Source organism: Zonotrichia leucophrys, chromosome 5, assembly GCF_028769735.1.
Source record: "Zonotrichia leucophrys gambelii isolate GWCS_2022_RI chromosome 5, RI_Zleu_2.0, whole genome shotgun sequence".
Classification (NCBI taxonomy): domain Eukaryota; kingdom Metazoa; phylum Chordata; class Aves; order Passeriformes; family Passerellidae; genus Zonotrichia; species Zonotrichia leucophrys.
This window is the reverse complement of record NC_088175.1, coordinates 17,373,774-17,662,131: the sequence shown is the minus strand read 5'-3', so window position 1 is coordinate 17,662,131 and position 288,358 is coordinate 17,373,774. Positions and strand designations below refer to the sequence as shown.

Below are 288,358 nucleotides of genomic sequence, written 5' to 3'. Positions count from 1 at the left end.
TTGTGGGTCAGATGGAATACTGTGGCCACTTGTGCAACGATCTTGTAGCTATTCATGTTATTCTTTCTCCATTTGAAGTCTTATATTTTAGCTCTTTTTCTTACAGATTCAGTCAGTTATGACTGTATACGTATTGCTTTTCCTGCAAGGATGCTTTTCTGCTATATTTCTAGTTCAGAGTCTTATCAGTATGAAACAATCACTTGAAATTGTTCTTTTTATTTCCGTTTGGCACATGTTACAGTAGAATTTAGTTTGTGACCTGTTTTTCTACCTTTGTGCTCTCTTTTAGTCCCTTAACTACCCAGCTCATGTCATGCTTATGTAGACTTGTAAATATTTTCACCATCTTGCTGATTATTTCCATCAGACTGCTGCTCTCCCAGACTGTTGCAAGATAGGAAGAGGAGGAGGATTCTTAAAGTTTTCCCACCTAAATTATTTTTAAAATTGATTGGCACAGATGATGTGTGAAATACAGTGTTTTATCATGAGTTCCCATAGCATTTGCAAGTGTCAGATTTTTAAATTGCTGAGAACTATCAAAATGATCTATTTTACTCATGTTTTCAAATGCCAAATGTGGGAAGATTACTTTGCACTCCCAGTACTCTTTAGAACAGTTGTCATTGCTAGGAGTCCCATTTTGTAAATCTGGGAAATGATGAGGACCACTGGTAAGTGTCTGAGCAAACCCCCAGGTCCTTTGCAAACAGCAACTAAATGGTTCAAAGTAGTGTCAGAAAATTAATTCTTCCATGCTACCAGGGCCATCTGTACCTGAATCTGCTGTATCTAGTTAAATCTGTACTGAGAAGAATCATTCTCTATGAGAAGAGGTGCTCTCATTGCTGCCCCAGTATTAGCAGAAAGGGGACCAGCCAAGTACCTGGGCAGCTACTTGGGGCCTAGTAACCTGCTGAGACAAATAACAGTAATTACAGCTGGGTTTTCCTACAGAAGCAGCTCTCCAGCCACTGGATGGAGCCCAAGTGCCATTCTGAAAGCTGTGCTGATGTTCCTAATGACATCAGTGCTGACACTTGTGACAAGCAAAGCAAGCTCTAATGTCAGGTTATCTCATGCATCAAAAGGAAGAAACACAAAATGCCTGCCAGTGGGGGAAGGAAAAGGGAACTCAGTTTTGCATACTGGTGAGGATTTGATAAAGGAGAGGCACTTCCATGATTCATTTAATTCCAACTTCTTTTGATCTTGTCTCTCTGACTTTCCTCATAGAATTTCTTCCATTTTTCTCTTTAGCAGTACTGTAATTTCTTTGCTTCTTGGGTCTCTTTCAGTTTACTCAGGTGCTTGATCCCTTTGGTCTCGCAATGAACCCCCTAAAATTCCTACAACTCTGCAGGCAGCAGGTAGGGCTGTTAAGGAAATAAACACAGCTTGGTTCAGGTAGCCCTGCAAGCAAACACAAGTGCTGCTTTCAGTAGGAAGTCCCTTCCAGTGCCTGCACGTGTACCTCATTTCTTCTACGTGGTTGATGGCAGGTTAGCAACAGGTGCTTCAGCTACAAGTGAAATTTGCCCTTTCTGACTGATAGGCCACACAGAGTTGGAATAATCAAAGCTTGTTTAGGAAAATGACCATGCTGAAGTTTTTTGGAACAGAAGTGGTACAGTGTCCAGCAATGCATTTGTCAGGAAGGTGAATTTTAAGTGCCTGTAGGAAGGAAGAGGATGCAGTTGGGGTGACCTTTAGAGGAGGGTAACCCAGCCCCTCTAATAGCATAGATATCATTTAAGGCTCTGAACGGTGGGCAGTGGTGAGATTGCACCCTGGAGCTAGTGGAAAGTTATTTAAGAGATTAAGGGGTTTTATGATTCAAGGTCTCTAGAGATAAGTAAAGTTAAAAACCTCCTGTTTCAAGAATATGGGCTTAAACTATCCTGTATTCTCTCTATAAGAAATGACCCCTGAGAGTGCCTGGTTTTAGAACCTCTAGCAATCCCTGTCTTGCAGATGGGAGTAGTAAAGTGCTCATGAATTTCTTGGTCTGGGACAGTGGGGGAAAGATGTGTCATTGCTTCTGTTCTCTACTCCCAATCCTGCAGTGTTGTGGTGAGTCTCAGTCTGGACTTCTCTGTGACACTGCCACATTAGGAGCAGAGCCAGACTCCTGGCTGCATGGGAGATGTCAGCCTTGCTCTGCAGCTTGCAGCCGTCTGTGGACGTCCTCAGTGAAGTGAGGAGTATAGGCAGAGAGGATTAAGGCTGCCAAGTGAGGGGCACAACTTAGAAGGAGAAGAAAGAAAAGGAAGTCTGATTAAGTTTTGTCTTGAAGTGTCTGTTTTTGGGTTTGTCCCTGCATTGATCTGCAAGGGAATGAGGCAAGTAATGGCCCCTTGGGGACCTTCAGGACTTTCCTCTCAATGTCAGCCGTCATTTTCAATCACCCTCTCCCTCCCAGCCATTAATTTTGGCCCAGGATCATGGGGACTTGTCCATCTATCACTCCTAATTGACACTAAATGATCTGTCAGTTTATTGATGAACGGCAGGAGTGGAATTGTCACAATATATTTTACTTTCTAACAACTCCTCCTGACAATTTTACCTTGTCCATCTCACTCTCCTCACATAAATCTCCATTGGCCTCTCATTCCTTCTCTTGGGCTGATGTGGTGCCAGCCACCTCCATGCCATCGGCACGCATCAAGGACATCAAGATGGCGGTAAGCTGCACTATGCAGGCCCAGGGGTTGGTTTTTTCCTCTCTCTCTCCCTGCCCCCTCCTCTTTTTTTTTTTTTTTTTAATAGGCTGGATGTTCCAGGAATGCTAACAAGCTCCTGTCCTCTTGTCCCTTCATGTCATTGCTGGGGTGAGCTCTCCTTGGTGTTTCTGTTTAGACTCAGTAAAGATAACTGGCAGAAAAAGAAAAGTCCCTAAAAGACAGAAGAGTCACCTGAGAATCTCTCAGTGCCCTGGCTGTCACAGGGGATTTTTATTCCTTTTAAACCTGCTTAGTGTTACTTGCAAGAATTTCCTGCAAGGGGAAAGTGTTAGACTCATGTCCATTTATGTCTTTGCAGTGCTCATAGCAGCATGGAAAAAGTTTTGCTTATTCTTTGTCCTTTTTTCTCCCTTTTTTTTTTCTTTCAAGTTTTTTTTTTTTTACCATTTTATCTTTTCTCTTTTTCCTTTTTCTCTCTCTTATTTTAACCTAGATTTGTTAAATTTTCCCCAGTTAGTGATGTTTTCTTTTTTCTGGAAAGGTACTGGGCAATGGAGGGTCTAGTAGGATTGCAGCCTCTTGCTCCCCTAGAAATGAAACTTGAACAACAAACACAGAACAGAAGTGTGGTATTTTTGGTATTGGTCCATGTAAGCTGCTGAAGTGGCAGAGTATTCTCAGAGTGAAGTCTCTTTGAGTTTTTTTGATTGAGGACAAAGCATCTTCCTTCCTTATTTCTCTTCTTATCCAATAAATTTCCCAGCAAATTTAGGGGATGCTATTATTGCCGTTCCAAATATTTCTATTTTAAAATAGCAAAACCTTCTTGAAGAACACATGCAACTTCCAACCCTTTTGTATCTGTCATGGCCAAGGCTAAAAGCTTGTCTGGCCATTGTAGGTCACTTGGATGTTGGCTGTGGAGTCTAGCTTAGTGCAGTTTACCTGTTGAAAGGGACCTGAGATGACTTGATGTATTTGCTTGGCCCTATTTTCCCCTTTCCCAGGCCCCTTCCCCATAAAACCCCTCTACTATTCTCAAATTCTTAATCCAAGTTCTTAAATTATCTTCATCCAGAAGCTGTTTCTCTCAGGTGACAGAACAAGATACCATTCAGTTATAAACACCTAATTTTTTCTACTGTTTCTCATATAAATGTTTTCACTGAGGCCAGTCATAAGTGAAAGGTCTTTGAACCTGATAATCATGGGTTTGTTCTCTAATGTGGGATTTTGAAAAAACTCAAACAATCTTAAATACATTTTCTGTCTCTTTTAGCAGTCAGTTCTTTCCTATAACCATGAGGATCCAGAAGTGTGCTTTTTTCCTTTAAAAGGAAGCTAAAATGCTCCTGTAACCTCAAGAGTAATTTTTTGTGCAAGCTGGGCTTTGTGCTTACTGGAGGCCAAGAACACGATCACTTGGATAGGAGTCCCTGTTCTCAGGGACCAAAGATATGTGGTGAATACCTCTAGAAACTGCAGCACTGCTTTCTGTTTTCCCACACAGCAGGAATTTGTATTGAGTGTTGTTGTTTTTTCTGTTGCTCAGTGGGAGCTCTGAACAGCTCTGCTGGTCAGTTCTCTACCCGAGAGCGAGAGGGGAACCCTGGGAGCATGTGCTTCAGGGATGATGCAGTCAGTGGGCTGAGGTTCAGGGATCCTTGGGAGCACTCTCTGGCACCTTGTTCTTCTGTGCCAGTTCCTAAAGTCCTGCTTGCCAGTGCTTTCCTCCTTTGTTGTTTCTGTTAAGCTCATGTATTAGGACATGAGGAGAAACAAAAACACTTCAGCTGGAGATTAAGTGCCTCACAAGTCCATTTCAGCTGGAGCTGACTAGCAGCAGTGTCAGATCCCATCTCACAGAGCATGCCTGCTCATTGCTGCAGCCAACCTTTTCCAGAGCCATGCTCTGGGCAGTGTGTTCAGCATGCACTCTGACCAGCACAGGCAGCTTGGGAGGGGCCAGGAGGTGGATGGTAGGGCCATGACAGCTTTAAAACATGTGTGTCTGCCCAAAACCCCATCACAGTGATACAGATAGCCGTGCATTCCAGGCCTAGGAGGTGGAGGGCTGTGAGATGACATCCTACAATGAAAATAAAGGCTCATAAGCATGCTGAAATCAATGGCAAAACTTGCCTCGGTTGCAGAGGATATGAAGATTAAACTCCTTACTTTTGAAAAGGAAAAACTGGCTTTTCCAGGCTGCCACAGGCCAGGAAGAGAGGGTGGAAACTTAACAGATCAGAGCTCCAGAGAAGGTGCAATGGAATAGCTGAGAAGGCACCTGTGGTGCTTTCCAGCACCGGTAGCAGTTCTAATTTACAGACAGCCTTGGTGAATGTGTCTTTTCCTGTGTCACAGCAAACAAGCATTGACTGAGACCCACCCTTGGAGAGCCCGGAGAACTATCAGTTAGCACTTGTGTGTCATATTGGATGTGGAACTTAGTTGTGCCTTAGGCTATTGAACAAGCTGCAACCTCTAGCTCACCACCCACTCACTGTGGTGATGGGCACTTAAGGAACATTTGAGCAAGAAAATACAACGTCTTTTTTTAATATTTTTCCCCTCCTCCCTCAGGCCTAGACCTGAATTAGTCTTTGCCCGAGAGGCAAAAAGGCTTTGTGCCTCCCTGTGGGCTGAGCCAAGCCTTCGGTGTTGAGGTGGGTCATGGTTTTGGAAGGAAGGCAGAATGCCGGCTGCTGCCTTGTTTCCAGGGCACCCAGCCTGTCTCTGCCCACCCTTTGATTGCCCTAATGTCTCCAAACAAAATGCATTTCTCAACATCACGACCTTCTCCTCCCTCCCCCCTCCCCCCCCCCCTTTCATTCTTTTAGCAAGAGGGATGCTTGGAGCGGCTTTCTGGTTCCACATGATTCGTAGCAGTGGTTGAGGCATGCCAGGAAACAGGCCAGCACACACTCAGATGAGTTTCTCCCCGCTGCCCTGTAAGATGGAAGCAGCCCTCGGTTGGCGCTGCCCGCGGGGCCCGGGCCCGCCGCGCTGGGTTACAGGCCGGCCCGGGCCCGCAGCGCCGCGCTTGCCCGGCAGGGGGCGGCCGCGGCCCGGCGATGCTGCGGCTGTGGCGGCGGCGCGGCCCGGAGCGGGCCCGGGCGGGCACAGCGGCCAGCCCGGCCGGGACAGGCTGCCCGCGCTCCCGTCCCTTTCTCCTCCTCCGCCGCGCCATACTGGGCATTCCCGTCCCGCCGCCTCCGAATGCGTTTTAGCAAGCTGCGGTAATCCCTTCCCTTCTCCTTAGCTGTGCTGCCCGCCCTCACACCTCCCCGGGCCGCATGAGAGAACCTCCGCTCCTGCACAGAGAACTCCTCGGAGCCTGGCTGTGGCACGGCGCAGGACGCAAGTGTGTCTGGAGCTCTCGTGAGCTGTGGACATTAAAAGGTTTCAAGGACGTTTTTCTCCATTCATCCCAGTTATGTCCTCTGCTAAAATAGGTTAACGGTGTCTAATTAGCCACTGCACGTTGTCATGCTGCATAAAGATAGCATCCTGGCTGTTCTCTGAGCCCTGCCACTTTATCTCCATTTAGATCTCCGTGGTGGTCCATTTAATGAGAAAGAAACAGTTTTAACAAAGATGTCTACATTGGAACTGCCTTTCACCCTTTCAGCACAGAAGTTGCAGGCAGCTCAGCTGTGCATCACGGCACTGTAAGAGAGTGGGAGTAAGGTCTCGGGTTTAGGGTTTAACCCGTTCTCATTGATGTGGACGAAGGATTCCTTGTGGGCAGAACTGAGCAAAGACAACACTCGAGAGAGAGGTCAGATCTATATCCTCTGCCGCAGGGCAGAGCGAGGAGACAATAGGTATTCTGTACTGGGAGTGGCATACCATGGGGTTACACAAGGACTGTCACGGTCTTTCACCCAGTTTCACAGCTATTCAATACCCTGAAATAGAGAGGGGATAAGCAGCTGTCCAAAGCAGAGGGAATAGTCTGAGCTTATGATTATGTTTAGGAGTGCTGATGGCCTCTCAGGGAAAGGGAGTTCAAAGGGAACTGTCCAGTGGATGGAGTGAGTCCATGTTCTTTGCCCCTCCAGATGTAATGGACTTGGGAACATAAGTGAAAAAAACAGATGTATCCCTGTCTCACAAAAAGGGGAGTGGCTGGTGTATAGTACAGCAGATTGAGTGTATTTCTGACCTCTGTTCCTGGGATGGTATTCCTTTGTTTATCCTTACTTGAGTGACTGTATCTGTAGTTCATATTCAGTTGTTCATTTTATAGGTCCTTGTTGCTGCCCTCCTTGGGCTGTGCCTGCTGCTGCAGCAGACAAAGCAGGGCAGTGCACTTCGTGTTGCTGAGAACATGAAAAAAGGGTAGGAAAGCTGTGTATGCAGGCTTGTCAGCTTCATTCCATGCCTGCTTTCACTCACCACTAGAAAGCTCATGAGATAAATGAAGAGAGTGCTATTTACCTAGACCTGATATTCCTGAAGGAGGAAACGTTGGTCTCAATGTGTAGCAATTGGCATTGGTAAGATGAGACTATTCTTAGGAAAGGATACTCCACAATCCTTAAAGCAATGTGATAACATCATGAAGAAATCCTGTATGCTGCCCATAGACTTGGGGAGCAAAGAGACAAGCAGTTGATTGTTTCTGCAGGAATACTATCTCTGTGCAGCCCTCAGCTAAATTTATGGAATGGACAGTATTGAAGGGGGGCACCTTTTGAAGATCTGTTAATGATTTCTCTTGCTGCCTTGGAGGTTTTTAACCTTAGTACACAAGACAGAGCTTGTTTTTCCTCTGAGTCAGTTTGTTATGTAGATTTAGGTACTGCAGTTTTGCCAAAAAAGCAAAAGAGTAGTTAAACCAAAAGTGTTTTGTGATTCCCCCCCCCCCAATCTGAAACAAGAACTCAAAAAGTAATTTGGCACCAAACAAAATGAAAGGAAGACTTACTAAAAAAAAATAGAGGAAATAGCAGGTTGTGTGATATCTTCTTTGCTCAATCATTAGGGCCACAGAGGGTATAAAACGTACAATTCCTTCCTGTGCTACAGAAGCTTCATACTATATTTTTGGGATAGCTTCTACATGTGAGTTCATGAGCTGACTTGAAATCTAGTTTCATCAAATATAATGCTGTGCCAAATCATATATTAACAAACATATGCAGTACAGGTGACTGGAAGCAGATTTATCTCTCCTAAACAGAAGAGCAGTCATTTCTAGCTCCTGCTCCAGTGCTGTTAGTATATAAATGCTCTGTATAAACTGCTGTACTGTCAGCGTGACAGACTTGCCTCACCCACTGCCACCGTTGGCACCTGTGGCACAGGGACTAAGGTGTTCTCCTGGGGGCACTGACCTTGGGGCTGTAACTTGCCCTGGGAAGGGGAAGGAATGGTCTTGTTTGATGGGAGTGTTCTAACATGTGGGCTCTGGTATTAAAGGGGCCAGTACTATTCCCCTCCTCCCTGCTGATGAGTTTGTTCCCCAGATTACTGTGTTTTCCAATATACAGTGCAGCTGTTTCATAATGAGATATTTGCTTATTGTCCTGAATAACTCCTTTCCTAACAACACAAAAGTTGAGAAAGCCTAAGTCTCACAACATAAGCAAAGCAGTCTCTGCCTCTAAGATTAACATGACTGCCTTCCCTGTGGGCCACCTGGATATCAGTCATGACAGGGAGCTTAGGAAGAAGAAACAGAAATTGCTTACAGGGATAGTACTAGTGACCTTTTCTCCTGGGAAGTATGAACATGTGGAGTGTTTCATTCCTGCCTGGAGACAGGAGCAAAGATGTAAGGAGTGTGAGTACTGAGGAAGAGAGTGTTACTTGGGGTTGGCCAATCATCAAGAGTGATGGGATTATGCCAAGAAGATGGTAAATTGAACCTCCAGGAAATAATCTGTGCGTGGCTCTGCAATGCCATCATTTGGGATGTTTCAGCATGGAAAAGGCAAGGCTATGTGGAAACCACTTCTATGAAGGCATTAAGGAGGAATAAAATAGGAGAAATCTTGCATCATCTTGCTATCTCTATCTTCTCAGAGACTAAACGGCACTGGGTGCTGGTGGAGGGCTCTCTGAAGCCATCTATTTCTTTCTCCATAGTATCAGGAGGTTCACAAAAACTGCTTTGGACTACCACTGAGAGAAGGATGGAGCTGGACAGTTCATCCTCACTGGAAGAGCTCTTTCCCCAATTATGTTCCATTTTTGCCTTTGAACAGAGGGTGCAGATGTCACCACACAGCTGCAGTTCTGATTATAGCAGTTGACATTACTGGGCTCAAATCACTGATTCAGACTGCCAGCTCCAGTGAGAGCAGTAGAGATAAAGGGCTTTCTTCTCCTTATACCTCTTCTCTGTATAGCTAGACATCCTCTCTGCCCTACTCCTTGCTCTTAGAAGAGTAGATTATTCACAGGAGAGCTAGATGAGGACTGTGACTTGCTAGAACAGAAAGCAGATGAGGAGTGGCCTCTGCCATGTTATGAAGTGCTTTGAAAAGAGCAATGCAAGGCAGTGAAGCAAGTTCTCTTACATCTTGGTGCGTCCTGGGACAATGCATGTGGTAGGGGAGAGCCCCATGTATTCTTTGTCATGGCACCCTGACTTAGGGGACGGGAGAATATTTATTCCCAACACATAATCATGAAACTTCACTCTGCAAAATGGCCAAAGCAATCAGCGAGTGATGGAGTATCTGCTAAAAAGAAACCTGGCATTTAATTAACTTTTCAAAGTGCTGGTTCAGCAATCTCCATGTTTTACATTTTGAATATTGAACAAGCGTCCCTAATCGGGTCTGAATTACTTCTGGGCTCGCTGGGGTGGAGAGCAAGGGAGCTGCCAGTGCCTCCCCACCATGTTATTGTTATGAACTCCTGTTAACTCAGCCTGATCAACCCTGGTTTTTTGCCACAACTGCATGTCTGACCTGAGCTTGGCCAGCTCAGGTGGGACTCCTAACTTGAAAGGCAACCAGAAAGTCTTTATGCTCAACAATGGGGAGGAGGAAACTGTTGATCTCTCAGGAGCAGGTAGACAAAGTATAGCACCTTCTTCACTCCTTAATGCACCAACCTCTCTACCCAGGCATGGCCAGCTTTACCCGCAGCTGATGGCAAAGGGGATAAAAAAGTATCTGAGAAACTAAAGAACCAGCGAGTATGGTTCTTGCCATATCTGGGCATGGCTGTCTTTTGGGCCCTAAGTGGTTTTGTTTCAGTCTGTTGCACTCAGGGACTTTTTGATTACACTGCTTAATAGTCACTCATAACTCTTTAAGGTGTGGTGTGTTGTATCAGACCTTATGCAGGAACTGTTTTGCACAATGTCAATCATGGAGAAAGGTGAAGTTTTTAATTTTCTCTAGCCTTTTCTAAACATAAGCCATCCTTGTCTTGCAGGTCAGGAAGAAAGCATGCAGAAGAAATAGAAGAGTAAGTTCCCATTGTTGCTGAGACTTCTTCCACAACTTTTACATCTGATCTGATCATCTAACCAGTACACCAAGATCTGAAAGTTGGGAAGGATGCAGAGCCTGTCAGGAATTCATATCATGTGTCCTAGAATGGAGCAGGGCTGGTCATACTATAGTTCCCTGGATATGGAGTAGATGATGGCTCTGTCACTCCCATAAAACAGAAAGAAGGAAAATGACAAAGCCACAGCTTTCCTCCCAGACCCACCCCAGGCCCTACTGTCTTCAGCCTAGGGGTTTGTCTTAGGTACATCTTGCTTAAGATGAGATTTCTGCTGAGCCCAGCATTGAAGGGTATGGAAGATCAGTCTTCCATGCAGGCTAAGCATACTTGGAAACTCTCTCTTTGATAGCATACTTGGAGACTCTTCTCCTTTGAAGTTTGTGGGGAGGAAGGGGACACAAGAAGATGTTTTTCTGGGCTTGCAATTGAAATTCTTTCTTGTGCTTTGCTGCAGCCATCGTCTCAGACAGCAGAGCCTGGAGGCATCAGATGATGGAGGAGGTAAGGTACTGGACCACAAGAAGTGCCCTTATGCATGTCTAGGGGGTCTCCAGTAAAGCGAGCAGAGGCATCTTGTAAGAAATTGCAAGGAAATTAACCACTCTGGGGATAAACAGATGTAAGAGCTGCTTAGGTCTCCCCAGATGAAGGAGGGAGAAAGGGCAAAGCAGATGGAGAGGGAGGGTGAGGAAGTGAACTTGTAGTCTAACTCTGGCTCTTCATGAACACAGAATTATAGAGGACCTTGGAAAGCAGGAAAGTGGCAAGGATGCACTTTTCTCTGTAATTATACCTCCATGGAGAATAGTGGAGTGGGCAAAGTGAGAGATAAAAGCACAATAAAATGTTAAGAATGGAGAAAGAGGTCCCTGCTCTCTTCTGGTTTAGGTGGTAGTAGGCTCTGCTAGAAGCATCTGTTATCTTTTGTAGCAATATCCTTGTTGCGTGGGGTTTCTGTCATGATGGAATTCTTAATTTAAAAAATCTTCTTGCCCTAATCCAAGATCATAAATCATAAACTAAACATAAACACTGGTGGGTAATCCCATTTCATCCCTTTACAGGCTGCTATGAAATCTATTGGACTCCTGACTTAGCAGTAGTTTTCTTTATAGTGTATATTACCTGCTCTTCTAGGACTGGATGAGTCAAGAGAAATCTCAGGAAAAATCCACAGGATTAATTTCAAGACAAGCACTAGACAACTGTGGGGAGCACAGAAATTCATTAAAGCCTCTAGGAGGTACCTCAGTTTTCAAGGGCTAAGAATTTTATACAGTGTATAAAAAGCTGCATCTGTAAAATACCACTGAGTGTCAGAAGAATAATCTGGAGTCACAAAGGATCAGACATCAGTATGGTTAATGAGATTAAATGAAGACTTATTTGGGTCTTCCAGACAGATTAAGCATTACAACATATGACTGCCAGAAGTGGCACCTTTATAGCATTGACATCTTCAGAATAGACTAAATTCTCCCCCTGGGAAGTTCCTTGGGCTTCTTAAATTTCAGCGTATGTCACGGAGGCTGGTAGTCTGTTCTGAACAGCTCTGTTTGCATACGCGCTGTCCTTTTTGTTGAACCTTGGTCATGCACTTGGAGGATGACTGTCTTTGCTAACCAGGCATAAAAATGCTTGCCACATGTTTGTTTGCAGCATGTGACTTTCAGCACTCCAAGACCTTGGGTAATAAATATAGAATAGAATTGATGCAGAGTGTGGTATGAGGACATATTGAATCCTAATAGACTTCACTTATTTATCTGTGTCTAACCTGTGGTTAGCAGCTGAATTTGGATTGTTTGCAAACTGGCATGTGGCTTTGGATTAAATGTATGCATTACAAGAAAGATATAGTATGGTTCCTAGCCAGGCAGCTTCTGGTACAAATATGCTGGGTTGTGGATCTACTTTGTATATAGAAAAATCTCTAAATGGATGGTGCATTGCATTGTTGTGTTCCTATTTTGACAGGGAGATTAGGCAGACTGTTCTGGGAGAGGAATTTTCCATGTGGGCTCAGCAATTGGAGAGAAGAAAAGTGATATATAAACAAACTCCAGAACATGAATAAAATTACTTTTTGGAATAAGCAGAGAGATACAAATAACTGCCTAGTGTAGAAGGCAGGGAGTAGCATGCTGTGGCTGTGCAGTAAACTGAGCTGTTTCAACCTCCCCTTTGCATAGAACTGCACTTGAGTTTGTGTCCTTAACTGGAACAGTAAAGCTCAGATTCTAAACAAACAAAAATCAAGACATTGGTGTATGGATCCCCAAGGATGGGTCATGGTTATTTTGTGCTGCATAATGTCTTAGCTTGTACACCTTAATATGAACAGGCGCGGTTGCGTAATGATTGCTGCTGTCAACCAATACATTTGGATCGCCTTCCTTTAACCTATTAAAAAGCTGAGCTGTACCATTCCATTAACATTGTTTGTCCCCCATCCAACCTTTTCATTAGAAGAATGAAGGACAAAACTATATGCCCTTAAAAAGGTGTTCTTGTGAATTTGAAATGTGCTTGTTTGTTGTGATCGTTTATACATCACTAACAGCCAAGGGCTCTGAGTTTGGAGTCCATTTGAGAATGTGTTAAAAAAGTACAGGGGCTGTAGAGAACCCAGTTTGGCAGGTGGAGGGAAGTTTGCACAGCCAAGTAGAGACTTCTGGGCTTGACAGGCCTTGTAGTTTCAGAAATAAAAGTAGAATTCTTTCACTGCTCCTGGCCTGTGTATTAAATAGCATCTGATTCCTTATCACTGTGGGAGTTAGGGGGAGAAGGATGGACATTTCTCAGGCCATGCGGAATGAGTGAAACCATATGGGAGGTGGTAAGTGGGTGAACCAGACAGGGACACGCATGGAATGATCTGCAGTTTCAGCCATTTGTTATGGTTGCACAGGGAAACCCAGAAGGTGGAAGACAGTTTTGAAAAAGTGCACTGTCTCTCCAAAAGTACCTCTGGATTATCTAGTTGATAGCTAGGTTGATTTCCTACAGCAGCCACCGTGCTCTTGCTGGTACTCACGAGAACTCACCGTGCACATGCTGGTACTCACGAGAACTCGGACACAGCAAAGGGATAATGCCTCTGTTGGGGTGTGTGCCCACTGGGCATTGTCATGGGGAACCAGGTCCTCTGCATGGTGAGAAACCTGCTTTAGCAGGATTTAATGCATCACACTTGAGGAATAATAAACCTTCACAAGCAACACAAAAGTGTTTAATTCCTAAAGGACAGGCCTAGTTAAGTCACTTTTGGCCAGGGGCAATTGGGGTTTAATGCTTTGTATGTAGCAATCTGTGCAATCTGAGAGAAAGGAGTTTGAGGGTAATTGCTCAATTTTCTGTCCATGTCAACAGGGAAAATGAGCAGCAGTGACTGAGCTCTGTATGGCAGGGAAACTGCTTGAGATGGGAGATGTGAGACCCACTGTGGAATGTAAAAGGTGCTATCTGCAGCACACTGCTTCCTTTTCTGTAGCAGCTAAGAGCTTCTGCCACGTGCAGACTATCCTTTGTCATGAGGTGGGAGGCAAGATGGGACAACCAAGCTAAAGTTGAAGGGCTTTATCCTCCCTTTCCTCCTTTTCCCCAGCAGGGCATAGAGAGCTTTACTCTGCTCACGTGTGTCTTTCTGGCACAGAGCTAGATAGGGCTATTTCCTGTCAGGGAGAGAAATGCTAACATTCCTCCCCCACCTCAGCAATCTGATTTGTCCTTTGGTTAGAAGTTTCTTTGTTTTTCCTTTCTTGTCCACCAGTTCGGCACTGCTGTGTTGTATTCCGTCTGATGTCTTTCTCCTTACTACTTTGCCCTTGGATTTTTCTCCTCAGCACTTTATGAGACCTTATTAGCTAAGGCTGTTATCCCTCTCCCAGGTATTCCCACATAGACTATTGCCCCACCATCAGAAGTCCCTGTCTGCTTTCTCTCTGTTACTCTTGGGATGCATAGCTCCTAGAAAATGGCTTTTCTTGGAAGACTGGGATGTGATGTGTGATTTTCTGTCTGCAGGAACAACAGCTTGTTATTTTAAAGCAGATAGTGTGTGTGAATGAGACAGCTGATTGAAATGAAAGCCTGACTGTGCTACACAGACAACTGGAACCTGACCTGCAGGTGAGGAAAGCTGCCAGGAGACAGTCACTAGATCTGTGCCCTCAAGGCAAAACCCTTTCCTGCCTGCTGGGAAGCCTTCTCAAGGAAGCAGAGCTGATGATTAGACCTTTCTATGCAATGTCAAACCTGTAGGAGCACTTACCTTTCTGGCATGTGCCAGCAGCTCCTTTGCATTTGAACAGGATGAGAGTCCAGGCTTTGAACAGCAGAGGGGAAGTGGGCATATGCCATGGTCCCCAATCCTTCTGGGTAGTGATATCTGTCAGGTGGGAGATCTAGAATTCACAGCCATAAAATATCCAACACTTCTTGAGCTGCATGCAAATGTACACCAATGATGATATTGTTCCAAAGAGCTGAGAATAGAGCACAGTGAGGGTTATTGTTTGCTCTGTCATTCCTGATCAGATTTGCTACTTGCTTCCCTGGTGAGCTGCTGTTTCTACAGGGCACACCAAGTGCTGGTGGACTCCAGAGGCCATGAGCTGCAAGGACAGCTGCAGTGGCTGAGCATGGGGGTAACAGAGGGCAGAATCTGCAGGAACAGTCAGGGATATGGCAAGCCTTCATAGGCTCAGAAGGCAGTGTTGGAGTGATTTGGGGAGAGCTCAATGGGTGAAAACAGTGAAATGGAGACAGAGTGAAAGACATGCTGTTTTGGAAGTGGTTTGAATGGGCTGAATAGAAGGTTTTGAGGCAGAGAGTGTCAGTGGTTATTGGGTCTCTGTGACTCTGCATTTTGACTTCATGTATGCTCTGTCAGCACACCACAGCTCTCCCCTTTGCTGCTCCCCCACCCAGTGCACTACTCTGAGTCTCCATGCAAGGTCACTGAAGGGCAGACTCTGCCCAGCCTGATGGTTTCCACTGAGCTGTTGGTCCAGGCCAGTTTTAACTCCTCCAATAATTGCTGGCATAGTGATCTAGAGCCTGTGGTGCTGGAGGAAGGCTCTCTCCTGAGAGCCACAGTGGGCAGAGGAGAGCAGAGAGTATGTCCTGAGAGACTCTCTGAGGTTCTGTTTGAAGCAGCAGACCACTGGCCAAGGGTCAGTGGGCTCCTTAATCACAAGGAGCACACTCAGCTTGTTGGGGGCTGAAAATGACAGTCTGGGGAAGCATCTGTTGCTAAATTCTGCGATATGGTGGATACACAATCATATTGGGTCTGTGATTGGTGAGTCCATAAATGTGTTTGACGGACTAGGTTTACCTAAAATACCCTTTAAGAAAAAGCTCTTGAAAGATGATTACAGAATTGAGACACCATCATTTAAAACTGCCTGAGGCAAACTCCTTTGAAAATTGCAGCAGTGGAGGGACAGAGAGAGAACCGCGTAGCCCTTGATTGTAGTGTCGTTCCCTCAGGAGCTGTCCCCCCTCCTCCTCAGTTTCTCATCTGATATGAGAGAAAGCAGCAGTAAGATTCCTCATCTGTCTTATGAAAATCCGATTCTGAGTGGCTCTGATCAAACCTAGCTGGCTGTCAGCAGCGGTGGCCTTGTGTGGAGGCAGGGAGGCTTCTGAGGAGTTGCTGGATGTGGAGGTGTCATGGGTGCTGCCGATCAAAGAGGCATTTTTTAATAAATATATATAAGAAAAATAAAAAACCTAAGAATTTAGCATAAAAGAAATGTAGTTTGTCTTGTTTTTCCAGTGTAACATGAAGAGGATGAAATAGAATCAGGCATGCCTGCTCCTGAACATACTTCCACAGGAGCATCCTGAGAAGCTGCTTTCCCTGCCCCAATAATGCTCTAATGCAAAGTCCCTTATCTCCAGCGTTGTTGAAGAGGGTTTTGTGTTTCTGAGTTCACTAGACCCTCTCAGGACACCACATACCTTCTCATCTGATGCCCCACTACCTTCTGAGTATGTTTTAGCAGGGGAATAGTGCAAAGGAACAGGGAACAGCCTTTGAAAAGAGGAAAACGAGTTACTGGGAAGGAGGGCAGGCGTAGTGCTCTGTCAGGGGGCTGTTGGTAAGACTGGGAGCTGTGTTACCACTCTAAATGCTGATAACCTCAGGAGCATGGTGGACCCCAAGTCCTGGGCCTGGCCTCCAGTCTCTCCTGTCTTCTGCTGCTGCTGAAGAAACCTATGCATTAAGGGATTGCTCACCTTTAAAGCTGTCAGGGTCTGCCTCTACTTCTTGCATAAGTACAAGCCATGCTCTACTGTTTGTGAAGCCCTGCACTGAGCCCAGTGACTCATCTGACAGGGCTGTTCTGTGCCTCTCCTCACACTTCAAATGACTGAAACTGGGCAGGACCTTTGTGTCAGCAGCAGCCTTGGGAAGCAGCAGAAATGCCTGATGCCTGTCCCCTGCAATCTGAACACACCACACTATTGAGGCAAGTAGAATGTCACCCCCCAGCCAGGCATGCATCTAGCTGAGATGCAATATTATGCAAGGCAAATGTATAACCTTTTAACACAAGGCTGTAGGGTCAGTACTGAATCTGCTATATGACCTTCCCTGCATCCTGTGGCTCCTCTGGCACCCACACACAGGTGACTTTTCCCATCAGCTTGGTCAGGTTGTGCTGTTACCATCCTCTTCTCAGAAGGAGGCTTTGGGACATGGGACTCTGGTTATCTTCTGCTTATCTCAGCTTTTGAGACAGTGCCCTGGTAGCTGTGCTACTATCTGCTTTTCACTCTACTATTTTCATCTCCCTGCTGGTTGATCAGGCAGGTATGCTGCTCCATGTTGGCCAGCTAGTAGGGCAATTTCAGTCAGGGAAAGACATCCCTATGAAATTTATGTCCGAGCATCCAAAGAAGCATTCTTTATTCTCTCCATTTGCCTGCTGCTCTCCTGAGAAGGCTTCCAAGAGGCTTCAAGCTTGTTTGTGTGTTCAGCAGAAGCTGTGTCCCTTGTTCTTTGTTTTTTTGATGAATTTTTTTGCCTGTTGCTTTCCACTTTTTACTTTTTTTTTCTTTTTAATTCTCCATTTTTCCACTTAGAAAAATTATTTATTGCATTGAGATGCACTAATTAAAGCCATTTTCTGGTATTTGGTTACTGAAGTGTTTGATGTCTCTCTGACAAGACCATGAAATGCACAGAGTGTCCACAGGGACAGAATTTGCTGAACACGGTGCTTTGTAAATGAGGGGACACAGTGTCGCAGCAGCTCATGAATATGAAACGCCCATGATGCTACCTCAGTGGACTTGGGAACACAGATGAATCCTGTCATGTGCTAAATGAGACCAATTTCTTTCACTTAACTTCATCTTCAATCAGACCTTCCATTTGCCTGTTTAAAATTCCCCAAACGTGATGCAGAAGGTAACAGCATTCAGTAAAACAAAGTTTTGCAGCAGCAGAGATATTGTAATTATTTCAGTTTTACATTTTATGAGCAAGCAACATAAAATAGTTTCATTTTTATACCTGCTTGGTGGTAGGAGACTGCCAGATCCAGAAGCCACTGCCCTCTTTGTGTTCTCTGGATATGGTGGTGTGTGCATGGGGAGGGCAGCACAGTACCCACCATAAGAGTGTCCATTCTCCTTTGAAACACTGACCCAGCTGGGGAAGTGGATCAGACTGTGTGAGATGGAGTCTTCTTTGTTACTGGGTGCCAGGGTGGGGACTGAGGGTAGTCTTAGAGCAGCTTAGGGAGTAAGCAGCACACTCTGACTAACTGCAGTCTGAACTGGAGCATGGTTTCTAGATGCAGCTTTGCCAGTAATTTATTGCCTGACCTGGAAGAGGTTCTGTCTGTCCCTATTTATGTGCCAACTTGTATCTAGCAGACAACTTAGTTCTTTGGGATAAGAACAAGATCTTACTGGGAGTTTACAGGATTTTAAGAGACCTAGCCTGCAGGTGTTGCTACTAAACCAAAAATCAGCCCTGCTTGGGAGGGGAGGTGCAATTTACCAACTTTCAGGAGCAGCTGGGTATTGGATTGGTACAGATTCTCCCATCCCCTGCTTGTTGCTTTCTGTGGTTGTCTTCTTTGCCTGTCAGTAAGTTATTTGCTAAGAGGTAAAAAAGGTGATGTTTAGTACATGTACTTTAATATGAACACATAAAGCCCTCCTTTCTGTATGACTTGAAAAGCTGCTGTTCCTTGCTTGTTGTTTGACTGTCTGCATGTAGCATGGGTTGCCTTTACTCTTTCTTCTCCATCTCCTCCTCCCATTCACACACTTCTGTCGTGTGGCATTGGTGCCTTGCCATAACTTAGTCATGAAGCTCTTTTTGTGTAAAACCTAGATAAGTTCAGCTGTTCAAATAAAATATTATTCTTAATTATATGCTGGGACTTAGATGTTCTGGGACAATCAGTTTTGTGCAGTGACTTAACTCCCCAGTTAGCCACATTTGGTACTGGTATCTCCTGCCCCACCATAACTTCCATATGAGTAAGCTCATTTTGATTTCATTCTTTATTCACTTGTTCATAACCATCTGGGAGGTGGAGGGGAGTTTGCATTTGTCATCTAGCATGTGGTGCTCCCTCATCTTTGCACAAGCCATTTCTTCACGTCGTTGTTCAGTACATTGAGCTGCTATCTGTGAAGGTGTGTCCTTTTTTGTAGTAATTTCTGAGGTTTGCCTACATGGGCATGAGAGCCTGGCCAGTAAAGTATGTGTCAAGGTTCTGCACCAGAAGCACAGGTTTATGGCAAATTATCTGAAACCCCCACACTGAACAGGAGAGGAAAAATGTGGATCACAGAGCAAAGCACACAGAGTGGGGGTTTGTAATACAACTGTGTTGTTGGAAAAAGATGCAGCGTGAGATTGGGAGGACATGGTCCTGTGAACATTTCTGCATGTACTAATGTCATATGTAAAGCCTCCCTGCAGCTAGTGGGAGTATTAAATGTAGAGCATATGCCTACTGTCCTGCAGCACAACAGCCCGTGCTGTGCTATTCCCCCTGCTGCTGACACTGTGCCACAACTTAGCTGTGTTACCCGAACTTATAGGAGAAAAAGATGTGAGTCTCAAGAAGAGCAACAAGAACAATTAAGAGGCTGGAGAATCCGTGGGGGTAAGGTTGGGTTTTCGGTGATAAGTGAGAGCTGAGACACTTTGCAAACTGTACAGAGAGAAGGGAGAGGGATTGTGCACCATGTGCATTGGCAGAGGGAAGAGGTAGTTATGAGTAACAAGTGAAATCAAGACCCAAATATTTCAGGAATTATTTGTCCCTGATAGCAGTTAGCCCAGGGACCCGATATTTTCTTAAAATGTGAAACATTTCTGTACTGTTTCCTGTCAGTCTCCCAGTCCTAAAGGGTATTGCTTCTGCCTAGAAATGGGCAAGGCATCTGCACTTTGCAGTAGGAACAAGCGTGCACTGACCTTTGTTGGAGAGACTGGCAGGGGCCTCCAGAGCTTTTCCAGCTCTTCTGTCTGAAATGTTTTCAAAGTATCTATAAAATCTTGGAGCCTTGAATTTCTTTTGGAAAGAATTTCTAAGCAATCGCCTGAATTTTGCTAATACAGAGTGGAGGTCGCGCTCTGCGAGGGGTTTAGAAATTTCTCAATGGAATTCACTGGCAGTGAGATAAAATCAGCACTAGAGAACCCAGGAGTCATTGTGAACCTGCAAAATGGAAGGAACATCACTGAGCAGGGCCCTAAGTTTACAGCTTTTTCTAGTGTAAAAAGAGATCAACAAAACCAAAAGAGAACTGGGAAGAGTAGACTCCTGAAATAGCTGCCAAAATGAGCACTGAGTGAAGAAATTAGTTTTCTGCAAACACCTTTTACATTTCTGCTGTCAAAAGTGGATAAGGATCTGACCTTCTCCTGCTCTGTGGATGAAGACCGCTCTGTTCCCAGGTAGTTTTTAATTTACTTGTGCTTGCTGAGAAACGTTCACAGTCTCGTCATAAAAGGATAAATTAGTTCAGGAGAAGTTAAACAGTTTCTCATTCCCGTGCTCATTTTCCTGGACTTAACAGGGCACCTCTGCACAGAGCTTCATTCCCTGACTTGGACCAGTCTGTTCCCTTCTTGCTCCTTCTTGCTTATACACAGGGACTTTCTCCCACATTATCCCTGAGCAGATCTTACCAGCTGCCTCCACATGTTGGTCTGTCTGTCTGTCCCTGGAGATGCTTTTGTCCCATAAGTGCATTTTGCTACACGTTTTACCAAGAGCTGGGAGCCTCTGCAGGGAAGAGCCAGCAGGATAGCAGCTTCTACCAGGTTTTGTCCTCACAAGCAGAGGTGGGGAGATCTGCCCAGCGATGCACAGGTGAGACATTCCTTGCACTTGCCTCCTCTGCCTTAGGGACAGCCTAGGGGCTGTTGCTGCAGTTTCCCTTTAAATGTCTTTGGGAAGTTTGCTGCAGTTGGAGAACCTCTTCACAGGCACCTGCTCCTTAGGAGCTAGAAGGCACAGCTCTGCTGAGGCCGGCCAAGCTGTCACCCCTCTTGCCGCGGCCATGCTCGTGACAGCCCCTGTCCCAGCCTTCCTCCAGGCAACCAATTAGCGAGAAATCCCACTGTGTGCCAGCTCCGGAGGCCGCTGCACTGGGGGCCCCGCTGACCCGTGCCCGGCTGCAGCTGGGCGGGGGCACACGGCGGCCCTGCAGCCTGACAGGACTAGGGGCTTCTCGGGAAGAGCCTGCCCACGGCCTCGGCACCATGGGTGGGAATGGCTCTCCAGCTCCTGAATATTCATCTCAGCCTGGGCTGAAATACGGGCTGAAGCCAGGCTCAGCTGCCTGCTGCCATCCAGCAGGAGTGTTACTGTACTGCCGGCAGAGCTGGGAGCAGGCTGCTCGTTCCAGTGCTGAAGGGGGGCCAGCTCTGCCTGCGTACTGGGCAAGTGAAACCTTTTCCCTGAGCCAAACCAGCTTCTCCATAGTGTGAGGGCTCAGGGTCTCTGGAGAGCCTTTGTGGTCTTGAGTCTTTAAAGGAGCTCTGTATTGGTGTACTCTGTTCTTGCTTTGTGCCTCCAGTTACTTTGCCTTCTCTTTCTCCTTTGTTTTTTGCACAAACTTTTTGCGGTACTTTATCAAATGACAGACTGTGTAATGCTTTCAGGGCCTTGCTTCTTTAGTAGGATGCAAAGCACACTCAGTTCTTCCTTCTGTCCTCAATTCTTTTATTTCTAGCATCCTTTTTAGTTGGAGTAGCCATTGTCCTTGTGCTGGGAATACCCAGTGACCTTCAGCCATTCCAGTATGACACTGGAAGTCATGGAAAAGTTTTGTGACACTAAAACAAGACCTGTGTTCCCTACTGTTTGTATCTGCTGGACCACCAGCACTTCCTTCCTGAGGAAGGTCACAGGCTTCTGCACAGCCTGAGACCCCAACAGCAGATCCTTCAACATGCAGTTTTATGTGGATTCTCTTAGTTTCTGCCCCATGTTTCATTTTTAACAGAGTCTAGGTGACTGGTGTCTGAATAAATGATAACACATAACAAGCAGATTCTTGTATGGCAACATAGGCAGCAAGGTTTGGTACAGGTGGCTTCTTTCAGCTTTAAGGTTGCGTTCAGATGCATAGTCCATGGCCTTTAGAGCCATACCTGGATTAATCTATTCCTCTTGCAAGATTTCTTGTGACTTCAGACTTCAAAGTTTTATTGCCTTGTTTAAATATTAAACAATATATTTTTAATTATTGCTAAATAACCATTTTGTGTTTCCCTCTAATAAGAAACAGAGTGCTTCAAATCTGTGAAGCAAGGGACCCTTTTTCTTCAGTGAGAGGAGAGCCCAACACTCCCCACTTACTGCTGCTGCTTTCTCTTGTTGCAGACATTCCTGTGATCCCTGACTTGGAGGAAGTCCAGGAGGAAGATCTGGCCATGCAAGTGGCAGCTCCCCCCAGGTAAGAGCACTGCCAGGTGCTCTTGAGGCTCTCATCAGCAGTGCAAACTGGCTAGTGAAATTAAACCCATCTTACTCATGCTCTTTGCATGTCAGCAGCAGTGCTGTTCAGCAGGATCTGCCATGGTCTTTTGTGACAGTAGTGCTGCAAGCTGAACAGTGAAAAATTCTCGTTTCCTATTACACAGAGAAAGCAATTACTGCATATTCTCTCTCTATATAAAAACCCCTACATTAGAATAACATATTTGATGTTGCAAAATCAAACTCTCAAAAGCAGGGAATTTCTTGATTTAAGGTTGCCTGCATAACCCCAAATGCCTCCAATGCACATGCATTATCCTACACTCTTTAATTTTGATGGTTGTAGGCTGCTTTGCCCTCCACAGGATATCCTTCTTACTCAAGTGTGTAGTTAATTTACAAAGTACAGTTGTTTGAAGGGGCTGTTGCAGTAGCCTTGGAGTCAGCTCAAGGGAGATCAGAAAGTTTTAAGAAATGAAAGGTTTTGGAGTTTTGTCTTAAAAATACCAGGAAAGTCTTCTGTCCTCTAATGGGCCTGTTGCCAAGGTCACAGACTGGGATTTGTGTTGATTCTTATTTGGAGGGGTGGGATATCTTACTCCTGGCCACAGATGCTTCTCTCACAGGTGAGAAGTAGTTATTGTAATTACTGTAATTATATTGTAATTATATCACTGTTAACAAAAATAATTGACAGTTTATGTAGTAAATTTTAAATTACTGTGTCTCTCACTGGAATGAATTTCTTTTTCTCTCTCTTAATTTTTTTAATAAAATGATCTGATCCTCCTATGTTCATCGTTTTCTTGTGGTAGAAAAGAAAGGATTTTCATGGACAAACACAATAAAATTCAATTAATAGAAGCCTTTTCTATAGTGTTGGATCACTTGTGAAGGCAGGTGGTGCAACAGTGTATCGTCCCCCTACACCATGTTTTTCTTGGAAGGCTACATTTTAGGAAGTCATATTTAATAGCTCTGATGCAGCTCAGACATAAAAAGCCAAAAATCCCTACTATTCTCTAGCTTGTATGGTGTTGCTCTCAGAGGATCCTTTGCTAAGGTACTGGAGCTGTTTTAATGCTCACTATGGTCTTCTTTTCTTTCTAGCCCTTACAACTAGTCTGTGGATCTTCTTTTTACATGCTGATTTCTCTGAGGGAGTCCATGATTGTTCCACATGCTATTTTTATGCATGTGCACACCCTGGTACATGGATTTGTCAATGACTGCTCATTTGCTGACTGAGCTGTGCTTCTGTCTGGGTACATCCACGCCAAGAGTCTGCATGGGGCATGTGGGCACTCGAGATGTCACCAGATAGTTGTTCATGCCCCCCTTCTCCTCACATGTGCTTCCACACTGACACAGGCTTGTTCTCTGACCCTTTCTGGCTGCAGTGTGCAGGTGAACCGAGTGCTGACCTACCATGACCTGGACAAAGATCTAATGAAATTTGCTGCCTTCCAGACTCTGGTAAGTGGATTTTGCTATGGGCTGGCCAATGTGAATCCCTTTTCTTCTAGGCTCGTGTCATTCTCCACAGTGATACTCAGCTGCACAAAATATACAGCCTTATCATCCAGAGAACTTGCAGTCTCCCTGTATGTCTGTTCCTTTCTGCAACATGGCTTTTGTACTTGTATCTGTAAATGATGTGGATATGGTATCTGTTTCTCAGATGAGGTTCTTGCTGTTGTCCTGGAAAGAGTGACCCTTATGAGGCAAATGTGGCAATGTCTAACAAATGTGTCTGGTGAAATGATAGTGTTCATTTTCCCAGTGTCTGTAAGACTGTGGCTCTGTATGTTCATAGGATGGGGAGGTAGACCTGAAGCTCCTCACCAAAGTTTTGGCTCCAGAGCATGAGCTACGAGAGGTAAGTCTTTGTTTTGTGGAAACACCAACAAGGTAAAAGTTTCTTGTGTGTCTCAGACTGTACTAGGAAAGGAAGTCTTGTCAGTGGGAGGGAGAAGAGATGTGAGGAGGAGCTTGTCCAAGCTATTGGAGGTTTGATGTCCCCAGCAGGTGATTTTTAAGATAGTGCTTTCTTGGTGTGAGTTGGTGGCATCACTATGATTGGCCAGTATGAAGGAGCTGATCAGGAGAATGTGCAAGGCCTAGTATGGTCAGAGATCCCTGCAGAAACAGTGCTTTGTCCTTTAGTGGCCACCATGATTTACAGGTGGTTCCACAGGAAAGCACAGAGGGACAAAGGCAGAAAGCAATTTGGGTTTGGGCAGGGGGTTTTTAAAGCAGGACAGAACAACCTCAATACAACTGGGTGGGCAGGAGCTCAAGACTTGTAGCAAAGGATTTCTGCAGCTTTGAACTGCACATGCTTCAGCAAAAGTGCAGAAGAGTAGTGAAAGGGCTTCTTTCTATGCCCTGCCTGGGAGTATCTAATATTAACATTATCATCAAATATGTCCTTTTTGGGATTTTAGAACATGAATAATTTTGTCCACATTTTAAAATTGTAGCAGATATTCACATATCATTCTGGCTAGTATTCCTGCTCTAGACAGCTGAGTCTGAGACTCCCTGGTCAGGGCAGTTGCCTTTTGGTTTCTCTCTTTGCTATTCTGGCATTGTTCAGAGAACTTTAGGGGCACAGTAACATTTCAGCATGTTTGTCTTTTTTCCTCTTGGTAGGATGATGTCAGCTGGGATTGGGACCATCTCTTCACAGAGGTGTCATCAGAACTGGTGACTGAGTGGGACCTGGGACAGTCAGAGAGGGAGGACCACCTCAGTCTCCCATAGAGCTCTGACACACCAGATGTCTCATACATCCATCTCCTGTAAATAGTTAAGCACCTACATTTTCTATTCACTTGTTTGTATTTGAGAATTTATTTCAGACATGAAAATAAATAGGACCTTGCTTCATAGAAAAATTGTCTTGGGAAAAGTTTGGGTTATTTTTTAATAAGAATTTTTGTTCTCAAAAGAAATTAAGAATTCTAAACACAATAAAATATTTACTTATAAAGAGTCATTACACCTCAATAGCACCTCTGCAGATAACTGCAATGGTTGATCTTTTCTCTATGGAAACACTGCCTCTCTGGAGTGGACTGTCATACAATGGAGTGTGGTTTGCACTGATGGCTATCAGAGAAGCTTGGGCTGATATGACTTGTTTTCATAGGACATCCAGGTTACCATCTTCCTCACAACAGACACCTCAAGCTATCAGGATATCTGATTTATATTTCATCCAGCAGCCTTCAGCCTTTCCTTGTTAGTTTAACCTCTCTCTTGGAACATTACCTCTGTATTGACTCAGGATGCAGCACCACCTATTAAACTGCCACTTCTTACAGCCCCTCTTTATACCTTGAGGTTTCCCAGCTAAATTCTGACCAGGCTTAACCTCACTTAGCTTTTGCAATCACATGAAACCACAGCCTGAATGGAGATCACTTCAGGCATAGGTACTTTGCAAGGAAAATGTTTATTCCACGTATGTGAAAGAATGGAGCCTGATGCTCTCAAATAAGATAACTCCCTGGTGGGTGTCTCCTTGGAACCAAGTAACTCACTCTTATTGTCATCTAGCTAAAGAAAAACTCATTTTGCTGTTAATACCTTGTCCCTGTAGAACCATGGTCATTGTTTGCAGGAAACAGTAACATTACTTCTAAACCAATGTCCTTCAAAGCCTTGCCCTGTTGGAGAGTCTTGCTGTATACTTCTGGGGAGTGCAGGTGCTGGGAGGAAGCTTGCTGTGCTGCTTTTCTTTGCTTGTTTGGTTGGTCTAACAGAGCACTGAATTCCCACTTTTGTGACAGCAGAACAAGTCAAATAGCTCTCTGTGAATTCACTACTCTGCAGAATTTTAGGTGAGAGCTGACATGCCAAACAACTTTACCAACAAAAAAGAATGAGTTGGGCCCCACTCTGGGGCCACAAAAATAATGGGAGACTTATCTGTCTTAAGGAAACTCTAAGCTTTTTACAACCAAGACATCTCTCCTGTAACTAGAAAACTCAGTGAGGTATTAGCTTGGGAGGCCATTGTACAGAAGATAATCTGAAAGTCTTTCTCTGAGCAGAAAAACCTGTTTTGGTAGGAGCAGAAACTTCACAGCTGAGCTAGCATCTACTTTGCTGTGACACAATTCCTGGCCAAAGAGAATTTAGAATGTTTTGTACATCCAGGAAAAAAAATTAATTCAGGAAACTAAAATAGGTTAGTAAATCAGACAACAAACTAGTCTGAAAGGAAAAAAAATGGGTGCTTTGGGCAGCTGGGGACCCTGGGCAGGGATACTCTGGAGTGGGAAGCAGGTGTGTGTGGGCCAGGCTTGTGCCCAGTCTGGGACCTTGGTAACCCAGCAAACACCTGAGTAGAGCTGGAGAGAAGGGCTTGAAAAAAAAATGCCAGCCTAATCTGTTTTATGTCAGGAAGAGGTATCTTTGCTGTCTTTGGTATCTTTGATTATTTGGTCTGTCCTGTTAGGCCATGGCAGAGTCCTGTGAGAGGGGGCTGAGCTTTGCCTGTCTTTTAGAAAGGCAGACAACATACTTCAAACTCTTTCCTTGTTACTTTTTAATAGATGGTTGCCCTTATGGTTTAAAATCTGCTTTATTTCTAGACTCAGTTTTTGAGTTTCATCTTTTGTTTCTCGAGCCTGCTTGATTTCACCTTTCCACAGCCATGCTGTCAGGTCTTTTCTCCTTGCCTCACTATTTATGTGCACTGGGATCAAGTTGTCTCTTTAATTTCCTTCAATAAACTTAATAGACTGAGACTTGTTTCCATGTCTCTCCCATTCCTTGCCCAGCTGGAGGAGGGGAGGTGGGTGTCAGGCTCCTGGCCCTTCTCCACTAAGTTGTTCCCACCCACTTCCACAGTTGTGTTTTAGTTGCAGTGATGGGAAGATGAATAAGACCTGTTGCTTCTTCTTTCTCAGGTCCTGGTTCTGTCACATGTTACTGTCCTTACTGAAGAGGACCAGTGAGCTGCTCTTTCGTGGCCAGGCTTTCATGCACCAGGGTGTATTGGCTGTGGCAAAGCTGCCTCAGGAACCCACATTTCTGACAAGTCCTGTGGAAAGAGCATGCAGGAGAGGAAATGGCAGGTGTAACTTCTCCTTGTAGACTGCAAAAGAGTTGCTCTGGTTGATCCTCAGGTGAGGTAAGAAGAGGGAGCCGTTGTCAGAACAGTGTCCCCAGTTCCTAGGAGCTCAGGTCAGCCCTCTGGGCTGTGCATATAGAGTAGTATTCCCTTGCTGGTCTCCACAGACCTTGTATTGCAGAGGGGTAATCTGCTTAGGGCCACACAACAAATCTTTGGAAGAATCAGGGTTAGAAATTAAGAACCTCAAGTTCCCAATTCAAACATGGCTTGCATATACCTGGCAATCATTTTCCATCTTCAGTTCAAACATGGCAATTCGATGTAGAGCAGTCTTGCTTAGTCTTTGTTCTGCTGTGTACTTACATTGCTGAGGATGAGCTGCAAACCCATCAAGGTGGGTTTGGCTCAGTGAGCTGGCATGAGGTGTCTGCCCAGGGACTCACTGGGATTCTGGATGGCTGTAAATATCTACCTGCAGGTAGCTTCTGGCGGACTCAGAGTTCAATAAAGCAATACTGGGCAAATGGTGAGCCTCATCACAGATAAAGAAGTGCATAAATGAAAAATTATATCTAGGTTCTATTGGTTTTAGAAATCTCTGGCTTTGCTTGTAATAATACATATGATATTTATAGGCTTTCTTGGTGGAGATGCCTTACTAGAACGCAGTTTGACGGGGGAACATTGAGGCTGAGATAGCCTAGGAAACACTGGGAAAAATGGAGGAAATAAAAGCTGAAAAAATGCCAGACCCAGCAACTTTCCATTAAAGAACCTCTTAGAGGGACTCTGGCTGGCTGTTTTATTAAGTGTGATAAAGTGAGTGGAGGTGGGGGGGAGCTCCTATGTTAATAAGTTGGAAAGGCACTGCTGTTCCTCTCTGCAAAGCATCTCAGGGAAAGTGGAATTAATTCATGGCATATGCTCCCAGCATCTGCCGCGGTGACCCGGAGTGGCGGGAGCCGAGTGCCAGGCAGTGCGAGCCAGGGCCTGGATCCCCTGCTGCTCTGCTGGGCCTCGTGCAGGGCTGCTGCTGCTGCCTGTGGCTGCTCCTGTGAGCTCACCCAGCTGCCAGCCTGCTGGCTGGCCTGGGACTGTCACAGCCTGGGCCACAGTATTTCTGCCTCTGGAGAAGGAGAGATGCTCTAGCTTGGGGAGGGAGAAGGGGATGTTTGGATATGAAAGAGACCAGTTTGAAGGAAAGCTAATCCAGTTTGTCTGAAACAGCCTAAATTCCTCCCAGAGCATTCCCTGACCAAGACCTCCCTTCTCCAGCCATATGACTTGTTCTGTCTTGCCATGAGTTTTCCTCTTCTTTCTTTTCCACCATATCTTTACAGAATGATTTCATCCTCTCCTTGAGAGAGAGGGCAGACATATTTGGTGTTCGATGGGATTTCATTCTCTGTTTAATGGCTTCTGGGAAATAACTTTTCACACCTTATTTCCCCTTGACTGGCCCAGACCACTAGTACAGAGTGCTGTGGTAATCTTTGCCTGTGCTTCATGATCTGCCCATGAGCTTTCCCTCAGGAAAGGGCATCCAGAGCCAACCCTGCAGGCTGCTCTTTCTGCAGCCACATCCTTCCACCTTTTTGGACAGCTGCCTGAGATATGGGACAATTTCATGGCCTGGAGAGCTGACAGAGCCAGTAGGAACTGGAGTGGTGGGTGATCCCCAGGCAGGCCAGAGATGCCCCATGCTGCCCACATGCTCTTCCAGCAACTGCTCCTTACAGTTTCCCCACTTGTGCTCTCTTTTGAAATGTGGTGCCCCAGTCCTGGGCTGTGCAGGGATGGGTCTGTGCTGACTGAGAGCCAAGGCAGGGCAACATAGGGGATCCACAGCTGGGTGCCCTGGTGAGACTAGTCCTCTCTGGGCTGTGCTTTATCCAGGGGGGAGCCTGCACTCCTGGCCATCACAGCCTAGGAAGGACCCTGCTTGATTCAGTCATGAGTGCTGTGTGGCATGGATGTCCAGAGTTCCTGAGCCCACTAATCCCTCTGCCATGATCCCTGGGGAGATGAAACATTTCCTCCTAGTGCCCTGTTACTTGCATCTGCCCCAGAAGGCTGCTCTGCACAGACCTCACTGGGGCCACAACAGCTCCATGCCATGGACTCTCTTATCACACTCCATCTCCTGTCACTTTCAGGACCACTTCATTATCCTTTTATTAGCTCTCTTCTCCTGCTTATCGTTATTAATAATCACACTGGATCAGCTGGAGTGCTGACAGCTGCCCCTTGTCTATTCTTTCTGTCTATTTTAATCCTGCCTGCTTATCTGAAATAAACCTGATCCTTTTTCTTTTAATTAAAGAAATTTGGTGAGCCAGCCCCTCCTCCATGCAGAGATAGGACTGATCACACCAGTGATATGGAGGGAGCAGGAAAAGGGGCAGATTACTGGGTGACAGTGTTTTCCACAGCCCAAAGATATGGGATGTCAGAGTAAGGCTGGAAGAGATTTGAGACACATGTGCTGTGAGAAGAAACAGAGCACTGGGTCATTGTGAGGTACTTATTTTGGGATCTCTGTGTCTGATCCAATGTATTGATGCAGGGCTGTGTGACTGCACTGCGCTAGTGCAACACAAACAAGGGAGGTCTGTTCACTTCTCTCTCTTTAGCATGGGTGGCAATAGCAATGCCAGGCTCAGAGCCAGTGTGAGTGGCCAGGGCTGCTGGGATCACTGCAGTTCCTACAGGGGTAGAGGAATTTGTTTTTCAGTGCTTTATAGTGCTGCCAGAAGATGCAAGTGCTGGTCTTCACAGTGATGCTCCTGCTTTGTGCTCCCACAGGCATTGCTTCCTGGGGCCACCAATCTCATTCTAGTCTCTTAAAAATGCCTCACTGGGCAGTTTGCTTGAGTTGAAATATTTGTGATGTCTGTAGAGACAGGTCACTCAAGGAAGGGCTGTGCAAATAGGCTGGGAGAAAATTGTTGTGCTAATTCACACTTTTATGAACCCATAAACTCAAATCTGCATTCATTGCAATCTGCAAAGTGACTGGAGTGTGGGCTGAAATGCTTAGAAAGTGTTAATCAGGGGTCCGTAACAAAGCAAAACGCTCTGAAGTGCAGCAGCAGGAGCTTGGCCATAAGCAGCAGGAGTATTCAACCTTAGTGCTAACCAGGCCAATTCCTTGGCTCTCAAACGCTTCATTTCAGATGCTCACGTTGCAGGCTGACTGAATGCGTATGTACCTCTGTACAGAATATGGCAGCTGGCTCAGATTTGTAGGGCTGTTTCACCCGACAGGCTGTAGGCCCAAGAAGGGTACAGGGCAGAACTTCCTGATGCTCAAGTGAGAGTGTAGCTTTGAAATCCTGTCAAGCAGAGCCATGCTGGCTTCTGTCCTTGTGCTTCTGTTGCTTTTGAGTATTGCAGCTGGCTGGGATGAATGTTAACCTGCAGTTCGGATGTTGGTGATGGAGCTGCCCCAGTACAAACCCATGTATGTGGCTTTGCAGATCATTTAAAAATATGTGATTCTCTGGTAGTCACAGGCAAGAATTGTGTGTGGTGATATTTATGGTGTTGCTTCTATGTGAAATGTCCTGCTGCTTACAGAAAATCTCTTCATTATTACTTAATGTTGAACAAAATGTTTGGAAGAAGAGAACATGCAGGAAGATGAGAACATGCAGGATTCACTTGCCTAAACTGATATACTGTTAAATGATCAGCTTTTATTATATAACCCTGCTCCTTCAGAAAAATCACTCATGTTTTGGACCCAAGTAAGGAAAATTCTCAGGATGGTTTTTGGCCCTGAAATGATAAGGGACACTGTATTTGGTGTTGTGGAACATTTTCAATCAGCGAAAAGAGATGGGCTTGCTGTCCATGTGATAGACTGAAGTCTTACTCTGATCATTATCCTGATCAGCAGAACTACTCACAAAGCCAGGAAAATGCCTTGGGAAATTGCCAAAGAATTTGATCCAGTTCAGGCAACCTTCTGAGTGCCTGGAATTCCAAAGCCAAATTGGAACTAAGCCCATGGCTCCCTGTGGCCTGCAAGGTTGTATGTGAGGATGGCTGTAGGCTTGGTGAATCAACCTCGTGGGCAATAAATGGGCAATAATAGTTCAGGCTATGGTAGCTGTACCTGAGCTCATGCACAGCTAGTCCAGATAGCAAACCCCATCTAACGCAGAGGGACAAGAAACAACCTGGACTTGCCCTGCTGAGTGCTGTAAGTCCTCATCTCTAGTTCCTTTAAAGGCTCCCTAGTGTTGGCCTCTGTATTGCTCTATGCCCCACAGAGATACTCTTACTCACTTCCATGGCTTTCAAACCATAGTCCCCGAGATTTAGGATTCTGCGTGTCCCTGTGCATAGGGGATTGGATGCTCTTCATTTCATACAGAGGGACCAGAATTGTAGGCTGATAATTCAAGTTCTCCAGGGTCCCACAGTGAGACTATGACACCGCTAAGAACCGAATCAGCACCTCTGAGCATCCATCCGGTTTCACAGCCACATTTCTTTGCTAGCTGAAATTATGCACAAGGAAGATATATTTGTTTATTTTGATTTTCAGCCAAGAGCTGGTTTCAGGCTATGGATCTCCTTCCAGATGTTCATAAACACAAAGTAAATCAATATAGTCTTTGTACAAAACATCTTCCCCAGGAACAGCACCAGAACACTGCCCGCCTGGTAGTATGCCCACTAAGATAGGAAACTGTAATCATGTCCTGCAAAAACTGCTTTCTACCTTAAGGCTGCTCTGCTTATCCCAGAAATAGCCAGGGAAAGGGATGAGTTGTGAATGAGCCTGACTATTTTCCAGGGTAAACTCTGGAAGTCTGAAGCCATTAGGGCTCTTCAGCCTCCTGATGTCTCTCTCTACAGAGAGAATTCTTCTGCTAAGTTCAGCAGAAGATGACCATAAAGTAGGGATGAAAAATCTCCATGCTGAGAGATGCATAGGCCATCAGTAAGGCTTTGGTAAGTCATACAGTATCACACTACCTTAAGGTTAACCAAAGAAATGCAGTGGGTTTTTTGTTTGATTGTTTGGTCGGTTTCTTAAGTCACATGGTGGTCAGGAGCCTTTAACAAAACTATGGGCCCTGCCTGTTCCAGGGCCTGTATGCTCTTGTCAGAGGGTATCCCAGCCCTAGCACAGTTGTTAATCAAGTGAGATTGGTTGTGGCACTGTCTGTGACTCTTCTTGTGACATAAAACAGGCAAAGAGAGAGCTCTGTAAGATGTCTGTGCATGACATGCAATTGAGTGTGGAGTTTGGAGAATATTTGTTCAGTAAAGGCAATGTCACGTTACTCAAATGTACCTGGAATAGTTGTGGGGGTCTAAAACATCCATCCTTAACTTGTCAGATAAACAGGTGTTTTGTTTACATAAAGTGGACTTATATGTGTGTCATACTGCATACAGGCCTTTCCTTGGGTGGAGGGTGTCCCTGTGCCACATAGAGCATACCTATATCTCACCAGCTGAGCAGGTTCTGTTTTGTTGGGCCCAGGAATCTGTTTGTCTATCAGTATAACGTGCACTGCACCAGTGATGGCTGGGGTTGGAAGTATTTATGGCAATTAAAATGTTTTGCCTGGAAGCTGTTTTGGGGCTTTTTTGAAGTGAGGATTTTCAGACTTCAAGGTGTTAACAGCCCCTCTAAACGGTTTTGTTTTTTAATTGCAGCAAATGACTGTGGAGCCATTAAACATTCGCCTCTCTGCAGTTGTTTCTAAGCCCTTTCAGTCCTTCTTCTATTTATTCTGTTTAATTCAGTCAGGTAGCTTCGGGGCAGTGAAGATCAATACTTTACTTTGATAGAAAAGAGTCAGGTTTGAAACACAGAGATAAAACTGACACATTTTGTATAAATTTAATTAAAAATGCACCTTTTGTGGGTTGTTGCAAGCACAAAGCCAGCCCTCCATCTAGCTATCGCTCTGTCTCACTCTCTGTCTCTCTCTTCCCTTTCTTGTTCCTAACAGGAAGATCTCTAAATCTCCCTCACCAACAAAGCACCTCATTTTATGATTTTTGTCTTGAAAGTTTAGCACTGAGGGAGCAGGATAGAAGAGATGTGAAATTCTAAACAGACCTTCTGCTCTCTCTCTGGTCCCATTCCTTTTGGTGGTGGTGGCTGGGGGAACAGGGAAGGAGCCAGCTCCCCAGTGGAGAAAGGAGGGGGAAGAGGCAATTTTTTTTTAATTTTTTTTTTTTTTAACCCAGCAGATTGCATACCCTGGGGCACTTTCTGTTTGGATCTGTAGCTTTCCTCCATTCCCGCCCCCTCTTCTTGCTTTGTTAAACTGAGAATTATTTTACTGACTACATGTGCATCCCTGATCCCACTAGGACGGTGCTGGCTACATGTCAGTGTCTTTATTCTCTCTTTTTCCTGCCCTGCTCCCCTTCATTTCTTCCCTCTTCCTCTCTCCCTAACCCTGCTGCCAGTGGGCACATTTGTCTTGTGTTTTATAATATGGCCCCTTTCACCCCCTTCCCCTGCATCTCTCTCTCTCTCAATCCTATTTGGCTCAGTTCATTTTTCACTTGAGTGCCTTTCCTCCCAGACTTCCCTCTGCTCCAGCCTCCCTCTGCTCAACACCAATAAAACACACACAACACAGGTAGAACAAGGTGCCAGGGCTCAGTGTGACAAACGACTCACACACCACTCAATAACCAGGGCTGTAAATTGCCCTCTCTTCACCCTCTGCCGCCTTCTGGGGACAGCAGCTTGGCTGGGCCCTTGCAAAATGGGCTGTCCTGATACAGCGTGGGATCGGGAAGCCCAGTGGGAATTAGACACTGCCACCACTATGACAGAGACTTTTCCAGTGCTGTCTTTTGGGGTTGTGGGATTTAGTGTCTTTTATTCACTCCCCCTGGGGCCATGCAGCCCAAGGGGCTCCAGGGACTTGTTGGAATATGGGGGTTGTGCCACTAAGGGGTGCGAATGACCTGCCTGGCCTACACACCAGGTCATATTTAAGTCATATTTTGTGGCCAAGAGTTTCAAGATTTGTTCTATCCATAGAAGCTTTGGGAGGGTTTTAAAGGGAAGGGTCTCTGAGGGTCTCTGTTCCTGAGCTGGCAGCTCTGACTGAACACTTTCATCTCTGAAAGCAGGACCTCTATGGCTGGTGTTCCCTGTGCCTGCACCAACCCAGCTTAAGCACCTCAGACACCCACTCCCTACTTTTGAGCCATGGCCTGGCCTTCCCTGGGAAACAGCACTGCCCTGGCTGCACACTCACCTTGCACACTGTGCTGCTGCAGTGCTCACAGCTTGGAGCTGTGCACTCGTGTTCAAACAAACTTACAGGAGAGAGAAGTAAACCACCACCTGAGAAAAAGAGACCACCTGTCAAGGAACAGGCAAGGGCAAGCAAAGGGTAACAAAATAAATGTGAACAGCGCCTCTCAGAAGCCATCAGCACCTGCAATTGGTTCTTCCTGTGTCTTTGAAAGCCCCATATGCTTGGTACATTATGGATGGTGTGGAGAAAGGGAGCGAGGGGACGCTAAGCAGATGTCATTGGGAGAGACTGGACAGAAAGAAAAGAAAGGATCTAGAAGATAAGAAGCTTGACCCTCATACACAGGCCAGGTGAGCTTCTGAAGAAAGCTGAAGGACAAAGAGGCACAGCTGCATATACTGAAGCAGCAACAAAAATTAACCTGCGTGATGGGGCAAAGGAGAGGTGGTGTCTGCTTGCCTTTCCATGACCCAGATGATTTGGAGGTGTGTGTGTGGCTGTCTGTGGGTCAGCATGCAGGCAGTGCCCAGCTTGAGGCAGAGCAGGGGCTTTAAGGTCCAGCAGCAGAGAGCAATGTGCAGCTACTGCACAGAAATTTACTTTGAATTCCATTGTGTCTGACTTTAGCTGTGAAACTACAGTTGCTGTGAATTTTACTTGGGAATCAGAAGATGCTGTTCAGGTGGTGCCAAGTTGTTTAACAAGATGCAGAGTGGGGTCCAAGCCCAATGGATTTCAGGTGCCAACTCCTCTTGTCGTAAATAGTTGCCAACTCAGACAGGTGTGCATGTTTCCTGCTACTGGTTTCATTTGGCTCTGGGATGCCTCACCATCTCTCCCTGAGTTAATTTGTGGCAGTAATATAATGTAGAACATCTAGCCTTCTACTTGCAGGAGGCTGCATTTCAGCTGTGAGTGAGGAGTGTATTTTGTAGTCTATTTACTAGTGCTTTAGCTCATCAGTGTAAAAGGAAAATACTCATCTTTGTATCGCCCTGTGCCTCAGCCTGCCCTGGTGTCTCTGCCCTGCAGCTCAGGCTGCTTAGTTTTACCAGCAGTAAAGGCAGAGAGTTTCCTTGCTGAGCCAAAGCGTGATGAGTTAACTCAGTCAGTTTGTCTACATAATACCGGCTGGAATACCAGTTCAAGTTCTTCTGAGCGATTCGTGGAGTTGAATGCTGAGGGCCGGTGTCCCGGGGAATGCGCCGGGCAGGAGCGCGCCGCTCAGTGCGCGTCTGCAGACCGACAACTCTCGCGTCTGCTGCCTTTAATCATGGCAAATGAAAGTTTCTAAACAGCGGAAGGTGCCAGGCTTTGTGTTCTGCCACCGGAGCTGCCTCTGCGCCGCCGTCAGTGCCGGTAATTGCAGACAGAAGCTGCTTTGTGTTAAAGTGGCATCGGTAATTGAAACGGAATTCAGAATCAGGACCCTGCAGGCACCGCTCGGTGAAAGAAGAAATAAAGATCGTTTGGGTCACATCTTTTGTAATTTGCGTTTAATAATCGTACCAGGAGGTACATACAAAGAGAGAGGAGAGATAAGACACAGCCCGCCCCCCCTCCTCGCTCTGCCTTGCAGCCTTCCCACGGAACGGAGGAGCCTGGTGGGAACGCCGCGCTCCCCCCGCCTGGGCTGGGTGCTGGGAGGACTGCCGGCTCCCTCCCACCGCGGCTCGGGGCTGCTTGGGGAGGCCAAGCCACACGGAGAGAACGACTCCTTGGGTTCCTGTTAAGCTGGATGCTCAGGTTCTGGTCTTATGGTTAGACTGAGGATTTATGGGCCCAGGTGCTGGCTCTTGCCCAGTGGGGCTGGTTCAGCTCTGAGCATCAGAGGGCACTCCACTGGTTTGCAGTTTCTGAGTTGCCCACTGCAATGGGATCCTTTTGGTATCCTTTGATGGGCTTCTGCAGTTATGCCTATACATGTATATTCAAGAAAATGCAAGCTGTAGGATGTGGCTCATACTGAAATGTCCCAAATTTCCCTCAGCACAGCACAACAAGGCCTTCTCTGTTCTTGTGCTTCTGGGAAATGGAATATTGCCTGTGCTCCCCACAAATTTCAGCCAGGCTGTGCCTGAGAAGGCGCGAGGCTGTGTACCAGCACTGGTGGGCACCAGCACTGTGCCAGGAGCCCGCTCATGCTGAAAAGGCCCCAGTACTAGAGCCTGTGCCCTCGAAAATTCATTTGTGTGGATGCAGCCGTGTGACTTCTTGACCTGTTTGGTGTGTGACTTTTGATCTCAGGATATTGGAGTTACCAGGGAAAAGCCGTGTAGTAATAAAAATATTGCAGAGGTGCTCAGGAGAGGACTGTGGTAGAAGACACAAAGATCCTGTCAAAGATTGTGAGGAAAATGTAGTGCATGCTGAGTGCAGGTAACTTCTGTTCTTTTTGGCTTCATGCAGTGCTTAGCTGATGCTTGTTTGGCCCTAAAAGAAGACAGATGCAGTCTCTTTCCTTCATATCAAAGTGCACAACAGTGCTTCTGCTGTGGCCAGTGCTGTTCTCTGTCTGCCTTTTAGAGCAGGATAGTGGGTTGGGTGGCCCTCTGGACTAAGCAGGTACAGCCTATTTCTCTCATGCCCCTGGCAGCTTGCCATGGTGTGCTTCTGCAGTGCTTACCATGCAGGCTGGGTTGAAGGCCCCAAAGAAGCCACAGCCAGATGATGATATGGACCTTCACTTTCAGCCTCATGCTGCTCAGGGACATTCAGCTGTTCTGACAGTGCCCAAAGTGTGCACTCATAAGTTTCTGCTCTGAAGAAGAATCTTCATCATCCAATACAGGGTTCCCCTTAACCTGAGGCCCTGTTCCTGAAGGAGCTAAACCTGTCAGATACCTCCACCATAACCTCTGGGGTGGTCGAGACCTATGACATGTCATCTAGAATATGAGAACCAAGAGGATCTGGTTCTATGATTATATGGTCTACTGATCTGCCTGTGATTTCCCTTAGCTTTGGCTCTGTTGAGCCTTGCTGTAGTGCAAATATAACCCAAATTTCTTCTTCAGTAAAAAAACCCAGCAACACTTTTATTTCTTGCGCCAAGTCCAACCACAGGAAATGCATACATAAGAAATGGCAGTTTCCATTCACATATATTCCATTTTGGTCATTTTAAAACCCAGCGACAACCTGGGAACTACTCTAAATCCAGATGAGATGAAAGCAGATGCAAGCAGAAACAGTCCATTCCACCCTTGAATAGTTGATCTCTTTACCAGAGATTTCTAGTCCATTATGGGGAGCAAACTACTGCCTGGGCTTATTTCACGCGGTGTACATTTTCTCTACCATTAGGCTTGGCTCATGGACAGGCTTCATTGTCACTTTTGAGGATACAAAGGAGACATCTCCAATGTCCAGCCACTCTCCTGTGCTCTGTATTGGTGCTGTAACCTCATGGTTTCCCTTGTACACAAACTCTGCATTTCTTCCTTAAGCTGCTTCTGGCAGCTCACCATTTCACAGTTCTTGCCTATGGCCAGGAAGAGCATCATCTGTCAGCTACATCTGGAGCTGCCATCCTGCCTTCTCCCAGGGAGCCCAAGGGGTCCTTTTCAGAGGGCCAGAACAGCAGTTGTGACAGGAGAAATTTAGGTTGGGGAGAGGTACCTTGACTTCTGCTAGTTGTAATTGCAAGGAAGAATCGTGTTAAATTTTGAGCCAATATCCTGACTTTTGTTTAGCCCACAGAAGGCTAAACATGACTTGGTGTCCTCATGCTCAAATGTTGTTAGTAAGTACTCAGAAGAAAATACCCAGACACCTGGAATCAGATGAGGGAGAGTATCTGAAAGAGGTAAAGGAAAAGAGTTTCTCATCATGGTGGAGAGAGTGTCCAAGCTCTGTGTAACTACATGCAGACATCCAACCTTTCCTTATGTCTGAGAAACTAAGGCTGAATTAGCCTTTGGATGCAGAGCAGAACTGCTGGGGATGTCCCTAATTGGCTGAGGCAATCCATACGTGGAACTGTGGATGCTTTGGCCTTTTCTCTCCAAGCCTTCCTCTCACTTCATTCATTTAGCAAGGATTTAGCAAGCATCTCCACATTAATACTGCTCCTTGCCAGCATTTTAGGAAATGACAGTGTCCCAGCCCTGCAAAGATACCCAGGTGAGCTGCACTGCTGCATATGCATGGCCTTCTGGCTGGGCATGTATGTCCTACAGTCATCAGCCATGGTGAGGTGCTGTGGCAATACTGCCCTACTTGGTTCAGACTCAAATCCTCAGGTTTTGGCATCTCCACACTCTTCCTCAATGGAGAACTAGAGATCTGAGGTGGGTGGTCACACTTGGGTGATAGAGAGAAAACAGATCTTGAAGAAGAAATGAGCCCTTCAGGCCTTGCCTTTCTTTAGTAATGCTTTTGGGAGACAGTTTTCATGGACCTGCTGTTTGGCCCTTTGACAGCTCTGTCTCCTTTATGCTGTTCTGTTAGATCTCCTTTTGTGTCTTGCAGAAGATGTCATTAGGAGGCAGAGGCCACAAAACATTTGAAAACATCTTTCCTGTACATCTTTCTCATACACCCCTTCCATCACTATCCATCCCCACACAGGGATTACATCTGCACTTCCCACACACTCACCTGGGAACCCCATACACCCACACCTACACACACTGACACAAATGCACCAGAGTCTTATTTTTCTGTGTTCCCTGACCTTCCTTTCCTCTTCCCATCTGTTTGTTGAATAATTCCTGGCTAAATAACTTTCTCTGGGCAGCCCCTGGGCTGGGGCACAGGGACTTGCCCCCTCTCCTGCCTGGCTGTCCAGGGGGCCTTTGAACATGTGTTTCTGGGAGGCAGACACCAGCTGGCTGGGTGACATTTGCATAGTCAGCTAAAAGCCCATGAGCTGAGCTGGGAATGTCTGGAGGAGCCCGTGGCAGGATGGAGGGAAGAGGGAAGCGCTGGTCAGCTCGAGGTCAGCTGGAACAGATTTCTCAACAAACAGACAGATGGTGAAAGGAGATGAGGGGTGGGGGGAGCATGCAAAGGCTCCTACATCAAATATGTTAGTCACTAAATGCAGTGTAAATGACCAATGTGCCTATGGGCATGGCAGTCACTATGCTGCTTCCTTCCAATCCCATGGGGTGGATGTATCAGGTGAGCACAGGCTCTCATTGCTCTTTGTGCAAGGAAGGGGAACAGGGTGGCCATGGAGCAGGGAATGGGCAGGGAGAAACATGGGCCCCTATGGGGTCCCAATGCTGTGAAGCAGCAGCAGGAGCTGGAGGCTCCATGCAGCCCCCTGCAGTGAGCCAAAGGGGCCCTGTTGCCCAAGCTCCATCCAGGCACCAGCAGGGCTGCATGACTGTGAGGACCAATCCCCAGTTTGTCAGGCCACACTGAGCTCACAAAGCATCGCCCAGCTGGGCAGGTTTGGGACTGGGGTTGGCACAGTCCCATCACAAGGTACCCGTATCGTACAGATCCCCCCATCGCTGTTGTTCCTCCCTGGTGTTTGCTGCACTTCCCCCCCTACTCCAGCTAATTTCATTGGACTGAAAATAATAAAGCAATCTGTATGGTTTTGCTCCTACAAGGACATGTCTTTGCCATTCCAAAATAACAGCAAAACATATTTATGAGCCCCTGTGCTGCCTTTGCCCTCTCTGCTGATCACTGTTCCCGGCTGCCTGCCTGCTTTCATGCTTTTTTCCCTCTGCACAGCCCATTCCTCAGGACAGAAAATGCACTTTATTTTTTCATCCCACAGCACCTTTGGAGCACTGGAGAAAAAAACACTCCTTTAGCATGGGAATTACTGAGGCAGAGAGAACTGACTTTTGTCCCCAGTGCTTAGAGTGGCCACAATTGAATACTTCAGGATAAAAAGGCCAGGAAACACTATAATGGACAGTTAGGGGCTAAGCTGCCCAGGGATTGCTGTTTTCCTCCTTCCAAGGTGTTGAGCAGTTGCCACATGTCCTTGACCAGAAAGGTTCACAAGTTACTAGTTCTCTTTAAAATCCTGGGCTTATATCCTCCATGTACCACTGGTAACTGCTGGAGGCTAGTTATGTGCTGTATTATGAGGTATTCCCATTACGTACCCCATTTTTTTTATTCTTTAGGAGAAATGGAAATGCAATGCATTTATGTAATTTTTAATGCGCTTTGAGTTTTACTTTTTTCCCCTAATGCTGCTGCCTGATGGTGTTAAATCCTCTCCTGAGGGATGCAAACACGTTACACATGTTCCCCATGATGACTGCAGGCAGACAGATGTTACAGGAACGTGTAAGGAAGTCTGTCACTCAGGCCAGCTAGAACAGGGAAATTGCATATAAACTCCTTGTGTATGATCCCATCCCATGTAAAGTGGGTCTGCATGTTAAGCAAAATTGACAAGGTTCTGATGGCACCAATAAGCCTTAATTGCCCTGGTCTCACCTGGGACCCACGCCCAGGAGCTTCATTTAAGCTCAGCTTGGGCCACTCATCACCCTCCCGAGCTGTGCTATAGTTCTGCCTCTCTCTAGCTTGGCCTCATTTCCTGACCTCAGCCCTAGGCTGCAGCAGTGTCTTCAGCCCCAGCTCTTGCTGGTCCTGATGGGATTCCCTCCATGAAGCCTGGGCCTGGTTCCTCACTTTGCCATGCTAGGGCCATGGGTGGGCCCTGTAACCAGCACTCAGCTTTGCCTCCAAGCACCTGCTCCAGTTCTGCAGGACCATGCCTTGACTGGTGAGGACACTGTCTGTTCTGGGATCATCCTTGGCTATGATCTCATGCCAGAATTTCATTGTCACTTTTACCTTGTCCTGGCTTACTTCTCAGCAGCCTCTTTATGGTGACGGGGTTTTTTTGAAGTCCAAGTAATGGTAAGTAATGTCTTTTCTAACAATTATATTCAGATTTCTGGCAGGCTAAGGATGGCTGATTTTCTTTTAGAAAAGCATTTCTGACTTTTCCAGTTTGTTTTTTTCCCCGTAGTCTGGAGATACTGATGGGCAGAAGCCCCTAGAACAATCTAGACTGTTGTGGGCATTGGTCAATGGTATAATCCTCTGCACTCTGAGCAGTGAACACAGAAATTCCCTGACTGCTCAGATCCTACCTTCAACTTCCCCAGTTAACTGTAGAGCTTTTTAATGTAAGAACACCTATCTGGAAGAAATGGATCTTATCTTTCAATACTGCCTGAATTCCTAACCTGTTGAGTACTTTTTTTAACCCATGGTTTCTTAAATAATTGACTCCACTGAAGTAGCAGGTCATTTTAACTCACCCCAGCTCCCTTTGCATTTGATCTAGACCTCTTGTTCTGATACACTGGGAATGAGCAAGAGCGATGTCCTTTGCAGTCAGAAAGTGTCATGCATGCCTGTTACAAGATAGAAATAGCAGTTGTTATTAGAGCTCACTATGAAGCAAAAGGAAATGTACTGCCATTGTTTTTCTCAAAAAGTCTTGAATTTGGCCTTCAGGGCCTTATTTATCACTTGGAAATATTCACATGCCTGTTAGGATTTCATCAGAACATTTGCAAATCCCCCAAGTTTTCTGAATTCTCACAGAGAAGGCTCTTCTGTCTTAGGTGTAAGTTATTCTGTTGTTCTGTGCCTCATGTTTGCCCTCTAAAAAGGGAGAGAAATGTTCAGTGCAAGTGTCCCATGCAACCATCAGAAAGCTGCATTTGTGCTGTGTGGTGTGTGGTGGGATGCAGCAGGGCAGAGAGGGGGCTCACCACACAGGCTGTTCTCACCTGCCACTCGTTCTTGTTTGGGTCAGATGTGCTCCTCAGTCTGAATGTACCTCTGCACTCCACTGCACTGTCTGAATTACCACCAATGAAGTATGCAGGGAAAGAGAAAGTGAGGTTGTGCCAGCTCTCTCTGCATACACACGTGCACACCTTATCCCAAACCCTGCCAGCTCCTGGAAATCTGAGTGCTTTTGTACCTCAGAACTTAAACGTGTGCTTCCCACTCTATGGGCAGCTGCTGCCAAGTGCCCAGCTCATGTTTTGTTTTATGAATCCCTTGCTTCTATGAGGCTTTATTATTATTATTCTTTGAGCTAAAATGGATCCATGACCTTGTGGGACAAGGATATCGGCCTGGCTGGCAGTGTACATGCTTTCTTGTGCTTGCACTCTCCCTCCCCTCCACAATTACTCTTCATGCAGCACAGAAAATAAAGCATTCCTGCAAAATATGACTGCCCCTCTCAACAGGAGGTCACCAAGGCTTGGGCTAGCACAAGAAAAAGAAAGCCCAGGGAAAGAGCTGCTGCTTTTTGATTTACGTGCTGGCTGGGCAAAAGGAGAGACTGCTGAGTGCAAGGAAGGTACTACAGCAGCTGCTAATTGAGTAATCACAGCTCAGAGCTGTGGAGAAGGTGGCAGGAGCAGCCAGAGAGACCTTCTCTTCTGCCTGGCAGGAGCCCTTGATTTCTCTTCTTGCCATGGGTTTGAGAACAACAGGACAGGTCTATGTATCTGGTTTGTGACATTGCATAGCACAGTTGCTGTGCCTCTGCCATAGCCAAGTCTGCCCCTGCATTTTCCTCTTTTCCTCATGTTTCCCTTAAAGCCTTTCTCATACCTGGAAGCTTTTATGCACTAGTTGTATACCTGAATAAACAAACCCTTTTCTGGGCTCTGTGTCCAGCCCCTGGTGCAAAGAGTTGGGAAGTTGAATAGCTTGCCTTCTCCCTGTGCTGGCTATGGGATGCTCATCATGAGCATGCCCTTATGCACACTCCACCATCTTTTCTGTTCACATCTGGACACTGGGGTTTTTGAGGCTGAATTCAGCAAAAACTAAAATCACGCCTTCCTGCAGCTGAGTGCAAGATGCTGCAGTTGCCAGGGCTGTGCAAGGGGGATATGACATCTCCTGGTATGACTGGGCTCAGACAGGGACCCGCTGTTCCTTGCTCCTGCCTCTGTCCACACTGAGCTGGCAGCCACTGAAGTTCCTGCCTGAATGTGAATTTCCAGGCACATGTTCCACATTGCCACTGAGGTGAACATCATTTCTCAGCCCTGGTAATAATCCATTCCCTCCATGCTGAATCATATCTCTGATCCCAGGACCATGCTGGAGCTCAGATAGCTGCAACTGGAGAGGCAGGATGTTGGCAAGACCTGAGCCCATGCTTTTGTTAGTTTTTCTGAACTTCACAAGTCTGGCATAATCATTCCCCTGAATCTGAATACCACTCTTCCACCTCCTCCATGGATGAGCAGATATTATTGTGATAAGCCTGTGTTTTTCTCATACTCTGGAGGAAGGCTATTACTGCACTAGTCAGAGCAACCAGGATATTTGTTTCTGGCTGTGAGGGATGCTCAGAGAGGGAGGACAGGCAGAATCCCTCCAGCATCACTAGAGGTCTCTCTTTATCTTTATGTGCTTGTCTGCAGGCCAATGGGAGAAAAATACACTTGCTCAGAATAATTTCTTTATCTGCTTCTTGACATGTCACAGCCCTGTAGAGCATGCAAGCCCAGGAAGTTATAGGGCTGAGTTCTCCTTGGCTCAGTTTCTGTGGAGAGTGTTTCTGTCTGTCATCAGTCTTCTGCTGATCTTCTTTCCCAAGCCCTTCTTGGCTCTTTCAGCCGGGTGCATCAATAGCTGTTTACCCTTGGTCAGCCCATCCTGGCTCCAGAAGTGATTTGCCAAAACCATGGTCTGAGCTTTCTAGGATCTAGTGAAGAGCTGGTCTCCTGACTCCTCACCCTCTGGACCAGCTGTCAGCAGTGTCTCAGCTTGCCCTTCTGTTCCCATGCCTCTGTAACTCCTCTGTGTGCTTGATGGGTGCTGCAAAGTCCTCCAGCATCCCAGCAAAAAGCACCAGCAGCAAAACATTGATGTTGTTTGGAGTTGACAGCAGTGGAAGGAGGGAAACTGTGTGACTAGTGCTAAGATTTTTGGATCATTGTTGTCTGCTTTCCAGTGTCTCGCTTCATTGCAACACTGGTGAGCCACATTCTCAAACAAAAATTTGCTTTGCAGGCTACTTGGAGCACAAGGCCTTCTCAAGGAGCTAGAGTATCCACTTTTATGAGAAGCACTTCAGTCTGAACACTGTGGCTTGTCTTGCATGAACTGTTCAGTGGCAGGCAATGAGCCACAGGGTGGTGACTTCAGGCACAAGCACTTCCCTTTGATGTGAAGGCCTGGGCCCAGCACTATGATGAATGAAGCATCAACTGCTTTTTCAACATAGGAGGGAAGTTTGCTTCTATATAGTTTTCTTTTCCATGTGGAGACATATGGAGCAGCCATCGCTATGGTGCAGGCAATGCCACAGCATGAGGACCCCTGCAGCAGTTCTGCAGGGTGATTTTGTCAAGGGCAAGAGTTACCCAGCCTGTAACCAGACTCCCAGCAGGCAGTAGCTAGGCACTGGACATACCAAAAGCAGCCTTTGGAGTGTGCAAGTAGACTTCATGTGGCTTCCACCTTTACCCTGCTGCATGCTGAGCTTGTGTCCCCTAAATAAAATCACTAATAGCAGGGGTGAAGGATGTGCTGCAACTTTTCCTAGCTCTGCCCAGCTCTTGGGCTCAGCTTGTTATGCAAGGTTCTCCTTTATTTTCTTCCTTCTATTTTTCTTTTTATTTTTTAAGGTGAGAAATGGATGAAATGTTTGGGCTTAAGTAAGACATATAAGCATGAGGTAGACTGTAAAGCCAGACTGCTTCTCAGGGCTCTGTCAGTGCTCCCACAGTCTCTTCTGAGCTTACTGCTGGTTTAGCCCTCTTCACTGACAGGCTTGCAGCTCTGGAAGCCCAGACTAGCAGCCTTGCTGCCAGCCCCCAGCATGACCTGTAGCCCTTGGTGGCAGTGATTCAGCAAGATAAGCCATGTGGATCTGGAAATCTAGCCCTGGTGGTGGGAAGTGAACTTAGAGAATCCCTGCCATGGCCTAGAAAGGTGAAAGTACTGTAGACATAGGTGGTGCAGTCCGCTTGCATGTAGCTGAAGATACTGATTTTGGGATATTACTGGCCCTTTGGAAGTCTTTTAGATTAGATCTTTGTCTTGTTTTGTATTCATCAACTGCTCCCCCGATATATCCTTGCTAAACTTCCACTGGGCAGAAAGTTGGACAATTCATGACATGGCATATGAGAGACTTGGGAAACGTGAAGAAATAGAATGTCTGCAGCTTTCTTGTGATGCAATATAACTTCTGAGCCCAGCAAGACAATGGTTGAGATGACTGGTTCATTCATCAATTGTTTCATTTTTTTACTATCTGCTCCTTTGCTCTCGTGCTGTGCTAAATGCCAGCAAAACCAGTGGGAATCTAATATACCATGCCAGGAACATTTTCTAAGAGGAACTAACAGTGCCTGTCTCTAATAGATAATAAAGGTAGAAATACTAGAGTCCTGTTCCTCATGGTGAGGTCCTGCCATCTGCTTCTCCTAGCTGCATGTGAATTGATTATTTTTATTCTGTCCCTCTGGCAAATTTGCAAAGTTGTTCACTGCTAACTTTGCATCCTGCTGTGGGTTCTTCTGTGAGAAGCACTGCAAGGTGAGATCGAGTGAGGTGTTCTGAATGCTGTAATCCTGTAAGTGTGTGAGGCCTGATGGTGACAGTGACACAGAAGCCTGCCTCAATGCACTGAAGAGGGAGAGAAATGATGCAATGGCTGTGCACTGCTTCTCTGTGCTTGTTCCTGGAAGGTTGAGATGCAGTGGACCAGATTTGGTCTTGCTGGGTCTCTGCAGCTCAGAGAACTGCTCTGAATTAGGAGCAGAGTGGATGTTGAGGTGTGCTACTGTCATTTGTCTTTCTGGTAGATTTTTCCCTTGGATAATCTCTGTTTGAGAGCACTGAAAAGAAGAAAAATTATTCCTAGGGCAGCTTTTCTTCTGCATACACGTAGCCTCACTCAGGTCAACATTGGGCACGTTTGCAGAATCAGCCAGCTTAGTAAAGGCTAAGAACATAAACTAGATCTGCAGAGGAGTTGGGTGCTTTGGTTTCCCAGGCAAGAATTCACAGAGGCCACTGTGTAATAGCCAGTCCAAACATACCTCGAAAAGAACCTCTGGCAAAACATTGTCAGATGGTATCCTTCACTGTCTTGTGGATTCCAAATTTGGTGGTTTTTCCTACAGTATGCATGGTGAAAGAGAGTCAGTGCTTGAAATACAAAGATCATCTGAATTTGTTGCTTGGGAAATGGATAGCTTCCCAAAGAGGGAGAAACCAGTACATTAACTGAGATCCAAGACCCAGAAAGGGTGGACACAAGGGATTTGCCACATCAGTCCTTTTTAACATGGTGTACTGGTACATAAAACCCAGATATATTTATCCTGTGATCTCTCATCCACCAGGGAACTGGAAAAATTACCAGATATATTGTGAGCTGGGGAGAAGATTGTTACCCACAGAGCAGGCACTTGCCTTTCTTTACCTGCTTTCAGTGCAGTGTGGTTTATGCACAGGTGTATTAATATACCTGTTATGTATGAGAGAAGCAGAAAGAGTGACACCAGCTGCTGCTGTTGGTTTCAGTGGGATTTAGGAGGCCTAAAAGCCTGGCTGTAGATATATTTAACCCTACTCTGCTGTGTCCTTGCATCTCAGAGATTGCTGTACATGTTTGCAGGCACACAGGCAATTATCGTCCTGCATTTCACTGTGTGCCCATGTGTTGGTGGCATCTCCACACACCCGAGTCTCTGCCTGGGGGTACAATACAGTGCTGTAACCAGGAGTGTCCTGGAGCCAAAGCTGCTGTAGTAATTACAGCAGATAAACTGCTCTGCTTGAGGGTTGCTGTCCACACCAGACTGCAAGGCAGGCAGCCTGGCTTTACCACTGAAGTCTATTCATTTTAATAAGAGGGACACCCTGTGTTATTAAGAAGAGTGTTTATTACTGTCGCAGCACACTGACAGCAGCTTCCATCATCGTTAAAAGGCAGATGTGGGGGAGGAGGGTAGGAAGCGATGTGCTCCTGTCTCAGAGGGTAGGACCCAGCTGGTGAGGAGGCTGAGGGCTTCAGGGCTTTCCCCTTGGCCCAAAAGGAAGTTGCCAGTAGAGAAGAAGCCTTCAGGGAGGATGGAGAGGGAAGTGAGGGGCCCTGTTCAGTCTAATCCTCAGGTTCCAGACTAAATAAAGTCTGTTCTGTGTGGGAGAGAGCCTTACCTGCCTCATGCTGTGCAGGGACTGGGAGGCTGCAGGTAGTGGTAGGGAAACTGAGGAGGGCAGCAGCACTGAGTACTTGCTGGGAGAAGAGGGTGTAGGATGTGTAGGATGCTGATGTGGCTGCTTGGTCCAGGAGAGAAGTCTCAGCACCTTTCTTGGCTCTCTTATTTACTGGTGGCACCAGCACTGAGCTGTATGGTTTGTACAGCCCTGTCTGGGGCCCCTCACCTGTGACATGTGAGAGGATGTCTCAGTGTACAAAAGCAGGCTCTGACTCAGGGAATGGCACAAGCAGACCTTCACCCATTGCTGTCTGGACACACCTCTCATTTTAGCAATCATCTTATAAATGAGATATCTGTCATAATGCTGGAGTTTGTAGGGAATGAGGGAAGAGTAGGAGGAGTTGGTGAAGAGGTGGTGCTTATGCACAGAGTGAACAGCCAACATTAGTAGATGGCTTTGTTGATGTTTTCACTCTGCAAATGAAACATGAAGTTTAGAGGAGCCACTGCCAGTGCAGGACAGGACACGTGGCACCAGTGTAAAAGATCTGCACACTACGTTCCCACTCTGCCCCCAATGCTTTCACATTTCTGAGCACCCAAGACATGGTAGTTCTTAGATATAGATGTTTATGGAGCCAAATCCCTCCTGGCTACTGGGACTCACCTTTCTTATGTTCAGTCAGAAACAACTTCACCCAAAGCTGGAAAGGGGCTTCATTACTCTGTTCCATGATGCACAAAGGAAAGTCATCAAAGTTTTTTGCTTTCAGCTGATGAGCTGTAATTTCAGATACTGCTTTCAGTTTTCAAACAAAAGAAAGAAAATGTACTTCAAATTTCCCTGTATTCCTCCCACATGTTACCTCTCCCTAATTTATTCTCCAGTATATTCAAAACTCCCCCAGTACTTCTCTCTGGGCTTCCTTCTCATTTCTACTCCTTCTGGGTTAGAATTCCTGACTTCTCTTCTAGGTTAAGAACCAGAAGAGTTACAGCACTACTGGGGACATCAGCTCTCCCGTGCCACTTTCCCTCCTGAGGGGTGAGGGGACAAGATGACCTCGGTAGTGACTGTCATAGGATGGAGTTGATGATCCGTTTGGATCTTCCTGGTGTCCTTTGTCTGCTGCAGCACCTGTCATAGGTGTTAGTGGAAAAACACACTCCCTCCTATGCTCCCTATAGAAGTTAAAGGTCTCTGCAGCCCCAAGAGGAGCAATTCTGTTCCAGCAGAGGTGTGAGGGAGGACCAATCCTTGGTGGAAACTCCAGATGTCCTGTAACTTCATAATGGAAGCTGACTGATGTACCAGTGATTTTATCCTAACAAATGACAGGTGAGTGCGAGGGAGTAGATGGAGAAGAGATATATGGCAGGGCAGTCTGCAGGTGAGCAGAAGGCTGCTTGGAAGCTTGGAGGAATGCTCCAGTTAGGGAGAAGCCTGCATCCTGAGCCAATGGCGTGTGCTCTGATGTGCAAGTCCTGCTGCAACCATGCTCAGTAGAGATGAAGAAGGGTCCTTGTTCTGTGTGACTTAGTGCCTTGCTGACTGCAGAAGATTTTGCTGGTCAGATGCCTCTGGTGGCCGGGGACAGCTCTGGCTGCTCCCCTGGCCCTTACCCACCTCATTGAGGCTCTCCAGCCATGTGTGACATTAAGGCTCCTCTAGGTCTCGGCAGGTTTTGCAAGGTTGATTGGGACCAGCGCGTGTCACTCTTGGCCACTTCCTCATCACCATAACTCTGGGCTGAATAACAAGAGGCCGAGAATCTGCTAACGCAGGCCCCGGCAGAATGCCCCATCACTCTCTTTTATTCCTACTGGAGATTTATGCTGCCTATCTCCCTTCCCTTTGTCCACCAGCCGGGCCCTATAAGTCATGTTCCTGGGCTGACAGGTCACGTGTCCAGTGCTGCTGCCCTGTCACAGTGACTGATGCCAGGGGGTGATTAAAAGAGAGGAGGGGTGAGAGGTCAGCAGCAGGCGGCATGATGCGAGCGGGGGGATGTAATTATCACTCCTGTGACATACTGCTGAGGGCTTTCATGGATCGTCACCCGGGCTGGAGGTGGGGAGGGCGGTGCTGGAGAAGGGAGGGGGAGTGGATGGACACAAGGCAAGAGTGGGCAGTAGGGTTATGGGAGGCAGGGACTTTCTGCAACCAGAGAGACCAGAAAGTGTCAAGCCCTGGCTGTTGCCCAAACTGAAAACTTCTGCCCTGCAGAAAGACAGAAAGGGCATTGGGAAAGCTGCTGGGATCAGGAAGCAGCCCTCTGTTCGGAGAGGCTTTTGACCACTTAAAAATGTTTTAAGTTCCTTCCATTGCTGCATCTCAACCCTGACAACAGACCATAGACAAAAGTGCCTTTAGACATGTGTGGTCTTCCTGGTATGATTTAATGGAGAAATTGGCAGCCTCAGTAACCCAGTGCCTTGTGCTGGTACTGCTCATTTCCTTCTGCAACTCCCTTGTCTGGAGCCTTTTATGGACAAGATGAGATTTTTTGGGTAAACCATCTCCCAGATACACCATGCAGTCTTTGGATGTCCCCTTGGAGCCCAAGGTGGAGATGGGATCTTCAGCAGAGCAAATAATGAGTAAAAGTGGTTGAATACAAACTGAAAGATAAATATCTTTGTCCTGGAAAAGAGGAGTTGAGATGGAACAGGAGAAAATGATCATAAAGCCATATAAATGAGAGAAATAATTTAGATTCTGACAATGGGAAGATTAAGGATGCTGACTGGCAGATATGGGCTGGAGAGTCTAAAATGATGTTGAGAATTGTCTTAGCAGTGAGCAAAGTTTTGAGTATGGTTAGATTCCAACACTGCTGAGCTCTGGGGCAAGACTGGGAGAAGACAGTTCCCTGTTTCTGTCTCTAGTCTGACTTAGGTAATTTCAGGGTACTAAAATTTTGCTATGTATTCTATTTGTACTTTTGAAGGTTCCATTGCTTAAGCTTGAGTTTCTAGTTTGGTCTTGTAATGGGGAACCACTTCATCAAGGTGTTTCCTAAGCTAGGACTTAGATACTCAGCCTCCAAGAGTGTATATGATACCACTTCCAGTTCCCATGCTTTCAGTGACTCAAACTGTCATGGTGAGCCACAGATTAGCACAGGTATCTCTCATTATAAGCCTGAAGTTTAGCATTAGGCTCTTGGACTGTGCCTGGGAAGGTGCTGAAAAACGTACGGTGCTGTCATGCCCTCAGAATTGCGAGAGGCAGGAATGCCCCTGTAGGATAGGCAAGTGTGGCTCAGGTAGAGGATGGCACAGCCACCCTCTAACAGGAGCTGCCATCTGTGAGGCACAGCAAGTTTCATGAGACAGGCAGGTGTGCCCCATCACTAAGGTGTTCCCCTAAACTTCTGTAGTTGGATGATGGTGATGTGGACAGCTGTACCTGGTGCCATTTTGAGCCTTTGGTTACTGTTTTTCACAGTACAGGGAATGACATCTCTTTATACTCAGGGGTGAGTATGTACATCAGCACTGCTCTAGTTGTCTTTCAGAGGCAGAGATGGAACTTTTTGGTGAAATTCATTAGCCAGAAATAATTTATGTTTAGAGGAAAAATATCACTGAGTCAGCTAGGGTAAATATTATTCATGCAGTCTAAATTGAAAGATAAGTGCATTCTAAACATTGTCTTTCTTACTAGCTAATTCTAACAGAATTACTGTCACACCTCATTGAAGCTCAGAACTTAATTTTTCATTAAATTACCTAAACTTAGAAAGAAACTCAGCAATATTTGCAGTAGGTAATCTTCAGGCTTCAAGTTGCCAGGCATCTTTGCCTTTCATCCAGAGAAATCAACATTTCCTTCAGACACATTTCCTCAGATTCTCAGCAGTATCATGGTACATGTATAGTGTCTCTTCTCTCTGCTTTGTTTCATCATAGCCATGCTGGGAGGCATAGACAGGGCTTTGTTAATGCCTCATATTATTATTATCATCATCCTTCAGTGTTAGTGTGGCTCCACTGTAGGTTTTCAGATAGGTGTTCATTTCTGGAAGGGACTATGTTATGGGTAGCCTCTGTCACATTAACAGAATGTTGTCAATGTATTTACAGATTCAGAGAAAATATAGAAGGCAGAAATGGTAAGAATTAATCTAATCCAGCCAGAGTACACTTACATGATTCCTTCTAAATTCTTCCCTACCTTTGTCTTTAAGAAAAATTATACACTTTCTAACCAAATTATTTCTAAACTTTACTACATATACAACTAAAAAGGTATTTGAACTTTCTGAATCTCCCTTGATGCAGTTTAAGGCTACAATTTTTCCTACCTTCCAAAGACCCTGCCTCTTCAGCCTGCTATGGATTTGAAGATTGCCATCATGCCTTCTCCACTCTTTTCCTCTAGACTAAACAAACCTGGTTACAGCCTTTTCCCTGCAAGCCAGGTTTTCTAGATGTCCAACCATTATTTCTTAACTTCCCTGTGGCCTTATGGATAGTCTGCTTTTCTATTTGAACTTCAGTGAAGAGTGAAGAACAAGGAAGGGCCAAGAAGTCCAACACAGACCTTAGTAACACTAAGGAGAGCATAAGGATTAGAGGAAAATATTATACTTTACTGGAAATCAGCTCAGAAGATATTGAAAATTTGAAAGGTGGGAACTGGGAATTAAAAAGGATGAACCTAATCAATATGGTGTCCATTGAGTCACCTCCTATTTGGTGATGCTGGAACAGATGCCTTTTTTAATGTGGCTTAAAGAAATCTTGTCACTTAAAGTAGCATTAGGGGCTGAAAATGAATGGACTTGGGAAATATGATACCAAAACTGAAAGAGTAGAAGGTTACTTGGGTTGAAAAAACCTGTGTGACTAGATCCCAGATCTTTTGCAACTCTTAAATCCTAATAAAAAGTGTGATTCCTTGTGTTCCTTTTCCAAAAGAGTTCTAGGTAGTGACATTGGCAGGAAATGTTTGATGAACTGAAAATTTTAAATCAAGGAGTTCCAGATGTGAAATCTGAGTATTTGTGTTGGAAACCTGGGTTGTAGGGCTGATGTAGGTTATTACAGCATATGGACTAGAAAGACCTCTTCCACACAAACAAATCAATTGTAATCTTGCACGCTAAGTGCAAAATCCCTTTCTTCTTTAGTCTTCAAACGCAGATTCATTCCACAAAAACATTTGATGAATTTCAAACAGCAAATACACTTGAGAGAATTCAACTGCAACAAACAAGCTGTCAGTGGAGAAATGGGCTAAATTTGGCAAATAGAGTATTTGCTGGATATTGCTCACTTAGGTTTACAGGGGACTGGAAAGGACATGCCAAAACAGCTGTTCCTAGTCTTTGCACAAAAGATGTTTCCTTGAAGAAGGCATTAGGAGTCTCTTATTCTAGAGGAGAAAAGACAAGTGAAACGGAAAATTTACTGATGATGAGCTCTGGCAATAGTGATGGGAGGCAAAAGGATATGGTAGTTAACAGAGGGACTGGATGATGATAGGCAGGGAGAATGAGAGCAACAGATCGGAGTGGGAGACACCAGAGGGGTGGGAAGCATGGGGGAGGAGGTGAGGAAGTGAGCCAGGAGAAGACAGCGTGACTGTGTCTGATCTACACTGACGAGTACCAATGTTAACTGTCACCTCTCATCTCCAAACTAAATCACGCCTGGAATTGGAGGCAGCAAGGAGCTGATAGAGTCAGCCTTAGAGAGCCGACAAGTCAATCAGAGCGGAGATGTGTGGAGAGACACCAGCGTTATAGGGCTCGGTGCCTTCATTCATCGCAGGATTTACACCTGTCAGGCTCCCGCGGGGGGAGCGCGCCGGGACTCACTTTGGCACCACTTAAAATGGGACAACAGACACATTACTGCAATCACCCTCTGCTTTCCTGTCCTCTGGAGGGTGTGTTTTATGTTACAGGGAGCTCAGCTGCCTTTGTAAGTTGAATTTGAAGCTGAACACACCTCTTGCAGGAAGGGATTGCCTGCATTTCAGCACCTGGAGGGCTATTCCCCATGCAAACCTGCAATGCCCCAGACCAAAGAGGGAAGGAGGGCTTTGCCGGGCAGGGGGAGATGATGGGGTAGCTGTTCACTAACTAAAATGCTTCAGGAGCTATGTAGGCTGTGCAAACCTCATTACCTGAGTCTGACATATTATCTATTAGAAGAGGTCAATGGGGGCCAGAACAAGACATCGGCCTTCCTGTCTTCTTCCCAGCTCTTCTCAAATACCTGCAGTGCTCCATAAAGATTCTCCTCTCCTGTCAAAAGAGTGCCCAGATCAGAACTCTTCCCTGCTGGCTAAATCCTGGGTACCAAAGCTTGTGATACAGGCTTTGAGCTGCCTGATCTCTTAATCCAGCTGTGTGTATTCATTTGAAACTGAAAGCAGCTCCTTTTTGTCGTCTGCTTCTCAGCATTAACTTCTCTTTGATGTAATTCTTGCTTCCGATGCTCTCTCCCTTCATGGGGAAGATTAGTGTGAAATTGGCCTGCTTCTCCAGAGACTGCAGTGTTAAGCCTTCAACACTTGGTCCTTATTGGAAATCCTTAACCCACATCAAGGAGAGGGGGAGGGAAGGAAAGTGTAAGAGTTCCAGATTTGACTCTGCCAGAGCTCTGATGCCTCCTTTCCCTTCAATGTTTTGGGAGTGGGGAGCATGGATGTTGAAGGACTTAGGGATGTTCTCTGAATGATCCATGTATTTTAAAGCAGAGACTAAGATGCCAGCCTAGCTGCTAGGCATATATGCTGTCAGGTTGAGAAGTGAGGATGGCAATGCAGGGGTAATCAGAGAGAACTGTGAGCGTGCAAACAGTATGGCCAGGTTGGTCAGAGTGACACGTTTTGGGAATTAAGCCACAAAATTGTTGCTAATCTGCTTTGAGGAAATACACTTCGAGATGGATTTCCTATGCCCATGTGGTGAGGATGGAGTGCAAGAGAGTGAATTTCTCTCTTCTTGGACAGATGTGGGTGCAGGGTTGCCTTAGACTTCATGTGGAGCTTTTTCCTTATGAGAAGACTGATGGGCTCAGTGGGGAGAGACTTCAGTGAGCTCCAGTACTGCATTTCCTGAGTATCTACGCCTTAGACAAGTTGCTTGTGAGCATTTTCCCTTCCCCACAGTGACGGGACAACATTCCTTGCTCTCCCTTTCAGCCTGCTTCTTGCTCCTGCCTCCCCCTGTATGTCTGCTTTCTGCTTGTCTTCCATCATCCCACCATTACATGAACTTCCACTTTAACTTCACCAGCCACTTCCATCAGCCCTTGGACCTGTGCCTGCTCCTTCCTCCTCAGTCTCTTTTGCACCCATTGTTCCTCCTGGTGGCTCTTCCCTACTCCCCACACTCTCCTGACTTTTGCTGCATTCCAGCTCCACTATCCCCTCCTGCTTGGTCCTGCTCCATTGCCCTCCCCACAAACACATGGTGCCATTATCTAAGGAAGGGCCTTGAGCACCCCCCTTGGTTTAGCCTTGTGCTTCCTCTTGCTTGGTCACCCCCCTCCCCTACCCAGGTCTGCAAATCACTCCTTCCCATGTCAGGCAGCAAATTGGTTTATCCTCCCCCCATCCCAGCTTTCATTACCTTGCCGAAATGAAGCGATATCTCCTCGGCGGAGGCTTCCCGTCGCTGCAGCCAGTACCCAAATCATGAGAGCTGGCATAATAAATGAAGACAAAGTGCCGGCGGCCCGGGCCATCTCTCCCACTGCGCCACTAGCCGCTGCCAGCTTCATTATTCGCTTAAGTTGCCGGAGAAAATTACTTAACCCTGACCCGTGTATTAGGGCCCTGTATTAATGCTGCGACAGGCGTCTCTTACAGCAAAGAACAATTTATTAGAGCCGAAACAGGCTGCTTTTCTCTGTCATTTTTCCAATCTGAGCTTTGAACACACATCATTAAACTTGTCTGACTCTCTCCCCTTCTCCATCATTCCTTTTTTATTTTTTTTAAACAGAAAGTGCTGTAGAGAATAGAGATTGTTCTGAACTCACTGAGTGCCTCAGACTTTGCCCCCTCCTTTCTCCCGTTAAGCTCTTTCCTCCAATCAAGTCTCCATCTCTCTCTGTCTAATTCACCCATACTCTTCTCCCTTTGTAGTTACATATCTGTTCTTCAAACTCTTCTTTCTGAAGTTCTCTCACATTCTCTGCTTGCTTACCTGTCCCTCTTTGTATGGGTGTCACATTTCTTTCACTCCATAACTTTGACTAATCTCACTTTTTTTCTCTGGGCCAAACTGGAAGAAATATGCTGGAAAGGCATGTTCCCAATGTCAGAATAGGGTCTGTCTCACTTTTGTTCTGGGATTTCCTGGAACAGCAGAGATCATCAGAGCATGGAGTTGCCTTATGAACTCATTTTCAGTACCACGATCCTTATCCCCCTCTCTCCAAGGGCTCACCTAACCATTGTTAGGGCCTCTACGTCACCCAGCAGTCCCCAGGCAGTGTGAGCACCAGGAAGGGTTTCAGAGGACTAGCTTGCTAAAATATATGCAAATGCATTGGTGGCATTCAGGTATGCTCTCTTCTTTAAATCTGACTCTAGTCATTGAATTGACAGTGCACAGCCTTCAGCTGGGATAAATTTAGCTGGAGGCTAACCATGCAATCTCTCCCCTTCTCTATTTTCTGATGGGCTACAGAGGGAGAGAGACAGAGGGGCAGAGAGGGAGAGATGAGAAGCAACCATACAAGCTCTTCCTCAGACCTCATTGGTGAAGCCTTGCAAAGTTGGTGACAGAATACTGTCTGAGGAAGAAAACAGATAGTAGCAGAGGGTTTTTTCAAATACTCGATCACTTTTTGTTTGAGACGCAACGCCTAGATTTACTCACTTGAAGAGAACCTGGGCAATGTGAGTGCAGAATGATAGCTCAGACTGGACATCCAAAGCTGGAAGCTACCAATTTATAGCAGCCTCAGTGGAGTCTCAGCTGTTTAAGGCTCGGTGCGAGTGTATTTGGGTTCAACTGTCAGGACTGTTCAGAGTGCTTAGCCCCTGGGTCAGACTGCCTATTGTGCTGCTGTAGTTTATCTCCAGAACCCCTCTGGCCAGTGGTCAGATTAGCTGAGGGGCTGGCAAGAAGCCTATGTTGTCCTTATTATCAAGTTTATCAGTGCAGAGCTACCTCTTAATAAAGAGGAAGATTCTGTATGAATGAGTTGACTGATGATACTAGAAATTTTAGGCTAAGCCTTCAGCATCATTAGAAGGAGACAACATGAGTAACCCAGAATTTAAACATGCAAGCTGTTTATGACAAACATTCTTCTCCATTTCCATTTTACTGATGATTTGCACAAGAAAACAGCAAGAAATATACACTTTGTTTAAAAAGGTAAATATACAGACTTTCATAAATCATTCTGGTTTGAAAGGTTTCTAACTCTGGTTCTGGAGCTACTTTTAACTGTCTGCTAATGATTTGCTCATTGCCAACAATTTTCTTATGGGAATATGTGCATGAAGAGAACCTGCTAATGATTGAATGGATCTTGGTGGTGATCACCATGCCCTCCAGTTTGCTTTCCAAGAGACCATATATTCCTGGAGATGTCCTCTATTTGTCAGCAATGAAACTTGATGCTAAATGGGAGGCCTTGCCTCATGTGGAGGATCTGCTTCTCTCTGCTTCTGTCTGGATGGCCCTGAGGAACTGGAGATTACTAGAACTCAACACATGGTCACGCATAGATGGGATTAAGCTAAGAAGGGGTAGGAGATCTGCCTGGTTGGAGTTCGAAGAGATTATTTGTGCTGCTGTATGCAGAACTTTATACACTGTGCCAGTGAGCACTTCTGTTTGCTGTCATGGTCTCCTGTGTGATCTAGGTGAGAAGTATTTCTGGTTTACATCAACTTATTGTAAGTTTTATGATGGATTGATTTTCCTGCAGCCTATAGGGGACAATCTGCCCCTCATCTTGAATCTAGAGAAATGGGTTTGTCAAAGGAAGAGGAAAGTCCAGACTCCATAGTTTTTTTCAATCTGCAGCTGCTCAGTCGACACTCTGACTTTTCTGTTGCATCTTTTCTCTCCCATATGGATCTTGCCAAAGACCCTTTGTCATCTCAAAACTAGATTTTTGACCATCTCAAGTCCATTATTTGCAAAAATTCATAATAACTAAAGCATTAACTAATATTAACTGTGAGAGTAACAGGTTATATTGCTCTAATTTAGCTGAAATATTATTACCTTCCTGTCTGCTCAAAATTTGTCTGGGATACAAAAGTTTTATATTGAAAAAGGAATGAAAATTGAAATGGTAGGTTTTTTTCATAGAATCATTCACATTCAAGGTGGGAGTACAACTTTTTATCCTAGTCTCATCCCTTAGTGCTTATGTGGGCTGGATAAATTTTCAAGGCTGCTTACCTTCACAAAGAGGGAGAAAGTTATTTCTAGCAATGTCAGGAATCAAGGGGATTCTGTAGCTATTTGTCAGGGGAGTGATTGTGAGCTGAAGGACAGGAAATTCATGAAGACATAAACATGGTACATGAGATGGCTTGGGGGCTGGTGGGCTGTATCACAGCAGTGATACCTCTAGAATAGAGGAAATATCTCAGGAAGCACACACAGAAAGAGTGGTGCTAAAGCTGGATGACAGTACAGTATGGGGTAGTTTTCCTCCCCTTGTCCATAATTTCTGTGAGTGATTCAGTCAGAGGTTCTAGTTTTTAGCCACCTGTTGAGGGATCAGCTAATGCAGGGCACTCTGAATAGCCATGCATGACCTGCTCATGTAGCTGGGAGGGAGGCCAACACTTCGCATCTTCTTTGGCCATCAGGGAAAGGCATTTAAGGTGGCCCTTTGGGAGCTGAACAGCTCCAGTGGGCTTTTGTTTAGAGTGTGCAGGCTCTGCCACCACATAAAGCATCTCTTCAGCCACTAAAACTGCTGATCTCTGGAACTTCTTCACTGATTTTTCCTCAGATGTGATTAAGGGGTCTCTGGTGCTGACATGGAGAAGAGAAGTAGAGGAGATGGCAGTGAGGGTGAGAGGGCATGGTTGGTTGGTGCAGCTGCCCTTCTGCTGGGAGTCCCTCCCGAATTCCCTGCCACTCTCCTGCTTAGCCTGATAGCTCCTCCAAGTTCTCTAATCACCTTCTTGCTGTAATGAGCCTCTCATCTCACTGATGGAAATCAGGGTATTTGGTTATGAAAGGGACACTGTTAATAACACGATCTCTCTCTTCTCCACTCCATCCCCCACTCCCCCATCAACCCCCCTTCCAGTTCTCCACACAATTCTCTCAATTAATGATAGGCAGAAATTAATTTTTCCCCTGGACTGAAACAATTGCTTGGCGGAGGATTGCCAGCTCGGTTCCAGATAGGGACCTTTCCCAGCAGAGCCCAGAGAAAGGAGGAGAGACCGAGGTGATAAGCAGGGCCCTATCAGCAGCCACAGGACGCAGTAATACAAATGTTATCCTTAGAAATGTATTTAAAGAGGATATGTTTATAATTCGAAGGGGATTGTCAGGACTGCTCCCCTCCCCCTCCCCACAGATCCGTGCTGCTGCGTTCTTCCTTACCATGAACTGCTCTCAACCCTCCGAAAGGCTTGGCAATGTCAGCACCCCAGGCTCCCCCGGCCACAGGATGAGGTAGGAAAAGGGAATGCCTGGGTGCAGTGTGGGGAATGGCTGTGGAAGGCCACAGCACCCAGCAGGCAAAAGCCAGGAGAGACAGGGAGGAGGAGCTTGTCCAGAGGTAGGGACTTGCAGCAGTTCTACTTGGATTTTGAGCAAAAAGAGGCAAGGAGTGACAAATACCCTGTGCTGAAAGAAAGCAGTGGTAGAAGAATGAACAAGTCCATGGAGATAAGGAAGGCAGCCCCAGCTGCAGGCTGATCTGGAGGGTAGGAGGAGGTTAAGCACAGCCCAGGGCAGGGATGTAGTTGCTGTTGCATGTGACTCAGAAAATGCTGTCCTCTTGGCTGCTTTCTAAAACGACACATTGATAGATCCCATATGTAAAATAGCTCCATGTTTCAAAAAAGCTATCTGGCCCAGCCCAATCTACCAGATGCCAGCCAACAAGTGTGCTCCTGGCTGAAAGTTCACACACCCGTGGAACAGAGCACCTTTACCTTCCCCTCAAATAAGGAATGACAACACACTCAATAAGGCCTTCTAGCCTGCCCACTTCCTGCAGATTTGTGACATGCCCCACAGCTCTATATAAGACCTGCTGTTCTTCTTTGTACCAGTTAATCTCACTGAAACAAACAGGCAGATAATCACAAGACACAAGGACAACGGGAGAGGAACGAACAAGAGAGGCCATAGAGGACTTTCAGGAAGCAAAACTTGCAATCATTATGACTGCAAAAGACATAATTCCAGCCTCCTCGAGGCTTTACCTGTCCTTGCAGGTGATGCCCACACTTGGCTGTGCTGGGTTGCTTTGAGGCCTATAGATTTTGAAACACCACTTGCTCTTGCTGAGGGCAAGCTAGCACTCAGTTCCCGCCCAACCACATTAACATCCACAATGCTCCAACCCTCACCAGCATCACCGGTACCACTGCCTGCTCTCTGCTGCCATGACAAGTGTACTTCTTTTCTGAACACTGAAGCATCCTCAGGGATTTAGTCAGGTCCCTGCAGCTGGCTGGTAGACTGATAAGTGCCCCTCTAGGTGTCTCTGAGACTGCTGTTTTTACACCAGTAATGGCAGGTAAACAGGCACTCCAGTAAGAGCCCAGATCATTCTAGTCCTATGAAGTCCTTGATCAACTGCCAAATAAAGCAAAATTGTAAAATGAAACATGCTAGATAAGAGATGAGTAGCTTCATGACCAGACTTTGTGTTGCAAGATTAAGGGGAATCCCGCAATTAATTAGTAGTTCTTTAGTTCCTGCCTTGCTTGCCCTCTGTATCTCTTTTTGTTTAGTTCTTGCTTTCAAATTACAGCATTAACATCCTTCTTTCTGTCCTTTCCATGGAAGAATCCAAATAAAGCTGATTACATTTCATTAATTTCTTTCTGAAGGAACTCTGCATCTGTGACACTTTGTCTCTCACCTGTCACCGTAACAATCATGTTTGTTTTATGTTGCCTCACACCTATATTTAGTGTACTCTTCACAGCAATCAGGAGTTTGATTTGGCCATATCAGCAGGTGTGGCACCTTGTCACAAGTCCCAATACTGGATCCTGCACATGATAATTGCTCAGCCAACTGCTAGCAGGGATGGAGTCCTCATGAATCCTCACTGAGGTAGGATCTGTATCACTATTCAGTGCTCAGCACACAGTACTGGAAGGAGGGTTCGTACACACCAGGTCTCACAAACCCCATGGCTCCCCTCCCTTCAGCTCACTCTGCCTCCACCAGGCAGACTTTGTCCATCCACTGCCACATGTGTGAAGGCAGGCACCAGTTCCAGAAGGTCCAGAGCATCTACTGGGGCAGAAAGGGTGGAGGAGGATTTGGTAGACCCTACTGGCTTTCCAGTGCAGGGGAGCAGTGTTAGACCAGAGAAGATCTGATTCAGTGAGTCTGAAGAAAAGATACATGTTTTAAAACACAAAATCAATTTGTTGTTGTACAGTGTGAAAAACTCTTCCTTTTGCTGGGCACAAGTGAAGTCTTTTGGCCTCATGTAGAGGTGCTGTGGGAAAACAATAAAACCAAAAATGCAGACCACATTTAATGGAACTAGGCTGACTCACTGCAAGATTAAAATACAACTTGTGCAGACAAGCCAGGCCCACTTTCTATATTACTTCATGTTCATAACTAGAAAGTTCTGTGGAGTGTATTAGGGACACTGGAAATTAAACACAGGCCTGTCAAAGGATGTTGGAACACAGGTCATCCCGAATAATCAGGACTATCAGGAAGCCTTAAAGTCCACATTAAATGGATACTAAAGATGCTGGCAACCTAAATGTAGGCCTGAGTTTCACTGCACCCTCAAAGACACTTGGGAACCAGAGCATATTAGGAAAACACCACCTGATGCTTGTAGAACAATAATCAGAAATAAACTAACTCTGTCTGTTCCACAACTTCAGTTGGGCTTTTGGCCAAACATCGGGCAAGAATCCTGATGTTAGGCCAAAAGCAAGAGCTTTAACTGTAGAGAAGAGAGTATTTATGGCTGTGGTCTGTAAAAGAATGCAAACTGGATATTTGCCCTGCAAATGACACCAAAAAGAGAAAACACCACATTTTTTTTCCCTACTGTCTCTCTCCACTTCTGTCCTGACTCCCTCAGCAGCTTGGTTTCTCACTCCCTTGGTTTCTGACTCCCTCAGCACCATTCCCAGTGCTGCCAAACAACTCCCTCAGATCAGCACACAGTGATATTGGTGGTGTTGGGGTAACTTGTGTCACAGGAGCATGTAGTGACTCATTTTTCCAGGCCCATAGGAGACATAAATTGGAACTGTTACTGGCTTCTTTGGCAACACCCATGGAATGATATGGGAATGTGAAGCTAGGATATGACCCACTCCGTAAGGGAAGGACACAGAGCTGTCTCTGCAATTGACTGATTTACCTGAGCTTCTGCATTGAAGTTCCTGGGTTCTCTGCATGTCGTTTGTTCCCTTCCCTCAGTGTTTCTCACTGTTGCCAAATTGATAATCCTCAGTGATATGGTGGAGCCACCTATCCTAGTGACAGTGGAATTCTTCCCCTTTTTCATCATATTTGGTAGTACTAAAATATTCTTAATTGATAGTGACTTGCCCAGTTACTCAGAAAGAGCTACCATGAGGTCCACTATTAAAGCTATCAGTAGATCAGTTTGCATGGCCTTCACTAGCAGGAGTTTGAATGAACCCAGTGGTACGAAACACCAGGAAAAGAAGCTGAGCTCTGTGAGTGTGTTCGGATTGTCTTCCCTAGCTATGTTCTTGGGGCTGGTATTCAGTGATTGTTGCCTTACACACATAGCCAGAGCCTCCATGACAGCCTCCTCCCCATCCTTGCCATTTTCACTGAGCTTTTGACACTGGGCTGTCCACTGAGCCAGCCTGGCATCACCTCACACAAATGTTGGTGGACTGGCACCTCCAGATGGGAGCAATCCAAGGCAGACTGTACCAGCTCCTAGGGAGAAGTTCCTAGAAGGGTCTTGACATGTGCAGAGCCTTCCAGATACCATTTCTGTCACTTTCCGGTGCTGTTTCAACTTGGACTTGGGAAAATGTGCTTTGAAGGCATCCGAGGGAGTGTTCTTCCAAGACAAGTAGACAGTGCTGGTTAGTCACACCAAGATGCTGGTGAGTGTTTGATGCACAGACAAGGTCTCTCCCTCTGGCCAATGTACACCTATTTCTGGTAAGGACTGGATCTCTGAGAGTGGGTACATCCCAGCACACCCACACAGCTGGACCAAACTGACAGCCCAAGATTTTCCAGATGGCAACTTGCAACTCAACAGCCAAAGTCTCCAGAAACTCCTTCCAGGTGGTGGGGCAGGAAGAAAGCGTGGCAGTACAGCCTTGTCCACCGTGCACTTCTCCCTCCCTCCCTCACTCCCTCCCTCCCTCCCTTTCAGCCCTGTCCTTTCTCAATACCCAGGAAAGATTAACTCCTCTTCGCACACCAGAGAAAGTTATTATCATTAATGAAGAATTAAAAGAGAGTGATTAATAAAGGGCCCTTATCTGGCCATGAGGAGGAGGCTGGACAATGGAAGGAAGATGGAGAAAATGAAAAACAATAAATATGAAGCGTAAAAGGAGGCGAGCACTGCTCCCACTTGTTAGATCGCAGCTGCATCTCCTGAGGGGGGAAGGCTCCAAATTGCTAATTACTGCCTCTGAAAAGACCTCGCTCTGATATGTTTTCTGCTGAAAGGTTCCCATTAATGAAGCAGCGATGATGCCGTTTCCCTTTGACTTGCCTTCAATTCCCTCCCTGAGCTTCCTCCCAAGCCGGGAACAATGAGGCCCTGGGAGCTGGCGGCTCCCACAGGCCTCTCGGAGACTAGGCCGGGGGCAGCCGAGTGAGGGGAGCCGAGCCGGCTGTGAAATATGGAGGGGGGAGATAAGGCAAAGACAGAGGAAAGAGGCTCACTCCCAGGAGCCCAGGGAAAATTTGCAGTTATTATGAAGGAGATGAGACAGATTAAAAGCCCTTGTGTTCTGCGCTGCCCTTTTATTTAGTGGCTTCATCTCCGAGATGAAAGAAGTTGGAAATGACTTTCTCCGCATTTTGCTGCAAGAAGCTTCACGGCACATTTTTTGACTTTATTCCTCCCTTTGTCTCTTGTCCCCTTTCTGTCTCTCTTTTTCCTTTTAACCCCTGGAAGGTTTTGCTGTGAAATGTCATGGGACGAGGCAGAGCATTTGCTGGGGTAGAGCAATGACCCTGCTGCTCTCCCCATCCCACTGGGCTGAATGGCTCCCGCTGCCCAGCAAGGAGGGAGCTGGGCTGAGGTGCTGCCACAACAAGCAGAGAGCATCCAGCCAAGCTTCCTCTCCTGCTTGCCTCAGAAATGTCCCTCACCACTAACACACCCTCTCCTGCCTCCAGGCCCAGCAGCAGTTCAGCACAGGTGACTGCAACCTCTAGGCAGGAAAAAAAAATATCCTTACAAAGCCCAGTGATGGATCCATGTGGGGTAAGAGTGCTGAACATTTTGTATCCCTGGAGCATTTAATGAGCAAAACTAGTGCTGACAAGTTGGGACAGTTCCCATTCAGGCAACTTACAAAGTGCACAGAGAGTAAACAATTTGCCAGGGATGTGGGATGAAGTTCAATGCAGACAAGGATTCAAAATTAACTTTTGCTGTCCTATGTCAGGGTGAATCTTGTAAGACTGCACAGAAATACCATAAACTGCTCAAAACCCGATTATCCCAACTGCCTCATTATATTTCTTGAACTCCTATTCCAAATTATAATCCTCATTATATTTCTTGAACTTCTATTCCAAATTTTTTCCACATCAGTGCTCCTTTGTGGTAACCATTTAGTTCTTGGGACCCTTGCAATTGCAAGAGCTTTTTCATCCTGTCTCTTGCTTTTGCCCTATCTCTCTCACAGAAAACCGACCCCGTGTGCCAGTATGTGGTCTTTACTCAGGCCAAATGCTGGCAATATCTGCAGAAATTTGGGTTTGAGTGTTGAATGTGGAAAAAAATAATGGACAGGTGAATTAAAATTTATACCACTTGAAAAACATTTTGTTGACCTACAGAGAACAGAGAACTAGTTGGGAAATGAGGGGAAAATAAGAGAAATTAGAATGGGCATCTGCTGCCATCTCCCCAGGACATCTGAATACAGGATTTCTTGTACACAATTGTTTGTCTGGTTTGTTATCCTGCCTGGAACAGCAGCCAGTATTGAGTGCTTGAAATGAAGGGGTAAGAAGCTCTGAAGTGATGTTTACAGAATAACCTTCCCATCAGGGGAGTTTCTCTCTAACCCAGACATTTTGTAGCTGTTTTATATCCTGAAGCATGAAAAAGGATTGCAGCGGTGAAACAGGATTAGATTTTAGGAGGGATTTTCTCTCAGATCTGAGAGTAAAAAGAAAACCCCTGTATTGGAAATAGGAAACTGGCTGGGAAAACAAAATGCTGCTAACAAGTAAGGTGAGTTACTGCCCCAGAAAGGGTTAAAAAACTAAAAGGACACAATTTTACAGGCAAGTTTGTGCACATAAAGTAACTTTAATCAAGTCAGCTATTGGAAACGGGATAAAACAAAATCTACCTATTGACTGCTTTTCTTTTTTTTTTTATATTTATTTTCCAAGGAAATAATAGAGAACTACAAGGAAATGAAAATGTTAACATGACGGCTCAGACTGGCACGAAGGACTGGTTAGATAAACAGCATGAAGAAAGTTCAGCAAAGAGCTGAATTAAGCTTGTCCTGTTGGGGTGTAGGAATCAATGGCAAACTCAAGGATTCAGTTATTTTTGAAGTATCTTGACAAACTAGGGAGGGTGCCAGAGGACTGAGGAAGAACAAACACAGCACCAGTCTTTTGTGGTGGGAGTAGGGAGGCAGCAGTGGTCTTGGCAAATATCACCCTTTCAGAGTAACTTCTGTTCCTGGCAACGTGATGGAATAAACAGAAAAGGGGGGAAAAGTAAGAATACAAAGGATAAGAGATCTGTGAGCAAAAGGCAGTAGTATACATTTACACAGAATAAATCACATCTAAATAAATCTGATTACTTTATTTTTATTTAATTTACAAAATTAGTGAAGAGAATAACTCAAACATAATATAGATATGGACTCTGGCAAAACTTTCAATATGCTGCACTGTAAAACATTACATGAAAAACGAACCAGTATTGGCTTGAATGTGAGTGCAGCTATGTCAGTTAAGAAAACCCCAAACACCCTTCTGGGGAAAAAAACCCCAAAACCAATCAGGAAAACCAAACCCAAACAAAAACCCACTCTCAACCTCCATCCAAAGCCAAACAAAAACAAACGAACAAAACCCCCAAACAAACAAACAAACAAAAACAACAAACTCCAAATACCACCCAAACAAAAAAATCCAGCAAAAAAATTCCCGAAAATAAACCAAAACAAAACGACGATGAAAAAAACCCACTCTAAACCCGCTGAAGAAGCATCATGAAAGCTGAGAAATAACCGGAATGTTATTCAAAACTGGATGGTGGCAGGTTCACACCTAGCTTTATTTTGATGGCTTCTGGTGATGTGTAAGCTGGCACGATGGGAAAAGAGATGCAAGCCTTGAGGAGAGGGGAGCAGCACTGTGAAGTTTAATTTAGGATGCACAACACTAGCCTGGCAGCAACGAAACGGAGGAGTTTGAGTACCAAGTTTATTTACTGTCCATTACAAATAAAATAACCAAGCAGCTAAAGGTTACGTATAGGCAAGGGCTGCCCCGCTGGCAGGTGACGGCTCTGCAATGGCTCCACGGGCGGCACCAGCCACGGCGTCAGCGCACAGAGGAGCACGGACGCCGGCAGCGGGCCGCGCTCGGGGGCGGGCCGGGCGGCGGGGCGGCGCTGGCCCGGCCGGGCCGTCAGGGCTCGGCGGCGGCCCCGCCCGCGGGCGGGGCGGGCGGAGGAAGTGGCCCGGGGAGGCCGGAAGCGGCGCTGACGAGGGGCTGGCGGAGCGGGGCGCTGGCCGGTGAGCGGGGTCGCGGGCAGGTGCGGCAGGAGGCTGCGCGTCCGGGGCGGTGGGGGCAGTTTTCCCGGCCTTTCCCGGTGAAGCTGGGGCGTGTCGGGCAGAAACAGCGGCGTCTCCGTAGAGAAGGGAGCCAGTGCGGCCGGGTCGCTGAGGAATAAGGGAGGCGGCCTGCGGCAGTGGGTAGTTCACCGGGCTGGAGGTGCGGGTGTTTCTGAGCCCGCTGGGAAGAGAAAGCCCACGCCTGCAAGGCACGCGTAGGGAGAGGAGTGTTGTGAGATGAGGGATTTGGCCAGGACTTTAGGATTGGCACACTGACAGCCCTGAGGTGTAGCGGTGGTATTTTCCGGCAGTAGGAGTTGGGGCTTGGTCTCATACACCCTGTTCTAAGGAGCCCAGCGTCCCGTGCGCCTTGCTTTACAGCTGAAGTGGTGCTGGCTTGCAAACTACCTGTTTTACCATCTGTTTTACTCCCAGCTTTGCTGCTTGTGTACCTTTTGGAAGACTCAATCTGTTTGTCAAGCAGGCTGATTCTTCTCTATTGCTTTACTGATGCCGGTAGCAAAAACTAGTTGCCGGCTTCCATATCCTTTGGGATGTGTAATTAAGCATGCTGCTTCCACACAAAAGATGAACCTTAAGGCCTTTTCAGACACAGAGCACTCAACCCAACTGCTGCAGTAGAGAGAGATCTGTGCCACCATGACTAGAAGAGGGACTTAACCCTTGCAGAAAGGATTTAACCCTGCCAAGAAGTGGCAGTTGTCCTGCATTGGGTCCTCCCAGATAACTTCGAAGTAAGTGTCCAACTCCTTTAATGTTACAAAGGGTATAGCATACTACAGTCCAGAGATGTGTTGGTAACAGTATTTATGTTTGGTGCTAATTATTGTCATTTTTAGTAGGCATTGCCAATGGATGAACTGGTGCATGACTTGGCCTCAGCTTTAGAGCAGACTTCAGAGCAAAACAAACTGGATGAGCTATGGGAAGAGATGGCGCTAAGCCCACGGCAGCAGCGGCGTCAGCTTCGCAAGAGAAGGGGTCGTAAGCGACGCTCAGACTTCACACATCAGGCAGAACATGCCTGCTGCTACAGCGAGGCTTCAGAGTCGAGCTTGGACGAAGCTGTCAAGGATTGCCGTGAGGTGCTGACAGCTAATTTCAGTGACTCTGATGACATGGCAGTGGTCAAACGGCATCCAGCTCTTAGTGCCACCCTGAGGAGCAAGCAACACTTGTGGCATGAGTCAGACTCCTTTACAGAGAATGCGCCCTGCCGACCTCTCAGGCGCCGACGGAAAGTCAAACGTGTGACATCAGAGGTGGCTGCCAGTCTCCAGCAAAAGCTCAGGGTGTCAGAGTGGAACTATGAGAGGGGCTGCAGGTTCAAGTCAGCCAAGAAACAGCGTCTTTCACGCTGGAAAGAGAATGCCCCTTGGACATCATCCAGTCATGGCCTTTGCGAGTCAGGAGAGAACAGGCCCTTCCTCAGCAACGGGGGAAGGAAGGAGCGGATGGAGTGTGAAGCCGATGATCAGAAACAGGGTTCAGATGAAAACATGTCGGAATGGTGAGATCTCAGTTTCTTCCCTGTGCTAGTCAGATGGCTGCCTTGCTTGCAGCTGCTTGTAAATGCTGTGCCTTGCTTTTTGAAGTTCTTAAAATTATTCAATGCTGCTCTTTTTGTGAGGATGAGAAATATCTCAGCTGCTTCTAAAATGTAGATTTGTTCAGAGTCTTTCCTGTTAGTATTGTATGATGACCCAGAATGCTTCCTTGAGAAGTTGGCAAGCTGATAGGTTTCTGGCTCCTGTTACACAAAGAGTCCTCTGAAATGACAGTGGCCTTGCAGCATGCTTGTGGCCTGTGGTTCTGGGAGTAAACCCCCAGCTGGCACTTGTGTTGCATGATTGGTACGAGCTGATCTCAGTTTCTTATTTTCAGCATTTAAGTAGTGGTAGATTACAGATCAGATCTCCCATCATTACTGCTGGCCCTCTGTGCAGGTGCTGTGTGAACCTCAGTCTAACCTTCCTTGCAGTTCTACATTTCTGCTCTTGATCTGATCGTTAAAGCCTAGCTATGGGGAGAATGTGGTGAGAGGATGAAGAAATTGAGAGCAGCTTATGTTACTTACAGGATAAGCACTGTGCATCAGTGGAGTCTGGTGTCTTGGTGTCCAGTTTTGGAGAACTTTGATGAATTTGTGGCAGAATCACATACAAGGGATTAAAATAAATCATGTAAATGTCGTGGTCTAAATTTGCGTTGCCCTTGGGAATTTTTTTCTCCAACTGTGACTTTTATGCTCTCTGTCTAAGGTTTAGGATCATAAAACTGCTTCTGTCAGAAGAGATTTTTCAGGTTAGAAAAGAGGCAGCTGCTGAGAATTAAATGGAGGAAATTTCTTAATGAATGGCATACAAAAAGCACATGTGATCACTGATTTTCTAATTATCATTGTGTAAGAACAGCAGACATTGAGGAGACATTTAAAACAAACAAAAAGCATTCTTTTTCAGGAAACATGAGGTCTGGAACTCTCTACTGCAGGACATTTTAGAGGTCAAAATTTAAATATGTTCAAAGGGAGATGTGGAGCATAGGCATATCAGGGGCTGTTAAACATTACAGCCCAGATGAAAGATCCCACTCAGGAAGTCCTTAAGCTGCTGACTTCTAAAAGCTAGAGGAACATACAGAGAAGTCTGTTTGTCATGTTCTCGTGTTCTTTTCTCAAGCACTGTAGTAGTCACTATCAGAGGAGAGTGGATTTGGAAAGTCTTAACTCTTTGATACAATATGATTGTTCATATGTTGAGGTTCAGTTAAGTGTTGTGACAGTCTAGCTCCTGCAGTTTGTCAGAGTGGACAGGTGGCACTTCATTACTATGGCTTTGTGGATAATAGCTGGAATTGCAGACTTCTCAGTGCTGTTTTCTGGGACCCTGTGAAAAGCTTAGGTTATAGTAAGTCCTCACTGTGGTCTGGGAACCACTATTGTGTTTTTACTGGGTCAGTTGTGATTTGTAGCATGTAACTCTTACAGAGTGGTCACTTTTTTCTTTTAAGAGTGGCTGTTATTCCTAAAAAGTGGGTGTGAGGTGGGGCTTTACAAGAAACTTGTGGATAGAAACCTTTTGTTGCTAGTTGTTAGAGTAGTTTTATCTTCTTAGAGCTGTTTGCTAGTAGTCCAGGAAAAGAAGTGTGCTAAGCAGCTCCTGAATAGTGCATGTCAGTGGTGATGGACTGAGAGATACCCTTACTAGATGTGGCAGTGATGGACAGTGTTCCTTGAGTTGGTTTTTTTAACACCAGTCAGAGTCTGTTCCATCATGTCAGACTTGAACTTAAACCAGCAGGCTTTCATCCAGCCTTTATTTGTGCCAGCCTTGGAAAGAGTAAATAAAGAGCTATGTCCAGACTGTTACTTGAGGACCATGCTGGGAGATGGCTTTGTTCTGTCTCAGTTGTCCCTTGCTCTCAGACTAATTATTGTGCAAGTATATGCATCAAATGACACTTACCATCTGCTGCCAAATCCTTGGGATTCTCTCTGGAAAGCTAGTGCTTGGAATATTTGACCTCTCCAACACCACGTGTGATCTGTGCTGTGACTCACTAGGGAGGGCCACAGTTGGAGGGAGTAATATATACAGCCCTCTTCACTGCAGAGTATCCCTCACAGCAGTGAAGGATCATGCTTTGGTCTCTGCTGCTCTAAATATAGCCCTTTGCTGTGAAACTGCCTGTGTCTGCCTCACTCCCACTGTGCTCTAGCTGTTTTTTCTGGTACAGTGAGGGAAGTACTTTTCACAGATGTATGACAAGGGCATATCCTGAGGAGAGGAGAAGAAAATTGGATGCCTGGGAGAGCAAATGGTGTGGTTGTCATCACAAGCTGATGGGATGAAAGGTGACTGATGCTGCTTGTGGGACTTGTAAGCAATCTGTGGTGATCTGGTGATTTACAAAACTTTCATACTGAACGGGTCCCACTACTGTTCACTCCTCTAACAATATGGAACGTGACAAAATGAAGTGGGTTTTCAGGCAAACTAAGTTCTGTATTCAGAATGGATTTTTGTTTTTAATCTTATTTTTCCTCCCCTACACTGACAATTTCTTGGTTTAGGAATGAATCTGTAAATGCTGAAATATCCTATATTTTCTCTGCTTTCTACAAGGCTTCCTATCCTAAGTCAGGTCAAAGACCTGTTTATTCAGTTGATGAACTCCCATTCGCTGAAAAAGTCTTGGATATGGGTTCTTAACAAGGAAAAGGGTTTTTTTCTCGTTTGCTTGTGGGACTATGTCCAGTCCTTTCCTGGAGGAAGATGAGCTGCAGTATTGTGATCCAAGTGTACATATAATGAAATCTTTGAAGTTGTTTGCCAAACACAGCAAAAGATGAACATAAATTCAGAGAAGGATGGATGTGCAGGAACACAGTAAGGAAATTATGATGGTTCTGAATTGGGTAATGACATGACCCAATGCCTAATCTATAAATAACTGTGGAAGCAACAGAGGAAACAAGTTTTTTTAGTTTGAGCAGTCATTTGTGTAAAGGTGACAATTAGCTGCTACGACTGTTAGAAGTAATATGCCTTTCTGTCCCTAAATGTTTTGAGATTCCCTGCAGCCATAATAAAACAAAGGCAAATTATATATTGAGTGCTGAAGTTTTCTCTCTTTTTGGTCTAAACTGAGCACTTCCAGAATGTTCTGGGTTTGGTTTGAGGGCAGAACAAATCATAGTGCAAGAGCTGTCTAAAAATCACTTTGAGTAGTGTGTTTACTTGGGAAAAAGTATGCAGTTGGTCTCATCTGTTTTCAAGAACCAAAACTCTGTGACTTTTTCAGACTTGGGATTCTACTGCTCCACCAATGCTGTGAGATTTCACTGGCTTAATGCTGATGTATTGATTGTGGTTTAACCTGGATAGGCAGCTCAGCTCCATAACGCCACCTGCTCACTCCCCTGTGGGGATGAGAGAGAAAAATGGAAGACTAAAAGTGAAAAACTCTTCAGCTTTAGGTAAAGTTGATTTAGTAGGTAAAGCAAAAGCTATAGTGCGCAAGCAAAGCAAAATAAGGAATTCACTATTTCCTATCAGCAGGCAGGTGTTCAGCCATCTCCAAGAATGCAGAACTCCGTCATTTGTAACATTATTTGGGAAGACAAACACCACAACTCCAAATGTCCCCAGCTTCATTCTTCTTTTTCCCAGCTTTTATTGCTAAGCATGACATTATCTGATGTAGGATATCAGTGTGGTCAGCCAGGGTCAGCTGTCCAGCCTGTGTACCTCCCATCTGCTTGTGCACTCCCAGCCTGCTCACTGGCAGGGCAGTGTGAGAAAGACTTGGCACTGTGTAAGTGCTGCCCAGCAATAACTAAAACATCCCTGTGCTATCAACACTGATCACAAATCAAAAACATAGAACCAAAGTGCTGCTATGAGAAAAATTCAACTCTGTGCCAGCCAAAACCAGTACAATGTTCTGGTGTGAGAATGTGACCATCACTCATCCTGAATGTGCAGTTAAGTTGCTTTACCCTTTGGAAGGGAGCTACTTTGATGACAGTCTGCAGTTGCATTCATGAGTCTGGCTAAGCTGATGAATTGGAGGCCAGTCTCTCCATAAAAAAAAAAAAAAAATTCCTGTCTTGGAAGGCAAGTGACAAAGACAGAGTGTTCCGCTTCCCCTCCTTTTCCAGCCCAGCCTGACCTTCTGCAGCCCCTCGGTGCCTCTTGTTTTCTTATTTTTATAGAAAATCAATATCCCTCCTGACACAAACAATAGCTCAGGCAAAAGAATAAATGGGGGAAACCTGAGATCTCTGTCCATCACCTCTCAGTTTAACTCCCCCAAACTATTTAATTATAAGCATGCTTTGCTTCAGGTGTTTGCAACAGTGAAATTGCTAAATGAGGACCATTTTAACCAAAGATTGGGTGATCAATAACCCTCTATAGTAGTAGCTTGTCGGATCAATAGCATTCATTATTTCATGGTTAAGGTAAGTAGCCTCCTTTGCAAGTGGAGGTCATTAATCAGTGCTTACTGGACCTACAGAAAGGCCTGCATAGGAGTCTAGTTCGTGTTCAGCCCTGCAGTGTAAAAGGGGTAGTGAAGAGGGTGAAATCCCTAAAAGTTTGTTCCTGTAAAGCACTGGCAGTGATGCTTATCTGTAAGGAACTAAAGAGCTCTCAGTGCAACACGATGCTTATAAAGTACAGTTAATATGACCTGGATGCTTGTCAGTGCTTTTTCCTTTCTCAGGCACCTTTCCTCTGAGGATGCTAAAAACCTTATGAAGCAGTCACTCGGTCCTCACATCTGCAGCTTGTGAGGATTGTTTATCCAAGCTATCAAAAGGGAAAGCAGGCACGCTAAGGGGTTGGCCCAGGGTCATACAGTCAGGTGGTAGGAGAGCTTGGGATGAACAATTAATTCGTGGTTCTCAGTCCTTGGCCTTAATTGCTGTGGTGTGTATGTGGGAGGATGAATGCATGGCCTGGCTTTGTAATGGATTAATTTGGAATTTGATATTAACTTGCATGCTGTAAGGTGAGCATGCTGTATAGATTGTTCATCCTTTAAGTATAAATGGCCTTTATATGCTGATGAAGATACAGAATTTTAGATATCCATCATGATGAGTTGACTTGACTATACTTTAGAGTGTGTTTTCTAAGACCAACAATATGCTCTCAAAATAGAGTTTTATTCTGTGCCTGCAGTTCTTTGGAGTGACGTATTTTGTGGTCCCTCATTATTCAGCCTTGTAAATCAGGGGTTTCTGGTATGATCTCTAGTATGATCCAGTTTCCCTGGAAGAGTGGCATCCAGAGATACTTTCAAACAGCATTCCCTGACTGGGGACTGATTCTAGTGCTGACTTACACCTGGTGTTCACATCTAAGGTTTTAGTGCTCAGGGAGGAGGCAGTAAGTAGTTTCTGCTTGTCCTGGTATCTCTCAGCTAAATCAGAGGAAGTACTGCCTGAAGTGTCCGAGGAATGAGTTCCAGTCACCATTAAAGCCTTCAGATGCTTGGGACTGACATGAGCAGGTACTTCTGCTACAAATATTTGTCTAGCTTTGCAAGTCAATTAATAGCTTTCTACACATTAATTTCTAGCTCCATCCTTTTGTTCAAGAATTAAATCTTCTCTAACTGCTTCAGGAAATGCGAAGCAATGCAAAATGCTATGACAAGGTTGTGTTCAGCAGGATCAAGTCATGCTGTGCTAAGGTATTTAGCTGGAGATTTGTAAATGTCACAGCTGCTCTTTACTCCACATAAAATACAAGTTGGTGGTGAGGAGGCTGTGTGATAGTGTAACATTTTTGAGGAAAAGGAATCTGAAATAGAAAACTTAGGAGGGTTTTCAGTTAAGTGACCCAAGGCCAGTGTTTTTAACTGCACTTAATTTCCTGGTGAGTATTCCACATGATGCCATAGTTAGGTTCTTAATTCTAGTACCTGAGGCAAATGCCATTTTATTAATTACTTCTTGATAACTTAGAACTAAACTAGGTACAGGATTCTACTCTTTTTCAAGTGATGCAGCATTGATAAGCTTTAACAGAAAGAAAGCAGTTACGTTCTTTTCTAGAGCCAGTTATGTGTCTGAAATTCAATTTTTGTGAGACATGTAAAACATTTTGGTCTTGGAGAAGCTAGTAAGATGTAGCAGAGTGGTTTTTGTATTGTGCCTGTTGCAACTGTAACCATGTTTTTTTTCTCTGTTTTTGTTCCAGTGAAACCAGCAGTGTTTGCAGCAGCAGTGATACTGGCCTCTTTACCAATGATGAAGGCCGCCAAGGTAACAGGTGTCCTGTGATTTTCTTCATGTGCTGCTAGGGAGTTCCTTTCTTTGCAAGTGCAAAGGAAGATCTATATTTGAAAAGAGACAGAGCCAGTGGCAGGGAGCAGCTAGAAGTTAACCAATGAGATGAGGGCTACAAATGTATGATTTTCTTAACACTACACTTTCTCTGATGAAATACTTTGTGTATGAGATCCATAATATTTGCAATATAAGAAGTTATTATTGTGGAAAGGCACAGACATGCAAGAGGAATTTGAGAGCTCTTCATAATGAAAAAGCACAGCTTGTGATTTGTTTCTGTAGGTGTTTTAATGGTTGTCTACATACCATTAGTGCCTGAAATCTTAGTTGTTTTTTCTATGGGCAGGAAGAGAAGATGGGAAAAAAATTACTTAATGCTGACAAGTTACCTAATAGACTATGCTGAGAAGATGATGGTGATATGTGATAGTTCTCATTTCTTTAAATATATGTTCTTTCCTTGCTCTTGTGGGCATGAGTTGAATGTTGTATTTTCAATGTCTGTTGTAGAAATAGTATCTTAGGAGTTTTGAGTGTGAAGTGCAATCTGGTTTTATTTATCAACCACAGCATAGTGTTCAGTTGATGGGGGATAGGGCAGCAGTGTGAAATAGGTTGTAGTAGACGCACTGGCATTGAGGGCTATTACATTTGGAGCACGTGGAATGTGACCCTAGAGACCTGCAATTCTGTGCACTCTGATTCTGTCACATTTCACAAGCTAAGATTTGGATGAGATCTCCTCTGGGAATATATGAGTGCTAAAGGAAGTAGCACCAGTTGCTCAATAGGATATACTGCTTCCACTAGCTTGTTAATGGCCCGGGTACCTGTGTGAAGCAACACCGTGATAGCAAACATGCTTATGTGGTTTCTGATGGTATTTTAGGCTGTGGGACCAGTCTGTGATCTTAGGGGAGTATAATACTTTGCTTAAGAGTAGGGATTTCAAATACCAGCTTTGACTGTTGCTGAAAAATAACTGTTTCTAGACTCTGGTTCTTCAAAGGCAAGAGAAAAGTAGAATCTTTTGCCATCTCTTTTTATTGATAATTGTTCAGGGGGAGCTGAAATTAGTGAGCACTTGTCTATTAGATGACAAAGCAGAGTGGTGACTGAAGTGTTTTACTTCATCACCTGAGACAAGATTGATGGAGACTGGATAGTGTTTATATATACTTGTCTATATGCTTGCCCTATATACTTGCCCTGATTTTGTACCCTGTTTTAGACATTAACTTTTGGCTGCTACTGGAAGTAGGATGCTCACTATACAGGAACATGTAGAAATATGACTTAGATGAATTAATCAAGTCCAATTGCAGCCTTCCCTGTCTAGGTAAGAGAAGAGGTTTGACATCCTTGTCATCAGGTCTCTCTCTGTTTGAAGAGTTGATACTGTCATAGCTTTCTGGCCAGGATGTTTTAGATTACAGTTACGTTAAAAAGGTTAAAAATATTGTTGCACTTTCTGACTAAATAAAAAATATCTCCTTTTCCTTTTTTTTTTCTTAACAATTCTTAGTCATAAAGTAAATAAAAAACCAACAGCTTTCCTTGTCAGTAAGATGGAGAGAGTGCAAAATTTTTTTTGTCACAGATCATCACCTTATAAATAGTTTTCCAGCACAATTACAGGCTGAATAATGGGAAACTTAATCTGGCAGCATTCTTAAATAAATGCGGGGTTTTTCCCTCCTTATTTTAAAGTTGTATCATGTAAAATTTGTACTGTTGCTAATTAAATATATCATCTTTTCAACTGCACCTACCAGCGCACTTCTATGAGCAGAGAATGATTCCAGTTCATAATTTGATTGTACGGTGGGTTTTTTTTGTTTGATATTTGTTACATACATTGGGATCTCTCACAGTGCAAATGACTGAATATTAGCATATGATGCTGATGGTTAAAGTTTGTCTTGTGGAAACAGTGATTTGAGGTAGACAGGGCACTATGCCCAAATTTCTAGGAGTAGTTTTGCACAAATGAAGATCTCTTAGAAGAACTATTCAACATTACTTAATTTTAACTTGCTATGAAATGTAGAAGGGATTTTTATACTTTAAGATAAAACTGGTAGGTCAACTTGGTGCATGGCAGAAAAAACAATGTCAGATCTTTGGGATGAAGTGTTCTGGTTGTCCTCCCTGTTGCTGATCAGAGTTGGTTTTGTGTGTTGCTTCTTCTGTTATGTGCAAGATCGCAGCATTCTTATTAGGATGAGTTTTTTTTACTTTCTTATATTCTTTTTTTTTTATTTTTTTCTTTCTTTTTTATTTTTTTGTTCCCAGCCAGACGTGTGAGTAGACATAATGGACTTTGGTCAGGAATAATGTAAGTCAGTGAGGAAAGGAGAGTTAGTGGGGGTGCTTGAGTTGAGGCTTAGTGATAGGCAAATGAGAATTTTCCCTAAGGTAGGTGTGTTAGTCTTTTAAGGCAAGTTGAAGGACCTTGGAATTACATGGGACTATTTTTGAGTTGGGCCACTGAAATGCTACATGTGTCAGGTTCTTTGCTCTCCTTCTGCTTTTTTTTTTCCTTACGCTGCTCACGTGCTACTGGTCTCAGGGAATTTCTGGCCACATTTACTATGAACAGTGCCTGATGCAGTTCAGTTTTAGATTGCAACTGCATTAACTACAGCAGCCCAGCTTTGTGGAGACTTTGTTCATGACTTCTGTTGCTGCTGCCTTAGTTTTCCAAAGGGTTTGTAGTTCTTAGAGATTCTAAGAAGTTGATTGAGAGCAACTCGCGGCATGGTTAGTACTTACACTCAGAGTGACCACTTCTGATAATTATGTGTTTTTGTCTTAGCTGCTGTCTTAGGAGACTAGGAGTCTTTCTCATCAGTATGTTTCTTTTGCTTACTCTGTGAGCCTGGTCTTCTCTTGTGAAATTACTCCTGTGACAGCCTATAGCATGTGCCAAATGATTGGCCTCTACCGGTGTTGCGGTAATTACTTCAGAGAAAGAGTTCTGCATAAGACATCACACAACATTGAACTAAGGTTGATGAGATGCAGTAGGTACAGAGTGCTAAACCTGCCCTAGGCAGGTCTATAAAGAGGCTTTGTTCTATAGGGAAATTCTGGAGACTGATGAGTTGGATAGTTTAAAGTGTTTAGTGAGGCCCCGTAGTTACTGAGGATCATTGAAGCAGAATACAAATATAAGGCTCTCCAAGAATGAATTCTTAATGAGACTTCAACTGTTTCACATTCAGATATGCCTACTTGTAGTATTTTGAGGAACTGTCCCAGGGTACTTGATGTTATTTGTGGCTAATTCCATCCTATTTCTTTAGGAGATGATGAGCAAAGTGATTGGTTTTATGAAGGAGAGTGTGTTCCAGGATTCACTGTCCCGAACCTTCTTCCCAAGTGGGGAGCGGATCACCGATCTGAAGTGGAGAGGATTGACTCAGGCCTGGACAAGCTCTCTGTTTCCACCTTCCTTTTGCCCTCACAGCCAGCTCAGAGAGGTGAGGTCCAAAGGAATTGTATTTGAGAACTTGTGATGTGATGGCAAGAGTAGATTCTTTTCTTAGGTGTTGCATTTAAACTGGTATTGGTGATCTGATTAGGTTTTTTTTTTTAAGATCCAGTTAAGAAAAAGCTGCACAATTGGCGAGTTTACTGAAATAGTTGTACCACCTTCCCATTGACAGTCTTTTTTTTAAATGTAAGGACTTTGATTTGTGAATAAACTGGCATATCTACATCTTCAAAACTGAAAAACAAGAGACAGAGGATCTGATTTGATTACTGAACTAAGGAATTTTCCTGGTGGCTTTGTCAGGAAGAATCTTCTATGTTCGTTGCTCAGTTTTTCTGCATTTGGTTTTCAGGATTTCATGCTCGCCTGAATCGCCTTCCAGGAGCTGCTGCCCGTTGTCTCCGTAAAGGTCGGAGGAGGCTGGTTGGCAAGGTATGACCTTTTGAAAGATGATCATTTTGTGTTTCAAACTCTGGTCAGCCCTGAAGTACTATTCTAAGATATCACGTAAATTGTTTTCTGCAGAATGTGGTCCTGTAAATTTTTTGTTTCATGTGTTGTTTGATTTGTTTAACTGCTTTGACTGTCAGAATATGATTGAGTGACTAAGTGGATTTTAAGGCACATTTGGAGTGGCAAAGGCAGCTGATCAGCACTGAAAGCAGTATGAGAGGAGGCCTGAAGAAGAATGTCAGGGAGCATAAATATCAAGAAAATTTATACAGAATGTAGGGAAAAATGATGATGGTATGAGACTTGTGCAGTCTCATCTGAGACTACAAGGGCAGAGAGGTGCCTCAAAGGTGAAGGAAGGCCAAATTTTATATAGGGAAGAAGACTGATATGAATGGCAGCAAAGGAAGGTGGTTTTAGCAGTTGCATTTTTAGTGGGAAGAGAGGAGAGTAAAAAGGTTTATACAGTAAATGCAGACAAAGCTGCCCAAAGCTGTTGAGTAGTTTTAATATACTAGGGCATACACCGAACAACATATCAGTCCTTTTTCTAATAGAACAAACAATACTTTGCAGATGTCTGTCTGCTTTGCGGATGTCTGTCTAAAAGAGAGGGGTACACCTGTTTGGGTCTGCATCATGGAATATTGAGCACTGCTGTTTGTTATAAAAGATGGTTCTGAGAAGGAAGGTGTTGGCTGTGTTTGGCTTTTCTTTTCTTTTTATTGTGATGTGCTCTGTGCTTTTGAAAACATTGGCATAAGTTCTGAGCTGGCTGCTGTAGTCTGCTAACAAGGTGTGTTAGGGGGGCCTGGAGTCTAGAGGGGTGCGACAGCTGCCTTCTGTTCAGTCATACTTGAAAGATCCTTGTCTGCCCCTTCTTTCTTCCACTCACCTTGCTTAATTGTAACCAGCATTCAAAATATGAATCCTCAGCTGGCAAGAAACTGACTTTACACAGGGTTCCCGAGGCCACCTGCAAGTTACTGGGCCTGGCGGCACACCTCTAATGATCCAAATGAGAAGGATAATATTTACTTGTTTAATTCATCTTCATCACCTTAAAGGGATCTTTGTCATTTGCAGTGGAGGTCACTGCTCCCCCTTCCCCATCTCTCTCGAAATTGTAATCATAAATAATGAGTTTCATTCAGAGCTCCCCGGCAGCGAGCTGCTAATTACCAAAAGTACAGCTTGTAATTTACACAGTAATAAACTGTAAATTTAAACGTTATAGCACTTTAAGTTAATAATTTTCCTGCTGTAACAAATAGCCCATCTTTCACCCCTGCTGCTACAGCTGCCCCCAAACTTTGAGTGTGTTTTGCCTATATACCTGGCACGAACAAACCTTACCTGTGGACGACTTTTGCCCTCGTCTTCAGCCCCTTGCTGAAAAGCATACTTCTTTCTTGGAGGCAGTTGCTATGCAGATGTGAACAGCTGGTACTTCAGGCTGTGCATGCACGTGTATGCCAGCATCGAGCACATACACAGGGCAGCATCTTGCAGGAAGCAACATGCTCCCAGAGCAGGTCCTTTCTCCTAGGACCTGCCTTTCTCCAGTCGCTGAAGGTCCTGCTGCTGAACTGCTGTTTTCAGAAATGGTAAAAGCATTCTGCTTTTACTCCTTAATTTATTAATTGCTGGTTGGTGAATGTCCACTGTTAATAGAACGTTGTAGTGTCCTATCTCAGCCTGTTTCTAGCCCAACTGACCCCAGTAACATGGAAAGAAGCATTTCCCAGCCATCTCCCCCACTCTCATGCATCCTTTTGCTGCATACTTTGCTCTAGTTCAGTTTATGGTGTGCCTCTCTGCGAGCAAATATCATCACTAAAAATAAAAAAACAAGCCTCATAAATAAAATTGAATTATTTTCTGCTATTCTAATTAGTTAAATCATCTCAGGTGAAGTTCTAAAAGGAAGGAGTAAACATGTTTAGCTGAGAGTGGGCTGGTAAGGAAAGGATGTGACCCAGGGGAGTAATATCTGTTTTTGCTGGCAGCAGCAAGCTATTTTCTGCTCACTGTGTGAGGGCTTGCAACCTTTTCCCTGTCTTTGTGTTTCAGGAGACTTCCATGAGCACTCTGGGCACCGAGAGGCTAAGTCACATTGTTAGTGATCCACGCCAGAAAGAGTAAGGCCCTTAACTGTTGTTGTATAGAACTTTGGGAAGGGAAGAAGAGCTACAGGATCCTCTTCCCTTTCAGGGGGTGAAGAACATGAAGAGCTGGGTGGACAATTAAGCATAACCTGTGGAATGGGAGACAGTATTCTACTGATAGTTGCTCTGTTTTCTTACTTGTAATTGCTGACTTCCCCTTTGTTATATGTATATGTTTATATAAGGCTGCCCCAGTGTGTGGATGCTACTCAAATGCTCGTTTTTTACAGTCAGCTTTTTTTTTTAATCCTCCCTTATAGTGTGCCATTGCAGTAATTGCAGGTCTTTCGGACATTAAGAGAAGACTGAGCCCCATATGTTCATTTTTTAAAATGCTTCTTTGTGGAGCTGTACTATGGGTGCATACCCAGACTGCAGAAATGATGATGACAAGGCAGCTGTGAAATTACTTCTTCTTTCTTTGGTGTTATGTCTCCTTCCACAATTAGTGCATTTAAATTGTAGTCAGCACTGGAAATAGTCTTGGTGCTTATCCTTTGGTATCTCCCTAATGCTGTTCTGGGGAATGGGTAGGTAAGGATGGCACGTCTTGACTGTAGTGCAGTGGGTCCAGCCTTCACCAGCTGTTAACACCTTATTTTCTTCCTTGGATATGAAATTCGTTGTTTTTAATATGACTCCTGACGGTGTTTAATCTTTTTCCTTCTCTCTCCATCTTTGTTCTTCCTTTCCCCTTCTTTTCTTATCCCAAACCCTCCCAAATCCCTTTTCCCCTCCATGTTCATTCCTTGGCATTGTGCCCACCTGTCCTTGCAACTCTGCCTCCTTCCAGTTTTTGGTTACCATCCATGGGGAAGAGAGACCACAACCAGGTAAGGAGACTCTGCTTTTCCTTTTTTATTTTCTTGGTTCCCTTCTGTCTAGAAAGGACACAGTGCTGGCTTCTGATTTCTCACACACTGTGGCCTGTGTACTTGAGGTAAGGCAGTCCTGTCCCTTCTCGTTTTGTTTACTCATGTCTTCTGGACTTTGAACACAGCCCATTTCCTGGGCATTGTATTGACTATTTAAACTGAATAGCACAGTTTATACTTTTATTTATCTCCCTGTTTCAGGTTAGTGTTTGCCATCCTTTCTGACAGTGAGTGGGAGGGAAAATGCCTCTTGACAGGAGGAGCTTAGGCCTCTCAAAATTCCATAAGAATTGGAACCTTATTCTCTTTTTAAATGCTCTGTTTTGCCTTGTTTGGCTCTGGCTTCTACCTGAGAGTCTCATCCACAGAGACGGGAAAAAATGGTGAGCTTAAGTTTTGTAGTTAAATAGCTGTAAAATGTAGTTAAATAGCAGGAAAATGTAAGAGGTGATAAGCAAGAGAAATAGGCATTCTTGTAACTGAAACTCTTGTGTGTGCACTTTTATATTCTCCAGTAAGTCTTTCTAAGCTTCAGTGGTAGGAGATTTTTTTTACTTTAATATATAAAAGCTCAGGTTCTTGATAACAAAGAGCAAAAAAAAATTCTTCCATTTGAGCAGTCATATTTGTAGCAGTGCTCCTGGCCATGCACACTCCTTTCTATTCCTATATGAGTTGTTTTATGGTTGGGAAGCAGTAGGACTGATTTTTTTTTTCCCTTTCAGGTGACTAAAAATGCATATATGGCAAGAAATAATTTTCAAACCTTTGTGCAATTGCATGTTTTCCATTAGTGAGAACATTTTACAGATTGCTTTCATATTGTTGTAATTATACTCTTATCTAAAGATAAGAGTAACTACATAAGCTTTAAAATGACCAAAAGTAACTTCTGTTTTTCTTAAATGAATTTGAATGAGCCATTCCAGTAACAGAGGGTTCCTGGTGATTCTCCCTGCTGTGCAGTTGCAGTGTTACTGACAGTAAACAAGCAGTCCCACTTCAGGAGGAGCTCCCTGATAGCAGCAGCTTTGTGGTGCATCTTCTTTCTCAGGAAGGTGGAGGGTAAAGGCCTAGTACTGAGTTCTGAAGTTGCAGACAGCTTGTACGAGGAGTCCAGCTATAGGTGTGGATTGTTCCTTTTTCCTTAATTAAAAATGCATCAGTAATCCTAGTAATACAAGAAAAGCGTTCTGGAGATTGGTGTAGCACTTTGCAAAGCAGATGGAAATTTATTTTGTGCTTGAGGTGTGAATTATAAATAAAGAGGAAATAATAAATGGAAGTATAAAGCAGGTACCTCAGAGAGACTACCAGTATAAAGCTTCTGTTTACATGTTGAGTAAAATTTGTTCCATGCATTGATTGACCAGATTATTCCATTTCTGTCCTGACTATTAAAAATCCTGACCACTGCATTTTGTACAAGCTGTCCTGCACAGGTTTGATGCCCTCAGGATTTGTCTAGTGTATGTCTAATGGAGTAGCTTAGAGTAGCCTGACCATGCATTGTTTCAAAAATTTGTTTTAAGCAGTTTGCAAAGACAGCTTGTGAGGTTGGAGGAATTAATTGGGTGCTCATTGTGAGCTTAACCTGGTGGACCTGAGTCTTCTAGAGGTCCGTTTCAGTGATACACACAACCGCTAGGGATACAGGAACTGCTCTGTGCTTGCACAATTCATAACAGTGACTTTTTTCTCTGCAATGTGAAGGCAGACATGAGGCTGTCTGAAAGAGAAGCGGATTTTTTTTCTCACGGCGTGCAGCAATAGAGCACTTAATGCTCTTAATCAACCAGCATTTTTAATAATGCAAGCTGGAAGAGGAGTGTGCTGAGGCTTTCTGTTGTGAGAAGGTGGTTATGAGATTTGCTGTTTCACCCTTTGTGCTAGCCTTTTGTCTGAACTGAGAGTCTGTTCTCATCTAGTCTTGCCTGTTGAGGTGCCAGAAAGATCTCCTTCTACTATGTGGACAGCTGAAAGTCTCCTTATACTTTGTGAACAGAACAGATCTGAGGAGCTTTATCTGGACACTTATTTCTTTTAATGCTTTGCTTAAATAAAATCTCTTGACTTTCCAGTTCAATCCATTATCTCCTCTCTACTCTCTGGATGTGCTTGCTGATGCTTCCCACCGAAGATGCTCACCAGCACACTGCACTGCCAGGTAACTCCCTTGCTCTGCTTTCTTGGGGTTGTCTCACTTCCTTCTCCTGGATGTCTTCGGTAGTACTGTGTGATCTGAACAGGAATGGACCTGTAACTTAACACACTTTTCCCTGGGAATTCCAGGTCCAAACTTAGCACAAAATGTAGCAATGCACTTTATTTGAGAATTTCAATGAACTAAGTGCTTACAGTATATGAAACAGTGTATGACAGACAGGCAGAACATACTGTTCCTTTAGAAATAACTGCAATGTGTTTTGAAATGTGCAATGAGTTGCTGTAAGTCTGTTAGATAGGTACAAATGGACATAGTATCATTGCCCACTATTAAAATTGGAACAAGATGAGAGGGAAAATGCTGACAAACTGGTGTAGGTGACATGCTGAAGCATTTTGCTATCCTGAGTGTCTAAAATAGACCCTCTGAGCAGATTAAGAACTCACCTGAGGTGACCTCTAAAGCTTGATACCTCTCTGTAGCAATAGCTGAAATTTAGATCTGGTTTGGCCAGATGTTAGGTATATTTGAGTCTGCATCATTTGGGTTAATATACTGTTCAGGCACCTTCTGCTGACTAATCTTAAATTAAATTCAAGTGTTGGCCTTAGAGGTGACTCCTGGTTTTGTGCTGCAGGTGACTGTCTAAAGGTAAGGTGCCCTTGAGCTCTTTTTCCTGTGCAAGTAGAGAAGCCCTTGCTTTGGACACAATTCTGCCTATGTACTTGTACCAGGGGCCCAATCTGAAAGAAATGTCTGGACTTTCAGCTTCATGGCTTTCTTTCCCTTGTTAATTAGCAAATAGAGCATGAAAAATGTACTAAGGTTGTATGTGTCTGAACAGAAGCTTGGCACCCACCCAGGAAAGCCTCTCTTCCACTGGCTTCTGCAGGGAATTCTGCGATGTCGCACCATGACCTCATGCTGCTGTAGCCAGCATGTTAAAGCTGGAAAAGGGGAGGGAGGAAGAAATCAGCTCTTAAATGTTCAACTGGATGAGAATGAAAGGAATTCAGAAGATTGTGCATCAGCAAATTGATTCCTTTCTGTGCTTTTGCCCCACTCTGGGGATGTTTTCTGCCTGGGAAGTAAGAAGATTGAATGGTCTCTTAATTTTCAGCTAGGATAGCCTTTCTTTTGTCTCCAGTGTTTTAATTGGTGCTTTATAGAAGTTTGTCTTCCAGAAAGGTGAGCTGGACAAATCCTGCTTGCAAATTCAAACTGGGCAAAATTTCTACCTCTGTGATGGTCAGTGAAGGCCCTTTGCAAAGCCAAGCTCTTTGTAAGGGATTTCTAAACCTTGAGGGATTGTGTTTGCTAGGTTTTTCTGAGTGTATAGCCTAGGTAACCAGTTAAGATATATGCTTGGTTCCCTCCTTTAATGAACAGATGGCTGGTGTCCTGACAAACATAATCACTGATGAATTGTTACTGAGTTGACAGAGAAATTGTGCCATCCCAGATGCAGTCGTGTTTTTAAATGCCTGGAATTGGAGAAAGTAGTTCCTATTTTAGTGTGAGATGTACTCAAGAGCCTTTATAGGAGAAAGAAATGTGAAAAGAATGAATGTGTTTTGTGGCCCCACGTAAGTGGCAAGGATTGAACGCTTTGGTACAAGAAACTTCCTTTATGTAAAGATGCTGCTAAGGGCACAGAAGGAGATTGTTCTTTCAGAGAAACATCTTAATAGTAGTTCTTTAGCTTTACATGCCAAGCATACTTGTTAGTAGTCCATTTTCTTACAGGAGGTTCAGCTGATCTCTCTAAGCTCAGATAAGCTATTGCCCCAGTTAACATCTGCTTTTGCCCTGTTTGGAATCAATTTCAGTAGTTTGTGCTTCAGGAAGCTTCTAACGGCTTGCACCTCATCCTGGAGAAATTCTGCTCTGAAACTTGTTAGAATGGGATATGTGCGTGTGTGTGGGAAGCAAATTCTCTCAAATAATATGAAACATATTGGAAAAGAAATGGTCATGATGTTGTGGCCATCCAGTCTCTTCAACCTGATGCCTGCTGTGCCATGCATAATCTCTTTTCTCTGCTTGGTTTTTGCTGTGACAGAGTGTGTCCAGTGGAGTATATTTAGAATGGAGTCTTTTCTCTGCTGTGGAACTGTTTTCTTTGTCTCACTGGTGGATTTTGGTGCAGTTTATCTGGAAGACTGCTAACCCAGTATTTTTGTTTAAGCAGAGCTGAAGGCCAGAATACTGAGTGCAGCTGAGGATTGTGAAGGAACCTCCTCCTTGACACTGACAAGCCCATGTGGAAGGTTCCTTGGGAAGTCTTATTTGAAAGGCAGTATAAATCATACACTACCTTTCTTGATTTATGTCTGTGATGAGAAGAGCTTTCATTCAAAGTGTATGCACAGCACTGGGAATTTCACACCCATCATTAGAAGCAGTTTTGTGTGTGTGGTGACTGTTATCATTAGTGGTATAATTTTATTTTGTGAAGCAAGGAGAGTTTTCTGCTTTCTTGCAGTCTTCCCAAGGGATGGCTGGTGTATTAATTTGCTGTATTGCCTCCTGGCTGTTCCCAGACTGTTTTTCCTCTTCATCATGGAATTTTTAATGGCCCGGCTGCCTCTCGGGAGGCATGCAAGGAAGAGTACCTCAGGGATCTCTTCTTTTTTCACATGCCTATAATTACTCTCCTTTAAGAGCACAAAACGTTTGCTAATCATGTCTTGTCTGTTAAGGTTTCGACTTCATGATGCAGACTGCTAAAAGCAAGCAAGTAGAGACTTACACAGGCAACTCAAGGGATCCTTCCCTCTTTCCCCTCTGCCCGTTTGCCTCTCTGGGAGGAGCGGTCTGAGCAGAATGTTGTTGTTGAGCTTCTTCTACTTAAGAGGATTTTGTATAGGCCGAAGCTGAATATTTTATTAGATGTTGGTTATTCAATATTCTGTAGCTGAGAAGATATTGTAGGTTGCTGGTTGATGGAATGCTATTCCTTTGAGGCAGGATAAGAGTTGCAGAAGAGCCTAGAACCAATGTTCCCTTTAATTTGAATAGCAGGCAGAATAAGAGAGAAAGGTAGAAGATAAATTGTCCCTAATGCCATTTATTATTTGCCTAGCCTTGAAAATAGGATTATGAGTGAAAAAAGGCAATTAAATGTTCCCACTGGAGGTCATAGGAAAAGTGGACCTTGGATGGCAGGTAGATGTTGAAGGTGGAGACTTGAAGAATTGTATTAGACCTTTGAACAGCACATGTAAAGAAATGCTTTGCATGTACTCTGTTAATACTAACTGTAAATCTAAAATTTAATTTGATTTAGAAGCAAGTCTGTCATCTTGCCTGGAACATGGGATAAAGATGTAAAGGCATGCGTGATCTCATTTACTGCCAGTTGCCCCATACTCTGGGTTTAGTGGTGCTGTTAAATTGAACAGACTTGAATGTCTCAAATTCTAGTTCTGGCTCTAGAAATACTTTTGTGAAAACAAATATTGTTCTGTCACTTCTGTATCTGTACCCAGAGATCTTGATATTTCTGCTTCTTACCCCGAGCATGTGGAAATATAGGGATTGCCTGCAAGGTCAGGCCTTTTCTGAGGCAGCCAGAGGAGTGAACAGATGTCCACAATTTCATACTTTTCCCACTTGAGCAAGACAGTATCCAGTTCATTCTAGGCAACCCCTCTCCCTATTTTTTTACTAATTTTCCATTTAGCTGGAGGATTTTCATGTCATCCTTTGCTAAAGCCTGGCTAATATTGCAGTTGGGAATATAACTGAATTCTTCTGACAGGCATGCAGTAAACAGCAGCTATCAACCTAGTGTCACATGCAGTTGACTGGGACCTAATATTCCCATTTGGATGAATCCTAATTCTCTGGAGTGAAAAATAAATTCCCCTTGGCTTCAGAATTTTTTTGTTTTACTTGCTATTTCAAATCTATGTACTCAGCAGATCTGGCAAATAGTAGGAGTCTTTCTGGCACAGTTACAGTGTGATTCAGTGTGAAAATAGGGAATATAATATATGGGATCACATCTCTGTTTAGAGTGCTTACATGGAAAACAAGAAGAAAATGCATTCACTTGCATTTGCCACATGCAGACTTTTAGGAATGAAATTGCCACATCATTATAATGCTTACTTGGGGAACAGACTGCTGCTGTTGAAGATCTATGATATTTGGATGATTGAAGAAGTAAGCTGACCTATTAGAGATTTTGGAATCTGCAAATGTGCTCTAGAAACCTTCCCATGAGGCTCTGCAGGGCATAGGAGACTGCTGTGCATGAGGAATATCTACACTGGGATGTGATAGCAAGAACCACTTGTGCGTGTGGGAGCTTTGCATGCAGATAGGATGAGCGACTTGTATTGATTTACACATGTTATGTGCAGATTAGACTGGTGCCCAGCTGGCTCTGTAGTCAAAGAGGAGGAAGAAGTCTGCTTTTGCTATTAATTTTGTGAAGCCACCATCAACAGCCTCAGGTAACACCTCAGGGCTTAGAGAAAGAGCCTTTCATTTGGCTTGTGTTTGCTCTGAATAAAGCATCACAACAGCAACAGCTGGGTTGTGTGGAGATTTAGTAGCAGTATCTTTGTTAAAAGGCAGTCTCTATTAACATTCACTTTAACATGAGGATAATAACATCCCTTGTTTTTCCAGTAGTAGACTAATGACTGCCTCTCACTGTATAATGCCTTGCTTCTTCTGAGGATAGGGTTAGAATAAAGAGTGTAAGCAGACAAGCTGGATGATGTGAGATGACAGTGAGAGGCATACACCCCCAAGTGTGCAGTGTGCCTCTTGCCTCCAACAAGGCCACAGGTTGTCATATTTAGCTCTGTATGGCCTTTTCAGAGACCTTTGTTGCAAGATTGAGCTGGTTTTTATCCTGAAGTTTCAAAGAGTGGATTTCATGCTACAATTTAGATTTCACAGATGGTGAAGTTTTCAGGGTCCTGATGCTGTCTTGTAAGATTCTTTGTGCAATGGTATCTGCTTGTGCTCTGTATTGTCCCCCACAGATTATATTGCCAATCCTAATTTTCTGTTGAAATACTGTGGTAGATGTGAAATAGTGGCAAGCTCCCATGCATGGTGATCTCAAACTGCAGAAGTGAGATGGGAATCCTGTGTATGCAAGCACTGATCATTAAAAATCACGTAAATAAAGTCATAGAATAAGTATGTGGAAAAGAAATGAAAGGAAACATTACTTCTGACACATTAGAGACTACCATGAATTTAATCTTTCTGCATAACAAAGCCTATTTTTTCTCCAGCATGACCGGCATGCAGATTTGGGTACCATAAGTACTATGTTAAAAACAAAAGACAAAAAGTATTTCCTGAATAATTTCTTTAGTTTGTCATTACAAAAAATATTATCACTGTCAAAAAGACACTATAGACTTTTCATATTGTTGAAAGCCATTTTTCCTATATATATGTAATTTTTCATTCACTAACTCCTGGCAGTGACTGCTGTGTGAGTTGAATATATTGCAGCCAACAGAACAGCCACATTTTTGATCCTGATTTGTTTCTCTAAGTGTGTTCTCCTTTTTCTCTTCCAGGGTTAGAATTTCTGTTATCTCTAGATTGTAAACTACATTGTCCTGTTAGTCTCTGGTCACCTGGCAAATCCATCTGTGACTAAACACTGCAACTTTGCTTTTTTCTTATGATAAACCTGTCATAGTCCAAAAGAAACCAGGGAATTATTTTCTCATTACTGTTTATGCAAAATTGAAGAAAGCATGGAGGCCTAGCAGAAGAGAGTGAAGACTAGTAAGGACAGTGTAAGTTCTATTTTACTCTGTAAGTTTAGGCCCAGATCTTTCATCTCACAAAATTCTGGTCTCAAACTTCTTCACAGAAGGCTGTGACAAAGCACAAATATGCATTTTCTGTCAGCCTTTACTGTTCTAGTCTGCTTTAGAGTAACTTTTAATTGTTCAGAAGAGTTGTTAAAATTCAGCTTTGGAAGGAGAATTAATTCATCATTGCAACTTGTGATATTTTCATGTTTTATAGTTCAGCCTATCACTGCTATGGTGGGTGCTGTGCATATCCATGACTTGATTTTCCTAGTGGTGGTGTTTGTAGCAGTCTATAGGAGTCTGCTTTTAAACTGAGATTCATTAATTCTGTTACTTCACTGATGTAGACCTTCATGCAAGCTAGTGATTAGAAATTTACATTGAAAAGTGTGCTATCTACCAAAAATCTCCATATTTCATAAATTATACCTCAGACATCCTTTCTGTCCAGGCCTTAGTGAGGACTATCATCCCTGAATGCAATCTTCTGCTCTTCTCTCTCCCAAGGTACTTACTACTTGGAGATTCCCTGCAGATTTATGGTGCCTGTAAAGTGCACCAGCCTCTTGAAATGACACTTTTACCACTGGGTCAGTCAGAGCCAGTGAATAATCAATAGGTTCCTGATTTACTAACTGAAGTGTGGGTGATCAGTAAGGGATAAACCTGAAAGAAAAACATGTTATAGAGACAATTTATGACCTCTGAGCCTTTGTATCTTACTAGATACAGCTACTAGATAGAGCATTCTTGCTAGTAATCTTCTGCTGAAGTATGATTTGTCTTTACATGCACTACAAGAAGGGATTTTAAGATTCTTCTGTTTTCATTTTTCTTTTTTTTACCCCTTGTGTAATCATCAGGTAAGGGTAGATGTTCAAATATGTAGCAGAGAGCCAGGAGCTTTTATGTAAAATCTAGCTGTAATGTTTGTGAGCTGGGAAAAATTGCATAAAGTCTCTTGGAAATGATAGTACATACTCCTCCTAGGATCAACTGGTTAATGTTGGTATAAGTTGAAAAAATTAAAAAGGGAACATTTAAAATTTATTTTTGTTGTTACATTATTTAAAATTATTTGGATTATTACGTACAATTATATAATAGTCTTGCAGTTAGTAATCTAATACTGTGTCACTGATGCAAAATAAAAAACGGAATCTTTTCTTCAGGCTATGTGTGTTTAGGTGTTTCAGAATACATGGTTAAAAGCTATGTTAAAACACTGTATAGCCACTATTATAGTCATGTACAAAAGCAGTTTTTAGCATTCACAGAGTTACTTAGAGGTAAGTCACTTTGGTGTACAGACATGAGATTTGAATGTGCATTCTGTAGATGTGCCACTATTTTTGAAAGCTTTTTTACCTCCAGGGAAGGTTTCTCTAACCACCTCCTGGCAGCTCATTCCAATGTTTGACAGCCCTTTCCTTGGAGAAAGTCCTCCTGATATCCAACCTGAACCTCCCCTGGTGCTTCACGAGACTTTGTCTTCTCATTCTTCTGCCATTTGACTGGGAGAAGAGATTGACCCCCACCTGGCTACACCCTCCTTTTAGGTAGTTGTAGAGAGCAATGTGATCTTCCCTGAGCTTTCTTTCCTCTGGGCTAAACAACCCCAGCTTCCTCAGCTGCTCCTCACAGGGCTTGTGCTCTGGACCCTTCCCCAGCTCCATTGCCCTTCTCTGGACACGCTCTAGCACCTCAGTGTCTTTTGTAGTGAGGGGCCCAGAACTGAACACAGGACTTGAGGTGCAACCTCACCAAGTACAGGGGAATGACCCCTTCCCAGGTTCAACTGGCCACAATATTCTTGATCCAAGCAATGATGCCACTGGGCACAGACTGGCTCATGTTCAGCCACTGTTGATCAGCACCCCCAGGCCCTTTTTCTCTGGTCCATTTTCCAGCCACCCTTCCCCCAGCCTGCAGTGATGAATGGGGTTGTTGTGGCCAAAGTGAAGGACCCAGCACTTGGTCTTGGTGAGTTTACTGAGAGTACACTCCATCCCCTCAGGAGACTTTGGTTGTATTCATATGTGCTCCCATATTTGAAAAACTAGCTGGCTGTGAAACGTAGCGCTATTTTAAAATTTTTGAAGCTGTTCTTCAATGTCAGATTTAGAGGACAGATCTTATAGACTTCTTGTAGAACTTTTGAATTTTAGTTGAGAAGATGGAACAGTAGGTGTTATCTTTTTTTTTTTTTTTTTTTTTTTGTGGTTGCACCTTTTTTTTTTTCAGGTAAATAGATAGATCCAGCAGCATTCAAACAATTTATAAACTGGACTAGTGTAGGAATTTCCTTGTGGTCCCTTCACTGTTCTATATAGATACAAAAGCACAATTTAGCTTTGCACAAATTCGGCATCTAAAATGATACATATTGTAAATATGTGGGTTTGGTTTTTTAATAGATTTTTGTCATGAAAATAAAACCCGTTAAGTTTTTCTTTTTTTTATATATTTCAAAGGCTTTAGTATGTGATAAAAGTGTTTGTTAAACTTTCAGGATTTTTTTTAAAGTCAAAGTAACAAGCTTTGAAGACACTGAAGCTTTTCAGCACTTAATCATGAAAATTTGTAGGGTTACAAATTTTACATCATATAAGCTCCTCACAGTCTTTAACTGATTTTATTTGCACTATAGTTCTGCATTTTGCACATCAGATCTCATGATAAGAGTGACCAAGGAACTTGCCAAAGGAAGTCTGTTGTACTGGACAAAGAAGGGATTTGAACCCAATGTCATTGCTAAATGATGCCTTTATATCCATTATGGATGGTATTTGAGGAAGTTCTCTAGTCTGCTGCAAAGATTGTTACTTCTGAATTAAATTTCTCTGCTTCCTACGGGTACATGACTTGGAGGAGTACTCAGCTCAAGTCAGTTCCACCCATGCAGATTTATTCTTAATTGGCAAATGGCTACTTCTTAATTGGCAAATGATTAAACTGAAATGGCCATCAGTAGGCTTCAGACTTAACAGTTGATGTTAACAGAACAGATTAAGCATTTGAGCCAGTTTAGGGGTGCAGCAGGGCTGCCATAAGTCAGATTCAGCTGTTTGTACAGCGCTTTAATAAGGAAATAATGATTTAAAAACACATGAGACAGCTTTGTGTTCCTAGCTTTATGAACTTACTACTGTAATGGAAACAACTTGCATGGACATTTGGCATTATGACTCTACAGTACCAAATGGATTGCAAAATAATTTCTGACTAAGGAGAAAATATTACACAGTTTACATAAAGAGCAATCTTGCAGACATTTGTTATTGTTCCATAGAAGTAACGGTAGGACACATATCACATCACTGCTTGATTACGTCTTTATGTATGCAAGGAGTTAGTTTGGAATTAATACAGAACCAGAAGGTTGAAGGCTTTAAAGGCTAAGGAATAATTATTCTTCTGAGAAGTTTATGTGTGAGCTCTTAAAGGAAATGGGAGCATAATTTATATTGACCAAGAATGTGAGCAAAACTCCCTGAGAAACTTTTGGGTTGTGGTACTTACTAGTTAAGAAGCTGATGGGAAGGTAGGAGCTGGAGGTGACTGGTCAGTCTTACAGAAATGTGATATGGGAACTGAGTTTAATTTGTTTTATTTTCTCCATAGGCAAGCAAATGTCCATCTGGGACCACCATGTTCAAGGGACATCAAGAGGAAACGAAAGCCAGCTGCAGCCTCCATGTCTAGCCCAACATCAGGTAACCACCAGCATTTTTATAGTCATGCCCCTTTTTAGCGAAGCACCACAGGCAAAGGTAGCATTACTTTGGTTTGAAACTAATCAAGTTAGAGGGCATATTGTGTTTTTGCATAGCATCAAAAGCTGCCTACTAAACAATTTTTTGGCAGTGTAGCAGTGGTAAGTTAATTTGCAGTGCTTCACCTTACTGTGAACAGTAATCTGCCTCTTCATAAGGTGTTATTTCCACTGTCCTAAAATATGGAGTTCGTAATAGGCAGTTGATCAGTATGCACAGAGTATTGGGCTGGCATTAGCTGGAGTCTCTGATGTCCTTTATCAGGGTATTTGTAGACAATTTCACAGGAGCAAAAATCTGGCAATTTTTGTGTAATCATTGGGTGAAACCACTTACTCCTTGGCGGTTGTCTTATTCTTTTGGATGAAAATAGTTTTTTCTTGTTATGGGGATGTAGTCATTAAAATACTAGTCTATTTTCATGTGGCAGATTTCTGAAAAGTCATTGATTAGTCATCAGAATATGAAAAAGCTTTAATCTGGTGTACTCGGTGGGTTTTAGCATGCTCCTTTCTGTCCTTTGACCTTACCCTATCTTGCGACTATCCTCTGATACATGTTCTTCCAACTAGTTTATTAATAACTCTTGTAATCCAGTAACAAGGTAGTGGGTAAGATGATGGAAAAAATAGAGATGTAAAAACAGTGGGGAAGACCAAATGAACTGATGATTAATAGAAGGAAGTTTGTGTTTCTTCCTTGGGCTGGTGGATAGACAGAATAATGAAGTAGGGAAGAAAGCTGAGCTTTCTCACCAGGCCACTGATCTGGATTGCAAACTGTTGGAAAGGTTCTTTACTAAAAAAATAAATAGAAAAGAACATTATTAATCTGTTTTTCAGCAAAAGTCTCATCTATTATTGATTATTTATTTAGGTTATTCTTTCCTGGCCTTTGAGTATTCCATTTTGAGATGTTTGAACTTCTGTAGTAAAAGGGATAGTATCTGAAACCACAGAATCTTAGCACTGGAATACTAGATTTTTGTGGTATGAGTGCTAATGTCTCACTGTCCCCTGTTACCTGTCCATTTATTTATTATTCAGAGAGCTTCTGTTTCTATGCCTACATGTTTCAAAGTACTATTTAAGTTGTACTTACCTGATTAGGCAAATTGTATAGTGAACAGTTTTTGAAGAGTTGAGAGTGCATCTGAAGTGGAACTTAGCTCTGGAAATAGCACAGGTGCTTGGAAAGCTTTCTTACTATGGATGAGGGAGAGAGGATTGTTATGTATTACAAAATAAGGAAGAAGTGTAGTTAGTAGAGTGTGGGCAGCATGCATAGGCTGATCATCAAGAGACAAGGTTTGCAAAGTCCTTAATGGTCAGAAATGGCAAAGATCCCTTCCTGAGATCCTGTTTAGAAATACGCTCAGACAAGTGAACAGCTATGGCAAGGGTTTGCTGCAATACTGACTTGTAGAAACAAACTTTTATGATTGGGTAACTGAAGTTGTGTCCTAAACGATGTTCTACTACAGATTCATAATTACAGCTGAAGCACAGCCTGGACAAATAACTTGGAAACTTCTGGAATCTGGTCTTATTTCTGTCAAAGGAGATTTTGTTACGGAATTACTAATGTCTAAAAAGATACATAGTATTATTCTGCCATAATGTAGAATTAGTTGGACACTCTTACATTTGTTGGATATTGATGAGATAAAGATTTTTCTCCCTTGCCATGTATCATGTATCACCCCCATATAAATGTCATATACTGAGGTTCACATGAGGAGTACCAGAGGAGTCATGGCAGTCTCATTTTTTTCACTTCTGAGGCTTTTTATGTTTGTGGCATTTTACTTCTGCAAAAGGTGGAGCACTGGTAAATCAGAATACAGGCCCGTGCCTGTCATGCAGACACAGAGTGCTGGATTTCTTCACCTTTAAATAGCTCCTTCACTGAGTCCAACTGCTCTCGTCTCACTTGTTGACCAGGTCCTGCTTCAGTGATCTCCTTTTTTGCAACCTGAGTGCCCTGTGGAGGTGAAGGACACAGCCTGAGCTGGCTTCATCAGTCAGCAGAACAAATGGGCTTGCTGTGCCGAACATCGGGCCATCTCGGATTCCACCTCTTTTATAGAGATGAGTGATGAAGAGGGGCTCGTTCCGCTTTGCCGCTGTATTAATACACATCAGGGGCCAGCTCCCGGCACTAAATCACGCTACTGCATACATCTGTTATCGGACTCCTCACCAGTGTGATGAACAAGACTGCAGATAGAGGCTTCCTCGTGTCATTCTTTATAGGATTTTCCTAAAAGAATAAATAGCTCAAATCTCTGCCAACACTATCCCCTGTCATTGTGATGAATTTAGCTTCTTTCTCAAACATGCAGCTACAAATCTTCCGCTGTCGCCTCACCCTCCCCACCATGCACAGAAAGTTTTGAGTTGAATTTGGCTGAAATCAGAAGATGCTAATAAAAGGCAGATGAGATGTGGATGCTGTTTTCCCTCCTCGGTGCAGGAATGAGAAAAGGCAGCTAGAGATAATATTTATTTGGGAACCAAGCAACTAAATTTATTCCATGTCTTCTCACATATTTTCAAGACTGTGAGTATTTATGAGTTCTGGTAAAGTATCTTTTCCCAGAGACCCTTGCGTGAACATCAAAAAACTGCATTACTGTAGAAGTGCCTTGGGTCTCTATTGTATTGCTATAGTATTAAAGTTCTGGTATTAATCCTGCTCTTTGAGGCTAACTGGCCTAAATACCATAACTGAGCTGTTGAGAACAACAAAACGTGGGTAGAAAATTCAGAATTAACTTGCACTTTAGGAAATGACTTTTATCAAAATTAAGTTGGGCAAACTTATGCAAATATTTAGAGAGACTGAAAATTAATGTTTTCCACATGACACAATTGAACAGTGTGAGCCCTAAAGCATGAGGCCTTTGCCTGATAAGAGCAAAAATCTGACTGGTGTAATTTGGCAATAGAATAAGGAAATCTGGAGGAAGTTAAGGTTGACTGTACTGGATTAGACCAGAATTTCATCCAACTCAGTGACCAATAGCCAGTGCCTAGGGAGGAAGATGATTTGTGGTGGTAAAGGTCCTTTGACCTTTCAGTGATCTGAGACTTGGAAGGCATGGATAGTGTCCTTGTGTTTAATTTCCACTGCAGTACAGTCAATTTGGAATAATATCCCCAGTGGCACAGTAGAGCTTGTCTGAGAAATTCTGCATAAAATGTTATTCTCATGGAAGTTATTCTCTGGTTTGAAAGGAATCTGATGAAGACTGTCACGTCTGTCTTCGTTTTGTCAGAATAGGCCACAAGTACAGATGGTTGTGTCATAAATGGTGAACAACTAACAATCTTTACACTGTTGTTTTTAGTGTTTATATGGTTTAATCCTCTGTGTATGTATGTAGCAGTGCTCATGGTAACTGGCATCCTAATCAGCTATTACAGTGAGTCTAGGGTAAAAATCTACATAAATAGAATTTTTGTCTGCTTTGGCATGTATTCACACCTAGCTTGTAAAAAAGGTGACAGCAGCCTGTGAAACTGCTTATCAGAGAGCAGTCTGATGAATAGTAGCAATTTGGTGAATTTTCCTTCTTCTATTTCTTGCTAATTATTCACTCTTTGCCATACCCAGAAACAATAAGCCAGTTTCAGTCTTTTTCTCTTTTTATGAGGAAAGATGGAGAGCCTGAGTGTGGAGACTGCTAGCAGGGGGCACATAGTGTGATTGTGAGTTTAAGGACTGACAGTTGTTGGGGTATTTTCACATTTCATATGACCTTCACATGAAGGAAGATGATGGGCTAGATCTAAAATTGCAAGGTACTTCTGTCAGCTGTGTTGTAGCAGTATGGGAATGACTCACTGTTTTGGATTTACAGAAGCAGCATTGTTGGGGTTCCAGATCTACTGAATGTGGAACCTCAAGCATGGAACTGACTTTTTATTTAAACTTCAAAGCAATCTGTCCTCTAGTTGAGGCTTGCTGTGGCCTCTTTACCCTTCATCCACTACAGAGCAGCAGATGCAACTTGTAATTAAAACACACAAACAGCTATTATCTGTTGTGAGACTACAATGAAGAAATGCATTTTGTATCAAAGTAGTTACTTGTGTAAAAAATTCTGTTTGCTCCAAAGACTCCTATGACAATTACTCTTCTTTACCAGGCGCTGTTCTGCTTGTGAGGATTTAGTTGGTTCAGGATACTGAGAAATGGAGTAAACTCTCATATATCTAGGTTTTTGGCAATCCTTCTGGAAATTTGGGTGACTGTTGGATTGAGCTATGGATCTGCAAATCTCTCTGGCTATTATGGCCTGTCCCATTTTGAAGCAGTGGTTGTATTGAGAAAATGAGAATGAATTTCAACCTAGTTTGGCAAGTAGTTTCTTGTCATAATATGCTGATTTACCATTTTGGATATATGTGTAGGTTCATGGTACCGCCCTTACTGGGGAAGTATGTTTTCCTCTTTAGATGAGCTCAGCAACCTGAAATTTGCCACAGCTTCACAGACTTTGAAAGTCTCAAGTAGAGAATTAATTTAGTCATTGCAAGGAGTCTTAAGTTATTTTAAGATGAATGATTGTGAATTGATTCACATTAAATATGGGAGAGCTAAAACTTCTGGTTTTCAACAGGAACTCTGACTAAGGGAACTAGTTAGTGGACTGGGAACTTAGAGTTTTGAATGTGTGAATCGTTAGAGCAAAATTGTTAATGCTATCAAGAACCTCTGTTTCAGAGGAATTTGGATGAAGAACTTTTAGAAATTCAATAAATAATATCCTCATAAATGAAATTATGTATATGAGGAGTTTGCCATGAATTTAGTTGTTCTAACATTTTTTTATTGCCCTTTCTTACTGTCTTCCTCTGTTCCCCTTTCCTGCAATTTTATATTTCAGCAACTTTATCTGTCCACATGGATGCAGCAGAATCAGAGCTACCAGCAGCACCATCCTTGAGATCCCAGAACTCTGAGTGGACTGGGAAAACACCAGCAGCTGAGAAATCTACTATTGCTGCCTCCAGTAACTTTTTTAAAATGCCACCAGAGAAGAGCCCTGGATACAGCTAAAAGGGAAGCACTGCAACTGTAAAGGCTTGCTCGACTTTGGAAGTGTTTGATTCTGGTGTTTGTCTGCACCAAACATCTTGTGTGGCAGTGTGGTATCTTCAGTATTGGTGCGTGGTACGTGCCATCATCCAGGCTGGTCTGTGTGCCTCACACACCTAAATCATGTTTGTGAATCTATGTTTGAGAAAAGGTAATCAGTGTTGGGACTGCAGTGGCTTTTAGAAATTTTCCTGCTATCACTGTATTTATTACGAATTCATCTCTTTTCCTGGTTCCAGCTCATATGTAAAGGGTCGTGTACAGGTTTTCTTTGGGGTTTTCAGATCCTTATTCACCCTCTGGACATGTTGCTCGTTTGTGTACTTGGCATTTTCAGGGTGAAAGTCCCACTGCCATTCAGGGAGGCAGGAGTCTCCCTCTGCTTGCTTCCAGACCAGAAGGATTTCTTGGCTGGGGAATGAGGAGGGAATGCTAACACATTGAAACATGGAACCTGAATCCTGTATTAGAAGAATGTTTTCTGGCCATGTGCTAACAGACTCAAATCATGTTGCTTCTGGCAAAGCAAATATGGTGCTTGTCTTTGTAGAAATTGCCATTAGCACACTGGCGGCATTGTCCATTCAACCTTTTCCTTCTCCCTTACTCTGAATGTGTTCAGTCTTTATTGCATATTGCATGTTCATTCCTGAACCTCCTACTGGATAAGGATTTGGGAGAGCTACTTGGACTAAATGTGCAAGCTGGTGTCCTGGATGGAAATCCAGAGCCTTGAATATTGTTGCAGTGTGGTAGAAGATTATACAAAACATCCATATCTCAGTATATAAATTAAAAAATGTCTGTTAGTGTTGCTAAAGGATGCTTGTTGAAGTTAACATGCCATTGAACAAAAAAGCCATTTAAAGTGTCACCTGAGTTCAGAGCATTATAGGTATAGATCAGACTCCTTCTGTATCATGCTTCATCTTCCTTCAAAAGTATTGTCTGCTACACCTACTGGAGGTGTCTCCACCTGCTGATAATTGCACATTACACTGCAGTGTACACTAAAGAGATTCTCTTCGTAGAACGTCCACTTGGTCTGCTGTTACCTCCTGTGTTGCAGAATACATGGACAGGGATTTCTTCTCTCTCTGTACTAACTCTGGAGCTTATCTTCAACTATGTTTTAAGAATATGTACTTGTATAGCATGTACCAAGGAACAGGTGGCCTCCCAGCTTCTTAAGTCCTTTAAGTCCTATTTGTATGAATAGAACTTTTTGCTTTCCTTGTGTGGAGCTTTCAGACAGGACTGTTTAAACTTGTAAAATCTGTTTTGATTGTGGCAGTTCATCTAGCATTCTTAAGCAGACAGCAAAATTTGTGAGATTTTACTGATTTTGCAGTGTTCTGTTCTCTTATGAATCAAATGACTGAGGGACAGATTTGATTGGGTGAATATGAAGCAGTGATTTATATTAGCTGTGTGTTAAAATGGGAAATGGTCATAATATACACAAAACAAACTGAATGACTGTAAATCATGATTGACAGATATAGTTAGTTATACTACATGCACACTGTGTCTGATCCCCTAATACCTACTTATTCTTGGGGAGACGTCCAAATTGGATTTATATTTTGCAGCACAAGCAAACTGTCAGATCTGTCATTATAAATCCTTCTCAAAACTCTTTTTTTTTCTTTCTTGTTTTTTTTTTATTTTTTTTTTATTTGCGTGGTACATTTAAGAAGTAATTAGAACAGGGAAACCCTTTTTACCTTAATGATGGAATACAGAAGTCCATTTGGATTACAGGACAAGATGTAATAGTTTATAAAGGAAGAAGTGTTCCTGTTTTAAAGTTGTCATGGCTTTTTCTTATTTGTAGCTATTTTGAACAATGATGCCTAAGGGGTAACACAGGAAGTTTCAGCACTGGAGGGCCTGTAATCTAAAACATCTGAAAAGAAGGTAAACCTGAAGAGTAGTAGTTTGACTATCTAGTACTCGTGAATACAGTGAATGGGAAAGGTGAGAATGTTCCCCTGACAACTTGCATAAAAAATTTAGGATTTGAAGCCTTGTAATCTAAGCTGCATGCTGCTCTAATGATAATGAATGGTTCCCTGAAAGAGTATTTGTGAAATTGACTGGTTTTGATCTTGTGGAGTATCCTTCACAACCTCTCTTAGTTTGAGTCTGTTCAAGAGATTTACTCAGATTACTGACCATTCAGCTTTATGCAATAAATACAATTTATTTTATTTACATACTATTTTAGCCATTGTATTCCCTTTTAAAAATCAGTTGTGATAAATCTTGCTGCATTCTAAGTATTGTCCAAAGAGTTTTTTTCTCTTCTGTGATGTCAGGATGCTTTAAAAGCTTTTTCAAGAAAGGTGTTAGGGAATCAAGAGCTTTCATCTCATTGTAGTGGTGGAGGGTTGGGTTGCAATGCTTCATGTGATTTTTCTCTGAGTGCAGGGAAAGAGAATTTATCATATTTTCCTGTTGAGGTCAGTAGCACTGTTATCTGGTTAAGCCCTTACTTAGGTTGTAAGCTCCTAGGAGGTATTTCTTGTCTTTAAAGGCAGATTGTACCCGTGGCAGTACTGAAGAGCAGCTGTGGCAGTGTCTTGACAAGCCATACTTCCTGCCATGGCAACTTTCTGGAAGTTCCAGGAGACTCCAATTATTGCAGCTGCCCTGTCTTTTCTATTTCTAGGTTAGAATCCATTTACAAATCAGTCAGATTCTCAACCAAATTCTCCTGAGTGGTAGGCAACCTAAATGGATCATCTCTCTTGTTACTCTAGGGTATATAAAATATATCTTCAGACTTCAGTAACTTGATACAGATTTTAGTACCTACAGCATTATGAGATGAATAAAATAAGTCCATTGATTTGCCTCTCTTTTTTCATCTAAGGCAGATTTCTTAGAACTCACTCTGCTCACACAGTACTTGGTGTGAAGGATACTGCTTCCCGTATGGATTACTTGAGCAGAAAGGAGTAATAACATGCCTTGCTTTAGTTGCTGTGCTTCTGCCAAGATGGTCCAGTATGTGATTATTGCTCCAAAGATACTCAGCTCACTCGCATTTCACTTTTTGTGCACCAGGACTTCCCAGTCTTTTTTCAGTTTTGTCTTCTCTCTAGTTGTCTTCCTCCTTGTGCTTATGGGACACTTCAACTTTGCAGACAGGACCTGGGAATACCATACTACAGTGACAAGCAAGTCTGGGAAATTCCTGAAGTATGTTGAAGATAATTTGTAGTCACAAGTACTCAACCAACTAGGAAAGATCCCCTCCTAAACCTGTTATTTATTAATGAAGAAGGATTTTTGAGAGATATGGTGGTAGGTGGCTGCCTTTGCCACAGGATCGTGAAATGGGTCGTTTTAAAATCTTTGATGTAATGAGAGAAATGGTCAGCAAGGTTCCTACCCTGAATGTCAACAGAGCTGACTTCAGGCAACTCAGTGAGCTAGTTACTAGTGTGCTGTTCCTTGAGTCTGGTCAGTTTTTAGGAATCACCTTTTAAAAGGCACAAGAGCAGGTGATCTCTGTGTTGAAAGTCAAACAAGCCATGCAGAAGCCCAGCTGAACAGGGAACTCCTCTTGAATCTCAGAAGGAGAAGGATTCTATGATCTCTGGAAGCAAGGTCAAGGTTCACAGAAAAATTACAGAGCTGTAGTTCACATATGTAGGGAGAAGATATTAAAGACCAAGACTTAATTAGAGTTGAAACTGGCCAGAATTGTTGTGTTAGACAAGCAAGGGTTTTTGAAGTACATAAATAGCAATAGGAGGTCTAAGGAAAACATTGGACTGATATTTGTTGTGAATGATCACCTGACAAATTGGAGTGAAGAAAAGGTGGGGGGCATTCAGTACTTTTTTTTTGCCTTGGTCTCATTTTAATACTGACAGACCTTGGGCTGCTCTGTCTTCTGATTTGGAGGATCGTTACTGTGGGAATAGTGACTTTGTGCACATGGAGATTGTAAGGGACCAGCTGAATGTTTGTAAGTCTATAAAGCCAGGTGGGGTTCATCCCAGAGTACTGAAGGAGCTAGTGGTTGTTGTAGCGTGACTTCTCTCAATCCCTACCAAAGTCTGGGAAAGGTCTATCTTTGGGAGTCTGGGAAAGGTTTATCCTGACTAAAATCTACTCAGTGTTATTCTAGTTTACTAGAAGGGCATGAAGTGAGACCCAAGAAACACAGACCTACTAGTCTAGCCCCAGTACCTGGAAAAATTGTAGAGGAGATCATACTGGGTGCTACTGAAAGGCAATTAAAGTCCTTTAAATCATAGAATCATAGAATCTCCTGAGTTGGAAGGGACCCACAAGGATCACCAAGTCCAACCAAACAGGTCTGGTGAGTGATGTGGTGGTTGATGGTGAAGGTGTTGATACATACCCCTTCTTGCCTCTGAGGACCTTGTGCAATTGCAACAGTTTTTCACAGATGGCAGTGACGAATCTTAAAATGACACACTTCTGTGTATAGGGAGAAGATGGACAGAAAGAGAAATCAAAAACTGAGAGAAGCACGTTCCCTAGTTGTTCTTTGCACATTTCTGGTGGTTCAGTGAGCTCTAGTCAGGATTAGTGCCCAGCTTGGTAAGTCCTGAAGAAGACTGAACTAAAAGAATGTAGTTCCTGTCATGATGGATTTATGATTTTAAGGTACAGTAACAAGTGGAGAAAGCAGCAAAACAGGAGCTGGAGAGAAACTTGTTAGAGGCTGGGACTAGTGCTACTGGATGATAGATTAGCTTTGTGATTGTGGTATGCAGAGGTGTGTCTTGCCAGCATCATTCTTGAATAATGACATTGAGTAGGTTAGTGCTGTCCTTCAAACTGTAGGTGCTCTTGCTGTTATATTCTGGATGTTGTGGAGATCTGCTTAGTGGGCAGAGGATGAGAAGGGAAATTGTAGGAAGGGCAACAAGAAGCATGATGGAGTGCCTCTTTTATTGTTGCCCCTTCTGTACTGAAGAAGGAAGATGCTACAAAAACCTTGTGCCTAGATACATACAAAAAGTATGTGTGCCTAGATATTGAAAAGAAATTATGTTAAGAGCATAGGAACTTTGCTTCCTTGTCTTGAGGAACAGTTTGTAACCAGAGAATTTTTCAGTAAAGGAAAAGTAAAGGATACTACATTTGTTCAGAAAATGTATTTTAATGGTCTGTTAGGAAACCATCAAAGGAAGATGAACTTATGTTCTCATTGTTTTACTTCATTTCTGTGGTTTTGTTTCCTGTATTCTGTTCCAGTTTTTGTTTTGTGATTGTGACATCCTTTTGTACCATCAAGTGGAGGAAAAATTCTTTTCAGTAATGCTTCTTAAGGCATGAAGCATAAGGGGACACTTGCTATACAGGAGGTAAAAGATTATCCTTAGGCCATTAACTTTACCCAGTACAAGGCTTGAACTCAGCACAGAGGACATAATGGCTTAATTGTACCAAAGCCTCTCTTTTTAAGAGAGTGAATAGTGCCACAGATGAGTGCCACAGTGCCACAGGCAGGTCAGCTAAACTGGCAGCAGTGCCTGCAGACCCACGTGTGGCTGGGCCTCATTCATTTGACATCTAATACAGATTTACATTGTAGAGACAGAAGGAACTTTCAACATCGTTCTCAACTTTAATGTGGTGAGAATGCCTTCCCATGCAAGCATGGCTGTCACTGTGAGTCAAGCCAGCTGAAAATATGTGCTCACTGGCTTGCTGTGTCAAGAGAATTCTTGTACCAGCTTCAAGAATTGGTAAAACTGGAAAATGGACTGGTACAGCCTGTTATATCAGAGAAAGATGCAAAATATATATACTTGCAGACAATAATCAAGAAAAGTATTGCTGAGTCCTGGATATTATGAGCTAGAGTATTCAATGTCCTGAAGCAGAGATGCCAGTATTAGGATGATCAGGGTTTTGCAAAGCTGCCCTCTTGTCCTTGTAAACTCTGAAGGAAATGGGATGAACAGCCTGAAAAATGCTGTACTGTGTCAGACCAAAGGTCTGCTTGTCTTGGTAGTCTGTCTCTCACAGTGACCAGTTTTGCCTACCTGGGGGGTACTGTAAACATAAAGCAGTAATATAGGGATACTTTTTTTTAGTGTTCTCTTAGCCCAGTGTCCTGCCTCAAAAAAGATGTACAAACTTTTTTTGATGCTGGAGAAAACATCTTTGAACTTTTGGTTATAGTATTTATCCTGCAATGGGATTTAAATATATTTTTACAAGGACACATCCTGATGATGAAAACATCAAGTAAGGATTAGCATATCTTTTTTTGTAGTCAGTTTTCTTATTAACTACTGTCTTTATAAGTAAATAGCATCTTCTCTTGGAATATTTTTTTCCTAATATCAACATCCTGACATTGCTTCTTACCATGCTTTTTTTTCAGCAAGGGTGAAAAATCTTGTTCTTTCTTTTCAATTGTGCTTTTTTGACATGTATTTGTATGCCCAGTCAACAAGTCCTATGTAAGCCACTAACCCATATAAATCATTTTTCATAAGCTTCATACTGTAAAACTTGTCATTTAACCTCTAATTGTGCTCCTGCATGAAAATCCCCAGTATTCCATATGCATTCAGTTCTAGTGTCTATACTTAAAGTATTCTTCAGAGTTACAAAGTAACTGTTAAGAGTCACCTGTGGTACTCCTCATAGAGTGTTCTGATATTGCTATTCAGGCTTCCTATACTCATATAGCCAAATATGCTGCCAGTCTTTGCTGCCCAAACGATGCTGTAACCACTACCGTAGGAGTGGTATTCAGGCAGTTGAACCTAAAATTCTTACCACTGCTTTTCAATGTACAAGGTCCTAGAAAGTAAGAATTATTTTTTTTTAATTCAAAAATCTATTGCATTTCTTTTAGCAGTATTATAGTGCAATTTTGTACCAATCGTATTTATAGTTTGCAATACTTAAGAGCTCAGTCTGTTTAGTTTTATCAGAAGAAAATCAAAAGTGTCATGCCTGTGTGGTAGAAAACCTTTATGGCATTGGAAATTCTAAGTAATAAAGCATCTTTTTTGTTGCAGGTGGCATATAAATTAACTTGGAGCTAAAGCCTAGGCTGCCTAGATTGGTGCATGTGAGATTTCATTTCTGGAGGCATTTCTAAGAGGCCCATGATCTGAGACTGGGCTGGTCTGACCGGAGTCCTTGGGCACTGCCGAAGTCCTTGAATTCTCCCTCAGGTTTTGACAACACCACATAGTGAGCCAAAGCTACCATCAGTTGCATTTCAGCTTCCTCCTGCTGTCAAAGAGGGCTCTCCTAGAGATAGCTCACAAAAGGTCTACTCAGAGTCTGCAAAGAGCTGCCTTGTGCATGTCCCACATATTTTATGAGGTCATAAGATTTAGCTGTTTGATAGGGGTTGGACTCTGGGTTCTTGGGACTTTATTTTAAGGGTAATATGTAAATAAGAAAGATTCCTGCTTGTATTCCTCTGTTTTAAATAAGATGTGTATTCTCTGAATGAGGCTCTTGCAGAATCTCTGTTCTGATTATAGAAACTGGAAATAAATCAATATATGAAATAAGTGTTTTATCTGATATAAAGGAACTGAGTTGAGATGGGGGAAGAGAGGTTTTGCTGACATTTGCCTAGATTTACAGTATTGGGCTCTCCATTAATCTGCATGCTTCCTTGACCGTTTCCGTAAGTATAAAGTATAAACTGTAATCTGAAGGTCTGTAGGGAGTTACTGTGCTTTTCTTGCTTTGAATTGCAAACCTGAGTGAAGGATTTGAGGTAATTTATCATGTCCATTCTTTGGAGTTTTTTTTGTAATGATTTTGTTTCCCAGTTTGTCAGGACATTGTCTCTAGACAAGTGAGATGCTGCTCCCTGTTTGGAATTTGAAACAATTCCACAGTTTCTTAGCCTTTCATTTCTAAGGCACTGCTTCAGATCTGCCCAGTTCCAAATGGGATGTCATTTAAATGAGCAGGTCAGTTTCAATTGATAGTTTAATGGATATCAATTCATTTTGCCATCACTAACATCCTTTTAAGATAGATTGGCATAATTCTTTTTTACCATGATAACATGACTTCAAAGATCAAATGAACAGAGGACTTCTAATTTTCTTTTGCCTATGCCTGTGTCCCAGTTATTAATAGCTATGCATATTTGTGGTAGGAGCAACACAGGAATCCCTTTACCTTAACTGTTCCAATGAATAAACTGTAAAAACTAGATCCCAAGTGGACTAAATGTTTTTAAACAAAAAGATCAAGATCCTTTGGAAATGGCTTCAAGTTTTTAACACCATATTGGCAGTAGAGGGTTGTCCCATTTTTAAAAGTAGTTATTTTTCTCATCTCATCACAAGCTGCACCTGTGAGAATTGTGAAATGTTCCCTGTGAAATATGCTGATTTTTTTTAGGTATAAGTAGTTGGAACAAGGAGCAATAGATTGTCTTATGGGAAGGACTCAGATTTGGCAAACTACTGGTAATGTCAAAAATTTCAGATGTCTAAAAATTAGCTGTTTCAGTCTTACACCTACTTGCAATTTTGTAATTTTAAAATTTTTAGTAAATAAGAATTTAATCTGATAATTTGATTAATTTCTATTTAAAAAGGAAAAACTGAATGTGCTTTTTTACATGTGCTTAATTTTACATCCCAGGGCTGAGAATTTTCTCAGTTCAGTTTGAATAACTGATGGTAAGTTTGATAACAGGGCTGACTATGATGGCATTCATCAATTTTGATTTTTTTCAAGCCATGAAACCTTTCTTCGTGCTTTTTCAGCTCATAAAAATCAACTGAAACTACAGATCAATGCAAGTAGACTTGCTATGTTCTAATGGAGAACAACTCACATATAAATAAAAGGGTATAACCAATCTGGGGTACAAATTTTGTTCTCTACTGGCATAGAGTAATTTCCCAGTAAGAACAGATACATACATTCTTTTTTTTAAATGAAATATAGTATAGGTTTTCAAAGTAGTAAACTATATTAATGTAATTCATTTTCGGTGAGGGAGTGACAGAGAGGTGTCTAAATATGAGAATGTGAGCAGATCTTAGGAGTTGCTGCAATAGGGCAGATGTAGCACACAGAGTTTTCAAAACACACTTTAAAAATTGTACTGGAGATTGGAGAATTGTACCTAAAGATTGGAGAAATCTTCTGAGAAGTGTCATCACTCACAGACTGCCTGCAGGTGCAGTGATGGCAGACCAGTGGTTCTGATAAACTAATGCCAGCACTGACACTGATGTTTCCCTCGTAATTTTGGCACCGGCTTCCTGAGAGGTTTGCCAGTTTTGCCTTAGGGCTCTTCATCCTGCTTCACAAAATAATTTGCAAATGCTTGGACTCACCTAGCCCTCCTCCATGGGGAAACACATTCCCATTTTGAGCCAGACACTCCTGCTGCTGAATATTGTATGGTGAGTGAAAGAAGTCCTGGGTTTTCTTTCTTGGTCATCCAGTGAACAGCAAGGGGAGCTTTCCTGAATCTTTTATCCCTTACTGCTCCTTTCAGATACTGTGGAGATCGGAAGGAGGGAATTACACATGCAGGGTTTGATTCCTGGGTGGGGAGAGGGGGCCATGATGTGTGGCTGTTGTTCTGCACTCAAACAATGCAGGAGCTGCCTGGGGAAGGTGACATTTCACCCTTCTCCCCACACTGATAGGCTGCACGACTCTAAACCATGGGCTTCATCTGCTTACATATGTATTTAGACATTTAAATAAGAATCTTCTTCAGCACCCCCACCCACCCCTCAAGTAACAAATAAACCAGAACATTTGTGCTCTGATGACAAAGCTGCAATTTGAGTGGCCCATGTTGCTGTAATGAGTGCCCTTCTGCATGTGCAGTCAATGCAGTCAGGCATTTGCATGATAGGTTTGAGGGTTGTGTGTCTCAGTCTGTCCATCTGCCCCCTTCTCACGGGGTCCTTAGTGTAGGACAGTTGAGACTCTCTGAATGAACAGCTGCTGGCTTGGATTTTTTTTTCTCCCCCTTACTTAGGCTGACTTCAAGCTTTATTTACTGCACAGCATCCAGACTCCACTCTGAAGAGCAAAGATATTTGTTAGTATCTTCAGGATATCTCCTGCTGTGACAGCTTAGACTGTTAATGATTTTGTGTGCTGAGCATTTGGATGTTACTGTCACCTTTATTGCCTAAGTGAGGAATTTGAGACTGAAGCAAAACTTTTTTTTTTTTTTTTTGTAATTTGAAGGGCCTAAGATGAGATACACAGACAGTGGCAATTTGCAGGGACTGACTTTGTACCCTTTTGTGGGTTCAAATCACATTTCTTACAAACTTCCTTGTCACCTATAAGTGTTCAGAGATTCTTCACATCCAGCCACAATTATTGATGAGGTGAGGAGCACTGTCCTTATTGCTGAAGTCTTTCTATGGCCTTTCAGCTAAGAGAGAGATGGTAGCAGGCAGGCATCTCTCCAGGGCTGATGGTCAATTGCTTTCATCATGAGAACCCAGACAGCATCCTGCTTTGTCCTTTTTGTCATTGGGCCTGACTCATTTGTGCTCATCTCCTTCAGTTCTTGCCCTTCACCTCTCTGGAGGCATGCCTTCTATGGCTCTGTATAAAAAGTCTCAAAAATAAACTCTGTAATAATTTGATTTAGCATTACTGTAAAGGGTATGGACCAAGGGACAACTTAGGATGGCAGAAAAGAGGTTTCTACCTTTTTGAGTATTTTTATCTGTAACCAGATATATGTATATCTGTGTGTATATATTTTATTTATTTTTGAGCTAGGACTTGGTATGTATTCACTTTGTATTGGAGTTTCCTTATAAAGGTATTTTCAATTCCCCAAATATGTTTTGTCTCTGGAAATACTGTGATTCCTGTAGGAATTGAAAGGAATTGAAAGATCAGCCCCAAATACATAGCATTGTAGAGAATCTGCTGTGAAGTGACTTGTCTACTACATCTCAAGAAAGAGAATATGTAGGTGAAAACTTGCTATGGAACAATCACACTTTATATACTTTTACCTGAACATCCTAGGGTGACATGAATTTTAACTCATGTCTGGCAGAGATATTTCAAGTATTGTCCTCTTGATTATTTTCTCTAAACTACAGAGTAATGATTGTCTAGTGAAGTAAACATGACTGTTTAACAAATGATAGGCTGCCTTCTAATGCTCAATTCAGCAAAGTTTTAAAAGATGTCTTAGTGTATATTTTGGGAAGAATGCCCTTGGAACCAGAATCAATCATCTGACTGAGCTGTATTAGAAAAAAGGAAAAGGTTACAAAGAGAAAATGATACTAACCATTGTCTTTATTATCCTAAGTCTTGTTCTGTTCTCTCCATGGACTCTTGGTTTACATCTTGTAGAGAAATTAGTGCATCTTGAAAAAAACTAAAAAGACAAAGACAAACAACCTCCCTCTACAAGCTTTTTTGTGTTCATTTATTAGATGTGGGTTAGCAGGTTCTGTTTGCAAGCTGAATACCCATTTTCTTATTTAAAGAGATTCCATTAAGGTGAAAGATGAAAATCAAAATGTTTGAATTTCTATTAATACCATTTTGGGACTGGACAGATTACTGCAAGGATAAGAAAATCACAATTGCAGCTAAGTACTGCAGTCCACATAGTTCCTTGCTCACACATTGCACCTCACACCTGTGCTAAGTGGGCATTTTGTGAGGAAAGTGCACTGTTTGCTCAACAGAAGCATAAAAGATGACACATGGTAAGTTGCTGTACACCTTATCTTCTCTCTGCTAATCGCTGTGGATAAAGTGATGATGGTGCACTACCATATGACTCAGAAACAACTGCTGAAAACCACAAATTTATTTCAGGTGAGTTACATCCCATGTGTATGTATACTTAAATGTAACTGTGTATTTGTCCCTGGGAAGAACCCAAAAGCTTGTCACAAATAACTGACAACTGGAAGAATCAGAGCTGGTCTATTTAGAATATGTCTACTCTGTCATTCTGCAAGTACCTCAAGTGTTTAGGATATGGATGAGTACAACTTCTACTGCTTGTCACTGAACTACTGCTGGTAATTGAAAATTGGAATGCAGTGTTCCCTGGAGAGTTTGTCATGGAGCTCAAGAGGTTAATATGTAGTTATGTGATGATACTATAATTTTATATGCATCTGCAGATACTGCTAATAGACATTAAAGTGGGCATTTACATCCTTATTATGGGTCAGTACTTGATGTCATAATAAAAAAGTCACATCAGAAAAGTACAGGATAAAAATCTGATTATGCACATTTTGGAATGTAAATGGCTTTAAAATTCAAATTGTCACCTGGTGGGAGGATCAGGAAGGAGTCAGAACAAGGGCAAAGGGGCAAAGCTGTGAGACACAAGGGGCAAGATAAAGGAGGAAGAAGAGACAGGCAGGAGTAGGCCTTTGCTTGGATAGTTTATATCCATATGAATACTATACCCCATTACTTAAGCCCTTCATGTCATCTCATTAAACATAAGCTTGAGTGAAAAGTGGACTTTGTAATGGAGTGTGAAGGTCAGTAAACTCCAGATCTTCTGTCTTTCTACAGATTTCAAATCTGCTCAGTGTTGTTAAGGCTAAAACATCATGTAGGTTAATGCAGGGTGTGCATTTGTAAAGCAACATCAAAGCTAATGAAGTTTTAAGGCACAACAACAGCTGAAACTCTCTCATAAGTCTGCTCTAAGTAAACATACTGGCAAAGCTGTAACTACTGGCCCCAGAGCTTGAGGAGGGGAGGGTACTGAGGAGACAGACTTTGAGTTCTGAAGGGCTGTGTAGCTTAAAATCAGTGGAGAAGTATCATGAGGACTGGAGTAGCATGTGTGATGCATGTGCAGCTGGATACATCAGGATACAGTGAGTTCAGTTGCACTCAAAGAGTTTCCAACATCACCTTGAGTGTCTGTGGGAGCTGAAACCCTAAAGCATGTAAAAATTTGGAAGGGTGTTGACATTCTATTTCTGCACTAGTTTTTCATCCAAGCACATCCTAAAGCACTCTAAAAAGTCTGCAGTTGACTGAAATGTGAGGAATTTTTTGGTTGGAAATACAGGATGCAAGGCCCTGAAGTGGGGTAAACGGTTTATGACTGATGGAAGGAAAATATTTGTCCTTCCATCTCCACTGCATTGTTTCTTCATGCTTGGCTGTAAGCTCCTGCTATTTGCCTTTCCCTCCTTTGACTCCTCTGAGTCACATAAACCACTTCAACTGCAAAAATTGACTTGGTTTCTGCTGTTTTATTCAGTTGATTTGGCTTGATTGATGTGTGCGAGGAGTGCTAGAGGCAGCCCAAGGCATGATGGCAGGATTGGGACTGGGGGCTTGGATGGGCTGGGAGAAAGTCCTCGGAATAATGGTTTGAATGAGGAAGACTCAGACAACTGGCAAGCACTAAGGTTTTAACTTCGGCTCAATTGTTTACAGATCTGTGCCAGCCACCCCATGGTCTCCAGGGATTCAGCAGCTCATAGGAAATCCACACAGTACAAGGCTGCAAGAGGGGCTTTGAGGGAGTGCTAAAATCACATGGCCATAAACTGCATATACCTCTTATCCCAGGTGTTCCTTAAGGGTTTTGACACTATCTTTAGCTGAGGAGGGAAGAGACATTTCCTGTGACATAACTGCATATGCTTCCTAAATAGGGATTATGGATGAAAGGGTCTTGGCTGCTCTAGAGAGCCCAAAGTGTAGTTTACATGGGTGTCTTCTCTTTTGGGGTCTGATTTATCTATGAAGCACAATGAATGATGGGGCAAAATTATTGAAAATGCTTGGTCTCTCTATGCCATGTTGTTTGTGATGAGAACCAGCTTTTCTGGTAAATGAAAATGTTGTTAAAAATGCTATCTATCGTTTGCAGCAGCTTTCAGTAAAAATACTGAAATGTTGAGGCCCACAACAGTGCTATTTTGAGATCTGATATAAGGCAATATTTTGGGATCTGATATAAGGCAATTTTCTCAGGAAAATGGGAGGCACAGAGAGAAGTTAAAATTTTGCAAGGATTATAGGGCAGATCTGTAGCAGACCTGAAAGGCTTTGGAAATTGCATGACTAGAGGCCTTATATTTCTGTGTGCCTACACTAATGAGGTGAAATAAAACTCCAACTCCATTCAGTGGATCAGTGAGACACCAAGCAGGCTGGTGGCAATCAGTCAGCTACTGAGTCATTTAGTGATTAATGGATCCTTCTTTGTGAATGGGCATGTCCCTTGGCTGAGATTGCTTTAGGCTGCTGAGAGAACAGGAATGGAGAAGTCCATCCCCCTGTTTGCAATTAGTGTTTGTTATTAAATGCTGACAGTGTGTTCTCTCCTCTCATGTATCTCATCTTTGTTTATGTACTGGATGTTGGCACAGGCTTCTGTGCTGTAATGTCTTGAATTAGCTGCTGTTGAAAGGAGTCCAAGGAGCAGTGTGCTCTGAGGAGGACAGGAGGGTGGGAGAGTGGCTTGGCACCAAAAGAGCAGGAGCAATTCTAAGGGAAGGATGAAAATGGGTTTAGTTAAGTGGGAGGCTGGCAAGGAGCAGCAATGAGTCTGTGCACGTCTCTGCTCTCATATGTGAGGCCAAACACTTTGATGGGAATGAGGAGCTGCATAAGAAGTGTGACCAATGGCAGGAAGGGGAGATAGCCTTGGAAATGGTTTGGTGGAAGGGGATTTTGGCAGACATGGTATCTTTGGGGAGATAGATGGTGCTTGAGTTAGGAAGCGTGGGACCTAAGAGGGGGAGACTGCAATTACTGGGGATTACCATAGGGATAGAAATATATAGAGAAGTAGTAACAAAACTCAAGCTGTCTGTGGAGGATGAGGAAGAGACTAAAAGCAGAGAGAAGGATGGAGAAAAAAAATACTGTCATATCTGAACTCCCAGCTGATTTGAAGGGCATCACTAGGTGTGTAGGACAACAGAGTGGCATCAGCCCTCTGACTGGGAGAGCAGACTTATTCCAAATCTGTGGGTTTTACACAGCACCTTGGATGTTTAAGATGCAATATCTGGGCTAAATACTAAGGCAAGTGCAATGGCTGAAGCTCTCTGCCCTTCCCTGTGACGCTGCAGCAGTGTGTGGCATAACAAGCAGAATTGGCCATTTTGTAAGTCAGGTCTTTCATGTGTTTGTGTGATGAGAAAAAATGTAGCAGGATCTACAAGGAAGAGGTATAGTTTGGTTATAAGAGGCCAGGACTTTGAGCTCTGTCTCCTGCAGCCCATCTGCTCAGAGTGGCTACAACAGGTTATTTTAAGATGAGAGGTAAACCCAAAGTGAGTTTATTTTTCTTTCTCTAGGAGTTAGGTACCATCTCTGCCACTCCTCTCCTGCTTTCTTCAATAGGGGGATGAAATGTTAAATAGGAATAAACAATTTATCTTGTTGGAGTGCTACTTGGTTATAAAACTTATCATGTTTCTTTGCACAGTGGGAATAGACAGGGAAGGTAGCATGAGGCCAGGTTTGCCTCCATTGGATGCATTCACTCACTGTCAGCCTGTGACCTGACTGGTTACAGACTTGTTTGGTCCATCTGAGTCCAGGTGGCTTTGGCAGTTGCGCCAACTAGAGCCTTGATGTTCACTGGTCACCTGGAGTGGAGTGGGACAAACACTGGTTTATTGATCACCAGGTGATCTGTGGTAACTGCCCCTCTGTGTTTTGTGGTTTTGTCCTCTGAATATTTTGCTCTAGTCTCTGCAAACTTTGCTCCAGAGTATCTTTGACAGCACAACTGACTGCTTCTAGTTACTTCAGATATTTTGGACGCACAGCTCTGTTACTCCAGAGCTCATTTGTTGGAGCAAATTGAGGTCCACATCACCAGAAGGATACCTTGCTCCAATCTGTACTCACCTAGCCCAATTGGAGTGAGCATTTTTACCTTTTCCTATCTCATGCTTAGTCTTTCTTGGTTTTCCCATCCCTCTGATGCTGCTCTGCCACTGCTTCTCCCCCATAGCCCACATTCAGGTGTGGCTGTTTAAAAGCAATCTCTGTCAATATTTGTCATTAATCTGTTTCCATTTTTATTTATAAAAGAGAGAGAGAGAGTGAGAACAGAACAGCAGCAGTAACAGGGCAATTGCAGATGAATAATGAAAGGATTCATCACAGCCATACCAGGATATATATATTTTTTGCAGCCAAGCGAGACGGATTCCCATCACAGCTCGGGGACTCGTTCCACACAACCACTCATCTTTCATGCTGGGGGGAAGGGAAAGGTGGAGACAGTATCATTATGGATGTAACAGGGCTCTGAAGTGACTGGTCAAGGTTGCTGCTTCAGTCACAAGGAATCTGCTTACAGGAATTTTTTTTCCAGCAGGTGTTATTGCCTGGTAAAGTGGCCTTCTACAGCAGCCTGCCACTCGTGAAAGGGAGGCTTAGGCTTTGCTAACAGGGACGCTTGCTAAGTGTTCAAGTCACCAAGGAAGGACACGATGTCCAAGAGAGGATTTCACAGGAGTAACACACTTGTCTTGTGGAGGGATAGAATGTAAGAAAATATAGTGCAGAAGGTAGTCTCACACCTGAGGAGTTGCAGCTGTACTAATCACCACAGATTAGGAACAGGCCTGCCCTTAATAGGCCACAGCTGTGTTCAATAAGAAGACGAGTGCTACAAAAGAGTGGGTTAGCTGGGTGAGGAGAGAGCTGCAGTTTGTGGGCTGTGCTGTGAAGAGAGATGGAGTTTGTTAGCTGTGCTGTGAGGAGATGCCCATAAGAAATCACCAAGAAGGTATGGAACTTTTGAAATAAGATGACAACACTGTCTGAGACCGAATGAGGGACGCACTGGGCAATGCAGGAGTCTCTCATGTTTTTGTCACTTGAGCCCACTCTCAAGTTCTCTGTCATATCAGCAAACATCTCTGAGCTTGCCCTGTACCAACTTTACAAATTCATCTGTCCTGTTGAACACAAATGTTTTGTTCTTCTTGTTCCCTTTTAGCAGGTTAGGTAAATAAAAATTTGTCAGATGGGAGTGTTGAAGCATTCTGGGGTCTGGAAGGACTCTGTGAAGCCAGAGGGGAAAGAACTGCTATTTAATAAATGATGAAAAAACCCCAACAACAACCAAAGAACCAAGCCCAAAAAACTACCCCACAAACAAACAACAAATGCCTGAAATATGTCTGATTGATTGGGGTGTGCACTCAAATCCAGAAAGGTCTCTGTTTTCTTCCACCTGCCAGGTCTGGGGCAGCAGTGTCACTGCTTCAGTGCCGATTGACTCTGTGTGCCTGGATGCACACAGGTGTAGTGGTTATATTCTTCCACAGCTGAAGAGATCATCTGACTCTCCAGCCCTCTTGTGCTTGTAGTGAGGCAATCCAGGCAATGCAGTTGCCATTCTGAGGCAGAGATGAGCTGTGCTGAGTAATTCTCAGATGCAGAAGTGCACTTACTGTCTGCTCCTGGGGCTTGGAGGGTCTGAGTTTAAGGAAAGAGCATAACATGTGACTAAATTTTTCCATCTAGGAAAGCATAAATGAGGTTGATTTAAAGAGCAGGATAGTCTTATTTTCAGGTGCTGCAATAACATGTATTGCTGGTTATCAGTTCTACCTTTGGAGACTGCATCAGCCCATAAAAAGCACAAAAGACCTTGTCCTAAGGGACTGTGTATTTGTCAGGCCTCTTGGCATCCTGGAGCACTTCATGCATCTCTGACAAGGCAATAACATAAGGGTATTCCTGTATTAAATACTTCTTCCTCTTAATTAAAGCTATTGGAGGCAATCCCAGTTGGATGGGAGGGTCCAATGAAATGCTACAGCTGAAGTGATCCTTGAAAGAGTAAGGCAAACAAATATGGTGCTTTGGTGGACCCTTAGGACTGTTGTCTTGGCAGGGAGAAGAGTTGTGACCCATTCTATTCCAGACCCTGCTAGTGCTCAATTTTTCCTGTATAAAATCACAGCTTTGCCTGCTGTAGCGGGATCAGGGAAAACTGACTTGTTTGTCAGGTAGCCCCTTTATTTCCCTTTTGTACCCAGGGAATGCAGTGCAGTGCTTAGACTCAGCTTTTACCATTCTGGCTCTTTCCCTTTGGGAAACCATTTGGTCCATTTCCCCATATTCTGGCACAGGTTTATGACATGTCATTATGAACTGGATGTCATCCACTTTGGCTACATGATCTAGCTCCATTTATACATCCTACTAGGTCTCCATTTCCATCCCTAGATAAGGGCTCTTGGTTGCTCAGCATCGAGAAAGATTTTCTGTTGAATATGGAAATTCTTGGTCTATACAAGAGGAGGAAGCCTCTATATTTTTTTTTTTTTTTTTGTATCCTCATAGGATCAGGTCCCTGAAAGCAGTTAAGAGGCTGTTATTGCTCATGGTCACCTCCTGACCTTGCCTGGATATAGCCAAGTGTTTGGACATTAAGGGAAAACAAAAACACTCATCAGCTTACTTGTGCTTGCAAAAACTGGGTTTCATGGGCAGGTGAGAATCTTGAGCAGTTCTGGAAATGCTGTGCTCCTTCTGTTTGTCTTGGTGGCATTATGGATATTAGAAAGCTTGCTTTGTCACAGCCTGGGAGATTGCCTTGCTTCTAACTGGTGCTTTCCAGGTAGATATAAACTTGATGTGTAATAAATTAATAGTAACATGTTTGTGGAGGAGAAGGTTCTCTTCTGATTCCTACCAGTGGATTGTTTATGGCATCTCATCCCTCTGGTCCCTTTGTCCCAGTGACACTCTGACTGAATTCTTTTGTTTCAAGTTTTTAGTGGCTCCATGCAGTGACTAACTTAGGGCATTCATTATTTGGTCTCCATGTCTATTCTGTCTAGACCCCTCCTCTTCCTCCAAACACTCCCAACCAAACCAACAAACAAGTAGCTGGTGGCTGCATTCTGTTGAAGGTCCCAGTTTCCAGGGCTTCTTGCTGTGTACCCACTGACACAGACAGCACCATGGCACAAGGTGATGACCAATTCTCTGTTGCAGGGTATCACTGAGCGCTATATCACTATTTTGCATTTAAGTAACAAAGATAGATTTTCTTTAGCCTTGAACAATCTGTAAAATATTGCATGTAAGAAAATTGTCTTGCCAAAGGCTTGTGGTGCAGCAGCACACAGTTTTTTTACTGGAGATGTCTCCTCCCAGACATGTAGGCTCTTCTCAATTGGAAATATTTAACACCCTATTAGTTTCTGATGTGTGCTTTAATATATTGGTGATCTCAATGTTCCCTGGGAGGCTTCAAATTATGAGGCTATAACAGGTGCAGGTTTGCATAACCTTCTTTGAAATGCTTCACTCCATCTGATCCAAACTTAGGTTATTTTAGTGTGAGGGTGCTGAAAAATCTGCTCGATATCATATCAGTGGTGGACAAAGAGTTCTAAACTCCTCCAAAAAGGGTTGTGTAAAGAAAATTGACCACGTAGTCTTCTGGAAAATGCAGTACTTCAAAGAATCTGAGGACCAAGGTGCCCTGAGCTACTGCTGTAACCTGTGGGATCTGTGTAAATTCAATCTTTCCTTTCTTTCTGTACTCCTATAGTCCCTAGAAGGTTTTGGTTAATATTGAAGTCCATCTTCCTCCAAGGCTCTACAAACTTTGAATAGGAGCATTTACTGTTTAGAGAACATACTGTCCAAGCAGAGAAGGATGTGGGTGTAGGCCACAAGTGGTAAAGGTGAGGAAGGGCAGGATGATACATGATCTGTTATGACATCAGTGGGAAATGAAATGGCAAAAAAGAGATGCTGCTGAACTCTTGATTGCTGAATTAGTTTTCTTTAACCTTCAGGACCAGAGCCAGGGCATCTCAGGATGCTAGCTAAAGCACAATGGAAGTCATCAGGGAAAGATACATGTATGAAGGTATGTGCAGGCAGGAAGAAGACCCAAGATAAGAGGTAGATTTGTTTTAAATAGAGATCTAGCTGGAACTCACATTTTGGAGATGTTAGTGGAGAAATATGGTTTGGGTTGAAAGCTGAGCAATTTTTTGTACCTTGTATCTTGACCTATTGTCAACCTTCTTTGGATTTTTTAATTTTGAAAGCCAGACTGCCCTGCTGACTGTGTGCATGCATTTAATTCTGTGTAGGCCCTACCAATGCAGTGGGAGCCAGCTAGAGAATGGTGTGTGCCTGTCCCCAGGCTTCCTTCCTTGTGTTCTTTCTTTCTGGTGAAGGAGGCACAAGAGGAGACGCAGGCTCAATATAGATCCATCTCAGGTTTGAGGCCTGAGCTGGGGAAGTGCTTTGCTGGTGACAGTGGCATGGTGATAAGTGCCCTTCTGTTTTCTGCAGTCTCCATTATTTGCATTTCACAGCTGCTTTCAATGAAAAGGCGCCTCTTTCTAAGTGCAGTGTCAGAGGCCAAACTGTTACCTGTGGGAATAGTATTTTCTGGGCCTATGCTATCGAGTGGCAGCAGCTCAGCAGTGTCTTCCCTGAAGAGGTCGGTCACCCCACTTGTTGCTTTGCCAGGGCTGCTCTCAGGTAATTCCTTCTTGTCTGATGGCATGAAGGCAAAGCAAATCTCTTGCTGATTCCTGCAGCAGTGAGAAGAATTGAGGAGTTGTAATGATTTCAGCCAGTTTCTGCTGCATATTTCTGGTTAAGGACCTAAAGGCAGTGCTGGCATCAAGGGGCATGAAGGTGTTGAGTCCTACTCTGCCTGGGTCTGAAAAGCTCTAAAACAATGAAAAGGGCTGTTTCAGCTGTTCTTGTTTGCAACAGCTATGGTGGCTGATGGGCTCAGCTTAGCTAGGGCAGAGACTTTGGGTTCTATCTGAGGAAGCATTGAACTCAATAAGCTTTATAAGGACTGAAAGTCTGGCAAATGGGCTGGGCTCTCCCAGACTGTTTTATGTCTTATTCAAGTGCAGATATCCCAGGTGCAGAGATAGGTTTTTTTCAAACAAGTTACCAAGAAAACACGGACAGCTTTTCTAATACTTTTAAAGTGAATACACAACATCAAAGCAATATTAGCACCTCAATTCAGAAAGTCAAGGAGAGATCAAAAGCTATTTTTTCCCCAATTGCTATTAATGGAAGTTACCCTTGTTCATTACCCCTTTCCTCTTGCAAATCACTGGAGTAAAGAAGATGATTCAGTGGCAGGCTTCTGGATGTCTCATCAAAAGCCAAAGCATGACTGGGACAGTGAGACTGGATCATCCTAGCACAAGATGAAGGGCTACTCAAAGGTGTCTGATCTGTGTCCCTTTTGAGGATAGGTAGAGTTTCACCCTTTGTATTTGGAATTTTTCAGAGGTGCTAAATTTCCTTTGAAATTGCAGGGAACACAGATGTCTTTTGTAGACTCAACTGTCTTACCAAATACTCTAGCTCTCCTAAATAAGGCTGCTGTCTTGCTGATCTGTGCCCAGGACCAGAGGCTGCAAGGAGCATGTGTAAACAAGGTGTCCCAATGTGTTACATGTCAGTCCCTGAATTTCTATGTTTGCCTCGGGAAAGTGGTGAAGAGAAGCAGGGCTGCTCAATTTGACCTTGCTTTTTAGTTTTTTCCCTGTTTTGGTTTGTTTGTGTGTGTGTGGTTCTGGTTTTTGTTTGTTTTTCTCGTTGCACGTGCCTCTAATTGATCTTGAAAAGAAGGGACAGTTAAAGAAGACGTTAAGGTGAAATGAAGCCATAACTGTGACTGGAGACTTTTATTAAGTGTGGCAAAATTCCCTGGGCTGCGTATAAATTGTTTATTGATTTTGGTATGGCTGGATGCTCTGGAGTAATCGCCTGCAGAACCACTAGAGAGCGAGCAGAGAGGAGAGGGCTTTGCTGAGTCTCTGCTGCTTCCTGCCCCTGTCTGCTCTTCCTCCTGCCTGTGCTGGTGGTCTCCTCTTTAACCTGTAAATGAGCAGCCCCAGCTGGATGACTCTTGCAGCCCAGAGTGGGGCTCTGCCCTGCTCTTCCAGAAATGGCCGGTGAAAGAATATAGAAAGGGAAGAGATGGCTTTGGAGGATGTATCATACAAGTAATGATATTGCTGAGACTTAAACTGCCCCTTGGCTCTTCAGAGGGCAGTTGGTTGTTACAGAGGGAAACCTGTCTGTGATACTCAGCAAGGTCAGTCATCTCTGGGCCTGCCTAACCACGGGGCAGGTCAGATTTGTGACAAGGCAGAGATTAACATATTCACGTTTTTCAGTAGTTTCAGTGCTGTCAAGTTTTGCCTCAGTACCCCCTGCTTGCTCTCACATGCCCTTCTCTGCCAAAGCTGCAGGATGCTGCGTGCAGTGAGCCAGCCAGCCTCCCCTGTGCCAGTCTACAAGCTCAGGAAAACTTCAGCCCCCCCTGATTTTTCCTTTGCTTTTGCTACAACATTAGGGTGGTTTTACTGCTCTATTCCAGTAAACTACTTTATACAGAGATTTTTCTCATCCCATCTGAGAAGCTGTCCTGGTAGAACTGGAGTTTCTGTTTTGCTCATTTCCCATGGAGGTGCTGCACACTTTCCATGTTACTTTTGTGCAAAGGCAATGAAGTCCTTAACTGATCCTTATCCAGAGTGCTATGGCTAATGTATATTCCTCAAATATACTGTCTCTTCAGGTCCAAGGACGATATAGAAATGGAAGCAATATTTTTTTTGATATTTGATTGGGAAAGTGAGTGAATTTTCTGACACTTGTTGCAGAATTGATACCCCCATCTTCTTCTACAGGCAAGGTACTGGTAGTTGGTGGGAGGTTTTATTTTCTGTCTCTGTCATTCAGAGTCCATATTTTTATCCCCTGGTAGCATGGATTGGTTTAATTTCCTTTCTTCTGTGGAGGAAGGACTTCTGAGGCCTGTAGTACTGTGGCCATTAAGTGAATGATACTCAGATATAAGTCTCTCTGTGGAGAGAAGAAAAAATACTTTTCCACCTGTTAGGCCCCTTAAAGTTGGCTGAGCTTTAGTACAAGTGTCAGAAATTCTGTTTTTAGAAGATGCAGTAACAAACTCTGTTCCTTTCTTAATCATCTAATCTATATATGAAAGTGGGAATATGAAGCCAGAGTAAAGGTAAGATCCTCTTTTGTGTCACTGGGCAAAATTTTCAGGAGATCACGTAGATTTGATAAAGAAATGTTGTTTTGCTTTGCGTGTACATAATGTTTCTTTAATGAAAAAGAAGGGTAAATGTGTATTAGTTTAAAATTTCATTTTCTGGAGGGCATAATGTTAATGGAAGGGAAAATATCTCTGAAGTGTTGGCAGTTTAACTCTAAGGTTTTGAAATGGGATAAAATAATCTAAATAAAAATTTGCATCTACCTAGAGAGTTCTCTGACAAAAACAGCACATGAACATTAGTGCTAGGAACAGCAGTAACTGCTTCAACTCTGATATTTTTGATTTTTTTTTTTACCCCTGTAATAAAAGTCAAAATTTTAACTTACTGTCAGATAAGGACAGTGAATTATGCTGATGTTGGTCAGTATACTTTGGCTAGGAGATGTGGATGCTGTAACTGCATCTGCATTAATCTACACTGGTATTTCAAAGCATTTACTGTGTATGTACATCACGTAAAGTTTTGTAATGCTTAGTTGCTTGAATGAACTAAGATGATTGATTTATTCCCTCTCAAAGAAAAAAACCCTCATAGTTAAAGCTGCAAAACTTTTTGCCATGGCTTGTGTTCCCTGACTAGAAGGTCTTGCTCACAACTGCTGTAGATTTCTGATTCAGTTGCTTGTCTTGGTGATTTTTGAACCCCCACCCTTGTGAAGAACAGCCTGGCTTTAAATTCCTCAATCCTGTGCTTCAGACTGAAGGAGTTATTTTTAACCTGTCTTGACCTCTGCCTGAGCAAGAATAAAATAGGGATTGGGCAGAATATGACACAAATCAATAGGTTATCCCAACAGATATGATCTTTGGCACCGTTTTGCCTTGGACACTTGCTGCAGTAACAAAGATAAATGGTGATTTGTTAACATTGTGATCTAGGGACTGGGTGGCTCAGTGGATCGTGCGGTAGCCTCTGACCTCTGGGTCTCCAAGCTCTGAACATCAAGATGAAATCTCGTTCTGATAGTAGGAAGGAAAAAGTGGTCCACAAGGGTTGGACAATTTTGGTTCAGAGCTGATCACAGTGCTCCAAAAAACATCCCAACAAGGACTGAATAGACAATACCCCCTGACAAAAGGGAATATGGGGAAATAGGATGGGAACTGTTGCAACAGAGAGCTAGTGATCAGTTACTGCAGGCTAAGGCTTTCAGTGTTTTATGGAGTGGTACTAGAGCACTCAAAGCTACTTTGTCTCCTTGCCTACCTATGAAAGAGGACTTGCATCACAGACAATTTGTGATGACTTCAAGTAAAAATGAAATCTGTTTTATGAAACAGCTTTCATTTAATTTTCTGAGACAGGATCTGCATGTCCTTTGATTACTGAAGGCTAGTGATGAGGGGTCTTTTGGGGAGCTGAAGTATTGGAAACCTCAGATACAGTTGTGATCCAGTCATGTCTCTACTAATCTTGTGTGATCTGTTCCATATCTCTAGAGTCCTGTTGCAGGTCCTCTGTTGATAGCTGGCTTTTAATATGTTCTCAGATGCACACAGTTTGTCTTTCAGCAGTCCAAGATATTGTACTCTCATCAGGTGAAAATAGAGTCCTGCAACAGAATTTCTTCCAGGACTGCAAGGGTTGGTAAGCAGTGTCTGGTCATATAAACAGGTGGAAGCCACAGAAAAGTGAGTTAGTTCTCTTCTCCTTTGCCTGATGCATAATTCCCCCTGCCATTAGGAGGCACTATGGCAGTATTTCACTCTGAACTGAATCCAGCAGCTTCAGCCTTTTGGCTCAGTATCTCTCTACAGTTCTTTCTACAAGACTGGCACTGTGCTCTCAGGTGCTTTACCATGACAAGCACATTCTCTCAGTCTTGACTAGTCAAGGGGACAAAAAGCTTGCACCTGTGGGGGACAAGGACTCTAGCAACTGCCTCATTGATGTAAGCAAGATGTTTACATAGTGCTTTTAATCTTTCCCATGTTGTAGATCCAAGGGTTACATGAGAGCTCATGCTGTGCTTGGGAACCCCAAATGTATCTCTGTGATAGCCCCCTGTGGCATCTGTCCCTCCAACTTTATATTTTACCCGGGGCTATGCATTGCTGGGTTATAGAGAATGATGTGAGTCTTGTCATTGAGAGCAGCCTCTTTTCCGTGTTTTAACCCACGCATCCATCTGTAGTAGTACCAATACCAACAATGAGTTGGAATTGCAATGGGTCAGTGCAGACCTCTGCTCCTGTCTGTGTGTAATGTCATCCTACTGTTGGCAGTTGCTCTTGAATGTCAAATGGGGAGCCTGCTTTTAATCCATGGATTACATACCCTATAGGTTGCTTGCATTCATTACTTGAGGTGTCACAGAAGGAAGTTTGAGACAAAGAATCTGGTCCTACATGTTCCTCTCCTCATGAGGTTCCTGAAAACTCAGCCCAGTGTCTTCCTTGTCCCAGACCAGGGCACATTTTTGTATCCTGCCCACGTTCCTGTTCTGTGTCATGTTGCTCCAAGTCTGTCATGACACTTGTTTGTCCAGAGACAGGGGCTGCAGCCTGCCCATAACCAGAAACCTCCAGCTCTATCCTTTCCTTCCATGGGAACATAGATTGCCCTGCAATTCTTGCCTGTCAGTCTTTGACTGAGTGCTCTGCTGCTGTCTCCTGCAGCCCAGCCCAGAGCCTGTCACGGCTCCAGGATGTGCAGAGCAAAGTGCACTGAGCAGACTGAGCAAAAGCAGCACATCCAGGGCTTTCCCCTGCAGCCAGCGTGCCACTACTGCCTTCCTATGTACAGAGGACAGTTGGGACTGAGCTTGGTGCATGCACTGAACAGGGTGGCTCTTGGGCCAGGAATATGTTAGGTCCTGCATAATGCATTGAAGTTGCACCTGAAGTGGCCATGGCTGTAGCCTTGCTGTAGATATCCAGGTATTCTGCATTAGCACAGCTGTCTTTGCCTACCAGGCCTGCATTCATGGTAAAACAAAACAAAAAAAAAGGTGGGAAAAAAACCCAACCAACAAAAAACAAGAAAGAAATGGAGAGAGAGAGGCTAACAGCCTAGCAAGACCTACTTTTCACTATATTTTTAGCCTCTGATTTTATTTTTCCCAGTATAATTCTGGGTTAACTGTTTCATTGTTTGTCCAGGTTGAGATCAAGTTTAACTGATCTAGAATTCTCTGATACAATCCCCTTCATCCTTTCAAAATACAGGATTTTCCCTATTATCATTACTTCAGTCATGTTTCATGTTGGGTGTTTTTTTTTGGTTTTGTTTTTACAAAGGCGTTAAGTGACATCACTGGTGAGTTCTTGGGAGTTCTCTCAGTTGTTCCAATTGAAAAATTCCAAAGAATTTTTACTTTTGAAAGATATTTCCTCTTGTCTTGAATATAAAAAACCAAAGATGGCTTGATCCATCTTGTGTTCTTTGGGTTTTAGAGAGAATTAGTAGCTACAGGTTTCTGCCATCTCTCCAACTATCTTGACCTAGACAAGGATATTCTTTCTACCACAATATCTGGTTTTATAAGGAAACCGGTCTATGTGTGTGTTGCTGGGAAATAACATTTTTTTTTTTAAGATGTGAAGGTAAGAAATAAACTGTTCAAACTTCTTTGTGATGCAGCTCTGCCCGAGGCCCAGTTTACTTTGCCCTCATGGAAATACCTTTGCATATTTCTTGGTATAAATAGCCTTTTAGGAGTTTTCTTCTGAAAGATTTTTATTTTATGGGGAAGTTGATACTTGTACAGCATGCTGCATTCAGATCACTGCTGTTGCTGGCAGAGTGGTCAGTGGTGCCTCTGATAAGAATGGGCCAGTCCCTCACTGGAACTAGAAAAGCTGGCTGTAGTTTGATGGGTTTGGGAGTGGCCAGGGTCAGGTCATCATCTTAGAGCAGCTGTTTTCCTCTCTGGTCCTGCCCATCTATTCATGGGTGCCATGACAAGAGCTGGTGTCCAGAGGCAGTAATTGCAGAGCTGTGGGAAGTGGCAGGCAGGTCATGTTGCTTCCTTACCTACTCCTGCTCCAGAAACACCTCTGCAACAAATTAATGTCTTCTGCAATCTGTTTGTAGAATCACTGAATTACAAAGTAATTCAGATTAGAAGAGATTTCAGGAGGTTTCTGATACAGTCCCTTGCTTAAGGCAGGATCAACACTGAAATTCAGACTTGGTTGCTCAGGTCTTTATGAAGTTAGATCATGAAAGCCTACAAAAATTAATGTTGTACAGCCCGTCTGTGCAGCTCATTTCAATGCTTGGTTGACCTCATGCTGGAAAAGCTTTTTCTTCTGTTCAGTTTAAACCTCTCCTGTTTCCATTTGTATTTGTTATGTACTGCCAGTGCAGGACCTACTGTAAAGAGCCTCTCTGTGTTCTTGATATGGTGCTTATTGAAAGCTTTCTCCAGGCTCAACAAACCTGGGTCCCTCAGTCTCTCATCTCAGGGCAAATGCTCTGAACTGCTGATCCTCACTCACCCTCCATTTCTTGGACCATTATATCAATCTTTCTCTTGTAATGCGGTATCTAATCTAGACAACATATTCTAGATGGAGTTTGGCAAGTGCCAGGTGAAGTGGAATAACCACATCCCTGGGACCTGCGTGGCCATGGTCCTGTGAGTACCATGCAGGGGTGGTTTTGCTGCCAGGGTGCACTGATGGCTCATATTCAGCTTAACACCCATCAGGCCCCCAGGTTCTCTTCAGCAGAGCTGCTACCCAGGCAGGCAGACCCTAGTATGTACTGTCACAGTGGATTATTTCTTCCAAGTTATAGGGTTTTTGCATTTGTCCTTGCTGAATTTTGTAAGGTTCATGTTAGCCCTGCAGCCTCTCTAGGGCATTTTGGATGGCAACCCTGCCTTAAGCATATCAGCTGGTCTCCCCAGTTTGGTGTCAAGTGCAAGCTTGATAAGAGTGTGCTTTGTTGTGTCCTCTGGGTCATGGATACAGATGTTAAACAGGACAGGTCTCCTGCATGTATCTCGTTACTGGCCTACAGGTAGGGTATAAACATGGCCCTCTGAGCTACATCATCCAACCTGTTTTTAACTCATCTGATAGTGCACTCATAATGGTTTACTGTCAGTCTTGAGGCATTCTGGGAAACAGTGCTGAATGTTTTGCTGAAGTCAAGGTAAATGCCTTCCCTGTCTCTCCCCTTGTCCACAAGTGCTATCATTTTATCATAGGAGAGAATCAGGTTGATCAGGCAGGATTTATTCTTGGGATATCCACTCTGACTGTTCCTAATCACCTTCTTCTCCTTTGTGTGCCCAAAATACATTCTGAGGGGACTAACTACATGATTTTCCCAAGGACACACGTGAGGGTGATTGACCCTAATGTATTGAATTTTGAACCTCTTGAAAATGGATCAGAAGGAAATTATAGGTCAGAGAGAAACCCATAGTGTGTAAAGTCAACTACTTTCAGCTGCTTTTACCTTGGTCAGCTCACAGCCAGCACAGACTTTCTGTTCACCATCTTCATTGCCCTCCTTTGGACACTCTCTAAGAGATTTGTATCCCTCTTATATTGTGGCACCCAGAACTGCCCCCAGCCCTGGAGGTGAGGCTGCCCCAGGGCAGAGCAGAGCAGGACAATCCCCTCCCTTGCCTGGCTGTGATGCTGGGCCTGATGCACTCAGGGCAGGGCTGGCCCTCCTGGTTGCCAGGGCACTGCTGGCTCAGGGTCAACTTGCCATCAACCAGGCCCCCCAGTCCCTTTCTGCAGCACTGCTTTTCAGCAGCTCATTCTCCAGTCTGTACTCACATCCAGGGTGGCCCCATTCCAGGTGCAGAACCTGGCATTTGTCTTTCTTAAACTTTTTGTGGCTGATGATTGCCCATCTCCATCAATTTCAAGGTCTCTTTGCAGAGCCTCTGCCTTCAAGGGAGTCAACAATTCCTCCCAGTCCTGCACCTTCAGCATTCTGAAGATGTCAAAGAACTGGACCAAGGATGGAGCCCTGTGAAACCCCACTAGTGACCAGTCACCAGTCTGATGTCATCTCATTTGCCATAACCCTTTGTGGTTCACCCATGAACCAGTTGTTTACCCATCTCATCACTTGTTTATCCAGCTATGTGCTAGACATTTTGTCCAGAAGGATACTGTGAGAGACAGTATCTAAAACTTTACTGAAATCCAAAGACATTACATGGAGAGGCTTCCCTTTATCAACTAGGTAGGTTGCCTCTTCGTAAAAGGAAATCAGATTTGGCAAGCAGGACTTTGCTCTCATGAAGCCATGCTGGCTGTGACCAATGACTGCATTGTATTTCAGGTGGTTTTTAGCACTTTCCAGAATAATCATCTCCATAATTTTAGCAGTCACTGCAGTGAGACTGTCAGATCTGTAGTTTCCACTGTCATCCTCTTTGCCCTACTTAAAAATTGCTATGATGTTAGCCAGCTTCCAGTCAACTGGAAGATTCCCAAGACCATTCAAAAATCATTGAGAGAGGCTCTGCAATGACATCAAGCTGCTGTTTGAGTATTCTCAATGAATCTTGTCAGGCCCTATAGACTTACAGGGATACAGCTGGAACAGCAGATCCCACAAAGATCCCACCAAGTTCGAGGTCAGCTGGAAGTTGACTGTTCTCACAGTCATGGTTCTCCAGCTCAGGGCACTGTGTCTCCCTTAGCCCATCATCAGTGCTGAAGACAAGCAAAAAAGGCCTTGAAAACCTCTCTCTTGTCTCTGTCCCTGTTTGTGAGGTGATCATCCTCATCTTGTAATGGCCCAGTGTTATTTCTGCTCTGCCTTTTGTGATTTACATACTTTGAAAACCTTTTTATTTTCTCCCACAGAAAGAGAACATCCACAAGAGAAATGGGTTCAAGAGAGGATAGACAGGTGATAGGGGTGGTGGAAGGATTTAGATTCTTGCAGTGGAGGTATCTCCTTGTAAATTGAAGTGTAAAAGAAATAGGAATAATGTGGAACACCTTGGGGGGAGGTAATAGCATCTGCAAAGATAGCATGGAGAGCAAACTACATTGGGAAAGTGCTCTTGGCTTTCAAGTGTTGTTGCTTATTCATGCTTTCATTTACTAATACTTTACAGGAATCTGATCACTGGTGAAGCATTTGATTCAACTATATGAAACCTCATTAGCAATATGTGGGTGTTCTCCAGATAGGAGAGGAGCAATAGGGACTTAAAACTGATCCAAGTATGATGATAGTTGTGTAGAATTATATAAGCTTGAGATAGAAAGATCTAGTCTTTGCCATTGCAAAGCTGGCTGGCCAGTGAGGTGGGACAGGAATCACCATTCAGGCTGGTATGATTATGATACCTTTTGATTAGGTACACAGAAGAGGCGGTAAGGTGACCATTAATTAAATGTGCAGGATACTAAATTAAAGGATACTACATTTGGAGCACTGTAACCAATGCCTACAGTGTGGAGATGCTAAGGGATTTGGAATTAGAAGCAAAAGAAAAGAAAGGTCCCTGCTGCCAGGACACACGGAATTAAAAGAAAACCACATTGAACATGGTGTGTGGAGATGAGAAACCAAAAAAACCATGATGGCAGAAGATGATGCAGCTGTGTCAGAGTATTTATTTGGTGTCTGGAAGCTGGTAAGTTGCTGTCCATTGGAGGAAATCTGAGACTGTGCTCCATGGAGAGAGAAAGGAGGCTGCCTCATTATTTGAGGAAGACAATGGAAAACCTCCCAGAGGTTTGGTTATGGCCTGTAGACTGTGTCTGAATGCTGATGACTGAGCCAGTGGGAGAGGGCTCAGAAACTGTGTGCACCCAACTGGGTCAGTGCTCCTGCTCTGCATCAGGGGACCCATGTCCTTTGTAAAGAGCCACACCTGCAGGGTGTCCAAGGGGAAATGGCCTAATCACAGAGCCAGAAGGGGTCAGAATGGGAGGCAGGAGTAGGAGCAGAAAGATTTTGCTACAATGCAGGAGCTGAATGATGAGGAAGAAAATGAGAGAAATCAGTGGTCAAGTGCACTTTAACCAACTTGTTCTGGCCTTCTCCAGTGTTCCCCTCCCAGCATCTCCAGGGAGTTGTGCAAGCATGGCTTCCTAGTCAACATTGTACTCAGGGTAATCTTTGGTGGGGAAGCGGAGGAGCAGGGAAGTAATGAGATAAATAGCTGGGAGCTATTTGTGTGGAGCCAAACTCAGGCCTGGCAGTGCCAGGATTTTGTTGTGGCATTAGAGTATCATTCTCTGTGTTTTGTCCATTTATCATTTGAGAGAGAAAAGAGAACAGTATAGATCTTGGAGGTTAGCTTTCACCCTTTATGTTGGGGAATCTGCCTCATTGTCAGCCTAGACTGCTTTGAGCCATTGCTGCAGGATGCTCTTCCTTATGTCCCTGACTTTCCTGTTCAGCTGGCACACGTGGTAAACATGCTCCTACATCTCCCACCAGCTGCAGGTGCCAGATTGGGTCAGTCAGGTGGGTGATGTGAGAGGACTCTGAAAATCCACCCCTTGAAGAACAATTCTGCATGTCTCTCTTTCATGGCTGGGTGCCTTGAGTGCTCTGCATCTCTGTGTGTGGGCTTTCCTGTGAGCAGTGTCATGGATGCTCCCAGAGGTGCTCACAGCAGCGATAAAACTGCTTTTACATAGCCTTTGTAGTGCTCAGGAGAGGCTGACAGAGGCTGAGTGGAAGCAAATGAGCTTTCCTTGGGGTTAGTTGTACCATGCGCCTTACCAGTCTTGACAGGTTCTGCTGTGGAGCAGGAAGAAATGAGAAGATTAAATAGAATATATATTTAAAACTGTTTTGTAGGGTAGCATTGATCCTGACAGACCCAAGAACAACATTTACAAAAAGCTTTGAATGAAGTATTGCTGCTCAGTTTAGATGCTGGAACTGGCTGATCCTGGGCTCCTACAGAATGTGGGAAATGCTCTCTGCAGGAGGGGGATTTCAGCAGTGTGGGTTGCCAGTCTGTAAACATCATGGAAGGGTGAGGCAGATATGGGAAATGTAACAAGGGGAGTTTATCAATTTTGCCTTTGATGGCTCTTTCTTCCCTGCAATGCTTTCCAGCCTGACCTCTGCAAGTGGTTCTGGTGGCCAGTACAGTGGTTCTGCCTCTGGGTAACGTGGCAGACTTACCCTGCCACACCTTTCTCCTCCTCTGGAGAGACAAAGGAGGGAGGTCTAGATATGAGAAGGTGCAGGGCAGTTTCATAGAAAAGAGCCATCCAGCACTTGACATAAACCTAGGTGGGGTGACATGTACAGATATGGAAGTTATCATGCCAATTTGCACCAATTATCTCCCTGCTCCTGAGTCCTGTTTCCCAGCCTGGCTGATGCTTCAGAAGAGTCCAGTTTGGGGGAAAGGTGTTTCTCTGTCTGCTGGTCAGCCTCCAATTTTGGATATTTTTTGGCTTTTTTCCAAGAAGGTGGGTCCAGCTGGTAGCACATTGGCAAGCTCAGGGGACAGCTTTGTATGCTCTCATCTCTTTTTGTAAGAACTTAGATATAGAAACAGCTAATGTCAGTACACAAATCGCCACTTGAGCCAAAGAGCTGCCCCCCAGTTTATCTATAAAGTTTGTGGAATATTCCCTCAGGTGGCATCCAGTCCCTGATGTGGGCTTGGGTGCAGTGTTACTGATGTTCAGAGGTTTACCAGCTCATGAGTTTTATTTGAATCTCTGACTGTCATGATGATAATTTTATGTGAAGAGGCAAATTGTTCTAAACTACTATGATTTCTTGCTGCAAGTTTAGGCTGCTGTCATTGAGGAGGACTGAAAAACCTGTATATATCACACTATAATTCAAATATCTGTCTGATACAATGTTTAATCCTGCTTAAACTGTGCTGCTTAACTCACTGCAACTGGGTGGGGTAAGTCCCATGAGTTAATGTGGTTTCATATGTTCTATATTCTCCAGAAACTTTTCTCTCTCAGCTTTGCATTCTTGTTTCTGCTCTGTTCCAGAGAAGAGATGAGAGAACAGGAGAAACATTGCTGTTCTCCAACAGGACTGAAAACAGCAATGATTCCTCATGCATCCTACTGGGGACAGTGCTACTGTACTGCACAGAACACAGGGACAAAAATTCCTGTCTATTATCACTCAGTATTTCCTTCCTGGTGTATCTGAATAAGTGGTGGATTTTTTCCCTGCTCTTTTTTTTCCCCTTGCCACCAATGTGGAGTGAAAGGCCATTTCCATCTAACTCTCTATATTTCCTGTGTTCCTTTGGAGCTTCCAGGCCTATTGAAGTGCTCTCTGAGGGCAGTCAGCATTGCCTGTTTTTGGCAGATGCTGGATTTCACCAACAGTTTTCTGCTTTTCTATCCAGCTTTGTCACTCTGAGGTTCTTCTTGGTCCACTTTTACTTTGATTAATTTAAATGGATCTGTCATCATCTGCATTTTTCTACCACCTGTTTGTCTCAGTTTCCAGGTCACACACAATTTACCTCAGTAGCTCTAGCACAGACCCTGGTGTGACTAAGTTTTTGAGCTGTACACATTCCGAAGAGTATATTTTCTTTCTGTACTAACATTTTCAGTTAAATCTACTTTCTTGTTTGTGAGATGAATGTCTCTGAAAAAGTGATACCAGAAGATCTAGATTGTCAGCTCTCAAAGCTGTTGCAGAGGTACTTTTAAAGAAGTCCACTAAACAAAGGACCAACTCTAGTTCAGGAGTGAGAGCACTGACTAAATTAGTACTGTAAGTTAATTATTTATATAGTGTTGTGTATAGTTTATGCAGTTTTAATTCTTTAAGCTCATAATTCTAACTCCAATTAGACACAAGGATCAGACCATTGAATCAGGGAATTGGGGAGCTTCCTTCCAATGTGGATTTACTCTTCCCTCACATCCTTCATGGGTGAGCTCAGTCATTTGTTGTAGAGAGCCATTCATGGACTTGCTGGGAAAGGTGTGACATACAGAGAAATGACAAATTCTTCTTGAGCATTAAGTCATGTTCAGATGCTCTGACACCAGTCATAGTGAAGTCAGAGGCTGATGGGATGTGAAAAATGACACTGGGTGGTTATTGAAGAGAGTTACCTTTGCAGTCTTTCCCCTTGAAGAGTCTCCTTTGGCTGATTTCTAGGAGCGGGAAATGAGCACTGAGGAGAAAGTAAGAGGCTGGTTTTGTGGGACACTTCACCTCTGAGAAGTCATTGTGGAACTGAGGTTTTCTCAGGACTTATGGATGGATGCCCTTGGTCTATTTCACTGTCCAATGCTTGACTCTCCCTTCGTTCTGGTGCTCCTGGTTCCCTGCAGTACTGAGCCTTACAACACTGCTGCTATTCTCTGCTCACTGGCATGTGCTTCCCAGGTGCTCATACCCTCCTGCTCCTGAGGCTGACCCTGTGCTGACAGCTGCCTGGCTGCCTATCAAAGGTTCCATTTAGAGTTAGCCCAAGAGCAGACAGAAGGCTGCAGTGTTACACCCCGAAATCTGACACAGTGTGGCTTGCCTGCTTTTCAGTGGGTCCTTGACAGCCTTTCAGCTCATGTCTGTCAGACCCCTGCCAGGCACACAAGTTCACTTCCATCTTGGAAGAAGGGGAGAGAGAAGTGACATTTCACTGAGCAGTGGGCACGCTGGGGGATGTGGGGAGATAAGGCAGGATCAAGAAGCAGCTGAAATCCCCAGCGGATATTGCGCTGCTGCCTGGAGTGACAGGTTAAATGTGCTGCTGGGACAAGTATCCCTGCTCCCTCTGTCCCAGAGGACTGTGCACTGAGAACAGCACTCAATCCTAATGAATTTGTCCTACACTGGGACCAGTTCTGTCGTAGGCTGGCAGGAGGATGTTCATGGAGAATTTGTTTGCAAATTTCAACAGGAGCTACCAATAGAACAGCTTTTTAAATAAAAAAGTTCACTTAGCAAACAGCAGCAGTAAATGAACAGAAACAGTGATGTGGCCAGGGATGACATATTAGCGTTTTTCAAATCCGTTTAGTGAAGACAGCCCCTGGGCACTGGTTCAGGCCCTTGTGTAAGGGGGTGTTTGCAAAGCACTCAGCTAACTTACAGCCAAAACCTGCCAGCTTCTTCCTGGAGCACAGGAGGGCAAAACTTGTCTGACTTATTGACAAACTAAGTCTGCTCTAAAAACTTAATAACTTTGCATTTCTTTCATCTCAAGGTACTTAGGATACACCAGTCAAGAGCACAAGCTTCAGGCTGAGTTTTGACTGCTCCAGACTTTAGGCAAGGAAACAGTTTTGTTCAAGAGCAAAGTAAGGTGATTTGTTTGAAGAGCACCACTTCAGTGAGTACAGATGACTGTGCTGTACTGAAAAGCCTCCCTGTTGCATCAGAGCAGTGAGCAGCAGGTTCAAACAGTCCTGGCTCAGAGAACCTTCCTGCACAGTTCTGAACTGCTCCTGCCCACAGCTGAATTTTCTGGGGAAGGTATTTGCTCAAATGCTAATATAGCCTTGACCAGTTCACCAGCTCTGGTGGATTGCTGCACAGGATGGCATGGCTGGAGGTTATTGTCAAGCAGAAGTTTTCCACTCTTCCCTCTATCCTTGTGTAAGGTGAAAGTTGTATGGGGAGCCTTTTCATTGAGGTTATTTGTTCCTACCTGATCTCCACCAATAAAGCTGTGCCAGCTGTGTCATGTGAGTGGTAGTTTCAGTCCAGCACCCACTACAGAAAATCCCTTGTACAGAAGCTGAGTCTAGGGCTCCTGAACTGGAAGATGGCGTTCTCAGGAAACAGGATGTCAGCAAATGGATGTCAGAATGGAACGAGGGTCTTCCCAAGGAATTTTCTGTGTAGTCAGTGGGGAAACACTGGTGACTGACCAGTGCATGACCCAAGCTCCTACCTGTAGGTCCCAGATCAGGGCACTGTCCAGGCACGTGAGTGTGTTTCAAGACAGGGGGAGAATGCTTGGGGGTGCAGGGGGGCATCTGTCCTGCTGGGTCAGCAGTAATGAACTAAGCCAATACAGTAGAGTCAGGGGACCAAAGGGCTGTGAGGAAGATGCCAAAGGCCATGTGGTTTGCAAGGGCAGGGAGAGGAGGTGCACAATGCCTGGGGGTGTAATACCTGGCAGACAGGTTGATACAGCAGTGGGGCAGTGATGCACTATCATCCTGCAGCCAGTGTGGCAAAATTGCCCCAAGGCACTGTGTCCCTGCTAGCTGACCTCTCCACATCACTCTCCATTCCCTGCCCACTCCTGTACTTGGCAATGGAGGCACTGCCTTTGTTTTGTGCTGTGATCTGTGTCCTTTCTTCCAGGTACCATGATGACCCTGCAGTACCTCCTGCCTGTTGTTAATGCCCAGACTATTCAGCCCCATATCTAGGGTGTATTGTCCACTTCCTTCCCTCCCTTGTTTCACAACCACAGTCCCATTCTGCAGCCCTATTGCTCAGTTCTGTGTGCAGCAGTGCCTCTTGCAGTGCCTACCAAGAGTTTAATAAAGATCTACTGCCTGAGTTACCTTTAGCTTTTATAAAGCAAAAAATGCAAACAGCTTGTAAGCAGCATTCATTACCTTGCACGCCTTCAGCTGCTTATTGGATACACATCCCCCTCCCTCCAGCATCTCTCTCTTTTTTTAATATGTTTTTTTTTAATTTGTTTTGATGAATGAGTGACAACCCTGACACCCGATTCGCTGAGATTAATAGAAACGACACAATATTTACGTCGCGCCGACGAGCAATTATCCTGCCATCTATCTTTGAGATTATCTTTCTGATTGAAAACTACTCATCCGTGTAATCGGAATTATTTGGAATTAGAAGGGAATTTATGGCCCCTCTCACTCTCCCTCCTATTTGCCTCTGTCTCCATCCTTCTTCCCCCTTCTTTAAGAGGGATCCTTTCTTCCTTCGTTCCTTCCTTCTTTCAGCCTTGTGGATGGACACCCGTGCTTTGCTGTTCAAGGAGGGTTGTTTCTGGAGATGGGGGAGACTGGGCCATGCTGTGGCCAAGCAGGCACTGGGGACAGCGACACTGCACTGAGGCTGGGACAGCAGCTCTGGGGGATGAAATGCTCTTCAGAAGAAGGCTGGCATGGGAAGTGAATGCATGGAGGATGTGATGCTGTGAGGACTGAGCAGGCAGCACTGCTGTCACAGAATAACTGGGGGCACCTCACTTATCTTCATTTTCTTTGTTTTACTCTTCCTTCCTTATTACTCTGTTTTGAAGATGCCTTTCATTGGCCTACTGTTTCCTAAATGTGCTCCTTGTACATTTCTTTTATCCAAGTATTTTTCCAGGTCACTCTGTACAGGAGAAGGACCTGTTCTTGTGGGTATCTTCCTGCATAGTGTGAGCCTTTCTGTAGCTGCTGCTGGTGTTTCTGCTTCTTCAGCAGTCCCTGGAGACAGCCTGTTGTCCTCCAGTGTATGTGATGGGGAATGGCAGTCTTGCTTCAATACTGTGTGCTTCAATACACAAAGCTGACTAGACAGGGCTTCTAGGAAATACTCTTGCCTAATTATCATAGCTTTAAGGAGCTGATAGATGGTGAAGGACCTGTATTGTTTTTCTTACTGGGAAGAGATCTGTCTTTTGCATTTTTTTTCAGAAGCACAAGTGTTTCTCACACTTTATTTGATTTTCTTTTTTTTTTTTTTTTTTTTTTCTGGCCTGTGATGCAGAAGAAGCAAGTAGTCATGTTGTGTCAGCTCCCCTCTAGAGGCAGAATGCACAACTCTCCCTTGTTGGTGATTCTGGGACAGGACAGCAAAATACTCATATGCTTCACCTCTTCTCTGGAAGCCCAACTCTGAGCATGGTCCTTAGTGAAGCATTTAGTACCTTTCCCGTCTCCTGGGTGAAGACAGGAGTGGGACTATCCTACTACATCTGGAGAAAAGCATCTGGGCTCTAGCTCAGTCAACACTGACAACTACTCCTTCTCTGCAGAATACTTAAAAAACAGAGCTTGATTTGTTGTTGTTGTTTTGCAATTGGTTGTGGCAGAAACAGAGACAGGGCAGTGCGTGTCAGGGGAAGTCAAGCAGCAAAGACATTTTAAATGGATACAGTAGTGTCTGTGTCCTTTGAGAAGCACAGCATGCAAAGGTCCTTGGCTCATGTGAATCCTGATGGAGAAGAGAGAAGGGAAGCACTGCAGGTTTCTGAACAAGTGCCATGTGCTAAATGAGAGGCACAGCCTGAGTGCTGAAGGAATTCAGCCTGAACTCAGTTGCAGAGATACCAGCTAACACAGGAGCCAGGCTGCAACGACGTTTGATACCAAGAACAGTGTAAACAGTTAATAACACAAGGATTTGGAAAAGGAAATGTGCTCTGAGGTACAGTTGCTCCTTCAGCTCGAGAGATCCAGGCCCAGATGGGAATCCCAGATCCTTCCGCCCAGAACTACCCGATGTTGTTATTAATTAGTATGGAAATATTTTCCTTTCTTGAGAGAGGGCTGTTGAATTGCCAGCGGGATACTGGGGGGATGGGTGTGTGCATGTGTGGGGTAGCCTATCAAGAAACTATTAATTAGGTTACTTCCCACTGCTGTTGATATGCAGGGGAAGGGGGCTGTTTGTGGGCCAAAATAAAAAGAGAAACTGAAAGACTGGGATCAAGCATGGAAAGCATGAGGAAAAAAGGAGATGGGTAGGACAAAGCACACAGGCTGAAGGAGGTGTGTGTAAAAAGACATTCCTAAGATTCCCAAAGCAGAAGATGAGAAAAAATGAAAAACCAGGATATGGTTAGAATCAAAGGGGGAACTCCTTTGAAACCGCAGCAGCACGGGTTGGACACAGCCACAAAAAGGACTGACTGATCCTCTCCTGCCTTGTTTCTGGTTTTGTTGTTCATGCTTCCACAAACTTGGCACCAAGGCTTCTGCATGTCACAGCAGTGATATTTTATGCCAATTGTCACTATGAAACAGGAGAGAATTTAGATTAGAAACTTCTTTGGTTGTAGATTACCTTCCTTTGCTGGCTGGCTCTTTTACCTCCCTTCCTTTGGAATGGGATCTTTATCAGCTTTCATGAATAATCATAAAAACATTCATTGGAAGGTTTGATTGGCTTTCTATACAATATTCAGCCACTTTCTACTTTTATCAGTCTTTTTGCAGTCTCTAGCTCTGTACTTCTGGTCATGTATTTCTGGTTCAGCCCTGGGAGAGGGCTGAATGCCAGAAAACCCCAGCAGAAAGCAATGGTGTTGCCCTGTATGTAAGCAGTAGGTGCTGCATTTGCAGTTCTGAGAGAGTGCCAGAACAGAAAGAGATGAGAAATGTGTGTGAGATTATGGGTTAGAATAAGTGAGGGATCTATTCACAGAGGGGAAAGAAAACAGAGCAAGTGGGTTACCTAAAAATACCAGTGCAGGCTCCTGGCTCCGTTGCAGAGGGAAGAAATCAGTGCAGTTGTGATTATTCAGAGAAAGTGTTTTGGGTTTGCAAAGCAGGAGGGATGGAGTGATAAGACAAAGACATAGAATTGATACCTCATATGGGACCAACACAATCCAGCTCTATTTATCCTGTGATCTGCCTCTAGAGAATGTAGCTGTCTGCTGCATTTTCTTCCAAGAAGCCTGTCTACTATTGGAACATGCACAGGATCTACCCACCCTCCTCGGAGTAATAGAGCACAGAAGGAAAACAGCAATCCAGATTGCAGCCTGCTGTCACCACTTCCAATCCTCAAGTTCTCTAAGAGATCTAGAGTGAACAGGGGTGGTTCAAGACAGAGAAGCTGGAAAAAAGAGGCACTAAATCTGGAAGAATAATTTGGCTTTCAATTTCAGGTGTTTGTGCACAATAGTGATAATTTATCAGCCCGTGAAAGATTGTTCTTAGTCTATGCACATCTCAGGGGCCAAGGAAACTGTTATCCCTAAATCTGCCACCAATTACAGAATCCTGGAGTGCTCATGAAGCCCTTGCCTACTCTCTTCCTATGGCTCATGTAAGGCAGATTAAGGTTAAGGTGGGATGATGCTCATCACCAAGGAGGGATATGGTGGCACCAGAAGAGTGAAGCAGGAAGAAGCTGAGCACTGCATGAGTGAGGGCTGCTGGTTCCACATCCAGCTATTTTTGGCCTTGGTTCCTTGTGAGTGTCTGGTTTTGTTTTGTTTTAATAGAAAATTAAATACAGATAATTGTGTTCCTTAGAAAAATTCCCTGTCAGTTTAACTTGAATTTATTGTTATGCCTGCTTTTCTAAGGGAATACTGAGTATGTGATTACACTGGTTAAGTCTGTATAGCTTTTTAATCTGTTATCTAATTTCAAATGCATTTTACACCCAGTCAGAGTCTGAAAGGTATTAAGTTCAGACAAGTTTCATGAAACAGGTGACAGGTAGAGACCTTATTATTATACCTTAGGGAAAGATGAGCTCATGCTTATTAGAGTCCAGGAAATTCACATGGGACAGGCACTGTCCAAGTGCCCCAATTACAGAAGAGTTCAGTTGAGGCTCACATCTTACTGTGAGTGCATCAGAGGATCCATTGTTTGGTCAGTGTCTTGCAGATTCTCTAGTGAATAGTAAGGCATGAGCTTCCTTCTTTTTGGACATTCATAATCCTGCTAATTCACGTGGATTCCCTGGAATTTAGTAAGAGGTGAGTAACAGTGCAGCCTCAGTGTAATAGAGTTAAAAAACCAGTCAAACACAACAGAGAAGGCTATTGCAAACAATAGCCTTCTATCTTTGTTTCAGATAGAAGATTCTTAAAGAAATTAAGTTGAAGTGAATATAAAATTGCTGATGTCTTTACCGACTGTATCCTCTGCCCTCAACTTATGCATGCCCCAGTTTTCATCAGACTCTGAGTACTGGTTTCACTGTGATTTTGGATCCCAGTACAGTCAACCTGGTCCAGTTCTGGCATTAATATTACTTTGGTCCGACATACTTAGCTCAGCATGGGTTCTTTGGAGGTGTAAGCTAGACTAACACAAATGTGGTTATAGTTACATAACTTTTTTCAGTGAAATATTCTTGTAAAATCATTCCTGTAAAGTGGATAGTTACATTGGCACAAAAATGATGCAGACCAGGCCTCAAATTACAAAGTGTTTGCAGTAAAGATCATATTTGCATATTTACATACGTGTGGTGCTAAGTGTCAAAGGACCACAGGTTCTGAATGCTGCTTATAATAATAACAACAATAATAATAAGACAAATAAACGAAAAGTCTGTCTGAGGAGTCACCACAACATGTCTGTAATTAGTGAAGTAAAAATTATCATTTATGAGGCATCTGGAAACATTAAGTCTCAGAGAGGAACAGTACCTGTGTAGTCATCTCTGTCAGGGCACAACCTTAATGACATTTTTGTCTGAGAACTTCCTTACTTTTGTCTGCTCTGAACACTAAATTAAGGTAATGGCTGAAGAGCTTTTGTTTGCAATTTTGCCATTACGTAGACCACTGAGGCTCTCCATGACTCACTTAACTATGTTTGCAAAGGTAACAGGCAACATTTTGCAAACAGAATGTAGCAATGCAGAGGCAGTTTCTCTGCATAGCCTCACACATTCTGAAGACGGAGCTGAATAAGTGTTTGCATTTATGGAAAACCTGGCTGAAGAAATCACCTTTGAAGGAGGGAATCAATGAGCAGTTCAGGGCAAGGAACTACTTCCTTGTGGCTTTGGGAGTCAAGTCTTGTTTGCTCTTTAATTAAGCTTTTCTAGAGTGATTAACAATTTCTCCAAGTTACTGCCACAACTCAGAACAATAGTAGTTAACACAGAAGACTTGAAAATTATTCTTTAAAAAATTGAGTGTTTTGTTAAATTTTGTGAGAGAACCACAGAGATTTAGGAAAATATTTTCTTGAGGAATTTGTTAATATCGTCAAGAAATATGAAATGCCCCATGATTACAAAGAGCAGTCCACATGTCTCTAGAGTCTCATTTTCTGCCTAATGGGAGAAAGTGAAAAATAAATTAACTTTTTTTTCCTAAACATGAATTATTTTCTTTGAAAACTTGAGAAGGAGACATGAAAACATTTCCACAGGCTATATGTTTTCTAACATCACATTTTTACAAATTTAAAAATGTGAATTGTGTCATTTGATAAAGTGGCAAAAAGAAATTTCTTTGGGAGAATGACATATATGTGGCTCAACAGCTTTGGAGAACAGGCTTCCAAAGAGAAGAAGGTAGTCTGTCCTTCAAGTTTCTATGGGGTTTCACCAGGTAAATGAATCCCAGGATCTCATGGCAAGGCACAAATTATGTAAAAGAAAGAGAGGTTCTGTTCTTGTCTATATTAAAGTATATTAACTCAGTGATAACTCAGCCTAGATACAATCTCATGGTGCTTTGCATTTGAATTATTATAGCCTAGATCTCATCTGGATATAAAGTCCAAATGAATGAGGCTGCCTTTCTGCTGAAATCCAAACCAGCTTGTTAGGAGCATGCTCAAATAGCCCTATATAGCTTTATTTTGTTAATGTACCTTTATTTGCTGTGTGGCATAAAAATGGGACTTCTCCTGGCGCTCCTGTTACCTGGCTGCAAAGTAACACCGCTGCCCAGCCTCGACAGCGCGCACGGGGCGGATCCAACACTCCTGGCACAAAGCTTTTTGTGCACAGAGGTGATAAAGGAGGGTGGTGATTCCATAGAGGGTTTTTTCCCCAAGCACAGGACAGTTGTGTGTTTTTTTGAAAGCACAGGACAGTTGTGTGGTATGTGATGTGTCAGGGAAGAAGCTGCTATGAGTGCTTTAGATCTTCCTCCCTGCGCTCAGTGGGCAGTCACACAAGGGCAGTGGATGAGTGTGTGAGGCTCTGCCCGTGACACATTCCTTAAAGCAGGGAACAGGAGAGGAGCTGGGCCTCACCTCCCAACAGCAGCAGGGCCCTAGGCAGAAGGATGGAAGGGACTGGTTATTCCAGGTGAGGACAGGTCCAGGTGTGGCAAGAGCACAGACTAAAGCAACAGCAAGGGAATGAGCAACCAAATGCCTGCATCTGGAACACGGGCTCCACAGAAACCTTCCTCAAGCAGCTGTTTCCAAGGGGCTTTGGGTAAATCCACTTGAAGTTAAGAATTTGACAGATGTTTCTTCCCCCCTTCTCACTGTTATGCCTTGGTGAATGTGACATCTTTTTACAGGGGGTAGGTGGGGATGGGGAGGAGGGGTGGAGTATGGAGGGCAGTATAGTCGGCTATGGACTGTGCTGTACCTGATCTCCAGCTCAGGCTCCAGCAGCTCTGGATACCTGTGATGTGCTGCAGAACAGCTCTGTGCCCAGAAGTGGCCCATGGCACTTCCAGGGGCACAGAAGGGGAGGAGGAGGGAGGAAGGCCACAGAGACATTACAAGGAGGATGCTCTCTGTGGCACATGCCCAGATTGTCTGCAGAGAAAGTGCTGGTGTTTTGGCTCTTTCTCAGTCTCACATTCTGTTGCTGGCAGCACGTGGCTCTTTAGGGCTGTGGGGACAGCTGTGGTGCACTTGTCTGAGCACCTGGCGCTGCCACCTCTCTGCTGGGCCCATGTGTGTGCCCCTTCCTTCACATTCTCTCAGTGCAAAGCCAAATCCTAAGCGAATGATTTCCAAGCAGTGAAGCTGTGCAGCTGCACTGACTTCCCCTGCAGCTTATCCCCTCTGTGTGCTACAGCCTTGCTCCTTCGTGTGGGATGAACTCCATGCCGAGGAGCTGCGTTTCTGGCTGCCTGGAGGGTAGAGGAAAGGAATGCTAAATCCTTCTGTGAAACTCTTCTTTCTGGCATATATGGGTAACTACACTTAAAGAAGACTCTTGCCATTTTCCCCTTCTCTCTCCACTCTCTTCAAGAGGAAATGCTCTGAGTTTTGAGGTGCTCCAGGCTGCAGAGCAGGAAGGGTCCGGGTTGGAAGAGTTTCAGAAGTGACTGGCAACTCTGAGATGTAAAATGATTTGAGGTGATGGAATGAGGGGCAAAGGAGAGTGCAACAGAATTGTAGTGAAGAGGAAGAAACCACCTCACTTAGTGCTAAGAGGAAGCTGAGCCAAAGTTCAGCAGAACTTGCTATAGTTAGCCTAAAGACAGAAAGAGATAGAAAGGAGAGAAGGGCACTACCTGGGCAACATTTTACCTGTTCAACATTTTAAAAGGGCTTAGAGCTCTCTGCCAAAGGCCTGGCAGTCATATAGTGGGCTCAGAAGTGGTTTTAGATGGCACAGAGAAACTGAAAAGCTTTAGTTGGAAATGCAGATTCCTGTTCCCAAGGTGCAAAGGAACCTTGTTGTACCTTTATGTGCTAGGGAGATCTCTGCGGGAGTAATGCTTAGCCAGACATTTTGTGTTTGATTTACCCACAGTGATGGAGTTTATTATGGTGGCAGAACTTCACTGCCAGTAAGGGAATTGAAGCAGGCATCTGCATAAACTTTGCTGTGTCTGTGGAAGTCATGTATGCCCTCAAGTGCCTCCCAAACACAATTGTTTCATTTCCTCATCAGTCAGGAATTGTAGGTAGGGGTTTGGTGTGATCTGTGTGGGAGAATAGGCTCTCCTATAATATCAAGACAGTTTCTAGTACTGTTCAGGGTTAATTTTGGTTGCCTGTCTTCTCCTACCTCTCCCTGTGGTGTATCCACCTGACACAAAACCCCTACCAACATCACCCAGAGATCACCTGCTCGGGAGCACTTGTTTGACCAGGGCTGGGATACAGAGGGAGAGCTACTGAAGGAAGCAGATTTTTTCTATCTATTGTGACACACTGTGGTGGGCTGACCTTGGCCAGCTGTGAGCTGCAGTTCCTTCAGGAAATATCCACCTGCTGCACCATGCCCTCAGCAGGGCATGGGGGCACTGTTTGCTGCAGCCCCTCCAGTGCCTCCTCCCCTCCTGCTCTGACCTGAGTCCTGTGGGGTCATCTCTCACTCCTCACTGCCTGGGCAGTGTTTTCTGCCTTTTCTTAAACGTTTTCCCCTGGGCACCACCATCTTGTGCAAGGGGCTCAGCTGTGCCCTGTGGTGGGTGGGTTGGAGCCATTTGGAACTGGTATGGGCCAGGCCCAGCCTTTCCTCACTGGCTACTGCAGCCACCCCACAGCCAGCACGTGGCCACAGACACCTGGTGTGGGTATGCTGAGTGACATCTGGCTGATAGGATTTTGACAGGGGGAAATCCTGCACCTTCTCCTCAGACTGGTGAGAGTTCCACCCCCAGAGCAGAGATAAGGGCTCTTTCTGACACAGTTAATGTGGCTGGGAGGTCACTGAGATCAATGGTGCTGCTTTGGAGTGGACTCATGTAGGACCCACTGCAGAATAGGTCTTTCCTCACTTTAGAAGCTGCAGGATTTGCGCAGCACCTCACTTTCTTTTGAGAGCTATGCTGAGTTGTGCCAGCCTGCTGGCATGTCCTCAGTGGGAATGGGGGCAGGTGAAACCCCTCAGCTTGCAGGCAGAGGGCTTCTCCTGGAAAGGCTTATTCCTCATCTGGGTGTCTGCAGGCAGAATATCCTCTTCCTCTGAGGAACTTCATCAGTTATGAAGTTCCATCATTCTTATTTTTAGAAATTTACCTTTTAATCAAGCAAGACACACAAAGAGTATTTTCCGGAGAGGAGAAGAGAGCACTAACAGCTCCCCAAGACACAAATTTGGAGGATGGTGATGCTTTTTCAAGGGAACTGAGCTAACAGTCTGGCTGTAAGAAGTTTAGATCTGGAGCCAGACATCGTGGTTAGGCCTGTCTGTGGTTATAATGTAGTTGTTTGGGTTTTGTAGAAGTTGTCTGATGGAATCTGAACTAAGAACAAAACAAAAACCCAAGGGGAGCTGTTTCTGGCGATCCTGGTCTCTATTTGATCTGGTACTAGAGCTGGCTTAAATCTCACTTTGTCGTCCTTATCCTGATATCAGAATTGGTACCAGCTCTGCTATGACAGTCACCATGCTTCCTCTCCCTGCCAAGCCAAGGTCACTGAGAACATGAAACAATATCTGCTGCCTGAAGCCGACCCCAGCAGGCTGCCAGGCTGCTTTGAGCTGTGTCTGAGTGTGCAGCCAATGCCCTGCCAGCACAGGTGTGGACTTGCTGGTGCTAAACAAGGTTCTGAGCTAGTGGTACAACAACAGTGGTGAGCTTCTGCAAAGCATCTGCAACAAAAAAAAAGGTGCAGAAGGTGCTTGTCCCAGATGATGCAGTGGACAGCCCAGCGCTGGAGGAATGCATTGCAGCGTCCTGCTGGAAGAGGGTGGTGGTGCTTTCCAGTGAGTGAATGTTGTGGTTGCATAATTTAGGCAGAAGTACATCCAAGAATTCTTAATCTTTTTTATAAAATTATTAATTTTTTTCCATGGGTGTGGACACAGAAGCCGTTTTAGGCAAAAGCTGTGTAGTAGGAGTGAAAGTTTAGAATGGATCTAAGCGAGGCAAGGGTGGAGGAGACTGTATTATCATACTGTGTGTGATGCACTGACAAAGGCTGTGTACTTAAATGTCATGCAAGTCCTAGTGCTTGCAGGCTTTAGTTAAATCCTTACAGACTTTATTTCTGTGTGTAGATGTAGAACTGAAGGCTTGCTCTGGATAGCTTCTGAACACACTCTGGTATGTGTTTTGTTGCTTAGGCCAAGCTAGTTTTCATTAGTGCATTGTTATTACTGGTAGACTGAGAAAAATGAGAGAGAGGGCCAACTTCTGTGCTTGCCCTTGTTCTTCTTCAAGCCAATGGCACAACCTCTGCTTGAGCAGTCACAGATGGTGCCTCTCCATAGTCTAATTCTACAAATAGCTGTGCCAAGTGAAGACCCTTCTCTGCCTACAGGTCTGAAAAAGAAAGAATAGATTTGTGTGCTGCCTAATCCAGGAAGGTTCCCTGGTCCTAGCCTGATGTGCTTTACTTGTATCTATTCAGAAAGTTTGGACACTCCCTTCTGCCAAAGAACTGCTAGAGTCCTAATCTCCAGCTGGCCAACAGCTGGACAATGCTAACATCTTTAGCTGGAATGGTTAAATCTGGTAAGAGGCTTGCATTAAAATCTTAGTAATTTTTACATTCCTGAAAAATTAAAAAATATATCAGAACTAAAGAAGGAAAGTTTGCAAGAGTATTAGAACAGTGTGACTTTCCCTGCTGATGACAGAGACTTGACACGACAGCATGGCATGAAGCATCGTGGAGGGTACATGGAAAAAAACTGGATGCAAGCATGTGAACTTTGTGTTCAATGTTGGCTGTTCATTGCACAGAAAAAGAATATTGAAGCATTATGAAGTTTGTGGCATTAAAATTAATTAAGGAATTAAAAAATCACTAATCTTGCAATAATATCAGGACTTTCTTCTTGAGCAATTGCTGTTTTTCAGACTATTTTGTATCAGAATGCATAGTATATTTAACTTCCTATTAGATCTAAGAGTCATACTGTAAGTGCCAAGCATACAGAAAAGAGTCGTTATTCAAACTTTTTCATTCTTTTATCTTTTACTTCTTGTCATGTAATTTTCAGTCTTGGAACAGGTTTGTTAGTTTGGGTTTTTTTACATCGAATTCCTTTATGTAAAAAAAAGAAAAAAAAATTAAAACCATATTTTCGGTGTAAGTAGTCCCTGTCTGAAATCTGTGTAATTCACACCTCACTAAATCCAGCAGGGCACTAACACAGCTGTTTAGAAATTTTGGGTTTGTGAGGCTCTTTCAAAGTAACATGACTCTGATGAAGATACTTTTTATTGTGTGTTATAATTATTCTTCATAGTTTGTGGCTGGCCTTGGAAACTGCAAAGCTGACTTTCAGTTTGTCTTTTAATACTTGTATTCATACCTGCATTTCCTGATATAAAAGCAGCAGTGACTCTGAGCTCTACACTTACAACATGTAAATCAGGAGAAGGGACAAAGATTATCTGTATAGTTTAATGTACAGGTGGAGGCAACTGGAAGATTACATGGACTGGACCAGTATTTTTGAGCTTCAACTGTTTTTGCTTTGGCCCTATCTAAAAAAAAGGTATCTGACTTTTTGATTGTTTTATCTTTAAAAGGAAAGTATATTTTGCATTCCTCTATAATAACTTGCATGCAGCTGAGCAAATTTTGCCCAGATTTATATGTGCAAGATTCCAACTCTGTGTCTGACACAAAATAGGCTCTGAAATTTTACCTCCACTGTAGAATTGAGGATCTGAGACTGAAATACAGGTGCATGATCAAAATGGCCCTAACAAGAAGCATTAAAAAAACACCTTCCCAAGCAACAAGTAGAAAATACTTCACTTGCACTTTACAATAGGTAAAGGGTACCTCAAGAATACCGTGTACTTGGGTACCTCAAGGACAGGGGTGAGCCTTTCTGGAGTCTACAAGTCACTAATGTTTATCTTTGTACATTTTTTTGTTTTTAATATATCTGCTTTTGAAATCTTCTGGCTTTCTTTGTGCAGTATTTTGAGTGGGCATTCAGTCTTATGGCCTCCACTCTTGGATTCTTTTCCTGCCTTGCCCTGAGTCTGGAATTAAGTGCTGTTTATGCACAAGGGTGCTGGCAGAGGGGGTGGGGAAGTTGTGTTTGAAGTTTTATCTGAAGCAGATCTGCTCTGGATTGCTGGGTACCCCACTGGGGTGCAATTAAAGTCATACATCCTGCTGTCTAAAGGCAGAGAGGAAGGATGGAGGCATTCTGACTCCATTCAAAGTTCATTCACGCTAGTTTAACTGTGGTGTGCTGTCAAGACCTCCTCCCTTCACCCTTCAAGCAGAAAGTGGAAGAATGGGGTCCTAGTGTATGCCCAGGACCTCTTCTGCTATGTAGAGAATGGGATGCTAGAGATAACCCTGGACATGGGCCTAAGAACTGAATAGAGCTTCCTAGCACAGCTTCCTAGCTGTGCTTGAGATGTACCAAAAAGTCCTCGTGGTTTAGACTACATCATGGGTATTCCCCCAGAGCATCAGTTTAGCCCATGACAATGTAAGGGGGCAGGGATGATGCTTTTCCATTCAACACAAAGCTTGACAGAGTAGCATTTGAAGAATTTTAGATGTCAGCAATATATAAAAGCAAAGATCAGTCTGACTGTTATAGCTGAGTTTTTCAAAAGTGACTTTTGGATTTAGGTTTTGGGACCTCCATCTGCCATGCCTCGGCCTGATTATTCTGTGCACTGAGTGTTTAAAATTCCTTCTGATGGCAGTGTAAAAGGTTTTACAGCTCTCAGTATTAAAGCCCAAAATATCTTGTACTAGCCAGCCCAAATGAGAGGGCAAAAATTAAATTTTTCGTTGTTTATCAGGTAATTTTTGATCTGAGATCAGATTCAACTAGGTGAAGGACCAAAATCCAGCAGGCAATTGAGGGTGTGTTTCCATGCTGGAGTTCAGCCTGTCAGATACCTTTTTCCCCCTCTTCATTTGTAGGTCTTCATCTGTAGATATCAAAGTGCTTTAAAGCACAGTGTTAAGTAATGTTATCTCTGTTTTTTTAAAGCTGAGGGATATGCAGCTGTGTTAGAGTGACAAGCCAGACTTCACATAGGAAGGTAGCTCAGCTGAGGAAAATGGCTAATCCTCAGTCTGAGTCCTGAGTCTTTGCCCAGTGCTTCATCAGACCCTTCTCCAGCAAACACAGTGGTTTTTTGTAAAATCCTTCACTAAGTCCTACCAGCTTAGACACAAAGGATGCTGGCACGAGGTGAATTAAACCTGCAGTAGGATTTGGCCAAAAGAGAGGAAATTACTGTATCTTCCTATATAATCAATAGCTGAAACTGAATGAGACCTTGGCTCTGATGTGGTGGGTTCTTGCCTTGATTTGAGATAGCTGCTCTTGTTGAACTAACTTTCTTTACTCCAGTAACAGCAGCAGCTGCAGTGTGGTGTAGACATGCCCAAACTAGCTTAAATAGCTCAGGTACTGCTAGCCACTGAGCCAAAGAACCATGGAGTTCAGCATGGGCTTGGTGCCTGGGGATTTTATCCTGTTCTTTGAGTTTAGCGTTTCTTTACCATCTCAGCTCCAGCAAGCCCTGCAATATGTTGAAAAGAAGGCTGGTGGGTCTGGTACCCTGTCTGCTCTAGTACTTTTTCCAGCAGAAGTGAGCGTGGTACTAGGGTTGATTGTAGGAGATGTTGCCAAAGACAGCAGTGTCATGAAATCTGTTTTGCCTCTCCCTCTCTACTATTCTCCCTCTTCTTCCCCACTCTTCCACTGGTCTTCATCATCAGCTGCCTTGCCTTTGATTCCATTTGCTATGAATCTCCCTAGCCCTAAGGCTCTACTGGAGATAATGAATGTCTAGGAGCTGGCAAAGGCTTGGAGAAACAGCTGCCTGCTGGAAATGTTACTGGCCGTGCCTGACTGTGGCTCTAACAGGACAATCTGTAGGGACTAAATGTGGGAAAATCCAGGACCATTCCCCCTGTGTCAGGTAATAAGGACCAGACCAGAAGCATTTGTGACGTGCTCTCTCAAGTCACTCTCCAGATAGTGGGCTCCCAGCTCAGCCTCTGTAAGAGAGCTTTGTTGATATCTGTAACTCATCACTTTCTCCTGGTAGCCAAGGACTTAAGCAGAAAAGAGGGTTCAGGTCCTTGAGAGCTAAGTAACTTCTGCTGAGTCAACAGGGAGGTACCATCACTGCCCTCAGTTTTGTTTGCAGGAACAGCCTCATCAAATAGTGTTTGTGGGCAGAGACCCTAAGTAGACTGCCGAGCTGTTAAATTGCCAACCTACCCACTGGTTTATTCTGCAGCAGAAACACAAGCATGCCTGGACCAACCCCCAGAACTCAGCTCTGAACTCCTCTCTCGTTCTGTCAGAATTCCCAACCTGTTTTGAAAATGGAATTTATTTTTGTTAAATTGCAAAAGAGTTGGATGCAATCTGCTAGTTGTGTTTTGACTCTCCTTCTTTGTGCAGTAAAATTTGTTCATTCACTTTACATGCCTCAAGTTGCTGTAATGCTGCTGGGAAAGTAATTGCCTTGCACTTTCTCTTTCTGATGCCCACGGGTGACTGTGGGGGACTCCTCCCTGGGCACAGTGCAGAGTTAAAAGCCCAGCTTTTGCTGCCTTGCTTAAGACCTGGTTATTTCTTTCTTTCTTTCCTTTTTTTTTTCTTTCCTTTTTTTTTTTTTTTTTTTTTTTTTTTTTTTTTTTTTTTGTCAGCTGCCTGTTATATCAATCACAGAGCTGGGATCTATTTATAGGTTGGGACTCGGAGTACTGTGTCCTAGTCACAAAGAGAGGCAGAGACGCAGAGGGGACTGTCGGCTGGTGCAGGCAGAACCAAAAGATATTTAATCAGCAATTAGAAACACCTGAGGGCAAGGGAAATTCTACTCCAGCCTCAAGCCTCATCTCTCAGCCTGCAGCATGTAAGTAGCGAACTTCTATCTTTTATTGCGTTTATGGGCTTGTGTTTTGTTTCTTTTTTTATTTTTATTTTTTTAATCCAAGCATTGCTCTGCACAAATCCTTTTATCTGGTCTAAAAATTGTGGCAGCATCTCAATACAGTTAAAGGTAATATTTTTTTGTTTTTCACTCTGTCAGAGGAAGGTCAGTGCGACCCACAAGAAGAGGAGTTGGTTCAGAACTTTGTAGAAATCTGGCGGTTTCACTATTTGAGAGTGGCTTTTTCCTCTGGAAATAAGTAAATGAAAGTTTGAGTGGAACAGTTTTGTTTTGGGAATAGAAACAGTCAGGTTTGCTGGCATTCCAAAAAGGTCAATGTATAACGTAACTCTGCTTAAGGGCTTACCAAGGACAGGTGCTATTTATCCCATGCTGGTAAAGGCAAACCTGGGAACTTTAGCAGTCCTGTCTTAAAAGAACCAAGTGACAACCTTCCCTCTATTAAAAAACCCAAAACCCAATACCCCCCCAGCTGCAAATCAAACCTTTTCTTATCAGACACATGCAATGAAATTTTGCTTTTACTGAAGGCATTTAGCACTAAGCAGCTGATGTTTCTTTAATTTTAAAAGTCCCAAAGCAACTGAAGAATCTTCAGTGACAAAAGAGGGGTGCAAGTCTTTGCAAAGTTGGCACGGTGATAATCAAAGAAGGAACTTACTCTCTCATTGCCAATGAGATGTTTGTTTAAAGCAGCCAAGATGTAAAATGTTTGAACAATTATATATTTCTATTTTTATTAACAGAAATTTGAAGAGAAGGAGAACAATAATTAGTCAGATTTTTTTTATTAATAGCTTTCAGTAGAAATATGAAGAGAGGGAGAAAAATAATTACTCTGATATTTTTGTTAATAGCTTTTAGTATAATTTTTTTTGTCAAAATATTAGAGGCTTTTCTTGTTTCATAATTTTGCTTCAGAGGTTTGTGTTACATCTTTTTACAAAATTTAGGGTTAATATATATTTCTAAGCATAGAAAATAACCTTGCTGTATCTACCCCCCAAAATCTTAATAGTACTATTTTAATTTTAGTATGTCAAGTTTTTAGCATAATTTTCTCACTAAATATATGTTCTTGAAAACTTTTTTACACCCAAAATGTATAATTTTTGAAGGTAACAAAATATGAAATGAAGCTAAACTTAAAATAATTTTGAGGGAAAATTGTCTAATAGGAACAGAAAAATAAAACCTGAGCTGCCTCACAGTTAAAACATCAGATTTTGAGGAATACTTGAGAGACAAATTTCTTGGATTGACTGTAGAAGGGTAACAAATAGGCTTCTTCTTTAGTTCTTTATTTTGCATTTCTTCAATGTACATTTTATAATACTTAGAACATTTAGCTTAAGTAACTAGGAATAAAACATATTGACTACATATTAATGCTCTCTAAGGTTTTAACAATTGGTATAAATACTCCATCATTCAGTAAGAATTCTGATATAAGGAAGGCTTTTAAGAGGATATAGATAAATAAGGTGAAATAATATGCCCAAATAATGCCCCAAAAGATCATTACAACACATTGCCTGCTATGAACCTTTTTTCTCACAAATTAAACTGTGATCGTTGTCATCATATAAAGCTTAATTTTGATTTTTAAAGCTTTCTGCTTTACTTAAAAATGAACATTTTAAAATTATTTAAGTCCTTTTCTGTTTGTTTTGCCATGATATTATATTTATTGCTTCTCTGTAATAATGCAATGTTATTTTGTAATAAAAGAAGCAGATTTTTCTGAAAAGCATTAAAGGACTAAAATTGCTGACTCTGTAACCAGCAAAGAATCTATCATATAGCTGGTCTGAGGTCCCACTAAGAATTAAAAACCAAGATACAATGCTGAAAAAAGAATTGAATTATTTTCTTCCCTACACAAAACCAATATTAGCATGATTGTGCTTGGAAATTACTGCAAACCCCCCTTCCCCCCCCACCATTTACCATACAATTTTGCAAAAATCTGAGAAATCAAAGAAGTTTTCTGAGTATAAAGCTATAAAAGGTTCAGTATTAAGAATTTATTTGGACTATTCTATAGTTGTGTCCACATAATTGCTGGACTTTATTCTTCTCTTTCAACCTCATGTGAATATTTTGCCCTGTTACCTGCCATATCTTGTTATTACTGATTTGGAAAAAAATAACCAAGCACCTACTCTCCTTTGGGGTAATGATCAATGCTTTATAGGACCACTTTTATTTGGAGGGAAGGCATTACCTGTGGTTAAAGGGAAGGCCAATGCATTATGTAGCAGAAAGAGTCTGTTATTTAGTTTCTGCTTCACTAATGGTTCACGTTTTGTGGACTAAGCACCTATCAACCTCTGAACTGTCTTACTGTACATATGCTATTGCATGGGGGTTTTTTCTTTCCTTAAAAAACCCAACAAACATCTTTTGTTTTGTCCCAGTTTATTTGTTTCTTTGACTGCGAAGTAATGATTGACATGCAGATTCTCTTTTCCATGCCTCTCCTTTCATTGCTGAGTATGACATCTCTAGGGAATTATAAATAAAACCTGTGCCAGATCTGCTGCACAGGTGTCTGGAGTACAGCATGCTCAGGTGCCTCACTGTAAATCCCTGAGAATATGAAGTAAACACAAGCAGCATAAAAATACTCTTCCTGAAACAATTCTGTGTTTTGAGGGGCCTTCTGCATAAACCCCCCAAAGCCCGCAGCCAGTTATTAAAGACTGTGTAGCTTTCTCTCTCTTACCTTTTTTATCATTTTACCTGTACATCTGTCCATCTATTTCTCATCTATTTTTACATTTCATTATGCTGTGCTTGCTCTCCAGCTCTCTTCTTTTCCTTTCCTGAAGACACATTTCTATCTGGCACAGAAAATAAACTCAGATTGCGGGTAGTTATGTTAATCTAATTCAATCCTCTGTGGGCTAGGAGTGAAATTCTAATAGTGGAGCTGTTGAGGGCTTTTTTGTTAATGGCTTGGGGATTACATTGAGTTAAAGGCTCATTTCCTAATCAAACAGAGAGGGAGAGAGTGACTCCGAATATTTATGAGTCTCCCAGCGAGAGTTAAACATTGAACTCCAAAAGCAGGATTTCAGTGCTGCAAGAAAGAGTTAAAACCCCTCAGGGCTGCTGTGGAGAGGGAAAAAAAAAAAAAAAGGAAACCAGTTAAGCCATCAGCATTTTCAACTGCTGTATAACTTCAGTTTGAGAGAAAATAATCATCTCACGAGCTAAAATGGAAACTGTAGCAAGATATTTAAAACAAAGTCAAGTGATGCTTCAAAAAGGCTCTTCTTCAGTGAAGCAGGATGCACGCAGTGCATGCAGCCGCCTAACAGAAACTCCAAATAAATACTCTAAATGAGAAGGATTGGAGGGTGGGTTGCCTTTTTATTATTAATGCCTGGAAGACATAATTTAATTTTCTAATGCTTTTTATTTTTGTTTCTACTTAACTCTTGGGTCACCTTTTCTTTGAAAAAAGAAAAAATAAAAAGGAAGTATGGATGGGTCAATATCTAAATTGTCCTCCGTCTGTTCTGCAGATTGGTACCTTTTGAGGCCTTTTTTCTGTCCTTCAGTTTAGCTGGAGTCTTGTATCAAACAGTCTAGTTGAAGAACTGTATTTGCTGTGACAGGAATGATTGACCAAATTAATGGCTGATTGCTTTTGTGATGAGTTCATCATACATGCATGGGCAGCTTGAGCAGACCTTTCTGTTGCTGCAAAAGAGCAAGCCTCCGTGCTGCTAAGGGCTGGTGTGCTGTGAACTAGCCAGCAGTAAGCTTTTTTCCTCTGAGCTGGGACTCAGAAAATTTGTCTGCAGCAGGTGAACTGCACAAAATCAAGACTGTGCCATGATCCTGCCTCTCTTCGGAAAAGAAAGGAATGGGGATAGAAACCTGTTGTTTTCTGACACGTGGCCAAGTCAGTTCTCTGTGTTCCTCAGTTTCCCTATTTGTAAAATGATATGTGACTGCCATCAAAATAACCCCAAGATCTGCAAAGAACAATCCTGTATAAATCCCAAATGGCTGATTTGCCTGTGGGAAAAACTGTGAATCACTGGCATAGGTGCATAGTTGAAAACAAGAGGGTTTTTGCTGGGAACAAGAGTTGCCCCCCTTCACTTTATTTGTTGTTGTTGTTTGGTAGGGGTTTTGGTTTGTTTGGTTGCAGTTTTTTTAATACATTTTGTACTAGTCATCATAAAGGTTTTCTGATTTTGGCATAACTAGGAAATACAAGAATGACTAACTTCTTGTGTAATATTCAGTGGTGCTGTCCTATACACTAGGTCTGAGTTCAGTCTTAGTGACCCTTGCTGAGATGAATCTCAAGGTTTATTGCCCAAAAGTGGTAAATTCTGGCTAAAAAAGTAAGTCACTGTTTCATCTGGAGCCATGTGTATCAATGGTCATCCTGTATGCACCAAACCTGGCATTTTCGCTGACACGTCTATCTGGATGTAGCACCTTGAGGTAAGATTTGGCATCTTGCCCTAGTTTTAAAATTATTTAAAACTGCGACCTGATGTGAATGCCTGAGGCCCCTTTCTCTTTGTGCTCTGTGCCTGGGCCTGCTGAGGAGAGCACCATCAGCTATAGTGTACTTTATTAAATGCATTCAAAATACATATTAACTGTATTCTTTCCCTCTAATCACTGGAATATACAGTAGATTGCTTTGAAACAAAAGCTTTCTGTGGCTGAGCTGAAAACTGTGTAACATTTTTTTTCCTGCCTTCTCCTTCCTGTCGCAGTTTCCTTTCTTTTTGCCTCAACCTTTTCCTCTCCTGCACTATTCTGTTGTGGCCAGTTCATACTTAGACTTTCCCTGCTGACCTTTCAGGCAGAATACACTTCCTTCTCCTCTTTTTGTGCTTTCCAGTGCTATGCTGAATCTTACAAATGTTTACCCTGAAGGTGGCTGCATTTCAGTGAAGCTTTGCCTGGGATGTATACATTTTATGAAAAACTGGGAAACTGAAAAGTGTTCTTCAACTTTCCCAAGAAAGCTACTGTGTTCTTGCATGCTACAACTACTTTAAAAAATATAGTAGTATAGGAATTTCAAGGAAGGAAATAATACAAGTCTAAAACTTTAAAGCACATAGTTTAGTTGGCATTATGTCTTTAAAGTAACAACAGTTTTAAAGTCTCATCACTCTTGAAAATCTCTAGAAAAAGTGCTGCACCTTTAGGGGAAATTGCTTTTTTTTGGAGGGATGAATCTTGCAACTAAATCTTTCTGTTTGGATACTGGAGAGCATATGCCCAGCATATATGAGAAGGAAGCATAAGTGGCTATTTTTATTCATTAAGGAGTTGCTGCCCTTTCCTTTCCCCCAACCATGTGAGATGCGAATGATCCTGCTCACAAGAGTTTCACGCTGCTCTCAGAATGGATTCTCTTTTTCTTTGTAATTGTGTTTGCTGGATCAGCAGGAAATGTACTCCACAAGTTCTTCCCCCAGTCTTCTGTGATCACCTCTTTGTAGTGGGCCTGAACAAATGACTGGTAGCTGTGTACTAAAACAGGCATTTAATTCACATCCCCCTAAAGCTCACAGGACCTAGAGGGTAACTTTCTGGGTGAGAAGAGGGTATGTGTGCCACCAGGCTTGCCTTTCTTTTTGTTTGCTTTTTTTATTCATCCTTAGACCTTTTTTTTTTCCCACAGGCTTCTTGGACTTTTAAAAATTGCAGTTATTGTCACTGGCAGATTTTTCTACTTCTTCCCTTTAAATAAGAAATTCTTTCCTGTTGCGTCATGTCCCCATGGCCTGGTACAGGAGGTTCCAACCTTCCCCTGTTGGGGATGTGAACTCAAGTAGATTGGTAAAGAGCTCATGTGAATAGGATTTTCTCAGTGATACTTTTTTTGATCTACAGTCTGTAGCACTGAGAGTGTGGTAACACTCAAGTTATAAATATTGGTGAATGCTATCTTTGCATAGAAGAGGGAGACAAGGATTTTCTGAGTGCAACATTGCCTAGGAAGAGATTACTTGCATCAGCATCCTCTCAAATGCTCAGAAAGACATTCGAGGAGCCTATCTCAAGTCCCACTGCTTTTTATGTGGAAACTGCTGTGTACAGCTTTAAGCATGTTCATGCCAATCTTTAGACCAAGATGTCTGTATCACTGCTGTTCTTCTATTCTAGCCCTAACAGGCTCCCTGTTCAGTTCAAGGTAAGCCTCTTCACCTGTAAGATGTCTTTTGCCCATCTCTTAACTGGGTTCCTCCTTTCCCATTCTCAATTCTCTGTGGAGAATTGCATGATCCCAGCAAAATTCTCTGTATTACTGCAGGCTTTGAGTATGGTCCTGTTTTGACCCCCATATTTTTTCACATTGCAGATAATCATATGATCCTTCCATTCTTCCTGAGTTTTCTTGCCATCCTTCTTACTCTCTTTGCTGCATTGGATTGAACCTCACTTTTGTGTGTCTCTAAATAGGCTCTACTCTTGTGACTCTGTAGTGACTGTTCATGCCATCTACTGCCTGTGCAGCCCTTTCTGTGAGTGTCAGCTGGTGCTCTGCCTTACACTCCCTGCACAGAGAAGTAGTTGGGTATAGAGAGCTACAGTTTCTTTGGGCTCTCTGTCCTGTACAAAGAAATCAGATGTGAGGATGCTTCCATGTGCTTCAAGTATTTATAGACATGTTACTACTGTGCTGAAATGATGGGCCATACCTCTTGGTAATAGCATGTTGACCTGGATACAGCAGTTCTAGCTCTTTAATCTCTCCTGGCACATGGGTTTGGGAAATGTGTGTTTAAGGAGGACAGAATTAATGGGGCTGCTGCTATGTTTGTGAAGAGTTAAATGATGGGGGATGAGAGTCACAGCTTCTCCTGGGGAATAAGGACTAGCCAGAAGAATTGATTGTCTTGGCTTATTGATCCTTCAGGAAACAGCACTGAAGTGATAATGCTGTTCCTGCCACTTTGAGGCACTTTGTACCAGCAACAACCTCTGTTTACCTAGGCTAGTGCAAAGGAAGAGCTGCACTGTTGCTAACTCATTCCAGAAAAAAACCATGCCAGACATGTTGAGTTTGCCATTTGTTTGTCTGCTCCCAGGGAGAGGTGACTGAGCAGCAGTAGCTCAGAACATGTTTGTATTTTATAGTGCTTAATGGAGACTGGCTGCAAACGGTAGCTTGTGAAATGCCATGCTGAGTCTTTGCTGCCAGTGTCTTGGTCTGAAGTGTTGGTTGGATTGGATGGTCTTTACCGCCCTTTCCAACCCAAACTGTTCTGTGATTCTACAAAGTCTCAGGCTGTCATGTCACAGGATATCCATCTCTCCCATCCCTTTCGGTCCCTGTGCCTTTCTGGTCAATTGACAGTCACCACTCAGCTGGTCTAGCTTGACCAACTTGTTGAACCAGGGTGGTCCAAGTGCTTTTTATCCTGTAATCCCAATGCCACCTCCTAGCCAGGAGCCAGCCCACTTGTATGGGCTGATGGGAAGTGGATGATGAAACATTCCCACCTCCTTTGCATTGAAGCACATGCCCTGAGAAGTCAGGTATTTCTTTCTGGCCTCAGGGTGGCAGAAGGAGAAACACCCACCTGGTGCAGGAGCTGCTGAAGAAGCAGTGCTTCCCATCACTCAGCTACACCTCCCCTGTGTGTGCTCCAAACTTGTTCAAGGAGCACAGCACTGCAGAGTGTCAGCTCTGAGCTTCTGTTGGGTGCCTCTACAACCATAGGCCTGTGAGAAGTGGAGGCCCTGACTCTGTCTGGGCTCTCAGTTGTCCAGTAGCACAGTGGGCTGGGGAAGCCCTTGCACTGTTGCCCCTGAGGCATCAGCTGCAAGCAGCTGATGAACTGGGCTGGCTCATACCATATGCTGGACCATTGCTGGTAACTACAAGTTTTGGACTCTCACCTGTAGAAAAAAAATGAGGAGATTGCTCATGATGCTCCCTATATCCTTTTGTCTCTGCTTTGGACTTCAACAGGTTCTGCACCATTTCTCTTTTTGGATGTGTTGTGTTTTGATTAATCTCAGGCAGGTCTCTGCAGCTTCCCCATTGCAAGGTCAGAAGGCCAAGAAATCTTGGGGCCACTTGGAGCACATTGCAAAATCTTGCACAAAGCTAGGAGGGCCAAAAAGCTACTGTGAAATGCTTCTTTGTTGAGTCAGGCCAGCTTATATATAGAGATATGCAAATAAAATACAGAGCCATTTAATTACCCTACATATCATTTCTGTACTTCATCCTCTTTGATGTTGCCAACAACTTTATTGCAGCACTTGATGTTTGACTTTACATCTCAACCATGTGAAACGAGATGATGAGAAAAATTGCAGGTTTTTTTAAAGAAGAAAAGTGTCTATACCACAAGATTTCAGGGAACAACTAAAAAGTAATGCCAGCTATATTCTTTTTTAAAAAAAGAGATGATATTAATAACCACCAATGCATAATAGAATATATAATTATGTTTCTTTTGGGACTTGATCAGTAGCTGAACATTCAAGGCTCAAAATAATGAATTTAATATAGTATGCAACATCATATGTTATGTAATGTGAAATTATCTACTACTTAATAAATCTCATGCTGAGACTGTTCTACTTCTTCTTAACTAGCTCTCAGACTATAGTGATGAGTTCTACTGGCGGCTTTGGATGTTGCTTCTGTTTTGCTCTTGTTTGTATTGTGATGCATCCCCTACAGCTGGGGCTGTTGCATTTAGCCATGAGACAGCTTCTGTCTGAAAGAGCTTCCAATTCGATTCAAAACAAGAAACTACTAGGGGTAGAGTCAGTCAGGAAGTCTGTGGCTAGAGGAAAGATGAGGGCAGCTGAGATGGGAATTTGGGGTAATATATTGCTGAAAGTGTGGCTTCTTGGGAGAACAGGTGACTTTGCTTGATATGGAGTTAACAAAAAGATACCAAAAAGAACACAGGCTTCTATTTTCCTGTGTAACACTTGTCTAATTCTTTGCTTTGCAAAATTAGCACCTCCACTTTCTTAGCTGAGAAGAGAGCTCTGCTACATGTTCTCAGTATCTTTACATACCTGAGTCTTTTCCTTACTTTTTCAATGAGGTAGTCATCTTTCTTTTTATAAAGAAGTGATTTAAATAAAACAAATAAAATACTGTATCACATAAAATTAGTCTTGGGTTTTTTCCTGTGTCATTCAGTGACAAAGTAATGGATGGATTCAAAAACATACCCCCATAAAGGTATTTACTAGACATGTGGACTCAATAGTGGCAAGTACATGTTAGGGTCTAAAGGCACTGTATAAGCCACAGACTGCCAACATACAGATGATGAGGTCTGCAAAGGTTCAACAAGGTTAAGAACAGGGGGAAAAATTAGTCTTTCCCTGAGCACATAGTAGTGTTTGATATCAGAGGTAGAATAAGGGACAAAGTGACAACTTGACCTGGCATAGCTCTGCTAATAACTTTTCTTGCAACTGAATTCAGTGTTCTCACTTTTTGCAGTTAGTTGTTTATATGATACTCTGTTACAGTTATGTAGAATCTGCATTTTGGGATACCCAGTCTTGCTTATCCTGAATGTTTTTCTCCTGCTGTAGGTAGTGTTTCTAAAGCTGCTGAAGTCCCTAGGATAGAAAACTATGCCAATATAAAAGTAGCAGTGAAGAGAAGATTGCAGCCATGGAGCAAGACTGAGCTAAGCAGAAATTACTCTTCCTGAATTTGCCCTTTCTGAATGGTACTGTGCTCCTTCCCACTGACTGCATGGTTCTTGAGGTAACATTTTCAGGGCAGAAGTTAGGCCCAAAGGGAAAGAGGCAGTAGGTTAGAGGACCCTTTCAGGTATTTATGTTTAAGGCCACATTATGCACCAGCTGGGAGTTTGTTTCCATGTATCCCATCCTTTGCTCTGTAATGCTGAGCTCTGCAGAAGGTTTAGTCACCTGATGGGTTTTGGTTTGGTGGCGTGTTGAGGCAGAGGAGCTTTGCATTGCTGTATCATCAGCTGGCAAAGGTTTCTTGAAGCAAATGGTCACTGCATTAGAGCAGCCAGCAGGGCCCTTGTCTTGCTGGTACTTGCTCCTTGTAACTTTGTCAATGGCTTCTGGCTTCAACTTCCCCATCTGTGAGTGAGAGGGAGTGGTATGCCCTCTATACATTCTTTCTGCAGTGCAGCACATGGGAACACCTTCCCAGGTTTTACCTGACAGAGGGGGAATTTGGAGAAGAAGAAGATATTTTGCTTTTAAGATAGTACAGTGTGAGAAAGAGGAAGGAGCACAAACATCTTGCACTCAGTTGTTATATGGTGGAGCATACCTCTTGTGCAACACCTATCCTGTGAGCCCAGAGTACTGAAGATGTGCCCTCTTATTTGCTGAAAACTGTGCTTTGGTCTTTTGGCTTTTTTCCCCCCCCAGGATTTCTTGGGCCTTTACCAAAGCCGCCATCTGTAAATTTGCAATTGTAAACCTGTGCAAGCTTGGAGGTTCATGTAGTTTCATGTAATTTTGCTGCTGTATGTCTTCAGTAAGATGTGAAATGACTTCAGGCTTCTGAGCACATTTACTTTCATGGACCAGAACTCACCTCTCCAGTGAGAGGACAGCTGTGCTTTACTTTTTGGGAGCTAGAAGAGGTAAGGCAAGGGGCAGCAGTGCTGCCTATCCTGCTTCACATGTAGATTGTAATCTTTTGCATATTTCAGTACTTTGCACTGGTAGGTACTGATGTACATGGGAATCAACCCAAAATCTTTCACATTGAAGTCTTGATAAGCCCTCAGACCTGGAAAACTTGTGACAGGCTTGAAGTGTTGGGGAACTGTGCTAGGTTTAGCACTCCAACCTGCCCAGAAATATTCCAAACTTCCTTTTAGTTTTTGGAGCCCATCAATAATGTGGGGCAATTACGTGACTATGAAGAATGATTTGATATTGTACAAACATCTTTTTGTATCATTTTCTGTTTAAAAGCGGAGCTAAGCAGGAATTTTTGCTGCTGGTTTCCCATTCATCTGGGAAACGCTGCAACTTTAGTCAAGGCACATTTCTGTGGAGAGGACTCGAGCTGCTAATTTGACTGTAGGAGCTTATTTCTGGAATGCAGCAGTGTTTCACCAATGGAGCAGCTGTCCTGGAAACACTTACCACACAGGGTCATTTTCCTCTCTGTGTGTAATCAACAAAGCCACCCCAGTTAATGTGAATCCTTTTAAGTCTCCTAAACTAGACCATGGGGAGCGCACAGAGATCCATAGGACTCTGACCTCCTTCACTTCCTTCTCCTATCATTAGGGAAGAAAAACCAGTCCCATACTTAAATGTGCCTTAAAGGGGAAGCCTGAAACCTCCTCTGAGCATGGAAAATTGTTTCTTAACAGTAACATCTCACTGATTTTGTGGGGAGGTGTTGGTCCTCTGTTTTCTGTGTGTGTTTTGTGATAGTAGCTACAAATCTCCTAAGTTTACCAAATATTCCAGGTTGTGACATAACAACAGTCAGAGGTGGAAAAGCTTCTTGGGTTATTCCATTCTTTTTGTTCTCTTTAGTTTGCTTTGCTTGCATAAGCAAACCTCTGTTCACTTCTGGGATGACAGTTGAGCAGGTAAATTCCTTCTACTACCAATGAAATTTCCACATTCATACCATTGAAACAATTTTCTAATTTTTTTTTCTCCCTAGTACTCTCTCAAGTTGCTCAGTTCCTTCCTCACTGTTTACACTCTTTGATACTTTTTGGATTTAAGTCCTGTCTCTAAATGCTCCTTCCCTCCAGTAGACACTATGGGGTTGTTTTTTGCCCCCTGCTACAACCTTGCATCAGTCTCTGGAACTGCTGTAAAATCTTTATTGTGGTTCTATTAAGAATGTTTTACTCTTTGAGTTTAGTAAAATTAAATCTCTTTTTTTTCACCTTTCTCTGTTTTAAACATGTCTTCAAGGCCAGTCAGAGGTAGCAGGTCTTTGTGTGTAGGAGGACATTCTCTCTCAAGCCTGGACAAGGACCTTTTCAAGAGGCTTCCACCTGGCAAGTCCTGCACCTGTGGGCTGGGCCAGCCTTGCTGCAGCCCTCATGGGTGCATCACTGGAGCTCTAGAAGGGAAGTCTGCATCTGCCAGGATTCAGGGACTGCTTCTTCAGTCAGATACTTGAAACTGAGACCACCAATTACTTTGATGGTTGCTGTCCCCTCTCTCCCCAAGCTGTGCTAGTGTGGCTTTTCAGATTAAGTATGACTTGGGCTTCCTAAAGATTAACAGTGTCATCAAGGACTTTTGCTCCTACAGTGAGTTTCAGAAAGTGATTTCAAAAGACACCTCACTGAATTCAGCCAGAGTATTTAATAGTTTCATGTTAGAGTAAACAAAACTCTAAAAAATATTCAACACATGTAAAATATCTTTTTCTAAGTTCTTTGCCTTTCCTGATGAGGTGAACATAATTTTTCCTGGGTCATCCTTATGAAAAGATAGAATCCAGAAAGATAAGAAGGCTGGTGTGATCCTTTTAGAGAAAAGGCAATATAGCTTTCCCTTGCTGAGAGCCAAGGGGCAGTAAGTTGTAGTAGGAAAGCAAGGTTGATTTTTGAAAGATGTTGCAGAGGGAACAGGTGATCAGTTTTTGAACACAGCCTGCAATGACGCAAGTCAGAGGGAGCTGGAGAACAACAGTGTGTGCCTTTGAGAAGCCTTCAGTGGACAATAAAGTAATAAATGAACATGTATGGAGAAGAATAGAACAGTGTTTTCCCCAGTATTATGAAAGAGTCTGAATGAAATGATGGATTTGTTTTATCTGTTAAAACTAGAGCCATGTTTATTTAGCCAGAATATGTGAGAAATTGGAAGAACAGTTTTTCCTCTTTTGTTTATGAGCTGGTGTTACAACAAAGTTCTCAGCTTGACTTCAGTGCACCCACGCTGAAAATGAGTACTGTAGTAGTGTAGGCAAGCCTTGATACAAAGCAAATGTATTGGGCTTGACTGATTGACAAGCAGATCTCTTCACCCTTTTGTAACCATGATGTGATGAAGTTATACTATTTGTTCTCATTGGCAACTTGCTCTATGAAGCTTGAACTAGATTTCAAAACAGTGAAAGAGATTTTAAATAAAATTAAATCTCATTTTTTTCACCTCTAACCAACACCAAGATTATTGAATTCAAGACATGGACAAATTTAACGGACCACTTTTCCTGTTCAAGATTTGTGCACTGCACAGCATTTGCCTTTAGCCTTTCCTTGTATATGCTTTATGCTTTCTGGTAGATAAAGCATACATCCTTTGGCAAAAATGTCTAATTTTTCATAGCAGGATTACTATAATGTACAAGAAATTGCCTTATGAAAGCCATGTATTACTTGTCACAATTGAAGCTTATTGGGGATAAACAAGTACTGGACCAACAGCTCAAACACTTAGTGAACACCTTAGGCAGAGCAGAAGCTGTCTTGGAACGCTTGTCTTGTTTTCTACAGCTCTTAGAGAACCATGAGGACTCTCAACAGATTTTAAGGCAGACCCATGCCACTCATGCTTTAGGCCTAACTGCATTAAAAGCTGAAATCCACCTAGCAACTCCTGCACTTGTCTGGGCAGTTTCTCAACATCAACTTCTAGAGAGACATACAGCCTTGATTTAGAGACATTGTGTAGAATAACCAGCATGCCTCATGACAAGTGGTCCCAGTGGCTGGTTCTGGCTGTTTAAAAATGTCTATACACCTAAGTGAAATTTGTCTAGTTTCAGATACCAAGAATAATCTTGTCTTATATTCTTTTAAAGCTAGATTAAAGAACTTTCCACGATTAATTTTCCCCCCACTTACAATTAGATCAGGTCAACCCTTAGCCTATTCTTGGAATTAAATTTATTATGCTTCTCAGATTTGTCATTGGATAGGTTTTGTTTCAAGCAGGTATTAGTTTGACAGCACCATGCTTTTCAGTTCAGTAACTTATGTCTTTCAATCTCATTCTGTCTCAACCATGTCATCATTTATCTACACAAATGGGGACATTTTCCAAGAAAAATACCCCATATATGAATGTTTTTAAGAAATCCTTTGACATTGCTAATGGTTTCACAACTTTCCCATCTGCTGCAAGTCATGTGCCATGTACAGGTATTTGTGTTCAGCTGGACTGCCAATAATCCTGCATGTGGTCAGTTTGAATTAAGTAACCTTTGGAATTTTTAACCCAAGCCAGCTTCTCAATCTGAGCTGTACAAACCCATGTGTTAACACAAGGAATGAGACAAGACAAATGTGGCTCCGTTGAGAAGCATGGTAAGATCTCTGCTTTCTGCAACAGAAATGCATTAAAGAGCTTAAGCAGTGGGGCTTCATTTTTCTACAACTGAATTTGTAAAAGTTAAACTCGTAAAGGAAACAAAAAGCAGGAACAATGTAGTTTTATGCTTTGTGAATGTATCACATATTTGTGTCAAATTAAGGGAAAATCTACACTTCTGCAGAGGGCAGGAAGGGATGTGATTCATTGGTAATTTAAAATACAAAATCTTACACTTAAATCCACTAGAGAAAGAAATTTGATACACTCCAAAAGCATTTGGAGTTTGCCCATACTCTATGTGGCAGAATGTGGTTGTGTTGCTTCAGGAAGAATTTGGGGAAGAAGTTCTGGCTTGGGTGCTTTCATGTTCATATTTCCTGGCTTTACACAGAAATGAATATTGAGAACACAGTTGCTTCAAGGAAGTTGGGGTCTGAAGGAGAGTGAGTTTTACATGAGGACAGAACCAGTAGTGTGTTACTAAGGGTACAATAGAATCAGTCTAAGAGACAATGGGCTTTCTTCTGTCTTTCAGGATTTTAGAACATTTGATTATTTCTTCCAACATGTGCCCCTGCCCTGCCTGCCGTAATGCCATGCAAAGGGCACTTTCTTTCATCCCCCTTTGCTAGGATATTTAGGCTAGTCAAAATCAGACCCTGTGAATGGATGTAGTAATGAGGCCCATTCATCAGTCTCAAATATAGGTGGCCTGTCCATCCATAATTTTACCATGAGTTTTATTCCTCTTCTGTTAAATAAGAATTTGATTATCAAGAGTGCAATGGTAAGTGCTTTACCAAAGAATTCCTGCACCAGTTGGTGGATATATTGAATTGCTTGTACATTCAGTATAGCTGTATCCCTACAATGTAAATGCTTGGATTGTGAAATCAAGGTAAAGAGGCTTCATACATCACAGTAACAGCTGCTGCAGTGAAATATACCCTCCTTTGTACTTTCTCTGACTCTGATTGTTTGTGATATGGGCAATCTAAGACTTATGGAAATAGCTTCTCAGCTGGTGTAAACTGGTACAGCTGCAGTGAAAGCAAATGAGCTCTGCCACTGCACACCACATGACTAGTTGGCTTCTGGTGTCACTAGGTGCATGTTTCCTTGCTTTTAAGTGGTCAGGTTTTATGCGAGCAGCAAGTAACTACAGGGTTTTCAGCAACCTAAAACAACCCTAAGCATGGTTTTAGCACAGGGCTTTACTTTCCGACTGTATTCCTACACAAGGAGAAACACTCCCATCAGGTAAGTGGAGCACTGGTGAAAAGTGAGAGAGAGAGTCTGGGGGAATGGTAGTGACAGCCAAGTCTCATCTGTGTTGGCAATGACAGGCCAAGGGAGCAGAGCGGGCAGGGGCAGACCTTGGCCTTTGTATGGGGCTGGATTGTGCTGTGTGCAGGCAGGGCACCAGAAAACACTGAGGGGGGTTCTGGTGAGATGTTCAGCTCTGGGCACTAGCAGCAAAAACACGCAGAGGAAACTTGGAAGGTAGTAAGAGAAGAACAACAAAAATGATAACAGAGCTGGAGGGATTGTTTTTATGAGGGAAGATCAAAAGAACTAAATATGTGAAGCTTGGCTAAGTGATGACTAAGAAGGGAATGTGAAAACCACCTACAACTGTTTGAAAGGATATAAACACTAGAGGTGAACAAACAGTGGGGACAAATAGTCTGTGAATTTGAAAGTCATTTTCAGTTCAGCTGTGTTTCTGCCTTTAGTAATCACTTTCTGTTAAGACTTGTGCTTTACTGAAAATATTTTCAGGGAATATTACATTTGTATATTCAAGTGCTTCAGTATCTGCAAGGGAATTCTGAAATGTAAATTCAATCTTCAAATTTGAAATTTGCTTTGGTTTACATAAATCGCTTAGTGTATAGTGTATACATTGTACTAATCAACAGTATGCAAATTTTTTGCATGGCAAATCAAATACATGGTTGAAAACTGTATTTTCAATTTTAACATGGTATTTGTACACTCCCCTAATGCAATTACTTAGTTAACCAAATAATGCAGGATAGGTTCCAACTGCTTTCTATCAGCTTTGCACAAAAAGGTGAGACATTTGCTTTTGTTGACGGGCTGTATTTTATAAACAGTGAGATTTACATGTTGAAATGTTGGGGGAGATATTTTTTCTTTTACAAGAGTTAAAAGTCACTAGACCCCAACACCATAGCATACTACATGTATAAGGGCTGTTGGTGCAGTTTTGTGAAGTCACCAAGGTGTGCTTGTGCACTGCGAGGGAGGTCTTTTCTAATTTTTTGGTGCACAGTTTATCCGATGAGAAAGGTGAATTCAGCTCCTGTGACCCTCCATGGGCATTTAGAGCAATTGAATTAAAAAGAAATTTCATTATGAGTATAAGAAAATATTGTGTTAATGGTGAAATTTTCTCCTCCTGGAGGTCCACTTGTCATTTAAAGCTCTTGGGCAAAGCAGTGGAAGTGGTTCCTGGGCAGGCCTCAGGTGAGCTGACTAATTCGGTAAGTCATTTTCAACTTTGGTGATTTGTGAATCAGGCATTAAAATTCCATGTTAATACTCATCAACAGGCTTTTCTAAGCAGCATCTTTCCCTGTTAAAGCAGGATTGATGCCTGCTGCCCAGTGAATAACAAGGGAGATGTGGTCAGCTGTGTAGATACCCACAGCTGTTTCCAGAGGCGTTTTCTTCAAGAGCATATGTATGCACGCATGCGCCAGTGCGTACTGTACACAAAAACTACAGGCTTTGACCTATGCAAACACACACCAGATTATTGCTTTCTATAAACAAATTAGCATACTTTAAAAGGTGAAAATCTCTATAAAATTGTCTGCCCTGTTGTTTATGGTGTGAGTAGAGGATGCACTACATTACAGAGGGGCTCACATTTCTCTCTTCTCCCCCCTCTCTAAATGGACGTGTGCTCCGTCCGTTTCACCATTGTTCCTGCCAGCCCGATCCCAGCAGGGGTTCCCTAATTAGCAATCTCTTCATTTCCAATCAAAGCACAAAGCGGCCCCAAAAGCCTCTCTTTATGAGGGAGCTGAGTGGTGGCTGGGGACGTGGAGTGGGATAATTGCCTTCGCCACTGGCAGCAGTAAGCAGCCTGGCTAATTCATTATTGTAATAACTTTGCTTGTCCTTGGGGAGGGGGGGCTAGGGTGAGGAGGACTGAGCCTGGCAGTGCTAGCTGAGGACAGGGGGAAGGGGGAATCCAGCCAGAACTGAGGTAGAAGATGGGAAAAATTGGCAGGAAAGAAGAAACCTTTCAATATTTTTCTGCCTGCCTCCCCCCCTTAAATAAATTGAGGGTTAAATTAATTTGTGGCATGGTAGCCAGTGCTCCCTGAGCAAGACTGCCATGAGCACCCTCTGCTCTGCCCTTGTCATGGTCACAGAGAGGGATGTCTAGAAAGCCATGTAAACTGGCCCCAGGAATGCTGGGGAGGCTGGGGCTTGTAGGATTAGGAAAACTCAGGAGTTTCCTCTCAGCTCAGGTAGGAAAAGCTGACACTCAAGCATTGATAGAAGGCTGAATGACTGAGGTACCCACAGTTTGTGGCTTTCAGTGATTCACAAGAAGCCACTGATCCTTGTGTGGAGATTGAATGTTGTATATCTGCAAAAGAGTCCAGAGCTGACAAATTGTATAGCAGAGCTTTGTTCTTATCTATCGTCTCTTTAAAATACATTTAATGTATGTGAGACTTGCCTCTCTTTCTGTGGGCTGCAGATTTGTGTTTGCTGGAGCTCTGTTGGCTTTCAGGAGCCATCAAGGCTCTGCCCCTATGAACAGAGTGCTAAGCTGAGATGCCACGACTGACTGAGCTGCCAAAGGGAACAGGCAGAGGTGGCAAGGTGATGCCTTCTTCCTCTTCCTTGAAGGGAAACGTCTGTGCTGTGGCACAGCAAATTTATTAGAATTTTGGTTTTGAAAAGTGTGCATATTTTAAGTAGGTAAGACCAGTCATATAATTTCAGACCTTCTGGTTCTTCTTTTATTTCTTTGTGCTTATCTCAAATAAGTGTGGCAGGGTTTTGTTTATTCCATCTCACTGATGGGACAGCTCCTTTTCTGAATTCCTTTGAGTCGATACTGCTGTGTACATTCATGAAACCTGTCACTTTGACATGGTCACCATTCATGTTTCTGCACTGAAGTGGCTGGTAATGAAGCTATGTGTTTTACTGTCAGAGTTTTTTTCATTGAAAATTATTATTTCTGACATAAAACATAGCTAAAGAAACAGTGACATCAAAATGCAAGTGCCAAACATGCAAATTTGTGTGTGGCAGGAGCAGTTTAAAATTAAATCATGCCCTTGTAATAGTTAGCCAACGCTTAATTCTGGAGATATTTGTATTGTATTTGTGTTGTGGAGAGGGACATGAAGCAAGTCCTGAGCCTGAGGGTCATTTCAGTGATATGTAACAGATCCTTTGAGTCCCAAACAGTTTATCCACCTAGGATGCAAAATGTTTACTGGGAGGAGATGTTTTTGAAGTAGTTGAGTAAGGCGATGGAGAATTAACAGCTATTTGGAGCAGAATTTATAGGTGTTGTTGTCCAGACTCTAGTGAGCAGTTATGTTTTCCCAGCTGCCTTATGCTAGGTGCTGGCCTGCAGGTTTCTCCACTTCTCAAGCAGATGTTCAACCTCTTGGACACTGCAGCACACAGCCCAAGGAATTTCAGCAAGAGCAAACTTCCTCTGCCTGATACCAATGTCCATAGATGATGCTCATGTCCCAGTGGAAAACATGCCTATTCATTTTTATTTTTCCATAATCAGTGCTGTAGTCCTGTTTGTGTTGTGCCTTTTGCTGTGTAATGTAAATACCATACAGGAAGGTACATTCAAATAGGCCAATGAATGCCTACAATGAGATTTATGGGGGATTTCAATCACTTGCTCTGTGTCCTGTGCCATTTCTATGCTTCTGGATCCTTTTTGTCAAAGGATCATTTTAGTGGTGGAGGATGTGCACATCTCCTAGTTTGCCCAGTTAATAAGTTGCAGCAGTGGCAGCACATAGGATTGATATGAGCTCCTTTAGATAACTCTGCTAGGTAAGAAAATATCCCCCTTTGAACATTTGTGGGATTCTCCATCATGTGTTGTGTTCTACCCTTGCTTTGCATTGATCTCTCCAACCCATTTATAGTACTTTAACTGTGCGGAAAGTGTGGTAACCAAGAGTTAAAAGCAGGAATGGATAGATTCTTTGAACTAATTGTTTCCTTTCCTTGTGTTTCCATCTGCTTGGGAATGAGGACAAATTTGAATCCTGTTTCTGATGGTTTAAGATGATATGGATCCTAAGAGCTTTTGGTAGATAAACTGGGGAAAGGCAGTTCAAAGGGTCAAAAGACAGCTGACATGCATCACATTGGCCTAAGTTTGATGGCATGCTAGGGTATGGACAAAGGTTGATGAATTGGAGTAACAATAAACATTTTAGTCCTGACTTCACTTTTAGTCTGAGACCCTCAATTGTTGCATTGTTAGCAATTGCTTGTGGAGAGGTAAGAAATTGTGGCAATGGGCATGAGAAGGAATATTAATGATCCAATTTCCAGCTGAGTTCCACTCCAAGGCCTCGCTGGGTGATGTGCATTTTTAATCATAACAAACCAGAATGAGAAGGAGCTGCTTGCAGCAAGGCAGGCCTGTGTGTGGAGCCACAGTGTGTGACACCATCTCAGACCCTTGCCTGCTGCTCAGGGGAGACACAAGCCTGCTCTGCTTGCTTGAGTGCCACCACAAACTAGGCTGGACTGTGACAGTAAAACCTGGATCACCACTAGAAGTGGAACCAAGGAAGAGGTATAGTAACTGTCTTGAATAGCCCAAAGCTCTTGACTGGAAGAAATCACTGATTCAACTGGAACTTTGGGCCAAAATTGGCCCTGACTCAAAGGGGGCAGAAAAATAATCTCTGGATGCTAGACAGCATTGTGCTGTAGCCATACTGAATTTCCTGCTAGCTATTTTTGCAGTCTTGATGGTTTCTATGATAGGGTCTTCTCACTTGTTTGTATTTCTGGAATGCGTTTTCTTTGACTTTTGAAGCCATGCAGTCTGTCTGAGCAATATTCCCAACAGTTGCTTTGATCTCTCAGATACGCAGAATTTGGGAGAACCCTGGATGTTTTCTTTTCTTCTGAGGTGCTTTTCATTCCAAACTTTCAGCTACAGACAGCTTTGCAATACTACCTTGGGAGCCCGTCATTACAGTGTTCAAGTTGCCAGCAGGAGTTGCTGATGAGGGTTGTGCAGGCCTCCTTATCTGAGGATAAGTATTCTATGATCATTTAGCAGTGGGACATGCAGCTCTGTGCTTGATACATGTTTGGGAATGTGCCAGCTGCATGCCATAGCTTACCTGCTTAGCTTCAAGCTCCATGTCTCAGGACAGCTCCCTCTTTACTTTCTTAATATTTTACTCTGTTTGGTGACTTTGTAACTTCTTTGCCTTTAGGGCTAAATAGCTGGTAGTCACTTGCCCAGGGTTTTTAGCTCCACAGCTGTCTGTGTATGTGAGAATGTGGTGCAGAAGCACAGCAGAGGTGTCTGATACATCTCAGGGGCAGAAGAAGCATTAGCCTTGCTTTCTCAATACAGGAGTGTATTGTTTCAGTGCACGCTAAGCAGAACAGTCATTCCACCTAGCAGAAGGCAGGGGTGCCACACTCACTGCAGTACAGGAGTTATGGGAGGAAAAAACAGCTGTCTCACATCCCTTCAAGTGTAAACTAAGGCCAGAAATTAGAACTGATTTTCCTCTTAGAGTTTTCAGCACCCATTCAGTTCTCTGTAGGGGAAAATGGCTGAAGTACTTTATGCCCAGCCTTTGTAGCATCATGTTTTGGATATCTGGTGGAGAAAAGGTGTCTGGTGTTTGATATACAAGTACTCTTGCTCATTATTTTCAAGTAAACAAGATGAATGCTAAAAAGATATGGGAAAACTCCTGTCCTGCTTTTTATGCCATTTGCTTTTTATGCCAAACTGAGAGCTAGCATTCTCTGGGATGGTCTGTGCTGATGCAGCTATCTGTATTATGCAAGCAAGGGTTAGAGAATTGCTGCAGAAAGACAGAATGCTTTCTTTCATAGGAGGAGTTTCTGAAAGAACACACACACCCCTGCAAATACAGACCAGCCAGGCCACTAGGGCCTAACACATTGCCAGAGAAAATGCCAGCAGCTTTAAACTTCTGTTTCAGTAAGGAATAAATGTTACATGATTTGTGCACGAAGGAGGGAATTCACTGAAGTGGTTGAGGAGGGAGTGGAGAGGGGATGGGAGGAGGTGCCTTTCACCATGTAGTAGATGTTGCCTCTGGCACGAGTGCAGAACAGTGAGCAGTTTATACATGTTATGTTCATGCAGCAAGTCTGGCCCTGAGAGAGGCACCTTTCAACTTGGCAAAGCTGCCTTGCTGCTGCTGGACACCCAAGCAGCTAATATGCCTCCTTCACAAAAGGCTCTGGCTTTTTAAATGTTTAAACCTGCAATTCTCTTGGGCAGAGGTCCCCTCCTGGCAGAGGAAGGGGGCTGCCAAATGGGTATAGTTTACTGTGATTTTAAAAATCTTTTGGAGGGAAGATGGATTCCATTTGCTGAGATAGGTGTTTGTTGCCCAGGCAAAACTCCCAGTGTATTTACAGCAGCTCTGCAAGGTCTGTGTGTGTGGTTGGTGTGTGTGTGTGCATGTACATGCTTGTGTATGCCTTTATTTCCATGCTCTGGCTGCCTGCCTCTGATTTAAGGGCAGGTTTTATTCCCCAGCTGCCTCAGGGCTCCTCTTTTCTGATTGCATTAAAGTCTCCGTAATTCTCCCCTCATTAATGATTGGCATATTTTTACCTCTCACTAAAGGAGCTTGGAGGCAACTCCCGTGGGGCCCTGCTCGCCAAATGAAACAATTTCATCCTGCTCCAGAAACGCATTAAAAAGGGTTTGTCAGGATCTTATCGCTAGTTAGGGAAAGCTAATCAAATTACTTCTATTTATTAGCTGCTGCAGCAATGTGTCATTCCATCAAGCACAGGTAGTGGGACAGGCGGGGACTGCGTGCTGAGCTCTGTGCATCCAGCACTGCTGCCTTGATCTGCACAACAGCATCTCTTGCCAGGGGAGGCTGAGGGCCAAGAGAAGCTGTGAACTTCCCAGTGACAGTGCTTCTGCCACCATTGCCATGGGACTTCTCATCTGCTGCCCTTCTTTGCTCGTCTTTTCCAATGGACTCCCCAAAACCCCTTAGTAGTGGCATTCCTGAGCTTTTAACATTGAGTCCACTGCTTCTATATTTGCCTGATCACTTCTTGCTGTTGCTGATTGTATTTTGCTACTATTTGTTTTGAGATGGTTTGGTTTTTTTGGCAAGTTTAATTCAGTGGTAAACCAGTCCAGGAATGATTTGTTCCTTTTCCTTGAACCTGGCATGACAAGGAGGACAGTGGGGAGAGATTATGGCAATTGTAACAGAAATAAATATTTTTTTTACTTCATGAGGCTTTAATGAAATATATTTTTCTCAAGCTTTCTTTTTCATTCTTTTTCTTTCTTTTTTCTTTCTCTTTCTTTCTTTTTTCCTTTTCTCCTCCTTTTTTCTTTTTTCTTTTTTTTTCTTTTCTTTTTTTTTTTCTTTTCTTTTTTTTTCCCCAGTACATGTGGTCTGTAAAAGTAATTACAACTGAGGAAATGGGAAAGAAAGTGATGGAGTCTGTTGAATAAACTGCATACAAGGACTTAGATGAGACTCTGAAAAGGGAACCAGCTATTGCTGGGCTATTGCTGATTGCATGAAGAGTAGTGGTTTGTGAGGCAAGAGGTGTGAATCAGAATAAAGCTCACTCTTTTATTGATTTCACATGTGGAATGTGCATGTCCTTCATGCACATACACTGTGCACTTGTATTTGCAAGCATGTGTGCACTCTCACTCTTGCACATGATCTGAATTCCCAAGGTGCTGTACCTCAGAAGGGATGTGGAGGCAGGTGCCTCACATGTGCTTTCAAACTTTGGAAAGTATAGATCTGCTCCACCTTTTTACTGTTCCTTTCATCTTCAAACTAAGAGCAAGGAAATCTCTGGTGTTTGAAATAAACATGAATTGGACAGTGAAAATGGCTCGTTTACAGGTAAAGCTGATCTCACATTAAAAAACTCCCACATGAATAAAACCATGTAGTGGATATATTTGCATGAAGTGAAGTGTGTCTAAATATAGTTATAGTGACTCACAATGACGATATTGCTGTGCACGTGTGTAAACCTTTGCTGTTTCATTTTGTGCACACCAACGTTTTCCCTCTGGCACAAAATCCTGGGACAGCAGTGAAACCACAGCCTTCTCATGTACAAGCAGACATGTAAACCCACCGGTGTGCACACTGTGTGCGCTGCTGGTTTTGCTTAGGGAAGGTCTGTGCTGTCCCTCAGGATTTTGCAATTGTATGTAACACCACAGATGTTTGCACAGAACTGATGGAGTGCCTAGGGGTTTGACAGGGTTCTGGCACTACATGCAGCGATTCCTGGCGTGGTGGGGGGCAGGCAAGTGCCCCAGCTACTATCCCAGCGGATTCACGGTATGGTGGGAGCGGCTGCCGAGCTGTGGGGCCCTCAGTGTGTTCCTGGGAGCGGGATCGGGAGGGCCCGGCCCCATCAGCCCCATGCAGCGGGCCAGGCTCCGGCATCCTCGTTATCCACACAGTCCAAAAAGCAGTCCTGAGCGGAGCAGCACGCTCCACAAAAGGCTCTATCGATTGGGCTGTCGGAGCATTTCCCGGGGTCCTTTATATCTCTTTGCCTCCTCGTCAGTAATGAAGAGGCCGAGCGCAGAGAGAGTCAGCAGACTCCAGCTGCTGGGATTTCTTCATCTTCTCATCAGGATTTTAATTAGACACGTCCGAGAGGGCAGCACCGTGTGAGGGCAGGCGGGAGCTTTATCAAGCAGGCCACTTCTTTAATTACTGTTTACTGACAGATAACAAGGGAGGGGAGGTGGCAGCAGATTGTTGTGGGGGGAAGCGGGGAAAGGACGGCAGTCCCCAGAGTGTGCGCTCAGCAAAGAAGGCCTCTGCTAGGGACCGAATGGAAATTGTTCTGCTCTCCCCACCCTGACGTGCTGTTTACCTGCTGCCAGAGTGGGAAAGGTTCCCCTTGCCCCTTTTCTAGAGGGCAGAAGATAGATCTGAAAGGTGTTAAGGACTAGAGACCCAAGGAATGAAACATACATTTGGTTAGAGAAAAATGAGAGAACTGGCTCTTTTAAGCTACTAGGATCCTCACCTGACTGGTCCTGTGCCTTCCCAGGCCTGGGCTTCCCTGTGGATTTTCTGGCACTGCACAGTAGGAATCAAAATTATTTTCTTCTCCTTCTGTCTGGAACTGTCAGCCCTCCTCTCTCCCACTACCCTCATGGCTGTTTTGTCTGAAATACACCTTCTTCTGTCTTTCCATGTGTCTTCAGCACTGGCGGTATAAGGGCAGTCTGCTCTGTGGTTGCTTCTGACATGGCCTTGATCCCTGCTGTCTTTTGGGCCAATTCTGCACCTGGTATGAATACTAGCTTCAGCCAATTCTCTTCTGTTCGGCCCCAGAATACACATACTCCTCCCATCTTCTGTCTCCTTCCCCTTAAGGTGTTTTTTGGTCATTATTTGTATCCTGGCTGCTGTGTCCTGCTGGATCACAGCCCTGTTTTCAGTTTCATGGAGCTACCTTTTGATTGTTTTGTGTTATGACAGGGGAATGGTGCTCACAGTCCCCCACAGAGCAAGAGGCTGGGTAGATCACTGCTCCCTGGCTCAACCAGCCCCTTGGGACAGACAGTGCCTGTAGTGGAGTGCAGCAGCTGCTGTCCACGAGAACAGTCCTATGGTGGACTAAACTCAGCAGAAATTTTCTCTGAAGATCATGCCACAGTCTTGGCTGCATTTTTATCCGCTCTAAGGCAGTCTGATGCTTCCAAAATACTGTTGCCATCCCAAAATGGAAGATGGCATGTGCCAGACCTTGGTTTCCATTGTTGCCAATAAACTCCCACTGCTCTGAGCAGAACAAGATCTGGAGAATGTGCTTGGGATCAGCAAGGACTTGGTAATTGGACTGTTGTTCTTTCATTTTGCTACGCAGTAGCGAGCAGATTATAGAGCCCACACATTATAGATTTCCTGTCATCCCTCATGAATCAAACTCCACCGTCTTATTTACTGTCGGCCAAGGCCTGTGAATAACATCACCCAGGGATATGCTTCCCAGCAGTTGTGCAAACACACAGTGCAGAGCCATTGCTTGTGCCTTTGGGCTGCCAGCTCGCCTTCCCCCACCACAACACCTATGGCAGAGAAGGGTCCTCTGCTTCCTGTCTTCATGGAATGGCTCCTGGCTGCCCTGGGAGCTCACAGGCTGTGACACTGGAGGCAAACTTGTGTTATCTAATTAATATTAAATCCCACATTTTTAAGTTTATGACATTTCTGGTCACAGTTCTGGCCATTGTGTACACTCATACTTACGTGGACCAAGGATGTGGACTTCCAGTTTCCAAAGAACTGTTTTATATTGCATCTGTCTGGTTTGTACTCACAGCACTGGACATAAGGACACAGGAACAGCTCTCAGCCTCATCAAAGACTGCTAAGAAAGTCTGCTGTTCTACATAGAGAATGTAACGTATGATAGACTTGATTTATCAGAATATATCTTCTCAAGTTTCCCAAAATTCCAGATCAAGATTTTGAAAATGTGTGAGAAATTGAATCCAGGTGGGAGATAGGCCTCAGTGAAGGACTGAGACTCTCACATTTCCCACCCCTCTCCCTTTTTTGTTTTTTTTTTAAACTACAGTGAGTTTCCCAGGAGGTGAGGGAAAATTTGGTTTGTCTACTGCAAGGCAGCAGACCAGTTGCAACCTAGTGTCTTGTTCTGGATGTTCCTATAAACTCTCTGGCCTTCCAAGTGATAAAATTGGATGTCCAGGAATTAGGTTAAAGGGACTGAAGTGCTAATTTGTTTCTGTTGGGCAGGTTAGTATTTCTGTCTTGGAAATCTAGATGTTAGGCAAGATCTGGGGAATGAGTCTTCAAATAGTAGGAGGCTTTGTCCAAGAGGAAGTGATTAAAGTCATTTGCTATGTCTGATGTTGACAGAAGTGGAAGTAAATGGGCTTTGATTGCAATGTGGGAGATTTCAGTTTGATGTTAGAAACTGATGCTGATACAGAAGCATTAGAACAGACTGTCTGAGAGGGGATAAAATTTTTGTCAGATATTTTTTGAGCCTGTTTTGAAAGAATAAGACTGAAATAGCATTATCCATTGGGATGGAAGGATGCACCTCACATCTGACCTGGTCCTAGCCCTCTTTTTTGTAACTGTGAGTTGTTAAGACATGTATGACCAGCTGATGCAAGCTTGAGATGTGTGCAGGCGCCTATATCAAATAAGCACTAGCATCTGTAAGGTACCAGGATAGTTTACAAAGGAGTACAAGTGTTCCACATTCCTTCAAAGGCCTGCCATCCAAATGCTGATATATCCAACCAGGTAAGTCTTCAAAAGAGATGGCAGCAGCACTCTTTCTTGCCTAACCAACTTTCTTAGTTTTTGTCTTTGTTTCCACTGCTTCATACAACAGACAGACTAGTAGCACCATCTTTTTTCTTTGCTGGTTCATCCAGTGGGGTTTCATTTCAGTTATTCATACCACTGCCACTCTCCATTATTTGTGGAAATTTTTGCAGAAATTATTATCCAAAACAGCACTTTTTATATTTTAAAGAAAACATCCTTCCTTCCATTTAGAAACACATCAAGAAGATTCCTCTTTGCTAAGCTCTAAATCAGCTAGTGTCCATAAGTGGGGCCACCAAACAGGAATGGAAAGACAGTGCAAGGGAGGCTGGGCAAAAAGGAGAGGAGGGGAAGGAAATAGCTCTAAGTAGTTGATGAAGAACAGGCTAAGGCTGTGGAGTGTGGGGGAATAGTGTTTGGAAGGGTGAGATGAGGGGAAAGGAAAGGCTTAGCATGGGAAGGCAGAGACAGTGAGGAGAAGAAAGTGGGCTGGGGTGGGCTAGAGAGGAGAGAGGCATGACTTGGATTGAATGGTTGGAGGAGCCTCTGCATCATGACTTCTCAGCTGTCACCAGGGTCTGAAATTCATTCAGTGTTTCATGCTCCTCATGACACTTTTCACAAAGGAGGGTGAGCTGCCTTTGCAGCCCGTTTACTCTGTTAGTTTGGTTGTAGTGGCCCAAGTGAAGGATTCATCCCTTCTGATAATCCACAGAAGTGTCATTTTGATGCTTCCTGACAGAATTTCTTTACTGTAAAAGTAACAGCAAACTCTAAAAATGGCTTTTAAAATGGTACTAATGCAAAAACTGGACAATGGAAAAAGACCAGTTATCCTCTTCAAGCACTTCTGCCTTCCACCTCTGACTGTGTGTGTTACACAACTTGTGTTTGAGCTACATCACTGTGTGCCGTTTCCTTCGCAGGACCCCTGCCTCATTCACTGCATGTGATGGACCTGCTCTGAGGTAAATCAGAGTTACACAGTGAAGGACACCATCTGTAGGACCCCTGCCTCATTTGTCAGGTGTGTATTGAGTGAGACAAGGGACTGCAGGAGAGAAAGGGAAGCTTTTACAGCTGAGACAGTGAAATTCTGACCTGACAGTTGACTTCTTTTCTGTACGTGACCATTTCTGTATGATAGTTTTTGGGATTTTTTGAAGCAGCTGCTATTCCAGGGGTTGTTTAATTGTGTGTTCCTTATTTTATAGGGGACCTTTTGGTCCCAAAGGGCCTGCTTTACAGAAACACTGAGTGCTTAAAGCTGGTAATTAACTGAATGACAATCCACTAAACCCAAGGTCCTATATAAGCACAGATCAGTCAGGATGTTGGTGTCTTGGAGTAGGCACTCAGAATTAACAGATATGTTTTAACATCATGTTCAGTCATTCATCCATAAAATGGGAATAAAAATACCCTCTCCTCTCACAGAGGTATGTGGAAATAAATGATCTTGGCGTAGTGAAGCTCTTGGACAGTATAATGTCAAACCCATAGAAAAACACATAAGAAAATTAATAAATCTCTAGAGCCAGGTTTGAATAATATGCAGTAAATAAGGCCTGGGGCCACACCCTGAACAATGAGCAGAAACCAGCATCTCAAGCAGCTGCTCATTACATAGGAAAAATCCCTTCTGAGTCTAGTCTGAGATGAGGTACTGTGAAAAAAATATCCTGTAATTATGGACTCTAAAATAATACTCTGTACTTGAGGGTTAAGAGTTGTTTTCACAAGTAAACACAATTGTGGTTTTTCTTAACTCTTGACTTCACTTGTAGTGTGCTCTATTTAACACACAGTTTTTGTTTCCTGAGTCTTGTCAGGCTATGCAGATCTATGAGTTTAAGATCATTTTGTCCCAGCCTCTCCATTTGGATTAAGTGCTGCCATTTCATGTAGTTGCAGGTCAGCTAAATGCAGGAAGTTAAAACCTGCTCATTTCTATATTATGTACTCCACATGTTGTAATCTCCACTGAGGTGCAGATTTGTGTGAGTGAGAAAGGCAGATCTGATCCTGTAGTTTGCCATCATGAGCAAAACTGACACACAGATGCTCTCATTCTTAACAGTGAAGGAATTTGGGATATTTCAGAACTTACAGCCTGCTAACAGTAACTAAAACAATAAGTTCCCCAGCAGCAATATGCAAGAGGACAATGTCACTAGGGCTAGGAAATTTCTTTAGAAGTCTTTGCTGTCACGTGTGCAGGAAGAATGGCAAAGCTTAAGGAATTGCTGAAAGTATGCAGAAATACAACATTCAAAGTACATAATTTTAAATGACCACAATTTTGATGACTGCTTATGTGCTTGTTTAGGAACAAATCTAAGAGGGACATTTTACAAAGGTATGTAGCAATAAGACAAGGGGGAAATTGCTTCAAAGTGAAAGAGAGTAGATTTACATTAGATTTTAGGAAGAAGTTTTTACTGTGAGGGTGGTGAGGCACTGGAACAGGTTGCCCAGAGAAGTTGTGTCTGCCTCATCCTTGGAATGAATGGGGCTTGCAGCCACCTGGTCTAATGGAGAGTATCCAGGGGCTTGAAGCCACCTGGTCTAATGGAAAGTGTCCCTGTCCATAGCAGGGGGTTGGAATTAAGTGATCTTCAAGGTCCTTTCCAACCCAAACCATTCTTTGATTCTATGAAGTGTGTAGTGACTGTAATGCAGAAGTGTTAAACTGTATCAAGTTGAGAAGTAAAAGGTTAATGGTGTTGGGATGAGAAGTGTACAAACCTAAAGCTGGTTACTCTTTCCATGCCATGTCTGATATTTGCTGTAATTTGAAGAGAGAACGTAATGAATGGTAGAGGAAGTAGACCTTTGTCATCTATCCCTGACATTTTGTTTGTAAGGATTAGAGTTGTCTATTGCAGGTGTCTAAGATGTCTAAAAATGTGCCATAAAATATTTTTCTCTTATATTTTCCCCCTTTTCTCCCTTATTAACTATCTCAAATACTTGAAGAAATCGTTGGCCTATTTAGGCTGTAGAATGTGATGCTTCTTTCAAGGATGGTTAGTATAGCTGTTGGCTGGTTTATGACTTGGAAAACACTGGTTCCCACATGTGCTACAGATGATGGTTCATTCAGGAAATAAAGTAAGCCAAACCTATCAAACATATTTTGATCTGTGTAAGAGACTGAATGAGTGTCATTTGCAGTGGCTTAACTGCTCAGTGTTAACAGTTTCATTAGATAAATGTATTGTGTCGTTTAAAGACAACACATGGAAAAGTGATGCCAGGGTACCCAAGTACAGGAGCTCTCACAAAAATCCCCTTAGGCAGGACCTGGCATTTAGTGGCAAAAGGAGAGCAAAGAACAATTTAAAAAATATAACAATCTGTTCTTGTAGGGGTCAGACAGCAAGAGGCAGCACATGTGCTGGGTGGGAGCCATCAATGAGAGCTGGTTTCCCCATGGGGTATACAGACCTGGACTATCAAAGTAAGCTGAGCTAGGACAAACAGATGTTATGCCAGACACGTCAGCAGAGCTAGTCTGTTTTGCATAGGTGTCTGATCTTACTTGGCATGCTTTAAGCTCTCTTCTGAATCTCAGGGTGGACTATAACCATTATGATTTCATCCTAACTGCTCTGTTCTCCACATATGATGCAACTCTTGGGTATTACTTCTAACCTATGCAAGCAGGAAGCTGAAGCACAGAGTGGTGTGCTGCCAGATGCACAGCTCATGAATGTACAACCCCAGTCCCACTCCTCTGCTTCCCTTCAGTGGGAGAAGGAGGGAGCCTGTGGGTCACAGCATTACTAAAGTAAGCAGTCTTTGCCTACAGGTGTTTTATTGATAGAGCGAGGCAGTGTTAGTGCCCCCAAACTGATGTTTTAAAACACCATCCTGAAGCATCCCTGCACAACAGGCACTCTGCTCTCTGGAAAACTAGCTTAGGACAGAGAGGGGTAAATGCACCTGAACATAAGGGCTAGTGGCCCTCACACCATTGCGGCAGTGCAGGCACAGGTCAGACCTTCATTCGCAAAAACTGTTTGACCAGAGGCTATGATCCTAACCTTGCCCAGGGGCAGGAAGTTGGAGTCTCACTCTTACAGACCTGCCAAGCAGAAAGTGCTTATTTCCTGCTCTGGATCCATGATCCAGGAGGAATGAATAAAAGTGATTTAATCTTCAGTGTGAGGAAAATCACCTGACTGAGCAGGACACAGTGGACAAATGGGATGGGGGGGCCTTAGCTTGCCTGGCCTGGAGGGATGAAGAAACAGAAGTGAGGCACAGGATTGGAATCGCTAATTGTTATTTATTATTAATTTTCTAATTTCTCCCTTGCTCAGATTCCACGATTGCTGGAAGTCAGGGCTCCTCTGGCTGTCTGGGTGCATCTGTGACATTGACTCTGTCTTTGAGATGGGGAGCACCCTCTGGTGGTTAAGGATAATCTGACATTTCCTGGGATAGGCGCCCATCATCCCTACAAGCTGCCAGTTAAGGCGGACGCGAGGCGATGCCGGCATACTGTCACTGTTGGGAAGGGTGTTTGGGGTGCAGATATTCACTCTGACTCACTAGCCCAGCAATCTGATTCTCAGGAACCATTTTAGGGCAATGAAAAGCGTGTAAGGTGTGTTTGTTTGTTCTCCCTACCATGCTGTTGTGTAAAAGTCAACTTACATACTCCTCTTGCTTTCTCCCAATGAGAGGGCAAGTAAAATTCAATTTAATTCATTAATTCCCAGTGGGCACAACATCCTGCCCTGTCTCTCTCTCTAGGGACTGTGGTTTCCTGCCTGGGCTCTTGCTCCTGTCTCCCAGAAGCTCTAGGCTTGCACTCAGAGCTTTCCATGGCCCATCTCTGGCTGGATTTGCTCTGCCTGGAGTGCTAAAGCCAGGACAGTACAGTCCCTTGCAGGGAGCAGAGGAATTCAGCTCAGGTTTCCCTTCTCCTCCCCTAAGTGGATTAACAGGCTGAAGGGATGCCTCTGCCTGCCTGCCTCAATCTTCATTAGCTAACGTGTTTGGCCAGCCGCAGTCACATCCTGGGCCGGAGAGCTGTTTGACATGAGGGGATTCTGGCCCCAGCCTCTCCCAAAGGCTCTGGCATCTTCTGAGAGGTTCTTCTTCACAACAGGGCTCTGTGGGCTGCCCTGCATGGCAGGGACAGGGGGCAGGAGTGCTGCCAGATGTACATTATTGCTCTATCCACAACTCTCTTTACAAGAATTAATCTGCATCCTCTGCTGGCTGCAACCCTGCACCTCTGTGTAATGCATGTGCAGCATGAGCAGCAGAAAACATTCCAAAGCAGCATGTGCTTTTTTTTTCCTTTTCCCCTCCTGTTTCCCAGGCAAGGGAGGATCCTGAATATACTGGAATGTCTCTGAAACTTTTGTTACCTGGCTGTCACTTCTGGATGCTCTTTCTTGGGTGCTTGTAGGCAGTCAATTTGAATGCAGTATTTTCTAGCAGGCTGTGTGCAAGAAAGTGGCCTTACCTCCCCAGCTACTCCTTCCTGTTGCTTTGTAGTAGTCACTAATGGGTGTTGCACTCTTGGACAGGCAGTCGTTTATTCCACCAGTGCTGTTGTTTCCTCAGTTCAGAGAATATCTTTTCTACACTAGTAAGATGTACACTTTAAATTGCATTGATTTTGGAACAATCCATTTAAACTACTGAAAATCCCAATTGTGGATGCTCTCCTGCCAGTTTGAGGATGTTTCATTTTTGCTCATTGGTTGTCTAAACAGATTAAGTTTCAGTAGTAATGAGTGCCTCTTGCACTAGCTTAAGTTAATCTATTTCAAATGGTACCTTGAATTATACTGTGGTAACGTTCTCATGCAAAGAAAGCCTGAAATGAGAGGAGGTGAACACTGGGCATCACTAATACTTTCAGGGGCTGCCTGTGCAGCAACAGGGAGGGAAATGTTCCTCTTTTGGTTTTGTAATCTGACCACTGTGGCAGGGAAAGTTGGTGTGCCAACCTGAAAGCAAGGTCAAGTGGCCAGGAACAGAATCAAAATGGATTTTTTTTTTATTTTATTTTAGCAAGTTGGAAGGGAAAGAAAAAAGGCATATGAGCATGAAGGGGTAAAGGACACTACAGACTCTGAAGGATTTTGGAACCTAAAGCTGTATTTAGCAAACTAAGGGATGAATTGAATTTCCCAAACAACATATGTTAAAGCACACAAATTAAAAACCCCAGCCCTTATGAACTAGAAGTGTATTTGGTTTGGCCCTGCAAAGCCACAAGTCAATGGTCAAAGCAGAACAGCTCCCTGGAGAGCCCTAGCTTGGAGAGGCTTGCTGGTTCCAGCTCCCTGGGGGATGCAGCCATCTCTGGAGCACTCCCCTCTCAGGGCTATGTAGCTGTCAGTGCTTAATGATGTGCTTGCCAGAGTGGGAAACAAAGGTTACGCAGCTCTAAAAACATAACCTGTCTCTGAATGGGCAGCAGAAGAATTTTCCTTTGAAAGGCCAAGAGACTTGTTTTATTGAAAGGAAAACAGATCCCTTTTTTACTGCCCTTTGTTTGGAGGAATATAAACGGTAAGAACAAATCTGGTTTAATATATTTACAAATAGCAGGAATCCCTTTAAGTGTGGGGAGGAGCAGACTGGGGAGGAGGCAGTTAGGACTTGCTGAAATACCCTCATGGTTAGATTTTGTGCTTTTTTGGTGTTGAGGTTGCCTTGGATCACTGATCTTAATGAAGATGATACTCTCTTGCTCTTCAGTCCTTTCCTTTTCAAAGGTTTCCCAAAGCATAATGAGTTATTTTGCTACCACAACTGCCTTTGCAGTAGCTTTAATGGCACAAAACAATGTATTGATTTGAGACCAGAGCTGAGGAAAAGCATCACTGGTGTGGAGTAATGCAAGATATACTAGCAGAGGCCGGGCAGAAATAAACTGGATAGTTGAATGAGATTTGTCTAAAGCAGTAGATTGCCATCTGCTCCTGCCCTTTTCATCTCAATCTCTGGCATTTCATCAGTAATGAATTGCAGGCAGACATGAATTGACACATTGCAGGCTGTACCTCTCTCATAATCTGTTCAATCCCCATCAGTGACCCTCCTGTAGCACTAGTTCTGCAACATCTTCTAGTGAAAGACTCTGGCAGTGGTTGGTAGCTTCCACCCCCTTGTACCCGTCTCTGACCCTCTGACCAAGGCCAGAACAAGAAGATAGTTACCAGATCTGGCTGACTGGGCAGATCTGTCTGTCTCTACAACTTTTTTTAGTTTGTTGTGAAGGGTCATCTCTGAATGCTGAAGTGTGTTCTTTTAGGGAGCAGTTGATAGAAGACTATCAACTGTGATTTTAGGGAATAACTCCTCCTCATCCTCCAGTTTTAGGAAACAGTAAGAAATTGCATTGAGAAAGACAATACTGCATCTTGAAAAGGAATTCTTAATACCATATCAATAACTCTGTATTTCCATGCTGACCTTTTTCAGTTCACATATTTCTTCATGTTTACTCCACTAGTCTTTCCCTCCCCTTAAGTTTAAAATGTTTAGGTGAGCTTTGGATACAGACTAGACTGACATGCTTTCTGTGCAGTTAGAATCTGGTTGCATGTAACTTCAGGGTTGCTTTCTCAGATGTGGATTGAATTGAGGATGTCTGTTGGGAGTTTCAGGTCTTGGTTTTCTCATTGGAGGTCCTTCCATCAGGCAGGTCTGTTAAATGCTTGCTGGGTCCCTAGAGACACTTGATCTGTGTTTAAAGGGAAGCAGCTAAACCACAAGAAGAGAGAAATGTCTGTGTAACTCAAGCACTATTGCTCTAAAGGGATCTTGCTGAAAGCTGTGCAAAGCCTGCCTGGCAGTCTGGGTGCCTGGGGCTCTCCATGTGCTTCATCCCAGCAGAGATCTGTGTGATGCTCTTGCTTGCCTTTCCTGCTCTGAGAAGGATAAGTTGATGGCTCCAGGATGCTTTGAGCATGAACTGTGTTTAACTCTCCTGAGGCCCAGACCAGGAAAATCTCTGGAGGACTCCAAGCAGCACCTGCCTTCTGCTCCCCACTCCTCTTAAAGCTTCCCCAGTGGAGAGATCCGCTCAGGGAGAGCAGGAAGTCCATAAATAAATAATTCCCTCTGTCTCTCCTGATCAGCCCAAGCAGCTGTGATTGCTCCTGAATGCCTAGGTTGCTTTCTTCTTAATGGCTTTTAAACCAATTTTGCCCTCATCTGATGACCCAGCTTCTCATCCTAGTTTTAGAAGAACAATTTCTTCTTTTAGAGAGAGGGGTTTGGGGGATATTTATGTTGTGTCAAGGGTTTTGGCTGGGTGAAATAGTATAGCAGTGCCAGCAAAGCCACAGTTCTCTGGTTCTCTCAGGCTGCCCCATACTTTATTTTGACAAATCTCTACAGGACACCTCCAAGGGTATTGCAGATAGCATTGACCCTTGCTTGAGAGCACTGGACACCTGTGATGTTCACAGACATCCCACAAACATTTAATAACTCTTACATCATTCTTAAGATACTATATTTTTGGTGTGTGTTTTAGTATTGGGAGAGCTAATCACTGAGACATCTGAGTGCTCGTCCTTTGCTCCACAGTGTGTAGGTAGAAGTCTGGGAACATAAGTTAGGAGTGTAAGCTCTCACTTTTCAGTTCAGCTGACTTACAGCATCTCATTAATGGGCATTTGACAGCTTGACAAATATTTAGACCTTATATTGTTGCTTTTGTACCTTGTGTGTATGAACTGTAGTAGATTAAAAAAAAGTGCCCCCTAAATAGCAAGTGGACAGTCAAATCTAAATGTTGTTGGTTTGTATCCTAGTGCAGCCATTGGAGATACTTATTGCTCCTCTGATGGGTGTGATCCAGGTTTGGCTGTAGAGAAGTATTAGCACTCCCTCCACCAGCAGAACCTGCCTGCCTGGCAGTAGGACATGCAAGGCATGATCTGAGCATCCTTACAGTGCTGGCCAGCTGTCCTGTGGGGTGTGTACCAGCACAGCTGTGTCGTGTTGCTGATGACCCTCATCCCACAGTGCCTTTGGAAGAGGCACTGCTCTGTCTGGGGGAACGCAGCTGCCCTGCCTATGGTTATAGGGCCAAATGGGCAGATTCAGTGCCCAAATGGTTGATGGCAAAAGACTCATGCTTTTTGCTGGTGTTAGCATCTCCCTTGACCAGTCACTTTAGTGAGAATCCTCATGAAATGAGCTGCTAGAAACAAAGTAGCATCTCAAGGTGGTATTGTTGCCTAGAACCTTCTATTTCATTAGCAAGGCAGGGGCCCGCTGGGTGCTGCACTATCAGTGGTTAAGTGGACCTCTGTGTCTGAAGCAGTGACAGTCTTTCCCACTGTCTTCCTTCTCTTCTGTTTCTGTCTAACTTCTTGCTACTCTGGAAAAGCAATGGGTTTAACAAAGAGAAGTGCTGTCCCCAGACTGTATGGTTGACAGGACAAACCTGGTAGCAACAACTTCTGGAAGTTACATCACAAAAGCCTAACATTACTGTGTTGCTGATTGCAGTGGTTATGAAATACTGCCAAATGTTGAGGGTCTAAAAGATGAGTTGAGCACTACTGATTTCAGCTGACTGGAAATGTTTAATGGAAGATTGCTATGTTCAACAGAGGAACAGAGAGGGGAGGCACTGGTAGTTGTTGGTCACCACAAAAATAAAGGTGTTTGAGAGATTAGAAAAGACCAATACTGAGTTTTCTTTTGTAAGCAATGTGGAGACCAAGAGGACCTGTTGCTAGGAGGCTGCAGCACCAAAGTCACCCTCCATCCACATGGGACTGAGATTTGAGTTTGCCTTAACAATGAAAGAGAAAAGTAATCCTTTCTACTGCTTGCTGCCATAGGAACAGTGAAGCTGGCAACATGTGACTATGAATGATGAAGGTATTTTTGCTGAAATCCAGTGACACATGTTCAGGTCTGTCAGGAGAAGATTTTACTACTGCCCACAACTGCCTCTGTCCTGGGATCTCTGAGAAATTTTAAGACTTATAACTCATTCAACAAGAGCTTTTCAAAGATGTCCAGGGGCTTGTACTTCCACACATTGAGAAAGATTGCTGTCTTTTGGAATGCATAGAGCTGCACAACAGAATTAGAACTGAGCTGGTGAAACTTCTCCTTTCCTTTGCAAAGAAGAGCTTTTTTTATCTGGTAACCAGCATCTGTCTCTTCATGACTGGCTACTCTCTCGACGCTGTATGTTCATATATTGTGTAGGTATGGTCCCGAGTTGCACTGCCTCTTCTAAGTGATGTTTTGTAGTATAAGCAAGGATTATTCTTCTTGTTATTTTTTTCTCTTTATTTTTGAAAATGTACTGCAAAAACTTGATCATTCATTGTGTGTAGGCATAGTGTTTGAATGTTAATGAGTTATAGACAGAACAGTGGTTTCCTAATGCACTTTACTTGAAGGTGTCTGAGTGCAGTGCAGGTATGTAACTCATGATGGTACTTAAAAGTATCTTAAGCTTGGGATGGGGTTTGTTGGCAAAGCTATCTAATCAAATAGTCTGCCACAGCAATTTGCTTTTGTCCAACAAGTGAAATAAATGCTATTCAAGTAATAAATAAACTCAAGAGGGAGCTGTGTAAAAAATCTGCATAGTTCTTCAAACACTCAAGTTAGTACAGAACAAATCTTAAAAAAGGTTATGTACTTAACTGAGCTATTTGGAGATTCAGAGCAGAGGAGAGTTGAGGTTGTTGTGCTGCTGATACAGCATATCAGAATGAAGCTGGCCTGTCATGTGTGGTTCTAGCCAAAACCTGTAGTCTATTACTATTAGAAACTGGAGTATTCTGAGGCTGGAGATGATGACCAGAAGAGCGGTCCTGATTATCTGATATCTCTGCTTTTTTCAGACAGAAACTATATCAAGTTTGCTAATGTCACTTGGGACCTGCAGGTTCATCTCACTGTTAAATACTTTTGTATAGATCCACTGTTGGTGAGCTCCTCTGTATTTGGCCTGACTGACCTGGTGAAGTCAATAGTCTTCTATCAACTGTGCCCAGATGAGGCCAGATGGAGGCTCCTGAAGGGAAAGGAAGGTCTTTCTCCTTGCTTTCTTCATCCCTTACACCCTGGGAAGAAAAGCCCTTTCACTACTTTTCTTCTATATAATGGCCTACCTCATGTTCTAAAATAACTCTGTTACCTACCCAGAGAACCCAGCTAAGAGGAACCTGCACACTTACCCACTGTTTTTTGTCACACCATTGTATTCAAACTGCAGCCACCTCATTGCTGTTGCTGGGAAATAAGTTATCTTGCATGTGTTTCCATCACACACTTGGAAAAATTACCCTTTACCCTCACTGCCTGACCCTCAGTAGGCGTACTTTCTTACCAATAGTAACTCTGAAAAATGTTGGTTCTTTAAGCCCCACTCCTTTTCTGGGTTGAGACACTCGACACTATCAATGCACGTGCCAAAAGTGTTTTCATTTTTGGCATGCAGCATAAGAGTAAATAACCATTTTTTCTCCTGACAAGACAGGCATTTCTTTTGATTGGTCCAGTGAGTAAGCTGGTACTGTGAATATTAGGGTCCTAGGGTGATGAGAATGGATGGGCTTGGAGTGCATGGGCTTGGAAAGCAAACCAGCTAATCATCTCCCCAAATCAGAGCAGTGAACAAGCACCCCCTGTTCTACTGACCATCCTCCTTGGCCTTCTGCAATACCAGACTTGAAGCTAGTGTAATTTTAGGAAAGCTAAAGTTGAAAAGATGCTCTTTGGCTTTATGTCCCATCTGACAGGATGAACCACCATACTAAGAAGGCCACACTTGTGATGGAGAATTTGCAACAGCTAAGCAGAGGTAAAGATTCCTTGATGCCTTGTGTTCTCTCCTTCCTCCTGGTAGCTGAGCAAATACCTACTGCCCTGTGGACACCTAGGATCATGGAGGGGGAAGGATTAATTTCGGCTTTGCTGGAATTGAAAGAGTATAGGAAGTAGCAGTTACTGTGCTAGTAAATTATGTGTAGGTGTGAGTGTGAATAAAAATCCCTTTCCAGTCAAGGTCATGGCCATGTTCTGCCTGACCACAGTAACCCAGCTGAGGATTAGTATAACATATCATGGAAAAAAGATCACCAACAGATCCAAATTTGGAGCTGGATCACAGCTCTCTGTTGAAATCTTCTAAGCCTACAAGATAAACCTACCTCTCTAATTACCTGTCTTTTCTGAGGAAGGTTTCTGTCCACTTAGTTAAACAGGCAGAGACTGACTAAGGAGTAGGTTGCCAAAACATGAAGAAGATACACTGTTGGATTTCTGGGCAAATAGGATAGAAGTTCTTATCAAATACCCCAGCTAACTGATGCAAGGAAGAGCAGAAGGCATAATCCCAGCTGTATAATTTCCTCTCTTGCCTCTCTCTGTTTCTTATTACAAATTCTTCCATAATCTGGAAAGAAATGTCTCTGTTCTGATTGTCTTTATTCTTTTCCACTTGGTAAAATACTCTGCACCTGCCTCTTACTCTGATGCTCTGTTTTAATTTTACAAAAGTTAGATTTCCTTCACCTGGTTTGTCTTTGTGTCTCTGCAGTGAACTTTCATTTAAGATGTCAGTAGGAACATGGTCTGCTGTGGAACTGAGTCCTGCTATTAACACTGCAAAGACAAAAATGAGTGTACAATCACACAAAACATCACTGGCCATATGTGAAAAAAAAAGTTATAAATGGTTATTAAAAGAAAACCTTGACTTTTCCCTGGCAATGTAGAGATTGTCTGTGTTTGTCTTAATTCAAGGCTCCTAAACGTGTTAGGAGCACTGTATCACACTGTAGCACAGAGCTCCTAGCACCATATCCAAGCACACAATTTAAGGTCACAGTTTTGGGACAGAGAATTCTTATTAAAGCAGGACAGTAAGGGTTAAGACACTTATATTCAGACTGTTGTGCTACAGATCTGCTCAGACTGATCTGGGGCAAGCCACACAAACTCTTTATGGTAGGATTGGGCAGTCTATAAGTTCTGAATTGTAACACATTCTAAAGACTAGGTAATGTTTGAAGCACACCTAAGGATGTTCAGATGACTATTCATTGTTTGAAAATCACAACATGAAAACTGATTTCTGTTTAAATAGATGTTGAGCTTCATCGTGATATCTTTAGATGGGAGCATATTGTTTGCAAGACCAATTTGATCTTTACAGAAAAAAAAAATCTATTGGAGTCTGGTAGAAAAGAAGACATTGGTTTTTGTGGGGAGAACAAATTCTTTTGTTTGGGTAAGAGAAAATAGACTAGAGCCTTAAATAAAGAAGACTGGTCTGCAAGAGCCTACCAGTCATCAGGGACCTGTGTTAGCCAAGTTTCTCTTTAGGGCTAATAGCCCTGCAAAGCAAAGGGATGAGGGCATGTAACAGAGACTTGTGTGAGGTCAGGCAGTTCTGTTGGCCTCAAAGGTGTGAAAGGCTTGTCTTCTGAATTCAACCCAATGACCTCCTGTAACTTAAATGAGACACAGGCTGGGAAAGATTTTGTGTCATCAATCTCCTCCTTCCCCAGCAGATAAGATAAAAATGTGTATACACAAAACTCCTCAGCCCAGTTCAGATCTCCTAATTATCTTTTCTTTGCCCTGTACAGACAGCATTTCACTCCCTCTCTTGAGACAATACAATAATAAAGCCTTCATAAAAGGGAAAAAACATGATCCCAAACCCTAAAAGTAACTAGATCTCTTCCTCTTCTGCATTTTCCTTAGTCAAAAAAAAAAAAAAAGGCACCTTATCAAGAAGTGAAATCAAGTTTGTTTGGCATGATTTCCAGGTTACTCCTATATTAGACCAAATGAAATTTCTGTCAATCAATCAGTCAACTTGCTGGAAAGTTGATCATTATTCCATGATAATTTTTTTTTTTTTTAAGTAAAACATAGGTTTATCAAAACCAGATTGGTTCTTAAAGGCTGGAGAAAAGTCTTCAAAGAAAGTCTCTGTCCATTATACCTTGGAAGAGCCAGGAAAATTTGAGACATACATCACAATTCTTTTTCTTTTTCTTTCTTTTTCTTTTTCTTTTTCTTTTTCTTTTTCTTTTTCTTTTTCTTTTTCTTTTTCTTTTTCTTTTTTTTTTTTTTTTTTTTTCTTTTTCTTTTTTTTTTTTTTTTTTTTTTTTTTTCTTTTTTTATTTTTCTTTTTTTCTTCTTTCTTTCCATGCTGCATGTCTTGAAGAACTGATGCTGCCTATCACTCCATCAGCCTGTAGTTCTCTGATTGTGATCTGTCCAAGGCTAATATTGATGGAGCGTTGTTGCTGTGCACTGGGACAACGTCTGAGGAGAACAGGTGACCCTAAAAGCCAGAGGTTGCCTATGAAAGTCATCCCAAAGGGTGGCACTTACCAGAGCACCTCTGGGTAGGCTCTGCTCAGAGCCACAGACCAGGATGGTTCCCTGCCCCTCCTGCAGTGAGAGAGCAGCAATTCCAGCAGAGGATTTGGTCAGGGCAGCAAACAAAGGCTGTGCTCACAAACCAAGCCTGGTGCTTCTGTTCTGTGTGGAGTTCTGCCTTGGATTTACCCTAAGAAAGCTCTTTTGCTTCCAGATCTACCAGATTAATCTCACAATTCTTTCTAACTTTGTCTTGGAACTTGTTTTAAAACCCACACATATCTGAAGGATAGCCATGTTTCCTTCTTTATTCTGTGGGGGAAGAAAATTGGCCAAAGCTGTGAGAAGAGCTCAGCTGTGTGTGGAGGTTTGCAAAGGATGAAGCCTTCTGGATTTCCAAAACCAGTTTGCAGGACTCTTGTTCTCTTTCTTAGCAATTCAGGTTGGCAGATCAAGCCCAGCCAGCAGAGACCATTCCTTTCTGTTGTTCTCAGGAAGGAAGGTCAGACCTCTGCACAGGTTACTCTCAAGGCAGGGGAAGCTCAATTTGTCCATTTGCACTGGGTCAGAAGAGATTAATATTACGTTTCTGCACCACTCTGCAAATGCCCACCTCACCCAGGTAGTCCTCTGTCAGCAACAGCCCATTTCCAGTGTACAAACCCACTATTGTACTGTTTATATCAGTTAATTCAGCCTGTGGACCTTGTGCCAGGCGATCTCATGGCTCCCTGCTTGCATCACCTCAGCCTGGATAAAAGTTAAAGTGCAAAATTAAAACATCAGCTATTGGGAGAGCAGGACCTGCCTGCCAAGCCATTCCCACTCTGGCCTTCCATTTGCTGAGAGCCTACACCAGAGTTAATCTCTGCACAGTCAGGATCCAGTCAGGCTGAGCCTTTCTGAAGAAAATTGTTTTCTGTCAAAATCAGCTCACTGCAAACACCCTGACTGTTCTTGAACTGTAGTCTGCCTAAACCCTGACCCTGCGTGCCTCCTCCTGCCTCTCACCCTACTGCATAACAGGAATCTTTGTTATGGGGCAACTAAGTCAGCAGTCAGTCCCTCTCTGGCCTCAGCTTTCTGTTGGAAACACAAAGGTGCTGGTTTTGTCCTTGCCTCTACTTGGTCAGGTGTTCTCCGAGGTGGTTAGTGAGATTCCTTACAACCTTGGGCCCTACTAATGCTAATGCCTTATTAAAGCTTGTCTCTTGTCTCTGCAACACTTAAAGCATCTTAGAGTTTCTGCTGTGATGATATATCACTGAAGTGTACAAAAGTCTAGGTCTATATGTTTCATTTGTATTTATTCTGGTTGAGGAATAATGTATAATCTGAATTGTGCCACCTGCAACATTCAGGTAATCTGATTCTGCTGTACTTTAAAACAAGATACGTCCTCTCTCTGTCTCCATTTATTAAACTAACCCGTTTTCTGTGCTGTCTTCATGTGTACCTTTTACCATAAAAGACCTCTGTCTTGACATCCTTTAAAGGTAGGTGACCAGAATCACCTAACTTGTCCTCACACGGCCTGGGGACAAGTTAGGGCACACCATTATTTTATATGCATTTAAGATCTCTGGTAGAGGAGATAGTTACACTGGCTTTGAATTTGCACATCCCTCTTTTCCAAATATTCTCAAGTTTTTACAAATACTGATTGTATGAAAAGTTGTAGCCTCATTTATCCTGTGTTTATTGCTTAGAGCTGAGCCACATTGCATTTTCTTTTATTCTTATTATTTTTATTTTATTCTGTATTACCTGCATCATCCAAAAAGCTGTAGTCTGCCCTTCGCTTCTCCTGGTGTTGTACATCTTTGCCTCAAATTAGATTCTGGGTTTTATATTTAAAAGTACCCTCCTGATTTCTACTTTAAAAAAAAAAAATTGTTTGCCTGGTATACGAGCATGAAGCTTTTATCCAGGTATAGTTGTATGTATTTTTTGTTTTAGAAAGGCCTCTGGTTTTTGCCTGCCTCTTAAGGATATTTTTATATATTTGAGCAGCAAACATCTAAACATGAACTAGAAGCATAGGAGATCTACAAGTGAGGTTTGTGAGTGCAGTTTGAATGGTAGGGAGTAGGTAGCAAGGGGCAAACAGAACCTTTAGTGCAGCTCCGTGTGAGTCAGGCATTCAGGGCAGGACTGCGTGTGGCAGGCACATGCCAGAGAGGTTCCCGTGCTTTGTGGAGAGAGACCTTCAGAGAGGTGTTGGTGTGGTGCTGTAAATATGCAGTGCAGTTGTGTGAGTGTGAAAATGTGTCTAGAACTGTGAAAGGACACAGACTCTGTCAGTAGTACAGTAGCAGTCAGTACATATGCAGAGCTTTGAAAAGGTGTCCTTCGTGAAATTAGTTGTATGTGCCAGTTTTGATGTTTGTGAAGACTTCTGAGGGTTTGTAGCTATGTTTTCTGTGCCTGGGAATGTGTGCTATTATCCTGAATGCATGATTCTAATCTCACATGCCACGACTTATTCCAGTGCGGTTTCATAAACTGCACTAAGTGACATCTGAATTACACTGCTTTGAAACGGGATTCGGGAACTCTTCTGCACACGTTTGTGGCAATGGATATCGGTATGGGAAAAGAGATGGTTCCGAGTGCAGCGCGTCGCGGGTCTGCATGTGCGCTAAGTGTTTGTGGAGCCGTGTGTTCGCATGGAACAGCGCCCGGGACACGCGTGTTCCAGCGGCACGCTGGTGCCCTGTGCGCAGCATGGGGGTGCTGTGCGGGGACACAGCCGCCCGCCGGCACGCCCGTGTCCGCAGCCACGAGGCACCTTTAGCTCAAGTTTTGCATATCCCTAAACTCTGCAGCCGCTGCCCGCAGACACGGACCGCCGGGCGAGCGGGAAGGGCCGCGTGCGCTGCCGCTGCCACCGCTCCCGCGGCGGGACCGAGCCGGAGCCGCTATCCCGTGTCACCAGGGGCAGCCCGGCTGCCGGCCCGCACTGCGCCCCGCGGCGCCCCGGCTCCTGCGGCCCCGGAGCGGGGCTCCCCTCCTCGTCCCGGCGGAGCGCAGGGTGCCGGGCCGGGGCGGCGCGGTGCCGGCAGCCGCGCTGCGGTGCCGGGTCCGGTGGCCCCCCCGGCCGTGCCTCCCCCAGCCGCCGTCCAAGCCCAGCCCCTGCGCGGGAGCCAATAGCCGCCCTGCCGTCTCCATCCGTCTCCCGGCGTTAAAGCTACAGCGGGGCTCTGGGCGGCGAAATCCCCCGTGGCCGTGTCCTGCGCGCCGCCCGCCTCCCGCCGCCGTCAGTGTGTCCGCACGCGGGTGCGGGAGCGGAGCGGAGCGGCGCTGCCTCCCGCCGCCCCTGCCCCGCCGCCGGGCTCGGGCCGGCTCCTCTTCCCGGCGCTCCCCACCTTCCCAGCCCGCCGCAGTTTAGTTGTTATCTTGTGTTTTTTCTTTCTTTCTTCTTTTTTTTTTTTTTTTCTCCTCCAACTGGGAATGCTGAAACTGGACTGATGGACATTTCCGAGCTGTGCATCTCCGACCCGCTCGGCTACCACAACCAGTGAGTGTGCCGTGCCGGGGCCGGGCGGGTCGGGGGCGGGCTGGGGCCGGCGCTGCGTCCCGCTGCGGGTGGGATGGGGCAGCGACCCCGCAGTCCCACTGCCTCCGTGCCGCAGAGCCGCCGCCGCCCGCCGCCGCGGGGCACGGCTGGGCCGGGGGGCTCGGAGCGGCCGGCCGCGGGCAGGACAGGGCAGGACAGGGCAGGGCGCGCCTCCGCGCCGGCAGGTGCGGAAGAGTCCGCGGAAGAGCACTTGGGGGTGTAGGCGTGCTGGTGTGTTTCTTTCTTGCCGTGTAACTTCTCCCTCTAATGCTTCATCTCCTAGGAACAGGCAGCTAACAGTGAGCACTGACAGTCCTTTCTGCGCAGTGTTACTTTCCGTCTGCGCTAGGATTTTTATTAGATGAATTACTAGGTGCCTATAAAGAGATGTGCATATAAAATTATACGAACCTGATCCACTAAAGCACCGTCTTTTATTTTAAAAGTCTGTTTTTCATCTGAAATGCACTATGGAAATTCAGTTTCCCACAGACTACTGTTTTGGATAGCCTGCCCGGGAAAAGAGTGAAGTGAGTTGGAGGGCTGGCAAAAAGACATCCCAAGCTGGGACTGGTGGCTGATACCTTAGCACCTGCTACTGCTCTTTGTATTCCGAAGTGGGCTGTGCCTGGTAATGCTGTGTTTAAAATTACTTTAGCGTGTTAAGTTTGGTTTGATCCTGTTGGGGAAGTTAGGAAACAAGGCAAAACCTTTTCAGCGTTTACATCCAGCTGACTGGAACAATTAATTTTAAATGCATTTCTCTGATAAATCCCACCCTGAGCAGAGTCCTCTTTTGTGTGTTTGCATGTTAATCCGTGTGTCACCTATGCAGGTTTTGTGTCAGCAAAGGTGGGAATTAAGTAATTTTGCCTATTTCATTGCTTTTGTCATAAGAATACATTGTATTTAGTACAATTAAAATAATTAAAGTCAAACAAATCATCCACAAATACCCCTCTTTCCTCATTTCAGCTTTTATTTGTCTTTCTGTACTTTGTTTTCTGATATTCCATCTGTCTTTACACTCATTTCTCTTTCCTTTAATCCCCAGCTTCTAGCAGTTTCATTAAAATGAGACTTCGTATTGTTAATAGAAATTAATAATCTAACCCATGTGGTTTTCTTTTCCCCATTGGTGCTACACTTGTGGCTGCTCCACTTTGAATTAAAAATAAACAAACAGTTTCTTAAGGGAAATGTATTCTGTATGATGCTGGGAATCTTAATATTAAGGCAAAAATAGAAGATGTATTTACCTTCATAAAAAAAAAGAAAATAACAAAATGCCACAATGAAAACCTAGATCTTCATCACTTACTATGTTGTCTCTTAACTTTTTCTTTTTATTTTTTTGTACTTTTGGAATTGAGAAAAAGGAACTCAAACAACATGAAAATAGTAAGAAGTAATCTGCATGTTGTATTGCTGTTCACCCTTTTTACTTTTTCATGGGCTTTCTGTCAGCTCTCAAAAATGTCAAGTGCACCTTACCCATATGCACAACTCCTTGGCTGCTGAGTGGACAGATGAAGGTGGCCCTGGGGGAAGTGCCACTGAGCCCCTATGGCTTTACAGCATACAGAGAGTGCTGCTTTTTGAGATGAGAAACTGTTGGAGAGCTCTTTGTTTTAAGAGGTGCTTGGTTCTGTGTGCCAGCTGACCCTCTCTTTAACATTGTTGAGGTTTGGTAAAATAGAGAAATATAATTTAAAATATTTCAACCTCAATTTTTTCAATGTTTTTAATTTAAAGGAGTATGACAGTGCAGGAAAGTGTGAAAAAAGTTACTGAGAGAAGTAAGATATGAGCAGCTTTAAAAATACAGTATATATAAAGGTATATGTGCAGTGTGTCTAGTACTGATTTGATTTACATTCTGGTTTTATTAAGGCTAGATTTCACATTATATTCCTGTAGCTGAGGATGAGTTGGCCCGTCTATATCTGTTTAATCATCTTTTTCTCCCACTGTAACACAGCTGCCCTGTGAACATACAAAGTAAATACAGGTGTTGTATTTGTGCCTGTATCCCTAACTAGCGATGTGAGCCTATTATTCATACTGTGCTGATTTATTCTTTTGACTGCTAGCTATTGAAGTTATTTTAAATTATTTTCTTCCTTTTTTTTTAATACCACTTGTAATTCTGTTGATGGCAATTTTTGTCACATTAAATCTTAAATTAGGAGCTTATTTAAATATATTGCAAACTGCTTCTTCTTTAGTTACTTGTTAAGCTATAGGAAAAAATATGAGGAAGGCTAAAATGCTGGGAGAGAAGTGGATGTTGTCACTCAATATATGATCCATACATTTCCCTGGAAACTGTGTTTCACCTCATAATTATTGAAACAGAGAGCGAAGGAGCAACGCAAAGGAGAGGAGAGGTGACTCCTTTCACCTTGGAGTTTGATGAGATCTTAATTTTTGTAACAGGCAGACTCAAAAGGAGTCTGAACAAAACCTAAGCAAAGGAATTCCTTTCCTTTAATTCGTTCTTCAGGTTTTGTATTTATCTTGCTCAAGCAGTGAAAATTCCTTTTCCATTGCCTGTGTATGCTGACCTAAGCGATTGCACCAGGAACCTGTGGAAGTTCTGGTTAGCAGGTGTGTGGTTTCTCTCAGTGCAGAATCTTTCAGGAGGAGTAAGAAAATGCTTCTTCCTAATTTTGATCCTCTGTGCATGTACTCTAAGGCCATGTTTGTTTTATTTTCTTACGCAGAAGTCCACTCTTTAGCAACCGCTTCCTACATTTTGGTGCTGACCTCTGGGAAAATTGTTCCCGGGGTAGATGATGCAGGTCCAAGAAAGAAGCTTTTGTATGAATTGTAATTTGTTTAAAGCATTTTAAAATTGGGGAATTAACAAAGGCAGTGATTTGTACCTGCAGTTTGTCTCTCAGGTGAGGGCATATGGTGAGAATACATTAGTTAAACTGTACTGACAGCGCCTGTCTGCGATACGGCGGGAAGGGAATGCGTGTGCAGACACCACTAATGTACACACTGCCACATGAAATATGTCATTATAGTCACACTCAAACACATGTGTGCATCTGTAAATATTTGTGTGTTGGTATACACACATGCATATATATGGTCATGTGGAGTACTGGTGTTGTATATCCCTCGTGCAAACCCAAGGTTGTTTAAGTAGAGAGTAGAATACGGCATTTTTACTTTCCCGAATTAACTTCGAAATCTCAGAGAATTTTGTTTTCTGCCTCTTTATAGTTGCCACTAGAAATGTTGACAGGACTACAAAATTGCCATTTCTGTTTCTTATTAATATTCTACATGGCAGACAGAAAGTGACCAAGGAGCCATTATGAAGGTAAAATAAATATTACTGGCAAATGACAGCATCCTGCCAGATGCTATGTCTCTTACACTGTTTCTTCTGAGGTAAAAGAAAGACACGTGAGTCACTGATGTAATAAAAATAAAAATTATTTTATGAAGAGTAGGAAAAAGTTGAAAGGAATAAATTACATATTTGATAGAGAGGTGAAATGGTATAATGTTGGAATTTTAAGGCAATGAAGGAGCAAATTCCAGACCCTGCAGCAGTGAACAAAGTTGCTGTCACTGACCCTAATGCATAGACTGAAGTAATGTGACTTGATTTCAGAGGTTACTGGAAATCTCTATATTCTGTGAATGGGAAGAAACCTCAGTCAGAGAATCTGAATGCAACTGTCTGCTCTGAATATGCCTCAGAGGCTGGAATTGGAAGTAGTTGTTAATTGGAGAAAATAAGATGGAGTTGTTTGTTTCGTTGACAGAATAAAATGAGAAACCTTTATAAGGAATTGGGGTAGTTACTGGATTTCTGACAGGGTTCCCATCATAAAATGGGGTCTCAGTACACTAAGCTTAGTGAATGGAGGGCTGATGAGGAAATCAGTATCTTTAGAGTATTTGTATTAACTTTTCCCTCCTCTTCTAATTCCACTTGTAAAAGTAAACATGATCTAATCATTATCAATTATTGAGAAATATGGAAAGATCAATATATTTAAAAAATAGGATTTTTTCATTGTATTGATTTGAAGTAATCAATAAATATTGCATTTAGCCTGAGAGGGGAAAGACTTTGGAGAGATTGCATCAGAGAAAGTTGCTGTGATAGAGGTTTCATATCCCGTTTTCTTCCTCTCCAAGAGAATGTTGCTCTACTCTCTGTGCCCTTTCCGCTGTTATTTTCCAGCCCTGTTTCTGCACTGTCACTACTGCTCTGAATTTCATGTTGTTTGAAAATACCTGTATTCTTCAAATTATTTCAGTTCAATAAGAAGTTTTGTGCATTGTGTCAGCGGGTCTCTTTACAAAATTTTCTATAGCTTGAAGGATTCAAATTCTCTTAAGGAACAGAAACAGGGAGAAGGTAACAAGGTTTAAACCTGAGTGTAGATGAAATTTATAGGTTCTGTCAGGAGCAAGGTAGAATTTCTCCACAGAGTGTGAAGTGTCTAAGAGAGATTTAATTAAGGAAAGAAATAGTAAAAGTAGAAAAATATGGTGAGAAATCTGGGATAACAAAGCCAACATCCTTTCCCCATCTTCTTCTTCTTCTAACTTGTGCTCCTTGGTTTAAGAGTTGGGGGTCATAGAGATGCACATCAGCAATTCCAGTGTAGACTGCAGAGATGAGGAGATTCTTCTCAGTCAGACCTGTTCTTTATTCTGTGGAGCTATTGGCAGTAACATTACAGCCAGGGAGCACGACAGAATTTTTAGTCTGCGCAGTGTGATCAAGTAAATATAGCATCTGCCCCGAACCCAGCAGTGAGCGTCTTAGGTAATGTCGCTGTAGGAACTGGGGGGAAAAAGGGGGAAAGATCAGAGTTTCTGTGACAAACTATGAATCAGAATGGTTGTTTGTTTAGTGAAGGAACTTAATAAAGAAGGTATTAGCAGCAGATAGTTATGGTGACCTTGCCTTAAAACAAAGGAAACACTTGGTTTCTTTCTGTCTTTGCAGTATTAGCTGCATTTGAGTTTTGAATGTAGTAATTTCTACGTAGCTTGCCATGTGTAAAGTGCTTTCTGCATGTCATTGGGAAAATTTAGTATTACTTCTTAGTAATAGCTACTGACTTGGCAAGTTTTACTTCTTAGAAATTAAATTGTAATAACTTACTCTTTGCATTTGTTTCCATCCTTGTTATGCTGCCTCTCTCTAAAGCCTTGCCCTGCCTCTTCAGAGCACTAGAGATGCCCACAAAAAAATGATGTTTGCATCTGGAGCACAGTGCACTTTGATTCTTCCAGTGCTTGAGAGTCTGGCTGCTGGCAATGACTGTCCGTGAGGAGAAACATGTCTGCTCAAGGTGGAACACACTGTATAATAATATATTTGTCATGTTTGTAATTGCAAATGTAATTAGCAAACAAGCTCTGGGGGATTGAGGACTTGAAACTTTCACGGCACATCATTTGACCCTATCTTGACTGGACTGGAGCTTACATGTCACTGTTAACCCTTGCTGTTCTTGCACAGAAATGCTCAGTCAAATGTGACTGCTGCTAAGTTCCCTGTCTTCTCCCTCTCCCTGGCCCCCACCTCATTCCCTCCCTCACCTCCTCCGTTTTTTTTTGGCTATGAGCAGCATTTTACCTGTATTTGCTTATACCTTCTTTTATTGTGATAGCAAGCACTTATGTTCCTTCTGTGACACATGCACTAATATTTCCTTTCCTAGCACTTCTGACACAGCCTGGAAAGCATTCTGCAATGCCCTTTGTGAAGAGCACTGTGTACCAGTAAGTGCTTTTGCATACTGAGCTGTTCAGTGCATTCCTATCACCACAGGCAACGTTACTACTCAGTGCCCCTTGCACTTCGCAGAGACAACTTGCGAAAAGCAGGTGGCAAGCTGTTATCACACAACCTGCGATGGCTCTCTGTCCCTGCTGAGCTGGAATTTTCTTGCACTCCCTTTCTGAATGGGGGAGGAATAAATATCTAGCAAATCCTATTCGCTTTATGGAATCCTGGCAAATCTCAGCCTAGTCACCCTTAGGATGACTTTTTTGTCCTACAAAAGATATCCCTGGTCCATATGGATTTAGTGAACAGCACAGAATCAGTTCATAAAGTCACTAACTTACATGTGCATAGGAAGCAAAAAGGAGCTGCTTCACTTTTTCGTATTAATAGTCTATTTTTTCTGTTTTGTTTTCAAGATAAGACTTAAATGACAATAAAATTTGTGACAGCATTGCTCTTGTTTTGGACGGAGTTCTATTTATTCTTGCATTTTTGTGTACATAAAAGGAAATCGAATAAATGTAGAGAGGGGTGGCTGTTTTTATGCAATTTTTGTAATGACAGTAAGGGCATGTCCAAATATTGCATCTATTGAAGGCTTGGAAGGTAAAGAAAACCTGTTCTAACTTCTTCTTGGCAGGATAAGAGCATTTGATGAACACCCCATCTTTCTGTCCAAATTTTCCTTTTCCATTCCTGGAAATTGTCTGTGCTTTAACATGTACTGTAAGAGTCATATATTTTCCTTAAAGTAGCGTAGCCTGTAATGTGGGTGATGGAAGTGGGACCTCCAGCTTAGAGTATCCTGCATAACAGGAGAAAATTTCTTATAGCACCTTTTGTTTTGAATTGATTGTCTGTGTTTTACTGCAGATCTTTTTACAAGAAGTTTTTTTCTTGCTGTATGTCTGCTGGTCTGAAAGGCTGTTCGTGCGTATGGCATATTAAGAAGTGTTGTTTTCTAGGTTTTTTCCCCCTTTTTCTCATGTCACTTTAAAGTTCCCTTTTGTAATAATGGCCCTCAATCTCTGGTGATGGAGCCGTCACTGGGAACAATGCTGGTGAGTGTATTGTCTCGCTGTCCTTTCACTCAAGACAAAGGTCAAAAGAACAGCTTAAAAAAACGTTCAATTCTCCAATTATGACTTTGCATAGGAAGATAATTTTAAGATTGTATATGCGCTTGGGTGAAAATAAAACAGAAATACAATTTTCCGTCAGTTTCCGCAAGTACTTTTTTTCATGTACTGACATGAATAATTGCAAACCAAATTTCTCAGTGAGATTTACATCATTTTACGTATTAAAAAATTGAAGAGCTGAAGGACACTAAAGAATTATTCTTCAACAGAATTTTTTTTTTTCCAAAGACTTCTGTGTTGTTTTTGGTTTTGTTCAGGTCACACTGACAAGTTTCTCTTTATCAAACATATTTGTTTTATGATTTAAGAAATTACACTTACATAGCTGAATTTTTCACATATGTGACAATATAGCCGTGAAGAACATAGGATGTTACTGATTTTGGGGATTTGGTGTAAAATTTATTTTTACTGCACGTAACCAGAATTAACGGATACACATTTTCAATGTGTACATTTTTTTACATGCTTCGCTTATAACTTTTAAAACCATTTATAATTAACACATTAATTTTAAGGACTTGCTGTTGTTTTATTTTTCTTTGTTTCACAACTGTGTATGGCATGTGATTACCATTTAGTTTTAACAGTTCGGAAAGTGCTGTAGAGGGAGAGCGATTTAATTCTTTAGAAAACATAAATTCAGTACGGCTTCAGTTCTTTTCCAAACATACATGATGTTACTTCTATTTTTATCTTTAAGAGTTTAATTCCATTTCTTCATAGTTTTTGTATTTCTGTTGATGAGGGCTTTTGTTGGTTTTTTTTGATAGTTTTTGTAGGCTAAGGGGGTAAAGGTACAGTGAGACACTGAAAAAATTCGGAAAGCACCGGTGCCTATTGCTTGACACTCTGTAGTAGGTAATATTTGTTATCAGATTCATCAGTAGTGCAGAGGTATCTGGCTGGATGAGGGCTCTCCTCACCGGTGTTACGCAGCGACTTTGAGCAATGATGTGCAGCCTAACCAGGCACTGCGACAGGGAGGAGGCCACAGCTGTCTGCTACAATCGAAACTCTCCTTCAAAGCCACGCAAATCCCCACACAGGAACTTGCATTTTTTGTGCTTGGGCATTGTGAAGGATGATGACTTCACCTTCTGTGGGTTTTCTTTGCCTTAATAGGTTGTAGCAGATATGACTTTATGAAAATGATGTTTAAGTGTACGATGCATTCATAGGTATTATTTTCCATCCATGATGCCAGATGCATCTCCTTTGAAATAATTGATACAAGTTGTGTAGGGGCACCAAGCCCACCGTGGAGGACTAGAATGTGCCAGAGTAGGACAAAAAAGAGTTTTCTTGCCTGCAGAGATCTGTGAGTGCATGGATGGATGTCTGTCGGGGTGTGCGTACACACTTAATTTTATGTAATTGTGCACATGCTATAATTTAACAGAACACACATATGTATAAACGATATAATTTTATATATAATCAAGTGCATTTTTTACTTATCCATCCAACGTCTTTTTGGATGCATACACAAGACTTTCTGCATGTGGTTACGTATTTCTGCACGTATTAATGTACAAATGTATAGAAAGAAATAAGGGTAGGTCTGTCTGTCTTCATCACAAGATTGTTCCCAATCTTTAGCAATTCAAGCTTGTAAATCTGTTCATGGCCTTACATAGAAGGTGTTTTGTAAATGTAAAATGCTGTACAAATATACCATACAAAACATTTGCACTGAAAAAAATTGGGTGTTTCTCTGGGAATATATATTATTATGGATCATATAGGATTAGGTGCTATTAAATAACTGCAGTTAGATCTCCTGTTTATAAATTAATGAACTGGTGTTTTTTAAAGAGGAACAGAGATTTTCTTTAAATGGAGTATCACAGAGTAATGTGAAAAACAGTATGCAGAACAGACATCCAACTATAACATTGTCAAGATAAAGATGGGCTCGAATGCCATAGCCATAAAAGTCGGCAATTTGGAATTTCTTTTATCTGTTTATTTATTTTTTGATGGCTTTGGAAATTTTCTTTTTCTTTTTTTTAATGAGATCTTGGTTTAGTAAGCCACAAAATACAGTGTGCTTCCCCTTATGGAGTAACTTAAAATTTGATTATGAAATATTTTGGGATTTTGTTTTAATTTCATCACCTACAGTGTATCTGACAATTGTCTTTTTATTCATTTTTAAAGTATTTTTATTTTCCTATAGAGCAGTTTCTTTTTTCTTAGCAATTACAGTTAGGGGACTGTCATTACAGAGCAACTATAAGCCCTAATCACTGCCCATGATCATTACTTCTCTAATAATATGGACTGTCTCTGTTGAAATTTCCCTTCTTGATTTCCTAGTCTAACATGGACTAGTTTCTTAAAATACTAACAAATTTAATTCCATGGCCTTTTTAAAACAACATTATTATGAAACAAAAACAAAAGCTCTCACAGCACAGTGATGTGCTCTCTATATATGTTTCAATGTGCTAATTTTCCCTAGAATTTTCCCTTGGGTGTTTAGGGAAAAACAGATTCAGCCCTCTGAATTGTTCATTGAAAGAAGAAAAAATACCTGCTTTTGGCTGGTTTACTTTCTTAACATACTGTTACTTTGCTTCGTCTCTGCGAAATGTTATAGATTCAATTCCCCTGCTGGACCAAGAGTTAAAAATTCATTCACGAATAATAAAAGCCAATCAGTCTTGTTGAGTTTAAGAAGGATTAGAATAAAGGTTTTTGTACAGAAGCAGTTATATATCTTGGTTGTGATATTGTTGGACTGATACATGCTGTACTAGGTCCCACTGGTTATCTGGTAAAGGTAGCTGATTTGCAAACAGGATTGTTATCCTGATGACTAACGAGTCTAATGCTGGATGGGTTAAAAGAGAATGGGCAGCTGGTGTCTGTTATAAGTTCTTGACTCCCTCTTAGAAGACAATTTATTGATTCAGATGGATAGACTGGAAAGGGACCAGGTAAATATAGACTACGAAGAAATGGTTCCCACTATCATACTGTAGCTGGAATTTTCAATCCGAGTGATCTGACTCGGGCACTGAATTCCACTGAGTGTCAGTGTGCCTGTGGTGAGGAGCTGTCCATAATTGTTGAGAGACCTGCACAAATATCAGGCTACCCTGTGTTCAAAGCGTGTCACTGATACAAGGTGGGCACAGAAAAGCTCACAAATCCCTTGAGATAGAAGAAGGATTTGCACACAAAATTTTGTGAGGCAAAACCCCCTCTCCCTGCACAGATCTGCTGTGTAACACTGGAGAGGGGAGAAGGAAGTAGGAGACATGGCTCTGGAGGAAGGAGGGCATCCAAAGTGACAGAGAACTCAGTTTTTGGTTTTTTTTTTTAAGGATTCATTGCTAAAGGTAGAGTTTAAGGGAAAGATGGTGGATGAAGATGGCTTGTTTTATGAACACTGCTTGAGCCTGACGTGAAATGTAAGAAGGCAGCTGCAAGCCCTTCAGGTCAGTTAGGCTGAAGTCTGGGGAAGAAAAAAAGAGGATGTGGCTGCCGTGGGCAAGACAAGAATGGATACTTCTTTTCAAATATCTGCTCCATAAGAGCTTCTTAGGACTACAGGCCCTTGTTAAGAAAAGCATCTTGAGCGATAAATTGTTCTTTTGTGTGGGGAGTTCACTGTCACATGTGAGAGCCACAGCATCTCTGTCTTTCAGCTGTGTTGTGGGAAAACTTGTAAATGGAGGATCTTTGTGAGGTTAAAGACAGTGATATTCAGCCTGCAGGCCACTGGCTGTTACATTTGGGTGGAAATAAAGGCAGCATAGAGAGGTGTCCATTTTTTGAAAGGAGAACAATTTTGCTTCCTTCAGTGCAGGACTGGCCGGTGTCCTTGCCTCCAAGTGCCCATTGCCGTAGCGCAGGTAGGCGCTGGAAGAGCTCTGCAGCCATCTGCAGGGCTCCGCTGACAGTGCGCCGGGCTGCGCGGGGGCTGGCCTGCAGAGCAGCCCGTGCACCTTTGTTTCCACTGGCCAGATCCTTGAAAATGGTCAAATTACTCTGTCCTCCTCTGAAAGTATGTGCAGGTTTCTCCTGGGCATCTTGGCTCTCAGTATTGCATTGAGAGAGCATTTCCATGTTCATGGACCTGATGGAGTCTTCAGGGAGATTCTCTGTCATCCGTGCTGTGCACTCCCTTTAGCATATTACAGGTGTAAGTTTGGATGCCTGAAGGGCGATTCCACAGTCTATGAAAATCTCATGGTAAGGAAGCTTGATGGGGAAAGAGAAACTTTAGTGTTTTGCATATGAGTTTCATGTATTATTTGAGAAATACATTAATCTTCATGACTGCATAATTTATGTACATTTTTTCCAAAGTGGATCTAACTCTTGCTTTCACACAGAACCACAGAACTGCTGAGGTTGGAACGGACCTTTGGAGGTCATCTGGTCCAACCTTGTGCTCAAGCAGGACCATCTAAGGCTGGCTGCTCAGAACCAGGTCCACACTGCTCTTGAACATCTCCAAGACAGGGGACACCACAACCTCTCTGAGCAAACTGTGCAAGTGCCTGGTCACCCATAGCAGTCACAAAGTGTTGGCTTATGTTCAGAAAGACCCTACTCCGTTCATGGCCTCATGTGTCCTTTGAGGGTTTTTATCTCCTACTTGAGTTTGCCCAGTCATTTTATGGTGTCTTAAAACTCTTTCTAGTTTGTCAGTCACTGCCTAATAAAGTGGCACACAGAAATTTTAGATCCTTTTAGGCTAAATGTGTCTGGAAGAGAAGTATCCTCTACCTGGTTCCGTGGGAATAAAACTGTCATTGAGATCATTGAGACCTTAATTGTTGGGCTCTGGCAACCTGAGCTAAAAATAACAAGTATGTTGTCTTAAAATTACAATTGGTTCACCAAAAGCATCTATTATGTCTCATGAAGATATACAGGAATTTCTCATCTCTTTTAGAATATAGCTTATCCACATCACAATATGAATATATAGAGGTATTTGTTTTAGATATCCTCTATTTTTTTTACTCAGTAGCTGGTTTATCATCTTATTTATCAGCTACCCAGTCTTGTCTTAACAGAGTAAATGAATAGCAGTGAGCAGCAATTAAATGCAGATTTAACCAGGAGCAGTGCATTCATTTGGCAGTTCCCATTACTGTGACTGCTGTTCTCAATCCTCAGTGCCTCTGGTTTCTTCTGGAAGAATGCCATCCAAGTGGTAGCTTTTGTACATCACCAATGTGAGAGTTAGTACATGAATGTAGTCCACTGTTCATAATGTGGGCTACTGAACCAGGGAAAAAACCTTGAATAGCCATCGAGAAAAATCTTGGAGGAGGATGCCATATTAAAATGACTTGTACCATGATAGAAAACCTTCTGCCTGTAATAATGTAGTCAGTACTTGCAGCCTTCTAGAAGTGACTACTGTGCTAACAGGTTCTCTTGCACTCACAGCAATAGGTAATTTATATCAGGTTACTTCATCTTCTGAGAGCAGCTAACAACCATGAAATGCTGTCACTGCTGTTGAACAAAGAGGCTGGTGTTGAAAATTTATATGGGAAACTAGATAAGCAGAAACCACAAGATGAAGAAGCCATCTACAACCTTTGAGCATGCCTGGGGACTTTCTTTTTATAACTGTCTTCCAAGGTACTTTGAATATGAATCTGTTGTCATTTTGGTACTGTAAATGACAAGGAACTCTAAAATCAGATTGGTTACACCAGTGTAAAATTGGTACAAGATTAATATTGGGCCATTCAGTTCAACATAACAATAGAAGAAGAAATATGCAGAAGCCATATAAAAAATCATATTGAAGTGAGGGGGCAGGAATCAACTAAAGTTTTGTATGGCAGTGGCAGAAACAAGCAATTTTCTTTCCATAAAACTCTGCCAGGTGTTATTAGTGCCTTAGATCACTGGCTGATTCTTTCAGAGTTCAGGTTTCATGCTTCTAATGCATGAAATGATTCTTTCACCCCTTTGGGAATAATTTGGAGTATGTTGGAGAAGGCAGCATAGTGGTGATTGGGGAGCAGCTTGATGCATTGCTAAAATGCGCAGAGGACAAAGTGCCAAATGAGGTGTGAGAGCAGGTGAAGTGTGAACTCGCTGAAGTTGCAAAGAATATTATCCAGATAAAAACACACCAGAGGTGAGTAAAGCAGGACTCCAAAGAAGCATTCCAGCATGTGGAGAATTCCAGTGATCTCCAGAGGAGAATGCCCTTTGCCAGATTTATGAGGATGAAACGCATGGAGTATGGATGAAACCCATCTCCTGTGCAAAGGAGAAGACTGCAACGAGATAGCTGGGAAGAAGAGACTCAGCTCTGGTTTTAAGCTTCTTTTAAGGTATCTATGTATATAATGCCATCAAGTTGAGTAGCAATTGCATCTTTATAGCTATAGATTAAATCAAGATAAAGAAAAAGGCAAATGTAACAAATCATGCCTTAAGCAAAAGCTCCCTGTGGGTAGGAAGTCTAAGTTTAGTACCATCTGATTCTGTAGTATCCTGAGAACTCTGATGCTGCAAGGAAATGCAAGACGCAGTGTCAGACAATGTTCTACTGCTCTGCACAAGATCCAGAGGAGAGTCGATCATTCAGAATTATCTTGATTTTGGACTGTAAACAGTGTACTTCCACTGAACACTGTTGGAGCTGTGTTTGATTGGAGATGGTGTACTGAGGAAGGACAAGCAAGGGTAGAACCTGTGCCATGGAGCCTGAGGTCACACTGGGACAGAGAAATGGTGGCTGAAGAGCCAACAGCAAGGTCCTGTCACTGTGGCTGAATTTTGGCTTGTGACTAAGGTTTTTGTGTGAGGTGTGGTAGAAAATAGCTGTTCCTCACACCTTTTCTCATTTAACTTTCCTGAAGATCCTCTGAAAACACACAACCATTACTTTCTGCAAAAAGATGGAATTGGAATACAACAGCTTCAGGAAAAAGAGAGATCACAGTGGAGGAAGAAAGATTCTGCTAGCACATGCATGGGTTTCTGTTGTTAAAATTGAATGAGAATTGGCTTAAAAAGTAGGGTCAAACCTTGCAAAACTACTGCTTTGTTTCTCTCCCAGCTTTCTAATTCAGTATGCACCATTTGGCTGTTTCACTGGGATAGGACTTTCCTTCACACTTGCCGACCGTCTTGTTTTGTCTTTCTGCTGCAAGGTGAAAGTAGTGATCAGCATCCTTGTGAGGTGAGGCAGAAGTACATGTGAAAAGCTTGCCCACACAAGCAGACAGGTCCCTTCTGCCTGGTAGCTGTGTCATGACCCTGTCACTGGCTGAAAGCACAGCCTACCCCGTGGTGGGGAATCTGAAATCTAGATGGTGATGGGAGCTGCCCTGTGGTAAGACATAAAGCAGCAGGATCTTTCAGAGGGAAGAGGAGCATTGACATGGAGCTTCTGACATCGGGAAGAGCTGCTGTGTATAATATCATGGGGCCTGAAGAAAGAGAACTGCTCCCTTGGGATGAGGAGATTTATTGCAGTGTGTTTAGCACCCCTGCAACTAGAGGAGAAAGATACACATTAGCAGCTGGTAGGAGGCCTGTGCTGCACTTCTGCTCCAGTGGAAAAGGCAGGAATGACACATTGCTGTGAGGTGGGATGGGAGTGGAGCTCTACACATCGGCTGGGGTGAACCAGAGGAATGCTGACTTGGTGTGGAAGGAGGAAAATCTTAACTGATGTTTTTCATGGGGATAGAGATACTGCAGGATATCCCCAGAAAAAAAACTCAGTGAGCTGGAAAATGAGAGAACTTGGGACCGCTAATCAGTTCTAAAAAATTTTCTGGCATGTTCTACTGGCCACTGCTGGGTTTTAATATGGTTTCAAATGTTCATGCTGTGTTGCAGGATTACAGGTTGCTTACCTTTTGGCTTTTGCAGTGTGGTACAAGAGAGGGTTTCACTTTTCCCCAGCTTTTACCTGAAGTCCTTCCTGCTGAGTGGGATGGAGGGAATAGAGACATGGAAAACCTCTTCTGCTTGAGAAGTTCATGAGCTGATGTAGTTCCTGTTCTGGCAGCTCTTAACAGTTGTGCAGTACTTGCTCTAGAAATTGTACACAGAGATGGGAAAGGAATGGAAGGGTCTGTGTTTTACAGGAATACTTTGCATTGTTATTGATATAAATACTTCATATGCCAGTGAACATGAGGAGAGTAGCATGCTGTCTGTCTTCTACTTCTTGGTGTAAATCAATTTGCTGCCTCTCCTATGTGCCATATGCATTCACTGTTTGCACACCTCCTGTGTGTCTCCAGCTATGCTAAAGCAAGCAAGGATATCTTCTGTGAAGCTCTGTCTCTGTTGCAGGAGATGCTTCTCACTGAACTGAGTCTCAGAATACCTCCTTGGCTTGAGGAAGGTGCTGTAGGTATGGCTTCTGTAAAGGCAGTACATAAAACAACATAACAGGAGTGTGCACATATCAAATCCATGAGAGAATTCCAGTAGGAGTTGGAGATTTGGGTCTGGGCTTTTTGAGCAAATACCTTAAGTGTCATCAGGACTAAAAGGTACTTTGTGGAGGTCAGTTGAATAGCACTTGTTCTGAGGAGCTACAGTTTAAATGGACAGGAATCAATATAGTGCTGGACAAGAAAGTCTACCACCTGGAAAATTAGTTTTGAAAAAGTAATTTGTAAGATCTTGCTTAAACAGTATTGTTGCCTACCTTCTGCTTTCTGGAAGGATTTAAAGGAGCATAGTGGAAGAACTTCACAGGAGTAGGAGCCAGGGCTGAGCCATGTTTGCATGCAGTGGTGCTGAGCCTCTATCAGATATGTCCTTTTCATGATGTGCATTTCCTTATCATTTGGGGAGCAAGGATGCATCTTTTGCCTCCAGCAGCCCAGCTGTCAGGAGAGAGTAAATATTGCTTTGTGGCCAAAGGGTCCTGTTAGCCTCCAGGAGACACAAACCAGCAGCACTCAAAAAAATTAACAGCAGTAAAAGTACATTATACAATTCATCGATCTTTTGTTTTCAACACTGAAGCAGTGCTACTTGGGGCACATGGGTTACACCAGGGTCAGCACTTTCATTAGGAGATCTCTGGTCCTCCAGCCTCACCCCAGCACCCTGGATGGGTGCCTGCAGTAGGTGCAGGCACTTGCCTGGCATGGATGGGTGAGGCTGGGAGCAGCCACTCCGTTCTAGGCAGCGTGAAAAATCAGAGGCAGTTAGGTACGAGTGAAAATATTATCAGTTTCCCTGGTGTCAGCACAGGCCAGTTCTGATTTTAAAAATGAAATATGGCAGCTAATTAATCTAGATCACAGCTTAATCGCCTGTGGTGGGTTTAAAAAAAAAACATTTTTGTGTGAATTTAGCACTTATGAAAGTGAGAGGCTGGAATTACTGCATAGACCAAAGCACAGCATGGATAAGCTGTCTCCTGCTGGCTCTGCTCATGCTCCCCTGTGGTGGCCTGCAGTAGCCACTGCTGTCTCCTGCAGTCTGCCTTTCATGGCCTCCCTCGCAGCAGCATCCATGCAGGCAGTGTGACACACACCTCCCCTGCCCTCTGCAGCTCCTCCTGGGAGCAGTCCCAGAGCTCCAGAGGCAGCAGATCTGCAGGTTCCCTCTGGAATACAGGGAATGCCCCTTCCCAGGGCCCAGGCTGCAGTACGCTCCCAGTCTTGCGGGTGGTGAAACGCGGTGCTGCCCTGGAAGGTGTGGTGAGAATAGGGAAAGGAAAGGGGTCAGCAGGGAAGGCACCGAGGCGGAGGTCAGGAAGCTCCAGGGATGAAGGATTTGACAGCTCTGTTCTTTCCCTCAGACCAGCAGCAGGCCTAGGCTGGGGAAAAGAAAAACAATCTGTCTGGTTTTATAGACTGTGTTTAGGTTTTGTACCGATTTCAGAAAGACGAAGCATGAATCCTTCATTGCACATCTCACCCATCATTAGTGAGTTGCTTTCTTGCTGTGTTTTCAGTAGATGTAGGTCTTGTGGAGAGGGGCATTGCAGGCACTGTCTGCAGGACGCCAGAGGGGGTTGAGTGAAGTGAGGGGCAGCATGGGGAAGGCAGGTGCGTAATTGAGAAACAAGCAAAACAGATGGACCAAGCTGAGTGCATGTGATGGATCACAGAGAGGACCAGGACAATATGAGACATGACTGTCTATTAAGTTTTGTGGAATTACTAAAATAATCTGTCAGCAAATGGACAATTTTCTACTCTGTTCAGTCAACTTTTTTAGTAAGAGTCTCTGCAATTAGGAGTAAACCATTTCCTTTTTCCTTCCTCTTTCATTCACACTTATGCTAAATTGTGATCCTGAGTGTTCTTGTAGGTTAGCAAAGCTGAGCAGGAGCCAAGCAGGCAAATGTGGAAGGCAGGGCAAGAGTTGGTGTTGCTGACCAAAAATTCTTTGCTCTGAGAGCTGGCACCTCAACCTGGGATCAGGATTGTTCTGTGTCCCTGATGCCCATCTTGGCATTGCAGTATTGATTATTTGGTGGATTCCCGTGTACTGATTAAATTTCAGCTCAGACATTTTTCCTTATTTTCCATTATAGTTTTAATGGGACAAACAATTCTTTTTTTTTGCTTCAGAAGCTCAGACTGTACACAGTAGAAGAGTTGCTGTATTAGGCTTCAGAGATGGGATGAGTGAAATGGCCTCCTATTGTGCATCTAATTTTGAGTAGCCTTGTGGATGAAATATACTGCATGTTGCTTATTATTTACTGTAAATCATAATTTCTAATATATTTTTTTACAATGACCTGAGCAGAGAGAAAAGGAACTCTTCCATTTTGTGAAAAAATAACTGTAACCTAGGTGAAATAAAGTACAAAGCCAAAAGCTTTATTCAAGAATGGATTGTTAATGTTAATGAAATACAATAATACTGTTTTATACTGTAACGTTCAGCAATTATCCTGACTTAAGTAGGAGCAAATACTTGGTGATTAATTTGAATAAAAATGTTATTTCTTCTTTTGTCATTTAGATGGATTGAGAAGATGAAGCAGTCATATTTGCTGAGGGTGTGGGGATAGTGAGGCCAGAGGACAAGAGCAATCTGGAGAATGCAGTACTCATTCAGTCAATATTTTGACCAGCAAAGAAAGTCCTGTCCTAGCATAGTAAGTAGGGAACAACATGATCTTCAGCTTCAAAATGCAGTATTAGTGGATTGGTTTTGTTATGTAATATTTGATCTGTGAGGGCCCTGTGGCTGGAAGCCTATAAAGCAATTTGAAAAATGTAAGGAATGCGTAACAAGGTAAGAAGTAAGAGAAGAGGCAAAGAATTTACAACAGTGTGGAATGGGTTGTAGCAGGGAAAAAAAAGGGAGAAATGCACATATCATAAAGCACTTTAAAAAGATTCAGGAGAGACACATGTCCACTAGGTCAGAAAAAATGAGAATTGGGTTTGTCCTCTTCAATGCAACATTGTTATTGTGCAGTACATACCCCCACAATATCTCAAACCTCAGGTTTTGTCTGAGGAAGAGTAACAGATACGTGTTTTTGGAATACCTGTGATTCGTTCTTGTAAAACAGGACTTTGAGAAGCCTGTGGGCACACAATTAACTCATTTTAATTCAGCCCTTGTGGGAAAGGGTCGGGGTCTCTCACTCTGTCTCTTTGAAATTGCTTTGTATCTCCTACATGGTTAGTTAGCATCGACTGAGCATCAGCCATGGAGGCTCAGTGAATAATCCCACTCTGCATGAGAAGAGGAGAGAAATCAGACAGGGTGAAACAGCAATGATCAGTTTGCTTTAGTGCAGCCTGGGCATGCATGTGGTCTAGGTGGGATTTATTTGGCTTTCCCAGTTTTAATTTCTGTGTTTCTCTGTGAGCTAGTCAAAACCAGGCAGCCAGCAATCCCAGAGGTAAACGATCAGAGCTAAATGAGATATCTCATTTTTCTCTTCCTTATTTTTTGTGGAAATTGCCCCCTTTTTGTTTTCCTTCGTTTGCGATTTTGGGTCACGGAAAGGTGAGAGCATCCCTGAAGATGGCAGCACAGGCTCCCCAAATCCTGCAGTGCTCACAAAGTGTGGAGTTAATGCTTTCTGGCCTGGCAGACGGAACCTTTCCCTGTTTCTTTCCTTCCTTTCCTTGCAGACAGTCAAGTGGATGTTTCTCCTGCCCAGGACTTTCTTCTGCTGTCTGGTTCATGTTCCCAGTGAGTGGAGATTATCTCTACAGCATTTTGGGTGTTTTTTCCTAACTTCCTTAAGGTACTGCTAAAATTTTAGCTGGAGAAAATTGATTTTTTTTTCCAAGCTGTGCTGAAGCAAAACTATGTCTCTGTGTTGTTGTCAGTTCTGAGTGAAAGTGATCTTTCTTTTAAAATAACTGAAGCAAAATCAAACATACATCATGAAGGAAAACAAATCCTGAAAACTGTTCTAATGCATTTATAATGGAAGTTTTGGAGAAAATCAAAAAGTTTTTGCAAATTTTTTTTTGGCATTTTTTGTTGTTATTGTTAAAAAGAGATTATTTTTTTCCTGAAGTATTCTGTCCCTACCAATAAATGAATATATATATACATACATCACTCTCGGAAGCCCACAAAGTAAGCACATTTCTTCTTTCTGCAAAACATTCTCCTTGGTGAGGAGATCTCTGTGTGTTGCGGTGTGTGCGTAAGCACTCATTTCAGAGACCTTTTAATCTTGGCAGCATCTGTATCACACTGTCTGTGTCCTGTGTCTATTCATACTCTGTGCCAAAGTCATAAATTACAAAATGTTTTTCTTGCTTCTCCTGCTAACCTGTTGGCTTTCTCCTTTTGAAGTCTGTCTGCTTCAGTCTGATCCAGACTGCCTCTAACTTAAAGTTATTGGAACTTATTTTTCTGTTTCTGACAGATTTTAGAGTTTTCAGAGTTAATTTCTCTTCTACATCCATTTCACTCCCCATGATTCCCATCTTCCTCACATTGTCTGTGTCTCACTAGGTAAATAGGCTTCCCAAGACTGCATCATATGCCTGTTAAAGCCACTCAAGGTTCATTTTCCTCCCACCTCAACCAGGCCTCCCCCTCATCTGCAGTGTTGCTTTGCCCAAGACTGGATGAGTTAAAATGTTTGAATTCCACCAGTGTGAATTATATATTCTGCTATATACTCTGCTATTCTGGGAAACTTTGTATCCTGAAGAAGCCAATATTGATGGTTGAATTATTTCCCAGGTCAGTAAGGAGGTTAAAACTACTACTTAGGCCTCCTGGGCAGTTCTGCAGTGTCACCCTTTACTTGTCAAATTTAGCTCCCCTCTGGCCAATGGCTCTTTTAACAGGAAGTTCTAATAAGGAGACTCTCCTTGGTACCAGCACCAGAGGAGGCAGCCTGTGGATGGCTGGCACTGGAAGTGTCTGTACTGTGAGGCTTCAACAAGTTCACCCTCTGTTTGCCTGATGTGCGCTGCAATCATGTGGCTCTGTTCAGACCCAAGCAACATATAATGGTCTCCACAACAGAAATGTTACTTCCTAGTTCCTTCCTTCCTTCCCCACCTAATGGCTGTGATTTAAACACTAACATTGCATCTTCACCTGTCTGGAGACTGCTGCCTTGGCAGCACTTACCTTCTTGTGACAGGGTGCTATTCAGCAGCCTACCCTCAATTTCCCAGGGAAATGGGACCACACATCACTGACCCTGAAGTGCAGCAGTGAGAGTATGATGCTTGTTTCGGATTGTAGGAGATCCTTTTCCACATGTTGGATTCAGTTCTAGCTGTCCTGAAATATTTGCTGGAGCTAAAATGTGACAAACTGTTTCTATAATGACAGGAGAGGAAATTGCTCTTTAAGAACTGAGACATCACTGAACTTGTCAGATGTGAGAATTCTTGTTGTCTCTTCTTGTGCAGAAGTCTAGGTTTCCTCAGTTTGTCTTTCCTGTAGTCTAAAGTTCCAAAGAAATCAATGATTCCTATCCAAAGATTGTCATCTTGAGTAACAGTAGGCTCCAGACTGACCTCCAGGTGAAGCAGATATTATTGGATGTCAGACAGAATGTGTATAGCCCTACATTGTTAAAGATGTTAACAATAATTAATTTTTTTCAAAATGTATTTCCATATGCATATTCTGTCTCCTGCACTGTTTCTTCTGCCTTCGAATATTGAGGTCCTGTGGGAGGTTTGTGCTGTTCCATGAGGTCTGCACACAAAGCAGGGAAGACTCCCCATGTAAGGTGCACATGGACGATGCATCTCAAAGCTCCTAAGCCAGCTGGCTGGCAGCTCTTCTTTCCTTTCTTTATTTTCCAGTGAGTGAGTGTACAAAACAGAACTAGAGTTTCATGTAGGACATGAAACCAAATGCTGAATATATCCTTGCTATATACTTTTCACACTGGAACAATGAAAATATACACTGAGTATTTGAAAAAAAAATACAGCCACAATTTGTAAAAGACAGTGAGGAAGGTGTGAGGAAATAATTTTGTTTTGTTTCTTAATGCAAATTTTTCCCTCAGCATTAGAAGGAGGTTTGGTATCGCAGCTTAAGAGCATGAAACACACACAGAAGACAAAAATTACTTTTTTAGTGTGCATTCTTTTTTGCTTTTAATGCCATTTTAATTATTTTAAGGGTATAATTTGGATTCTAATATTTTGGGTGCTTAAGTTTGGTGACATCCCTGTGGCTGGTTGGAAATTAATGAAGTATGGTGAACTGAGCATTGCAGGGTAAATCTCAATAGCCACTCTTAAAGTCACATGTAAATGTGAGTCTGATTTGTAGTTCTCTGGAACTCCAAGACTAAAATGGCTATGGGCTGTGTTGGCAGGATGGCTTGATGTAGGACTCAAAGGTACCCATCCCTCCCTCCCTCCCTCCCTCCCTCCACGTGCAGTGTGTGTTTGTGGCCATATCCCATAATACCAGATTTACATCCCACCCCTTTTCTTCCCTCACCACTTGTCAAAGTTCAACAGCTAGAAAGGAAAGAAGGGACTCATACGTATCAGCCCTTAGAGTACAGCAGTTGTCCCCCACCCTTGGGAGGGCTGTTATTCCTTTCTTTTCCCAACTGGAGAAAAAGCCAGCACAAAATCTTGAGGCTCCATCCCAGATCTGGTTCTCTCTAAGTCACAGGGTACTGTCAGCCCTAGAGTGGTCCATTTGCTTTCCCATCTGAGGAACTTTCCTCCTTCTCCCAGCTGTGTGCTTCTGCTGCCCAGGGTATGTTCCTGGAAGAACACTGCCTGTGACACAGCACATCAGTGGGCACAGACCCAACTCCCTGCTCCCAAGGATCAATATGATGTTGGAGTACAACACTGGGGCTGGCATTGCCTACTCCTTTCAGGTCTGGCATCAATTAGCTGCAGCCTGCAAATAGAAGGGGAGCAGTAACACTCTGCAACCTCGATAACCTGTCCTGAGGAGCCTGCCAGAGTCAAGGGGCTCCTTGCTGCCACTGCAGCCAATAGACCCATTTCATTAGGCTGGAAAGGTTAATTACATTGAAAACTGGCGTCATCCTCAGCACATGATCATTGTACTCACAGTGGTGTGAGTCCTGAAGCTGTCTCAAGGAAGCCCCTATGAGGTCTGAGAAAATTTTCTCAGCAAGGCTTCTGTGCCAAGCATTCAGACCCCTATCTGTCACGGTTCTTTTGCTAAGGTCTCTTTACTTTGCTTAGAGAAAGCTGGTGAATTTCAATTTTTGCAGTGATTTTTTTTTTTAATACAGACTTTCTGTTACCTTAGGAAGCATCCTCTTGCCCTTTTGTTAGAAATGGCATCGTAGAAAGCAAGTAAAGTCTAATGTTGGGGTCTGAGATTTGGCTTTCTAATTTGTTTGAAATGTTTTGAGATGTTTTTACTGAAAATATTAAAGCAGAAGATTATTCTGTGATCTGACACAGAGAACCTGGCATAACCAGAGTATTCAGAGATGGCCTTATTCTCTGGTTAGTGGTGACTGAGCAATAGCTGGTCTATTAAATATTTAGTTGCAGCCTCTTTAATAAACCCTTCTATCTCCCTTTCATCACCTTCTGTGGGCCACCTTAGGCAACATTATTTTTCATGTCAGAATATTGGTTTCAGAGAAGGAAGCCTGCTGCCATAGATGAGAACTTCCATGCTAAACAGAGAAATGAGGACAGGATGCAAAGATGCTGGGCATATAGAGCAGCTGCTCTCTGAAGGGATCCTTTAGCACACACTTAGTCACGTCTTTCTAGGGATGTGGCTGTTGTGGCATCTCAGTTGTATGTGCCTGGCACCAGGTCAGTGCCTAACACCTTGAGTGTAACTGCAGGGCACTTGTATTGAAGTAGGAGCTCTCCTTGAAGCTGGTCAGCTGATTTTTCACCTTGCCCACTTCTTACAGATCCGTGTGGCAGGCCTGAAAGGGTTCATGTGTTCTCATTATGTCTAATTCTTCACATGTAGCATGACTGTGTAGCGCCCCTGTCTCCTCTGCCCTCTGTGCAGGGACCTTCTGCTGCCATTTGACAGGAACTGAATGAAAGATTCATTCACTTGAATGAAAGGGATTTAAAGGTCTGAAGCAGGAAGAGGAGAGGAGGATGTGAGGGAACATGTCAGGTTTGGGAGAGCTGTTTTGTATTTTGAGGTGCTCTTCCAGTGTGCACAGGGATCTGGGTGGGAAGGGCACAGTGGAGAGCTTTCTCTTTAATACAGTGTGTGTTTTATCTCCGCAGACTCCTTGCAGACTTAGTTTAAAGATCTTAGCTCAATACCATTAGTGTATCTCTGCTGAAGGCCCTTTATAAAATTGATTAGAAAGTGGGCTTTTGCATGTGTGTGTGTGGGCTCTAATCTGATTTGAGTCCGAGATGGTATCTTTAATTCAGTGCATCGCCGCAACTAACTCACGAACTTCACCGAGAGTCAGAGCCCCTAATTTGGTTTGAGAATACATTAGCAAAACGAGCTCAGAAGGCCCCTTTTCGGGGAGAGAAGGAGGGGGTGTCTTGAGGGGGGCCTTGGGGGGAGGATTGGAAGAATTGGCTTGACAGAGAGGAGTCGTGGATTTAAACAAGATCCTGGGCATGATATTCCTGCAGTGGGTCCCAAGGAAAAAAAAAAAAAGGAGGAAAGAGAGAAGATTGATTGATTGATTGATTGATCGATCGATGGCCTTGCACAAACCATGGAGAACAAAGTGAACCTCAGCAGGCTTAGCCCCCTCTTCCCATGCAAACAGAACTTGACATGCTTTTTATGTAGAATTGTCTTCTCATTCCTTCATCCTGCTCTGTGGGCTGCTGCTCAAAGCAGACACTAACATTGCAGAAGTAATAGTATGCTTTTGCTCTGGCAAACGATCCACACTATCAAAACTTTTCAGGACTGGTCCAACTTGAGGTAAAATATTAAGCCATGTGTATCTCCTTCCTTCCTCTTTCCTGAAATAGCGGGGAAAAAAGAAAGAAAAAAATAGATCAGCACAGCTGGTCTCTGCAGTGGGACAGTGAAGGCAGCTCTCTGCTCCAGGTGATATGTAAAAGCCAGCCCTGGGGGCTGTTAGACTTCATTCTTCAGATCCCATATTCCTGTATGATGTGTAGTGGGGGTTGTGGAGCACCCAACTGCGGGGGGACAGGGAGGGGAAGAAACTCTTCAGGTTCTCCACGACTCTTTTAAAACAGAAAATTATTTTAATTTAAGAAATTGTTACGATAAATGGAGGAGCAACTCATCTTAGATTCTGTTGGGTGCTGTAGAAATTCTCAAGATAGGAGGAAATATTTAATTTTAAAATGTAATTAGTAAGCTGTTAAACACAAAATGTTTGCTGCGTTTATTTGGTTTTATGCCTGAAGTCTTGCACACCCTGATGTCAGAAAACTCCAAGTTCTGCCTCCTCCAGTAGCAGTATTATATTCCCCCTGCAGCTGGGTATTATTTCTTCTTGCAAGAAGTATAGTGTTCTAGGAGTTGCTGCCTTGAATTTTTTAACTGGTACAATTCTCCTTTTTGCAAGGAAGCTTTACTGAGTTATTCTCAGTCTGGCCATTGTTATCATGTCTGCCTTTTATTTTCAGTGGAGGCTCTTAATTTGTGTTTGCAAAGTCTTTTCAAGATGTTCATTTGATTGCATAGGCAAAGGACTCCTGGACACAAATGGCTAATATAATTGCACCTATGTGTTTGTGAGTGAAGTTGACTGAGCCATTGGTTTTGCAGTAAAAGTGCATGTTTTGTAGTTACAATTCAGTATTTGTGTTTGTGACCCTCTCTGTGCAATGGCATGGTAGGTTGGTTAGGCAGAGTAACACCAGATCTCCTGACTTCAGAATGTTGCAAAATGTTCAGTAGAGAGGTCCTTTATGGTACATGCTTCAGTTGCATTCCTTGAGAATAAAATCAGCCTCAGCCACAGCTACACAGAGGACACAGCGTATCCAGAGACAGTTTGAGACCCTTCGTCTCAAGAAGTGCATTTTTGGAGAGGGAGCTGACTGTGCTTTCAGGAATGAGGAATCGCAAAACCAGATACCTCAGAAATGGAATACTTAGGCAGTAGGTCTTGCTGCTCTTATTTGGATATACAACTGGATTGATTCAATGCGTGAGCTCAGCCTTTGAGCCACCTTCAAGTAATTATTTTAGTTAGTCTTCACGTTCTCTACAGATCGTCAACCATATGCCTAGTTGAGATTCCTTTTTCTGCCTCCTTTGATGAACTGCTGAGGTCAGCAATTTTATTTCAGCAGCTTACACTGATGAACTTTACTTTTACAGCAGCCTTCCCATCCAGATGACACTGCAGTGCAGAGAAATAATCCAATTTTACTTGATTATTAATAATTACTCTCAGCTACTATTTTTTCAGTTGATTGATTAGAATAAACACTGCTCTGATGGGATACACCAGAATCCATAACTCCTCTTCCTTTTTTACTGATACTTTAACTCAGGCTTCTCCAGGCACAATGTGAATCAGGGGATTGTAATGCAGAGTGACATTTTAAAATGTGCCTTCTTGCTGTTTTTTAACTAGGTGTGACCAAAATTCATTTGTCTGGTTTGGTGGAAGACTACAGGCCCTTAATAATGGCTCTGGTTTGCAAGCCAGTGGTTTTGCTAAACCCATCTTTTCCCCTGTTCACTGTTGAAGCTGGACAAAACAACTCCTGTTTTTGTTTTAGTCTTCCAAATTGATCAAAGACAATAGGTTGCAGGAAATGTGCTTCCTACTTATGATCTGGTTCCTTATCCAACAGGTTGTGTATCCCTCCAGGAGGGTTTCAGGCCAGAAGTCTCTTTGGACAGATCTCACCTTTTAGCTGAGTGAGGTTTTTGCTGTACCAAATTTGACAGTTGTTTTTTTTTTTTGGAAGGAGCATATTACAAGGCACTCTCACCAACTCGTGGCCTGAAACCCTATCCAGCAGTTCTGCAGGGACAGAGGAACTTTAAAGTGTTTGCAGATTTGTCAAGAACAAACACCTCAGCTAAATTATGCACAAAAAATAGGAAGACTAACATTGAAGTTCATGTTTTCACCAGCTTAGTGCACAGTCAGGAACAACCTCTCCTAGCACTGCAATCCAGTAGCTCCCTTGCTGATTCAGCCTGTTTTGTACCATATGCTGTCAATGCCAAGGGGTGAACAGCACTGCAGCCAGTGCCTCAGAAAGTCAGAACAGGCAGCTCAGGTGTAGCTAGGAGGAGCTGTGATTTTCCTACAACTGCTATTGACCCTGTGGACTGGCATTCTCTCTGTGAAGGTGGTTGGTACAGCATGGGAGACAATTTAGCTACTTGTAGCTGTTTTGATTTGCATCTTGGGTTCCTTAAATTCATTCTGGTTTGAGAATAATGTTATTTCCAGGTTGGAAAAGTGGGAAGTGAGAAGATTGCTTTAACATGAACAGAATTTTCCTCTTCTTTGCAAACAGGAAAGTTGTCAGAGGCATTTAGAGTTTTGATTTATCTGCTTAGGATGAATCCAAGGAAATAAACTAATCCATATTAGATGTTTTTAAGAAGCCTGTTGTTGTTGAATTTCCTCTCTGAAGTGAACTGATCAGAGTGGAGAAGCCTGTTAGAACTGGCAGCACATGATGTCCAAGAGATGCTCAGGCCAATGAATGCCACCTGGAGATGGAGATGTATGAATGGATGCACTGTACCCTGTGATTTGCAATGTGTGGGTAGGGCCATCAATCTGTGTGGTGTGACTGGCAGGAGAAGAGTGTTTGTTAGTGTAAGTGGGAATTTCAGAGGAAGTCCTCTATGGGGAAAAGTTTGCCCTTCTTTCCTTCCCAGGAGCATTTGAAATAAAAGCGTGTTTGGAGAAGGAGTGGTTAGACACTAGAAAGCAATCTCCAGAACTGCAGTAAAGGTCATGGGGTAGCTGCAGTGTTGGACATTCAGATGGCTTTTCAGATCCTGAGGACTGGTTTGTGTTCAGATCAATAGGAATTACAATTTGATTTCAATAGGAGTTGGATCAAGGCTTAAATGAAGAGCCAGGATATGGTAACAACGACTTCTGAATTATTTCCCCTGTAGCTAGAAAAATCTGGGTAAGGTTTAGGTGCCAGGCAAGGTACTTATACACAATTCCAACACTTTTTCCTCAGCGAGCTGTAAAAGAAAGCATTTTTTGTGAGTCACAGAGATACTAAGAAGTAGCACTCCTTACCAGGAGTGAATGAGAAAGAAGTTTCATTCAGGCTCTCATCAAAGTGGATAGAATGTCCAGGTCAATTTTTGTAAACTGATAGGCAGCCAGGGTTTCAGAGCTTCTGATCACATGCCAGCAGTGATTTCATTGTGATGCAGAAGGGTTGGGGTAAAGCTTAAATGGCACCAGATGGAAAAGTGGAACTGTGTTTCTGCAACAGCACTCAGCTTTCAAATCAGAGGGATTGATTTTTTGCTACAGGATGCTCCTTGACACATGGTTAATCTCTGAGTAATACAGGATAACCATTTTATATGAGTTGATGGTACAGATTTTGTGGTACTCTTGAATTTCCAGAACTTTTATGTAGAATTCCACCTTTTCATATTATTTAAATGCAGTTTGTTTCCCGGTCTCAATCTCTCTATGTTGCCTAGCTAAAGAAGATAGCATGAGGTGTCAAAACATTTCTGTGTACATTAGAACGTAGATATTTCTGAATGCATTTAAGTAGAGAAAAGAGACTTACTGAGTGAAGCACAAGCAGAGCTGTGTGGAAAACACAGGGAGGGGAACTGCATGGACGTTAGAACCTTGGTTCAAGAATATTTGTTGTTTGATAATGTTATTTCATCACAAATCTGACTGCGACCTAAACTTCTAGGCAAAGTAGAAATTCCAATAAAATTTATTTTGAAGAAAGTTCCAATATTTTGTTTCCTTATGTTCCTGAAACTGTTTGATTAGTTCATCAAACAACAGAAGAAAACACGTGACAGGCTCAACAAAGTGCTAGGAGCAAAACAAAGTTAAACATCTAATTTTTTACAGTTGTTTTGAAAATTCTACAGTAAAAACATTGCCAAAATTGACTTAGTTCTGTAATGAAACAGAGTAGCATTTTTAAACAAAAATGAATTTTTGATGAAAAACATGAAGTATAATTGCAAAGGAGAAGAGAAAAATGGGTTGGATTGAGGTGTGATCAGGAGGCAGCTGGTGTGTGAAATAGCATGTGGGGAGATGGAGATAGGATTAGGCAGTATTAGAGATTAGGTTATTGTGTAGACTAGGTCACCAGGGTCTGGGCTTAAAGTATGGTGAGGTGTAGAAGGAGGTCAGAATTGGTGTGTATTAAATAAACAGATTTGCAAAGCCAGTGTTTTCTTTCTCTGGCTGGCTTGCATGCAGGAAAACACTGGCTACTCACGCTGCTTCACACAGGCAAACTGGAGAGGTGTGGTGCTGCAGAAAGAGGTTCAAATTCTGCTGATAGCCTGGAGCAGGGGACATTGTGTGAGCATAGAATTTATCTGTCTGTCGTTCTGGTTATGACACTCATCTGCACGCTCCATTCTTTCAATCATAGTTGCTCTTTGACTCTCAAGGTGTTCCTGAGAGGTAGATACTTCAGGACCATGTCAGCTGGGGGAAGCAGTGTCCTGGAGAGCTGCAATGATTTGCTGAAGTCTGTAAGAATATCAGCGTTGAGGCTGGACTTAGACTTTGAGACATTTTGGCTGCATTTTAAGGGCTGAGTACACTGTACTTCACTGCCCCAGGTTGTAGCACAGAGCCAGTGACTAGGAGTCACAAATTGGGTGTGGGTCCTTGGGCTGTGTTTGGGGCATGGCTGCCTAGTGGTGATTGACATGTGGAATGAGTCCCAAAACTCTGCTCCTAAGAGTGGGCACAGAGAAAGGTTGGGTACAGAGGTCTGTAGTGGTCTGTAGTGGTCACAGGTCTGGGAGGGCAAGGTCTACAGTATAGACTGGGTAGAGAGAGATGGGTGTGGGACACTGGCTTAGTTTGCCAAGGGCAGAGGGATCTGGAAGGCTGGGCACACAGAGCAGATGAAGTGTGAGTGTGTGGAGTTATAGATCCTGTCTTTATGCATCACATTGATCTCATTCAGTGTGTTATACTTAGCATTTTGTTTATATAATCTCAGGGTGTTACAGGGGTTTGTTTATTTTTAACTCCTGTATGACTGGCAGTTTCAGTCTGAATCCTGTCTGTTTATGAATGGGAGAAATTTGTCCAAACCTGGCAAGAGATCTTTGACAAAAGCTTTCTGGAAATAGGGAGAAATGCATTTACTTGACTTACATTATTTTGTCAGCTGGGAGCAAAATCCAGACAGGCAATCTGTGCATGGGGTGGTGAAAGCCCTGACCACTATTTGTTTGCAATGGTAAATGATTGTGTCACTTTGTTACATTTCCTTTAGGAGTTTAGATAGTAAAAAGGAAGAGGGGAAAGGTACATTCTGCATCATGCAGGAGTCTGGTGCAAAACCAGCCACCTGGTGAAGTGTCAGATGACCAGAAGAGTTGGGGACTAGAAGCTGTGTCATAACCACGTGGTCACGCCTGATCTCACTGCTGATGGCTGCTCACTGACTTAGTATTTGTGTTGTGTTTCTTGTTGAGTGAAACCAGTCTGTGGATTTGGCACAGGATTCCCTGATGCAGAGTGCTGAATTAATAGACATCAACGTGTACTAGAGATTTTAGCAACATGTCTGGATGCCCCTTTCTTCCTGTATCACCACCAGATTCTCCAGAGGCATTTATATTTCCCAGAAGAATCCAGCAAGGATTAAGAGGGTTTTCCCCCTCCAAATTTATTTACAGAATGCTGAGTGTATCTCTTGGGCCTACTGAACCCTGGTAGAGGTAGGCTTCAGAACTTGCTTTAGAATTGACCCTGTTTGCCCTGATGGGTTGCAGTACTCACTGCTGGCTGGTCAGCAGACATTGATTTCTATTTCCCATTGCTCTGAACTCTTGCATGGCTCACACACAGAGAGCTCAGTCTGTCTCTATGAGCTGCTGGGCTTGTTCACTGGAGGGAAAGTCTTTAGCTTTCAAGATCTCTCACTGTCAAAATATCTGGTAAAGCTGTCTTGCTGCCTCTCTCTACCCCTTGGCCAGGTTGCTCACACCTTCTGTTCTGTGTGTCTGTTCCCCTTCAGCCCACTCCTGTCTGTTCATCATCCTCTCTCTCTGTGCATCTAATGGAGGTTGGTAATCCCGTTAGGTGCTTGCAGCGGGTGCTGCCGAATTTGCTTGCAACCGCCTGTGCCAGGTCGAGTGTCATTGCCAGCAGCACTCTTGGCGGGATGAAGGTTGCATTAGCGAACAGTAATTGAAATGCAAAATAACATTTTGATCGAGCGAGCAGGCTGTTTATTTATCAGATCAATAGCCAAAATGCCCCATCTGGAGAAGTCAGCGTGATAACAAGTGATAGCATTCCAAGGGCAAAGGGAACAAGCTCAGCGGGGAGGACATGCCGTCAGGGCGGGCTGGTTTCGCTTGGGTCACACCAGGCCGTCACTTGCTGAAATTTGCTTCTTTTTGAGTCCTTACTTGCAAGAGGGTGGGCTCCCTCCTAGTTGCATCAGCAAAGCTTTCCTGACCTCTGGAGAGAGAACAAGTTTAAATATGGGCTAGAACAGAGTGCAGACGCGTAAAACTATGTGAGGTCTTCTTCCTCCCATGCTCTGATAGACAGAGGAGTGTGCCTCAAGGTGCAGACTGCAGATGATATGGCTTAGTTAGGTAGTAGGTTTTGATTGTTTGTTTTTGCTTTACTGCATTATGTTTGCTATAAAGGTCTGACCACTCACAGTGATGATCAGGAAGTATGAAGTCATAGTTTGGCTCCTATAGCAAAGCCACTGGAATGGTACCTAGGTGCATGCACTTGATGAGGAAAGGAGAGATGTGGGAGAAGGGAATTGTGTGTATTTGCATAATAAATTTATGCATACACAGATACCCTCCAGAATGAAGCTAAGTAACATTTCAAGCTATCTCAGAAAGGTACTATATGAAAGTGTAGAAGCAGCTGTATAGCTTCTTTGCTCGTGTTTGACTGCCTGTCTGTCTGCTTTCCTATGTCTGTGTGTTAACTTCTGCTTAAGTGTTAGCAGGGATGCTAAAGAATGGAAGAGGAAGAGACCTTAATCAAGGTTAAGGAGCTTGCAAGCTTGTGTTCCTTTCTTTCATATCCAGAAACAGTAACAGAGAAAAGTGAAAACTTAATGGGATGAGAAAATAATCTATGGGTGATGACAAAAGGATTATTTTTGTGGGGTTTTTGTAATCACATTTAGTTAAATTTTCCTACAGTGATTCCAATTTGTGAGGAAAATCTAAGTAATTAAAAGTATTTTGCTTCAGAATTTGTTTTGGCTGAACTGAGATTATTAGAGGGTTTTTGGTTGATTTTTTTTTTAATCTAGAAAAAGGAACATGCCAGTTTTGCGGAGTATTGGGGAAAACGATGTGTTAATCTGCTATACATTTTCTGTCTAGTGAGCAGTTTGTTGATCTCATCTCTTGGCTCAGGCAAGTAAGAATGTGGGGCCTCAGGTAGGATCAGACTTGAGTGGATGGGAAGCTGCTTTGTCAGTCAGAGGAAATGGGGACAGTCTGTGAGATGGATGAATGAAATGGATTTACAATAATAAGTTATGGGGGTCAGAAGCTGGAATTTGGGTCAGATATATCTGCCTACTTAATATATGCAGTGTATGCTAAGAGATCTAAATACTTACCAAAGGTGAGAGTTTAGAGACTCAGCAAAACTGAACCATGAGGTTATTCTAAATAGGTAGATAAGGATAATCCTGTATGTTAGAGCAGTGTAAGGTGTGCAGGAAGAAACCACTGTTTCTGTGTAACCTATTCTCCTTGCACCTGTGGTATTCATTAGTTGAAAAGGAGCCTGCTCTACAGTTACTCACAGTCACCTTGCTTTGCCACTGTATCATCTTAGAAATACTTTCTGAATAGTCATGATTAAAAAAAAAAAAAACAAAACAAAAAAAACCAACAGATTATAAAGCACTAATTTCCCTTTGTTATTTCCTATGCTTTAATTTATGTGGAACTAATTTCAGTTAGTTTTTCAAGATCTGACAGGTTTTGAGCAATGTTCTAATGATGAGGCACTTACTAATGGATTTCTCTCAGAGCTACAGGTGAAGTCTAGGCAAAGCCCATCTAATCTATCTATACTGTCTTGGACAGGGTGGGAGAAGGAAGCAGAATCCCACTACAACACTACAAGTGTGTAGTTTAAGCATAAGAAAGAGAAACCTTCCCAACAATTATTACCAGCTTAAACCCAGAGAATTTCTAAATGCATCCAGGTTGAATAACATTCAAGTTCATATTTCATCTTGATAAACCCCAACTTCTCCTTTTCAGTAAGCTACTTTTCCTAAAGAAATGTCAATTACTAAGTCTCTTTGCACATTTGTTTCTAGGGTAATGTCTTTGATATGTAACTCCCATCCTAACTCCTTCCTCAAACACTTAGAAAAATTAAGCAATTCTTCTGGATCTCTTTTTTTTCATGCCGCTGTTCACCATGAATTGTAGGCAAGGTTGAAGGGGGATGTCTTAAATGAATATCTTGAAATGCGAGAAAGTGCAGGCTGACGAATTTGTACTGGTGGCCGATTTCTCTCAGAAATACTGAGAGGATACTGAGTCAATGGTCTGAGAGATGAGATGTTGGATCAGGCTGCAGTGCAAAAGTAAGTGTGATATGAATGGCAGTGCTAGAAGTTCTCCTTTCCTTGCTCATCTGAAAAGGTGGAAGAAAAATTCTGATGTAAAAGTGTTTGAAATGTGCTCTACTGAGCCTCCTGTGTATGGATCTCATTCACAAGTGTCTGAAGGACACTGAAGGTGCTTAGAGAGATACAGATTATAAGTGCTCTAGATAGGCAGAGTACAAAGAAAGACACTCAAGAAGAAATGAAGGTCTAGCTGAGCATTTCAACAGGGATTGAGTTGCAGCTTTGCTGTGTGCAGGCAAAATTGATGAACTGCTGTGAATGTAGGAAGAGTGGGGTAAGGGGAAATGTGAAGCACAGAATGATAACATTGAGGGGAAAGGGTGATGGTAGAATTTGGATAAATAGTGAACAGCAAGTCAACCCTGTACTTGTTTTGCTGTGGTATCAGCAGTAAGTATAAGCAAGAGGCATTAGCTCAAGTGCTAAAGTGCTTCTAGAGGAAGTGCCATTTAGTACACCAGAGGGCAAGATACCTTCAAAAGGCAGTGAGTTAATAAGAGAGTGAACTGATAATATGTGTCACACATCCAGAGTAATTGTCACTTCATCTGTGTAATACTTTTTACCATTTACTAACAAGACCATTGTCGTAAGGGTGAAGAGAAATTACAGTAATGAGGAGAGGGATGAAGGCTAGTGGGAAATCCATAATGTCTTCTGCCCATGAGAGCCTTTTTTATTTATTAGGCAGCCTCCAGACATGTTGCTGCGGCAGCTTTTTTCAGCATGAGCTAACTTGGGCTAGAGAAGATCTACTGATATGTAACTGGGCTCTGGTTATGCAATGGGTCAAAGGGATAAAATATCTTCTGAGCATTAGACAAGCAAGTACTATTTGTGTAATAGCCAGAATGTGAGCACTAGCTTGTCCAAAGACAAATATATAGTATTAGGAGAGTGGGGAGGCATATTATGGACAAATGCCTCGAAAATGGCTGTCTGGGGTTTGCCACGACAGAATAGGAGCATAACCCATGCAAACCAAAGGGGGCCATCACTAGGAAACATGGCAGAACTCTTAAAAATCAGATGTGTACTCCAGAGAAAAATAGTTAAATGCAACTGAGTTCTTGTCCTTTATAGAAATGCAAAATACTGAAACAAAAAAATCTCTAAAGCACATGCACTGGTGTATTTATGTTTATGATCATGCCCATCATGCTGATACTACCCAAGCTCTTGCCTATGCTCAGAGAGAAATTAAGTTTGTCCTGGGAACAGAATATGTTCCTGTGTGATAGAATGAGCCCAGAAAAGATTCCTGATATGACTCAGTTACCCATAGTTATCCACTCTACAGAAGTAGAGTGGCACATTGGCAGATCCCATTATTCTTGGACTGTTGAATGGAGAAAAGCTGCCAATATAGATAGCCTCTAAATGGTGGCTCTCTCATTTGAAGTCCGCATGGAGTAGAAGAGCATGAGAAAGTAGTGTGGGCACTGAACCCTTTCCTCCCTAGCACTTTGGTGGGTGTTCTCAGTGAGGCAAGAGTGGGAGTGTGTCTGTGAGCTGTCCATGGTAAAAGCAGGTTGACCAACAGGTGTGGCTGAGCTCTGTGACATTAACTCTTTGCATAAGTGCCTAAAATTACACTGGCTGTTATTGCAGCTGTCACATCTAGCCTGACACTTGGAAAACGTTATTTATTTCTGTCTTCTGTATCTAAAAAAAACACCTGACAAAATTTGGCTTGTTGGAGTTGCAGCCAGTGTTTGAGAGCTGACCTACATTGTTTGTCACTCCACTGTGGATTGCAAAGCTCTCTCATGTGGCTCACAAAAGACAGAGTCTATGTTGCTCATGGTGTGCACATCCCATTTACCTGCAGTGCATTGCATTAATTGCATTGCATGTAATGCAGGTTTGTGTCATCTGAACTGACAAATACTGAGAGCAGAAATTGGTCTGTACCAGAGAAGACAATGGATGTTTTCTCTCTCTTATCACTGGTTTTTCTACAGATTAAAGCTACTTTCATCTTCCATGATTGGTTTAAAAATTTCTGTGCAATCCAAAGTGTGCTTTCGTCACAAGCTGCCTGAACTGAGCAGCTTTTACTGGCAGATTTCTCAGGTTTTGTCAGTTCAATAATTTTGCTATTTAAGTATAACTTAAATCTATTGTGAGGACTTCAGGACTGAAGTACAGTTCCACAAGTACAGCCATATGGCTTCTGGAAGACACAAGCTCTATAGGCATCTTTTCTGCAGGGTTTTCCAGTTTAGGAAACTTTAGAAAAGGAAAGTTTTAGGAACTTTAGAAATTCTGTATGGAATCCATATCCAGTGTGAGAGCCATCCAAAAAAAAGTTCATTTCTGACCTTTTACGTTTCTCACTGTGCCCAGAATAGGGAAGATTTTTCCTAAGGAGGGCCTGAGTGTTTTCTATTTCTCCCCTTCATAAGCTGATACTAGTTCTACAGCTGTATTTCAGTACCCATTTTAATAATAATTTCAGTCTTTTTGTGGAAAATCTCCAACATGCTGAGTTGGTGACTTAATGACTAATCCAGAAAATACTGGTGTAGGGGCTGGACTACATGGCAAAACGTATGCCCATTCCTTACTTTCTTCAGGAAATTGGAGTATAGAACTGGTCTATCCTTGCATTTCCTGTTGAAGATGAGGTTTCAGACACTAAGGAAGCTTAGCAGTGTTGTCACTAAACTTTTTTTGATCCAGTTTTGGAATAGCAAGTGGTACTTGGAGAATGTAGAAGGTCAAATACTTATGTTTGCATGAGCACTTCAGTGCTCAGATGGTATTAAGTTACTGAATTGTCTGTACCTTTAGCTGATAAGAGGTTCCCCTGGAGGGGAAAAGTTACCTTCTTTTACAAAGCTGGGTGTTCTGGCTGTCCTGCTAAGCAGGTGTGAGTGATGGACATTTTTTTTCTCACTTATACATAAAGACTACTGAATTATTGTAGTACCCCACAAATCCATAAGTGGGGTAAAGAGCTGAATGTAGGTACAAATTACTATTTCAGGCAAAAATAACCCAGAAGGATGTGCAATAAAACAGCCTTACCTGCATCAATCCCAAACTTGTAATCCTTGATGTTTAAAAGAATGAAAATCAGGGGTACAACTGCCATAATTTTATAACTCCAGTCTTCTGTCCCTTTTTGTTCCTCCCTATCTAGCAAGCTTTCCTTCTCTTATTATTGCTGTTGTTCTCAAAAGATCATTAAACTCATAAGCCTTTAATGGCTAAATACCAACCATTGCAGAGAAATAGCAAAAGATGAAAGGCTGGAGAAGAATTGAGGAAACTTGTAATATTAACCAAGATTGCTGCCCAAAGGAGAGAACGCTGATGGATAAAAACCTAAAGCACAGTCTTGTCTTGGTCTAAACTTGTATGTTTACATCCAGAGTCACTGAGGTCAGAGCACACTCCTCTGAGGGCAGTTATGAGCACATAAAGGCTAAGACCACTGTTAGTGATAAACAGCAGTGGGTTTATGAAACGGGAGTACAGCAGACAATAACCTGTCTTGATGCAATTAGATAATTAGTGGGCAAAAAGAATGCAGTGAATAGACTGACTCTGGACCATGCATGGGCTTTTGACACAAAGCTGTGCAAAATCTTATTAGGGAAATTAGATCAAATTGGTTTTGATACAAATCCTGTGAAATGAATAATGGATTAAATGACAGAGTGTAAACAGAAGGGTTAGAGATATTCTTTATCCTTCTGCAAAGATGATGTCCAAAAGGACAATGCTTTGACTGTAAATACTCATTGGTGACCTGGAAGGAACGTAAAAGTGATCACTCTCAAATTTGCAGATGACAGAACCAAAAAATACTAAAAAAAAATCAGCGTAGGAAAAAAATAAGAGCTAGGCTGAAAAATGATCATTGTGAATGGGCTTTGTTAAAACAAGTGATAATTAGCACTGTGTAATTCAAAGATGATACTGGGTCTACTTTGGAACAAGGAGAATCTCCAAATTTCATGTTGTGCAAAGCACGGTGGCCAAAGCAGGTTGTGTTCAGAGAGGTCCCAGTGAGACAGGCTATCAAATTGTGTGAGCTGATGTGCATCCTGATGTCTGGCAAAACTACTGCTCCGTTGGTCCATATGTCTTCCTGGCTATGTGCTTTCCAGAGTGACTCTCCCCTGTAGTGCTGCAGCATTGCACTGTGCAGTTCAGGGCACCTTGCTGCAACAGAGACCCAGGGAAGTTGGAACAAATCCAGAGAAGGACCACAAAGATGCTAAAGGGATTAGAAGGAATGACCTATGATGAGGAAAGGTGAAAAGAACGAAATGTTTAGAACCTCTAAGCCTGTTACATGGGCACAGAAATAGTAACGGAGTTTCCTGTGCCAGCACAGAGGAGAGTTGGATCAAGTCTCTCTCCTTTTACATTCCTATTAAGGTAACTAGAGCCAAGCAAAATGGCTGTTCATCACTTTGAACTCTTTGCAAAAAACATTTAGCTGTTCTTCTTGAAGTTCAAGATGTTGTATCTCATTGCCAGGGGACACTCTGACTGTTTAAAAATCAGCACGGGAGCTCCATGAGACTTGCAGAAAGTCAGAAGCCAGAAAAGAAAAGCACATGCTCTGGAATGGCTGGAGTCACCTTAGCTGTAATCTTTGATCTATCTTCGTGGTAAGGGCTATAGCTCTCAAGCGTGCATTCACATCCAACCAGAACTTGCTATGTACTGCTGCCTGCTGGAAGGGAACAGGAGGGTCCTCAGCTGAAAGGATGTAGGGGCTTGTTTCTTGATTCACCCTCAAACACTCACTGTTTGCATGCCTTGGGGGAAGAAGGCTCCTTGTTTCCCCAGGTTCTTTTTCTTTTTCTTTTTCTTTTTCTTTTTCTTTTTCTTTTTCTTTTTCTTTTTCTTTTTCTTTTTCTTTTTCTTTTTCTTTTTCTTTTTCTTTTTCTTTTTCTTTTTCTTTTTCTTTTTCTTTTTCTTTTTCTTTTTCTTCTTCTTTTTCTTCTTCTTCTTCTTCTTCTTCTTTTTCTTCTTCTTCTTTTTCTTCTTCTTTTTCTTCTTCTTCTTCTTTTTCTAAAATTTATATAATTTTTTTGTTGTTGTTGTTTTTATTTTTTGTTTTCTCTCCACTGAAGGAAAGTACCTTGGTAAGCGCTCTTGAGGTCATCTGTGAATGTTGGGCTATTTAAGTAACAGAAGTTGGGATTTGGGCTCCACTGATGGAATCTGCCAGTACAGCTCATCTCCTTATCTTTCCTGTTTCATAGTGCTTTCCTCTGTCTGCCTTGAAAATTACAACTCCAGCTCTTCTTACTGTGGAGTTCCACAGTGCAGAACAGTCTTTTATGGTTATTTTGCCTTCCATTTTAACCTTAATCTCATGTTGCTGTGTCCAGTGATCTTCATTTCTTTGCGACAGATGCACTCTCAGGTAGGGAGAGGTTCCAGCTTTGCTTTGCTGTGAGATGCTAAGATCTGGTCTCAGCTAGCAAAGTTTCATCTTCCTTCACACGGTCAGCTGTCGTTGGACCAAATCTGCAATATGTCTAGGTGCCCTGTGGGAATAGAGATGGATGCACCTGCAGTGATTTCTGTAACTGCTCCATGACCTCTGGGCAAAGCATGGGCATTTATCAACTCATCACACTGTCTCTGAGAGGGCCCAAACCCTGGATTCCTCTCAAGTAACACCAGGCAAAGCAGCTGAGGAACGTGAGATGCCTGCCCATATTCTCAAGGTCAACAGTCTTGCCAAAAAACAAACTTGGCTGATCGATCCCAGAGATAGGAGATGAGGTCAAACTTTGAGGATGAAACAGAGAAGAGAAAATTAGGAGATACTTAGGTCAAATGAGATCATAAGGATGCAGGACTGTGAATTTACTGCATATCAAACATCTATACTCCTATCATCAGACTCACAGATGTGATACATAAAAGTGTGCACTCCAGCTTTGCTGATTCATAGAATGTTTTGTCCTGTCCCCTGATGGATTTGAATCCTTGGCAGAAGGAGTTGCCACAAATACCAGGTAAATAGGCTGAAACTGAAATAGAAATTACCTTCATGACCATGGTATGGAAACTTTAAACAAGCAGAGGTTCCAAGAAGACAAGTCAAGCATCTCAGGTCAGTCAGAATTCTTTGCCATGTCATCAGGAAAATGCTTGTTTAGTTTTTCTTAAAGCCTTTGACAAATTGTCTTGCTGAAGGGAAAATTTAACCTCTCAGGTTAATACTATTATCAATTAAAAGGTGTCAAAGACCCTACTTGGAAAAGAAAGAGAAGTCAATTTTCAGCATGATAAAGGTTAACATGCATTACCCACAAAGATCAGTATTGTGGTGTTTGATCCATGTGTTAATGATCTGGGAAGTGGGTGAACAATGAGACTGCAGATAGTATCAAATTACCAAGGAAGAGTAAAGAACTCCAGAGGATCCTAATAAAGCTGGGCATGTGGCCTGCACAGCATAGTAGCACATGAAATACACTGTTGACTATTGCAAAACATTGCACACCAGAAGAGTTAATTTGATTTTTTCATTCATCATAATGGATTCTAAATTAACTCTAGCAACTCAGGAATAAGATAATACTGCTTGTTGAAGAAATGGTAACAATTCAGGTTTTCATTTAAAGAGGGGAAAAAAGCAAACAGTGCAAGGAGTTACATAATATGTAGACTGAAAATAACTTTGAAAATATTGTAACGTCACTAGGTAATGGCGTGCCTTTCCTTGACTACTGTCCAGACCTTCAGCTGGAGAAGTGATGGAGCAGTGCCAGTTCCATGCTGCTGAGGAGCTGGCTCATTGAACTCTGTTCTGGACTGAACAGAAATAGCCAGACTAGAGGAAGTTCAGAGATGGATGATGAAGCAGATAAGAGATCTGCAAAATCTTCTGCATGGAGAGCAATCATATAGATAATGAAGAGCTGAATGAGGAGAACATGGCAAAACTACATTTCCTGAGAAGGAGAGTCAGGAGATATTCAGGGATCCTGACAGACTGTGAATATATTATCGGCAAATAAAACTGGGATTTGTTCATACACCGCACAAGTAATCCCTGAAACTCATTGCTGTAAATATCATAACAGTCTTCCAAAAGGAATAAGACTGTCTGTGACTAAAATAAATACAAAATGCTTGAAAAGTTGTTTCCTGAACTGAAATGGTGATGTTCTTTCCATAAATTTTAGAGTATAACCCCTCTTTAAGAAGTGGGAATTTGTGTGGCCATGCAAAAGCTCAATACTAGTAAACAGAAGAAAGATTAAGATTTAAGATTAAGCAGATGATTTTTTGAGCAGATGATTTTTCCTTCTGTTTTGAAGCTCCTCTTTTAGTGATGATAGTGCAGCAGGGCAGGGTAAAGGGTGAGATGCGGTGAGAGAAGGAGTCAAACTTGAAAATTAATCAAAGACTTCTGTATTACATATGAAAAAATGAAAATCCAATCTGAGCAGGTCCTTTCTGCAGAGCATGCTACTGAACCTTTTGCATAAAGCTAGGACAGCCCATTCTCTACCAAACACCTTTTTCACCTGGTCTGCCACAGGGAAGCTTGTTTCCTTCTGCTGTCTCAGGGTAGATGGTGCTCTGGGTAGACCGTGCTTCATCATGAAAGAGCACTCATGCTCTTTCCCAGCACTGCAGCCTGTGAAGAGCCTGAAATTATGATCTACACAAAGAGCTTTGTCTTTACTCTAGTGTGAGTCTGTGGGGAGCAGGTGGGCTAGTCTTAGTCTGTTGTACCGATATTCCTCCAGAAGAGCCTGCATGGGGTTGAACTGCCCGAGCCAACTGGAGTTGGACTGATGTGGCAAAAGGAGGGCTCTCTTTTGAGTAAACCTGGAATGGGGTTTGGCCAGGTGGTTGCTGAGTGCTTTGCTCTCTCCCTGCAGGCTGCTCGGCAGAATGGCCACGGAGGAGCGGCACCTCTCCTCCAGCTGTGGGTCCTTCATCAAGACCGAGCCCTCAAGCCCATCTTCCGGCATTGACGCCATCAGCCACCACAGCCCGAGCGGCTCCTCCGACGCCAGCGGTGGCTACGGGATGGCCATGGGGGGCCACCCCAATGGCCTGGACTCGCCACCCATGTTCAATGGCACGGGCATTGGCAGCGGGTCCTGCCGCAAGCGCTACGACGACTGCGCCAGCGCCATCATGGAGGACTCGCCCACCAAGTGCGAGTACATGCTCAACGCCATCCCCAAGCGGCTGTGCCTGGTGTGCGGGGACATCGCCTCGGGGTACCACTACGGCGTGGCTTCCTGCGAGGCGTGTAAAGCCTTCTTCAAGAGGACTATTCAAGGTATGGTGGGAACTGAGGCATTCACTCCATAGAAATAAAGGGACATGGCCCCAGACATGGCTGAAACTGTGGTGTCATATAAAAGGGGGAAAGGGAGAATGAATGTAATGCACCTAACTCTCCATCCTTTTGTATGCTTCCTCTCTCCTCCTGCTCAGTTCTGGGTCTTCCAAATCAATATGGACATGGAGTTAGACTATGTGATGGTAGGAACTTTTGCTAAATTCCATGCCTGACTGGCTACCAGATCTGGTTATCTGGACTAGTGGATCTTCCTGCCTCTGCTAGTGGCACTGATACTATGAGAATGTAGCAGCTAGTGGAGTAAGGCCTGGACAGGAAGTGCTTTGCCTTCTAGTGGTGTTGTAAGGCCCATTTGAAGAGTAGATGCTTCTGCCAAGAGATGGAATTTATGTAGTCACATCTGTACCTTGAAGTGAAAGCTCCAGCATTACAAGAGTAGAGAAATTCTACTGTCCTACTAGTCCTGATATGTAGCAATGAACTCTGTACAAACCTCAGCACAAATCTAGACAGAGAACTTTTGTGTTAGTTAGTCTTTTTCTCCTTTTCCAATTTCACCAACCTTTTTCATTAAGATGCATATTCTTTGAACATTGAAAAAACTAGGTACTGAAGAAGATGAAGTTTTGTCAGCCTCACTTAGGATGAGCAATTCCTCAGGTGATTTTGAAAACCTGAATGCACACATGTGTAGATGAATTGCAGTGTGTTGCTCCTTCATGTATAATTCACATATGAGGAGCATGGCTGTGTCCTGACTGCCAAAAGTGTGCTTGCAGATGTGCACGTGTGCAGCTACAATATAATCAAAAGCAGGAGTGCATCCAAACAACTTCCAATATACGTGGATGCTTGGGTATACTTATATACACATGGCCCATGTGAGCAAACATGCCTGGATGTACAGATTTCCTCCTTTATTTCCTCCACTAACTGGAAAAAGAGCAGGATCATTCACCTGCCAGTGGGAAGTGTATTGGGTTTGCCCAAATATGGAATGCTGACTGAAGGCAGCTCTACAGTTAGCAGGCAGCTGTGCATGTACTTGGCTGCTGGCTGGGGTTAGTCCACCACATCAATACTTCCTTGGCCCCTGTGAAATGAAAGAAGTGCACATGTGGAGAGACCACTCACTTTGTTAATTGAATGGAACTGATTACACTATGTTGCTGGGGATGTTCAACTCTTGAGCAGTACAGGGTGCAGTTTATCCCAGGTCTCTGCAAAAGTCACTATATCTATCTTGTTTTCATAGATTTCAGATATCTCTCCTTAATGTGGAAATCTAGCTGTGGAAATAATTACTCTGCCTCACTGATACTTCCTTCTTTATTACACCATGGCCATGTCTAGGGCATTGGCCTGTTCCCTGGAAGGGTTTCTGTGATTTGTCATTGCTGAATCTCTGTGTTTGGATGTGAACTTTTACTTGCATATCTGTCAGCACTGACTCCATCCCTTCTCCAGCTCTTGGACCCTTCCTAGTGTTTCTTTTAGGCACATTCAGGTGCTCAAGCAGGGGCAGGGTAGCACTCTGAAGCAAAGTCCTGGTGTCTTCTAATGCAGGGAAAGACCAGATAATTAACCCTTCATGGAAGTGATACTGGAGGACCTCTGTGGCAGAGCAGAAGAGATCTTGAGAAGAAGAAAAAGACATAGGAACTTTCTGAAAACTCTTCAAAAGTAAATAATGCATGGTAGCAGCGCATGGAGCCTGTATCAGCCAGGTGATATGCCAGCTGACTGAATCCCAACATGGGAGAGTGCTTCCCTCCATCTTCCTTTCCCTAGCAGAGCCATAATTCTTTCTCCTTGTGGTTCCCTAATTGATTGCATGTTAACATGTAGGAGACGGGGGGATAAAGGAGTAAGTAGAAACTTCTCTCACCCTGTCATCAGCCTGGGCTGGCAACTGAGGTACCAAAATGCTTTTATTCCTCAGAGAGATTCAAGTGTGCTGTGCCTTGGGTGAGCAATTTCAGCTATGGAGCTGAAGGCTGAGCCCAGGGTAGTGGGCAGCAAACAGGTCTGCAGAGTTTGGTAGAGCCAAGAAAATGCACTGTTCCCAGGGCTCTGCTGCTGTGGGAGTGATATCCAAGTCTAGCCCTGGGTGTGCAGAGGAAAGGATTTAAGGATCAAATGAAAGAGGAGGTGAGTGGCAAGAGCATTTCCAAAAGGTGTTTATCCTGCAACTTTATTATTTTCAGTAGCTGTTTGAAGTATCTAACAGACAAAGTGAAACATCTTCATCCAGCACCGATGTAGGCTTTGCAGAAAGGATGCAGATGTGTATGTTGTGTAGCTGCTTTTCCCATTTGGTACTATCCTAGTACCAAAATCTTGCCATGATTCAGTATGTGGGAGTGGCATTGACTCAATGGTTTGAACACTGAGGTGGAGCAATGACCCCAGGACTTCCCAGATGCTCAAGAGATGGAATAGGTAAATTTATCATCAGGCTTTTGTGGTCTTGGACAAGCCACTTCACTTCTCTGTGCTTGAGTATTGACAGGTGAAAAACTATTGAATACTATGACAGTACTTACTCTGCTGGCCTTACATGTGCATGCTGCCATAAAATGGGTCTAAATCTGTGCTGAGTTACTAAACTACTGCTGCCCTATCTAGATACCCCTGATCATGAAGCAAAGCTTCACATCAAGTCCCACTGCCAACTAGCCCTGCCCCTTCCCCCTGCTACAAATTACCCCATGCCTATTACAGTTTTTAGGCTGCATTAACTCACATAAAACCTGCATATCTTGAGGCAAGAGTATCTTGCAATGGCCTTTTGACTCGCTCTGCTGCTCTAGCAGCAGCAGGAAGAAGGGACATCCAAGCTGCAGACCTTCTTTAAGCATGATGGCTTTTTTGCAGCTGACTTTCTCTTGGCCAGGTGAGGCCAGGTTGTCATGGACAGCACAAGGGCTGCTGCTTTTCAAATGATGGGGAGAAGATAGAGTGAGAGCCAGTACGGACATGGGTGAATATCTCTGAGGTCACTAATATTGCTGTGTGGGAGTTTTCTGTCAGTAGGATTTTTCCAAAAAAAAGTGGAATTTTTATCAAGTCAGATTTCCTCAAGAAAAATTTTGATGATAGGAGAAAAAAAGAAGGCAGGAGAATCCAAACCATTGATTCCCTTCTAGCTGAATTGGAGTGTTTGGTTTTCCTGAGCTAGGACAGGAAGACAGGATCACCCAACACACCGTTAACCTGTCCCACCTCTGTCGTTTCTTATGTTGTGTTACATTGCCCAAGGATCAAGGCCTGGAAACCGGTGTGGCATTTCCACTTTGCAGTGTTGGCAATGCTTGAGACAAAAGTGAAAACCTGAGGTGAGATGAGGGAACACATCCCTGGGCTGCAGGTCTTTCTCTCTGAACATGATATTTTGAACCCCAGGATTGTATTTCCTGTGCTTTGAAGCAGTCAGAAATCCTAAACTGACCTGAAGCATTTTCAGTCTCAGCTAGGCTAACAAAATTTTAATCCTGTTTCTCTATCATTGTACTGTTTCACAGAATTATATTCTAGTAGCAGTTTGCATTTACCTCACCTGACTGTGAATGTTGTGGGATGTGCGATCTAGTGCAGATAGGAGAGAATCTGATATCAGACACGTTTAAGTGTGCTGCCATTGGTGCTCAAGAGAAGTCTGATTTGAAACGAAAGATTTCATACTAGTTGAATGTAAAGGAATGGGTCTGTTACATAAAGTATAGTTTTGGATGTTTATAAAAAAAAGCTTTTTTAATTTCTCTTTCATGAAAATCCTAACGAATCCTTTCATCCAAATTTAGACAAAGACAAATTCTGGATTTTTTACAGGATAGAAATTCTCCATCAAAATCTATTCCTTCTCTTAATAGTTTGCTCAGTAAGTAAAGCATTATATATCAGTCAAATATATTGTCATTCTCTTTTTGTTCATAAATAGTTACTACTAGTAGGTAGTTTTGCCTACTTTGAATATTAACTAATAACAGTGCTGTGTAACAATATGAGTCCTTTATTATTCAATATACTCATGACTATAAGTACCTTGCATCTATTTTTCATCTTCAAATGGTGAAAATAAAGGTTATTTCTAAAATGACCCATTATTATAAAATAAAAACTCAAAGCTCAGCAAAACATTGGAGATTCAAAGAGACACATTTGCCATCATCTTCTGGACAGGAAAATAGTGTTAGGCAAAGTGCCTGCATCTGAGAATTTGCAGCTTGAGTCTTGCAGCTTCAAGCTGAGTGTAGCAACAGAACTGCTGTGTTGGGATTCCTTTACACCAATAAGGGGCTTAAAAGGTGGATAATGCAGCTCAGAAGACTTGTGGGGATTTATAACAGGCTTGTGATAAAGTCTTCTAGGGCTTTCTGGTTCTTGTTGTGGTGCTTGGAGTGGCTCCTAGGAAGAGGAGTGGTTGACAGAGGTTTTCCTGAGCAGGAGAGTGTTACAATCCACACTCACAAAGGAGGTTTTGTGTCCCTACAGTAACAGCCACATCAGCTGGGAACTGTCCTGTCCATCTGTCCTTCTCAGAAATGTGCCTGCTGCTTTTCAGGTGGGAGTTCAGAGTTTTCCAAAAACTTCTAAAGCTTACCCAGGGAAAGTGCAGTATTTCATGATCTGGCGCATGACTTCTGATTACTGTTCACAGATCAGTTGAATTTAAAAAACCATCTTCAGTGCAACCTCAGCTCCATTAACCTAGTGTTTTCTGTTTGCCTCAGTACATCTGTACAGCGAGCTCTGTGCAGAAGGATCTTTTCTGTGGAAGTTCTGTAAAATATTTCTGTGCCTGAAACCCTATAGACAAATTTGCTGCTGGTAGGGAGCCCCAGAACCCCCATCCTGCATGCTTATGCAAGCAGGAGGCTGATTTGAGTGAGTTTTTGTGAAATGTCTAAGCCTTCTTTTGTAAGTAGGAGGCAGATGTGCCACTCTGAGGAGGCAAACAGTGCTGGTGTTACACCTATATGTATCCTGTTTTCCTTGTAGCATCATTTGAATCCTTTTCTTTGAAAGCTGAGGCTTAAAAAATAACCCTTCTTACCTCATGCAGATCACTGAGAGATATTCCTCTGATTTTCACAAAGTACCTCTCCTCACACCAAGGCTTGAGCTGTGATGCCTCAGCTAGAAGGACTAATTGAAGTGCAATGAAGAAGAAACAAGAAAAAGCAAGATGGGCTTTTTTTAGCAATCAGAAGCTGAAAATTTTTTAAGGACTTTATTGACTATTTTTATCCAGTCCTTCCTGAGTTTTCTTGCAGAAGGGCTTTCTAGAAAGGTAGAACCAGTAAGCAGGGAGTAGCTTGTGTCCCCAGTGCTGTACTGATTTCAAGCTCTGTTCTCCTGAGAACCCTATCCATAATTTAAGCAGGAGATGGGTGGGATTTTTCTGTGCTCCCCAAGCTCAGGGAGGCATTCTTGTCTTCCCAGTCCATCCTGTTCCAGAGAGGTAGGGTGAATATAGGGTCTCTTGAAGTTTTGGTTACAATTTTCGAGTGCTACTAATTATATGTGCGCTAGAAAATATGTTCCAAATTGTTTAACAGTCAGAGGTCTAATTTTGCAGACAATAGGGTAATTTTGCAGTTCTCCAGCATAAAGAAGCATGATCTATCACTTTAATAGTCCTTTGCTGTTTTGTAGCATCTCTCATCTAAGGGCTTTAAAGTACAGTTACACCTTATTGAAGAAAGACTCACAATCTCTCCAGAAGGTAGGTTTGGTGTTCATTTCATTTTGCAGATGAGTCAACTAGGACATGGTGAGGAAGTGATTTGACCTACAAGGTGATATATGAGGGCTTAGAAGAAATCCAAACTCTGATCTGTTCACCTACCACTTGATTTTTGAAGCCATTTTCAAGGTAAATCTTGTGCCATGGCTTCGCTGAGGTTCTACCATTTTTTAAGATCAAATGTAAATATTTTCTAAGTAAAGGAAATCTCTCTAATAAGCAACAGCTCAAAGCAAGGCCTTGTCTATTGAATTATCCCCTTTTTCCCCCCCTTTCTTCTGGGGCACATAATCTACAGTTCATGGCGCACAGAGACTTGACTCACATTTTGCTGTTGCATACAGAGTTGTCCATGTCTGTGTGCACCTTTGTGTGCTGACACTCTTCTGCAGGACTTTGCAGCATCCCCAGCTGCTGCAGTGAAGGGAAGCTCTTTCTGAGGCCCCTGTGCTGGCAGCTGGGCTGGTGATGTGACTGCCAGCCACTGGGAGGCTGTTGGAATTTCGATGAGTTAATCTCATCACTTTATCACAGGGCACTTACAGAAATTACAGGGAGCTGTGAGCAACTCACTGTGCTGGCAGCCAGCCCCAGGACCCATAAAAGAAATTGAGACACAAATAAAAAAAAAAAAAAAAAAAAAAAAAAATCTGAGAACTCTGGTAAACTTTGGAAATGACAGGTTTTTTTCTGGTCGAGTTCTGCTTGGGTAATGCTGATTGTGCCTTCCCTAGTGATGCCCCTGCTTTCTGCAGTAATGGCAGGCATTGCCCCAGCTGTGGCTCTCAATCTCTGCAGTGCACAGCCTCTTTTGGGGCCTGATATAAAGCTCCCAGTGCTTAGGCTCCTCTGAGGCTCCTTTAGCAATCACGATCCCAGCACAGATGTGTGTTTGAAAGCTGCTTGTTCGAGCTGCACAGGGAGTGTGTACATGGTAACCAGTACCTACACATCTCTCACACTCTCCCATTTAGTTGTGGTGTAGGATTTGTAGACTCTTTCCAGTCTATGCTTGCCAAAGGATCCAGGGAATAGAGGCATGGAGAAGCCTGGGGATCTGCTTGACACTATGGAGGGACCTTGAGCTTCCAGATGAGAGCTGTTCACTGTCTGCCACTGCTATAAAGGCTCAGTGTCCTTACTGTAGTGTCACTGTGTTAGGGGGCAAATTTTTGGCTTTTGGACCACAAAACATGAAATCTAGCATCTCTCTAGAGCTCTGATCATGTCTTTGGTGAGACAGGTTGGCATTCAAACAAAGGCAAAAAAAAAAAGTGAGACTGTGTCTGAGATTTTTCCCAGGTTTGCTCCTGCTCTGTTCCTTCCTGTGTGGGGCACAGCAAGCATCTGATCATGAGATCAAGGCCACCATACTCATGGGTCTGTAATGTGCTGGAGCTCTGTGTCTAGAACAGGAATTGGTTTATTACCTTGAGATCTAGCTTGAATCTCAATTTCCAGCTCTCTGAGAATGTTGATACATGGCTGGCTATTTAAATTCAGATGCTGCACAATGACGAAATACAGCCTGAGTGGAAGCAACTTGTGCAGCACACTCTGTTCTTGCTGACAAACTGGATTTGGGGGCAGATGAGCAGTGGTGAGAGGAATGGGGTGGCTGGGCTGAAGCTTATGGGGAAGTTGCAAGTCTTAGGACAAACAAGAAGCAAGAGGAAGAATCTTTATAGCTAGTAGGCTGACCACCTTTAGGTTTTGGGGGTTGTGTGCTCCTGGGGTTTCACTCAGCATGGGCCAAGAATAATGAGATAAATCAAATGGTGCTTTCTTTATTTTGATTCTGTGCTCTTTTTTTCCACTCAGAAATCTAGGGGGCTTTCCAATAGCTTAGTGAACCCCAAGGTCTATTTACCACCTCCAGAGATTGATATGTTTCAGATTGTTGATCTTGATTTAGAGGAGGGAATGGTCTTGCACAGAACACAAAAATCCATTACAAAAGTAGGAAAAGAAATCAAGTCTTGTCCCAGTATTACTAAACTGTAAACTATACTTCTAATCTGATGCTATAGAAAGTCCATATTGTGTGTTCTCTCAGCTCTTGCCTACACTTCTCCCTACAGGTCTGATTGAACTCTCAAACCTCAGTTTCCTACTCTAAATCATTAAACCAGCTTTTCTATTGTTCCACTCATGTAGAGCTTAGGTACCTTTTTCAGTCCTGCCTGATTTACCAGTAACTAGACTGCCTTAAATGTATTGTCATTGTCAATGCATCAGTGCCAAGTTTAGATTTCCAGTTCAGCTCCACAGCAAACATTGCCCAGCCCTCTTCAGAAACATCAGCTCAAAGTGAATGGCAGGATTCTGTTTGTTGTCTTCTAGTACTAAATAATTGTTGCCTTACACTGTGATGCAGCATAATTCTACTTACACCCTTTTATCAGATCCTTTCATCCATGTTTTGGTTATATTTTGGCTTATAATAAAATGCGATGTGATTAGAAATAAATTTGGGATGCTTCTTTCTCATTTTGTCTTATAGGCAATGTTGAGGGGTGATCATAAATAAAAGGGAATGAGGAAAGTGAGAAGAGGGAAAGAATCCTATGCAGAGGATGGGAGCAGGTGCACAAGGACTAATAAAGTAAAAATGTTAATATTGCACAGAGAACTCATATTCATTTTGCAGGACATGTTACCCACCTTTCTCAATGCAGACCTATTGCTTCCCTGCTACCTGTAGTATGCCAGCTGGCAGGAGGAAGCGAAGGAGAAACTGCTGTCCCTGAGCTCCCTGGTTACCCAAGCAGGACAAGAAAGCGCAGGTGACATCCATCCCACAGTCATGGAGCAATACTGGCAGCAAGGGAAATTCTAGTAATGTCTGAACTGCTCCCAGTCTCTTCCCTGGACTTCAGGGAACAGTGCAGGTTTCAAGGGGTGCAGCACAAGGGATGACAACGTGCCTGGAGGATACGTGCCTGAAAGCCCAGCACTGCAGTCATCCCCTTGGCTGGGTCAGCAGGGTAGAGTCCCAGAGGATGTGTGTGTAAGTGAATGAGCAAACATGCAGCATTTACAGACTGATGGTGGTGGAAATATCTGGGCACTGCAGACTGTCCCTGCATCCATGGGGAGAACATGATTCCTGGGTGACCATGTCTGTGTTTGCTTTCAGGGAATATTGAGTACAGCTGCCCGGCCACCAATGAGTGTGAGATCACGAAACGGAGGCGCAAGTCCTGTCAGGCCTGTCGCTTCATGAAATGCCTCAAAGTGGGGATGCTAAAAGAAGGTAAGACAGAGACAGAATGAAAATTTTTCTCTGTCTCGACAGTGCCTGGTATTCCAGACATTACAGAATCTCCCAGGCTAACTACATGCTTGGCCTCTTTGTGTTTCTGAATGTATCTTTCTACAGGCTTTGTTAGAGAGTCAGGATGGGCAGTGACCAAGAAGGCAGTCCCGAGAGGACAGTGGTTCTAGTCAGTGCTCTCATGCTCTGTTATTAAATAACTGGAAACTGGTGGTGCCAGACCCTTTCCTTTCCCAAAGGAACCCTGGGCTGGAGGATGTTTCTCTTCTTGCACTCTAGTAATTTTTTGGTGTTGAGGAGAAGAGGCTCTCATGGCTAGGTTGGCAGCTCTTCATAAGGGAAGGATGGAGTTAATGCATAGCTGTGGCACAGTGTGCAATGAAAGTCTGCCTGCATTACCACTCAGGAGACTTTCTGAAGATGGTTGGTAGCACAGGTTTGTCTGGGAGCTGTGGGTCCTCTGCCCTGCATACTCAGTCTGTGTTTTGCTCAGCCTATTGATCTGTTCAGCACTCTTTGAGCAGTGTTCAGCTTCTCTCCTGTGCTGTTTTTCCTCCCACACCCCCCTTTTCAATCCTTGTCCATTCAAGAGGAACCACAGGGAATTCAGTGGCAATTAAACACATTCTTATGGATTGACTTTAAAGGTTTGTTTCCCTTGGGTCCCTCTGGGAAAGGCAGTGAGGGGAGGAGGGGAAGGAAGGAGAAGCACTGCACATAGCCCTCTGCATCACTCTGCCAGCAGAGCGAGATCCTCTCAGCTTAACCACAAGAAACAGCTGCTGGCTGTGGTTATGCATGAGTCCTGTGTACTGGAGCCAAGATGCCAGCATACAACTTTCTTCCAGGTCATAACATCACAGCAGCTGTAATAGTAAATTGTACAATGTCAGTTGAGTGTGTATTGCTTCTCACTAGAGCTCTGTCATTTTTTGAGAGGCAGGTTGATGGCAGCCAGTGTTGTTAAGAATGTGGATTAGACATTAAACCCATTTTGTTCTTTGATGGATGTGTAGTTTCTGTGGTTAAATATCTTTCTTCTAGAACATACCAGTTACCACAGGAGGAGATGCAAGCTTCTGCAGTTCAGCCCTTCCTGACCTAGGTGTAGAGGTGGTAGACTCAGAGCATCTTGATTTCCTACTGGGAGGGAGGCACCTACTTTGTAGTTAGAGACCACTGAAAACCTGCTTCTCTTCATGTGGTAGTTCAGGGAGGGGATGTATCCCACTATCCACTAAAGCCAATACACACTGGTGACACTTGCTTTAGTGGCAGCGCAGGTTGTTAATGCACTGTAGCCTATTCATATGAATCCCACAAAACAACCTTAAACGCCTGTAGTGGCTCCAGGCATTCTGCGGAGCAGCTGCACAGGTTCAGGCTTGCTGGCTGCCAGTGTCTGTGCTGTCCTGCTTCTGAGCACTTGAGCCTCTGGGAGCTGGCAGCTGGGGAGCAGTCACAGGAGGCAGTGCTGGTGTGCTGGCTGTGTGCTCAGGGCATCTCTGCTTCCAGTTCTGGGAGTTCAGCACTGTTCAGAGCAGGGTCCTGTGAAGGGTTTTATGTCTTAGCCTCCAAGTTCTGTGAAAACAGTTAACTCCTTCCAGACCAGAGTTAGTCTGGAAAGCAGTGTAAATTCACTCACACTGTGCTGTGCCTGAACTCCCAAACCCTGTGGGATACTATCCGTGGCAAACTGAAATTTGACTCTATGGCTGCTTTTGTGCTGAAGTGTATTTAGTTATTCATATAGGGATTGATCAGGCATCATTAAAGTCACTGGGGAAGGGTGGTTTGCTATTGATGTTAGTGTATCTATGATCCTGCCCATAATATTTAAAGCTGTGGAAAATACAGCATAAAGATTTATTGATAGCAATGGGATACAAGAGCACGTGATAATATCAAGAAGAGCAGAGGAGACTACCCTAGCAATCTGCAAATAGGGGTCCTGTGTCCTAACAGAGAGTGGTCAAGTGATGTTGGGCAGGCATCTTTTTTTCTTTCTTTTGCTCAGTATCCCAAGCTGAGAAATAAGGGTCATACTGCTTTGCTTTGCAAAATAATTGTGAGGACCAATTAGTTAACTTTATGTGAAGCTTGGTAGAAGCACAAAGTATTAGTATACAGAATTCAATCAATACGCATCTTTAAAAGCCAAATCCAAGAAGGGAGAAAAATGGTGTCACACGATTTGGTCTCCACAGAGCCAAGAGTTTCTAGAAAGAACAAATCCATAATTGTTTGAATTGCTCAAAATGCAGAATTGACAAGGGATTTCAGATTAGAAAAGGTTCAATGGTCTTTTCCATCTCTGATCTGTCATCCTGTTAGCTCATTCATCCCTTTTCTCTTCCAAGGCACAAGTGTTCCCAACTGTACCATTCTAGTTGTTTAACTGTTTTTAAGAATCCCTGATGTTTTGGTTTCTCCAGAGAGTCTATTCTGCAGTCTCCAAACTCTCATTAGGACAAGATGTCTCTTGATGGTTCTTTGTCCTGCTTGATTATCAAAAATTTGGAGGAAAGCAGTCTTTTGGTTAAAGGCAAGATCTAGAAATCAGTTCTCCTCTTCAGTTTTCCCTTTGATGTCCTTGGGCAGGCCACTGGGCTTGTAACTCAGTGGGGATGTTTCTGGGCAAAGAAACTATGCTTTTGCTCAAGAAGAATATGATATTCCATTAGTAATTAGTTAAATGCTTCATGATTTCTTCTCATTTTGCTGATTATTGTTGCCATACATTATGCCATCTCCTGCCTGCTGGGCATGTGGTGTTACCTTGTTCTAGAAGCAGAAGGCAACAGTACTCAAAAACGGCAAAAAACAAATAACCATGACTTTGCACTTGAAATGCTCAGCTTGATGCTGCAGGAGACTTGAATCGACCACTTGGAGACTGCATATAAGGGTCACCAGACATCTCTTCTCCCTGCGTAGGCTGCAGCTGGGCAGAAAGCTGTGAATGCAGCCCTTTAAGATCCAGGGAGACTGGCCCTGACATAGACGTGCAGGTTATTCAGGCAATGCCGAGTGAATGAGGATCAGGGCAGGAAGAGAGCCAATGGAGCAATCAATAGGTGTCTCAGATATCCAGGCCACTTTCTTTAAGAGAGCTCTGATCAATGTATTGCAACAAGGGAACTGCACGGACACCAGAGCTTTGCTGTCTCAGGTTCTCCTGGTGTGGTGCTGCAGAGCAGGCAAGTCTCACTGGGGAAAGTGGCAAGCAGAAAGCTCTGCCCACGGAGCCCAGCTGGCTCAAATGTCTGAAGTGTTGGCCTGTCTGGCTCTCTGTCTCTCACTTTCCTCTTCCATCTGGAGTGTGCCCCCAGGGAGCATTAATTAGCCTTGCAGGCTCTATAGGAACCTGCTGAATCTCAAGTCCAGCATTCCAGCAGATTCCAGTCCCAGTTGTTCATGTAGGGATGCACTGTCCCCAGAAAATCTGTGCTCTGCTGCTCTTTGCCTTGCTGCACCACCAGCCTGCAGGCAGTGGAGATGGGCATCTTCACAGCTTTGTCCAGTAGAATTGCATGTCCCTCTGCTCTGCAAAAATCAGGGAAACCAGTGATACTGCTCACCCCAACTGGGGAAGATTATGTCTGGTGTAGGGGGATGGCCAGTGCAGGAAAACTGTGCCCTGCAACTTGCAGTGGAGAGGCATTGTGCAGAGCTGGGAATCCTGGGCTTTGTCCAGCCCATGGCCTCTCTTTGCTCCCGTTGCTGTCTCTCTTGGGCCTCCAATGACTAAGTGTAGTTCTTTAACTGTGGGCCCTACAGAGTAGATCTAGATCTTCCTGGATTTCTGGAATGATAGACAGAGAAATTTCAGCAGTTTGGCTGCTCAAAACTCTTCTAAAATCTCAGTATACCTTGTAAGTTTTAGAAGAATATACCTTTGCCATTCATGCTCTAGCCACCCATAACCTTTCTGTTGTACAGCAATTTGTTTGTCTTCAAGAGGCAGATGTAATTTCAGACGGCACAATGCTTGTGTATGTGGGCTTAGAGGTTTCATTTTGGACATTGATTGGCTGGTTAAACATGGCCTCACAACTTTGCCCTCCACACCTCTGCTGCCTCTCTGAACCTGGGGCACCCCAAGTCCTCCAGAATCTGTGGCAACTCCTCTTCTCTGACCTTGGTATCCGTGGGCCTGTTTCTTCTGTATTTTCTCACGCCTCTCTCTCAGCTTCTACCCCTTGTTTAATTTGTTATCACGGAGGCACCACCAGCATTGCTGAGCTTTGGGCAGTGGTGGGCCCATTTTGGAGCTGTCTGGAATGGACATAGGGGCAGTTTCTGATGTCTTCTCACAGAAACCACCCCTGCAGTCTCCTGCTGCAAAAACCTCTTCACATAAATGCAGTACTGCCCATGAAAGGGAAATTATCTGAGATCATCAGAAGAGGCATGGGGATAACAGGTGAATTGCAATGAATCAAGGCCTCTCATTATAGAGCTCATCTTTGGCTGGAAATGAGTATCAGACATATCAAACCATGCCACACCAAAGAGAATAGACTGGCTGTTGTCTGGCTGTTTGGCTCTTTCTCTTGTGGAAATTCTGCAGAACTTTTTCTTCAAAGGATTGTATTGTTTCTAAAGCTATGTTGTTCCCTGTTCTGTTCTGGCACATCTGCAGAGACTCAAATAGAGCATAAACAGTTCTGAAAAGGAAGCAAAGCTGGGTCATGAAATGCTTTTCATGAAGTGCATGCAGAGGCAATTGTGTCACATCACAGCAGAAAACCACACAGCAAAGAAAATGTCTGTAAAAAAATCTCATCCAGGCATTGAAATGCCATTGATTATTCCCTCAGCCTTTGAGTCTTATTTTCCTTCTTAATGGAAGTAATGTATGTTATGTTGCTGAAGTTGTCCTCTGCTCCCTGCCAGTGCTGAGACTTGTCTCCTCAGAGTCCTGCTTATGACTGAGTCCTAAGTGCAACTTTCTGGGATGTATGAGTGGCTTCTGCCCATTTTCTTGCAGACATCACTGACTGGCTTCCAAGAAAGAGGGCAAAGACTGAAAGGGCCCTGGGGATGTGTCCAGTGATAGACCAGGTATACCTTATTTCAGAAAGCAGAAGACAGGAGTTTGCAGGAGTACATGCACTGCACATGCTAAAAGCAGGAGTGGGGCTCCTCAGACAGGAAACCTGCCCTGTGTGAGGTGTTTTACCCCACTCTCAATGTCTTTGAAGGTAAGTTGTCCTCAGGCCTTGCCTCCTGGCTCTCAAGAATCACTCTTGTGTGGTGAGGGTGAAGTCTACAAATAAAAGGAAGGAAGGTAGAAGGATATGTAATCTTGATCTGGATGCACAAAAGGGAGGCTTTTTAACAGCAAGGGAGAAGTTAGGCAATTATCCAGTAAAGATATGTGATTTATCTCATCTGCATGGCTCTCTTTCCTCCCAAAACTGTTATGCTGTAGTAAGCTCAGGTAAAACCATTCTTTGCCCCGGTTTTGTTCCTTTGCTCCCAATGCATTTCAATAAGAAGTGCTAGAGAACATTCAAAAATTAAATTCAACAGGGAACCCAAATGCTTTGCTACAAATCTCCCAAGCTCTTGGATAGGACTCCTATCTGTCTAATATAATTTCTGATGTAAAGTTTGCTGGAATGTGTGGATACTGACACTGCAGCACCAGGCAGTGAAACGGGCAAGAGAAATGTACAGAAAAGTCATAAAGTTCATTCAGCTCGTCTTCCTGTTCCCTTTTCCTTCCTCTCCCTGGTGTCTTTGGGAATACCCTGCCTCCCAGAAACTTGCAATAACCTGGTAACCCTTGTGTTATCTAGTGCTGCATCTCTGTGAATGCTGAAGTGATCCCCACTTGCAAGATGATGAGACTGTAATCTCCAAATTTCAGAAGCAGCTGTCTCTTAAATGCATTTCCTCTTCAAGACCCTGGCTGATTAGGAAACCCTGTACTCAGTGGAATTGCCCTGGCATTTATTCCTAACTCTTCAGTTTCCCTTACCAGCTGCTGATATCATAAATTTTTCACAAGGAATCAAATCTGTCATCCTGGACAGACATGGCTGTGTGATGTTGTAAATTTGATGCGGTCATGTCGTATCTGAGCAAGGGATTCCAAGCACTGGCGACTTCAAACCGCTTCCACTTACAACTTTGCCTTCATCTTCTACGAAACTCCAGATAACTGAATCAACAGCAGCACTCCCTTTTGGCAATGTAACCAAATGGAGGGTGTTTAATTTCTGTTTTCATGTGAAAGAATCTCTCAATGGAGCAAAGTGCGTCCAGCAGCCTCTCCCTCCTGCCCCCATTCCCGCTTCCAGACCATGTGTTCTTGAAAAGATATTTGATTTCAGTGAAAGCTCAGCTGACATCCCTGCAATATGCTTGGGCTCTTGCTTTGCGCTTCCTGGGAAGGATGAGGGCTCCTCCGGGGACCCTGGGTAATTGGGTTAGTGGCCAGCTCATGTCAGGAAATTAAAAGGTAGTCCCGATCAGGTTGCTGCTGTGTGCAATTTAATGGCTTTGTATTTATAGAGTATTCTGCCTCCAGCCGCTGCCAGATATATCACTATTGGAGGTACCCAAATGAAAAATGAGAATGAAAAAATGATTTTTCTTTCTCTAAAATATCTTTGTGCTTAAAAACAGACAGGCAAACTCCTGTCCTTTGAAATGGGATCTCTGGGAGCAGTGAGTGGCATCTTGATGACTCTATCTTCCACACCCAACTATTTTCCAAGGCATAAATTGAGCATTTGCAATGTGGCTGGAGCGGAGTTGTGACAGAGAGCATGTGCTGCCTTTGGCAGGTTGATGGTAATTCTCCAAAGAGGAGGCTTCCAGCAGATGGACTGCTCACAAATTGTACATTGGGCTGAGTGCACTTGGTGTCTGTTTTCTGGACATAAAAATGGCACATCCAGGACCATCCCTACACCTTCTCCCTTATCTAATGGATTATGAATCTGTTCAATTTGTTTCCTCTCATTAATTTTGAATTTTGTGGTTCTTACCACACCTAACTAGATCTCCATTCTTTTAAACATTGAAGTCCAGGTTCCATCAATACACATCTAGGTGGGTTCAGAGAGGCATCACCCCTACATAGGTTTATAATAAATACTTTGTGTATTTTGTCACCAAAACTGTGCTTAGGGCTCCTATAATATGAACAGAAAAGAGGAAGTAGATACAAACTGCAGCAACCATCCTGGGATTTTTAGAACCCAGCCATCGTCCTAGAAGCTTTTAGGCAGTTCTGACAACACAGCAGGTAAGATTCTTCAGTGTAAGCAAGAATGGGATGGGACTGAATATATGCCCCCACTGTTCTACAGCAACTTTGGGCATGTGCCTCTGATAACCTGTGTGCACCAGTGATTCAGCTCTGCTGAGATTCTCAATCCCTTTCCCTGACTCACCTTTGAAGGCTGTGCCAGCTCTTGACCTGTAGGGTATCCTGAGAGGGACTTTATTCAGAACTTCCTGGCACAACTGTGCCAATTTAGGAATTCAATAAGAAGTGGACAGTAGTTCTTAGCATTAGAAAAGCCACTGCTGAGGTGAGGACTTGAGGAGATGCTTCAAGGCTCAAGCAGAGCTGCTGTTAGAGGCTGGACAAAGCAGAGCATGCTGTGTAGGTGGGTCTAACTCCTGTCCTCTGTGGATCTCCACCACAAGTAGACCTCTTTCCATGTAGTGGTGGGGGCTTCTCCATTGGGTCACTTATAAAAAATTGTTCTTGATCCATATTTATGCTCTTCTACCTGTTCCAAAATCTGCTCCACTGAAATTTGCCCTTGAGGCCCTTGTTATTACCTGAGTTTCCAGAGGGAGCAAAGTGGGGGGAATAAAGTCAGAGGGGCTCAGCAGGGGAAGGAAGATGTACATTTGAGAGACAGCAGTGGCTGGTGCTGCAGACAGCCCTGCAGAGCTGGCAGCCATGCAGCTGCCACTGGCAGAGGAGAAGGACTGGTCTGAAGCTATGTGGGTTCCACCTGGCTCTGTATGCTTTAGACCAACCATTTGGGACATGCTGCTTGTGTTTCTGTGTGTGAGGAGCTGACACCTTGTGTCACTGCTCCAAGGCATCTGGGAGCCTCTGGCACTAGGTATCATCAGGTATCACAGGGCTAACCTGTCTCTCTGCATCCAGGGACTCTTCAGTCAGCCTGACAGTGAAGAAACTTTCCTACCTGACTAACATAACCCTGAAACCATCAAAGCTGGAAGAGGCTGCAGCATCCTACTTGAACTGCTCTAATTTCTCTGTAGGCTCTTGAAACACAGGAGATGGATTTTCATCTCCACTTCCCCTCATCCCCAAGATAGTTCTTCACCCTCTCTTTCCAAGTGTAATTTCCAGGTTTGGTCACCTGCACCAGCCTAGTCACTAGGTCCTTCTGGTGGTGCTGATTTGTGACCCTCAAGGTGCTTTCCTGTATTTCAGATGAGTTGGGTAATCACATCAGTCACCTACCAAAAGACTCTCTAGGGGCTGGCCTCTTTTTGCCGCAATGTTAGAGCCTAATAGTACAAAGGGATCTTTTCTCATTCCCGAGCTGGAGTCTGAGTAACAGAAGAGAGCCTAGTCAGTTTGCAGCCCCTCCATTCCTGTTAGGCAGAGATGCTTTTCACTGTAGTTTATTTCTTTCTCCATCTTGGCAGACCTGACTTTTAATGGTGATCTCTGGTTTCTGTTTCCTTGATAGGCTTCCTCCTGGCTCACTCATCCCATTACCACTTGCTGTTGTCTCTCCTGAAGTTCTGAGCAGAAAGCAAGATGGAAATTTTGTAGGAGACACTTTGGATACAACCCTTCTCCCTTCCTTTCTTCTCTGCTTTTAGCCTATACTAGCTTCCTTGGACAGTACCAACCCATGTATTTTAGACTGCAGCTCCTGGAGACAGGTGCTCTGCTAGCTACAGAGCTCAGACCCTGGGAGAGCAGTGTGGAAACTGCAGCTCAGGGATTAGGTGGGCAGTGGACACAGAACCTGGCTAGTGTGTCAGGGAAGCTCAGCAAAATCTGAGCATGCCCTTTTGCTTCCTGGCCAGCACTTGCCCTGTGTTCCCTTTGGTTGTGTCCTTCTTGGTCTAGACACATATTGTACCATGCAAACTCTGTAGCTTGGCTCGTCTGTTAGCTCTTTTGGCAAGATAGATCTTTCTGTTCCTATCAATCCATGGCCATGTGATAGGACTCGATGGAAAGTGAGGTGAGGCTGGTAATTTGACACGACAGCTGATATTGGGCCTTGACTGCATTTCCCACTGGCCAGGGCTTAGTTTCACTGAGCTTTTAAGGGTATTTTTAGTCCCCAGAAAATAAAAGAGAAACTAAACCTGACTCTGTGTGCTGTCGCCTCTGCCTACTCGGCTATTTTTACTTCCGACAGTCTCGGCCTGGGTCCAGCTTTTAAAAAAAGATGGAATTATTTTACTTCCATTAAGAAAAATACCCCAAGGCCTGATGTTATCAAGTCGGTAAGGGGACATCTGATCCCAAAGTTGTCGGGCAGACGTCTCTCCAAGGGGCACGTCAGAGAAGTGCAGGGAGCTGAACGATCAGCAGATCAGCTCTCCCACTGCAGAGGCTTGGTGCTGGCACAGACCTCCCTGCCAGAGTGCTTGGAACACGAGTGGCACCCACAGGACACTTAGAAAACTGACATCCCTGCCCCGGCAGGATGCTGAGCTGAGAAGTCCTGCACAAGTCCTGGCCCTGCCCTCCTCCCTGCAAGGTCAGAGGGGCTTGGGCAGGCAGGGGAGCAGAGAACAAGCTGTGGGGGAGCTGGAACTCAACTCCTGGGGCACACACCAGGGTCAGCTCCATAGCTAGGTCAGATGAGGAGGACTTTTATGCAGCATCTCTCAAAAGGTAACAAAATTGAATGAACAGCAGCAGTTTATTGCCATACAGGGGAATGGGAGGATAGGGCATGTTTCCAGAATAGATAGCCTTAATTTGAAGGAACTGCCATCAAGGTAAGTTATCAAAGGGTGGTGCTTTCCAAACTTTGTCCTATACTGTTGATCTCAACTCCTTGCTGACACAGAGGGAGGTCCAGGAGTGCCTGTCGCAGTGACATTTTTGTAGGATGTGCCTTCTCTCCTTTGAACTGGCCAGTTGTGATTGATGTGAGCATAGGGTTTGTGCAGGAGCTTTATTTTGCTGCTGTCTTGTTGTGAGGCTGCAGTACCAAATCCTGTGTAAGTCTTCAGTATGGACAGCTGCATTTCATGTGTGGTTGCTGCACCTTGCAGTTAAGGCTCAGATGGCTGCACATGTGGTGTTTAACCTGCCCTTGTGATTACAGTGGGCATGCCCCTCAGCTTTGCTCCAGCCCTCTCTTTCATCTTCCTTTTCCTTACATTCTCTCACTTCCATTCATATCCCAGCTTACATTCCCCTCCATTTCTTCTCTGCTTAGTGTTTTCCTTCATGCTGCTTCTCTGAGCTCACCCACCACACCTCCCCACTCATTTTAATGTCTGTCCTTTAGTGTCCCTCTCAGAGCTGCACTGTAACCAGCCTGCCTGTGTTAAAATCAGCCACAGAGGAAATCAAGCAGAGCAGCAAGCATTAACCTGAGTACCTAGATACCACAGGTACTGATTTTTGGCCATGCCCTTTCCTTCCATCTAGATATGACCCATCAGGCTGTCAGATCTTTAGATAAAGGAGTTTACCACGATGCTTATGTCTGGAGTGTCACAGTCAGGGACTTGGAGGGTTGAAATGCTTTTGTTTACTGTAGTACCTGTCACTGTAGACTACAGAACCTGTAGTCACTTCACTCAGCAGCTGGACCTGGCTTGTGTTGTGTGGGGCTCAGCCTGTTCACCAGCTCTGCGGTTGGAGCAATGATGACAGGCTAGAATTGTGGCTCTGCAAGTGCTGATTGAAAATGTTTGCCTCAAGGAGTGTCACAAGGGAAGGGGAACAAGAGGAGGACAAACAGTTGTTCAAAATTAACAAGCTGAAGTCCTTGGGCAAACAGACCTCTATCTGCTCAGTGGGGGAAGGAGGGATGGAGGGTAAATCTCTCTGCGTCTTTCTTATCTTTTTTTAATGCACTTAAGTCCCTTGTGTCCTTATATAATCTGATTGAGGGTCCCTAATACTGCTGCAACCTGTGCAGCCATCCCTCTGCCAAGCACTGGAGGATGGCATTCTCCTTGGGAGGAGGAAACAGGCTCCTTCCCCTATTTCCTCCCTGCTCCTCCTCGTTCTCCCTCCTGCTGCTTAGCAAACTGCACAGCAGAAGCACCCTGGAGAGCTGTGTGTTGGTTTCTGTCAGCCGAGAACGGCATCTCCCTCTTTCCCTCCCCCTGACCACTGGTGTGAGGGAATGCATCCACCTATGATCCTGATCTGGAAGGGTCCTGGGAAGATGTGATTCAGTCCTGAATCTTGGCAGCCTGTTCCTCTATAATCTTCCAACAGTATATTCCTGATTCTTTTCTTTTACATACCTGGTTGTTTGGTTTACTGGCAGTTGCAGAAATTTGTGTCCCTCCCTTGTCTCTGGGCTTATAGGTAGCTGTCATTCATTCAGAAAAGCGTGGAATAGAGTCTTATTTCTTAAGAAACCAGGGAACGTTTATAGAGGGAAAGAAATCATGGATGGAAGTGAAAATTTCCTGCTTCGTTCAGGATTTTATTACTGCTGTTCCTTAGGGATCTCCCTAGATAACCTCAGGTTTGGGGGATTCCCTGGCTGTCCTTTTTAAAATTGCTCTCTGAAGTGTGTTTGGGCTCCCAGGAAGGAGTCCTGCCCACAGGCTATCTGCCACAGGAAATGGAAGTAAAAGAAGCAATAGGCATCATTTTCAGAAACAATACCATGTAATGGAAGAGAAAGGTGGTACTTGGGGATGTCCATAAATTCTCTATACGGAGTAAGAAACAGAAAATGGGACCAGGGAAAGAAATTACTCAGTGTGACCTGAGTTCACCTACATCAGCCTCATACCTTTCTCTCCATCTTCTCCAACACCTGCTGTCCTCCCATAGCAGCCACCCACAGCAGCAGCTCCCTTGCTGTGCCGAGTGCCACACATGCTCGTTCCTGCTTCTCCTGCTCAGTGTGAGATCCTGCTCCAGACTGAGTGTTGTTGGCCTGGTATTCTTGTTGCTTAGGGGGCAATTTGTAGTCAAATTGGTTTGGTGCTCTAGCCAGGAAGAGTATCGGGATCTAGACGTTGTTGCAAGTAGCGGTTTCAGGTGGTGCAGGTGTGGCTGGTGTGAGCACCACAGTAAAAGCTTTGTCTTTTCCCTGACAGAGTAAGCAAACATGGCATTGAAAGGCAGTGTGACAGACATGCCTCCTTCTAGGGTAGAATATTTGCCAGCCGACTGCAGATTTTTTCAGGTGTACTGGTTGTTCAAAAAGTGTCACTTCAAAATGATGTGGAGTGTTTGCTTTTAGTTGTTTGTGTTTATGTAGTAGTATAATTGCAAAATATTAATGACTTAATGTGATTAGTAAGTGTATCACATAATTGGTTCCCATGATCAGACTAGGTAAACTCCTGTGCGTTTCTAAGGAAGTACTTGTATACTGTAAATTCAAAATTTTATTCTAATAAAATGCTCCTACATTTACCTTGAAAGATTTTTTTTCCAAAGCTGTTTCTCCCAGCAAGACTGAGTTACCCCAATTTCACAACTGAATATCAGAGCCTATATGGCTGCTCAGAAAAAAAACAGACAACTGCATAAATATCTGTAGGGTTTTTTTCACAGTTTCTTTTTAGCATCGTATTTTGTACTAATGTGACAAGTTGTTGTTCCTGGTCTATTGATGATGCTATGGTTTTTTTTTAATCTGGTGACAATCACTGGTACTTCCCAGTCACTGGGAGTTTTTTCACTGTACTCTGAAAGAGCTGCAACAAATTCTTCAGTGTCTCCCTACTTCGTCTTTATCATTGCTTTATTGTAGTCAAGGTTGTTTCTATTTATTTGGATTCTACTTTTATTACAGTTGCCTTACTTGATCAAGGCTGAAACATCTTTGTTGAATTCATAGTTCATTATCTGTTTGCTGTAGGTCACTTTTTTCAAATATAAGCAGTGAGAGGTCACAGAACATTTAACTTCTCATTTTTAAGAACAATCTAAAAGCTTATTTTTATAACTGCTGGCTTGATTGACATTTAAAGTCTTTCTTTTTAAAAGCAGGATCATGTAGAGGGCATTGAGTTGTGGAGCTTTTCATTTTCCCATCAGATTTATAGTGATTCAAGAGTTTGAATGGGTTAATTTCTGTGTTCATTAATGTTTTGAATAAAAGTAAAGCTCAGAGCAGCATGCTTAGAGCTGGAGGCAGTCTAGCTGGTATTGAGATTTATGGGTTCAGCTGAGATATCAAGTGAGATCTCTGAGATCTTCTCTCAAGGGAGAGGGAAGCTCCCTGGAGTGTGGGGAACATCTTACTTAGCAAATTCTAGTATTTGCATGCCAAGGTTCTGTAAGGCACTAAGGAATCATGAGGACTTTTTGGTTTTACCTGCAGGTGTTCGTCTGGATCGAGTCCGTGGAGGCCGTCAGAAATACAAAAGGAGACTGGATTCTGAGAGCAGCACTTACCTGAGCTTACAGATCCCTCCCCCAGCTAAAAAGCCATGTATGTATTGGTCTTGAATTGTGGCAGGTCCTCTGAGCTGCCACTATATTTCTTCTCACTGGTCTCCCAAAAGTACAGTGTAGCAATTGTCACTTCCAATTCCTGTATCAGTCAACAGTATGGGATTTTTTTCTTACGACTGTATTGTACAGGTAACTAGAGAGGCCTAGGTACAGCTCAGGTACTGTATTCATTGCACCTAAGGTTAAATACCAGACCTTTCCTAGGAGATTATGTAAATCCATTTAGTGATATTCTGATCTTTTCCTTTACCCAAGCCATGTTAACAAAACCAGTCCCATGCTGATTACTCTCTTCAATACTACCCATAGCTCTTTAAACTTCTCCATGTCCTACTGACTTTTTGTTTATACCTCCTTCTCCCCTCAGTGGACCTGCCTGAGACAATGACAGCATTACAGCAGCTTCCTGCTTTTGTCACCCCTGTGCAGAGCTGGTTTGTCATAGGCAGACCACTACAGCTTGCGTAGCTGCAGTGTGGTTTTCTGTTGGGACCAAAACCATTACTGAGGTCCTAGGGGCTCTATAGTCATGTCTTATCCTAGGAGGGTTCACCTTATGTCACAAGAGATACAACAACTTCTCCTTTGAAATGTGCAGTGACTAAGATCGTCTCCCACTTGCTGGTGGCTGAGCCAGAGAAGATTTATGCCATGCCTGATCCAACCATGCCGGAGAGTGACATCAAAGCCCTGACAACCCTCTGTGACCTGGCAGACAGGGAACTGGTGGTGATCATTGGCTGGGCAAAGCACATCCCAGGTAAATGGGGAATTACAAGGGTGTAAGCATGAGCAGCAAAGGGAGATATTATTTATCTATGTGCCTATCCATTTTGGTCTCAACAAAGACTTTTTCCTATAGTGATGGGCTTTCATTGGTAACAAACTCCAGTGCAGCCTATGATGGAGGTGCATAAATTGATCACTGTACATGTGTGTACACAGAAGGCTTTGAAATGATACAATGAAGTTCTCTGTCGCATTGAGTGGCCCAGTGGAAGCACGTGGGAGACTGCCTTACGGATGGTATGGTGGACTTGAGTAGTTTTGCACATCAACATGACCTAGCTCTGCTGTGTTCATAGCTGAATAAATACTATGGCAGTGGCTGGACTTTACTGCTCATAACAAGGCAGATACACACCTTCTCAGCAGTGGGCATTCTTGTCCAGACTCAGGAAATCTTGTCCTAATGGATTTATGACAGAACAAATCCCATTGCGATGGACGATGTGCTATTGTCAGTGAATCTCAAAGCTTCTTTGTTGACAAATAATGAGGACAACTTATTGGCAGTGTGACTGGCCTTGGAAGGCTCACTGACTATATGCAGTGTGTGTCTGTGTGACTGAGTGACCTAGCAAGTGTCCCACACCTGCAGGTAGGGTGGACCAAGGCTGAAGGAGCAGATATGGTCCTCAGTGTTGAGTTATGGGTTCTTCCCAGATTTGGATTGGGAAGTGAAAATGCTCCCCTCTCTCTAGTCTCTCTCCAGCCTCAGAAACAGGTTGGATTTGTGTGTGGAGAAGGCTAGCCAGGGAACTTAGAGGATATCCTTGGGATTTACAAGGCTGCTTTCCAAAGATTGCTTCAGAAATTCACTATGAAAACTCACTAAAGCTGTTTATAAACAGCTCACTTCAGTTATCTCCTGCCTTCTGTTACCCTTCCCTTTGTCAGTAGAATATATGAGGCTCTGATAAAGGATCACAGGATTTACTGCATGCTGACTATGTCTTCCACTGCATGGGTCTATGTTGTTTTGTTTCACTTCTTGGCTTTCTTCTTTTTTTTTTTTTGACGAAGCATCTTAACATATGTGATCAGACAGTTTAGTTTTCCCATGTATTTTGTTTCTTTCCATTGCTTCTCATTTGGCTTTTTGGCAGCTGCTTCTGTTTTTCTCTAATGTGTTTCTCCTGGGACCCAAAAGTTAATGGTTTTATGGGCTATATGGGATATGGATTGTTATGAGATGGGACTCTGAAGTCTGAAGAAACATTTTCAGGACTTTCTGAGAAGAGGTTAATCTTGGTGATGCCCTACTTACATGAGATCTGCCATATCTGAAGGGATTATAACCATACTAGTGCTGGAATCCATCTGGGGCTGATTCATCACAAGTGGGGTTACAGTGGTGATTAGAGAACTCAGCCTGGATTGCTCTACTAACCCAGTACCTGGTGTGTTATAGGAATGGTTTTAATGCAATGCAATTAGGTGCTGTGGCTGTCCAGTGAGGAGGTGCTGTTGTACATCCCTCTAACCTTGGCTGTATCTGTTCACACAGTGTGCCCTACTCTAGTTCCCTACCTTGTGGCTGTGGGAAGAGCCAAATTCCTGCAGAGTTTTCCAAGCTGGCAATACTGTCCCAGAACTGGAGTATAGTAGAGATTGCTCCTGCACTGTGACAGGGGCTCTTCCTCTCCTTTCTGAAATCAGGACATACCAGCCATCATCTCAAATTTCTCTGTGTATTTTCCTCTCCTATCAAAGGCCCTACAACACAGTAACAGCCACAGTAATCAGCCTGGCACAGTTCAGACCAGCAGTATTTTATAACAGGACTGTGCACAGGTGAGAGCTCAAGAATTGTTACGTAAGAGAACAGTACTGAGAAAAAAAGATAATAAAAGACAGTTCATAATAACGGAACAAAAACTCTGTCGTTCTGCAACAAGCATGAAGCACACTGAGTTATGCAGCAAGGGGGCAGAGCAGGGCAGGGCCAGGAGTCTGCCAGGTGTCGAAATTATCTATGCCCTGTATTTCTGCCTTCCAAAAATTTTGAGTAAAACATGACATTGCTTCCTTTGTGCATAAACTATTTGTCAGAGAAGGATGGAGAAAGGAGAAAAAGTCACACTTCCCTGCCTTGTATTCACACTGGAATTAGTAAAGAAAGATGTGACATTAAAGTCATACCAGCCCTGAAGGATCCCAGGTGTCAACACAAACTTCCATCCCACAGCATTAGCAAATAAAATTAGTAAAACTTAAACACACTTTCCTATGATAACAATAAAACATGTTTGATTATGTTTAAATGTTATTAGCTCAATAGCCTTATTAGCTTTGAGCTCAAAAGCCACACTTAGCCAATGTGAGGTTGTTCCCTTCTGTATGAGGCCCCCTCCCCACTACTCACTCTCTCCCCATGGAAATTGTCTTGGAACAACATCCTCCTTTTCTTCTTGCTTTGATGCAGGGTGACAGGACTTCTCTTGAGGTGTGATGATGAAGGCTCTCCCAGGATAGCTGTTGTGCTGTTCTCACCAGGAAGACATTAGTACTGGCACAGAATGAAATATGGCTAGTGGAGTGACAGCAGCTGTGTCTGGAGTGGCCTCAGATCCTATAATTACATCTCGTTTTATTACCTCTGCTAATGGCCCTCCAGGATGACAGAAATGATAATAAATTAACAGATTATGAACTCCACTTGCCACAAATTATGTGATTTTTTTTTTTTTTTAATTCTGGGAGCTCCCACTGCCAAACCACTGAAATAATAATAAAAAAAATTGAAATTAAAAAGAATCCCCAACCTGAATGTCACATCAGCTGTTGCAAATAAAGCAGCTTTTCTTAAGGGGCACCTGGGAAGGAGGGAAACATGCATGCAGCTCTGTGCTAGAGCCAGGGGCTCTCTTTCGGGGCAGTGGTGGATTAGGCACCTTTCAGGGTCGGACTTGAGAAAAGCAGCATGAAACGGATCACGAAGGGCATTTTGTGGACGCTGAGCCATCAACAGCTCAAGAATGCAAAGCAGTTGTGTTTTAGCAATTTCTGGGAGCTGTAAGATGACAGATAATTTCACAACTAGAGGTTCCCCAGTGGTACAATTCTATAATAAGTAGCAAGCCTGTGATTTTGGCCAGGTGAAATTAACATTTACTTTCCCTGATCTCAACTCTTACAGCATGAAGAGAGTTATATGATTTCCCCTTTACTTCAGTGATTCAGGGCTAGTTCTTTAGCCCTTGCACTCCACATGTGTGAACACTGGAGGAAAAGGGTCCCAGTTCTGTCAGACATTTCAAGTCCAGGCTTGACACCACAGCGCTCCCTCTTCCCACTCGCCTGCTGGAGCTGGAGTTGTTGGCTACCTGGGAATGCTTCTGGCCAGGGGCTTTCCCAGGTGGGTGGGGCAATTCCAGCTGGCTCTTCTGTTCTTCTTGGCAAAGGGTAAAATATGGTATCTCCTGTTCTTACCTGCCACAACAGCCTCTGGGAAAGGGCAATTAGTAGAGATGCTGCGTGTACAGGCTACTGCTAGAGTTAAATCAATTTTTCTACTTTATTCTGTAGCAGAAAAGTACAAGCCATGCCTGTCCTGGATCCTCTCACTCTGCTATGTGACTGTTTCTCAAGCTTAAAGAAATGTTGTTGGCAGACTGCAGTGAGGCAATGGCCTAGTGCCCTTTGTAATCCAGGTGGGGATGAAGATGCAGAAAGGCCTTGTGACTGATCCAGAAAATGGACTTAAGGCAGCAGCCTAAATGCTGGGCTTATCTCCATGGTCAGAGTAGGAGAGGGATGACCAAAGGAGAGATCTCAGGTTCTAAAGAGTGGAACAGTGGCTGTGCAACTTTCCTCTAATCTCAGGGCTAATCTCATCAGTTCTCTGTGCATCAGACAGAGCTGTGGAGACAGGATCCCCAGCCCTGGAGCTGCAGCAGCCTGCACTTGGACTGAGTCAGGAGGGCTGCATTCCAGGGCAGCACAGTTCTGAGTGCAGGGCATGAGGGGCAGAAGGGTGAGGTAAAGGACAAGGCACCCACCTCCCAGCCCAAGCAAGAGGTGGGATTCATCAGAGCTATGTGGAGCACAGGCTGTGCTGTACAGGAATCACTCTCACAGTCATGGAGCTGGCTTTGCAGCTCTTCTCCCCAGTAGCCTAGACTCCTCTTTAGCTGTTCCCTCTGGCACTCCTCCCCAATGGTTTATTGATTCTTCCCTCCCACCCACTGCTCCCCTCAGACCTTGCACACACAGCACGTGACAGCTGATTGGTATCTGTTAATTAATGTGGCCTGGGGCCTCTTTTCTATTCAGTGGCCTGATAAGGGAAATTGGATGTCCAAGGGCTGCCAGGCCATTATCACCCTTTGCTTCCCCTGGCAACACAAACACAAAACATGGCGTAGAGATAAATAAAATACCACTAACCCACCCTTCTGCCTTCCCTTCCCCAGCTGAGATAGTGCAGATAGAAAAAGAGATCCCACAGTCAGTCAATATAGCAATCATCAGCTCTTTTGTTAATTGCCAACTTGATTACAAGAGAAATCAAATGATCATCATGGTGGCTGTCTACATAAGCCCCGATGTGGGGCCAAGAGCTGTGAGCAGGGTGGGGTGTGGGATGAATGCATGCAGCCAGCAGAGCTGGGAGGCTCCTGCGTAGCGGCTCATGAGTTCACAGGTCTTTTGGTGATCCCCAAGGCTTCATATGCATCTGGGGGAAAAACTGCCTGGAGAGGCTTCACCCTTCCAGCTGAGGCATGCCTGGGTGTCCCATTCTTTCACAGCCCTAGGAGCCATTGGAAGCAAGGGGCTGCCAAAAAAAGTGCATTTTCTGTCTGTCCATGGTGAGCAAAAGCTGCCTAGAGAGGACCAGCACACTGTGCTTGGCATTCCTGTTTGTGATGACTGTTAGAGTGCCCATCTCCCAGGATCTTTCATGGTCTGGCCTTCAAGGGTACCAGGTATGGAAGGCATAACAGACAGGTTTCCTTCCCATGCACTTTTTTTCCCCACCTTGAGGTGGACATTGCCTCTGTTTTTTGTCCTCTCCACTCTCTCAAGTGGATTCTGGGGCTGTCACGCTCAGGCTGTCAGGCTCTATTTGGCAAGAATATTCGGTTCACAGGGGCTTGTTCCATTGCTGCCAGGTTTGGCTATGATTTAGGTACTTCAGTGTTCCCACAAAGGTATTTTTATCTCTGGGTAGGGTTGTAGGCAGAGCTGCTGGTATGGAAATCAGAGTGGGATGACGAATAGAGAGAATTCTGTTCACAAAGATATTAATTTTTGAACACATTTTGGTGCTTTGTTGTGGCAGGACTTTTTCTCATCTTTGCCAAAATATGAGACTGTAGAATACTTCTAATTCAGGCCTGTGTCATTCCCTTCTACTCCATTAGAAGCCCTCTTTTCTGTCATCTGGAGCTCTTCTCTGCTCATTTTTCAGCTGGGACAGACTTAATGGGCTGCAATACAGACCTACTGAGGAAGAGAGGAAAGGCAATGTGATACAAAAGAGTTGCTGCTATGAAAGAAGCAGTGGTCATTGAAAAGAGTTTGTCACCAACCTTGGACTCCCATAAATGCAATCAGAGCATCAGAATTCCTGTTTGAGGCTGTGGGTGGGCATAGGAGCAAAGAGAAGGGTAAGGTCCATGTGTGCTGATTGCTACAGAGTCACTTTAGTGAGTTGTTTGGGGTATTTTAAAAGCAGCAGCAGGTCAGTAGGGAAGAGTGCATGGTTTGGATCTCAGGGAAACTAAGGACCCTAGTCTCCTAGAGGCTTTGCTGCACACCCATCTGACCCTGCTTGTCTTTTGCCCTGTTAGGGTTCTCCAACCTCTCCCTTGGAGACCAGATGAGCCTTCTGCAGAGTGCCTGGATGGAAATTCTCATCCTGGGCATTGTGTACCGCTCCCTGCCATACGAGGACAAGCTGGTCTATGCTGAGGACTACATAATGGATGAAGAGCACTCTCGTCTGACAGGGCTGCTGGAGCTCTACCTGGCCATCCTACAGCTGGTGCGCCGCTATAAGAAGCTCAAGGTGGAAAAGGAGGAGTTTGTCACACTCAAAGCTCTGGCCCTCGCCAACTCAGGTACAGCCCTGGCCCAGCCAGTCTTGCACCCAGCCAGTCCAGGCTCATGCTGTTATTTTACCTGGGAGGAAACCAGAGCCTACTGACTAAGAATTTCTGCCTGTGTCATGCAATATTCCTAAAGCTCCACTCTAAGCTGGAAAGCAGGGAGAAATGAGGCTTACTGCTGCTAGAGCCCCAGCTGTGCTCTGACCCTGTAGTAGGGAGTGGAACACACAGGGATGGACTGGTTGCTGGTTTCAGATAGTAAAAGGGTCTGCGGAGGCTTTTCCACTAGCAAGCTAACTCCAGTGCCATGGGCTCAGGAAACGGAGCCACACTTGCATCCACCTGCACAGTGTTGGTGAGATACAGCAAACGGGGAAACTCTCATCCCAGTTTCAAAAAGCTGTGGGGCTGGGGCTGCCTGACCCTGTCCTGGAGATGTTGAGGTACCAGAGACACTGAATCCCCCTTTAACTGGGAGACAGTGTGGATGTAGATTGCAGCTCTCAGTCCAGCAAGGCTGCATTGTATCAAAGGCAGCCAGACACAGATTTGCTCAGGAGTCCCATCTGAACGGGAAACTGCTAAAGCTGCTGCATAACAAGGGCTCCCTCTACATCCCCTGAGTCTCATTGTTTCACAACAGATCCCTCTGCCAAATTTGCATCATGCATGTCACAGAATTCACCATTGCAGCCCAGCCCTGAAACCAGTATCTGTGTTTGGCTAAAGCCACTTTACAGAAAAACACCCAGTGTGAAACTGGAAGGATTAAAAGGGGGGAAATCTTCATCTTGCTTGGCAGCTGACTCTAATAATTACTCATTCTCTCAGTTATAAAAAAAACAAAAACAAAAGGCATCATGTCTAACGTTTGATTGCTTGAGCTCAGCTTTGAAAGAATGATCTTTGTTGAGTTGGATCCTATGACTCTGGGTCTTTTTATATCTGACAGCTTGACATGATAAACTTCCTGTTTCATAGTCATGTTCCTTGGCTATGGATATATTATTTCCAGTGTAAGGATGTGGTCCAGGATTCTGTGAGGCTGCCTCACCATTTTACACCATTCTGTCCCTGTTTGCCATCCATCCACTCCTTAGCAATAGCAATATAAAATAAAAAAATTTCCTTACAGCTCATTGATAAAAATGTTGAGCAGCAGCTGATTTTTCTACTGATCCCTGGGGATTTCCATGAGAAAACTTCTTCAGGGATGATTCATCACTGATAGCTACTGTGAGATCTGTCATCTATCCAGTTACTAATCAATTGAAAGTGTTCTTTATTGGTATTGCATAGTGCTAATTTTTTAATGAGAATGTCCTGTGGTCCTAAGCCAAGTGCTTTATAAAAACCTAAGTCTATTATATCTGTGCAGTTAACTTTATCAACCAAACTTGTAATCGCATCAGAGAATGAAATCAAGTTTGTTTGACAAGACCTCTCTTCTCAAGTATCATGTTGACTGGCACTAAAATCACAGAATCATTTATGATGGAAAAAACCTTTAAGACCACCACTTCCAACTGTTAACCCAGCACTGTCAAGTCCAACACAAAACTATGTCCTTAAGTGACACATTTATGTGTCTTATAAATGCCATCTTACTAGTCTTAATTGAATGTCACCTTTATTTTTTCCTTTCTTTTGCCCTGGTTCACATCAACCTAGCATAGAAATTATCAGGTAAGACCTAGGAAAATTTTTGCATCATTAGAGGACTTCCAGACATCTTGAATTTTGTAAAAATACCAAGACTTAGTAATCATCTGCCCTGGATGACCCCCAGCCAGCAATTTTAGAACTCTTAAAGCCAAGTTATCCAGCTCTGCTGATTTCTGTGAAGTTTATCCTAATAGTTCTAATATCTTCTTGCATAAACAACAGATTATGAAGTCTTCATCACCTTCATATAACACAGGTATATAATGCTTCTCTTTTCCAAATAAGACAGAAATATTCACCGAGGACTTCTATCTACTCTGCATTGCTATTAACAGGTTAATAATCTCCAGTTGAAAAGAGTCTCCCTACAAATGATCATTTTTCTTCTATTCCTTAAATATTTATAAAACTTCTTTACTGTCCTTAGCCCTTCTAGACATTGCTTTTCCTCTTATGTCCTTCATTTCCCTTATGGTTTTTCTGCACTTCATAACTTTGTTCCCTTTTTCAATTTTTCATAGAGTGCTTTTTTAGTTTTAATTGCTGCCTTCACTTTGCCAGTGAACCAGGATGGGCAGATGGCCAAGGCCAGCCTCTCTCCTCTGTGCAATGGTGGCTGTGGGTGATATAATCAACTTGTTAAAGAACCTGTCTACCAGGAGGGTCACAAGACTAACAGGGAGAAGGGCTCCTCAGAGAGGCTGAAGTGCTAAGGTGGCAGTTGTGACAGGAGAAGTGCCACGCTGGGACACTTACTGGCCTGTGCTCTGGACACTGCTGTCAGGTTCTTCACAGTGCAACAGAAGCACTCTGTGCTGCTGCTGCTCACTGTGCTTTCAGGACTAAGTCCAGAGTAAACCTTATGAGACAGTCTCCACAGGAGTGGAGTAACACTGAGCAAAGACAGAGCAGAACAACCAGCACTCATCAAATGCTTTGGGGTTCCATTTCCAGTGCTGTGGAGTAAAGAAACCAAGGTAAGGGTCAGGAGGCACAGGCCAAAGCATCTCAGCTGGATGGAAAAATGACTCTGACTTCACTGGTACAGCTAGAAGTGTAGCTATGTAGAAGCATAATCCACAAAAGTCCTGTTTTGTTATTTGTATTGAAATATGGGAAAGTGAAGCATGGGATTTTGTTTTTTCATATAATTAAAGCTTCTTGTGACAAACAGGTAAGGAAGCTGGAATAGGGCAAGTGTATTTTTCTGTTGTAACTTAACATTGAACCTTCACATTCTTTTAATGCCAGTTATTTTTCTTAGTGTATTTTTGACAGGGATAAACAGAGCCTGCATGTATGTGCTTGCATGCAAACCGCCAATTCCTAAAATGGGAGGAAAGCAGTTTGGGCCAGGCTTCAGCTCCCTTGGATCAGAGATAGGGCTTTAAGATGAACACCAGATTCATCTTTAAGATTAGCACCTGTGCTGCCTAAAATTGCTTTCTGCCTTCCTTCCCACACAGATAAATTCTGGGTGTAATTGCTCATGCAATCCAAGTTCTAGGGACTTAGGCAGCCCTGTGTACACTTGACCCTTTGGTTCTAGGAATTAAAACAAATGAAAATAGAAGTGGGAGCTCACTCAGTCTTTACTAGAGAAGAAGCTGACAGTAGGCTGATCTGAGTCCTTGGTGTGACACACCAACAACACACCTGCTGGGATTGGCAAAGATAATTCAAGGGATCTCTGTTTGGTAAGTGCATTCTAGAGAGCTGAGGGATGAATTCTTAATTCCCAGAGCAGCAGGCAAGTCCCAGACAATATGATCACCCATTTTTTGACAGAGTAGAGGTAATGTAGACCTAATTTGTTACCCTTCAGAGTCAGAAGTCCATTTTTAAGCATTCCTAGGTCCTCTTTCCTTAGGAAAAAAAAAAAAAAAAAGATCAACCTATGTACTGAGGAGCCCTCTAGGTTAGCATACAGCACACATTCATTTTAGGACATCCCAGAGTGGCCAAAATTTACTTCCCCCCTTTTTTTTTCTGCAATGCATTTTAATGCTAAAATGGAGTGAGCAATATTTGGACCTGGCAAAGGGATGCATAGCAAATTCTGTACTATTGGGTCCTGTTCCTGTCAGAAGCTGCAAGAACAGAGGTGAGGAAGCAGTGGGCCTTGTCCATTCTCACACCTGCCCTGCATCCCATGCCAGCAGTGCTGGAGAAGGGCTCCTGGTATGAAGCCCAGCTTCTAGGCCAGCTGACCCTCAGGGACATGGTCAGGCAGCCTGCCCCCACCTCAGTGCTCTGATAGCTGTAAAAATTCATAGCTATTGATTTCGTAATTAACAGTTTATCAATGCCATTGACACCAGTTCACTGATGGATTGCAAGGAAATTAATCCTGCAATGTTGTTTTATTTTTTGCAGTCAGCTGCCAATTTTGAGCTTTTTTCAGCAGTGTGGTGGTGGTGGGGCAGGCTTTGAGCTTTATTTCCCCAGTTTCTCTCACTGTATACACTTATTTACTGCTGTTAAGTCTTGTCACCTTACAGAAGCCAAATGGCAGAAAGGCAGTTTTGGGATTCTGTCAAATGTACAGCAGCATCAGTACCCAAAAGCAGAGCACCCAATTTACCCTGAAACGTGGCTCATTGCATGGTAATTCTAGCACCCGCTGGGAACTGCAAACTCTGACAGGCTGTGATTACTTCTCTCCTTTGTGCCCCTAGCCAGAAGGACATTAAACAGAAAGGATAGAAGACATTCCAGCTTTTGATACTTCCAGTCTTCAAAATGACCTCTGTGACTTGGCAGGAAACAGATCACACTCACTTCTCTTGGATTGTGTATGGAAATTTTTCAGAGGTGCTACCTGGCTGGGAGAAGTTGCCAGACTGACTTGGCAACATGCTTCTTCCTCCCTGCTTTTCAGAATCAACCTCTGTGTCTAGCTCAGGTCACTGTGATGACCTAGTAGCTCTCTTCTGAGCTTCTTTGCCTGGTCTCTTGGATAAAAAGTGTAAATGTATCAAGAGTTGTTCTTCAGTAGACTTATTGGGAATACTTCCCTTTAATATTCTTACCTAGTGCATTCCTTCTGAACAGCTTCTTAAACAGCTTTCTTGCTAGACATAATATTTTCCCAACTGTTGTAATACTTTATAAATCATGCATCATAAATAGCATTTTTACCATAAATGTATTATACAAAATTCACAGTCTCTAATTTGCGTTGTGCTCTCCATAAAGATGACACATGTTTCTAGAGAGATTTTGGCACTTCAGTCAGCTTTCCTCCTCTTCACTGCTGTCACTCTGGGGAACCCATGTCCTCACATTTGTGTTTGTGTGTAGGCTGAGACTACACTGAGACTCCTTTGCCACAAAGCAAAGCCCAGGCTGTGATGGTAGGCGGTGCAATTACACGTGTGCATGTGTGCTTGCCACGCTGTCTCTTTGCCATTGCTTCTGGATTTGTTGCCTTGTGGCAGGAACCTTTATCAATAGGTTCAGTATTGATTAAAAGTCTCTGAACAATGAAGATGAAGCATCAGTGTCTCCAGCTCTGTCACGGCTGTAAGAAAGAAGCACGTATCAGCAAGATGCAAAGGGAGAAAACCCCTGGTAATGCTGTGCCTCTCTGGTCTTCAGTGCTGCCCTCTCACACCATGAATTACCCACAAGTTTAGCAGTCTGTGTTCAGTCTGGTTCTCTATCTCAGCCCTGGACTAAGTTCTTACCAGCTAGCTACCTTCACTTCACAGACACACCAAGGAGCCTTGCAAACCCTGTAGCCCCTCCAACAGCTCACAGAAATCTGACTGGCAGCCTAAGGGAAGAGGCCTTGCAGGAGGCATGGGATTCCTTTATTTCAGCAGGAAGCTCCCTGAGCAGCTGCTGGCAGTCTCTGAAAGCAGGGGCATATGCACAAAGGTGGGTCTGGCAACACCCCTGGGCACACTGGTTGTGACCTATGGGGCTTTTCTGTCTTGCTGATACCCTTAGCTGCTGCACAGCAATTAGGCACTTTAGACAGATGAAGCGCTGTAGCAGCGTTAATTATTCTTAATGAGATTGCTCCCAAGCGGCAGCACAGCAGCTGCTGCCCCTTGCAGGGTGACTCTCCCTATAAGGAGCATGGAGGGCAAGTGAAAGTGCAAACCACAAAGGCCCCTGCCTGACCCCTGCATTGCATTGGGGTGGCTGGCAAAATGGGCAGCACACAGGGCACGTGTGTCACCCACCTACCCCTGGCAACCCTACTGTCCCTGCACTGCTAGGGCCAACAAACTGACTGGGCTGCTGCCAAGCTTCATGCAGCAGCACCACACCTGCCAGCTAGTTGGTTTTTTTCTGCTTAAGAAAAAACCAAACAACACCCCTCACCCCCTGCCTGGGCAGGTTGGGGGGGAACGACAGGAACAACTTAAAAAATCCCCACAAGAACAGATAAGAAGGAAAGAAAACATCATTAGCTTCAGAACCATAAAGGATTTCCTTTCTCACATCTGACTTGTCTGTTTGCTGTCTTTTCTCCCTCACCCCAGACTCCATGCACATAGAGGACATGGATGCAGTGCAGAAACTCCAGGACCTTCTCCACGAAGCCCTGCAGGACTACGAGCTGAGTCAGCGCAATGAGGAGCCCCGGAGAGCAGGCAAGCTGCTCCTGACCTTGCCCCTCCTGCGGCAGACGGCCGCTAAAGCTGTGCAGCACTTCTACAGCATCAAACTGCAGGGCAAGGTTCCCATGCATAAACTCTTCCTAGAAATGCTAGAGGCAAAGGTCTGACAGTCCCAGCACCAGTCGACAGTGGCCGGGAACAAACTAGAAACAAAGACGCAGACAACGGAGCAATCCAAACAGCAGCAGCAGCCACCGCCGGCTTTTATCTCCAATCATTTATTATGGAAGAATTATTTAATGTCTATCTGTCGGCGTGACTGCAGAATCTTGTGTACAGGAGGGGGGAAACTTTTAATCAGTCACCTGTTTCTCTTTTTTTCGTTGTTTTCTCTGTGGGAAATACCAGATTATGCTCTTGCACTTGTTGAGGCATCGTGGGGGCTCAGCCCCTCTGATCAGTGATGCTCTCAGCGCTGTCCAGGCTGCCTGCTCCCCAGCACCCTCTGCCAGTTCTGGAGGGGAGTGGGGACAGAAGCAGGAAGAGAGGAAGAATAGAGTCAATATAAACTTTATCTGCAGGTGTTATGAGGGGTCAGTTAGAAAGGGATGCAGCCACGGTCCTTCTTTTTGTCACCTTTCTTCCTCTTACCATAGAGTAGATGCTCCTTTGGAGAACAATGCTGCTGGACCTCTCCTGAACAAAAAGGCTGCCTCCCAGACTCCTCTAACACTTGTACATACAGCCCCCACTTCTTACTGAGAAAGCTGCTCCTAACTGTGTAAGATATTCTGCGACCTTGTACAGTGTGTCATTACGCCTGGCTAGTCCCTCCCGTGTACAATCCCTGCAGGCCCCTGAAGAGGTAGGATGTATGTCCCTGAGAAAATGCAAGTCTTTCCCAAATGGCAAGAGAGCAGAGCCTGATGTTATACTTCAGTGCTGGGTTGACTTGATAATCTCTGCATCCTCTCCTATGTGGTGCTAACTACAATTCTTCCACACTTTTCACCCCATAGTGTATCACACCTGCCTCTTCAGCTCAGCTGAGTGCCATTCCCCACCTGTTCCTTGTGGCAGAGAACACAAGGCTTTGTCTGCATGGTTACTGCCCAAGTAAAAATACACCCCAAACCAGATCTTTCCTAGACTTCATTAGAGCTCTTTGGCTCCACAGAGACTAGGCTTATTGCCAAATTCTAGTTAGGAATCAAGGGCACTGCTTTTCAGAGGAGGCAGCTCTAGAGCCTGAGAGATTGCTTTATTGTGGCCAGCTAGAGAAATAAATTAGAGGATGGCATGAAACCCCTGATACTCCAACTACTGTCTTCCCCTGCCTCATCCCATTATCCTCAACAGCAGGAAAAGAGCTAGCATAGATTATACCTGGGGATGGTAGGAGGTTCTCTTGCTGATCAGAAAGCAAATACCTGACCTTGGGGTGGTGGGAGAAGAACAGGGGGAGTGTTTATTTACTCTTATATAACCAGGTTCCTACTGTCTCCAAGACCTGGTTTAGATCTGCTGCCTAAGCCATAACTGCTGCATTCCCAGTCGCCAGAGGGGAATGTAGGTGACTGACAAAACTGACTGTCGGTGTTCTCTGAAACTTTATTTTCTAGGTCACTTAGTTTTAAGCCATCCTGAGCTGACAAAACCTGAGTGTATTCTCTTTTTTTGTGGTCAACAGCATGGCACTTGTGGTGAGAAAAAACCTCTGATCTACATTTGAGACACCACTAACTCTACTGTGTCTGTTCTCCTCAAGCTTCCACCCCTTCCTAGCTTCCCCAGGAGAAGGGTAGTGTGTAAGAGGAGTAAATTGCCCTCAGGAGGAAGTCTTCCAAACCAGGGTTGAGGTGTGTGATCAGAAACACTGGGTGCTTGTTTTCTGCTGGAGCAGAATGTGTCCCAGCAGGGCTGTCAATACTGCAGACCCCTGCCCTGGCAGGCTCAGACACAGAGGGGCTGGCATGTGACCTCTCAGCTCTCATAGCCAGCCCACACCTTGAACTTAAGTTGTTAGTTCCTTTTCATCTCCTTTGACTTCTTCTTATGTTACACAGTGACTCGTTTTGTACTCACCTGGTAAAGGAATTGTCTTACTTCAGGCATATTAGTAAACCACCAGAGACCTTAGGGGCAGAAGGCACATTGGAATTGGGACTCCTTTGCTCACAGCAGTAGCAATTACACAGTATCCTTGTGCTTCAAGAGGACACCTGTGCTTCTCTTTCCCACTCCCTCCCAAAGGCAGCTGGGGAGAAAATGAGAGGCTTTTGGTTGCACTCATGATCCCTGTACCCATCTGTGACTGAGGGACCAAAGTGAAATGCATGCCACCATTACAGAGCCAGCTTGCCATGTGCTGCCCTCTGGCAGCTCTTTCTGGCTGTGGTAGAATTGCTTTCACAGATGTGCTGGGTTGCATTATCACCTGTAAGTTTGACTCACTCGAGCACTGCTGCAATGCTGCCAAGTGCCACCCAGCTGAGCTGCAGCACATTGTGTCCCAGCCTGCTGTGCAAAGGTAGCTGGCCCAGAATGGGCTGAAAAGATCCTAAGAAGCAATTCTTACTCCATTGGGCCCTGCCAGAAAGGTCACTACTCACATGCCAACACATCCACCCAATCCCCCCCCTCAAAAAAACCCCAAAACTACCCAAAAACAACCCCAAAAGGCCCTTCTAGCTTTGTTGTATTTGCACTCAGGCCTGCTCTCCATAACAGGAAACTATCTACAAAACATGATTATGGAGAGCTGCCGAGTTAGCTTCTAGCTCACAGAGACTGCTGGCTATTTAGATTAGGGCTATGGGATGGAGGCAACTCCTGCCTTGGCATAGCAATATGAAGATACCAAATACATTTTTTCCAGGAACTTCTTTCTCCATTAAAGCTGCATAATGGAGCCCATCCAAATACTCTCCATTGCTTGAAGATAATATGCAGGGAAATGTTTGCATTTCTTCTGAAATAGGATGGGAAGTGAAGCAGACAGTACTTAGGATATATTAAACTCTCTAACCAAGGAATGCAAACTCTTTCCCAGGAAATGGGACACAAACACCTGTCTAGATTTAACCCTTAAAAGGCTTCTACCATCCTAAATTGGGAAGCAGATCAGGTCTCTTGAGCCCTTCAAACAAGTGCAGGAATCACAATAATCTCTCTCCAGTTACTCTGATCTGCTGTACATCCCTAGTACTATCACACTGACACAGCTGAGGAGCATTTCCAGCTACACAATGGGCTGGGATTGCAGAGGAGGGTAACAGTGTAGTCCCCCCAATGCACTTTGAAGTAGGAAATGAAGCTTCAGCAACTGCTTAGGTCTTTGAATGCTCACAGTCTCTTACAAAAAGGTCTGGGGATGTGGAAGGTGAGACATGAACTAGGAGATGGGTTTTTGGTCAGTAGTCTTTATGCTGCTCTTTGTAATATAGGATTCACAGAGTCAGTCATACAGCTGTCCTTCTTCATGGGGCAAAAGATCATGGAGCCTGAGCCTTGGGACACAGATGGGCTCTGTGACTTAAAGAAAAGAGAAGCAGTAGAGGTAAGTATAGCAGTGACAGTGAATAAACCCACACCAGCAACTATGGTAAAAGCAGCTCCAGCCCCTGATTTGCATGTGTGGATAACAGAAACCATGTACCTGCCAGCTACTACAAAAGGCAGTTCTTCCCAAGTGAGCAGCTCTTCTGTTTTGGGCACATTCTTCTCTGGGAACAGCAGTGTCTGACCTGTAATGCAAAACAAATTTCATGGGGATCAATTAAAAGGTAAATTACCACTCTGAATTTAGGTTTCTAGGGAAACTTGGGCATTACACCTCGCAGCAAAACTGTGAAGCTACAAGAAACATCCCCACAACAATCAGAACCTTGCAGTATTGCTCATGCTAAGGGGGCATTATTTTTCTCTTTGTAAGCTATGTCATCTTTTTTTTTTTTAAACTATTATAAATATATAAAATAAAACATGCTTCACCAGAAACATGTAAGCAGCTATTAGAGGGGCAAGTAATTGAGAAAGACCCTAGAATGTAACATGTTGAGCTTTTATTACCAATCAGAACTATAATCAATCATATGGCCAAAGGCTGCTCTGTTGTTCTTGTGGCTGAGTTACATGGAGAAGCCAGAGAGAGACAGAGGCTGTGAGAATGAATGCAGGTAGTCATAGACAGTCAGTGAAATAAACAGTATCTACTTAACTATTATCTGCTCCTAAAAAAATAACAACCTGTTAAATAAATTGTATTCCTGCGGTACAGGTCATTTCAAACAAAACAAGAAATAAAACAAAGAAATGTAAAAACTAATGCAGACAGAGTAATGTTTATTGTGTTAGGAGCTGCTCTGTTCTGTCCCTCAGGAGGCACATGGCTCCACAGAAAAGGCCAGTGGGGGGAAAGTGTGATCTGTCTGTATTTGCTGTGGAAGAGCAGGAAACCCCCAGCCCTCTCACTTAGAAATGCTCATTTTCATGTCTTCCCATATATAAAAAAAGTTCTCAGCAAGCTTCTGAGTTTTTGTGAGATGAGCTTTGTGGAGAACTTTTAAGACAGGCACTGTTGCCAGTCTCTGCCACAGACCAGTTTATTTCTTCCCCTCACTCCTTTTCTTTCCATGTCCTACACTTCAGTGGTGCAAGGGATAAACAGGAGCTAGAGATGAAAAAATCTTGAAGTTGTTCCAGTGAAGAAAAACCTCTAATCATAAAATAGACCACTGGCTTAAACCCAGCAGTGACATCATGAGTGTTGCAAGCATTACAGCAGCTGTCCAGTGCTTATGAAGTGGATGCAAGTGCTAAAGTTGTGGCGTTGACATTGATCTGCTGGTCAGGCAGCACAAGAGGGAAGGCTCATAGCTGCTTGAGAAAGCAGAAGGAAATGCACTCTGCTAATTGAGGCAGAGATGTGAGAAACAAGGACCCCAGGTTTTTGTTCTACCTCTGATTCTATCAGGTACCAGACACCATCCCACCCTGTTTAAGCACCTCCAACACACCTCAGCCAACACTGCTAATGTCCTAATGATGCATCAAATCAGGCAATCAAGAGGCTGCTCAGCGTGCTCTCTGAAGAGGAGGTGGTGGCTGAATTAGTGGTGGCTAGTGGGAAAGGCCACGGGCTAAAAATGAGCCTGAATGAAAGAACAAGATGAGCACAGAGCTGTAGTGGGACATGAAGTGTGAGAAGCTTTTTCTACATTGGAAACCGCTACCCCCAGCCCCACATCAGCAGCACCCTGGCTGAGACAGATGCAGTCTTGGAACCAACACAATCCCCTTCCAAGTTCACACAGCAGCTCACAGTCACACACAGCCCTCCTACATTCTGTGCATAAGTCCTCTCAATGTTGTAGCCATTCGCAGAAGGTTTGGATTTGGCCACCTCAGTAGGACTTTAAATGGATCCTACTTCAGATTAAATATAGCAAAGGGAGGTAAATGTGTGGCTTTTGGGGTTCTGAAAAGTTCCTTGGCACTGGAGCTGATGGTGTCAAGAGATTGGTAAGGATAGCTGGCAGACTACAGAGAGCTTGAGCACCACTCTTCAAACATCATTTAAGGGCTGTTTGCATTCCTCAGTCCCTTACTTTAAAGTTGTGGCTGCCTTACTGGCCTTTCCTGGGCATCCTTCTTTGTCTAGGTTTCTTTGAGGCTTTCCTTGCTTTGCTTACTAATGTTCACTCATACTGGAATTAAAGAAAGAAAGAGAAGGGGATTGTCTTCATAGTAAGCCCATGTAGCATTGAGAGAAAGTGAGGCCAACCCTCTTACAGATGAGCTTCACAGGAAATACTAGGAAAATACTCTAATTTCTCTGATTAGCTGGAGAGGGAAACAGGTTTCTTTACTAATCAATGTTGAGTTCTCTAAACACATTTCTCCCACCAAAATTTAGGGCATGCTTAACTCCTGGGATATGTGCTTAAATTTCAAATGTTAAAACATGAATGCAGTAGTTTTTTGTGGCTACCTACACACAAAATAAAAGGAAAACTAGCAAGAGAACTGTCCCTTCTAACTCAGGCCATTCTATCATTCTATTTTCTCTTCCAGGCCACGGTATTACACAGGAAATCAAAGCAAACTTTGGTTGAGGTACAGAAAACTTTAATGTTCAACTGCGGGTAATGGAAAGCTGGAGAGCTTACACTGTGTCCCTGTGTAAGCTTTAGAAAGACATTTTCTCCCATTGCAGCATTTTTGAAATGACACCATGGGAAAAGCAGAACACCTGTGCCTGGAGAGCAGGAGGACTAACCTAGCAGTGTGCTGAGAGCAGCAGCATACAAATAATTATAAGTAGAAGTGAAGTCACAGGAAAGATCAGAACTGGCTAGAGGCTCAAAGCATCTTGTGCAAGAAAAACAGAAGAAGGAAAACAGCTACCAGTGACATATCACAGATTTGCTAAAGACTTCAGTGCTTCACAGAGTCCTTCATAAATATAATGAGTCACATGCCTACTGCAACCATCTCTTGGCAGCACACACAGCACACGCAGGAACACCTGGCTTGGTTCAGACCACAGACCCATTTATCCCACCACCCCTCTCTGCTAACATGGCCAGCAGCAGATGACCAGAGAAGAATGTAAAAACATGGTAAGGAGGTATAATTAAGTCTCCCAGCAATTTAAGAATCAAAGATCCTGCTCAATTTCCCTTACCATTCACAATCTTCTAGGTGTCTTGTTTTCGCCCACAGTCATTTCTTCTCAGGGAGGAAGTATGGGCTGCCAGCCTTACACCTTCCCTGGTACACTCAGCACCAATTAAGTTAGGAAAATGTGACAATGAGAAAGGAAAATGGCTGCCTTCCATCACTTGATCTTGATGTTTTATAGACAAGTACAAAAATCTAATCCCTATCTGAGATCCACAGACATACAGAGACCTCTCTTGTTGTAGCTGGCTACACACAAATGTACACATCTGTTGCATTATTTAGTTATGTTCTCATTCACAGCACTACTGGAGCTCACAATTGCCTTCAAAGTAACTTAGAAATAAGATTAGCCTATTTAAATCACATTTGCCTAATAATAACAACAATAACAGGTTGGAATCCTCCTTCCTTTATATGGATGCAGTCTTTTCCTCAATCTTTTTAATCTACCTGAAAAACAGAGAAAATAAGGCACCCTTTCTGATGTAATCCTTTTATTATAATACAAATTACTGTTTTAAACCCCGCATATTTTAAGGTATTCCTTGACATACTGAACAAAATAATTTTTTAATGTATTTCTTCCTATTGCACAGTGAGAAGTTGATTTCTGTTTAGAAGTCCCAGCTTGCTTAATTCAGAAATACCAACCTCTTACTTCTTTTAGTACTTAAAATCAGCGCATTTACCATTCCATAAAAAGGTTCAGAAACAAGTTCATTTTTTTGATGAATGAAATTATTACACATTTTTTCTGATTTTAATAAACTGGCATTATATTTTCAATAAGCCTTATCATATATCCCTGACATAACTGCAGTTGTTAAATTATAAAAAGCAGGGCAGTGATCAGATAAAGAGAAGCCAGGACAGTGTAAACTCAAATCACTTTGTCTAAATTGGCAAGAATCAACATAAAACAAAGCTGCATTTAACAGATCAGTTAGAACAAAGCACATAAATCATGTTTTTGAGAGGGGTTAATTTGCACCATATGCCAATTAATTCAAATGCAATACCTAAGTTATAAATAATCTCATTGGAGTGGAGAGTGTTGTACTTGGAATGAAAATTCTTTAGCTGAAGCCAAAATTATAATCACCTTCAATAACTGCATTTCCAGCATTGCAAATTCTTTTCTATTGCAGCACTGAAAGCAGTCAATGCTGCAAATAATTTTCTATTACTATTTACATTATTAAACTCAAACACATCAACCAAATCCTTGGGGTATTTTTTTGTCAGTAGTTAATGCTACTGCAAATCAATGGTCCTCTGGGTCAGTCTTAGGAACTATGGTTTCATTAGATATTTTTTGACCTAATGAACCCTTGTAACCAAGACTCAGGTAATCACTTATGTCCCCCATTGGTTTTGTCATTACACCACAAAAATTCAGCAGTGTCCTAAGGGAATGATGCTTCCAGCATTGGCATAGACATCAGCTTTGAGGGGTGCTACACCCAGCTCTTCTGCTGTCTTGAGCTCTTCCAGCTCAGACTCTATCTAGCTGCAGAAAACCCCAAATTACTCCTTTGCACATTTCTTCTTTTCATCACAGCTCTAAGATTTCTTGTCACAGGATTCCTGCTCTGATCCAGCCTGTTTCCCTGGCTAGCTTGGCTTTTTTTGTTTGTTTGTTTTTACACTACTAGACAGTCTCTTTTTCTCTTGGCTCTCTCCTCCTGTCCTGTTTTTGGAACACTGCCAGAAACATGTGGATGAGGAGGCCATGAGTGGCATCCCCTGTGGCAGCCAGTCACACTGAACTCCAGATCTCTGGTGGGATAGACTGTTCCAGCTTCCTCAGAAACACAGCCCCTGTGTCTGGCAGCCACATCACTGCTCTGGACACCCTCCACTTGGAAAGAGAGTCACCCCAGCTAACAGTGTTTATTGTTCCCCATTGCTGAAGTTTTCCTCAGATGTCCTGGTTTTCCAGAGCTGCAAGAAATGCAATGTCACCCAAACGTCATTCCCCAAACCAAAGGAAGAGCTACAGGAGGATATTTGTAAAACTACACCTCTGATGCCCTTAAGGTCATGTTATCTTTTCCTATCATTCTCAAACTTATATCCACAGCCAGCTTAGATCACAGCAGCTGCTGCAGCAGCTCTAGTTAATTGGACAAACAATGCCAAATCAGAGAAATACCACATTCACCTCAGGCTCCACTGCACAACTCAAGAGAACCTCAAAATCCTGCCAGTATAAGCCAGTGAGGCCATGCAGCAGCACACAGCCACATGTGGGGTTGCCAGTGCTTTAACTAGAGCAGTTGCATTCCCATGATGCTGGGTTGCCTTTGCAAATAGTTATTAACCCAAACTGAGCTATAACAATTATAGAAACCCTATGAAATTCACACTAAATGATCACAGAAAATAAAAACCTTTCATAACTAAATCCTAGACACCTTCAAAATGTGTCTAGAAATGTAAACATGGCAAACAACCATTGAAAAAGAACAAAGCCTGCCTGGACATACATTAAGCTCTGTTTCTCAATTTGCTAGAATTAAGAGACCACTCCACCTTTTCAAAAGAAAAAGAAAATGCCTGGACAACCTTATGACTGGGTACTGGCATCTGTAAATGAGTAAGGGATAAACAAAAACTCCAAGGACAGGCAAATAAAATGTTTTGAGTTTACCAGAATTATAATGTCATTATCATAACTATAAAAACACTACGTAGAATTCTAATTGATAGATAAGCAAATGTGACTCTACTTTGCAGATCTCCTCTGAGCCCACCAGCCTGTGCTGTAAGCAGAGTAAAAGTGTGTGAGAGGAATATACCCTGAGTGTATTCTGCACTCTGTAAGAGAGATTGCAGCTGGCTAAGACCTCTGCCCAGCACACTGAGCCATTACAGCTCAGCACTTCCTTCTGCCATCCATTGCCTACTGCAAGCACTTTGGGCAGGGTCCTTTTCCTTCCATGGCTGCTCTCTACACACACAGCAGGCCCCTGGCTCACCTCTTCTTCCCCAGGGAACGGGGCTTGTAAATAAGTAAAAAGTGACTGAAAACCTAATATAGAAGATGCCTGGGACCTCTCAAATTCTGGGAAACCTAATCACTGTATTGGCTGAATTAGCTTGGACTTGGGCTTGACAATTGTCTTTGGGTATTGCTTTCACGTGGAGCGCATTCACAAAAGTCTGCAACAATGACTCATTCTGGAGCTTGTGATTGCAGTGTGTCCTAGAGCATGTTGCTAAGCTGCTCCTGGCAATCCTCTGGACATTTTCACAAGCAAAGGTATCTCCACAAGCAGGCTACCTACAGCTGCCTGCTGTGTGTGTTATTTATTCCAATACAAGGAATAAATAACCTACCCCCAAGTTGTCAGTGACATCATGCTAAGTGCTGATGCTGTCACCTCCTTGGTAGCAGGTCCCATACTCTGCTGGTTACATTAATTCTCACACAGGTCATCACAGCAAATGCCCTTATCACTGAATCTGGCTCGGCACCCTGCATGGCACAAATTGGTCATCTGTCAGACTAGAAAAAGTCAACGAACAGAAACTTCAACAGAAACTGTCTGGGCTATGTCTATGAATAGTTGCAATTCACCTTCTAGATGCTAAGGGAGAGCAACCAATCTGCACTGGGACAATGCTTCACAAGGTGAGCATACCTGGCTAGATGTCCTCCACAAAGGAATCTGCATGACCTCCTACCCATGATGGAGAAATGAAATAATCATCTCTTCCATGAGCACTCATCAGGTAACCAGCTACCCAGCAAGTCAGGAACACACAGTACCTCTGAAACCAACAGGAGAGAAAAATATATAATTATAACACAAAGGGAACATTAAGCAGTACCACAGCCTCTCTGTGCTTCAGACTTTGCTGAGGAATCAATCATCCTTTGCAGATAACTTTATGCTTCACAGCTACTGCTGCTAAGCAGGTTAAATAAATAAATAATCAATCCCTCTTCTGTTACTTCTCCCCTTCACAGTCCCCAGCCTCCACTTCTTAATGGGAGTAGGGAGACATGGGCACAATATCATTTTCCGTTGGATCAAAGAATCAAAGAATGGTTTGAGTTGGAAGGGGACTGTGAAGATCACCAAGTTCAAACCCCTCTGCTATGTGCAGGGACACCTTCTACCAGACCAGGTTGCTTTAAAGTCCCATCTAGCCTGGTCATGAACACTTCCAGGGATGTGGCAGCCACAGCTTCTCTGAGTAACCTGGTCCAGTGCTTCATCACCCTCACAGTAAAGAATTTCTTCTTAATATCTAATCTTCCAAATATCTAATCATCTCTTTGTCTAAAAAGCAGAATTTAACCTATTACCCCAAATCTATGTTTTGATAGCCAGGAGCAAGGAATCCAAAAAAGAGGGAGTGAGGAGCGTTAGAAATTCTGGGACTGCTTCCCAGCAGCAAAAATTGCAGCTGCTGAAATGCAGCTCAACTCATACACGTTTGTGTGAGACACAGGGTGTCTCCTGCTCCCACATTCATGTGGTTCCTAGTGCTCTTTTTTTGTGGAGAAGAATTGGCTGAGTCTCTTCAGCGCACAAGAAAGAGAAGCAGGCTTTAAAGACAAGTACTTGCCCAGACATCAAAAGGTGGTGCTCCTCTGTGCCAGACTGCACCAGAGAGAGAGACCCACTGGAGAGACATCTCTCCTAGAATTACCCTTTCCAAGTAATGAAGATGAGACACCTTCTGAGTCAAAAGTGTCAGGAGATAAGATGTTGGAACAAGCTGCTAAATAACAGATAAATCACCAGCACAGTGCATCATGTACATCCAAGAGATCTGTAGGAGTTTTGAATGGAAGTGGCTGAGCTGCTGAAGACATGAATTCTCTCATTAAAGTCATCTGTTATACTGGAGTAATGAAGGGTAACAAATGCTGTAAGTTGTTCTAAAAAAGGCATTTGGGATGATCTGACAAGTCACAGACCACTGAACTTTACTCTGAATCAGGTAAATTGGTTGAATTATCAAGTAAAATTAGAATCACAGGGAAGGACTATCACAAAGAATTCATTTAGTTTTGCTCCAGTGTCCTTGCCCTCTTTCCACTGTTTCTCACTACTTTAAAAATCCTGTTGATTCTTCTGAATTCTCCTGCTTAAGTTATTCTTCTTTCCCTTTTGTGCATTTGGCTATGTCCTGCAGAAATAAAAGGCTTTTCTTCTTCCTTCTTTCCACCCAATTCTGTCCAGGGGAAAACTGCAAAAGGAAATATTTCTATTTATTCATGTCATAACTCTATTGCCATTGTGGGTACTACAGAGAAAAGTGGCAATAGCAGAAATCCTACCTGATGTCCCAGTGATCAGTCTCTCACTTGTCCCAGTCTTAACAGACAAGAACTATATATTCTAGGAGGACAATTGCTTAAACCACTGCAAACTGTGCTTTACCATGCTAAGACCATGCAACCACCTGTAAGAACATTCTAGCAAAGAGTTTTCTACACAAACCCTTATATGATTCCTGATCCAGATGGACCCTTAAGATGAAATGAAAGGCCAGATCGCCTCTTCAGTTTCCTTAGTAAGATACACTGAAGAGAATGATCCAGCAGGTGTCTCAGTTCTGTGCCTGACTCAGGATTTGCTTTTGTATTGCAGCACAACACTTCCTTCTTAACAAGCCGTGGGAGGTAGCAGTGACCTATGAAAGATGCTGGCCAAGCTATGGCCAGGCTGTTGAGGGCACAGCCAGGAGGTGACGAGTCAGGAGCAGAGCATGTGACAGACACAGAGCGTGCTCCACTCGAGGAACTGGGAGCAGGGCAGCTTGAAGCAGAAGACAGAAACCAGCAAGGGTTTCTTCTGGAACAGCCAGGCAATATGCTAGGTTCTTACCCATGGGGAAACATCAGAGGCTAGAGGCAGGGTAGTAGAAGATCCTAATCAGAAAACTCAAGAGCACAGGTATGTGTCCTGAAAAAATCTAAGCTGGAGGCACGCAGGCACCCAACCTGCAGTGGACATGCCCTGAAAGAGCACAGACAGGCACTATTACAGTTTTTCATTTTCTGTTTAGATCTTTGCACCATGAGTATTTGCAAACCTACCCTATCTTGAGTAGCCATTGTTGACTTAGATTAATTTAAGCTTATATAGAGCCTAATAAACACTCATTAATTTTGCAGGTTTGCTTCTCGTACTGCAATTGCTACATAAAATCACATTTACTTAAGTAGAAATGAAAGAATCTACCACTTTTAACAGCTGTAATTGTTCAAGCAGAGCAGATAGGATTTTCCCTAACACCTCTTCATGCAGTTCTGTGTCTGGAAATACCATCTTGAAAAACACATAAAAGAATCATGTTGATCCCATACCACTTTAGCTATTTTGCATATTCATTTTCTAATTACTTAATATTTCTAACACCTAATTCTGTAAGCCTCAAATGTCACTAAGTAGTGACATTAATGAACATGTTAGACTCTAATTCATACTAATAACCCATATTACTTGGGTCAAACTAACTTCAGTGTTTATTTGGACAGTACCATAGTTAAATTGTTATAATCTCACTCCACATTTTGATAAGCATTCTGACTTAACAACTTTCATAACTATCATGACTTTGGTTTTATTTCTAACTACTAAATGAGGGTTCTAGAATTTTTCTGACTAGACGTTAGCTTCTGTGCATCCACATGATGGCAATGCAATTCACTTTCAAACTCCTAAGGTCTAAATTGCTCTGTTTGGACTTATGGAAAATTAGAATGCTCTCTGCAAGGTCACTGCAATGCTTCCTTTTCACTGTAGTCCGAAGTCTAAGTGGACATCAGGATTTCTAAAGATTATGACCTTTATGGCTTGGGAACTGGACCATCTCTATTCTTGCCTCTCAGTCACCATGCACCTGATGCCTCACTAATCCCCAAGAGGTTTGATGTACCACAGCACAGAACAGCTATAATTACTCCTGGAAGCCAGCTGCCACTCAAGTGACAAAACAGTCTGCAGAGCCATTCCCCCAGCCCACGTTGCTGAGCACTTGGACCGTTTGAATACAATATTAAATAGAACAAGACATGGGCAATACGTTATTTTTGCAAAGCTGAGCTTGTCACATTTACAAAATTAATACGGTGTGGCAGGAGACAAAAGGGCCACCTTCACTGTGTAGCTCCCATGTCTACAGAGCCAGACAGAGTGAGCTCAATGGTGAAGTGCCTGGTTTTGCATAACCATGAAGTTTTCAGACATGAAGTGGGGAATTAGCAGCACATGGCAAGTCCTTTAAGATAAGCACAAAGATGATAAATTAATGACAGGAATGAGTGAAACAGGTATTTCCTACTAAACCTTATCAAAACTCTTCTGGGCCTCACTGGAACACTGTGTCTGCAGGCCTCTGAGTTTCGTTGAAGGTGTTAAACTCTCACAGTGCAGCAGGCAATATGCAAGGCAAAGAGCACTGGGCTCTAGAGCCATTCTAGACAGTGGATGGAAGTGATATTTGTTTATTTAGCCTCCATAGTGATCCCTGCACCCCTGGGACAAGGGGGAGGACTGAGTGCCTGCTCCAAGGGACTCACATACTCAATTAGAGATAAGTCTCTGCTGCTGTTCAAAGGGGGTTACTGTCCAGGCAAATTTACTTCTGTTTTGAAAGAAATGAAACACTTAGGATATAGTAAAGAAGATAAAACAACTGCCACTTTGCAAAGCAATCTGTGATACCAGCAGTATCACCACAGATTTTTTTTTTGTTCCTTTTGTCCTTCCTTCAAACAGAAGTTAAACTCACCCATTTCCTCCCTTGTACATTTTTCTCTTCAGAGACATGGCTTAGGACACCTCCCTCCAAATCAGAATTTCACTTGGATACACCCTGCTAAAAAATCCACAGTAAAAGCCGTAATAAAATGTGGCACCTGTTGCTTCTTTGGACAATTTGCAAGATGGATTTTTCTATATACACATATATGGGGGGAGGGGTGTACACATATAATATAGACATATAATACATACATATAATATGAAAAATGCTTGTGGATAACACACACAATTCATTCAGTGCTCCATGGTGCAGTCAGCTCATGTATTCCCAAGACAGAAACAGTGGTGAATATGGTGGGAGCCTGCTTTGAGCCTGAAATCTGACAAGGAAAGCCTGAAGGAAACTCAGGGTGCTTCAGGCTATGTACTCCACATGAGCTTGACCTTCTTGGTGAAAGTCTACCAACTGTGTGACACTGACCACACAGCCCAGAACTCTCCACAAGCCACTTCACAAGACAGGACACACAATGGGTTTTAGTGTCATGCCCTCAAACATAAGGTGGGGTCAGTGACCTTCTCCTCATCCTGCTGCACTGACCTCTGAGAAGGAGAGGCCATTTCAAGAAAGAGTAGGTACTTCCTATGCTGGTACTGGGAATCCCACAGAGCGACAGAGAGCAGCTCTACAGCAATTGCTTTGTTTAAAATGCAAAATGTAGATGTGTTTAGAGGAGGTACCAGCATCAATCACTGTATGCAAACACAGCCTGTGGAGAAGAGCTTCCCCTGTAAGTCACTCCTCACTGCCCTAATCGAGTTAGCACTAGTGACTGAGGGCATGTTGAATGCTGATGGGCCACTGATAGTGCTGTCCCAGGAGAAGATTAATAAAAGGCAGCAGGAGTACTTAGCCCCAGTTGGGCACAAAGTCAGGGAGGGAGGTGAGGGGGGAGGACAAGGGTTTCTTTCAGTCTAGCAGCTGTTGCCCATCACCACAGACACACAAAAAAGCAAAACTTGCAGCCTTCTCCCACAATCATTATCACACTTGGGGAGGAAGGTCAGTGCAGACCACATGCACTGACTTGAACAGATGACATTGCTGACTTGTGGTTTGTAGTCACAGGGGAATATGAGTCCATGAAGGAGAGGTAAAAAACCATGCAACTCCACCGTTGTTAAGCTTATATGGACCTAAAACAGGGGTCTGCATCAAGCCTAGGGACTCACAAACTGACACAAGAAACTAGAGTTGCATAGAAACAATTATTTGTTTAGCATGTCATGAAGGAGGAGCGAAACACATTGTACATGGAGCTCAAGAGTCACTAGGGGAAAAACACCACAACTCTCATTGTACCCACTACAGGTGAACTTCAGCCCTTGTCCCATACTTACAAACTGTAAGTACTGCTACTGAAGTCATTGACATAATTTTCTCTCTTTCTCAGCCACCAGAGCAGTAGAAGGAGAGTGGGAAGGGTGCAGAAGTTCTCAATGTTCTCAGTGCTGAGAGCAGAAAAGGAATGGAGCCCTGCTTGCTAGGCTGGTGTTAATCTGTTCATCAGTAGCAGTTTTACTGACCCCCTAGCTCCCCTTATCTTACTAGTGAAGTCCTAAGACTTCTATCTTGCCACCTTCTCTCAGCTTTTCTCATCATGTCCCTGGCCACACCACCCACACCTGCTTCCTGCACCAAATTGTTGCCAATATCTTCCCACTTCTCACAGCCTCCTGTCGCAGACTTCTGCTCTGAGCTCTTCTTGCAATATGTTAGCCCTCCTCAGAACATGAGTTATTGTCCCATCTCTCCAACATATATGAGATACTGTCAGCGTCTTGAAGAGAGAGAATCTTCTTTTTTATGTATCTGTAAAATGCTCAGAACCTTTATATTGTTCTATAAATAAGGACAGTAAGAGTCTAATGCTGGCAACTCTGGCAGATGTATAGGAAAAGGATGATGGCCTGCCCATGGAATGAAATCATTCTGCTTACGGGAAGACTTTATATCAAAATGGGCTTCTGCATGAGGTCCAATACCTATCAAAATCCTTCTCCATCTAGCAAGAGCAAAGCTAGTGCTGTGTTAGGAAGCCAATTTGATGCAACA

General features: G+C 43.4%; 3 protein-coding genes across 28 annotated transcripts in view; all 3 read left to right on the top strand.

Moving 5' to 3' along the window:
• IFT43 (intraflagellar transport 43) overlaps positions 1-25,072 on the top strand; it is a 44,400-nt gene extending 19,328 nt beyond the window's left edge. For 2 of the 4 annotated variants that reach the window (XM_064715807.1, XM_064715806.1), the window contains exons 4-9: positions 10,092-10,124; positions 10,624-10,670; positions 22,049-22,121; positions 23,545-23,620; positions 23,961-24,023; positions 24,800-25,071. In XM_064715807.1, coding sequence (XP_064571877.1) covers positions 10,092-10,124; positions 10,624-10,670; positions 22,049-22,121; positions 23,545-23,620; positions 23,961-24,023; positions 24,800-24,910 — 403 coding nt within the window. In that variant the 3' untranslated portion in view covers positions 24,911-25,071. Of the gene's footprint in view, positions 1-10,091; positions 10,125-10,623; positions 10,671-11,306; positions 11,413-12,146; positions 12,885-22,048; positions 22,122-23,544; positions 23,621-23,960; positions 24,024-24,799 lie in introns of those variants that run through there. The other 2 variants (XM_064715808.1, XM_064715809.1) reach the window with 2 other exon arrangements.
• On the top strand, positions 24,893-106,016 carry GPATCH2L (G-patch domain containing 2 like). 17 transcript variants are annotated; one of them, XR_010440663.1, is made up of 12 exons: positions 66,724-66,769; positions 67,669-68,339; positions 74,545-74,609; positions 77,945-78,121; positions 78,488-78,567; positions 80,662-80,729; positions 81,550-81,589; positions 83,713-83,798; positions 93,224-93,315; positions 98,270-98,632; positions 100,319-100,401; positions 105,510-106,016. XR_010440663.1 is itself a non-coding variant. In XM_064715797.1 (11 exons), the coding sequence occupies exons 3-11, from the start codon at positions 67,681-67,683 to the stop codon at positions 98,440-98,442; spliced, it is 1,440 nt and encodes a 479-aa protein (XP_064571867.1). In that variant the 5' UTR covers positions 66,748-66,769; positions 67,419-67,563; positions 67,669-67,680; the 3' UTR covers positions 98,443-106,016. The 17 variants fall into 17 exon arrangements, 11 of the variants coding, with proteins under 11 accessions (XP_064571870.1, XP_064571864.1, XP_064571871.1 ...); XR_010440664.1 differs by lacking the exon at positions 100,319-100,401 and having other exon boundaries at positions 98,270-98,556; XR_010440661.1 differs by having other exon boundaries at positions 98,270-98,556; positions 100,319-106,016.
• Positions 106,017-115,148: 9,132 nt separating this feature from the next.
• On the top strand, positions 115,149-273,913 carry ESRRB (estrogen related receptor beta). Of its 7 annotated transcripts, XM_064714451.1 has the most exons (9): positions 115,149-115,231; positions 149,656-149,823; positions 177,665-177,765; positions 235,643-236,052; positions 244,965-245,081; positions 258,617-258,727; positions 259,349-259,510; positions 265,329-265,598; positions 271,748-273,913. In XM_064714451.1, the coding sequence occupies exons 4-9, from the start codon at positions 235,656-235,658 to the stop codon at positions 271,990-271,992; spliced, it is 1,302 nt and encodes a 433-aa protein (XP_064570521.1). In that variant the 5' UTR covers positions 115,149-115,231; positions 149,656-149,823; positions 177,665-177,765; positions 235,643-235,655; the 3' UTR covers positions 271,993-273,913. The 7 variants fall into 7 exon arrangements, with proteins under 7 accessions (XP_064570521.1, XP_064570519.1, XP_064570520.1 ...); XM_064714449.1 differs by lacking the exon at positions 177,665-177,765; XM_064714450.1 differs by lacking the exon at positions 177,665-177,765 and having other exon boundaries at positions 115,184-115,231; positions 149,615-149,823.
• The last annotated feature ends 14,445 nt before the right edge of the window (positions 273,914-288,358 follow it).

Coding starts and splice junctions, on each gene's coding strand:
- GPATCH2L (XM_064715800.1), top strand. CDS start 67,681: ATGGATGAACTGGTGCATGACTTGGCCTCAGCTTTAGAGCAGACTTCA. Junction 68,340..74,544: donor GATGAAAACATGTCGGAATG/GTGAGATCTCAG, acceptor TTTTTGTTCCAG/TGAAACCAGCAGTGTTTGCA. Junction 78,122..78,487: donor CTCACAGCCAGCTCAGAGAG/GTGAGGTCCAAA, acceptor TTTGGTTTTCAG/GATTTCATGCTCGCCTGAAT.
- ESRRB (XM_064714447.1), top strand. CDS start 232,302: ATGAGACTTGCAGAAAGTCAGAAGCCAGAAAAGAAAAGCACATGCTCT. Junction 258,728..259,348: donor TCCCCCAGCTAAAAAGCCAT/GTATGTATTGGT, acceptor TGAAATGTGCAG/TGACTAAGATCGTCTCCCAC. Junction 259,511..265,328: donor CTGGGCAAAGCACATCCCAG/GTAAATGGGGAA, acceptor TTGCCCTGTTAG/GGTTCTCCAACCTCTCCCTT.